We start from the raw sequence: 288358 nt of genomic DNA on the forward strand, positions 1-288358 counted from the left end.
ACTATAGAAGTAATGACCGAGCACAATACACTCACCTCCAATCATAATGCCTCCTGAATCTCCAAATGCATTCAACTGTTGATAGGGGGCTCCCCAATTGTAATCCTTGTTGAATCCTGGATATTCTTCTCTCAATTTTCCAGCGTCCATTGGACTAGAAATAAAATAGAAAATTTCAGTGATATTATATATTATATTTTTGATATCAACATAAAATTATATTTATATAGTTTCTTGGTATAAATACAAATCTTTCGAGCAGTTACAATTTCTCTGCACACAGAGAGCGGTCAGCGGTCAGAGCGGTCTTGAGAGGATAAAAATATACATATTTATATAGAATTTATAATCGACTCTATCCTTCTAAAGGTGCAATTTCTTGGCGATGATTCGAGCCGCGCCGCTGGAGTCGCCGCTGCTGGGACACATAACCTATAAATTCATTGGATATGGATCATAGAACCAATATTGTGTAGTAGCCAACACTTCCAGTTCATCTTCCGCCATGACGTTCATACAATATAAAAATCCAATGAATTTATAGGTTAAGCCTATGTGCTCTATCCCAGCGTCTCAATTCACTAAGGAATTGCACCACGCAGGAGCTCGGAATGCCTTACCACTCTCTGTGTACTCTACACACACCCTAATAATTTTTTATCATTCCATAGACTAAATTTTTTGAAACTGTAAACCATAAAAATCTATTATATCTAAAGAATCTATAATCTATTAAATCTATAATGATTCATTTTGAAATTTCATTGGAAATCCACTAAACAATTCAAATCAAATAATTAAGATTATTATTAAAAGTGAATCCCTACAAATTTTGAATATCTTAAAATTGAAATATAACATTTTTAGGGATCTGTGAATTTCAATTTCTGTTATAACGACCACAGATTTCTATGTCATGAATAAACTCTGGAATCTACCAATATTTATAATAAATGCAGTAAAATATGTTTTTATTTTGATTCATTTATAATTTAAAAAGTAGTGTTCATAAAATAAGTACTAAGTGGGTTCGGAAAGTTTTGATGTGTTGAAAAGTTTTTCAACAAAATATTAAATTAGCACTACCTGTAACTTAAGCTTATTCAATAGATTCACAGCAGACAAGCTTTTTTCAAGTTACCTTGTTCTCAAGGGATAATATTTTCATTGTTTATGAGCTCAGCCTACTTCATCCTTAACTTCAATTTGCAAAAAGTGCGACTTGCAGCATGATTCCTCCATGGAAAATAATATTATTTGACTCATTGGTTTCCTGTAAATTAAAATAGATGAATAATTGACTTTTACATAGAGTATCGAATACAGAGTTTATCAATGAGTGGGACTAAAGATCGGATCTCTTGAATAAATAAAATGTTTCTAAGTAGTAATTTAGTAGATCAAAATTATTAATGTTGTGCTTTTCCCAAAGAAAATTGTAATTTTGAAAACTGAATATTCTTTTTAAATGTATAAAATCTTGTTAATTTTTATTAAAATTTATGTGATTTGTATTTTAATGGACCGGTTACCTTTTGAAATGTACAAAAACTTTAGTACTTTACGATAATAATATACTGGTAAAGCATAAAACACACAATTATTTTCTTAAATTTACATTTTAAAATGCCTCTTGAAGAGTTGAAATTAGTAGGTCTAGGTAGTGTTGCAAATGAAATAGATGGTGCAGTAAACGTACGTGATTGGTTTTTATTGTGTGTTTTAATAATCAGTAGTTCAAAGTAAAATAGTGAACATATTCTGGAAAAACAACAAAATAGTTACAATTCATGATTTTATTGCTCATTCAAAGATTGAGTTACTAGACCTACAATATAGCCTAAAAACAAAATTTCCTGAAAACTTCTAAATTAGTTATCAATGGAGTTATTTACGCAATAAAGATAAAAAGAAAAGGTATAATTCTAGGTCCATTGCCAAAATACCTGTCATAAAATGTATATAATAAGTAAAATAGTAAGTCATAAAACACCTATTTAAGGAGAATAATATTGAAAACTCTTACTTGAAATATGTACGTTACGGTACTTTTAAGTCTTAACAATGCCGAAAATTCGAGAACATTCAGTTACAAGTTGAAAGTTGAAACGTAAACAAACAAGGAGTCAGTCGAGAAGTCGAATATTCTAGAAAATCGATACGCTCTCAGCCAATCAGCGTTCAGATCTAGAATCGTCTGCTTCGAGATTATTCTACGAGCTTCTCGGCCAATAGGAGAGCGTATATAAGGCAGTCGCGCGGACCCTCGTCATCATTTGAAATCGAGAATCGTGCGAATACACGTCTATACGTTATTTGAACTTTTACTTTTACAAACTCTATCATCATGCCAGTGAAAACACCAGCTATTGGAATCGATCTGGGAACAACGTACTCGTGTGTCGGAGTGTTTCAACAGGGGAAAGTGGAAATTATAGCCAACGACCAAGGAAACAGGACGACACCCAGCTATGTTGCGTTCACGGACTCGGAGCGGCTTATCGGCGATGCGGCCAAAAATCAGGTCGCAATGAACCCGAAAAACACCATCTTCGACGCCAAACGTCTCATCGGCCGCCGTTTCGACGATCCGAAAATCACGCAGGACATGAAGCATTGGCCCTTCAGCGTATTCAACGATTGCGGAAAACCAAAGCTTCAAGTTGAGTTCAAAGGTGAAGTGAAGAAGTTTTCTCCTGAGGAAATCAGTGCAATGGTGCTCACAAAAATGAAGGAGACGGCAGAAACGTACTTGGGTGCACCAGTGAAGGATGCAGTCATCACAGTTCCAGCCTACTTCAATGACTCACAGAGGCAGGCGACCAAGGATGCAGGAGCTATTGCAGGACTCAATGTGCTTCGAATCATCAACGAGCCCACAGCTGCTGCCCTCGCCTATGGATTGGACAAGAACCTCAAAGGAGAGCGCAACGTCCTCATTTTCGACCTGGGAGGTGGTACGTTCGATGTTTCAATCCTCACCATAGATGAGGGCTCTCTATTTGAGGTGAGATCTACAGCTGGAGACACTCATCTTGGAGGTGAGGACTTTGACAATAGGCTTGTGGATCATCTGAGTGAGGAGTTTAAGAGAAAATACCGCAAAGACATCAAGTCCAACCCACGAGCACTGAGGAGATTGAGAACTGCAGCTGAAAGAGCAAAGAGGACACTCTCTTCAAGTACAGAGGCCAGCATTGAGATAGATGCACTGTGTGAGGGAGTAGACTTCTACACAAAAGTATCACGAGCCCGGTTTGAAGAATTGTGTGCTGATCTATTCCGTTCTACACTACATCCAGTTGAGAAGGCCCTGAACGACGCCAAGATGGACAAATCATCAATCCATGATGTTGTACTTGTTGGAGGATCCACTCGCATTCCGAAGATACAGTCACTGCTACAGAACTTCTTCAATGGAAAGTCTCTCAACCTGTCAATCAACCCAGATGAAGCAGTAGCATATGGAGCAGCAGTTCAGGCAGCCATACTCAGTGGAGATCAGAGCTCACAGATCCAGGACGTCCTGCTAGTTGATGTGACACCTCTCTCACTGGGCATTGAAACTGCAGGAGGAGTGATGGCGAAAATAATTGAACGCAACTGCAGGATTCCATGCAAACAGTCGCAGACCTTCAGCACCTATTCAGATAATCAGCCAGCTGTGACAATTCAAGTATTTGAAGGTGAGAGGGCAATGACCAAGGACAACAATCTACTGGGAACATTCGACCTGACAGGGATACCACCAGCACCCAGAGGAGTTCCCAAAATTGAAGTCACATTCGATCTGGATGCAAACGGCATTCTGAATGTGTCAGCTAAGGAGACTGGAACTGGAATTACAAAGAACATTGTCATCAAGAACGATAAAGGACGTCTGTCTAAAGCTGATATTGACAGGATGGTGAACGAAGCTGAACAGTTCAAGGAGGAGGACGAAAAGCAAAGACAGAAAGTGAGCGCTAGAAATCAGTTGGAGAACTACATCTTCAGTGTGAAACAAGCTCTTGAAGAAGCAGGAAGTAAGCTGAGCGACGGTGACAAGTCGGCAGCCAGACAGAGATGCGACGAGTGCTTGCAGTGGCTGGACAACAACACACTCGCCGAAAAGGAGGAGTTCGAGCACAAGTTGAAAGAGCTGCAGCAGCTCTGCTCACCAATCATGGCCAAGATCTACTCTAGTGAAGGCGGTGGAGACGCCAGAAGAGCCCAAACTTGTGGTCAACAATTCAACCAGGGCCAATCTTTCAATAAAAATGGACCAACTATTGAAGAGGTAGACTAATTATAAAATTGATCACATTTTTTAAATTTAAAAAGACTGTATAATTATTATAATAGCTTATTATTTAAATGTAAATATTAATTTTAAAATGATCTCGTTTGAATAAATACTGTATTTGTTTACTTTGTAGCTGAATCGTTTGTCACAATTTTTTCATGTATATGTAGTACCGGTAATAAAGATTTCGGTTAATTTTCTTAGCATCTGTCTACTCATTCATCCCAAAATCATCTCATTAGAAATTAGCACATACATGCCTACCCTGTTGCACAAAAGTCTGTTACCTTTTAATCCCGATTACATGCCAAAGGACCAATCAGAGAAGCCTTCTTCTAAGAAAAACCTTCTCTGATTGGTTCTCGTGGAATTAAATTATGATCAAATCTGACAGGATTTTGTGCAACTGAGCCCATTATTCGGTAAATGGGGAATTTAATAATAAATTTCAATATTTTAAGGTTTAGTAATATAATAAGTATAATTATGGAACTCCACCAATCTTCTTATGTATGGTTGTAACAGAGCACAAGTCGTAAGATCAATTACAATAAAAAATAATAAAGTTCTTCAATAGTTCAAATCGATCAATATATCAACTGAACAAACAGCTTCCAGAGAAATGGAATATTCCAGAGAACTAACTGTAAATCATACAAATTAATAAAAAATTCTAATCACAAGATTTGATTGCTATGAATAATATAATTTGAATTGAAGAATATCGTACTGAAATAATTTCCCTTCAATATAAATATTGTGACTTGAGAGATTAATCAGCTTCTTCTTGATTTTCAGAAAACTGAAAAATGTTGTCCATTCCAGCACTGTATTTCAATAAATATTTTAAAACTTGATAAATTGAATCTTACCGTACTACATGAAAGTTTTCCTTCATCTCAACATAATTTTAAATTATAAAAGTGATTATAAGCACTATAATGAATCAATCTTTATCGGGCTCTCCATCACTAACTTCCTGGACTTGGAACAGAATATTGGGTATTTGCAAATGCTGAATTCAGCTCCATCTGTTAATTGTAAGGCATTGGAAATGAGATAGGAAGTATTGTCACAACCAGATCAACCACTCATTCGATGAAAAAAGAGACTGCCTTTTACCTATTCTCATAGCGTCTCCCATGAAGTTTACTATATGGATTGTCAATGAACTTCTCAATTAAAACACAAGTTATGACGATTCAAAGTATTTATTAGAATATGGATATTCTGTGTTCTGCCACGTCACCTTCACTACGACAAAGAGGGTGTTTCCAAGAGAACTTGACCATAGGCATTCAAAGAGTCCAATTCAGATAAGAAAGTATTTGTAAGGATTAGGGAGATTTGGAGAAATTTACTTTAACTTTTTTTAGGATAAAGGATAGGATACATCTGGCAAGATGAAAATATTTCTGAAATGATTATACTGAGATAGAGTGCTGATTCATTTAATTGAATTAATCAACAAAATTCATAAACAATTCTTAGTCTATACAGTCTTCACATTCAGAAATTCAATGTTGAAATACAACTTTATTCAAAACTTTCTCACTATTAGATGAAATGGAAGTTTATAGAGAATGTGGAATTGTAATTATTGAGAATTCGATACAATTGATTCTACGATAAAACGTTGATGCATCGAATCACTTAGCCTATTCTGAAACAGTAACTTTACAATGTAAAAGAAAAATTAACTTCATAAATAAATATATTTACAATAAACACAAAAATGAAAAATCGAATTTTTCAGTAAAAATGAACAAGATAAAACAAGTAGAATAAACAGTAAAAAGAGTTAAAACTGGAGAAAACCTAAAAATTGAGTCTCCTTTGTTCTGCATCAATAAATCAAATGTATATAATAATATAAAAATGGAAGTCCAAGGTACGGTATGTAAGTATTCTATTTCAACTTATTAATAAAATAAAACTAATGTGATGATTTTAAAACGAGAATGTTTCTCGAAGAAGAAATAATACAATAATAATTATACAAAACAATGATGAGTTACACAACATGTACATAATTGTTAGTTTTTTATGCTATATGCCATACATCTATTTGATCAATGTATCAAGTGGTGTTGAATTGCATAATACTATCTGATCATACAATCAGATCATTAATAGAATCTTGACAGGAAAACATGAATTTTAGTTACAATTTTTATCAGTCAAAGGTGCATAATGTATCACAAAATGTGGAGTAGTTTTAAGCAGTAGATTGTCAGTAGGAAGTTCAATTTTTTATTGAATGCAAAAAAGGAAAATATATTATTGAATAATTATTTTATAAGATAATATATTTGGGACCAATTCATCAACAACAAACTGTGCTACCATATTTACAGTATCAAGCATTTTGGTGTTTAAGTTTCTATTATTAAGTCATTATTATTTTCCATTAATATCACTTGAGCAGAATGCGATTGTTCTAATAAGCAGCAAGTTCACAGGCTGTTAATTAATAATATCAAGGATATATATATTCGTGTACAGCATACTAGGCATTTTAGATTTTATGTGAATGTGAAGGATATATTCACATTAATGTCTTGAGCAAGTGAGGATTTGAAAATTCAAAAGGAACGGTGCAGTAGAATAATATCATGTCTTTATAAATTGCAACCTGATATCAAGATACCAAATAAAATCACGATACAAATACAGTAGAAGTGATTCAAGGATTTTGCTAGAGAATTATATGCACGGATATACATTTCTTCAACACTTGGAATTATTTTGTCCAATTTTAAAATTATTTCTGTAACTTCTTCAGCACCAAAACCTTAAATAGGCATCAAGACGGACAGAAACTGTTCATTATTATTTCAATCTATTATTTCATCCAGTAGCAGGTGTTCAACTTTATGCAGCGCTGCTTTGCTAGTTAGTTGACATTTTCGGATTTCATTCAAGCGAAATGCAAGATTATTGTACGTTCATGTTATCATTTTAAGGTTTTAATAAACATTGCTCAAGCTATAGAAGTTATGAGTACAATATCTGCATTTTCGAAATATAATTTATACGTAATACATGCATTTATAAGTAAAAGCATGATACGGTTCTCATTAGAAATTGACAATGTCTCAACAATATACAAACTCTGAAAGAGTTGACTACAATAATGTAAAAAATCAACAGAATTCCCGTCAAACGGAACACTTTTCATTAATAAAAACAATAAAACTAATCTAGATATTTACACTTGTTAATTTGTTAGTTCACCAAGAAATTTAATTTCATTCTCAACACTAGATTCAAGGAAAATATGAGAAATTCCTTATCTCGTAACCTTGCTCCGTAAGGATAAGCATATGGTTTATACTGTATGAATGTCTAGCTATATGAAACTAAGGAAATATGCTACATAACAGGTATGTATGGGATAGTACATTTTTTGAAAACCAAAGTGAAACAAGAACATTGAGAGCATTGATCTGGATACGTCTTGAATTACATTTATATTATTTTATCACGGCTTAATGATAAATAGACTGCCTATTTATTCCACCACTAGGAGGAAACCAATACCTATCCTTCATGAATGGAATTCTTGCAATGTATTGCAAGTTGGTAATTGTTCAGTAAATATTAAGATACTATTGTAAAATAGGCCATAGAAACACATTAGTGTTAAAAGGGCACTTGAAAGTGGATACGATTCTTATTTCAACTTTACTTATACATGGATTTGTAGATTAGGCTCTTTAGATGCACTATGATAAACCGTTTAAATTCTCTTTCATATCAGGGGAAGAGTGCAGTTCAATAAATAGTGGAATAGAGGTAATATTCAATGCTTTAGCTTGAAGCGAAAACTATTCATGTTTTCTAAGCGAGTGCTAGACCAGCATTTGATTGTTTCAAAGTTTAAATTTCAAAATTCAAACAGGACAGTTGACATTCAAACAATGCTCCATTGCAAGACGGAGGTGTCCTTGCCGCCGATTGATATCAGCCTGGAATCGTCGTGGAGGAACGTGACATTGGTCACGTGACTGCTATGACCGCCGTAAGTGTGGTTCAGAGACTGCAAAAATAAATAATTAAAATTTGTTTAGAAATACGAATTGGACTTTTAAAGCTGATGTAATAGTTTGCTTGTCTAAAGGCTAGGCGCACACCAGTTAGTCAAGACAAGACAAGACACGTTTAGACGATGGGTACGTGCACGAATACAGTCGACATGTTACAATTTCAAAACGGTCTGAACAGGAATACTGGATGAATCAATCTAAAGTTAGTGAAATGTCATTATAATATTACTGTTAGCTAACAATTTAAATTTAAATTTCATTTTGTTTTGATACATATCTATTATTATATTTGAATAATAAATTCCATTTCCATCATAAAAAACTAAGATATTCCACAAACATTTTTCGGAAATTAACTGTCCGACCACTACATCAAGTAAGCGTGGCCAGTGTGTAATTAATAATTTAGCCTGCAGCTTATCACAACAAAATAGCTCGGAATAAAAACAAAAACACATATTATATGTTATCATTATTCCATCTTAATATATTTGTTAAAGGCCAAGTGTCGTTTATTTCAAACAGTAATTTCTTAGTTTCCTTGCAGAATGAGATGAAGTTTGTAATTTTGACCATAATTTGTAGAATATGATGAGAATTATCAATTATTGAGGCTTGAGAGTTGAAAAATCGTGTTCAGCGGCCGAAAATATATAAGATAGCGTTCCTGAAATACATAATTTGAATGCATAGACTAGTAGGAGTGATGCGATAGGCAGGCCGCTACGCGTATAAATCATAGGGGTGAACCGCGCCGCAGCGTAACAGTGCTACTTATCCCCCTCCCACCATGTAATCTATGATCGTAACCCCCAAACTATATACATCATTGGATTCAGGAAGAAACGGCCTACAACGTTTATTGGAAACATTTTCCTCTAAGTCGGCTAACGTCTTAAATATTCAAGAAATAAAAAAGTACATAATTAAAAAAATACATTATTCGAAATATTTATTTTTTACGGAAAAACTATGCGGTTTATCGTAAAAATGTAGAGGACCATATTGAAAACCAGTTATATGTAGATAATATTCAGAAAAAAATCAAATCTGTACGATGAATAGCAACTGCAGGACAGGCGATTTTATAAGCGCGCGTTTTTTACAACTTGCCCCCCCTCCCACCTCTGTCTACCACCCTGGGACGTGACGACATCGAGTTTCATATACACTAAAGATCCCCTAACAATAATCCAAAGTCGAATTCTGTGCCTCTCTCGTGTATGCTCAATGTAAGCCAGCGCCTGGACTACATTTGAGAAAATGAAGTTGAATTTAAAATGAATCTGGATTTGAAATGAAGTTGGATACATATGACGAATCCAAGATTGAGGACAAAAGTTTTGAAGCGACAGAAAGTTTTTTTTTAGAAGATATATTTAGCTGTTTCCATAATAATTATTCTCACCAACTCAGTATAATTACAAGTTGCGGATCTCAGAGATCAATACAACAGTTCATGAGCGAGTTCTTCAACCCCGGGGGTCTCTAGTATTGAGAGATGTGAGTTTTCCTCAACAACACAGATTTTTGAGAGAAAATGATCAGGTAATTATGAGTATAATAAGAATGTACCTTAGGCTGGCAGGCCGGATAAGAGTAGAGTTTGACCTTGCCGAAGTCGTCTCCGGTAGCGATAAGGTTGTGGTCATGTGATCGCTCACAGGCGTTGACATCGGTGCCGTCGGCGCCTTCCGGCCAGATGCCCACCGTACTGAACGACAGCACACATGTGTGTGTCGCCCACTCCGTGTCTCGGAGCGATGAGCTCTGCGGAATCTGTCTGCAAAGGCCGGGGTTCCCTGTTTCAACAAATCATTCAAATTTATAAACTAAAATAAGAATAGAGAGAAAATACTATGTTACTTTGAGTTAATAATTGCATGTGATTAATAATCCACTTGACAGTTGATTAATCATGAATAACAAATCAAGTTTTATTTTCCGCATCAGCAAAAGAAAAAACATTAAAAAATCCCATCCTCGTTGCCATTTTTAAGTATTCGTTTATTTACTTAGATAAGAGAAAATACAACAATAACTTGATGTCATCAGGCCAGATCAAGACTAAACTATTTATTCTCATTAATGAATATCATGGTAACGTTCCAATTAACGTATATTAACATACTAGTAGTTCTGTGAACAGTAGACCTCGCGCTCGATAAGTTACATTGACCTGTTATGTTTTCTCAAAAATTAATAAATAATTCATCAATTTAAAATGTCTAGAAAAAATCCTAAATACACATAGAGCTTTTTCTGTCCTATCGTACCGTGACGTCGTGTCGTCCCGGAATGAGAGTGTGAGCGCTGTCATCAGGTCTGGCTGCAACTGTCTACAGCGTTGATGGAAAGATACATTTTCAAGTTGTTCGATGTTTTTGAACGAGTAGTATTATAGTCAACTGTCTACTAACGTTGATGGAAAGATACATTTTCAAGATATTCGATGTTCTTGAACGGGTAGTATTATAGTCCACTAAACAGCTGATTTATGATGAATAATTCTATACCGTAGTCTGATATCTAATATTGGCGATCTAATATTGGCGTATGAAGGAGGCTCCTTTTTCCTTTTATATTATCCTTGAATGCAAAATTTCCAAAAACCTAGTATACGTCGACGCGCAATTTAAAAAGGAACATACCTGTCAAATTTCATGAAAATCTATTACTGCGTTTCGCCGTAAATGCGCAACATATAAACATTTGAACACTTAAACATTTAAACATTTAAGAGAAATGCCAAACCGTCGACTTGAATCTTAGACCTCACTTCCCTCGGTCAATGGTTTCTCAATACATTACAAAAACACATTCTTCATTTCTTGATCCAAATACAATTGGAAGAGCAAAAGTCTGCATATTAAATCTCTACTGTATATTATCAGTATATTAAATCTTTAGTATCAAATAAATAAATCTCGAAAATGGAATAAATATCACAGACGTCATTTACAACCTAATGTAAGAATACTACATAAACAGACAATATAAAAAAACAAGTGGTGGAAATAAAAATCAAGTAAAATGAGCTATAGAATTATTGAAAAATAAATATTTGAAACACATTGTTGTCTTTTTCCGCTTTCACCTCCTTCTATAATACTCTGCTGAGTGATTGAAGTTATCTCGTCTAATATAAACTGTAATATTCTATCCATCAAGCAAATATTACATATTTTCATGATTCAATAATGAATTCTTATAATTTGGATAAAATATTTGCTTGTCCATTATACTTTGTCACAGCGTACAAACTATTCGGCAACGGTACGGATTTGGAAAAGGATAGAGCTATCTGATTTGTCTAATGAGAGACAAGGATAGCAACCGATGTTAATCAGGTGCTGACTTTACAGCATGAATAATACTATCGACTAAAATTTTTTTCACGAATAGAACTCAGCTTTTATAACATTTTTTTCTGAGGGTGATGCAACAGATACAAGATTTTTGTCTGTGGTGATGCCCACATTTCTAGGCTTGTGCAAAGCTAATGAGTATGATGACGATGTTGATGGAAGATGAGTGGGCTTATAACTAAATTGGGTCCCGAACCACCGGGAATCGATTTTCAATCTCATAAATTATATTTAAAAAAAACGGATCTACAAGTGGTAATGCTACAATTAGCCCATTGCTTACGCTACCCTATAATTTTCAATTGATGACAAATTTGGTTTTTAATTAATAAATAATTAATGATAAATAATTCACATGTCATTCCGATTTTCTGAAACAATTTATGAATTATTCTGGTTTAGAGAGATAATATTATGATTTGAAGAGCCATCAAATTCAATTCACTTATTTCATTTATTAGCCTATCATCAATCAGTTCCTTCATTCAAAACATAAAATGAATGGTAGTACATGAATTCGTTAACAATCTATTGTCAAAATAATTATTTGAAAATAAATAACTAAAGAAACATATAACAAAAATCTTTTGAAACAAATAAAACCTGCACACATGTAGTGAGGTCCACGTTATAATGGCAGTGGAGAAAGATAGGAGAACAACGTGCCGATCCTCGGTCTTGACAATGCTTTCTATAGACGATAGCTGATACAGGTCTATTGATGTAATATTTACTGTTCATTCTCGTTTAAAATAATCAATTATATTTTAATAAGCAAGAAGTTATTTTTTCAATAATTTTATAATGAATTTTCATAATAAAGATGAAATATTTTGTTAATTAATAATTAATTCTGCATTGTTAAAAGACGATCTGGCAAGAGAGCAAAGCGAGAAAGAAATAGCGCTATCCGCTATAGCAATACTATTGCTATAATTAAACACTGCCATTATAACGTGGACCTGACTATAGGAAATAATTTCCTTTACCTTTGTGTATACCTTATTTGTTTTGGCGAAAACCCCATGAAAAATGGAATAATTTTTGTGAAATTCTACGGTATTATACACCGGTTTACTCACAGAACAGAAGTTCGTAGTCACCGGAATTACTCCTCAATATTTCACTGTTCTTCGACCAATCTAGATGTGTGATGAAGCTGGAATGACCCTGAAAAATTTGAAAATATATTAATGTAATAGATTGAAGAGATAATTATGGAAATGGTGATAATCATTATAATGCTGATGATAACGATTTTGATAATTTTAATGATGATGATGACGATAATGATATTATTCAATGATTTTTAGAATTATTGGAATGATAATTGTATGTTTCATATCTCACAATTCCGATGTTCAATGAAAAATAATATCTAATATTGATTTTTTGTATTTGATCAGTCAACTGTTTGATGATGAACTGTTCAACTGTCGCATGAAATATGAATAATTAATGAAAGATGCATATCAACATCAAGGGACTGTGAGTCATGCAATACTTCTGGAACGAACTGTTTACAATCACGCACGTTTTGAAAAAATATCAAATTACCCAGTGAAATTACCCGGCAATAGTATAAAATATTCATTGACTCATTACAGAATGTTCTGTTACTTTGAGTTTATATTTTTATCAAATGCCTCTCCATGTGAAATCTTGAATAGCATCCTTGAAGAAGAATATACACGGTGTCCCACGAAGAGGTTTACACGTTTAATTTTATATTCATGCACCGAACTTTTTTAAATTTTACACAATTTACAAAGTAGGTTCTAAAAATATAAAAATATTCTGGGAGAATTTCAGCTCCCTAACCTTCGTAGAAACAAAATGGCGGCAGTAGTTTTTCCAAGAAGCAAATTGGTAAAATTTTCAAAATGCCATTTTGTTCCTACGAAAATTAGGGAGCTAAAATCCAAGAAGCAAATTGGTAAAATTTTCAAAATGCCATTTTGTTCCTACGAAAATTAGGGAGCTAAAATTTTCCCAGAATATTTTTAGAACCTACTTTGTAAACTGTGTAAAATTTTAAAACGTTCGGTGCATTAATGGGCACGTAATATAAAATTAAACGTGTAAACCTGTTTGTGGAACACCGTATATGTAACCTTAAGAGAATCCCAACTCTAATATTAAAAATAATCGTAACGCAACAGTTCTGCATATTTAAAATAATTATATTTTATGAGTTCAGTATTTAGAGTGATTTGTGAAATATTATGTAAATATCATGGAATGTTATTATGTGAATGTAACTATGAGAAAATCCGAAAAGTTGAATATTTAGGCAGAGCTCTGTTGTGCATTTCTTGAAATATAATAATTGTATTTTTAAATGAAAAATAAAAAATGAGAACATTCATGAGACTCTATAAACCTACACAATACTGATTATGAATTGCATGCCGTTACTAACAATTCAACAAATATTAGGATTATAAAAATAAAAGGCTGGAAGGTTAACAGAAAATAAATAAAAAATGTAATTTCTTACAAGTTAATCTTTAAAATATAATATTCTATCATTTTCTACATTTACTTGCATATAATAGTTACTGTATTGCAAGATATTTTTCCTTCATAAGTTACCTTTTTTGAAAAGTGTGATACTTATGTGAAGCGATACTACAAACTAATAAACGAATTTAAATTACCTAGTTGAGATTCTATGCTAAATCTATGTCCTAACAAGCATTATTGCAGAAGTAGGTACTAAACGTAATAAAAATAATTTGACAACATAACAAACGTAAAATTGAACAGTTTTTACAGAAATTAATGTTCTACAACATGCCTGATATTGTAGCTAAACATTGCAATTTCTAGGGTTTAGTAAGGGTAGGTAACAAGACTAAGAGGTTGATCTATAAGCATATTAAGAACTGCACAGAAAAATCTAAAAATCTCAATTTATTGTGGGTGAACCCACCAGTATGGAGATAAGTGAAGACATACTGCGTCTTCTTTTCCTGTCGGCCTGTATGCGTAAAGAAAATTGTTGAGAAAAATTTGAATATAACAATACTTATAATTAACAATAAAAGAATAATATTGAGCTGAGTATGGAGAAAATGATGAAAATTATAGCCTAGGTTTTAGGAATGTATGTTAAACAGTATAGTATTCTATTCAGATAGTGGCCATATAGCATAACAACAATACTTATAATTAACAATAAAAGAATAATATTAAGCTGAGTATGAAGAAAAGTATTAAACGATGAAAAATATAGCCTACATCTTAGGAAAGTATGTTACAGTATTCTATTCAGATAGTGGCCATATAGCCTATTATATTATATCCAACACTTTCTTACACCACATATTTATGAATAATAATTGTGTGCTACGAAGAATAGAAATACACACTTTCATCTGACTTGAATATAGTAATTAATTAAATTCTTTCCTGCAAAGACATGTTCATGACTGTCTCAAAGTGTTGTATTAGCTTAGGCATAGCCCACATTGGAAACTATTTCCAATTTTTCATTAGAATGAAACCTAGAAACAATGGTTCTATTATTAAGATTAATATTGTTTTCATCAATAATTGAGATCTTATAGACAATTGAGTAAAATATAGTAGTGAAGTGCTTTGACGAGAATATTTTTCTACAGCAAGCACAAAGCTTGAAATTCTATTATATTAAGCGAGCAATTTCTGTATTTTTATAATTATTATTATATTTATATCTGGTTAGTTATGTTCAACGGATCTAGAAAACGGCTCAAACAATTTACCCGAAATTTGGAACATAGTAGGTTTATTATATAAAAATTCGATTGCACTAGGTCTCATCCTTGGGAAAACTCGCTGAACGACATTAAAATGATAATTCATCCTTGGCTGAAACAGCTGTGGATAGTAAATGAGTAAGTGAGCGAGTGAGTATGTGAAAAATCAAAATATCGCATCCCCGAAATTCATAAGATGACATATAGCCAGCTGTGAAATATAAAAACACGATCATTTTAGATAATTGTGTTCTCGTTAAATAAAATAGATGTGTTTTTATCGATAAATAAAATTAACGAGCGAAGCTCGGTGCCCCGATATTCATTATTATACAATGAATGTATTATATTCATTCATTATAATCTCTTGGATATTATAATATAAAATATCTGGCTCACACTTTAAAATATTGATTGATATAAATATTTTCCTACAAGAGTTTATTGTTGAACTAAAAGATCTTGTTCATTAGTAATTATTACTCTAAAACAGTAGATAAAACCGACACAAAATACGGTATCGATATCACAATAACATGATTACCGTAACTCACAACATGAAAACTTGAAACTCATTGAAGGATAGCATCCTATGAAAGTACAATAAAGTTTCAAAGTCTATCAGGTACTCTTACTCAAAATATAGTCCTATCTATGGATACTACTCAGTACTTATGTTAGCCTATCAGCCTATGTTAAACAACTATTTCGCCAGGAACTTCAAAGTTCTCTACTCAATTTTAAAAATATTAAATATAACAAAATTCTAACACTACTGTTATTATCCAAAATCACCCCGATTCAAGTGCATTGATTTAAAAGCTTACATTGCAATAACCCTCTCTTTTATCCAAGATTGATTTAGTGAAGAAAACTGTTTACTAAAATTCCCAATAATTGGTATTGTGCGATTTCAAGGCAAGGCTTAAACTAGCAGCTAAAGCCACAATGCAACAACCTAGGAACTTATAATTTGGCAATTCAAAATTAATTATTCCTATGTCAGCTTTCAAATTAGACTTGAACTATATACATTGAAAATGCCTATTTCTCCTGAATAAACCGAACGTTATACGATGTAATTCATGATTAGATATATTTCATTATGTGTGCCATCCATTATATGTGCGATTGCGATTTTAGTTGGATGTACACCAACACCAGGTTTGAAATCCATGATTCCTTTTTGAAGTTGAGATTTATCTTAGCAAGTTGTGAAAATGTTTGTTCAACTTATTAATTCCAGGAGATTTGGTGGCATGAAGGATGAGTCAACTCAAAGCCATGGACTTCTACTCTAGACTGTTTATTATTAATTCAACGAGCATAATAAGCTTCAATGATTATTAATTCAAGTGGATGATAGAGGAGATTTTTGCAAAACGTTACATTGGTGCTGTTTGCACATCCAACTAATATTATCAGCCTTCAATTGGTTCAATTACGTGTAGCTGAGTTCGCAAGTGCACGATGAGTACATAATATTCATTTTTTACGTCTTTGTTGGTGATTTCAAGATAAGCGGCTGTTAGAGTAATAGCCGGATCTGTTCTGGATGTAGGTAACCTGGTTCTGCGCTTGTTCAGATGAGAAATGATTCCATCAATTAAGCAAGACGGCTGGCAACACAAACACAAACGCTACTCTTATTAAACGCACACGAGTACGATGAGAGACTTCTCATTTTTTCCACTGTAAGTCATTTCAACTACGGCAGTCAAAATGTTCATCAATTGCAGAGTTTGAAGAAGAATAAGCTGGGATAAAGCAATTGTTAATGTAGTATGTTATGCAGATCTTATGTATCATAAACATATCTGAGAGGATTGTTGGTTAAGCAATAGTATAGAATATTTCAGAGATGGATGGACATTTTATTACGAATAGTATTACAAGAGAAAAATGTTTGCTTTAGCTGTACAATCCAATAAAACTATGAAATATATATAAACTATTGGTTCGAAACTATATAGCAGAGAACACGTTGAGACTAAGATTACCATAATATCAATACAATATTAACAAATTTTCTTGAATTTCACCAGCCTTAACTATATTCCTAACACTATATATATTTCTATATTCCTATATTGTTTCTTAACACTCTATTATCCCTCACACCATTGTCAAATTGTGTGACAATAACTATCGTTAGTTCAGCACAATTTGATATAGAATTAAATATTTTTCAATGCATTAAATTTATTATTAGATTTGTGAACAGAAATATGTTACAAAATAATTACACTTAACCGTTTATGATTTCTAATATAATTTTAAAATATTATACTTTCAGCTTATAGAAGAACAATATCTCCAAGACGAATCTAAACAGCATACAACAATTGGAAATCAATTACCTATGTATTTGAAGATCAGAATAATATTCTACATGTCTGTCCAAAAACTGTAGTTTATAAATATTCCGCTCTGCTTCCTGAAAACTTAGTTTAATTCCAATTCACCACAAAAATCTTTAGCTGACAAAATTATAATACCAAAATATAATAAGATATTAGATAAATGGTATAATAGGATAATAGATATGGTAAATAGTATAATAGGATAATAAGAAATACTTACAGCGCATCTTCCTACTCTGCTGTACTTCCTAACATCTTCTCCGACTTGGTAGACGTAGATGTTGTTATCCCTCGAGCCCAGGGCAAGAAACCGGCCATCTGGAGAATATCTGACAACCTGAAAACAATTTATATTTCTTTAATGAATTAAGTTTTGATTTAAGTTTTACTTTGTATCTGTGTTTTTTACATCTTTAATGAAAATGTAAATTATTGATTTATTTAATGAAAATTTCTCATGTCTTCCCATCTTCAATATTTGTGTTCCAACCCATACATTCATAGAGATCGAATAATTGAGTAGCAAGATTGTTTGTAAGTTTGTAATGTAGAAGATATTGAGCTTTCAAAGTTTCCAGAGAGTTGATGCATTGATAAAGTGAAATTTCAAAGGATACGGGATGATTTTTTTATAATTTCAATAATGTGAAAGATTATAAAACATAGATTGACATGAATAGTCGTGTGACTTGAGTGGAAGTGGTTATGATGTTTAAGAATACCGTAATAGAGTTTGGAATAAGTACCTGAATAGGCTCGGATCCATCTGTATGTGATGAGTAGAGCTCTCTAGTTTCGGCATCCATCACCAGCCATTTACCAGATACACAGCCAACGATGATAATGCTGCCATCTGGTGAGAAAGCTGCCGACTGAGCTTGCTCCTGTAAAATATGGATAAACATTAAGTTTGATTCATTCAGAGCTCCTAGCAATATCAAAGAATAACAAATTGATATTAAATGTAACTGCATAACATATCATAAATGTGTTCAAGGAAGACTCGAAAAGATAGGAATTGCTCCTTCTCCTCCTCCTCCTTCTCCTTCTCCTCCTCCTTTTCCTCCTCCTCCTCCTCCTCCTCCTCCTCCTTTTCCTCCTCCTCCTTTTCCTCCTCCTCCTCCTCCTCCTCCTCCTCCTCGTTATCCTTGGAGATGATAAGAAGGAGGAGAAGAAGAATATGAAGATGATAAGAAGAAAATGATACAAATATGTATGCTCTCCTAAGAGATGCACCATCTCTATAATATTTGTTATAGTGATGTCCACGTTATAATGGCAGTGGAAGAAGATAGGAGAACAGCGTTGCCGATTCTCTGCCTTGCCACTGCCTTCTATAGAGGATAGCTGATACCGGTGTATCTGATGTAATATCTGTTAATCCTTGTTAACAATAATCAATTATAATTTATTCACCAAGAAAATAATGTGTAGGTAGCAGGTTTCTTTGGGGATCCTTTTTGTTAAAAATTTAATTCTGATTCAATATTGACAATTCATTCTTTTAAAGAATTATCAATTATATTTCATTCGCCAAGAAAAAATTATTTTTAGATGATTTAATAATAAATATTGTGAGATAATTGAGATTGATAATTTTGTTGATTGATGATATTTCTAAATTGTTAAAAAACGATCAGAGGTAGATGAGGATAGCACTATCTGCTTTGTCGAATGATAGAAAACAATAGCAACACCAATGATCATCGAATACTGCCATTTTAATGTGGACCTCAATAATTATAGTGAGCATTATGGAAAGAGTGCATCTCATAAGAGAGCATTTTATCTTTTTATCATATTCTTCTTATCATATCTTGTTATTGTTCTCTTATTACCATCTATCTATAATATTTGATGCACAGTTCAACCATGAGATCTCAGTATCCACTGAACCAAACTTTAAGTTTAATACGTCGAATTGAAGGGGGTGATGAGTAAGCTTGCAGAAATGCACTAAAATTTATGTTTTTTTTCTGAGATCCAATTATTATTTAATAATTTGTCAATTCCACACACCCAACCTAAACTTGGCTGTAACGACATTGTCGAATTTCAAACAGCTGATAATGGATATCTATTTCAAACGGCTGATCATGGGTATCTATTTCAAACAGCTGATCATGGGTATCTATATCAAACAGCTGATCATGGGTATCTATTTCAAACGGCTGATCATGTGTACAGTTTAAAAATTTGCTCGGCTTACCATGCAAGGCAGAACGATAGGAGCATTGGCGGGAGCACCAGGGTGTTAAAACTAGGTCACGCGCGCTTTGTAAAAAGAAGTGAAAAGAAAAAGAGAAAGACAGGAAAAGAGAGAGAAAGAGAGAGAAAAAGAAAAAGGAAGAGAGAGAGAAAGGGGAAAAGAGAAAATAAGAAAGAGAGAGAAAACAAGAAAACTAAAATGAGAAACAAAAATAGAAGAGAAATAGAATAAAATGGAGAAAGAGAAAGAAATAGTGAAAGAAAAATAAATAGAGAAAGAGAATGAAATAGAGAAAGGAAAAGAGAGAGATAGATAAAATAGATCGAGAATAATGAGAGAGAAAGAAATAGAGAAAGTGAAATAGAAAGAGAAGGAGATAAAGAAAAATAGAGATAGAGGAAGAAAGAACGAATTTCAAGTCTGATCAACTTTACAGTTTCCATATAGATTCTTAATTTACCCATCTTAGTAAATTACCCATTCTTAATCTTCATCTCATGATGGTTATAGGCCTATTTTAAATTCTTCAAGATTTCAGTAGGTCATGTTTTCAGTTTGTGAAGTTCTTAGATAGACCCTTGCGAAGCATGGGCTACCTGCTAGTAATAAATTGTTATTGTAAGACTAGCTGGCCCGGCGACCTTCGTACCGCCAAATAGTTAATGCATCTCATGACAAACTTTAGCTGGATGCACACCTGAGGAAGCGCGATGCGGCATTTTGCATCCAGGTGCTTCTTGCTTATTGGTTTGAATGGAAGAACTCACACACACTGAATCGGACATGGCGTGGAACGGTGTGATAAGGCAATCTTCATAGATCAACACTTTGTATCACCTAGCCGCGCCTCCTCAGGTGTGCTTAGTCTTAGCTTAATCTGATGCACTATATTTTTATGAAAATTATCCAACAATTAGAATTTACATTTATATCTCAATATATGGAACTTCCTATGTGCTTAGTTAGTTGTGCAGCAGTTTGTATTTTTATTTATAGTTGAATTCAGCTTGCTGGGAATTGAATGGTATATATCCTTGCTTGCTGCTGGTTTTCCCGTGCATATTAACAATTTACAGCATTTCGAGCTCTAGAACTCAAGTTTGGACGCCGTTTCTACCGCGGCATTATTAAGAATTAAAATTTCGTCAATCAGTAGGAAGAAAATTGAGAAACAGATCCACCGACGGCTGTTGGATGACGCAATGATTGTAACAGCTGATTTTTATTTCTGTGTGTGGCCAGCTCACAAATCTTCTCTCATAATAAGGATTACATGCAAACTTTGAAGGACCTTAGGAAAGAGTCCTGAAGTCGGATTATAAATTTGATAGGCCATAAACCTGGTACTGAACATATCGAACAAAACTAAAAAAATCATCAAATTTGGTGCACACATAAAAAAGTTATTGAATGTCAAAATTTGAGGCTCGATTTTTATTTATATAGATACTCACAGCGATGTCCTTACTCCAGACGACAGAGTGAGCCATGCAGTCCCAGAGCTGGACAATGCGGTCGAAGCCAGCTGTGAGGAACTGGGAGAGGGAGGGGTGAGCGGCCAACGCCCACAGCTCGTCGGTGTGACCGAGCACAGCGGGGCTGAACCCGAGCGGGAGGGAACCAACCAGGATGCAGTTTCGGGTTGACCCAACCAGCAGCTGCGAACCGCGACCCTCCGAGATGGTCCGAACGCCTCCTACGTGTTCCGCGATCTGAGAAAAGGTGGTCAAATCGAATCGAATTTGAAAAAATATATATTTATTTATTTCTACATAACTATCTGAATTTATTTGTCAAGGTTGAGTGGTAGAAAGGACTAAAAATTCCCAACTCCGCCTGATAATTATTTTCAGCAAATAAAATTATTCAACAGGCTGCCGCTAGATATTAGAGCGCTTCCAGTTGGGCGTTTCAAGATGGTAGTTAACAAGTGGGTTACATCCAAGTTCTTCTATACAGTGCAAGAGTTGTCTTTTTTCTTTAGGGCTACTTTTAATATAAATAAAATATAATCTGAGTACCCTTATTAATTATTTTGTCACTACATGTTTTGGCTACTAATGCCATTTTCAAGTCTTGAAAATACAAAGTTTTGTAGCCAAAACATAATTTATAAGGGTACTCAAATAATATTTTTATTAATAGTGCAAGAGTTTCTTGAATGTAGTATTGTTATTAATGTCTAGCAGAGTAGAGTTTGTATGTATCTTGTTCATAAAATAAGCTACATTGTGACAATGTTACACTTGTGGTACAGTGTTGAGTGTTTTTAGTCAGTTTTGTGCGTTTCTTTTTTGTACGATTGTATTCGGTTGGTTCAGTTGTTGGTTGTATTGTCACTTGGTAACTTTTATTATATTGTAACTTTCACCAGCGTTATGATTTTGTTACTTCTATTGTATTGTGACTTCTGCCTATCACTGCATTGTGTATGTTTATTGGCAATAAAAGATATCTTATCTTATTCTAATAGAGAATGTTTTCAGTAAACATGTTTTTATTTATTGTATTGCGAGATACACATACATATCTTTCATAGATATATACACAAATCACTTTACTTACTTTACTTATTTGTCATATGGAACTGTAACAAGGAAGCATCGCTCCTGCAGTACATGACACCTCAAAGTACAATAATTATAATATTACTAATATACTCCATCTACCAAACACAACACAACAGAATTGGGAAAGGGTCAATAGGACTGAGCCAAAACTATTCCTCTCCAAATTTTGATAGAAATGATTTTAAAAATAGGTTTTGTTTGATTACTGAATAAATAAGTACAATTTTCAGTGCGAAAATCAAGTACAGTAACAAGATATTTTTAATTTAGAAGGATCAAACACAAGTAGAATTTAAAATGTTTCAAATATTCGTCTAATTACCCAAACCTGACTTACTTAAGATCATGTGGGTGCATCACCCTCAGGAATTAAAAAGGAAATATTTTGAATTGAGCGTCAATAAGATGAATGAATATAATTAGCAACAGTTTTATAAGGTTTTCGAATCACATAATCCTAGTAAAGATTGACAACAGAATAGTTCCATTTTTGAAAAATATTGAATCACGATAATTATATAATATGTGATTATACAACATGATGTGATCCAATGAACCTAGAATACCTGAATTCTAGGTATATTGGTGTGATCTATACTACTATACTCTGTCCAGACTGCGATGAGTGCTGAAAGATTAAGCCGACCCTCCTACTACTCACACACACAAGCGCAGTCTCCTTTTGTGTGTATGAGTGAAGGGACGGTCTGCCTACCTGTATACTAAGTAGTATACATAGTATATCAATGGCGCAGGTAGGCCGGGCGTGTGTGCCTGCGCGTGTGGGAGCGAGGGTCGGCTTAATCTTCCAGCGCTCATCGCAGTCTGAACAGAGTATAATCTTTAATGAATAATTCAAGTTATTTTTATTAGCAATAAAATCTTTACCTGAGCTTCAAATCCAGTTTTCTGCAATTCAGAGTCGAACTGGATGAGTCGGCCATCTTTGCCACCGCCTGTTATGATGCTTCCTTCTTTCAGCACACAAATTGAGAAAATTGATCCTTCATGCACGTTTCGCATGAATCTAGTGATCGTATTGGTTCCTGAAAAAAAAAGAAATTTCATATATCTGAAACAGTAATTTTGGTAAATTTGAAATGAAATATATTAAAATAAATTTTGAAAATGATTTTTCATAGCTTCCTTGTTTCTGTCTTTTTTAATTTGTCATTTGCTTGTAATTTTATTATTTTGTCTTATCGTTTGTAAAAATTTAGATGTGACCTGGTTCCGTAATTTTATTCATTTAAGTGGTTTGAAAAAGCTCTATTTTTTCTATTGACATGTTTGCTATACCTAGTTGTTCGAACTCACTGCCGGCGCACAAGTTCTTTGTCGGTAGTGCCATTTTTTTTTTAATTTAGTACATTTATTTTATCAATCTGTGGCAAATAAATGAATTTGAATGTTTTAACAGTTGAAATTAAACATATTAAATTTGAATAAATCAAAAGAGTATATTCTTTTTTTAAATAGAAATTTCAAGACAATTATGTTATCTTGTTAATCATGTACTAAATGGTGGTTGTTTCCAATTAAACGTTTTTATATTTCCAAGAAGATTGAAGATCATTCTTGTATGTTTTTCAATTTTTATTGGATGCCGCCATGAGTAAGCACATGTACGTATTATTGATATTATTTTGACAATGAGATGAAGAAACAGTAGTAATGAAAAATAAAAACCCAAGTACCCTTTTTAAAATTGTTTACATACGATATGTTTCGGCATGATGCCATTATCAAGTCTTAGATTTTTATTTTTCATCTCTATTCAAGAGTAGCCCTAACGAAAAAAGATAAATACAGTATTATATTCAATAGGTGCTCAATTTATGAATTAATTTGTTCATTTTACACTAAACTTGAATTCGTTTTCTAAGGCACTCAATGAGTATTCGTATAATACAAGTTCTCTGATCGGTTCAACCTCTAGTAGATGAGAATGTAAATTATCATCGACATCTCTAGATCGGCTAAGAATGTTGTTTTTCATTTTTTCCATTGATATTCCTTTCATTTTTTCAGCTTTGGTTTTCTGTAAAGTGTGAAGTTTTTAGCTAAAAAATTTCTAGTTTCATTCAAAATTTAGACTTTTTGAATAATCATTAAGTTACTGTTCTAGATTTTTTTGTTCCAGACTCTAATAGTATCTATTTGATTCAAAATTTGCTCGTTTATCTGAGTATTGAAGAACGCAAATTGTATTCTGAAAAGTGAAAGTGACATAACCAACATTTTGATTTGGACAGTATACGGTAGTATAAATTGGAAATGGGACAGTTTTGGGCATGCGCCTGTTGTGCCTTTCCTCATGTAAAGTTAGTATTTGTACACAATGTGATAAATAAATAAATATAAAAAAATTGACTGTGCCCCATACATTTTTCTCGAAAAACTCGAGAGACTCATTCATTCATTCCACAGTTGAAAATGATAAATGATATAAAATAGTAATAATCTATACTTTACCTCGTCCCCAGACAATAATACTGCCATTGGAGTCGCCAGAGAGCACATCTCCAGTCTGCGTGAATGCCAGACAAGTGACATACTTGGGCTTGTCTCGGTTCTCGAAGATGCCGTTTCTCTTGTACAGAGTTCCACCATTGTCCAACGACCAGAAGCTGATGTGACTTTTGCCACAAGTCACAATGCAGCTCTTGTCCAGAGGATGAAACTCTGCTGCCACTACTGTATCCACTGAGCACTACAATAGAAAAAGGGCACGACTGTTATAGACTGAATTAGACTGTAGTGTCGTCAAAAAAGATGAAAAAGTTTTGCCAGACGGAACATCAACTAATGCTACCGGGTGCGGCAGCGAAACTTCCTTTTTTAAAGTGAAGTCAGCTGATGTCGTAGGAGAGCAAATTTTAAAGTTTCAAGGTCAGATCTTAAAGTTATCTTCCCGACGACTTTCAGTCGCCATCATGCATTGGAACAATGTGAAGAAGTGACTTCAGTTCTTTCATCTTGTCTCACTCGCAGTTTGTCTGAAAGTAGTGACCCACGTAACATTGTGAAGCGTGAATTTGCCATTGAGACTTATTTTTCGAGCGGATGTTCTGTGATCACAATCCAGCGCGCATTTCGAAATCACTTTTGGCGCCTTTGGCTACTTTGAAATCAATTGTTACGTGGGCCACTACGTTCAGACAAACTACAAATGCGACAAGACGAAGAACTGAAATCCCTCGGCCAATTAGGTCATCTGAGAACATTGAGGCAGTGAGAGTTTCAATGTTATTATCACCACAGCGTTCCGCACGCAAACATGCGTCTGCTTTTGGATTTTTCGAACGTTCAGTGAGACGGATTATTTATGATGATCATCATTTTCATCCATACAAAATGACAAATTATGCAGGAGCTTTCTGAACTTAACTTCAATCGAGGGAACACTTTCCAAAAGCCTCGTCTTGATTAGGAGCGACTTGGTGTAGCCAGCCCGATCTCCCTATTTGAACACTTGTGATTTTTTCTATGGGGGTTTTTAAAAATCATATTTTATCATTGTAGCAATCCAAAAAGGTTCAACTACATTTAATAAAAGCTGCAGGCCTGAGCAAAAACACTACTGAGAAACCTGCAAGTCAATTTAACATCAAATGCATTGAATATTGATCAACCTAGTAGAAAAGAAACAAAAAATAAAACTTTGCAAGATCACAAATTGACAACTATCAAGTAGATATGAAAAGTATCAATATAAAGCATCAATATAAAAGCATCAATATAATTGCTGGAGAGGACCTTAGAAATGAAACGAGCTTCAACTCACGGAACATCTTTTGTGAGTTTAGATTCAACATTATAGAATAGGCATAAACTCGGGCGATACTCAACTATCAACTTACCGCTTTCGAAAATGATAAACAACTAATAGAACGCTCGAATTCGCCTATTCCTATAACAGCCATTGTTGAAAGGTTTACAGAGTTCCAAACCCGAATGTGGGGCTGAAAAAAGAAAAATTGAGAGTATTAGAGAGTAACCAACAGTAATTTAATTCTCTTAAATACTACTTTAGAACCTTAGACTATTGAGCTTATAAAAAGCTCACAAAAAACGGGTACAGCTCAAATAGTAGCCTTATAAGTAAACAAAGACTAGTGTTCGAATGGAAGAAAATATTGGAATAATAATAGAGGATTTTTTTGTCCAACATCAACTATTCACCATCTTTATTCAATTTCAAGTTGAGGTGCAATAATTATCTTGATAATACAAGAATAATTCATCTGTTTTAATAAAATTATCAGAGGAATGGAATAAATAATGTAAGTTTGATGATGAAGTGCTATAAAATACTAGTTAGGTAATCAGAAATACGTTTTATAAATGCTTAAAAGTCGTTCGAAAAAGAAATCTCTCAGACTTCTGTAGGCATTAAACTTCTGAGCAGTAATTACAAAAAATAGTAATAGTAAAAGTAATAGCCAACAAAAAATAGGAGACAGCAACTCACCCTTCCCTCCCTTGCGTCATGACCCGCTGTCTGGCCTGATGCCACCAGAAGCTTATTTGGATGGATTGCAATACTGAAAAAATAAAAATTATGTCGATGAATACTTCATAAACTATCTTATAATTATAAACTATATTATAATTCATTCTTGATTTTTTTTTTGGGAGGGGGGGAATAATCTTATACATTCATGTTATAATTATGAATAAAGCGTCTCATTTCATTTTTCACAACCTTTATTCTTTAATGTAATTAGAAAAGAAGTCACTTCGCTTATATGGGAGCTACTTAATTCAAATAAAAACTTTTAGTACCTACCCATTTATTGAAAACTTTGAAATATTTTAGAAAAATTACATTTTTACTTGAAGATGACCTATGGTCGAAACTAGTCGTTAAAATATTTTAAAGTTTTTAATTAAATGGTACTAAAAGTTTTTATATTGTTTTTATTTTTATTGAAAAATAAGGTTATATTAAATCCTAGTAACGCGATTTTACATGCAATTGTTAAAGGATTATTTCTAGCAATTAAGATTAAAAGTGCATACACAATTTTATGGACAAAATTATGCAAAGACATTTCTTAGTTCATTGGTTCTTTAGTCAATACTATCCTATTGAAATTGAAATGATCTTTATTCTTCTTCTTAGAAAGTACAGACAATATGCAATGTACATATACAAAACTTGAAGAAGGTTCCTCAAACGGGCAAAGCCTGTGTGCGAATTAGATTATTCTATACTAGAAGATTATTTCTATACTACAATTCTTAGATACTGAATGAAGCCAAGGCCACACCTGTCATACAGCGTTCCGACTCGATCACAGATGACAACGGCATGGAATGGTGCACGCCACACATTTCAGTCATGTGATCTGTCCTACCACCACCCCTTCACCCATCAGAAATATCGGACAAGAGTAGGATCGGGACGCTCCATGATAAGTGGCTTTACACGGAAACTCTGATCAATTTAGCGATGAATGAAAATTAGGCTAACCAAATTATCATTTGTAATAACCAAGATCAAAAATGACTGAACTGATTCACAACTATAAAAAACTAATTTAAAACTCAACTGAGACAAAACTATAAATAAAAATATATAATACCAACTCAACTATTCTTAGAAGGCAGCTTTACTACATTAGCAGTAAATTCATAAATTTACTATATTTATACACTAGAAAGTGAACTTCCACTTAATAATTTCCGAAATAATAAACACAGAAACAGAGCCATAGAAGCATGACTAAAGTTTAATTATTTCCAATCGTTGGCTTTTATTTAATAATCAATTTCTTATTATAAATTACATGTTTGAACACTTCATACGATAAATTCAAGTTAATATATTACTCTGGTTAAGTTGATTTTAGCTCAAACGGTGCACAAGGAATCTTCCTTTTGCCGGTGTTTTTGCCTCACCTACTGTACTCATGCATCTGAGCATAAACTAAATCATCATTTAAAAACTATTATTTATAATATCATGAATAAGGATATCATCTCGTTATTATTTCTAATTAAATAAATTTACATTTCCTAAATTTTTATGTATGTATCTTAGTTTAAGTGCAGTAGCATATTATACTTATCTTTATTATTTGTAAAGCTTTTTTGTATTTTGTTTTTGACAATTAAAATTCATTCATTCAAAAAAAAAAATTGGGAGAATTATAGGTCTTCTTTTCAAAAGTTGATTATCTCCAAGCATACTCAACCTTGAAAATCCAATCATTTTCACATACATTTTCTTTGTAATTTCTCTTTTTCATTAATAAGTATTCCCTCGGCACAAAATTCCCTCTCATACGAGTACAATTAGCTAATGCATTATTTGTTGCTGCGTAATAGCAGTGATGAAATAGAAATTAGAAGCCATTACGCCCGTTGGGTGGAGTGCACTGCTCTGTGCTCTGTCCAAAGTATAATGAAACAAAATTGGCCCATCACAACGTACAAGTATTCAAGGTCTCAGAATAGCTTCTCCTTACAATCGGTCTCTCACAATAGGTGATAAATGTATAGCTTTTGAACGCTCATGAGAACATTCCTATTCAACATACAGAGTGTTTCAGAAATAGTGTCGAACATTTAAGGATATTGTTCCTGGATGATAGGAGACTACGAATGTCGTTTTTTAAGTGTCCAAAACTCAGCGGTTATCCTTATATCTGCCACTTTGTTTTTTTACTTAGAAATTTTCATCTCAAGAACGAAATATTTTATTGACCTGAAATTTGGCATGAATATTTATGCTATAAAGACTCAACTTTAAAAAATAAAATGAAAACTTTTCTATGTAAATTTTCAAAATGGCGACCATTTTAAATTTTTTATTGCAAATTTCACGAAAACGTTCACTTTACAGAAAATTTACAAGAGACAAAAAAGTTAGAAAATTTTATCAAAATTTCAAGGATACCTCATTTATTGAGATTGGTCAGAGAATAACAGAGAAATTAATTATTTTCGTACAGCATGCATGACTATGAACAAAAAAGATCATCTGAATAACATTGTAAAATCATCTGGATGGCCATATGGAGCCATTCCGAGTTTCAAAGCTTCATCTCAAATACACAATTGGAATTAAAAATGTGATATTGATGTTTAAATTGTGAAAAGTGGTCATGCATGCAATAAGAAAATAATAAATTTCTCTGTCACTCTTCGAGCAAACTTAATAAATAAGGTATCCTTGAAATCTTGATAAAATTTTCTAACTTTTTTGTCTCTTGTAAATTTTCTGTAAAGTGAACGGGTTTCGTGAAATTTGCAATCAAAAATTTAAAATGGCCGCCATTTTGAAAATTTATATCGAAAAGTTTTCATTTTATTGAAAGTTGAGTCTTTATAGCATAAATATTCATGCCAAATTTCAGATCAATACAATATTTCATTCTTGAGATAAAAATGTCTGAGTAAAAAAAAAAAAAAGGCAGCTATGAGGATATAACCATAGAGAAACAATAGCGTAAGTAGATATCCCATGGTATAGAGCGTTTATGTCGCAACTTTTACTGTTATCTCAAGCCGATTACAGTCGATTATTGTCGATTTTTACTGTTTTGACCGGGTAAGAGTGAAGATCGGCACAATATGTGAGACTACCAGCGTCATGAAGCTTCACAGGAAAGGACTACGTGGACTATCAGCTTGAGATAACAGTAAAAGTTGCGACATAAACGCCCTATACCATGGGATATCTACTTATGCTATTGTTTCTCTATGATATAACTCAGCGGAGTTTTGGACACTTAAAATACGACATTTGTAGTCTCCTATTATCCAGGTACAATATCCTAAAATGTTCGACACCACTTCTGAAACACTCTGTATATAGGAAGCTATTAAAATACTCAGTATACAGGTTGTTTTATGACACAAAGTATTGAAAGAGAACGTCTATCAAGAGAATAAAGCTGTAAAAATGTTTCAACAGAAATCAATAACGGATATGGAAGAGGAACACTATTTCACACTGTCAGCCTTCCTTAAAAAACCCGCCAATTTCCCCCATTCAACTAATGCTGACAGTTTAAAGGGAATCTCACTACGGTGATTTATCATGTTCTGTATCAAATGCGTCATACGGGTACCGGAACTTACTTTGAGAATAGTTGTCAATCTGATTTAAGAATAATTACCGTCACGAATATGGAATCAATAATCGAAGGTTGAATAGCATGATATGGGAAGGCAAATCAATAATTCACTATGCATTCAACATGTTGCTGGAGGCTAAAGTCATTGGACTGGCTTTCACGTTCTATGAATAAACTAGTAGTGAGCTAATGAAAAGCTTACTGTGCTGTTGTATTCAAATTGGGAAGGGAAGATCAGATTGTCTTCATGGAATGATTAAACATTTAAAACTACGTCCAATTATTCCAGCATGCACCATTTTTAACCAGTAGTTTAGTTCTGCAGAATGGAGGGCTATTAGAATTTGGATAAGATCGATGTTATCTATAGAATCTGGACTTGTTCTATAGGCATGTTTTTTCATTGATTTGATTCAACATAATGAGTTATTCAAGTATTTCTTGTGTTATCAATGTGTGATAACCCATCAGTAGACGTAGAATTCAACTATTTTTATTGAAAAAGTGATTTGCTCTTAGTAATCTTGATGAAAAGGTTGCTGGCTAAATCTTGCTTCACTGACTATCATTTCCTGTTGGTGTAGATGCGCTCTAACATTCACATTCAGGAGGAGGGTGAAGCCTCCTCTTGAAAAGTGTTGATGAATGAAATATCAATGTTTGATTACAAGCTGTCTTCTTGAAAAAATAAATGGTTAATATAACTATTTCCTGTAACCTACCTATTCAATATTATGCCTCAAATATTATTTTTATTTATTGATTCATCAATCGCATAAAAAATTATTAAAGAATGATTGGAAATGATAAGCAGGCATCGTCTTTATTATTTCATTTTTAAATTTGTATGAATATTAATGTAGAAAGAAAAAATGATAGGTGATGGACAATCAATAATGAATGAAAAATGAGTATGTACTATATCGAAATAAGAACTATTAAAGTATAACAATAGATTTTAACTAGGAGACCAATGACCAGTTCCACTGAGCTCTTGAAAATGAGATTTCAATTCTCAACGAATGAATGGACACCATGTGTTAAGAAGGCTAGCCCGCTCCAATTCTATGCCTGAATAAAAGGATAGAATAGAATGACTGCATTTATTTTTCCTAGAGAGCAAAGCTAGGGCGCAGTCGGCCCTCTCTTTACACTCAACATCTTGAAAAGAAATACAAAACAGTATATCTTATTGAGTAATCTAAGCGATTAGATACCAGCAAGACCATTTAGGATTCAACCAATCTCAGCCGTAGTCAATAGCTTCTCTATTTTGTATTCCTTCTCAATTTAAAATTAACTTTCTGTTATGTTGTGAAGACAATTTTAACTAATAAACTGGACATTTTATTGGACAATTTACTGAAGAACTGGACAGTTTACTAAAGATTTATAACAATGTATGTCAAATAATTATTTTTAAGATAAATAAGAATGAGGTTTTGACAATATCAAGTCTTTTTCATTCAATATCATTGTTTTCGTTGGATAAGAGAAATTAAATTACTGGATAAATAACTAAAAAAAATAAACCAATTTGAGATACTAGTTTCGGTTGTTACATCATTATTAATCTCTAGTAAACTGGACAATTCACTAGTGAGACTAGACAGTCGAATAGAGATTGATAACAAATGTAGGCCTAACTAGTATCTCAAATAATTAATATTAAAATAAATAAGTGGTTTTGACAATATCAAGTATTTTTCATTCAATATCTTTGTTTTGTTGAATAAGAAAAATTGAACGACTGGATAAATAACGAAGTAAATGAATGAATAAAGCATCCACACAAATTGGTACTTAATTGGATAGTGGGTAGATATTTGCCTTAATTTTTTAACTTTCAAATATTACAAGAGTTGTGAGGCAATAAGAGGCAATAATTAATCCCTCTTCCACTCAATCCAAATAAATAAACAACAAATAGATAAATGAATAAATAAATAAAAATGAATAAATAACTAATTTCAATAGAGGAATGAATGAATGATTGAATGATGAAAGGATACACCCAGTCGAGCTTTAGCTTGGTGTGAGGCGCCGTGGCGACTTTGGTGATTTCATAGCCGTCGGCGATTGGAGTGGGTGCGTAGAGCACTATGGGTCGCCCACGCAGGTACATACGTAGTGAGCCATCCTCAGAGTTATAAGTCGCATCTCTTGTGCTGCAAAATAAACAATTACAAGTTACAATCAACGCTCAACTGCAAATGGCATTCATCAATCTCAATTTTGTCTACTAGAGCTATTCAAGATGTTGAGCTTTTGTCATCTATCTCAATTCGCAAGGTTTCGGTAATAATAAATAACGTAGCCTACGGTAGTAATAAGCTATTCAAAAGGATTGCAATCTCAATTTGTCTACAAGTGATATTTAAGAGGTTGAACATTATTATCATCCAGTCTCCATTGCAAGGATTCGGTAATAAGAAGTGGTATTCTAAAGGATTGCAATTTCATCATCAATCACAATTCGCAAGGTTTTTAAAATAAATAGTGACTAATGGAAGAGAATTGTTTTTACCTACATTGATTGTTTTTTTTTCTATGCTATGGTAGCCTTGTGGTATTTAAGAAGTTGAAAATTTGTTATCAATCTTACATCTTGATATGCAAGGTTTTGAAGATAAGAAGTACCGTAGTACAGCATTAAAAATGTATTAAATTTTGTCATCAATCTGAATTACCGAGGTTCTGACTATAACTAGTGGTATTCCAAAGGGGAAAAAGTTTGTCTTCAATCTCAATTTGCGAGGTTTTGAAGATACTAAATAATGAGATTTAAAAGGTTGAACATGCGTCATCAATATCAATTTGCAAGGTTTTGACAATGACGAGTGTTATTCAAAATCAAAAGGCTGAAAGTTTGTCATCAATCTTTATTCAAATCGATTTGTCAATCTTTTGACAATAGTTGGTAGGGTACGCTATCCAAAAGGATTGAGCAAACCATCCGACATACCGGAACCACGAATAACTAGTCCGTATAGAAGAAAATAAGTCCTTTCTGCTGAAAATCATTTTGTTTACCGTGTACTTATGCAAAGCAGAAATAAATCATATTGTCTATTGAGAATGTATGAAGAATTGGAGGTTCTAATCTGAGCACCATATTGAATGTTCGCATTCACTACAGTGATGAGTGATTACATGGTTTGTAAAAATTACAAAGCATTGATTTGCATGATTTTAAATGCATTTCAAGTCTCTGTCATCCATCTTAAGCGTTTAGGAATACTTCTAGGTGAGTACTTCATTTCAGAATGGGTCCAGTGTCTTTAAACGCACCAAAAATATACAATTTCTTTGAATTTACAAATAATTTTTGTAAATAAATTTGAAATTCATAAGAGAAAAATTTATTGTACGGTTGGTATTCTACATTCTGTAGTCAACCCAGAAATCCTTCTTAGAAAACCTCCACTGTCGATCGGTAGATGTGATTTAATATGGTTTTAAAAATTTATTTATTAGAGAATAAGTATATTATGATGAACCATGAACCATGAAGATAACCGAATATTGAAAATAAGAAATGTCGTGTTTTCGAATTATCTGGAGAAAATTCAGAAGTTTTCATGCATGTGATGTGGTGTATCAATGCCAAGATTATGTGGGAGAGGTATGACAATTCCTTCTGAGAACACATTTATTTTGATAGCAGGATAAAGTTACGAACTATTTATACATCTGGATCTGGATCTATTGTAGAGAGCAGGTGATGTAACAAGTTTTCTCATGTTAAAACAAAGAATTTTGTGGGTGTATTTACTTTGAATTCAGAATAGAATGAGGTAAGACAAGAAAAGTGTAATAATAGCCAGAGTTTTTGTCAAGATCTGATATGACTCATTGTACACTTCACTGATCCAAGGTCACTCGAGCAAGGAAACAGGAAACCTCAACAAATCACCTGACATTTTCAGATGTCTTACTTCGATTCACTGAAAGGTTTAAGAATTGAAAACAATGATTTCACACTTAATTTAATGGAGTGCACGGCATTTGAGATCATTTCTTTTACAAAATGTATCAGCAATATATTATACAGGATTGACTGGTACTTGTGTAAGTTGTTTGGGAGTTGATAAGTAATTGAAAATTGTATAGGCTATCAACCAGATCAAGATATTACAGTACAAAAAAGAACATACTTTGGGATTAAAAGTATAAACTTTATGATTTTTAGATGATCTTTCTAATTAATATTCATGAGCTTGGAGGAAGGAAGGTGTACCTTCCTTCCTCCAAGTTCATGAGTGTATTTAATGATGCTATAGACAAAAATGATACAATTGCATATTTAACATTGGTTGATTTTTAATTAATATTGTTTTGCTATTCATTTACTTGTAGTTTCATTTAGCTTGGTATTGTTACCGTACTGATTTCCAGCAGTAGGGTAATGTGGGACATACGGACATGGTCAATACCCATAGTCTCAGGAATATAATTAAAAAACATTAATTTTCAATTTTAGAAAATTACATTATTCAGTTCAAAATTACAAATTAATCAATTTCAAATTTATTAATTTTATCCAGGATGACATTAATAATAATATATTCAATATATTGCTCAAATTAGGGGTCATAAATGTAAAGGTAATAGACCATCTAAATAATACAAAATGCACAATTTTATAATGCAATGCTAAATTTCCAAACCAAAATTGAAAATTTAATAGGCCTATCTCAAGTTAATTAAACGAAGGATAACAGTATACTTGGGAGTAAAACTCTATCAATAAATTGATCACATTCATCAAATTGGAATGAGTAATAATAATTTCAATATCAGCTTACATTGAAAAAGAACTGAATTGAATTGAATTACTGCCTTTATTTTCGTAGAGAGCGAAGTTAGGGCGCAGTCAGCCCTCTCTTACACTTAACTCTCTATTCCAAGATAACAATACAAAAAATACAAATAATATGATAAAGAAAAAAATATATTACAAACAATATGAAAAAAATAAACAATATCTACTTATTCAAAATAATAACAAATTTTAAATAATTGAAAAGAGAAGAAAATAAATTAACTTGGAAAAAAATGTTTATAACAATACTGATTAACAGTAGTGATACTTCATCACTGTAGTGAACAAAAAAGAATGATAAAGGATAAGTATTTATGAACATCTCACATTTTATGAATCATTAAATTGACATACTACATTTGATTTGGATTGAGCTTTGATACTACAATGCCATTCTTTAGTAAAAATGATAATAAACCAAAAAGGCTGCGTTAAATTAGCAGCCTTTAGGATGATAAAATTATACGATTAAATACGCTCCTGGTTAAATATGTGAAAAATCTAAATAAAAATCTTTAAAATTTATATAACTGATTTAACTATTTAAAAAATAGTTGCAAACTTACTCGCTCATACTGATCAAGTTCTAAGAGAATCACTGATACAATGAAATTTATAATAAAAGTATTCCAACAATAACAGACACAGCACAACACTGAAATTAAACGGGTCACTTCAGCTTAGACGCTGGTTCAAAGCCGGTTTGAGTCTTGGTGGAAAACTGGAAACAGTATGAAGCACAAGAGCTGAACTGAGACGTATACGGGAGAGAAATAGAAATATCGTCGGACCGAATCAAAATTATCAGAACATATCCTGGGTCAGACACGACGGGAACGGACTTCAAGAGAAAGGCCTAACTTGCAACAGGTAACCGTTCACGACGCGAACCAAAGCAGGAGTGCAAAACTTGACTTGCTGAGAATTGGACAACGTCATCGACTATCCGTGAGGTTGGCAGAACTGCTAGATAATATTATGGAAGTAGTGGTACTATCAAGCCGGGCTTCACGACTGGCATTTGAACTTGGACGCGGTGCGGTGATGATAGCAGGCCTACTTGTTGCTCTGCCCCCTCCACTATGCTTCAAATGTTTACTGCTAACTGGGACTTGCATGGTAGGAGGTCGAGCGAGAGGGAATGAGGTGTGTGTGTGTGAGAGAGAGAGAGAGAGAGAGAGAGAGAGAGAGAGAGAGAGAGACAAAAAAGAATGAGAGAGAGAGAGTGAGAGAGAACTAGTGAGACAAAAAATAAAGAGAGAGAGAGAGAGTGAGAGAACGACACAGTGGGAAAATGCGAGAAAAAGAATGAGAGAGCGTGAGATACACAGTGAGGGAAATATAGAGAGAAAAGAACATGAGTTTGAAAGAGTCAGATGAAGAATGACAGAAGAAAAAGAAAGATAATGTATTAGGCTCCTCATCAGCTAGTGAACTTGTAGTTGGGAATAATGAAAAACAAAGATTAGCAACAAAAAAGGGAGAGCATAGGAGATCTAGATTTGGAGAGCGATTTTAGTCTGGATGTTATAGAGAAAAAAAACGGTGAGAGAAGGGGAGAGACGGTTGAAAGGAGAGTGGTAGGTAAGAAGGGTGGTTGAAGAAATGATTTTTGTTCAAATAGGAAAGAATAGAAAGAGAGCAAAAAGTAATAAGAATTCATCAAGGAGAAGATGGAAGATTTGAAAAAAATAAGAGTGAACAAACATAGGTACTACATACAGATGCAAGGCTTTGATGTTTGGCTTTTTTTAGAAAATCATGAGTTGAGTAAGATGAGGGAAGAGGAGAGAGTGATTAAGAGTGAGAATGGAATCATGGTTTTGTTGGGGTAAAATGAGATTGGGAGGGAAGAGAGAGACAGAGTGAGTGAGTGTGAGTGTGTGTATGTGAGAGAGAGAGAGCAAGAAGAATGAAGTGGAATGAAGAAGAATGCAGTGCAAAATCAGGAAGATGAGTTGTCATTGTTAAAGATTGAATGCAACAGTTTATTTCAAGGTCAGATGGATTTATTTCCCTTTTTTACTTTTTTGATGATAGGTATCTCGATTGAGTCACAGAACACTGATGAGAGAACGAACCTTTTTTCACTCGCTCTAAATATTTAATAAACCTTATATAGTTAAATAATTAAGAACATTGTCCAATTTTGGATTATTTTGATTAGCTGAATTCTAAATTCAGGAGGGAAAGGAGTCTTGGGCTGGAACCTGTTTTTCTTTCCAATAATCCAATTTGATCGAATGAATCAATATTATCTATTACTCACGTCAATAGACGTGAGAGCAATAGCATAGAATACCAATATAGATTATTCTATTGCAATAATAATTAATCTTATTGGAAAAAATTAATCAAGAATTGTCACTTGAAAATGAATAATTTACTCCAGTCGAATTTTTACTTACAAAAATAATTAGCACCACTTGTTATTTTGTATTCCTATCTACTTCTAAATCGATATCTTAAAAGTACAAATACACTTAATTGGAAACAAAAAATGAAGGCTAACAAACTCTCAATCAATATAAAAATAAATAGTGGAACAATATATTAGATCTAGAAGAGGAATGAATTATTAAATTGGGCCTTTTAAATGTTGACATACAAAATGCATTACTTCTTGATCATGGTGTCAACATGCAACATATTAGTAGTTTGAACAAGTTTGTCAAGTTTAACAGAAACAGTATAATATTCTTGTAAGGAGAATTTAATTTTAAGCATTATATCCAGAAAAATAGGATTTATTCTCAAACAAATATTTTGTTTGGTTCAAGCTTAGAAAAGAATGAGACTAACTTTAAACTGTATTGCCATTGGTTCAAGTTTTTTAATCAAGGTGAAATAACGTTGTAGAATTGAACAAAAGACAAGTTCAACAGAAGTCTGATCTCTGCATGATTACATTCTGAATCTTATTCGAATTTAGAGCAATCGAATTTTCAATAAACGTTGCCTACCGTATAAAGAAAATTTATTAAGTAGAGTGAAGAACTGAATGTATTTTCCTTGAGAAATACTACTTATTGGATACTATTTCATGAGAGACAGCTTGTGTAATAACATTGTAAATGTATTATGTTGTGAAATCAACATTTCTATCAGTCATGGCTGATTAAGCTTTTCCTCATAGTAACGATGAGCTTTTCCTCGAGTTGGATGTATAGCAAAACATTCACAGATGTGAGTTAGAAAAATTCGCAATATTCATAAAAGTATGAAGGTATATTTTCATAATTTATGCGAATGGAGGTAGCTGATAACTTTGTTCATAAATAATTCCAAACTGATATCAGAAAGGGCAATAATGTGAGAATATGAAACAGAGGAGAATTAATTCAGAAGGAACTTGAGCTTCAAAAAGTGAAATAATTCATACATACGATTGATCAATACATTTTACAAGAAAAAGTGATATTGATGTAGCTGCAGAAGCATTCAGTACTGACTGTTGAAATATTTACTGTTCGTAATTTATCAGTTTCTTCTGTAGAATCTACGATTGTATTGAAAAATAGATTTTGTGTTAATCCACTAATTATTTTTGAAGTAAGAAATATCTCTCAAAGTTATAAAGTTTATATAGAAAAAACAAAATCATGAAATTAAGAAATTCAGGAAAAACTATAAAAACAAAAAAACATATTAAAACTAAACTTTCTATTATAAGCAAAGTAAAATTGATAAATCATAGAAAATAAATACTAACCCATGTTTTAACATTGGAGTGTGGTTCTGTTGGGAGTTTGTTCGCATATGTAAGTTAAACAGAGATTTTGTATTGGTTGCAAGCCTATAATAGAAAAACACAAAACAAAATCATGCAATTGTTAAATTACAATTCGTGCATATTTGTTAACATAAAAATATATTCAATAATTAATAAAATTGAAAAACAAGTCAACATTCTCAAATAATAAACATAAAGAAATAAAATATCCAAAACTATTAAATCAACATGGATAATTTGTAGAGAAACTAGAACACTGAAAGATATAATCAAACCATATATAACGCCATGAACCTTGGCATTTTAAGAACGTTCAGTATAATACCTCCTCAGTTATACAGTAATTGGCTCGAAAAATAGTTTTCTCAAGTGAACAATATTTAAATCAAAATATAGTTTTTTGGACATAACACATTCCTTTGATGCAAAATATATTCCAGTTCATGCATTGACAATATGATACAATGCGGCATGGAATATTTTATTATTTCATAGAAGTTTTTTGGACATAACACATTCCTTTGATGCAAAGTACTGTATATTCCAGTTCATGCATTGTCAATATAATACAATGCGGCATAGAATATTGTATTATTTCATAGAATTTATATTATATTATTTCTCATCAATCAAATCATTTCAATACAATTAAGAAGACATCATATTTGAAACAGCAAACCATTCTCCTAGCTCAGACACATTATTTTTTGGTAAGAAAAATTTAGATTTTCATTTTCCCTCTACTGGAATGAGAAAAATTTTGAAAAAAGTACGGTATACGAGTAGGGATATCCATTATCATGCATTTGTCACCCCAAACCTGCTCGTTCTTTGATCACATAGAAAATTATGAGATTCTCCATGCAAGCTTTGAGATAAGTATTGTCAGCAAATATATTTATATATCTCTTTAACTTGTTTTTTTATAGAATAGAATGCTTTACAATAAAACTTGGCTACATAAATACTCATAATATTTTCTAGATAAAATTTTGCAGATTCAGAGCAAAAAATTGAAAAAGTACGAAATGAAAGCTATATTTTATGTATTTGGATGAGTATTATGATTAATGAATGCTGTTAACAATGCTAACTAAATTAGTGTAAATTTGTTAGATAGGCCTAATTTGAATTCCTAAAGGTGCTGATTTATTTATATTTACTATAATATGTTTCAATTGATCCTTCTACTTCTATTACTTTTGTTTTGTGTTATTGGAAAATCGTCTACAACTTGAAAAATAAGACGAAACTATAATAAAATATAAGAATGCACTAAGCTAGCGTTACTGAGAAGATGTAGCCAAATAACTATTGGTGGATAGAAGCTCATTTAGCAATTGATAAAAAATAATGAACTACACTAACTAAAAATAGAGTGAGCTTCTAGCTTTCATCTTCAAGCAAATGGTAGCACAAAAATAATAAATCAAAAATAATATACCTTGCATAGATAATTACTTCTACTGGAGTTCTGAAATGTTGGAAATGGAAACTAAATCAATGAGCATAATAAAATAATAATTCATAAAGTTTATTTGGATGATTCCAGTTGTCGGATTAAAATTACAATACTGTATATTTGTTTAATCATTTTGGAGAAAAAAACACCGGCAAACTGATTAATTCATTAGAACCAATAATATTGTGAGTGGAACAGGTATGATTATTATCATTCTTGAATTTTAAAGCAAAGCTTGAAATCTGAAGTTTGAATTGAAACAAAGTCGTTTTGATGACCTGAATTGGTCAGAAAAGAAATTTGTTTCAGAATTATCACAATTTTTGGATTTTTATAATTGAAAAAACATACTGCTTTATTAAAGAGTTTGGGCATTTGATAGAGGTAAGTCATTTTTATGAAATTAAAATGAAATTGATAAATGGATTAAATGATACCATAAATTAAATATGAGATATATTATATAAATTAAATTTAACATTGGAAAAATCAGTTTTTCATGAAACCATAGAGTAAAGATACCGTTTGATTATTTGTCTCTGATGAAACTCAAGTCAATTACATTGACATCAACCAAAGTAGCATTATAAGCTGGAAATATATTGAAATCATGATTCTTGTGAATGTTGAATATATGACTGGAGTTTCAATGGAATAGGAATTCAGTGATGAGTTTTAAAATTTTCAAAACAAAAATATTGCAAAAATTTAAAATCAAATTGAAATTATAATTGTGCAAAGCTCGAAATTAAATACAAAATAGGCATGTGTCTATAAAATTACAATGAAGCAAATACAGGAATAATTATTATTCAGGGAATGAATAGTGAAACAAACCTTCAGCTGAAAATAACAAGTCCTGGATAAATCACAATACTCCAAGATGAACCAACGTGCAAACATTTTACACTTTGTCAGCTTGCCACACATGCTGTCGTTTTAACTTTCAACATTTTTGTCTTTTAGAGGCAAACAAAGATGCCGATTCGAATTGGAGAAGTCCCTATCACATTCCACATACAGTCTTTAGAATATGACTCAGATGATGTAATGGTCATTCAATAATAGGAAAAATTAGCAATATCGAAGCAAACTTATTATTACTCATTAAAATCAAGTTCTAATGTTACTGGAACTTCTATGATTGAAAATCAATATTATTAGAGCTTCAATATTAGAATATTAGAAGATATACTGTTATATGATATTTAATAATAATTTATGACGATTACACAAGTGCATTTCTAGTTCATCTCACTTACTATCCACCAATTTGTTTATTCAGCATTTTCATTTCTAAGATAGCTGGTCATTTTGGTCAGCTCAAGTAGATATCAAGATTGACGATGCTTCTGACTACTAAGGTAGCTACTGTATTCTAATTATATACTGTAGTTTTTTAATAAAAAACAGATCTATCTATTGATTCACCTGAAAATCTAAACCCATTTTCGATTTTGTAGTTTGATAAAAAGAAGACAATATGTAAAGTACATTGCCCTGCTACTCCCGGTGTAACGGTGACCTCTTTAAGAGCCAAACTCCTCCAAATACCATTGCTGAGTTCAAAAATAGCTTCCTGGAGGTTCGGAACTCACCTAAAGCTGTAAGTCCACTCATCTTTCATCGTAATATGTCTCATTACCCACGTACAAGCCAAGAGCTCATGTGGGCATCATACTCAGTAAAAAGTCACTGTTTTTGAAAAATTTAAACAAGTACTTTTGACTATCCCATCTTGCCCCCTGTGGGTTTGGGGAGCTTTGAGTCGGACATTGTACTCAAGAATGTGTTGAAAATCAGAATTCACCCACAGTATCCCTGCTTGTCGTAGGAGGCGACTAAAAGGGACCCCAAGGCAACTCCGGAAGTTTCCTTGCCTTCAAACCCACGGAATCTGCCCCATCAGGGCAGTTTCGGAGGGCAAAAAGAAAAACCCAAGAGACCAGAGGTGGGTGAAACTCCAGGCGAAAATGTAGGTCAAGAGGCTGAGCCGAGGGTGACCGGGCGCCCTCTCTCATAGAGGCAGTTTGGCGTCCCCTCTCTCAACGGAAGTACCTTCAAGAAGGCCAGGAGTGGAACTCACGTAGGTCACGAGTTTGTGGGTGGAGAGACCAAAACTCACCACTGCTCAAAGAAAGGCGGCCATTCAGGCAAAACTTCTTGGGAGAGGTGAGGCTTTTGACCCTGCGAAGTTTCGGAGGGCAAAAAGAAAAACCCAAGAGACCAGAGGTGGGTCAAACTACAGGCGAAAATGTAGGTCAAGAGGCTGAGCCGAGGGTGGCCGGGCGCCTTAGAGACAGTTTGGCGTCCCCTCACGCAGCGGAAGGACCTTCAAGAAGGCCAGGAGAGGAACTCACATAGGTCATGAGTTTGTGGGTGGAGAGACCAAAACTCACCACTGCTCAAAGAAAGGCGGCCATTCAGGCAAAACTTCTTGGGAGAGGTGAGGCTTTTGACCCTGCGAAGTTTCGGAGGGGCAAAAAGAAAAACCCATGAGACCAGAGATGGGTGAAACTCCAGGCACAAATGTGGGTCAAGAGGCTGAGTCAGGGGTGGGCGGGCACCCTAGAGGCAACTTGGCCACCCCTTCCTCAGCGGAAGGACCATCAAGAAGGCCAGGAGTGGAACTCACGTAGTAGAAGTCACGAGGACTAATCAGTCTGAAGAGACTGCCAATCATATCACACTGGATTGCGACAAGCAACCAGGGGCCTATTTCACAAAGGTACAAGTATTGTTACCAACTATGGTTACGAACAAGTACTTGTAGTTACAAGTTTACAAGTACTCACGTTTTACAAAAATTTATGATCTACAAGTTTACAAGTTTACAATTTTACAAGTCTACAAGTACTTCAATAGTAAACATAACCTATTTTCATGATGATTTCCTTTTTTCATCCTTTATAAAGTTAACTTGTACTTTTCAATAATTACTTTGAAAATATTTGAAAGCAATATAATGTTTTTTGTACAGTCTACTTCATTTATTGCTGAATTTGTAACCTACACACTATATATGTACTCTGTATATATATAGTAGATGTACTATATATAATGTATACTATATATACTGTGTATATATACTATAGTACACATAACCTATGAAGTAACACATTAATAACTATTTTGGAAATTTATTAAATTTAATTTCCTGATGCATATATTTCCAAAATAATGAATTTTAGAGGGATATAGGGAATTTTTGATTATTAGAAATATTTATTAAATATTTAAAATCATTTTAATGATCACTTGTAAATCCTTTACATAGCTTTACACCTCGGTAGAAATTTCATTGTTACGAACAAGTAATTTCGACAAAAATTGTTGGCTACAATGAAAATCTTTGTGAAACACTTGTTCGTAACAAGCAAATCACTTGTAAACTTGTAGAAATTCATTGTAACTACAAGTTTACAATTCTGCTTTTGTGAAACGCTAGTAATCAGCTGTTCTCCAAAACCATGGTTGGCAACAAGACTTGTAACCTACTTGTACCTTTGTGAAACGGGCCCCTGGTGATGAATGGGATGTTAGCATAGGGAAAAACACCTGATTCTTCTAAAGGACACAGATATTGGTTTGCCTAACTAACATACTACTTGGGAACACAATAAGCTTCGGTTGACGTGTCGGGTTCTTTGAACCTTTGGATCCTTGAATCCATCCCTTCAAAAATAATAATAATATCCCATCTTCACGGTTGGCATGAATGATAATCCAATTGAAGTATTTCTGGACCAGGCTCTTATCTAAAATGAAAATGTAATGCAGCTTTAATGACTCACATACATGAGGATGAAGATTAACACAAACAATTATAATGGGACTTGAGATGTTTTCATTAAGAATAAGTATCACTATCTAACCTAGCATTGTGCCACAAGTCAAAAACTATGTGATCAAACCCACACTGCCAGTGCAGAGATATCCAGTTTATGAAACACCTTGTTAATGATTATTATTTCTATTGGCATGAAGAATAACTAAAGATACACAATGGTAAGTTGGAGTTCATCTCAAGAACTGCCATGATCGTAATTTTGATTGGAAGAGGTCGTTGGGGAATTGAATGTTTGAAGCCTCCATACTATTGGGGATTCAGTTTGTGGAAAACAGTGAATTTTTATTAAGGCTGTTCGGACACTTTTTTAATTATTTAAATTTGATAATCTTTTTCAATACAATTGTTAAGATCATTATAAGAGTGAGAACAAGTGGCAACTGAAATTTTTAAGTGGTCTAATAAGCGAGTTATGGGTTGTTGAAGTGCTAATTTTCCAGATTCCGTTTTCTTTCCAGATCACGGTTTCGACTATTATTAACAGAACTTCTCTTAAAAAATTATCTTTTAAACTAAAACATTTTATTCCCCATATCGTTCATAAATAAAAAGTAACATTTTTGTAAATTCGATAACTTGTTTTTTGGCATAAATCGCGAAAAAACTAATACTAGAACAAAGCCAATGATATTCTGAATATATTAAAAAAAACTCAGATGGAAAATTCGAAACCGTTTATGATCTGGAAAAAAAACGGAGTTCAACACTTCAACAACCCGTAACTCGCTTATTAGACCACTTAAAAATTTCAGTTGCCACTTTTTCTCACTCTTATAATGATCTTAACAATTGTATTGAAGAAGATTATCCAATTTAAATAATGAAAAAAGTGTACCGAATAGCCTTAAATGCATATATTGAAAATATTATATACCAGATTATACTATTTTTCTGGTACTATCACTTCAAGGGGTAAATTTGTTTATTTTCTCAACCTTCTATTGACTGTATGGCAATGTGATAGGGTCTTTTTCAAGCTGAGCATCAAGACTTACCTTCAAGTTCACAGCAGATGAAGTACAGTTTCCTCAAACAAAATTAAAATGACAGTAGAGAGCCTTAGCAGGCCTAATCCAATCTTGGCTTTAATTCAAATTTTTGGTCAAATTCTAAATAATATATTTTTCCTATAGACCTATCAAACTTAAAATTCAAATATTCGTTGATTTAAAATTTTATTCTGGATAGTTTCGAGTTGGTGAGATTTCATTGCGTATACTGTAAATGATTTCAGTTTTCCCCAAAGAAAGTTTTTCTGGGTTTCAAAATTGTGACCCAGCCATGTTTCACTGAATTCGACCCCAGTTTTATTACGAGCATTCTCTAGTGATTTCAAACTTTTGTGAAATTGAAAAACCAGCAATATAATATATACGGTACCAATAATAAAATATCATGAACCAACAAAATCCAGTAATATAACATTTTTTCTTTGCATTTCAGAAATTTTGGAAAAATTTGTTTAAAAAGCCACCAGTTCAGTAAGGTAACTTACCTAGACGTATGGTTGTGTGGCGAAGTGTGGTTATGTGAGTTGAAATCACCGGTTGAGCTCCACCGCTTCGCAGAGTGCAGATTGGACATGGAGAGGGAGGTGGTGGGAGGTTTCGACGAGGCTGAGGAGGGGGGTCGGGTGGGCGAGGGGGATGGGGAAGTGGGGATAGGGGAGACCGAGCTGGAGCTGGGCGAATCCGAGTGAAGCGAGCCCGTCGACTGGTAGTGCACCACTCGCCTGTTCAAACATTCAATACAGAAATTAGTTAATAATACATATTTTTTTAATTCAATAGACTTATAATTTAATAATTTCAAAAACAAACTGAATTATTTTTCAATTAATTTTGCAATTTTCAAGTGTGGAGTACAAGATTAGATTCATTTGCTCCAATCAAATATTATTTAATTGACAAGAAAACACACTTGAGATAATGATAACAATACAATTAAAGATTATAATAATTCTAGTTTGAAAAATGAAAAAGGTGAAAAACAGGATTCATAGTGATTTGGTACTTCTTTAGTTTTGATCTTCAAGATTTTAGATCGTTGCTCTGATTCAAAGTTTAATAAAAGAGTACATAGTACCTAGCTACTCCTTGTACGCTGAGGATGTGACTCAGTGCCACGAAACGCGTCCGTCAAACAAAAAAACCGTGAGTACTGTTGTAAAAGTGCAAAAATTATTATAAATTATTTTAATTAATTATTTACAAGATATCGATAAGAGAGTTGAATAAAGATGTAGATTCACTAACTTCTCTACTTTTTTCTCTAATTTCTACTACTTTCTATATTTAATTACTTTTTATTTTTTCCAGTAGGCACCTGCTTATCCCATGAAAAATGATAGTTTTCAGGCTTCAATCATTTAAAATAGTGGCATGTTCTTGCAAATTATCATTTTCCACTGGCTCAAGTTTCCTGCACATGCGTTTGAAAAGGTTTGAAAAGGAAAATACAATAATTGAAGATGATAGTAAAGGATGTTCTGCAAATGCAAATTCAAATGAATTTTAAATTATTAAATAATCGGGAGAGATGCAAAGCAATGATAAAACTTAATGCACATACTCCAGAAATGGAAAAAATCAATATAAATAAATGTGGAATAGCATATCTTGTGAACATGAAGATGAATGTGAATTTGTGAACTATATAGTTTAATTATAGTTGTCTTTGTAAATACATAAAAGAATGAACAAAAATGAATAATATATGATCAAGCAGGGATGGTTTCTGTGAATGAGGGTCATATATACAGTGTATGAGCTGTTCAACGCTAATCTAGAATTACATGGAGGTAAGTATAGTCACATTTATCACAATATCTAATAATATTACAAGTTTTAATTGAGATGGTGCATTCGGTCCAACCAATAGAAATTTCTAGTAAAAATGTCTAGCATTTGGACGTTGATAACAAGCTGTCAATGGAATGAAGTGCAATAGTTTGACTACGGAGAGAATTTGTGTAAAAAATATAACTTGAAAAAATATCTATTGTATGATATGAAAATCTGTCTTAATTAAAAAACATTCGATCAAGCCAAAATTATTCAAGCTGTTTGTTAATGAAATTGGAAAATATCTATGATTGTGAAGGGAAACAATTTATTGATAATATTAGTTGGAAGATTGTGCTTGTATTTCACGCCATACTTTACCTGCTAGGTGTACCTTCACCACTTTCGAGTCCAATAGAAAGTGTAAAGGAGCGTGCACATAGAATATTATAGACACTAACTTCACTGTGTAATATTTTTGTGAGTGATTATCATGGGTGAAAAAGTGATTGTACAAGTTTCAATGCTATAAATAAAAATATAAATCTAAGTACCCTTTATAAATTATTTCGTCAATTTGACTTGAAAATGGCATTAGTAGCTGAAACATGTCGTGATGAAATAATTTAAAAAGGATACTCAGATTTATATTTTTATTTATATTGAAAAGTAGCCCTAAAGAAAAAAGATATTATTTTCAATGCTGTATGTACTATGTTTTTATTTGACAACACACACTGTGTCCCATTACTACCATATTACATGACACTAAAGTTTAGTGTAATTCTTGTTACTAAAATGTCTGCTAATTCCTACTGGTAAATACGTTTGAGGAATCACTAGTGACCTATTGAAAGTCAAATTTCATAGTGATAAGTGAACATTAACAACTACCATTTAGGAAAAGATCTATGTAATCTACTCCTTACTATATATATTTTTTATTCACAAGAAAGTGACTTTCTCTGCGTTGCTATACACTATAATACATAAATATGATAATTTGATAATGCACGTGGATCTGGTTTGTATCTATCTTCTATCTATATATATAAAAGCGAAATGGCACTCACTGACTGACTCACTCACTCACTCACTCACTCGCAGAACTAAAAATCTACCGGACCAAAAACGTTCAAATTTGGTAGGTATGTTCAGTTGGCCCTTTAGAGGCGCACTAAGAAATCTTTCGGCAATATTTTAACTCTAAGGGTTGTTTTTAAGGGATTAAAGTTCGTCTTTTAGCATGTATATTCTTCTTCTCCCAATTTCTTAATTATAATTGAAATTTCCATATTATATGTTACTATAGAACTATAATCTAGATAGAGTACCTCTTCGAAACAGTTGTTAACTGGCAACTAAATTAATAATTTTGTCAGGTTGGCATTAAGTTGAGTTGACTGTTAGGTTGGCACCAAGTTGAAGATTTAAATGCATTTATCGCGGAAAAATTGATTGGGCACTGCTACTCCAATCCTGGGAATATTATATTACTAGCCGTCAGGCTCGCTTCGCTCGCCATATCCGTTTAGCCAGACGTTTAGTCTGGACCCCCGACTAGATTGTCCTAACATATGATAAAAATACTGAAATGAAAAATGCAGGCGAGCCTGCTGATCTCATTCTTGGACGATCCAGTCGGGGGTCCAGGGGGCGGAGCGAAGCGAGCCTGACGGCTAGTATTTTATATAATGCCGCATCTACATGTTGGTCCAATGAAGGCCAATGTCGACCAGCGCCAGTATGTGTGGATGGGTGGTTTGCCAACACTGGCTACTGCTGGCCTTCATTGGTCACATTGCAGGCTGGACCAGCTTGCTGAGCCAGAGACTGGGCCAGCATGTGGATGCAGCATTATGTTCTAACACAATTTTTTGCATTATTCAAGCTTGAATTAAAATAATAATTGATAATTTTCGTTGATTTTTGTTGATTGGAGTAGATTAATTCTCACCTATGATTTGGTTTTGGACGTTTCCATTCTGAAAATTGCAGTTTTTGTATAATTCAATACAGGACAATAACAAATAAATTATTGAACTGGTAAAGCGCAATAAGATTCTTGAGGTGGGAAGAATTAAAAAAAAAATACGATTCTCAAAGCACCACCATCACTAAAGACCTCTCCCGCCCCATAATGTGGGCACCACCGACTAAAGTACAAGACAGTAGGCTACAATATTAATTAAGGTATTCACAGTACATTACTCACAGACATAGAACGTTTGTATGGGCTACTTGATTAAAATTAATAAAAGCCTGTAGTATCCCTTTTTATTTAAAACTTTAAAACAAGTATCAACTTGTTTTTTTTTGCATTATTTAACTTGAAAATGGCCAAAGTAGGCCGAAACTAGTCGTTGAAATGTTTTAAAGTTTTAATATGTTTTAAATAAAAAGGGTACTACATGTTTTTATAATATTGTTTTATTAACGTTTTCGATATATGATGCCTACATCTGACTTGTGAGATGGTAATGATTCAAAATTGATCATACAATAAATATACTATTGAATAACAATAAGTGTTTTTTCACTTATAGGAAATGACATGGGTTTGACGGCAAGGCGGAACATCCTTACAGGATTTCTCTGCCTAGAAAGTCATACGCATAATAGTACAATAATTTGCTTTTTAATAGCAAAAAGTAATTTCATAATAAGCAGTTCGTGATGGAAAACAACATTGAAGAACAATAATGGGAATCGAACAAAAGATTGGTGCAGCCACAGCAACAGCAGACTAGAGCTTTGATGCTTCACATCTTTATGCTACACCGGCTCGTGAAAAACATAATTTTTCAAATAGCCAACAATCACTTGAAGCTCGTACTGAGAGTCCTCGACTGGATTGCACAGGAAGAGTAAGAATTGAGCGGTTAGAGACTAAAGAATAGGCAGATCATTGTTCATTTTTTGAATATTGTGAAAACTTATAACAGGACAGATGGTACAAAATGAATCCACAGAATTGCAGAATGATACCTCATCATCCTTCTTATCTTACTGGCTTCATCCATCAACCTTCATTTTCAAACCTAATATTTTCTTTCACAGGGTTATCCTAATCTATAAACCTATTAAACCTACTCCAACAATTGAGTTAAAAAAACAAGTTGAATACTTACAGGGTTTTCCAATATCATCTACTTCCAGTGTGTGATGATATTGAATCATCATATGACTAGTGTTTTTCTTCTTATGTTTCTGTTATCAGATGTTGAATTATTTATTCTAATTTTGAATCTGTTATGAATTCATTACTGATCAATAAAGCCTAGAATGCAGAGGTTTTTCATTACAATTTATTGATCAGTAATGAATTCATAACAGATTCAAAATTAGAATAAATAGTTCAACATCTGATAACAGAAACATAAGAAGAAAAACACTAGTCATATGATTATTCAATATCATCACATTACAATTTATTAATCTGTTATGAATTCATTACTGATCAATAAAGCCTAGAATGCAGAGGTTTTTCATTACAATTTATTGATCAGTAATCCAAAATCATCAAATCAATTCATCTTATCAAATACGAGTCAATCAATTTCTATTCTCTATTTCACAATTTCTATTCAACAACAAATGTATAATCTTCAAATCTTTTCTGGAAACGAAAACTGAAAATTCGCGTTACGATGGACAAATTTTTGAAACCAGACAAGTTTGATGGTGATCCGAATTCTCCAACAGCTCTACAAGAATGGAACTTCTGGCTAAAGACTTTTGAGAATTCCGTTTGCATACCCTTGTCCGAATATGAATTCATCAACTGTAATTCAGTGCCTTGTGAACTTGTTTACCACATTTGGTTTACCTTCTTATGTACATACTGACAATGGAACCTCTTTCAAATCCAGAGAGCTGCAGGAATTCCTTCATAATCGAGGAGTAGCCACTTCCATGTCATCACCTTATAACGCACCAGGAAATGGCCAAATCGAACGAGAAAATGGTACAATTTGGCGCACAGTGTCTCTTACATTGAAGCATAGAAATTTGGATGTATCTGATTGGGAATCTGTGCTCCAGATTCTCTACATTCTATTCGATCCCTATTGTGCACGGCTACTAATGAGACGCCACATGATAGGATGTTCCGACACTATAGACAATCATCTAATGGTATAGCACTTCCAACCTGGCTTGCCCCTTCAAACAAAGTCCTAATGAAAGTACCTATACGAAGAAGTAAATTCGATCCATTGGTCGAGGAGGTGGATATTCTTCAAATCAACCCACAATATGCCAAGGTACGGCTTAGTGATGGAAGAGAGACAACTGTATCATTGAAAAACCTTGCCCCTCGAGGAGAAGAGCGCATTCAAGAAGATAACGATAAAAATCAAGATGATACAAATGCAGGATCAAGCCTTAGTGATCACGCAGAGCCTGAGAACAATCAAGAAAATTATCATGAAAATCAAGATGAAACAAATACAGGATTCCCCCTCAGTGATGAAGAAGAGCCTCCTGATGGCACCCTGCGAAGATCTTATAGAGAGCGCAAAATGCCTTCTTATTTGAAAGACTATTCATTGAATTCCTAAAGACGGGAAGAATGTGATGATATTGAATCATCATATGACTAGTGTTTTTCTTCTTATGTTTCTGTTATCAGATGTTGAACTATTTATTCTAATTTTGAATCTGTTATGAATTCATTACTGATCAATAAAGCCTAGAATGCAGAGGTTTTTCATTACACAGTGCAATTATAACTCGAGTTTGGAATTAATATTTGTGAATAGAATAAGCATTATTTAGATCTTTCCAGCAATTTGGTACAAATACAGATAATATTTGTTAGGATGTGTATCGAGATGGAACTCGTTTCGCTCCCTCATCACTTTCTTATCACTAAAATCTGACTCGGTTTGACCAGGGGTTCGACTAATTAAACTCAAAAAGAAAGAAGTAGTCCATTCAAGTAGGTACCAAGAGTCTTACAACACCGGTAGAAGTATTGAATGATGAATTATATAGGGTGATGCAGTGAAAGAAGAACATTCCAAAAAGTGATCAGGCTAATTCTTCAAGAATATTTTTTTCAAATTCAATGATGATAAGTATGAAGTGGTAAAAATGGTGCATTTACTGTGCAAGTGGATAATTATTATTTTGAATATAACATCAGCTAAATGTCATCCATTATGCAATTGTCATGTCTCAAGTTTCCTATGACATTTTGCAGCATATTGACTAGTATCCAATTAGATTCATACCGAACTCTTTCTGTAAGTTTATCTAAATGTTCATGTGTTGGAATGGTTCTTATTCCAGAGTTCTGTGTTGAGTAGTGTGCCATGTTGCTCCGTAAACAACATTGCAACACTAAAGGTGCGTACAGACTTTCGTTCCGCTCCAAGACCGAACGTCACTCCAGCAGAGCGATTGATGATCGACCGGAGAGCAACAATGGTTCGACCGGGGAACGCGAGAAGATCTACCATCTTCCGTAACGTTCATGATCGGTGCGAGTAGAGAGCGGAGGCGGAGCGATTGCTATGCGATGGTGATACGTGGGCGGTACGAGGGAGGAGCGTGCTCGGTGCGGGTTGGAAGCACGAGTATGTGTACGCAGCTTTAGGCTCAACTCACACTACCTCGACTTGAATCGTACGACTCCAGTCTCTCGACCTTACGACTTTTTCGCTCATTGTCACTACTTCAGTTCCATGCTGATCTATTTTTTAACCATACTTCATTAAAAATATAAGATCTAATTCATCACTAATTTGCATGTAACAAGTTTTATAATAGACTAATTATTAAGAATATAATATTGTCTTATCTAATTCGTATTATTGTCTTATCTTAAATGATAGAACTTCACTTTCATTAAAAATGCACAGTACTACTACGCAACTCAAGTCGAGGCTCGACCAACATGTCGAGTCGAGGCTTGACTCAGTCTCACAATCGCGAGGTTGCGGAGACTAGAGTCGACTGGTCCGAGTGTCACCATTTGAAAACACAATGCTGCGTCGAGAAGAGACTATAGTCGCAGTCTCTTCTCACTTGCTTCGCGTAAGTGTGAGTTGAGCCTAAAAGAGCTGCCATGAACGCTGTGAATGCTTTGCTTCCAGGTGGTAGATATATCCCGATACAGGGATGATTCCGTTAACATGTATTAACCGTTCAATACGTTGACCTTATTCAATGGGGTCACTTAACAACAAGAGCTTCTCTCAGTAGTCCACTCGGAACCATCCCAGCCCAGAAACATTGAATTCGGGACGAAATCGAAGGAATACTAGGCAATATTCTGCAAAATGTCATGGGATTGAGAACTACATGGATTCCAATAAGCAGATATTACACTCAAAAATTATTCTTTCACTAATTTTTCAGTAGATGGCCACCTCTTCACTTCATATTATTATGATCATTGAATCTAAAATAATACGTTGTTGGTTATCCATATTTTTTTCACTGGAATTATTACTATTGTATTTTTATATGAATTTAAAGTGAAAAAGCACTCACATTCTTTGGTGGGGCGACGATCGTTTTGCTGTTTCTCTGTTTCTGTTTGACTTGAGAATGTGCAGCAACACCAGCAAGAAACGATCGTCGCCACACCAAAGAATGTGAGTGCTTTTTCACTTTGAATTCATATAAGAATGCAATACTAAAATAATATTTTTTAGAAGGAATTGGCCACTTATTGAAATCCTTACATTTTACTCTATTCTATAAGGATACAATATACTTCTACAATACCTTGTATTTTATAAGTATTTCCACTCAGTCAACCAGTGTCTTTTCAAACCATGGAGGAATTACTTTCATCCATTTCCAAAAAAAATATAGATTTGATTTTAATGAGACCTATCTTTAACTAATCTTCACCTATTTGAATAGTGAGTTGTGTTTTTTCTGGCTCTAAATTTTGTAAAATTACTCAAAAATTTTCCAATTAATGGTGATTTGAGTGTGATATTTTTGTTTTTTATTCTGTTTTCAACCGTCAAAATTTAAAAAATCTTAGTTTTCGTTGTTTTTAAGTGAAAATGGTCTAAATTTTAGTCAAGTGAAATCATAACCATATTTTGGACTTAAAAAATGTTATCTAAATTTGGGAGAGAAATAGTATAAGGAGTATCCTTAGTTTTTCTCTCCCAATCAGTGCTTCTTTCTAAAAAAAAATAAATAAAATCAAAATAAATAAATATTTATGGTGAGCATGGCGAAGTGTTTCCCTCCAGTTTCAATTTCTTGAACAAAAAACTGTAAAATTAACAAGAAATTGCGAAATGGCAGTAAATTAACCACCATTTGACAGTATTTTTTACTATAAATATATCCATAAGCTCTATATTGTAGAGTTTGAGGATATAAATATCCTTGAGCTCTATCGTAGAGTATACGGATATGAATATTCTTAAGCTCTATAGTAGAGTTTGAGGATATGAATATCCTTCAGCTCTATTGTAGAGTTTGAGGATATTATTATAGAGCTCACCTCTGAGGCAGTGATGAAGGTGTATAGCTGGCCACCCTCCTTATACTCTCTTTACTGTTGGCCATTTCATTGATTGGACGGTACCGCAGGTCCTTGGGAGGTCCATTATGGTTATTCACTCCTGTGGAAAATAAATATAATTTAATAAAGTTTAAGAATTGATGATTGGGATGATTCAACCAAACAGAAGGATCAATGTAGTCTAGCCACAACTCTATTGTACTGTATTTGTATTCTGTAGTCTAGAGCAATAAATTTCGAAATTGATTGGAAACAGTTGTGATGGACAGGGATATTATAATAAATTCACCCATCTTCAACTAATCTTCACCTATTTATGGTGAGCATGGTAGAGTGTTTTCCTCCAGTTTCAAGAAACTGTAAAATTAACAAGAAATTGCCAAATGGCAGTAAATTAACAGGGCCGCCCAAAGGGTAGGGCGACCGGGGCGGTCGCCCCGGGCGCCGCGGCTAGGAGGGCGCCGCGGTCGTATAATGATTACCACCCCGACATTATCGGTTCAAGTACCTTTATTTCACCTTTACGTTAAAAGTCTTGAACCATTTTTTATCAATCTATTTCTATGTATAACTCATTACTTATATGTGTAGTGTGAATAATTGTGGCATAAATAATAAGAACTTGACGTTCACGACTAAACATTGTTGAATACAGTGACTCTACGCATAGCATAGACGTATATTTGCAACCTGCAAGTCGTCATTGGTCGCTTCAATGTCCCAAACTGGGTGATAAAACTTCTTACCCTATACTCTTTTCTAACCTTGTATTCTGCAGGCTAAAACCTATTTAAGTTAATTTCCGTTGATATTCATAAATATTGAAAATTTTTCAATCTAAAATGAATTGAAAATTTTCAATTTAGGAATATCAACGGAAATTTAAAATTGAATAGGTTTTAGCCTGCAGAATAAAAGGTTAGAAAAGAGTATAAGATAAGGCAAGCTGGGCTGGATGGTTTGAATATGGAGCTGTTCAAGCATGGGGGACTCTTCTTCAAACTTCGCTTCTACCATTTGATAAAATATATGCTGGAGACAATAATTGAGCATCCCAGAAGTTTGCAAAGTGGCTACAGTCAAATCTCTTTTCAAGAAGGGAGATATAGTCCAGCCAATATATAGGCTACATTGGTGCTTGAAATGATATTGTAGTTCTGATTTTTAATATATTATTTGGATGGATACCGTACATGACAGAAGTCCAGAACCAATTTCTTCATAAAAAATTTCCTTGTGGCACAAAAACCTCGTATTTTCAGTTCATTTTCCAGTTTTCAGCTATTTCTGCCAAATGCAGTAATCGGATGGTAAAATTTGCTCTCGCCTTTGTTTTAGATTTAGATTATAAAATTCTGAATAAAATGAGATCATTCGGAATTCTCTATCTTCAATAAAAACTGAGTTATGATTTTTAAAAAATGAGTAAAATTTAAAGAAATAAATCAATTCTGATGAGTTTTAGTCTTTGATCATCAACAATATCTTCCGATAGTTACCATTTAGTTAGATGTATAATTCAAAGTCCCTCTGGGCTTATTTTGGTGCTCTACTTTCTAAGATCATGTAGATGGCTCTATCTCATATAGATTTCCAGGTACACCTGACAACAATGCTCCTTGTATTGTGAAAAACACCTCATTTTCAGCTTCATCCATCACCAACTACTAGAAATTGGCCATTTTTTGTGTTTTGGAATATGGGCTTAAGTACACTCAACAATAAATTTTCCACTTTTCGATCGAATTTGACTTATGATGCATGATTTTGGACCGCCTTGACGAAGCGAGAAGAATGAAGTTTAGTACCATGAGATAAGTGTTTGAAATTTTGATCCTTGAGGTGTCCTTATGCGCGCCTCTTCACTAGGAAATACTGAAATGAAATGCATCTAACGGGTGATTCTCATAGAACATAATCTCATGAACTTATGTCATTGTGCGAAATATCAATGTGAGGACAATGTAGTCGGTGATGATTTTTGAAGCTGGAAATTAGGTGTGTTTCACAATACAAGGAGCATTGTTGTCAGGTGTACCTGGAAACCTATGAGATAGAGCGCTCTACCTGATCTTATAGATTGTAGAGCACAAAAATACGCTGAATGGTAACAATCGAAAGATTTGGTTGATCAAAAACAAAAATTCAATAGAATTGATTTTTGTTTTCAATTTTACTCATTTTTGAAAAATTATAACTCAGTAATTATTGGAGATAGAGAGTTCCGAATGATCTCATTTTATTCAAAATTTAATAATCTGAAACAAAGGTAGAAGCAAGTTTTTCTGTCCGAATACTGGATTTAGTAGAAATAGCTGAAAACTGGAAAATGAACTGAAAATACGAGGTGTTTGGGCCACTCTGTATTTAGCACAAGGAAATTTTTCATGAAGAAATTTGCGCTGGACTTCTCTCATGTATCCAAATAACATATTAAAAAATCATAATTACAATATAAATTGCAAACACACCCCCTTTTTTATGTCTATATTGACTGGACGAAGTTCCTGTGACAACTATTGCTTGAATCAGCTTGCTAAACACTGCTTACAAAATCTACTGTATAGCATTATTATCAAGTTTTCCTGCTGGAAGAGCAATGTGGCTTTACTTATACTACCTTACCGTGCTATATTGTGGGGGTGGGTGCGCGAATTTCAAAATCTCGCCCCGGGCGCCTATTTCCCTCGGGGCGGCCCTGTAAATTAACCACCGGTTGACCGAATGTTTTACTATATAAATATACTTAAGCTCTATATTGTAGAGTTTGAGGATATAAATATCCTTAAGCTCTATCGTAGAGTATAAAAATATGGATATTTTTAAGCTCTATTGTAGAGTTTGAGGATATGAATATCCTTAAGCTCTATTTTAGAGTTTGAGGATATTATCAGAGCTCACCTCTGAGGCAGTGATGAAGGTGTATAGCTGGCCACCCTCCTTATACTCTCTTTACTGTTGGCCATTTCATTGATTGGACGGTACCGCAGGTCCTTGGAAGGACCATTATGGTTATTCACTCCTGTGGAAAATAATTTAATTTAATAAAGTTTAAGAATTGATGATTGGATGATTCAATCAATCAAAATTATAAATGTGATCTAGCCATTACTTTACTGCATTTCTCAAGTTTTTGTTCTGCACGAATAATAAAATGATGCAGAACATTCCAGCCAGCTTTATCTACTCCACATTGTTTACGATATTTTCAGCATCATTCAGAAATGGAAAGTTTATGAATATTCAAGGACCTAGAATTTTCTCAACATAACAATTGAAAGTGAGTCTGTGGAATAGAAAAGTATTGTTTATTGTTTTTATCAAATATGTTGAGAATTCTGAAGTCTAGAGCAATCAATTTCAAAATTGAATGGATACATTTAAATGATATAATATATTTTTAAGCCGATACTAAAATTCAATCTGAGTTTGTATGAAAGTTTATCATTGATTTTTATTTTTATGGAATCACTTATATCAGATAATTGAATATGTATCAAGTAACAAGTCGAGTGAAATATTTTTGAGAACATAATCACAGATAAATACTCTAAAAAATCAATTTATCATTGAGTTCTCGGCACATTCTCAGATTAATTTTTAAAGATTTCCTCAAATCCACGAATATCAAAAATGAAAGCAATTGTCAAATCAATTTCAAATATCCTTAAAAATCGGTACTGAGAAGTAGTTAAGAGCATTCAACATCTTGCAAGGTTTGTGTACCCTTAAATGTGTTACAGTACATCAGTACGGTACATGCTTATTTTCAAATCAATCTCATAAGTCTTAAAAATGCGGTAAATAAACCCTCAAATTTGCTTCAATACCTATATTATAATTATTCTCAAAATGAATGATTTCATTCTCAAAATACAGTAGGTACTTTACATAGTACAATACTTCAACATAGAATAGAATAAGATGATTTTTATTTATACTTGATGATGTGGCCAAGTTAAGACAATAATATCCACTCTACCAATGTGTTACAGTAACTATATGATGATATCCAAGAAACATTTAAAATTCACTAATTAGAACATTTAACATCTTGAGAAGTTAGTGAACCTTCAAATGTGTCACAATATCTATATGATCATTCTCATATTATATTGAACGTCTTAAAGATTTCAACTCAAGATTTCAAACATATTGAAAACTACTTTGTAGAAGTTGAGATACAAATTTCCAAGTAAAGTTTTAAATGAACTTTCTCTTATCAACAGAGTTATTTTTCAAGAGTCTGGTCATGGAAAACTACATAAATTTCATTAAAATACTGCACTAATGACTGGTAACTGGGGCACTACTTGTATATTAAATCTAATGGATCATTGCATCTATATTAAATCTGTAGGTTTAATGGTCAATCATATTAGATAAGTTCAAAAAAACTGGGCCTTGGAACATTCAACGTCTTCGTGAATTATCAAAAGTTGGAGTACCATCGCCCTCTAAATGTTACAGGTTTTGGATAATCTAATGGACCATTAAATTTATATTACAGATGGAAATTATGGAATATAAATTATCTAAATTACAGTTGGAATTTCCATCTAGCTGTTTACCCTGTTGTCAATATTTGCAGTAGCAGAAGTCTTCGGGGTAAATTACAGCATTTAATTTGGATTTTCGTTTAATAATAATTAAATCTATATTGTTTAAGGGTCCATTGAATTGGTGAATGTCCTAAAACTTTGGAACATTGTAGCATCTTTACAAACCTCCAAATATGTTACAGTACCTATGTGATGGTTGTTGGGGGAGGCATTGCGATGATGCGTCCTGAGCTGCATGAGGTGGTTGCCATTCTTGGTGGGAGTGGTGGGGGAAGGGGTGACGGTAACAGAGCGAGCCCCCTCCACCAGACTCAGCCGCCGCAGGACATCTGCCAGGGTGGAGCGGAGGCAGACTATCTCGTCCCCTTGCTCCAGCACCTTCTTCTCCAGGTCGGCCACCCGCTCGCGGACAGACTCGTTCTCCGTCTCGATCATGTCATCTGCAACAACAGACACCAAACTTTACAACACACCATAGAGAGAATAGACATAAATAAATAAATTTATTAGCCAAAAAACAGGATGTCACAATTTGACATACAGGCCAGTCAATATAAAAGTAACAAAACAACACTCAGTCAATAAAAATACTGACAAAAAAAAACAATACAAAGTCATATTTACAATAAAAACATGTACGGTATTTTAATCCTATTCATATAACAGTAGCCTAATATAAATAAATTCTAAATATTGAAATCTACATTCATTTTCATGCCGATAAACTCTTTAACTGAGTAAAAGGGGGTTTTCAAAAGAAATATTTCTAAAATCTGTTTGAACCTCCTGTGATTAAGTTACCTCACCTCAATAGGAAGCCTAATCATTAATTTAATTGCAACATTCGAGGGACTTTGATCAGTTTTATGCAGTCTGCTTCGTGTTACATTGAGTGTCTGTTTGGATCTTGTATTATAAGAATGAATTACATTTCTCAACTCCATTTTCTCCGGATTCGCTTTCAGAAATATTAAGCAAGGCAATATATATAATGAATATAGATTTAGAATGCGAAGACCTTTATAATTAATATCTCTACAATGTTCCCGATTCCGCGCCCTGGCGATGACTCTGACAGCCCTTTTCTGCATTATGAAAATGTCTGTGCTTGTGAAGAACAGCCCCAGACTATAAGGCCATTAGAAATGTGTGGATGAAAAATACAAAATAAGCCAGACGCAGTCCATGTTGGTGCAGCTGCCCACAACCCACTGCCTGCTCAACTACTTTTCGAATAGCAATGGGTTTTCAAAAGTGTGACAATAGAATACTAGAGAAGAATACATAGACAGAAGAATACTAGAAGTAATAATTGATCTCTGAACATACAATAGGATAGATTACAATCAAAACAGTTTATGAATGAATTTGATTGGCAAATTATTAATTCATTACTGAATGTTCTGTATTTTTTAGAATCACTTGCATAGATATTTGAAAAATGTATTAAGTACCAGCTGAAGTAGAATTTTTGTAAACATCATCACAACCGAACTTCTCAACAATTTTCAATTACACTTTCACTTATTTGATTTTTAATCGTTTACCTCAAGTTCTCAGCATATTCTCAGATTATCCAACTATCTATAGAGATTTTCTTCGAATCACAGAAAATGAGGACGGAAATGAGAGCAGTTTTAAAATCAATCTGAAAAATCTTTAAAATACTGTACTTAGAACATTCAACATCTTGGGTTGATTGTAAACCCTAAAATGTGTTACTCAGTACTTATACGATGATTCTCAAGCCAATCTCAAAGGTATTGAAAGTGCGGTCTTTAGAGCATTCAAGATTTCAAGGTGTTTGTGAATCCTCAAATGTATTGCAGTAGCTTTATGATAATTCATAAATCAATATAAAAAATACGGTATCTAACATTCAGAATATTGAAATGCTTATAAACTCAAAATAATCCTATTTAAATGTGATACAGTACCTATATTATTATTATGATTCTCAAATAAATCTCAAAAATACGGTACCTACTTGGAACATTAAACATCTTAAAGAGTTTGTAAACCTGAAATTTGTTACAGTATCTATATGATAAGTCTTAAATTGTCTTGAACATTTTAAAAATTCCAGCTTAATACTTGAAAATCACTCTGTTGAAGTTAATATACTGCACTTTGTTTTAACGTCAGTCATTTTTTAATAGACTTACTTCCTTCATCAGAGGAAAACAGCATCAATTTCTTAAAAAAAACTTTATTACTAAACTAAGGCCTGGTTTTCAGGACACTTACAGTAACAAATCTAAGGACCATTATATATCTAGGCTATATGAAATCTATGTAGGTTTGATAGTCAATTAGATTAATAAGTGTCCTAGAAACCGAGCCTCAGAACATAGTAACACCTTCGAAAACCCCCAAATGTTACAGTACCCTTCCCACCAAATGTTACAGATTTTGAACAATCTAATGAACCATTAAATCTATATTGTTTAATGGTCCTTTAGATTTGTAAAAGTCCTGGAAACCAGACCTTACAACATTGTAACACCTTCGCACACCCCCAAATGTTACAGTACCCCTCCCCACAAATGTTACAGGTTTGGAACAATCTAATAGACCATTAAATCTATATTTTTTATCTAAATTTGTTGAATGTCCTAAAACTTTGGAACATTGTAGCATCTTCACAAACCTCCAAATATGTTACAGTACCTATGTGATGGTTGTTGGGGGGAGGCATTGCGATGATGCGTCCTGAGCTGCATGAGGTGGTTGCCATTCTTGGTGGGAGTGGTGGGGGAAGGGGTGACGGTGACAGAGCGAGCCCCCTCCACCAGACTCAGCCGCCGCAGGACATCTGCCAGGGTGGAGCGGAGGCAGACTATCTCGTCCCCTTGCTCCAGCACCTTCTTCTCCAGGTCGGCCACCCGCTCGCGGACAGACTCGTTCTCCGTCTCAATCATGTCATCTGCAACAACAGACACCAAACGTTACAACACACCATAGATAAAAGAATACTAGAAGTAATAGTTGATCTCTGAACATACTCACAACCTATAGGTTAGATTGCAATCGAAATAGTATTATGAATTAAATTTGATTGGCAAATTAGTGAATTCATTATGTTCTGTATTTCTCAAAATGAGTAGGCTCAAAATGTATTAGAAAAAATACGTTGGAGGCGCAGCTCATCTCCAGCCAGAGCGCGTAGCGCGGATGCTGCTAAACCAACCAACCCCCCCTGATTGCGGGGGTTGCGCGAGTAACATTTGATATGGCAAATTGTCCAATTATTTATCATGTCCTGTAGTTTTCAAAATGAGTTCTCAAAAAGTATTAATCTCATTTAAAAATAGCGATTTAAATGATCTATTACAATATCGACATTCAAGTTTGAAGTGATTTGTTTCCTTGTATCATTTTGTTGTTCATATATTTATTTGTATGTTAACTATTTTGGAGAGGGCAACTCGTATTTATGTGAAAATTGAAAACACTCACTTGAAAATGGCATAGATCAAATCATTTCGTAAGTAATAGAATAAAGTTTTAAAAGAGGGTAATTTGATTTTTTAATTCTCACATAACTTGTATTTTATAACTTAGATAGTTCTATAACTTGGTTATTTATTTTTCATATCAAGCTGACAAAGGCAGCGATTTAAATCTATTTCTGAATAAATATGTGTATGGTATGTGCCATATACGCTTATAATAAAAATAATCTATTCCAATCAAGATTGAATCATAATAAGATCGATTCAGATTCTTGTCTCTGAGACATTAATCTCAAATTTCAATACAAGTGACAATACACATTTTCTTTTTGATTTCAGATGAGTTTTACTGAAATACAATAAAGTACATAATTAATATGTAGCTCCTCATCGTATGGCCTTGTGAGAAATGGTGAATGGATAAATAACCTAAATTAACAATAACTCATTTCCACAATGTATAGTAACATTAATCTGAAAAGAAAATTAAACTTAGATAGAGAGATTTATATTAAATTTATCTAATATTATTGATCCTTTATAATGTAATTATTTATTGAATATATGTTATTAAATTTCAAACTAGCAACAAAAAGTATTTGTACCACAATCATAATGATGACAAGGAAACTGTGAGACCCAATATTTTTCAAGAAAAAATGGTTTATTCTCTCGACGTAAAAAACTTACATGCAATTCAACTGGACCCATTGCCAATCAAACATTGCCATTATAACGTGGACCTCACTATAGCAGGTAACCCGTGGTTCACAAGGGTCTTATTAAAAACCTCACTGACCAAACTGAAGTATGAAAACTTAGTAAGAAAATTATAAAATTTAGAAAAATTGAAAAATTAGATTTCTCACAAATTACCTCAATGACTGAACATAATGACTTGACAACATATAAAATAAAGTGCTCTTATAATATTAGCTTGCTTTGTGCTTATTTATAAATTACTACATGCAATCAATGTTATGGATGACTTTGTCATCTATAAATTTTGGAAGAAAAATAGCACAAGGACTATCTTATTTTATCTTCCAATGTTATTACATTAGTGTCATTTGCATTGTAAATAAATAAATGGATAAATAAACTAAATAAATAAAAATTATTATGTCATGAAATATTCAGTTGTGATCTGATACGTTTTTCACTGCTTGGAATAGAGTTTTTAAAAAAGTCAATCTATTCTTAAAAGCTTCGTTTGCAAAATAGATACCAAACAAGTGCCTTGTCCTATTTTTGGCGCGCTAATGAAAGCTGGAAATAATTCTGGAATCGATTGCAGAAGTGTCTAGTGGTGCTAGACGTAAAACAGCATAGCAGGTGGGTGGGTGGAACACAACAGTACAGGATATGGACCACTGAGTGCTAAACCAACAGAACACCCGACTACAATGCTGTTAGACATTCATAGTATCGAATATGGGCGTGCCTCCATAGTCTCATAGGAATCGATAAACTATTCCAAATACAATGCACATATTCGTTGACTTTAATGCGTTTTATTCAATCGACATTTGAAAGGATTCGTTCTGATATGACAGGGAAAGTATATGGTCTGATCTCACTACTTTTCTACAGATCCTATTTATCTTGACACTAGTTTCATAAGAGTTTCTTAGGTAAGAACTATTGTGTTATATAGTTCTTATATAACGCCTATATAAGTTTACCAAGTCAAACTTATGGTTGAAATTGAAATCCTTTATTCTCCAAAAGATTAACAATACCGTACTGTATTTTTGGCTTCAAAATTCATAAAATAACTCAATTAATACAATGTGCTGATAATTAAGTGTAATATTTAACTATAATTTGGTGTTTTAATTTTTCTAAATTTAAAATTTGCATCTCATATTTATTTTTGGACAAAAGTTGAGCTTGAACTTCTTACAGAAGAAACATAACCTATTTTTTGGACATGTAATCAAAATTTGGGAATGGAATAGTTTTGGGCCAAGCCTGTTGTTCCTTCCTAATCATATTTATATGATTTGTTATTGTATCCACGTATAAATAAATAAATACAATTATATTTGCATGTAAGAAATAAAAATACATTTCATTGGAAGCTCCTCTTATGGGCACATGCCTGTGAGAGAGGAGCGAGTTGTCTAGTAGCATCAATATACATAACCTTAAATTTAACTATTTATAGATATGAAAAATATAACTAAATACAATAAAATATTTTTGTTCAAGAGAGAATAGACTGGAGTACAGTAACAAATAGAACAAAACCTAATCTGGAGAGAGGTATTATTATTAAGCAAATAAAATAAACCAAATCAGTATATTCAGGAAATATACTCAGAAGATATATTCAGGAGTATATGCAGTATATCAGGAAAGAAGTGAGAAGAAGTGTGGTTAAAGTGTGATTGAAGTTCAAAACGTTGGACTCATAATCACAATTCAAAATTTCAAGTTTAATCGTTAGTTTTGGAGTGAAAATTGGACTTGAAAGTGAAAAGTGAAAACATAACCTCGTCCTTTTTTCAAAACTTCTATTCATTAAAATTTCGGAGAAAGATAGTTTTGGGCTATGCATGTTGTCTTCTTCCAATCATATTATTGTATAATATAATGATCTGTGATTGTCAATAGTATATGAAATAAGTGATTGAATAAATAAAAAGATAATATAATGATTAGTAATGATATAATAATATTATAATGATTAAAATAATTATTAAATAATGTAGTTGAAGTCTATGCTATGGTCACAGAGTAGACAGCGCAAGTGACGTTGACAATATGAGTTCAGATGAGGAATGTTGAAGTTCAAAAGTGAATTTATTCCAACTTACGCAACTACTCGTGAAATTAGAGAAGAACTAACGTTCTAGATAATATCACAAACTCAACAATCAGTTATTATCACAGTTAAAGGATAAAACTGATTGAACATAAAATAATATCTGCATATAATTTCCAACGGGCATGAACAATTCAATAGCAATTATCAGTAACTACAGAGTATCAACTTTCTTATTGATAATTAATATCGGAGCACCGAGCTCCGCTCTGGAGCACAAAAGCATATAACATTTATTACGAAAGGAGAAATTATAATATATTTATAGTTCATACAGAAAGGTTCTACCTAATCACAGTGGATTGAGATTAATTCCCATGGAATGCAAAAATTTCTCTCACAAAAGCATGTTAATTCTAATCCATATCAGAGGAAACCATTTCAAAAAGATAGCTTATCAAATTGGTTCCACTGTAATTAATCAGGATTAAAATTTAACCGACACTAAGTACCTGATTGAATGATTACAAAAGTTCAACAGCTGAGTCATAATTTTGTCTCAGTTCCACACACATGCACTCGCTCACTCACTTCCATCATAAACAGACGACGAAATTATCAGCTGTTTTTCCAAGGATGAATAAATCCTTTTAATGTCCTTCAGCGAGTTTTCCCAGGGATGAAACGTAGTGCAATCGAATTTTTATAGGCTATTATAAACCTACTATGTTCTGAATTTCGTGAGAATCGTTAGAGCCGTTTTCGAGATCCGGTGAAATACAAACATATAAACAGAAATTGCTCGTTTAATAGTATAGGATAATGAGAATAATTATTCTAGTCTGATAAGGGCTCAAAATCATAGAGGTATCATCAAAATTCTATAGTTTTGCAAGCATGTATTGTTAATGGCCAAAATAATTTACAATTAGCCTATTGATTATTTTTCAATAGTGAGCATGGACACTACTTAATGATTCAATAATTTACTTGTGACTCAAAACTTGATACCATCAACAATCATCATATTTAAAAAAGGTGAAAATTAACTCTAATCGAAATATTTGAAAGATTCATTTTGTAACATTTTTTCTGGAATAAAAAGACAGTTTGAAATTGACTAATTGAGATGAATTATTCTTCTGATCTAGACTGATTCAATAAATAATGTGATTTTTCGATGATCATTGAAAATAATAGGTACAGGAAAAAGGGGTCAATGATCTTCTAGACAAATATAATATTGTTGATCAATAGAAATCCGAGTAGAGTATACTGCATATTAGGTAGATACTGTAATTTGTTAATACGTCACCGGATATTTACATGAACTATTTCGAATGTCCAATAACACTGTCAGTAATTGATAACAAGAACAATATTAGTCTGATAGAGATATGAAGAATCACTGAAACAATTACGTAATTGTCAACATACTTGACATTTTTCGTTGTGAATTTGGAGCGTTTGCTCATGACCTATTAAAATCTACAATAAGATAAATTCACGACTATTTCTAATATCATTAGTATATTGATAACAATAACAATGAATTGCTACACTTTCTCTACACCTAATGACACTACATCTATTCTATATATTATGTATCCGTATGTAAATGAGAAATGTGAGCTTATAAAGAAAAATTGCTGCAGCAAAACATTGTGAGAATAATTTCATCCAGAGAAAGAAATAAGTTGTGTTGGATCCCATTTTCAAGTTATCAAATTACCATTGCAAAGGTCTAGGTAACTATAACTATATCATTGATCACTTATTTCAAATTGTATGGCTCCAAAAGTAAAAACAATTGTGATTGGATAATTTTGTGATTTAGGAAAACCAACATCATTCAAAGTACGGTACTCGTCAGATACTGTTGTGATATCTATCCATAATTAAAACACTGAGATTTTGTAAAAAATATCACTTATTTGTTGTAAAATAACAAACATGTTTCTTATAAATAAATAGAACACCTTTTAGGTGTCGAAGAATGTTTGTTATTTTACAACAAAAAGGTGATAGTTTTGACAAAATCCGTGTTTTCATTACGGAACTCGTAGTGAAGTGCCCTGGTATAGACAGTTCAACCTCGAGAAAAGCGTTGAAATTGCAGAAAGAAGCGTATAGAGTACTAGCAGAAGACACTGGGATTTTGTAAAAAAATATCACTTATTTATTGTAAAATAACAAACATGTTTCTTATAAATAGAACACCCTTTAGGGGTCGAAGCATGTTTGTTATTTTACAACAAAAAGGTGATATTTTTGACAAAATCCGTGTCTTTATTACGGAAATCGTAGTGAAGTGCCCTGGTATAGATTGTTTAACCTCGAGAAAAGGGTTGAAATTGCAGAAAGTAGCCTAAGATTACGAACGGAACGGTCAGGTGGATGGTTAGCTTTCAGTGCAGGTTGCAGGACTCAAACATCACACACAATGCATTGAAAGTCAACAGAGTTCAAAAAGCAGAAAATTGAAGAAGGACAATATTTTCTGGACATTCTATTAAACATGACGAGTAGAAGGCCCCAAGAGAGCAAAGAAACTGTGAATTTATGGCATTGCAGAAATTCGACATGGAGCAGTAAGCAGTCAACAAATCGGATTATGCGGGACTTGCACTGCAGACTGCAGAGAAGCTCATCTTGCCATTGGATGGAGGCAGTGGAATGAGGAGGCATGCAGCCAATAAAACACGGCTTACTCCCTAGGGGAGAGCCAGGCTGCATTGGAGAATATTGCAAAAGTGAGAATTTAATTCCAATAACTATGGGTTTGAGTGTTTTTTTTTTATGAAACTGGAAGGCTGGATGTATTCGAATTTGACTAGAGACTAGTCAAACTATAGAGGAAAGTTTTATAACGTATTGGTGCAGATGCTCCTCACAAATAATTTTCACATCGTTCAGACATTATTATAATTCAGCTTACCTATTTGTGTTTTGAGTAAAAGAAAAGATTCATTACAAATGAAATATTTATTACAAATGCAGAAGCTCCTCCTCACGAATAATTCTCACATTGTTTAGAAATTTATTATACTTCAGCTTATTCATTTGTATTCTATTTGAATGTGAAGATTTATTCATTACAAATGAAATGAACTTTCAAACTGAAGGTTTATTATTTCCCACTACAGCTCACGTTTAAGAAGGTGACCGACTTCTTCCTCTTCCTTTACAGTCTATACAGGACTATTGAAATTATCATGATTTTTACTTAACTATGAATTTAAAATGTTAAAAACACAAAACATCCCAGAGAATTGAACTATTGAAAGCTATAGTGAACTATATGAGCTTTCAATCTGATTATTGCAAAAATTTAGTTTATGTTGTTGAGAGGTTGACATGACTGAACAAGAAAATTAATGAATTATTGATCCTACTATCAGTGAGTGAGAACAAAAATGTACATATTGGAATTATTGAATATTAAATAGCAAAATGGAATTTTAAAATCAAGATATCAGAAACAATATGAAGTTATCGATCATTTCTTAATTTGAAAACGATTAGTAACATTAAGCAAGCATTTAAGGGTTACATAGTTTTCTGTAAATATACTACAAATAAATTATTATTTTCGCCATCAGTCTGATTCAATCAATTTATTAACATCCATTTAACAGAAAAATACATGTTCATTTTACATCTTTCAAAATTATGTAGATAGAATGCCCATGCTTGCAACCAATGTGACTGAATGTTCAGTTGATTGTTCTTTACAACTCTATCAAACGACATATACTCGAATAAACAACGTTGAATTTATTCTGAGAACGTCCTACATTTGATGTGGAAAATCAGCAAACGTCAATCGAATTTGAATATGAGGACACAGTTCACTACTAAATAAGGGCGTTGCCCCTTCAAAGATTCATGAGCTTTTACATATTTATCGAATAATTTTATATTCACATCACGAGGACAATCAGAACAGGGCTCAACCCTTTTTGTCAACAACCAAAATAAGTCATACTGTCTAAAAACTATAAAATAATCCAGCATAAGAGTAGGAAATATTTGATAAGGCTTGAAAAATGCGATATAATATTATAAGGATCCAATTTTCAAATAAATATACGCATTTACAAAGTTAGGCTAACTGAATGCAACACTCTCAATACTGTAAAGCAATTAATCAATTAATGTTCTGTTATCTGTTTTGCTGTTTTCAAATTCCATTCCATTCCATCATTCCTCAAGGCAGTATCAAATAACAAAAAAAAAACATTAGTAACTGAATGAGACCAGAGCAGCTTTGAATTCAAGATTTCAGGAATATATCTCACATACGACCACTACACATGTATAAAATCGAACTCAAACAATAATCGATGAACCACTCAAACAATATGAATCGATAAAACTGAAAAAAGGACGGCGCTTGTTTCAAATTTGTATTAAATCAATTGAAAGTAGATCACTTTCTAAATTAGAAATTATCAATGACGACTGCAGCCAATTACTAATTTTGCGTTACAAAGTAACCCATCTGAGTACGTTTGAGACATGACCTTCAATTGTTGGTACTCTTATTATGAATGTGGGATTTTAGATTTAATAGATTCAACAAATAAGGTCATATGTCACGCACGTAATGTTCATTATTCACTATCAAAGTTCAACGATCCGTGAAAATTAATTATTCATTCATCTGAATTACAGCTTAGTTTTTTAGCACCTAGATAGAGAGTAATAAACAATTCTATTTTGAAAACAGTGAAATGAGCGAAATCATCATTCCTTACATTCCGATTTTCTTACATTGTTTCTGGAAATCCCCGATTTCATCATTCGATGAGTAGGACTTAATCAGGGATGAATAAGTTTACTCTTTGTCACGTATCAAAATACCCATCTACGAGTTTTTACTTCCATTACAAGAAATTACGCTACACGCCAACATCACATGGAAAATCATTGAGTAATAAAGCAGACAGCATTCGACAGATTTATGGCGTCTACAGTAGAACATGTCGATAAGTTGGCTAAGCTCAAGCTCTAGATAGTGTATAGCTATATAGTGTATATCTATACACTATTCTTGGACTAAGCTTCCGTGCGTGTTAGCAATACAATAGTCTGCTTGCCAGCACTCTTAAAAAAGATGAGACACAAAGAATATAGTCTATAGACTTTAGTTCTTTACTGACAATTATAAAACTGAAGAATGGAATGCAGTACCTCGTTCCCGAGACATCGTAATCTATAACATATACTTGTAGCTTGTACCAATACTGGTACAAGTAACTTACAACATTGAACTTGATAAGATGCTTTGGTGCTTGAACACTACTTGGGTCACTGGCATGCCTAACCACTTATCAAAGAATAATACAGTATCTCATTTGAATATAATAATACTATCGAGTGACCTGGCTGGCTCAGGTCTGGTGTCAGAGCTTTCAGGTCGCACCTGATCAATTCCAGGGCCTCTGACATGACCTGACGACTGTTTTAGGCTCATTTGAAATTGTTCTACACCTTATAGATAGATATAACCAACGATCTATAGAAACTAACATCGTAGTTTATATATACATCGTTGGATATAACGACCATATCTCATTTTACCTATATAGATTCAATAATTTTCTATAATATATTCTTTATAAATTGTTGTTATTGTATAAATTATACAGTATATATAATCTGAATGTAGTTTCTCGATCATAGTTATCTCCGTATTTGTAATTCTATGGACTATTTTATTCCATACTGATTTGTATTGCGGTATCTAATTGTACGTTTGTATTACATTAGTTGGGATCAGAAAGATAAAAATATTTTATGTCATATTGTATGTAATGTTTTATGCCAAATCACGAATAATATTAGCTAATTTTCTCATGTTTACAACTTCCTGGTATTTATAATAATAAATTTAAATTCAACCTATTGCATAGTTATAATATAGTATCTCATTGAAGATTGTTTTACACCTTATACATAGATATATCTCTCTCATCTCAATGCAATAATGTAGACTCAATCATTCTCTTTACCGTATTATTTATGAATTGTATAGCTTCATGTTCAATTTTAAGCACAATTATTCAATTTGCAAGTCTTTTCCAACTGAGGAGATTTATATTATCAGCATATACTCAATATAGATAAAACCTCGATTGAACTTCAACCCAATCAGATTACAGTATCAGGAAATCATGCGATTCAAACCACCTCTCTTCCATGCCTATGAACTCTGAATCTTTATAAAAAATTACTTGTGGGAATAATTATTTGCACAGATTGCATTCCATAGACACTCATACCTTCATTAAGGTCTAGAAAAAGATGGTAAAATATCGTTGTTAGGTTCAACTTGTTGACAACTTAATTACGCTAGCATTGTTTAAAGTTGGCATTCACAATGATATACAACCAAGCTCGGGTTGAAATTAAATCGTACAAAACTCAAACGTCTCTAATTACTAGGGATACACTACTATGCTTCTGGCACAGGAAAAAAAGCCAGCCGATCCCTCCACACATTCAATATGAAAAATAGACAACCCTCGAGTCCTGTGGGAAAGTACGCTTCATAGAGCAGGCAGAATAGGGTTCGAGAGAGAAACAATGAGTGAGAGAAAGAAAGAAAGCAAGAGAGGATTAATGAGAGAGAGTTGAGCACAGAAGGAAGATTGCCCATTATGAAGATTATTACTCGCCACACGTGCAAAGAGAGAGATGAAAGAGGGAAAATGAAAGGAGTAAATGAGATGGAGATTATCAAGAGAGCTTACGAGAAGGGGTAAAGGTGAATGCATTCGGCTGAGATAATTAAACCCTTTTCGCAATGAAAAAATGAAGCCCAAGCCAAGCATAGAGATTTTTTACGGAAGAGACTGCATGCAGCTGTAGTCTCTCAGATGTCAAGCTCATCTTATAAGTTTTTGCTTGATTCTAATTATTTGAATAAAGGACTTTATTGATTTAGTTTTTCGTACTTTTCAGACTCTCATATTTTTAATTCAGACCATTATATTCAATTGATAAGTTGAAACTCATATTATGTCTCAATGATATGCTATTTCATATAATGTATTTGTTGAAAAATGATACTGATTAATAAATGAGATAATTATAGATGAGTCATGTTCAACTAGAAACAGAATTAACAAACCAACTATGACTAATTCACTAACTAGCCCTTTAAATAACAGTCATTACAGACTGTGTAATGGGGCGCAGAGGACTGTACAGCCTATCAGCCTATTACAGATAGATTGACGAGTCATAGGTAAAAGCGCATTTGCCTATTTGTCGATTAGAGTCAGTCGACTGAATGCTACCAGAGAGGAAATTCCACAAGTTTAACATGAGCGCTTGAATACTCACTTGAAATTAGAGAATGCTGGCCGGTTCAGAACGGTAACTTCGCCACCGTTGTACTTCCCTATACTACCTCTGTATGCCTTCTCTGCTGCGTATGTCCCTCCCAAGTCAAAATTAATTTTGTACGGAGTATAATAGTTCAAATGCCGTTTTCTTCAGAAAATTGAATTTCAAACCCTCCATGAAACACTGTTAAGAAGTCATTCTCCTTTGAAATCCGTATGAAGCTTTTCCACCCAGATCCTCTAGTTTTTGAAAGCATGTTATTACTAAAGACCAAATTTCGCGACAGCCAGATGAAAAAAGGTGTTGCAAGTTACAAAAGTAAAGTTCCCTTCTTTTTCGTCAACCATTTATATTAAATTTATTCAAATTTCCATTTGAAACTCTATGAAAAGCGTTGAAAAGAGTTCTAATTCTAATCCCCATTCATTTGATCTGGTCGGTTTTGCCCATTACCTATTGTCTCCTTTTATGGTGGTCAGTCAGTCGTTATCATTATCCTAGGGGCGTAGTAATCCCACAGAATTCAGCACATACGTTCAATAATGAATGAAAATAGTGGCCTTTCAATGGGGGTCACCCATGTGTACTTTGTACATGTGCTTTGTATTGTGGTAGACATTGTATACCACAACACAAAGCCTGAATATACTCATCCAGTTACTTCTCATTAGAGAATAGAGCAGTAAGCACTCTGCCAAAATCCCAAATATCACTTCATTGTGTTGTTACAACGTCCAAAAAAGGCAGCTATTTTTTACTTTTTGTCAAAGGTTCAAGGTAATTGAAACTTGAGATGAATTGGAGAAGAGTTGAGTGGTAGAAGTTTTGAAGTTCAAAGTTTGTCTCATAAAGGATATTCTCATTTTTTTAGAAAATAGAGATTAATAGAATCTGAAACTTAAGATAAGAGTTTTTTGAAACTTCTTTATTGACCCATAAGTTTACATACATGAGAAATTCACAAAATAATTATATTAACTTCCAGAAACAATTAAGCCCAAAGGTATATTACCTGTTTGGAAAATAATAATTATAAAATCAGAGAAGAGTTGAATTGTAGAGAAGACTCTTATTATTGAATGACTCTTCTTGTATGAAGTCCAATGTTCGTCCGATAAAAAATATTTTAATTTTCAGAAAATAGAGATAAATAGAATCAGAATAGATAAGTTCAGTTTTTACAAGTGTATAAGTAACATCATTAAAGTATTAGGTTTTCTTCTTGATCTGAATTGATAACCTGGTGGATAGAGATTTGATTGGGTTTGTCAAGATTACAGTCCTATCATCCGAATTGATTAGACGAGTTAATGAAGATTTGAGATAATTATTTATGAAGTTGATGACTGATGACAGGCTATCGGTATTTAGTGGATAGTCGATACAGGAAGACATTTTATATTTTACAACTTGATAAATAGGAGTTGAAATTATCTATTTGATAGAATGCTAGGAAGAATTATTTGAAAATCATATATAGCAGTGAAGATTGGAAAACATCTTTATTAGTCTCTAATTTCGTCTTTCCATGAAGTGGAGTAATAAAAATCAGCTTTCTAGACCTCTAGAGAATATTGCTAGTGATAAGACTATGGAGACAAACAGTTCCTTTCAGAAGCTTTAAAAGGCTTTTAATCTTTCAGTCGTGCTCCAAAGAAGATTTCAGCTTATCAGTTATCCGAAAGTAATTTCTCCCATTCACGATCATATAGTGATCTGCTGTTTATTGGATAGGCAAGCAGATATTTATGATGAAAGCCAGACTCCCATGATGAGATAAAAAAAGATTTGTGGGATTTCACGGATAAGAAGTGCAGCATTTTGAAATGGTAGCGTGATGAAAAACAAAAAGGAAACTTCATATGACTAAGAATGATTCTTTATGGTAATATTTTCCAGTTTCAATATTTTTATACAATGAGATGCAAGAAACAATAAATACTCCATTTGGGGAAAGATAATCTCTTTTGAATTATGAAAAACGTTTGACTAACAGTATTTGATTTTCAATTCCTGAAATTCATTATAGATATTCTAATACAAATCCTTCGATTTCCAAATCCTTCGAAATAAGAAAAATTACTCAAAGTAATTCTAAGTATTCTAAAGTATTCAATGATTTTTAGAGCACAGAAAGGAAATCCAGAACGCAATTTTTTGTTGAAAATTGAAATATTGGATAGATGAGAAGTTTCCTATAAATCCATTCCGGAGTGGAGACAGAAGCCAATAAAGATCTCGTACTACAGTTTATTATGTGTGTGATGCATTTGAGCCTAAGCCAAAAGCGATTCCTTACAGAAATAAAACAAGGAAGCAGGAGATGATTTATTTTGGGTGGCCAGTTATTCTATCCTGATCCCGTAGTGAATAAATTATCCAACAAATTAGTTTTGGAAGGATCTCATGTTTGTCTAGTAGCTTGTCATATGTGTATCCTGCAGACTGTTTGGATGTTTTTATTTTGTATCTCATCATTTTTCAAAATTCTCATTCATTCTACAGATGGAAATTACTGAGATACTGCAATTATTCAAATGCTAATGGATCAATAATTATTATTAAATGCTGTAATTCACCCAGAATTCTGCAAACTTCTGCCACTGCAAATATTGACAACAGGGTGAACAGCTAGATGAAATTTCGATGAGGGTTCGATTCCCGGGCTGGCAAATAATTTTGAATAGTAGCGCTCATCGAAATTCCATCTAGCTGTTTACCCTGTTGTCAATATTTGCAGTAGCAGAAGTCTTCAAGGTGAATTACAGCATTTAATTTGGATTTTCGTTTAATAATAATAATTCTTATTCATTCAAACAAGTAACCGAAGATAATATTTTGATAGCTTTCAGTTATTATCAATAGTTATAAACACTCAAAGCTGCACTCCAACAAGTTTACTTAGACAAGTTACTTGCAATTATATTTATCTGTTACCAACACGCTCATAATTATATGGTTTCACCGAAATTAAAATTTCAAAATGAATTAATTACACGAAAGTAATCATATGATGCAACTCATATTGTGAGAATCTCTCAAACAATTTTATTGAACAAGACTGAAATTCGATAAAACAGGACAGATATTTCGTAAAATTACTTATCCATGATGACACTCAAGCCAGTTATGGTTTAAAAGGTGAATCATTTGTTATATTAACTTCCTTTATATTCAACTCATTCAGAGAACACCTGAGGCCTAAGGACGCAATTGGGTTCACCATTATTTAATAATATGGTACAAACTACGAGCTGAAAGGGATTTCTAACAATCAATGATATTATATAATTTTATAATTCTATAAACTTTTCACAGTACTGTAATAATTTTTGGAGTAATTTAGATTTGAAATTCAATTTTAATTCTCTCATTACACTATTTTAAAGCGTTTGAAACCCCGTATCACGCATCCTTATAATCTATTCTTAAAAATAAGAGTCGGTACCTAACATTTTTAAATTATTTTTTAAAAGTTAATGTTGTTATTTTTAACAATAAGCACCTGAGGGCTGAATATGCAAATGGGCCTCATTATTTAATAATATGGTTCAAACTACGAGCTGAAAGGGATTTCTAACAATCAATAATATTATATAATTTAATAATTCTATAAAATTTTCATAGCAATAATTGTTTGGAGTAATTATCCAGTACGCATTTCCCTTTGGACTTGAAATTCAATTTATTTTTTTTCATTCTCTAATTGAACTATTTTAAATCGTTTGAAACCCCATATCACACTTCCTTCTAATCTATTCTTGAGAGTAACATTTCAATTGATTTTTTTTCAAGTTAACATTTCTATAATGATAATTTCAAGAACCAAGAACTTTCAAAGAAGTTTCAAAAATACTCTCTGCTAACTGTACTTATGGATAGTGCTGTACTCCAACTACTTTTCAAATTTCATACATCTCATCAGATTTTAAATTAGAAGTGCACTGGATTCCTCATATCCTTTCACTGCACATTCCGACCAGGTACACACTACTGTCCCCATCAGAGCACTCAAGTCCAGAGGCCATTGACCTCCTCATAATGCATCTTTTGTTCTATTTTCGTCCTTAATAACGGGTACGGGACAGTCTGTATTGTTTCGCAAACGAAAAACGGCCTCACTTCTCTGTAGATGATCCTAGAATAGTAGGATTCACTTTAAACTGCCAGTATTCCATACAAATAACACTAACGCTTCCCATTTTATCAATTATGACAGATTGGAGTGGATCTCTCTATAGCATACTTTCTTCTATGCAGTTTGTAGTTGCAATAATAGTGTGGATATACATATCTATACAATCAGTTCTGTATGTGAGTTATACCAGAGACAAGAATAATATAGGTTATTATCCTTACTTATCCTTCATCTATGGTTATACATATCCATGCAAACAGTTCCGTAAGTGAATTATGTATTAAACAAAACAGGCTTTGTTTATTGCTGGCAAACGTCTTGGGTGGTGTTCCAAAAATGGTGAGTAGCCAAAACGAAGCTGACGGCTCCAAATATTCGAGGGTTGTTTCAGTGGTGCGAAGTTGAAGTTTACGATAACTGCTGAACCAAATCACATTCAATGTTCAACCAGAAAACGCTGCCCGATCCTAAAATCCCCAAATCTTCAACCCTTGTTGATTTATTGCTACACTGTCAGCATCCCTGCAAACTGCTTCTCATTTAACCAATGCAGACAGATAAAAGTGAATCTCACCATGGTAGGGTGCTGACGATTGGAGGGCGACTCTTCATTTCATTAGCATATAAACGCTAAAAAGCCTCGAGGGATGATTTTCAAGCGCGAGTTACAAAATAGAGGGACGTCTCTTGGAGGGGTTGAAGTGAGGCTTTCAGCAAACCCAATGTAATTCGTAGCACGTGTATAGAGGGGTTCGCTGCCACATTGTAATGTAGTATAGTAGTGGCAATGAATGAGTTGTAAAGAGTGATAACAGCTTATTTATAGAGAGTGGCGTGGATGGATGGTGTGGTTTTAAAATACTTGACAAACTTGTCAATTTTGAAGGTATTGGATTGGAATAAAGTGTAAAACGTGTAGTTAGAATGAAAGTCTATCAACAGAGAGTTGGTTTTTTTAAATAATATCCATCAAATGCTCTTCTTCTCGAGCGACGCATTCTAGGAGTCGGTTTACAACGTTCTGCATTGCCCGCCCAAGCATATTACGAGGAATTGATGAGATTTTGTTCTGAATCGCTGCCTTCAACCCCTGGTCCGGGGTTTGTTATTGTAAGCCCTTGCTTTTAAGGCTGTGCAAAGGCTAAAAATAAACTTTCTACTGGTGATATTTTTCAAAGTTTTTCGATTTGTATATCATTACTCTATCAAAATGAAAAGTTTTCTCGGGAAAACATTTTTTTTCCGTTCATTACTTTTTGAGATATGAGCGCCTAAACTTTGAATTATTGGGACAGAACATTTCAAATTCTGTAAGAGATAAACCCATGAAATCTAGAGGATGGATTCTTCATGGTATTGTTGATCAGGTAAAACACAAAATTTTCTGAAAATATCAATTTTTGACAAAGTTATTCAATTTACCAAAAATAACTCAACTAAAAGTTATTTTTAGTAAATTTAATAACTATCTTAAAAATTGATATTCTCAGAAAATGTTGGTTTAACTAGATTAACAATACTATGAAGAATCTATCCTCTAAATCGCATGGATTTATCTCATACTGGATTTGAAATGTTCTGTCCCAAAAATTTAAACTTTAGGCGCTCATATCTCAAAAAGTAATGATCGAAAAAAAAATGTTTTCCTGAGAAACTTTTTCATTTTGAAAAATATCACGAGTAGAAAGTTTATTTTTAGCCTTTGTACAGCCTTAAGAACATCACCAGCGATTGATGTGATTTTGTTCTGAATTGCTGCCTTCAACCCCTGGTTCGGGGGCTGTTATTGTAGACCCTTGCTTTTGAATCGCCTCATAAGAAAAAGTCGCATACCGTGAGGTACCGGTGAGCGAGGGGGCAAATGGATATTTCCATTACAGAAAATCAAACGGCCAGGGAACGGTGGTTACAGCTTTCATTAATATCCTAGCTGAACGTACAGTTGCCCCGAATTGTTGGAGCTACATATTGTCCATGTCGTATAAGTGTAGTGATCATCAATATTCCTGATGTGCTTGAACGGGCAAAGCGGACCAACTCCAAGAATGCGAGAAGAAAAGAATTTGATGGATGTAATTTTTAAAAACTAATTTTATACTTCCATTGTAACTGTACGGTTAGTACTTTATTTCAATCTAATACATTTAAAATTGACAGTTTCACATGTACTTTAAAACCACCTGATCCAACTGTGCCACCTTGTAGTTGATATCTATTGCGAAATTCAAAGTTCACTGATAAAGCGATAAGCGATATAAACAGTTGGCATCCATTCAAGATAGGAGTTCACTTCAATCTGAATTGGGAAATGACGCTTGTTTATTGACATTATACAGTCAACTAAATCTGTTGTAGCTGAATTTGTTGATTATTGATGGATATTTACAATTATTTTACCAACTTTTATTAATTACACACGTAAAAGCATTATGTATCAGCAAAGTTATAGTTCGTGGCTTTATAACTTTACAACTTTTCCAACTAGAACTTATAGCAAAGTTTTGATAGTATAATCCATACAAATTTCTTCCAAATGTTTATTTTTGTGGCTCATATTCTAACTTTCTTCAATAGGCTAGGGCTAGGCAACTAATTCTCTTGGGCTCAACCCCTTGAGTTGTTTGGAGTAGGCTATCACTGAGTACTTGCAGAAATACTCACTGCGTATTTGAACTAATAGTCTACTCATTGAGTATTCAGAGTAATTGAGTTGATTTTCAAGGTGTCTCTATTTATCAAAATAACGATGAATACGTACGGAAGCTTTTCAATACAATGTTCAAGTACTCTCAAAGTTCAAATAAATATTCAATTTAAAATAATAATTGACAATTTTATCAATGCAAATGCACTTGATAAGCAAAGAATTCTTAATGAAACTGAGAAGAGGAACAATAAAATCCCATCCAACAAGACTTCAGAAACATTTGTATGAGATAAGAATGAATTTTGTCAAGAATATTGGAAAGTTTGGGAATTTTGTTGTGTCTGAAAGAAGCCTTTCTCGGTGTCTTGATTAGCCACGATAAATTCATCATGGAACAAAGTGTTCTACCGTTGCCGGACTATCAGAAGGTGCTAACGATAAAAATAACGGTTTAGCAGGGAATCCTCATCTCTGCCTATCATTATTCGCATCATAGATAATGAAATAGTGTGGAGTGGGGTGTGCAATAGGCTTATTACACAATAACGCCGGGCAAACAAGCGTAACCTCCTCAAATAACAGTGATTTTATTCAAGGTCTGAAAAATAGCGTGACGAAGATCGAAAAGGAAAGATGTATGCTTATTTTCCAAGTGCAGAAAAAATTCTGTGAGAATGAAAGATGTATGATCATTTTTTTGAGACTCTGAAGATAAAGGTGAAGTTGTTTTTTAAAGCACTTGTCATTATCTCCAGTGCTTGAATAGGTCTACACAGTTCTAATTTCGGTGAGTTAAATTGGTTATTGATAATATCAAAAGGCTATAATTATGAAAATATGACAGGGAAAAGCTTACTTTCACGGAGGATGGAAGCTTATTCAAATCTTAAAACTTGTACGAGAGTAATTTAATGTTCCACCTAAACTGAAGCCAGTTGGCTGTCACATACAAAGCTATGTACATTAAATTTATTTATTTACAAATAAAAGCTCATAGAATAAATCCATGAAGAGCCTTATTGACATCAACTAGCTTAGATACATAATATTTGATGCAAAATAAGAATGAAAAATAAAATAAAATAGTAAACATTATTTCAATCATTCATTGAATTTTTCACAGATATTGACATTACAAACTAAAAAAGAGAAAACTTTTGAAATCTTCTTGATCTTGATTGATTGCTGTTAGAATATATGAGGGTTCAATTCCTACCAAGGGCATAGTTGTTTGAACATATAATTTCTTTCTAAAATCCCGTATGAGCAGATAGTATAGGAAGTAACCTTTTATACTCTCCAAAAAGTGGGTATGAAGAGAGAGTTTAGACTAAAAGATAGTCTGAAAGAGAGTATAGAGGGTTACTTTCTAATTATAAGTAACCTTCTATACTCTCTGATGTAAATCTAAGTATCTAAGCATCATCCAGTATGAACATGCACATTTTTATGTCGAACATTTTAAACAGCTGTCAATATAGAGTTGTCAATCTGTTGGTTTCCTTCAGTTTTTTGCAGTTTCAATCACTACAAAAGACAACTAATCAACTGAATTCTAACAAATTAATGGATTGCTCGATTGCTACCTGAGAGTCCATGCAGAACTAAAATCAAGTGAAGAAGCAGTGTGTGATTACATAACCTTAACTTTTGGACAAAATTATCATTTTATCAAAATTTTTGGAGAGAAATAGTACAGGCTCAGCCTAGTTTTTCCTCCAATGTCATAATTGTATTATGATTATAGTGATTTATACAATAAATGAATGAGCTACTACAGACCCATAGACTACTATTCTACCGAACATACAGGACAACTAATAATGAGGTCCACGTTATAATGGCAGTGTTTGATTGCTATCCTTGTCTATCATTCAACAAAGCTGATAGTACTATCTCTTTCTCGCTTTGCTCTGTGCCAGATCGTCTAACGTCTTTTAACAATGTAGAATTAATAATAAATTAACAAATATATTTCATCTTAATTATGAAAAATATAATTTCTTGCTTAATGAAATATAATTAATTATTTTAAACTAGAATGAACAGTTAATATTACATCAATTAACCTGTATCAGCTACCGTCTATAGAAGGCATAGACAAGACTGTATAGGATCGGCAACGTTGTTATCCTATCTTCTTCCTTCACTGCCATTATAACGTGGACCTCACTTTACTACTACATACGTACATAGTCCATATATAACTACTCCTATATTGTACTTAACTACTACAGTACAATTAGTTGATTGTTGTAATAAGTACTCTCTGTAAATGGAAGGCTGAAATGCCATTATATTCAATTCTATTTGAAAACTATTACTATAACATTACTGATAACACATTCGATTCCAATAATTGGTTACTCACTCCAGGCATTGATGACTCCACTGATAGTGTCTCCAGGTGATTCCATGATTTCTGGTGATGAATCGCTATCATCCCGTAACAGGGATATTACTTAGCAGCATGACTAACCAATAATGTATGATGTTTTACAAGGTGGTATTTCACTGAACATCATTGTTTTTCATTTCACTGAACATCATTGAATATTGATGAGCACTGATGAATATTGATGAATGTACTCATATTGTGAGTTAATTAGCCACAACCACTCTTAGCACAATTCACACAGTCACTGTAGAGTACTTTCATCACGTTCAAGATTCCTATAAAATACGAAATTCAATTGATGGGAAACTGAACATTAGTTAATTGGATGTTAAGTGGGAAAGAAATGAGATGAAGGAAATAGAGTAGATACTGATCAGTGCCTGGGGAAAGGGAAATGATAATTACTCCTTGAAACACATTTTGGTAGCTGTTCTCAAAAGAAAACAAATTGCCATGTCAATTTTTCAGGATCTAGTCGTTTTGGTACAGAATTTCTCTGAGAGAAATGTATGGGACCGACTGACTGCTGTAAATTACAGGGTACGGTACGGTACGGTATATTTCAAGGAATCCAAACGACAATTCTCTGAGAATAAGAGAAAAAGGCCAACCGCATTTTGAAGTGGGAATCAACAAATCTATAAGAATCAGTAAATGAGCGATTTTCCTAGTAGTTACCGTGAATAATGGAAATTTAAAAAGTCTCTTCATAGGATTTCTTGAAGATTCAAACTAACCAATGATCTAACGATAAACTAACGATAAACTGTCGATAATATCTAAAGATAAACTCATGTCTACTATACTGATTGTCTACTGCTTGTGTACTGCAGATTCTATAGTACTACAATATCAGAAATGAGTATTGCGATGACAATATTATTGTTTTTATGCAGTTGAGATACAATACAAATAGTATTATAGAAGCTTACAAGAAGACTTGACAAGTTCAGAACTATTTTACAGGAGGAAGATAGAAGAAAGAGTTATTGAAGCTTTACAAATACAGCAGTGCAGCAAGTCTGCAACCCCCAGTCTAGCTTAAAAATAGATCCACTCACGTTTTGATTGCAACTTGAAAGAATGACTCACTTTGAAAGGACTTATGAATTTGAGCCTTAAAACAATATAAATGAATGCGTTCACTTAGGTAACCGTAAGTGTAGAACAAATTAATTAAACACTTTGTGATATAATTTTGTCTCGTAATTCTAATCCTGTATTTTATTCTCTGCAAAGCTATTATCTAATAATAAGTTTATTTCAAGCTTACTATACCTCGCAATACAGTTACGTTATTCATATTTTTCTGGTAACATCACAATAAATCAATTAATTCAAAGAAATAATAAGAATAATATTACAACTTTAAATTATTCTCATTTCAATATTGTTGACTACCAAAGGGGATTTTGTGGAATCATGGAATGGAGGATGGGAAATCGAACAATGAATAATTTCCCTATCAAACCCTTCGGTTGATACCCAGATTTTGGAGAAACTTTTAGAATTTAATAATGAAGAAATTATTAAAAAAAGGAAAAATCTCATTAGAATTATTTAGAGTTTATTTATTAATTTATCTATAAACTGAAATATATTTCATCACGATAAATTACAGTAGCAAAATTGAAAAACTTTTTCTATTCCTTAATTTAGTCTAATGAAATTTAGTTGCATGTAATCTTTGTTTCTATTCAAGATTTCCCCTTCTGAACTGTAATAACTTTTGTAGTTCTACAACCATAGAAGCATGAAACATGAAAGCAACATCTGAATGCGGGAAGAAGTAAAAGGAAAAGTGGAACATTATTGCCAGTGTCCTGCCATAAAAACGACACATTACTTCACGGAATGTTGGTGCTTTACGAGACAAAGTTATTGTCGTGAGACAGGTCAGGTGCATAATAAATTTAGGCTAGCCATCTGCCGGCATTGCCAACAAATTATTATGATCTTGAGTTCTTGCAAGATACGGGAAGAAAGCCCTTCAACCTGTTATGGCTCCTTCAGGAACAAAAGGCGATTCTTGGTTCTGAATGTGGAGATCTGCGACGACAGATACATTGTGAATGTCGCCAGTTACCATCAAGTTGTCACCAGGGTGATATCATAGAACATAGAGAAACCATACATTATTCCTCATGCAGATATCTACCCCATCTCATTCTAACTTTTTTTAGTCTTCATCAGTTTGGTCTAGATTTTCCAGAAATGCATATTCTCTACTGCCAACTTGGCCTACTTGTATAAAATAGCTAGAAAATTCCAGTTATAACTCAATTAAATTCCTAGCAGAAATACTTATGTCTTCCCTATCCTATAATGAGATTCACTTTAAACTGTCAGCATTGCTTTATTAATGACTAGCAGGTAACCCGTGCTCCGCAAGGGTCTACTTTAAAACTTGACGTAATAAAATCTTGAAGAATTGAAAATAGGCCTATAACCCATCTTCGGTTAATTTAGAATCTATATGCGGAATTTCAGATTAATCAGTCCAGTAGTTCAGACGTGATGATGAGTCATACATAAATTTCCTATCCCGTACGTGTATAAGCCAGTTCTTTCCTTTATTATAGTAAGATAACATTGCTGCATTGATGCTATATAAATTATGAGGGATAAATACAGTATGAAGTGATTCTACCAATCTTGAGAACTCACCATTCAAAAGCTTCTACATTATAGAATGGAGTTGCATAGACACAGGCAAAACTCCACCAATATACAATAATTAAATACTATCAAGAATGTGGACGAGTAAAGCTGACTTGTATCTACAGAACTGATTGAGTAGGAAATTGGAATAGCAAATAATGTCGAGTTTTTACAGCAGTTGGCGGCAATCGTTCCAATCAATCACTTGTTTGGCCTCACAGCACAGCACAGCACACCCTACCTCAACCTCAACGTATTTGAATCGTTCCGAACAACGACGCTCATGACCGCAACGCAGAGCGGCCGCGCTATGACGGACGCTCGGCCAATAAATCACTCCGGGAGCGAACAGGAATCTCGAAGAGGCCCTCCACTGAAGAATAACCAGTGACATTGACCTATTGCCATGACGAGCTATGTTGCAATATAGCACAAAAGAAATAAAAAACCAATTGTCACGGTTAAACGGGATTATCTTCGCGCCGTGCCGTTAAGCTTGCGTGATTTTCTTTTCAGCGTTCTTCTTTTATTACCTCAGGTTTTTATTCTATTTTTACTACTCGTCACCACTTCGAACGAATTCGGAGTGAAGCACAACGTGTTGGACTGTTGAAGGAAAGTGTAGGGATTCTAATTGAATCTGCACGGATAAGTTTGATCCGTGGAGTGGAGCTATTTGAGGGATTGGGTATGCAATCATAGTTTGTGATCTTGGTTTTAGTTGACTCGGAAAGACTTGAAAAGATTCATTCTCTAAATAATTATTTCTTTAATGGTATTGAGTTTAGGTTGGAATTAGAGTAAGTTTTATTAATTTAGTGATTTAGTTCAAATTACGATGTCTCAAATCAATTGCCGTTTGCACAGTGCCAGTTTGAACGGTTTCTCAGTTTTAAATCCACCGTTTCGTTTGCTATAATATGCATAAGTAACTCTGTTACAAGATTAATTTCAACTTTTCAGTGAGTAGTATTTAAATTGATTTTTGTAGAAAGTTCTCTTCAAACTATGAGTTATTATTTCGAGATCACGAAGTGATTTTTGCTGCTCCTACTGCTCTATAAAACTGGTGGTAGGGCGGAACGGGAAATCATATTCCAACAAATCAAATTATTTTAAAAATAATATTATTGTAGCTACAAAGTGGAAGCTCTCAATGATCGGGGGGATTCCACAAACTGAATTAGACCATTTAAAGATCAAACCGTTCAGATTCAATGAAATTCTAACATTTTTTGTTAAGATAAGTAACAATTAATGGGAGCATGACATCACAACATGTCCTTGATTAGACTTCATAATCGGAGTTTCAGTGTCTTTTTTATTTTTAGCACTCTTATCACTATACAAAACAACGCTGATAATGTGTTTCAGCGATGACAACAGACTAATAACTCTTTCAACAGTTATTACAATATTATCAGACATGAAAGGAAGATTTGGCAACCAGTATTTTACTCATTTTAAGTAGCCTTGATTACAATATAAGTATTTCTCGACATTTACAAAAGTATCGCCAGAATTGTGTAGAAACACATGAATGTGAATAATATTTGTAGAGACTCTGTTTTTTTTTTGTTTTTGTTTTTTAATTTTAATTTTACTCGTAAGAGTGTATCGAGTAGATACAGTACTTACAGCCTGAAGCTACTTACAGATTTGCAAATTTACAGTTATCATTGTCTTGATCTATAATCCTCATCCACACCATCAACTCGAATATTCAGCTCTACGCGAAATAAATATAAAAATGTATAATGGAATAATTTAAATTTGGACAATGGTATAATTGGCGGGAACCGGTCTTGTCTTTAAAATGAAAAGTACTACTGTAGTAATTCCATGATAAGATGTATACGGTAATGGAATACTTTTATTTGAAAAAAGGAAACGAATATATGATAACAAAATAATGTGATATGATGTTGATGATCAAGAAATCCTTCAGATTAGAGATTTATTCAGGTAGAAGCAGAATGATAACTTGATAAAACTATCCAACGTTATAAATGTATTCACTTTTGACAGATGAAATTATCAAAAAGAAAAGGTAGACATTGATAAGATGATATCATTGAAGAATGGATAGATAAAGAAGATGGTAAACACACATGACAACAGAACTAATCAGCTAATTCAGAAATGAAGGGCTCATACTAATGAATAACTGGTTATTCAATTTCAAAACTAAATCTGATGAATGATATCGTTAAATATTCAGATAACCGATAGATAGCTATGAAAGATTATTAGAATCTTAATTAATTTATAGAAAATGATATGCTGTTCTCTGCATTGAACCTATTTATCTTTCCGATCAGCACTGATAAGATAACGGTGTAATGACATCTGACAATTTTCTCCTGTTAACATCACCCCTAAAGTAACTTATCAACAATGCTAAGTTAGAAGGTTGGGGAAGAAGGATTTGAAGGTTAAAGTGTTGAACTTGCATGTAAACAAGCTGAAACTAGCATGACAAACCTACTGATACCGGCCCTGGTAATCAACCAACATTGGTTCGAATCACTTCGCACAACACTTTGTAGATCGTTGAAAACTGATCAAAGAAACAGCACAAAACTAAGAACAACAAAGAGGGTTGATAGTTCGCAAACTATTTTAGTTTTTTCAGCGACGACTTTGCGCACAGACCGGCGTCAGCGGCACAACTCACGAGCAGCTGAGCGCGTGGTCTGTCAGGGATCAATAATGCCCACTGCTACCAACTTTACAACAATTATTTCCCTCTACAAACGTCAACAAACTCACTTCCCTACGTTGCTTCCGCGGTAGAATTCAGTTACCAAAATTCGCCGGCGAATTTAATGAACTTAATTTTAATTACTTGGGTAATAAACAGGAGGAAACAGGTGCAATTCTCAGGTCTCAGGCCACCCAACGATAAAAAGAGGAGACGTGGTACTTGCTTGAAAACACTTTACAATGGATGTGAAAAACAGAAAAGAAGAAAAATGAATTTTGGTAATAATAAAGAATAAACTTTCTATGTTGTTGTGAAGGTGATGTTGTGGTCAGAGAGTATAAAATGTAATTCCATACTTACTCTTATTATATCTCATTCAATTTCGGTTTTGGTAGATATTGAATAGAAACGACTTGATATGGTCAAAACCACTAATTTATTAAAGATATTTGAGTTACTAGTTCCGGTTGTTACACCACGATCAATCTCTAGTGAACTGAAAACTTGAACATTGAGCAGCTGAATATACTATAGTATGGGTGATGCCCTACGATTGGCCGTTAGCTGTTGACCAATAAAGGTTGAGCTCTACTGTCATTAGCCGAAACTAGAAACCGTGTTCTCATGACCATATTTGGAATACTTGGGTGTCTCTAGTCTCGACCAATGACAGTAGACTTCAACCTTCATTGGCCGACAGCTAATGCCCAATCGTAGGCTTCATCCTAACAACTTATAATATAATTCTGCTGCTCAATGTTTAAACTTTCTCTTAACTAGAGGCTGATAATGGGGTAATAACCAAAACTAGTATTTCGAATTGTTTTTGAAAAAAGTGGCTCCGACAATGTCAAGTCGTTTCCATGGATGATAGGAGTCGTTTACAGGTTAAATTTAATGATTAATCAATATCTTGATAATATTGTATGATGATAATGTAGGATACTTAATTGGAATTTAATATTAAAACTTGTCAACATCTAGTAAGGGTGAAAACTCACTTTAACAATTCCAAACGATTCCTGTGACATACCTGAAACAAGAAAATATCATATTATAGTATATACAGGATAAGCACAAACGTGAGAATGAGTTGACGAATTGAAAAAATAATACATGCAAGTTTTAAAAGTTGATTGTATCTGGAGTATGTGTTTTATTTTTTTGAATAGACACGAAATCCGGTGGTCAAGGCGCTCCACCAGGTTTGTAGAATCTTAATAGAAATTTAGACTCCTAGGCCATTGATGAAGTTTTGAAAATGAGTCTCTGTGCAAATTGTTACTCGATGAGACGATACTTCTGTCAAAGTCAGTTCGATGTCCTGAAAGCACAGGTAGTCCAGAACGCAGAAAGCTACGTTATAAGGCTGAGACAATTTACCACTTCTATTTTCTATCATAGATTAGATATTAGTTCATTGAGAAAGATTATTATTATTATTTTATTATGGTCCCATGCTTCCAAGCTTCATCTCAGCGCAACCGGTACAACTTTACAACGCAGCTTAAACAGTCAGCACACACCTGTTTATGCTGAACCATTGTTCATTCAAAAACTCACATTCGCATTCCTCTTCTTTCAGACAGAGTTGAACACTTTCTGCTAATTGAAATGCTCCAGACGTGAAAATAAAAGCTGATGGAAGTCACGGGTTTTATAGCGAGCCAAGAGTGGAGTGCCGATTTTCAAAACACTCCCCCGAGACCCAGCAAGAGGAAACTGTTGAAAGACAATCTATTTTTTACTCTTTCTTCCGTTGTTTTGTTTTTTATACCCTCATCCAAACTTCCTTCCAATTTCTTCTTCTTCTTCTTCTTCATCATCTCCTCCTCCTCCTCCTCCTCCTCCTCCTCCTCCTCCTCCTCCTCCTCCTCCTCCTCCTCCTCCTCCTCTCTTCTTCTTCTTCTTCTTCTTCTTCTTCTTCTTCTTCTTCTTCTTCATCTACTCTTGTTTCTCTTCTGTTCTCTTCTCATATCAAATACTCGATTTTACAGCCTTCTTCCAGTTTCTACAACCTATCACACTCTTGCAGAGCTCCGCCCCATCTATGCAAAGTTTGATTTTAGATTCTCAATTATCAGCTTTCATATACAATTTAAACAACAAATTTCAAGTGGAAAACATAGAGCATGAAAATCTCTGCAATTAATGTCCAGTACACTAGCATCAGGTGATAAATTTTCATAACGGCAAGGAAATTAGTGTGAGTGCTCCACACCAGATTTTTAGCTGTTGACCAATGAAGCTTGAGCTCTTACTGTCTTTGGCCGATGACTAATAACAGTAGAGCTCAACATTCATTGGTCAACAGCTAATGGCCAATCATCATACGAATCAAGCTCACACCCATATCCTACTAAAAATTCTGCTGGTCAGAGCTCAATGTTTGAATTATCAGTTTACTAAAGATTGGTGTAATAACTGTGAATAGTACCACAAATTGTTTTGATGAATTGGCGATTTTGACAAAATATAGTTGTTTTCATCCAATAGAGAATACATTTAATGGACTATCAATATATTCCAACTATTTTTTGAAACCTTGATAATATTGTATGATGAGTGATGTGTAGGTTTTTTAATTGGGAGAAAAATTCAATGCCAACCTGATCTTGTAAGATAGAAAACGTTTTTGATCTATCACTCACAATTCCAAAAGATTCCTCTGACATACCTGAAACAAGAAAATATTACATTATTATAGATACAGGAGCAGAAGGAACACAAACGTAGAAAGAGTTTAAAGAATTTGAAAAAACAAGGAATAATGAGGTTGAGAAACGCAGAAACATTAAGAATATTTGTAATGATAAGTAATGAAAGTTGAAACGTCAATTTATATTTAGTTCTGTGAACAGAGGACCTCACGCAGTATTCTCATCCACAAGTACCTGATTGGAACTATAGACCTTATGGAAATACAGCAATAGACTGGCTTCTCTACACATCTGTGTAATCACTTGTCAGCTGATTTATGATGAATAATTCTATAGTATGATTTTTACTCTATATTGGTGTATGAAGGAGGCTCCTTTTTCCTTTTATATTATCCTTGAAATGCAAAATTTCAAAATACCTTGTATATACGTCGACGCGCAATTAAAAAATCTGGTGTGGCGCACTCACACAACTTTCCTTGCCGTTATGAAAATTGATCACATGACGCAAGTGTTCCCGCGCATCTCAAGTCTACTATTCAAAGATTTGAGCCAGCTGGTGACAGGGCAATAACGCTGAAGACACACGAGGTGTGCTTCATAGTGAATCATTTAATAGAATCAACAGTTTGCAATTGAATAATCACAAATTTTCTCGAATTTCGAGCTATTTTTAATTTAAGGTGGAAATGTTACTGAACATTAGTTGTAGAGATTCTCATGCTGAATCTTCTCCACTCGACCATTTTCTGTTTAAATTGTATCTGAAGCCTGATAATTGAGAATCTAAAATCAAACTTTGCATAGATGGGGCGGAGCTCCTGAAAGTTTTACAGATATAGGACTAGTTGCAGTTGATAGAGCTTATCGATTACTATTCCAGGTAAACTTAATCAAAATCGTTGGAGCCGTTTTCGAGATAATCGCCAAAAACCTGTTTTTGACAACTTTATTTGAAATTCAGACTCTCAAGTTATTAATAGTGTTGAAATGATTGATTTAATCCATCTAGATGCAAAAATATTGTTCCTCGATGAGACGGTACAGATAGTCCTTTGTTTCAACGCAGAACGCTACGTTATAAGGCTGAGACAATTCACCACTTATATTTTCTATCATAGATTTTATTAGTAATAGTTCATTGAGAAAGATTATTATTATTTTCGTATGGTTCCATGCTTCCAAGCTTCATAGCTCAGCGCAACCGTACAACTTAACAACGCAGCTAAAACAGTCAGCAAACACCTGTTTACGCTGAACCATTGTTCATTCAAAAACTCACATTCTCATTCCTCTTCTTTTAGACAGAGTTGAACACTTTCTGCTAATTGAAATGCTCCAGACGTGAAAATAAAAGCTGATGGAAGTCACGGGTTTTATAGCGAGCCAAGAGTGGAGTGCCGATTTTCAAAACACTCCCCCGAGACCCAGCAAGAGGAAACTGTTGAAAGACAATCTATTTTTTACTCTTTCTTCCGTTGTTTTTGTTTTTTATACCCTCATCCAAACTTCCTTCCAATTTCTTCTTCTTCTTCTTCTTCATCATCATCTTCCTCCTCCTCCTCCTCCTCTCCTCCTCCTCTCCTCCTCCTCCTCCTCCTCTCCTCCTCCTCCTCTTCTTCTTCTTCTTCTTCTTCTTCTTCTTCTTCATCTACTCTTGTTTTTCTTCTGTTCTCTTCTCGTATCAAATACTCAATTTTACAGCCTTCTATCAGTTTCTACAACCTATCACACTCTTGTAAACTTCCTCCAGCTCTTTTTTGTAAGTCACACGCATATTATTATAATCTTTTGTTTCCACACTCAGCACTATTCACGCTAATTCTCTTCTACAAATTCTTTGTTTTAAAATCACCGAGCCTGTGACGAATTCATCCTTTCTTATCTTTAAAGCTATAAGGAAAGGATAAACATTGATTGTTTATTCTAAGTTATAAGCATAGTCTACAATGTTGCACTTGTCCCATCTACATTATTGTTCTAGCAATCCAAAGTATGAGTGTTATGGTAGAAAAACGTTTTTCTTCTGCGATCTCTCTTGTATCCATCTCTTTTCTATCTTATTATCGTTGTTGTCGTAAGACAGGTCATGTGCATAATAAATTTAGGCTAGCCATCTGCCGGCATTGCCAACAAATTATTCTGATCTTGAGTTCTTGCAAGATACGGGAAGAAAGCCCTTGAACCTGTTATGGCTCCTTCAGAAACAAAAGGCGATTCTTGGTTCTGAATGTGGAGATCTGCGACGACAGATACATTGCGAATGTCGCCAGTTACCATCAAGTTGTCACCAGGGTAATATAATAGAGAAACCAAATCTTCTTAAAGTGTATGTATTCAGGGCTACTTATTTTTATTTGCTCTCTTGTATCTCCCTCTTTTCCATCTTATGTGGTTTCAGTGAGACCCTTACCTGACATTATCCATTAGGGAAGTTGTGAGTTGTCTTTCGAGTACCAAAATTCAGTTTGATTGATAATTTTTAAATTTAAATTACAATTCAGATCCACATTGTAATTTCCAAGATAAATTACAAAAACTCATTAATATGTCACACAATGATATAAATTAAAATAATGATCTGGGAAGAAGTATGATAACATTACGGGCAATTTGAGCAGTTTTGTAATTTGGACTGCTTATATGAGTTTTGACCTGGAAACTGATTCTAATAGTTGAAACTTGAAAGCTCCTTGAGAGCTGAGAATAATTGAGAAGTTTGGAAAATTTTAAACTAATCTATGTATAGGGGAACACATTACGCTTCAAGTGTATTTTTGTTCAAAAATTCTGTTAATTAGAAAAATTAACACGAATCCACGTGTGTTTGTGATCCACGAATCGGAAGGTGTGAATTGAATAGGCCCTTCAGTTTACTTTCATGAATAAACAACGGTTTTCGCACAATACACGACCACACAATCACATATAATTGATTCTCAGAATCTCTGTATTTCAGATTCACAAACTATTATCATAGAGAAAAATAATTGGCTATTCATGTTATATTATCTATTGTATATAAAATATTATCATTACTAAAGTTAATAGCTATTAAAGATCAAATCCAGTTGGACCAATTTCAAACCACAGTGTCTCGCACAACCAAGTTCATTGGTAAAGTTATCTCTTTTGTTGAGAGCTATCTGATTTTATTGTCCTTTCCTCGATAAGGGATACAACTAAACTAACCCGGAGTGGAGACCCACTAAATAACAATTTCCTATTTCCTCTATACAATGAGAAGCTGCAAAGATAGTGGTGGAATCTGTTGGTAGCAGCCAAGATTCCTATTATATGTGGCAAAGTTCCAGTAATGATTTGCAGTTATTGCTTCAAACTGTGAAGGAGATGCAACCCTTCATTAATAACTTGCAAAACGATAGAATTATCTCACTGTAAATGAGTTTCTGTTTAGTTAAATTGTCGTTGTCAGGAACATCAGAGATAACATATTATATAGGCCTACTTTCCGCCTCAGATATTACTTACGAAGTATTCTTTCCTCTATGGTAACATAATAAAGCTGGATTCACAATAACAGCGACAGTAAACAGTAAATAGCATAAAATTCGTATAATGGAATAATTCATACTCACTCGGCCGGGCTGAGTGAGAATAGCCCAATTAAAACTAGTGGGAATGATATTTTCACTGTTAACTGTCACTATTATGTGCGAATCCGGCACATGGATGTGACAATTATGTCGAACTTGAGTTGTCGTAGAACTTTCACAAGTATTTCGGCATTATTTATTTATTCAATGGACAGAAACCACAAATCATTAAAATCATTGGGAAAGGACCAACAGGCACAGCACGAAACTGTTCCTTTCCCGAATTTTCAAGTATCACACATCATACATACATCAAGTCCAAAATGTAGGTTATGTTTCATTCACTTTTGAATCTGAGTCCAATTTTCTCTACTTCTTCTATAATTTAGACACTACGGTAGTAGAATATACATAGCTCAATGAACACTCATAACCTATGGACTGAATACGACAAAGTTTGAATGGGAACGTTTGATGAATGTGTAATGGTGCATCGATTCATTTTATCCTTCTTCCATCACAAATGTTTGGCCTCAAAAGTCGCTTCACAACAACAAACGGAATTAATTAGTTCTCGTTCAATAATTGGCCTTGTGATAATTAAAGGATTAGCTTTAAAGATAATATTAAGGATTAGCTTAGAAAGAGAATATTACCAGAATAATATACGATTGGAATTTCTATTCCTTTTCTTGGAAAATTATACGATAAAAATAATAAAAATATGAGAATACATTCCATCCTTCCTATTTTTTCAGTGACGTTGTGTTCGAAAAAATACACAAGTAATGTGTAGTTCCAGACTCTGTCACGTTATTCTTTATATTTAAATAACGATTAGCCTCCTGCTTGGCATCAGTCGGTAGAGCATGAAATATTGATATATAATTATAAAAATTAGGTCGTGGTTTTTCAATAGAATACAGTCTCAAAAATCTTTATGGGCCCAGATATGGGCTTCCCTATAACTCTTGTAATTCATTAAAAAAATAATATATATAAATCTGATACTCATACTATAGTGTTGAGGAATAAAATAAATTGCACACCATAAACAATTTGATACATATATTAACAAATAATGCAAAAATAGATCAAGGCAAAAAATATAAAGAGCGATAAAATATATAATATAAAAATAGAACAATAATTGAAATCAGTAAAATATCACAGGCTAAACATTATACTCTAGATTTATAGCACGAAACATTACCATGTGCCTTTATTTTAAATCATATGCATCCTTTTGCATGTAGCTGCGATATAAGCTTGCTAATACTTGTCGACTTGGACAATTCAATTAAAAATAGGTTCCTTAAGATCAACTTGATAAATTGGCAACTAATAATCCAAATATATATATAAAATTCTCTAGTATCTAGTAGATTTCTTTGTATTGAATATATACTTTATCTCAGGGTGCAAGATTCGGCACCTGACGGAATAAGTAGAGCAATTCATCTAGTGAATTAGAGCTACACAAATTATCGCAAATTATTGCAAAAATTAAAGATCATATGCATATGTTTTAATAGCCTAGATTTTATACTTCTTTGATTCAATAGAATTTTCAGAAATGTACTGATTCATTTACTCCTTTAATAAAAAACCTTTAATACTATATTTACTTGCGCAAGTATTTTTTATTAAATTCTTAATTCATAAGAAAACCCTTTCGACGAGCTAGCTTTGATTATTAGATAAATTCGAAGCACTAAGGGCGCCCATCACTAATTCAATATTTCTCACTCACGTGTCGAAATCTTCTTATAAGCCGCCGATGTCGATCCAACTCCTGGTGGTCCTGGAATATGGTAGCCGGAATCGTCTCTTCCAAGGGGTTACAAAATTATTTGAAATTGAAAATGACTTCTGCTTTATAAGAGCATCACAAAGTCCTTTAAGAAATTTGATAATTCAATCTAACTTTAGCTTTTACAAGTTATAGCAAGGTATTACGCTCTAAAATATTTAGGGTCCTCTCATGGTGGCATTTGGCTGGCGAGTCTCGGTTCTCCTTCCTCAATTTTACAATTCTTATTTCCGACTTTCAATTAACATAAATTTGAATATCCTAGTCCTCCGCCATTTAAGGTTCAAATAGATCGTACAAAAATATCAAATTATTACTTAGGTTGTGTGTTTAATAATTTCTTTGCCTTCGGGCCATCTCTATAACATAGACTATACAATAATTTAACATAAATCCCAAACATTTATAGAAATATATATAAATATTTTTGAATTGGCATACTATTGCCGCCTATTAACTGCCATTGTGCTATTGGTGCATGCAAATTGTTTCAGTATTCATGCGCTTGTTAACCTCCTATTTCCTGAATACACTTAATTATTTTTATTAGGTTTTTTAAGTATGCTCTCTTCATGCTAGTTAATATTCTATATACTAATATTTATTTCATGCTTCCTAATAGTTAGCCACGTGACCATTTGTTCTTTCAAATCGCATACCGTTTTGCTGCAATAGATCTCTGCCAAGGGGTTTGGTCAGATTCTACGTTGCTCGATTCGGTCGATCGTTAGGTCGCCGATCACTGAATGTATATACCTAACCTCAACCTTCAAATATTTTATATAATAATATATTTATTAGCAAAAAATTCTTTCAATTCCTTTTTAGGTTATTGTACCGTTTAGCCAGAACAAGCTGATGCTATCTAATCTTTATTTTTATCTCATTGGCGATATTAGCCAGTTATTTTACTCAGACCTATTCGTACTTCAGCTAGGGATTTTTATCTACCCAAATTTCAAATACTTTACAACTCATAATACAAGGAATAACTTACTTGATACTTTTGAATACAAGGATTCACTTGAATTTTAGGTGTAGCATTGAATCGTTATGTAACTTGAGATGGAATTTAGTATTTCAGAATATGATAAAATATGAATTTGAAAATGATTTTGATGAAAGCCGTACTGATTATAGAATTCGACGACTATTCTTGACTAAGATTTAGTTCAAGACTATGCAGATTAAAACGCTAAGGTGAATACGCTACATGAATTTGAAGAATGAGTTGATAAAGAACTTGAAATATAATATTATCTTTCATGAGTTGAAAACTAGTTGTACCAACTTTTACTGAAAATGTCAAAAAACCACCTTTCGTCGAGTACAAATTGTAGGAGAAATTGAATTTAAAAAGTCATAGCCCCCAGCTGATGCAATTTTTCCAACTGACAGACAAGACAATTCCAGTTTTCTACGTGGTTAGCGAAGCTTTTGTTTCAAAGGCAAGTCTTTAAAGCGCGAGCAGCCAGCTTGAGAGGACTAATTTAAATTGCATAGCTCCGTTCTCCATGTGAAACTAGACCAGGTGAATAATTCAACAGTCTGCCAACGACAAAACATGGCTTGAAAGGATTTACTGAGCTCCACTAGTTCTTTCAAAAAGTTCAACTTGAGAATTAATTAGGCGTCTAGTGCAGAGAGCCTAATTGATTTGAATACTCAATTAGTTTCAATAGAACAAGTTGAAAAGCTTACAATAAATTAGAACTTATTCTTCAAGTTGGTAAGTTCTTATCCATGGAAGTTAAACTCGTCTTTAAGAAGATGAGGCAAACATTCTCCTGACATATTGTCAAATTATAGAATACATTGATTTTCATGTGAGATAAAGATAATATTGTTTTTTGGATTAGCTATGTGGGAGAAAATATTGAAAATTCATCATCAACCCTTCCATTATGGTATTTTAGCACACAGCTCATTATCTAAAATACTATTATACAACTAGATATAATCCTTCACGTGAGCTATGTGGGAGGAAATATTGAAAATTCATCATCAACCCTTCCATTATGGTATTTTAGCACACAGCTCATTATCTAAGATACTATCATACAACTAAATATTATCCTTCACCTGAACTACGGTAAGGAACATTATACGCGTACAAAGCGCAACCCATAACACATGAAGCCTGAAAAGCTCCCAAAATAGAACTTTACAAAATACAATCATGAACTTGGAAGTGCATGTTAGTGGTGAACTAAGAACTATGCACATCAATGTTGACCCACATCCATAAACTCGTGCTGCTCACGGTCCCACAGAAACAGACTAACGATGGAATTAATGATGGACAGCTAACATGCATTAGAATCTGCTGAGAAAATAGCACTTAGAAACTCACTGTTCACTGTTGGAGCTCGAATAAAATGGACTTAGAAAGGGATGCTACATGTATATCACAGTGAGAATGATTTCTAAGTATTGATCAGAATGCGAGTGAAATTCATAAAATGTATCACGGTTCATAATCTGGAAATTAAAAATCTACGTACCCTTTCTTTGAATGTTTATTCACAACATATTTCGACATAGAAATGCAATTTTCACTTGAAAATTTCATGTTGTGAATAAAAGTTTTAAAAATGGGTTTTTGAATTTTCAATTTCCAGGTAATTAAGAGTAGCACTCACCGAAAAGTTAAAACAGTTTATTAAGTAAAATTCATGGTTAAGTGAGAAGAAATTACTGTCCAAGCTCCGCCACGTTATCAATAATAAGAAAGTCAAGTCATTCTAATTCCGAAATTGGAAGCGTGAGAGAATCTACTCTTATTGAGATTATCAATATTTTTGAAAATATAATTTATTTTGTAACGAAGAACATAATCAATCAGACAATCTTATTGTATTATTATGATATTGAACTATTGGCTTTCTCGTTTGGTTCCGCTCATTCAGTGTTAGCCAAGGGGCACGTGTAAGTTGGTTTACGGACGCGAACGGAATTACCCCAATAAAAACCTTGCGCAGTTAGTATGGAATAATATATCATGTTGATCAGTACAATCATTGCCAATATCCAACAGTCACCAACCCCACACCTTGGCACGGTAGATGTGGCAGGTGTTATTGCCGGTCCGCTAAGGTGTGTATTTGATTTAGTTCCCCAGATTCAGATCCCCATCCTGAATTTGGGTATCCAGGCGCACCACGGGGAGGCGCTTCCAGCTTCATTGAATGATGTTAAAGGTGTTAATTAGGGGAGAGACTGCAAAGCTGGAACAAATACTACTGTGCCCTATATTAATATTGAACTATAAATGAGATTACGGAGTGATATGAGAGACCTTTTACTGAGGAGGCCTTGTAATACAGTGGAACAAAGATCGGGATAATTCTTGAAATGTATGTGTGAAATTAACGATCATTTTAAAAATCAAGCTTGAGAAAAATTTTGAAATGGGTTTTTTTACAGAGAGGTGTAATAGTAGAACAATGTGATAATGGTGCTTATTGTGACAAATGGCAGAAATGATCTAAAAAATGATTATTTGTACAGAAAAACAAAAATCGAGATAATTCATGAAATGAATGTTGAAAATTGGCGACCATTTTCAAATTCAAGCTTAAGAAAAATTTTCAGAAGAGGTTTTTTAGAAAGAGGTGTTGTTTTAGTCGAATAATGCGATGAAAGTGCTGATTGTGACAAATGGCAGAACTGATCTTATAATCGTGTTTAAGCCATTCTGAAAGCCTAAAACAAGGGGCTTAAACACCCTGAAATTTGTATGCTGAACTATCTGAATACAGTAAACAGAAAACCGATAGGGCCTCCCCTCACAAACATTGGAAGCTTTACTGGAATGAGATACCGACATACTTGTACTAATGAGTGTTTGGATACCGCTACTTTCCATAAAAAGCAGTAAGTGAAGTAACTGTATACTATTTATAAGTTATCTCCGGATATGAATTTGATATGATTTCAGCAATCTCCAGATTGATAAAAAAGAAAGCATATCACCAGATATGATTTCAGCAATTGAAATCTCATTGTATCCACAATTGGATGTTACTTTCTGAGTACGGTACTTAAGATGTGTGCTAAGAACTACAAATTTTTATGTGGGTAGTTTAAAGTTTTATACCGAATCTAATGAGTTGTTATTCTAACATTATAATATTATTATGTAAAAAGAATAATTCCAATATCAATTCTCCTCTGTGACAATTCGTTTAGTTCTTTATTTACTGTGTTGTCAACACAGTCTCGAATCTCCATAAGCCGGCATTGTTTATTCTATGGCCGTAACTGGGCCTCACAAACCATGACCTCTATTTCCTTATCGGCATAGAAGGCGGTCTGCATTTAAAGGTCGTTCACTTGGAACGTACAAATTCCATTATCAGAACAAACCTAATTTGGACTAGAAGTGGCGTATCTGCCATTAAAATAATGCCATAAACGAAGAGACGTGTCGGCCGATTTAAATTCAATTGAGCATTTTGTCACGATTTTTTCTTCGAAAGTGAAATGCCAACTTAATTGTGTTCGTATATTCTCTTAATTTTTATGGATCTTCCAATATACCGGACAAAATAATAATATCTTGGAAATAAAACCCAATTTATGTTTACTCACGGTATTTATGATACATTTCACGTTCACTCAATTTTATCTTGTATAATTGAACACAAAAAAGTAATAAAAAGGTACTAACTACTAGGTGTTTCATTTTACAATAGTCATCAATGAAACGCACAGGGACCATCTCGTAATTCTTGAAGAATTCAATAATTCTTGACGGAAATGCAATATGTCAGAGAATAGCCATATAGATAAGTTTTCTATGGATAAAATATCCTATGTACAATATGCCAGAGAATAGGCATATAGATGGATAACATATCAGATATACATTATGCCACAGAATAGCCATGTAGATAGACTATTCTATGGACATATAAGCTATCCAAACTTTGCATGTTTTTATCAAATTAAACTAATAACAGTCATTACAGCATTACACTTTAGCAAATTATCCACTTGTTGTCTCCTACTCACCAATTTCAACAATTGAATAGATTTAAAAGAAAAACAACCTGCATCCTTGTTAGCTGATTCTTTATGAAGCATAATTTCTTGGATGCTTATTATTATCATAACTCAAATAAATTTCAATAGACCTACGGAGGAGTTCGTCAATGAGAAATAATATTATATAGGAAGCAGCATCCAAACTTATTAAAGGGCTGTTTAGAATCCAAATTCAATACTCTTCAAACTAGATTTGCCCAACATGGCCGTATAGGTTGATCAGTTTGTCGTTTATCATCTCTTATCACTAGTCACTTTCGGAGAAAGACTTGAAATCAGTTAACCATTTTTTTAAAACAGTGAGCAATAAGGATTAGGCTACATGAAACTTATATTATATGCATACGAAAACCCAAAAATAGGGTCATAGTTATCAGATTGGAACTGCAATAACTATCACTCCACACATCTACACAGTAATCCGATACATTTTGAGTAGTGAAGCACAAATTTACAAACATATAAAAACAGAAGAGCTTTCTCTGTTAGTACAACCTCTTGTTAACACATACACGTATTCCAACAAATAAATTTACACAGGTATACAAATAAAGTCGGTCACACCCGTAGAAACGTCGGTCTCTTTCAAACTATATCTGCGTTCTTATCTTCTATTTTTTGTTAGCTATCGCAACCGGTTGTAATGGATCTCGAGGGTGATATCTCTCTCGGCAAGACATCCGGACACGGACTCGGACTGATCCGGTGATCCGGACGCCACATGTTGTCATAGGAACAGGTGATACTCGCATCCGGTGGCCAGGTGAGTGTGAGTGCGTCAGTCACACAAAGTGTGCATGTATGCCACCTGTTGTGCAAGTCATTCATGGTTAGTCACAATGCAATGTACCTACAGAATGCTATGGGGTAGATAGGGAATACGTTTTTTACAATAAATGTATAATAACCATCATATTTTAACCAGCATAACTTATTCTACATTAACTAGCCACTGTAGAAGTTGGGTTGTACAATCACTGTTGAATTTACAGTATTGTACAATCATTGTAGAAGTAACAAATGCATCAGACGAATAGACAACAGAAATAGAAACTCCAGAATGCAAATTACAAAGTTGTAGAGCAGCATACGTTGAGAAACGTATGTTACAGTGACTTATTGAATGAAGTCAATATAACATGAAGTTACTGTGTAAATTCATGCAGCGAATGTGAATATATGTTTGTTTGCAAATAATCAAGTTCCATATTTTTCAACTATTATACTGTTTATCTCTTTCCTGTATAGGGCTACTTGTAATATAAATATAAAGAAAATAAAAATCTCAGTACCCGAAACATGTTGTGATAAAATATTTTAAAAAAAGGGTACTGAGATTTTTATTTTCTTTATATTTATATTATACTGTTTTTCATAATGTATTTTTTTCTAGTTCTGTCTTAGTTTAGAACAATAATTTAAGAGGAATGTTGGACATTAATAGAAAATCAAACCCGATAAATAATCAACCATAATGATAAATTCATTATCAAACCATTTTCAAAGTATGGGTTTTCCTTTAATTTATTGAAAAAAGGCTCAAAATGATTAACAGGACTACATTTTAGTGACAAAATATTATTCACAATAGCAAAGTGACCAGATGACTATTGAATTATTTTGTTGCACAACACGCTGGTTTTGGAGGATGAACGTGTTACAGTAGGCTGTAGGGTGTGTCGACCCTCAGACCCTAAAAAGTAGGGTGGAACCCTCAACTTCAAGAGGTGAGAGGACGGTTATAATGAGGCGATCTACCTATTAAAGTGAGTATGTTTACAGGTCATTTTTTAGGGTGATTCAAGAGTTGAGTCAGATTATACTCAGGCTACAAGAAACCGACTCAATAGCTAAACCATAGAGAAAAAATAGCATAAGAGAATATGCTCAGAGACTCTGAGCATTTCTCCATGCATAAGAGACTCTCATAAGAGCCATTTCTCTCATGCTATATTTTCTCCATGGCTCAACCAACTTATTTCATTTAAAACTGATATCAACCTTGATGTTTATCGATCTACTGTATAATTATTATTATAGTCTCGGAAACAATCGTTCAACCACTATACATAGTTCAAATTAACTTCCGACTTGGGATGAGCATGCGCAGCAGAGAAGAAATACAGCGGCAGAGATACAACGGCTGCTATATCGCCGTTGTCTACTGGACAGCGTTCTCTAATTTCCAGTGAGTATTAAAGCGCTCATGTTAAACTTAGGAAGTTTCCTCTCTGCAATCACAAACTGGACTGACTCTATTCGACAAATTGACAACTACGCTTCCACCTATGACTCAATCCATCACTGCAATTGGCTGATCTCCCTCCATTTCTCTGCGCCGCAAATTCCTCAAAGTCTGAAGAAGATTTGCATGAAGTTTAGATACCAACTACCTCCTACTGAAGAAAAAATTATGCATGGTACTGTATCGCTATAGTCTAATATAATTAAAAATCAAATAAATAAGCTGATGAGTGAAAAAATGAATTCATAGGAATGCTACAGATACAAATTATCTTATTATGTGCAACAGGGTTTCAAAATCTGAAGAGTTATTGACTTTTGTAGATCTTCTGTAGAAAAGAGCTAATCACAATCCAAAAGCAGTAGCAATGACAAATATAGTAGGAAAAAGTAACGGATGAGAGCCAAACTAACAACTAATCGAAATACAAATAATCTGTTAACAGAATTGCGAGGTGACACTAATTATCAATTTTGGTCGGTTTCATAATATCTAAAAAAAAATTTAAATGCTTTCCCTGAAAAGAAAGGGAAACCGCCAACTATTATCAATCCCACTGCATCGCCGCTAGAAAGTGCATCAAATTCAATTGTACTTTTTCCTTATTTCATAATACTGAGTAGCGTCCACAATTCGACCTTGCGTTTTGCCGACAAAAGTGTAAGTAAACACGGAGTAAATAGACAAGACGGTTTGTGTGGGTTCCGCACGTAACCACCCACTGCGTACAACGTGTACCTAATAACTTTGACCTTCATTCCCAGATTTCTTCTGGTTGCCTGCACTCTGCACACTGTACAGCCAACACCAATGTCTGGAACACCACAGGTAATTGCTTGAAGCAATGGTAATGCATTGCTGATTGTTGCTTTATCGGTCCTGATGGATACTTTCAGGTTTTACCCATATTGGGATAAATAACTTAATGTATTTATTGCATTGGTACAAATAAGGGCGTACGTCAAGGATGTTGCCTCTCTCCAACCCTGTTCAAAATCTACCTTGAGGATATATTACAAGAATGGAAAAGAAAATGTAAATGTATGGGTATCCCAATAAATAACGAATATATTTACTCACTGTTGTTCGCTGATGATCAAGTAATAATGGCTGGTGATGAACATGATATTCATTACATGATCAGGAAGCTTGCTGATTCTTATGAAGGAAATGGAATGAAAATAAATTTCAAGAAGACCAAATACCTAGTCTCAGGAGGTTCAGCTAAGGATCTACAAGTTGGAGATCATTAAGGTGATGCAATGTGTTGAATATAAATACCTGGGCAGTGTAATGTCCTCAGAGAGCAAATCCAAGAGAGAGATCACAAGTAGAATTGGACAGGCTAGGCAGGCAACACAAACATTAAATTCCATACTTTGGTCCAAAAATATTACAAATCCCACAAAAATAAAAATGTATCATTCAATTGTACAGAGTATATTGCTCTATGGCTCTGAAACATGGGAATTAACAAAACGAGACACTCAAAGAATAAATGCTGTGGAAATGGATTTCTTGCGCCGGAGTTGTTGTGTTTCAAGAATGGATCGAGTGAGGAATACGGAGATAAGGAACAGAATAGGGAAACTGGACACAACAGTAGAGCAGATTGAAAAGAAGCGCCTTGTATGGTTAGGACATGCACAGAGGATGAGAGATGAGAGGTGGCCCAAAAAGATACTGAATTGGGATCCACCTGGAAAAAGAAGGAGAGGTAGACCGCTCGAACTGTGGAACAAACAGGTGTATACGTGTATGAGGAATAGAAATCTGGTCCAGGGAGACTGGAATAATCGCAATAAATGGCAGATGGGATGCGAGAAACGGCTGGAGCTGTAAAATAGACTCGCTTTTAAATATATATATATATATATATATATATATATATATATATATATATTGCAATTTCCTGTGATGGATGGACTCATCACGAAGATAGATTACAGATCCACAGATCTATAAGAAATACAGATACTGTCGATAGCTATAGGACCTACACGTAGTCTGTGTTGAAGTGTATAGTTATTAATTATTGTGTTAATAGTTTGATGATTATTAATTATTATTGAAATGCTGTAATCAAACTTGAAAAACATTCTCAAGCGATCTAATGTTTTCTGATTACATTCAATATCGGGGCACCGAGCTTCGCTCGTTATTTTTATTTATTGATAATCAGAACACAATTCCGATCGTGTTTATATTTCACAGCTGGCTATACGTCATCTTATGAATTTCGGGTATGCGATATTTTTGATTTTCAACCTAATCACTCGCTCACTCACTTTTTTACTATCCACAGCTGTTTCAACCGAAGATGAATTATCCTTTTAATGTCGTTCAGCGAGTTTTCCCAAGGATGAGACCTAGTGCAATCGAATCTTCATATCATAAACCTACTATGTTCCAAATTTCGTGAAAATCGTTAGAGCCCTTTTCGAGATCCGTTAAACATAAATAACCAGATAAAAATAGCCATATATAAGAATAACCAGATATAAAAATAGCCAGATAAAAAAATAGCCAGATATAAAAATAGCCAGATAAAAAAATAACCAGATATATAAATACAGAAATTGCTCGATTAATATAATAGGATTGTTTCATCCATCGTACATAAAAAAATCTGTACTTTAATGGTGTAATGAAGGTCGGGTTGCACAATACAGTAACTGTTAATTTTATCATTTAACAATTTGGCTGAGAAAATACAGAACAGTTTTGTAGAGAGAAGTAGGAAAATTCTACTGATTGATGGAAATTGTCATCAGTATGGATCTACGATTCTTTTGAAGCTTATATTCTGGTATAATGTAAGCAGGACTTTCTATGTATCATAATTTTTGTCATTGGAATAAATGAATAATAATTATTCCTTTACAGTTGATATTTTGAAAAATATTGTGGGTTTTTGGATGGTCTTGGAAATTTTTAGTATTGCTAAATCCACACATAGATAATGAATGAACCTGAATCTCTATCCAAACGATGATACGAAATATACAAGGTTCATATCTTAGTTTTTCTGTTCATTCCTCATGATTCATACGTTCATCAATTCAATTTGTGCAGCAATTCCCTTCCTTCAAAAATTCGGATCACACGATCTTTAAAATCAGATAATCAAATAACCATCAAACACCGAATTATGTACTGGAAACAAAACTTTCTCTTCTCCAGTTGTTTTTTCCGGGATCATCTTTCATCTTTAATTCAATTCGCCATAACTCAAGCTCACGTAATTAGAGGTACTACTAGTTCGGAGTGTACATCATGCACCACGGCATACTTTTTGAATTTTTTTAATTTTCTTCAAATTTTAGTCATTATGTGTTGCTTTGACTACAAGCTCACCCTCTCAGCTATAGCTCTGTATCTACTGTTGAAGAAACATAATATTATCAAATTGAAGAACTAGCACAGCCGTTACAATCAGCAATCATCTCATTAAATTGGTTTTTGTATAGGCTCTCTTTTCGATTAATGAGAGAAAAAAATAATTATGAACTTTGGTACAAACTAATATAAAGCGGCAATAGTACTTTTATTCAGTAACTATCTGTGTAGCATTGAACATCATAAAATATTGCAGTATATCGTCAGGCGTAATTCTTTAAATCTGACTATGTCGGAATTACTTACGTAACTACTAAAATGAAGAGAAACTAGTTCCGTGAGTCTCAACATTATTTTTTATCAATCTTAAGGGTTTTAGTAAACTGATAGAAATTAATCAGTTCTTACAGTAAACGGTGTAAGAACCAAAACAAGTATCTCATCACTTCAGTGATTATTGTAATTCTATCAACCAATACTTTTTACACAAACCAGTTCTGGACGATCTAATTTGAGATTCAACATCGAGAGTTCCAATAAACAAGTGTTTCTTTCAATTTCCAATTCTTTCTATTCAATATTTTTCAGTAAAAATATTATTTGTAATTAGTAATTTGATACACGTCCCACGACTCATCAAGAGATTGAACACTTTTAGAGAGCAACTTTATTTCCCCTCTAGAATTAAGAATCAAAATCATTTTGATTTATTATTAATGTACAATATAATTTTTTTTCTATTGGTCAATACTATAGCCATCTAGTCTAAAGACTAATGAGCTAATTTTTTCTATCCTAAATTACTACTTAAAAAATTGAACAGTGAATTTCTCATTAGGAACTCTTACTGCTATTGTTTAATTAATATGTACACTTATTGACTGTACAATATAAATGAATGTAGCATGCAGATAATTGGATTTCAAGTCAGATTCTTTTCAGAATAGAGTTGTCGATTAAGCTCGTGAGTGAGTTGTTAATAAATTATAATGGTGAACAACGAATGAACCAAGAAGAAAGTGAGAAACAAGAAGCAGGACATTTTGAATCGCTCGAAAACCAGGGTGAATGCCAATGCCAAGGTCATGCTTGGGTGCAGGGTGGATACCTCCCCTTGTATTGGGTTCAGCCAAATGCCAAAATAAGCAACCACTACCTCCATGGCCCTGTGGCGCAACGGATAACGCGTCTGACTACGGATCAGAAGATTCCAGGTTCGAATCCTGGCAGGGTCGAAACTTTTTTGACAGTTGAAATACACGGAAACAATATTTTTTTTTTACTTGGGCTGTAATGCAGAGAGAAATTCGTTGGATGTTGATCTATGTTTTGCCTCCAAAATTTCATGTACCTTGATCAATTTTCCTATAAATTCCTCATAAATTATGAATTGACTACACAATATTCAACTACAGTGACTGTAAATTGACTTATCTAGGCTGCTATTCATTTCTCCTATCAAACTATCTCAAACTTACTTATTGAATTTCATTATTACTGTGAATAATAAGATAATATGAAAGAACAAAAACGGAAAAATATTGAATTTCAAAAGAATTACATTCTTTAAATATATTTCTGTAATTTGTAAAAAACCAAACAGTTGATACTCTCGACTACTGTTTTCAATAAACAGAGAACTACGCGAATAATTTTATAATGAATTTTATTTCTAAAAGAAAAGGATGCAAAATGCAACCTCCACAGCAAAATGAAAATTTATGTCTTAAGATCTTCTGAAAACGTATATATTCGGGGCTAGTTAATTTCTTATTTATAAAATAACACCAAAGTGGGCCTACCCTTTTTGAGATCTTTTTATTATAAAATACGGTAACAAATTGAAAAACATCTATTCCAGGTTCTATCCTATTCCAAGTTCAAAAAAAAAACATCAAATGATAACAATTTCAACTTCAATATTATAGAAAATAACAGAAAACAAATGAAGGTTCAATAACAGATAATCAATCTAGTAGATCAGGATACGGGATACCTAAGTAAGAAATATTTACTCTCTTCATATATTGGATATTTTCATTCATAGGATAAACCATGCATCCATTAGGAAACAATTATCCACTCCCAAGCCATAAATTTCATTGTAAAATTCCACTTAGCAGCTTGGCAGGAAGAACAAAGTACGTGCTTCAAGCTCTAAGCAGCTAAGCATTGCTAAGTATTATTGCAGGTCAGGACTTCGCATTCCTAACCGGATGCCTGAATCAATACTCAAACATGACATGGAATACTAAGCACGCAAGAGTATGTTTTCGACAGTCAAAATAATGTTGAAAGATACAAAGTTTGATTGGTTTTTCCTCTTATTATTGCCAAATTACTGAAGAACCTATGCTTATTTTTGTCTATTTAATTATTAACTTGAATCCGGTGTTTATAATGCTTGAAAGATTGTACATCAGTAGATATTTTTGAACTACATAATATAGTTGTCATAAAAATAAACATTATTATTTCGAATTAAATTTTTTCTTATTCTTTTTATTGATACAATTCTTTATTGGTTGATACAATAAGTACATCAACAAAATGATAGGGAAAGAAAAAATAAAGTAACCTTGTGCTTTTCCTCTCCCAAATTTAGATAAGGTTACATTATCAATGTAGGTAATGAAAAAATATTCTGACTATAACATGTTATAGTCAAATTTAGATAAGGTTACATTATCAATGTAAGTAATGAAAACATATTTTGACTATAACATGTTATAATAAATAATGCTATAATTGCTAATAATGCTTGAATCTTGAATTTTCAATAGAGTGTGACAAGGATGAAGTCCAGGATACATTAAAACTCATCTATCTCAAGTGAAGCAAATAGTTTTTCAAGATTTGAGAAACTAATTCCGTTGAATACAAAACTCTTGATGAATAATAGACTATGAATAATACATCGGCTACATAATATTTTTATTTACTATTCTGGATTCTGACTATACAACGCCTAAAATCTTATTAAAAAATTTCATAAGATCTGATATTGAACTGATCAAAAATTTTTTATTGTAAAATGTTATAAAAAGGTACAGTATCGCATACTTTCAATGTCACAAGATTTTTAGAAATAAGAAGCAAGATGTTTGACATGCAACTCCCAAGTATCGAATCAATCCAATTTTTGAAGAAGGTCACTAAAGTTGTTGGAGTTCAAGAAATAGTACAGTAAACAAGTCCAAAAGAGACGAGAAACTGCAGAATAATGTGAGAATGAGCCCGAATTCCAGTTTAATTAGAAGAAGAAATGAAACAGAGATGTTAAAAGTAGTGACAGTGATATGTGATAGGCTACCAGAACCCGTTGATATTTTATTAAGACACTTCTGCATGTCTTCATGTCTACTTCACACGTTAAAGATAAATAACCTACCTATAAGGTTGATAAGAAAGCTGTCAATCTACTGAAAACCGTTATATGACACAGATATATCTATGGAACTGGACCGCTTTGCAGAAGAAATGAATGAATAAGTTTTTAGCATGTATTTGATTCAGGAAAGCGCTCATTTTGGCATGAATACAGGAATACATGAATAATTTATTTTTCAAAGTTTAAAAATAGATAGTTTTTAATTTTGATCTTTGATTAAATTGATCATGAAAATTCGTATTTCAAAATTAGCAGCTTAACAAACATTATCATAATATCAGAGTGGAAAATTCTTTACAGATTTTTCTTTCGATAAAAAGGATAAACTTCTCCAAAAAGGATTCTCATAGTACCGTATTGGTTTCTCGAGATGCTGTTTATCAATGAGGAATATGATTTCATTCAAATTTTGATTAGTATGACTTTATGACCCTAAATATCATTGAATTAAATTAAATTTTAATTTTATGAGTAGGCCTATGCTATAAAGAAAGTGAAGCTGCGTTTACACCAAAGTTATTTAAAAAATGTTTATTTTTCCGTCCTTATAGATTCTATTAGATTAAACGGAACTTGACAAACACATACGCACATCATGTGTATGATAGAATAAGGACGGAAAAATAAACATTTTGTAAATAACTTTGGTGTAAACGCAGATTAACAATCGACGTCAAGGAGCATTGAAAAACTGTGAATTTTTACCTGCTTCATTGGCGGAATTTTCAGGCAGAGTTCCTTCATATCTGGCACCGTTAAGCCTCATATCCGATAATTGAAATCACTTCTGAAAAAAATAAAAATAAACTTAAATTCTTCTTTGGATGTGAAGTATTTTGAAAAGCCTTTCAGTGAATGAAAGTGTAATAGATTAATAAGTCAATTATCATCAATAACATTATTAGAAACATAATAACACATAGCAGTATCATAGAGAGCCAAAATTATTAATAGACTATGGGAGTATATTTCTTAAACGTCGAAAATATATTCATAAGACAGTAATTATTATTAAACATAAAAAAATCCGGATTTACTAGCAGAAATGGAGAGTGCATACCACCACTCTCTTATTCTCATGGAATGAGAAACATTTCGAACAAAATCAACTTTCTGATTTAACAAGATGTGAAAGCCACTTTTCAATTAATTATTTTATTGACAACAAGAAGTGATGGTATTATCTACAATTTACTACGGTAAGAATAATATTATTGTAGATTACTAATATGAGTAGCAATGTATGTAGCTATGCACTGAACATAATATAAGATTTCTAACTTGTTTCACTCGTAAGAAAGTAAAAGAAGCCCAGAGCTTCAACAGACAATAAAGCTAGTATGAGAAACTCATCATTATTCCCACAGCAATGAGTTCCCACGGCTTTGCTTTGTTGAGTAACAGCTTCGGTGGCAATTGTTTTAATTTTCGTTACATTTAAATAGTAAATGATGCTGTAAACTCTGATGCTTCCTCTTATCTATCAACTAACCTCGCAAACTCATTGCGACGTTATTTCAAGGAGAAACCTGCTATTACTGTATATGAATTAACTGCCTTCAATTTAGATCTTTTGGTAATGTTTCTGAAACAATTACAGCTGAATATAATTCTATGTTATTAGTTGATCCACTGAATTTTCCAGTTGCAGATATGAAGTAACTAGAGACCTATTTACAACTGAATTAATACAAAAACTCCATACTGCTATTATCAAATTACTTATTAACTTACTGTTATAAATCGGTAATGATAATTTATTCCCTACTGTGCTATAAAATGTTGATATCTGAGTATCTGATGCTGGAAGACTTCGAAATTGAGAATAACATTGAAAATAATGGTTAATCATGTTTGATTGGGAAGAAGTTCGATCAGACTAAAATATCGAATTGTAACTAAATGTGGACAAGTATCTTAGTTCCTTCACTTAATACTGCCATGAGATAGTGAATACAAGACTCAATACAAGACTGAGATAATGGAATAATGTTTGTTATGGGAAATAGTAGTCTATGAAATGGAGCTGAAATTTCATAACTGAAAATATTGAACAAGAGATTCCGAGTTTATGATGAAACAAAAAAAAACTCTGGAAGACAAAAATTGGGAAATATTTTGTGAGCTTTGATTCTGCGCAGTATATTAGTTTCTCTTGAATATTTCACTAAACTTAAGTTTTCATCTACACCAAGCCTTATACTGATGCAGTATCCCATAATTGAAAAGTTGAAGCAATCTGCAGATAGCCTAAATCAGTTGAGAGTTGAGATGAAAAAGAAAATTGTTGAACCCTTATAAGGTTGTATGTAGAAACCCTATGCAAGTGGGAAGAGAATTAATAGGTTTTTTACTATTTTTACTCTTCAACAACCCACATGAAATTTCATGAAAAGAGGCACCAGACTGATTTGGGTAGAATCAGCGAAGAAATCTCCATTTTAGATATTTTTCACTTATGTTGTATCCAGACGTGGTTCTCCATCCTGTTCAAAACCTGTCTCCATATTTTATTAACTTGTTAATGAACTTCTTGATACGGGTATCAAGAGTTGAACTTCGAGCAAATAACCACTTTGGACAAGAACAAAGTTTGGAATTCAACTTTTGTATGAGAACAAATCCATGGTCAGAATTATTTAGAAAGAGCAATTGTTCATTGAAGATCAACATGATCTTACAACTATCTTCATGAATATTCTAATTTTTCGACGTATAAAAGAACTATTATTGCATTTCAATACTTCAATAACTCTGTTGCTGTCTCCTTATGTCTAGTGATAATGCTCCTAAATTTTTTTTGTATAGTAAACTTGTACGAAAATGTATAGTAAACTTGATTCAAAAACTTGTACGACGGTGAACTAAGGTAATGTATAGATACAGTACAGTTTGTTTCGATACATGAGCATCTAATAATATTATTGCACTCAAGTCTCAAGTCTATCGTAGTGCATTGGGTCATTATTGTAGCACCGTGTCTCCGTGTCTCGTATCAGCTACTGTGTCATTGGGAATAAGTACTTGATCTTAATGACATTGCAGTTCAAGTACAGAGTACTTACTGGCAATGCAAATTGCCAATAACCCAACAGTGAGACCACTAGCAATATCTGTTTGAATGTGCTGTCAACCGATAAGCAAATTGAAGCACTTCAATGGCAAACTCTAATGTCAAAGGCAATGGAACTGGTCGAACTAAAATTACTCCACTAAACGACCTCAACACCTCCATCAATAATCATATATAATCATACTGGATATAATATAAGTCTTTCATATAGGATAAAAGACGTACATGATAGAAGGATTAGTAGGGTATAATATTAGACACACCAATTAATATTTAAACTATTCCAATCACAGATAAATTCAGAAGCCTAGATTAACCCTACTAATCCTTCTATCATGTACGTCTTTTATCCTATATGAAAGACTTATATATCCTAGATAGGTCCTTCATTCTTATAAGTTAATAGGTCCTTTTCTCGTCCGTTTGTATCCTTCTACACATAATCAAGAATAGAAAAGTCAATAATCAAGAAAACTATTATCTATTCGATCATTCTTCAATACTATCCATTATTATTATTAAGCATAAATCCTCTATTAGTTTATCCAATTGGTTCTTGAGAGATGCCAAATCAAAAAATTGATCAAGCTGGATTCATCTGGTTACTGCTGAAGTACGAATAAAATATTTTTTATTTTAACTCTCAATCCATGGATTCTACTTTCCATTTTATTATTTGTGATTCAATTGAATCAAATTATTGTTTCAAAGTGGTACATTTTCTTACTACTCTTCTATTCTATCAACATCTTCTATCTACTATTTCTGAAGTTGTCTATAGCCTAAGAAGGTAAGAACAAGAACCGATAAAAATTCTCCCCTTGCAATCGATTTCCGGAAAAATTAAGTTTTGGATGAACATCATAATCCGATTAAATAATCCTTGACAGTTTCTTATAAGTTACGATTATATTATATGTCTGATAAATTGATTGATTTGCACTTGAACTGTAACGAATACGAGCAATCCCAAGTTATCAAGCAAAAAAATCTGGTGTGGTACACTCACACAACTTTCCTTGCTCATATTTGAAACTACGATCAGACTTCTGTATATGTGTATATATAATTGTTTTCAGGGTACTTTTTCCTTTGTGTGAATTGTGAAATTCAAAGATTTTTTTTAGTCATCATTTTTTTCTTTCCTTGCCCTATTACCATAGGTAAGGAAAGTATTGCTTTCCAAAAAAAATTAAAGTTCCCTAATTTAAAGTTTTCTATACGTTTCAAGGTCCCCTGAGTCCAAAAACATGATTTTTGGGTGTTGGTCTGTGTGTGTGTGTGTGTGTGTATGTGTGTTTATGTGTGTATGTCTGTGAACACGATAACTCCATTCCTAATCAACCGATTGACTTGAAATTTTAAACTTAAGGTCCTTATACCATGAGGATTTGACAATAAAAAATTCAATAAAATTGAATTCAAAATGGCGGAAAAATGGAGGATAATTACTAAAAAACCATGTTTTTCTCGAAAACGGCTCTAACGATTTTCTTAAAATTTATACCATGGATAGCTATTTATAAGCCCTATCAACTAGCATGAGTCTCCTTTCTGGGAAACTCATGGGGGGTCCACCCCATCCTTGAGAAATGTACTTTGTAATCTTCTTCTCCTGCATGAGGGGAAAGCAATACTTTCCTTACCTATGGTAATAGGGCAAGGAAAGTAAAAACTGGACTATGTATTCTAATTATTCAGTACTATCTAGCATTCTATATGGAGGCAAAGTAGGTAGGTATGCAGTGCATCGACTTAATGTTTGTTCTACAATTTGAAACATTTCCACTATAAAAATGAATGAATATAATGGATGACAATACAGTACAACTTTTCTATTCTAGAACGAGAATTCTATTTTCTGTGATATAATTATCATCATTATATTACTACAATCTATCATTTTTCTCTAGCCTCTTTTCTTCTATGAAGTTTTTTGTACCACTTTAGTATTCCTTAGTTTCAAAGTATTTCTTCACGTGTTCGAAGCAACTCCTGTTTTCGTGACTTGAAATTGTGCAAGACTCAACTCATCACCATGTGTCATCTCTTGATCGATAGCACCATCAAGTGATCTATTAAACAGTGTCAAAACTCGCGTCTAACAACCAGCAAATTGAACGAAGTTTGCGCGTGACTGCTGTCGTGGGTCTGCCGTGACTATAGGCGAGAAACTCAGTCGAAGACAGAATGTCGGCACAAATAACCTTGGTTTCTACTTCGAGACTCATGAATTTTGTCACAGAATATTGCATAATGTGTCATAAATGCAGAGTGTTTCGTGATCACTGATTAGCAATGTTTGATAACTTTATCAAGAGCGATTGCAAATATCCAATGTAAATATCTTAATACTGGCTTGGAAAAGTCATAAGATTATACTACATGATTATCAATATCAAATTAAACGTTTCTATTAGGGATTGTTTTCTTGTAATTTGACTGCAATCCAACACTTTGGTAATGAATAGTTCAATTCTAGCTTAAAGTTTGATACTAAAGGGGTATATGACTCCTTCACAGTCTAAGTGAGCAATGCCCATGCACTGTTATACTTTCAGTATCACTTACTAACACTCTACTACATTCACACGAGATCTGCAGGCTTCTTCTTTTCCAGTCCCCTGACTGTAGTAGAGTTTTCAATGAGGTGTAGAGCTTGGATGTTCTGATGATTATGTAGAGTCACTTCATGGTTTCTGGCAGCCTTTGTGATTAAGGAATGAGTTATTTCGAGAAATTTTGAAGAGCAATACGCCCTTCCTCAATCATTCACATTGTCAGTGATAACTATTAGCAGAGAAAACTTCTATAAAAGAGTTAAACTCTTTAAAGTTTATAATAAAACTTCTATAAAAAACTTCGAATAAAAATATAAAACCAATAATACTGCTGTATTCTGTGCTATTAGTAATAACTGCAACCTTGTCCTATTACCATTGATAAGGAAAGTATTGCTTTCCGAGAAAATTAAGGTACCCAAATTTCTAAATTTCTATACGTTTCAAGGTCCCATGAGTCCAAAAAAGTGGTTTTTGGGTATTGGTCTGTATGTGTGTGTGTGTGTGTGTGTGTGTGTGTGTGTGTGTACACGATATCTCATCTCCCAATAAACGGAATGACTTGAAATTTGGAACTTAAGGTCCTTCCCCTATAAGGATCCGCCACGAACAATTTCGATCAAATCCAATTCAAGATGGCGGCTAAAATGACGAAAATGTTGTCAAAAACAGGGTTCTTCGCGATTTTCTCGAAAACGGCTCCAACGATTTTGATTAAATTTATACCTAGAATAGTCATTGATATGCTCTATCAACTGCCATAAGTCCCATATCTGTAAAAATTTCAGGAGCTCCGCCCCATCAATGCAAAGTGTGATTTTAGATTCCCAATTATCAGGCTTCAGATACAATTTAAACAAAAAATTTCGAAAGGAAAAGATTGAGCATGAGAATCTCTACAATTAATCAATTAATTAGGTGTCCAGTAACATGTTCACCTAGAATTAAAAATAAGCTCGAAAATCGAGAAAATGTGATTATTTCAATTATTACAAACTGTTGGCAACTGTTGATTCTATTAAATCATTCACTATGAAGAGATAGCAAACTTCGTGTTTCTCCAGCCTTATTGTCCTGTCATCAGCTGGCTTGAAAAGTAGACTCGAGATGCGCGGGAACACTAGCGTCAGGTGATAAATTTTCATAACGGCAAGGAAAGTTGTGTGAGTGCGCCGCACCAGATTTTTGAAGATAGAAAATTCATAAGTTCCAACTTTCCTTTTTGATGTAGATATTCCACTTGTATCCTCATCATTGTCATAATCATCAACATGATTCATGAGAGCAGTTATTGTATAACATCTTAATACGGATCGAATTTCAGTAATTTGTAATAGCACCACTAGATCCTCACACATGATCACATTTCTATCTAACATTGTCTAGAATCCCTACCGGAAAAACGTATATATAAGCTGCTTGAGTGAAGTAATCAAATCGAATTTATTTCCAATATAGTAATTGTTCATGTTTATTATTTAATGTATTGTATATCATATGGAAATGATACAATAAATGTTATTTTATTTGAATAAGATTCATTTGAATTGCGGAAGTTAAAATAAAATTAATTCTAGAAACTATTGCAAAGGCTACAATCGAGTTATCCATGTTGTTAGTAATTATCGTTTTTAGCTGAGGTACAATACAGAAACTGTATTTAACAATGTTTTACTTTGAACTATCTTGGCTCCATGGATGCTCCGTCATTTTTTGTGAATGACTGACTATTTCAATAGATACTGTACAAGCTTCCTAAAGCTTCTTTGGAGAGGAGAAAAAGGAAGAAGTCAATCAAACAAACTATTCAATTCAATAATGACCTGATTTGAAATGAGGCTTACTTCAACCAACTTAGCTGAAGAAACACTAACAATTTTCGTCCTGAGCTTGCAGAAACTCAACAACAGCGATGAAGTGTGAAATGATGGAAGCAACGTGGAATTTCCAATGCCACGGGAGAGAAAATTCAGACGGAGAAATAAAGAACGGACACGGCAATGAAATCCTTGGCTGCTTAATTGGTCTCTTGCCAAAGAGCATAGAATTGGTTGTGCAGTTGCAGCCACAACAAATTATTTAAGGATGGATGTCAACCAATCACAAGACTGAAGAGTACCATCAAATGTAGCAAGCCATGAACCACCATAATTCTGCAGGTCGAGAATGTTGCATTGTTCTAGGAGATTGTTCTGTAGTCATATTGGGTTGGAGTTATTAAAGCAGAGGAGAATGGTTCAAGGATTTGCAAAGTCACAGATGAATGCAACAGTGTTTCATGCTATTGGAGCGTAGCATACAAATATACTTTTCAAGCCTGGGTCAAGAAAGTTCATACTTCAAACTCATCATGAACTTTAAGGCTAATTAGTTTTAGAATTAAAATTTTGAAGCGGTAGTTTTCCTTCACATATCGACCTCAATTATCCCAGTTTCACCATAAAGTAAAGATACCGTTTAATTACTTGTAGTAATCATTCGTCTTTCCTTTCAACAAGCATGATCAATCCAAATTTCAGAACAGCACAGTTATAAAATCTAGAGAGAGTATGATCTATGATGCGAAAGCGATTTTTTAATGTAATCCAATAAAATTTAGAATAATCAGAGATAATAATAATTGATCCTTGTTTGAGGAACCCATCACTCAAGGCCGTATTAATAAACAATAAATTATTGAGAATGTCCTTAGCCTAGCTCGCTTTGGATTCCTACTTTAACTAATTAGAACAATCATAGTGTCTGGTTGCTAGGCGATCAATGTTAGTCCACGGCTAAGAACGTCATGAAGAATCGTTTATAAATACGACCTTCAATTTTGACAATAATGTCATCATAATCAATCTCATAGATTTCTCTTTCACAATACTGTGTACAAGAGATTAGTTTTCAATTTCATAGTAGTGTTTAAACATAATTGATAAACAGAGAATGATCAACAGCCAATAAACATGGTAATTAGGTCAATGTGTCTAAATGCATTATGGGAGGTTTATTAGGAAGTATTGTTAATAATTTATTGATGAAAACAATGCAGAAGGTAACAGTAACGATGTAACAGTATAGATTGTGACAAGTGCATAGGTGTTAAATTTAAATAGATCGATGTATCTGGAGGAATGGTAGCTAGAAAATGTTGCTCGAATATTGTTATTTATTGATGTCAAAATAACAATAACACGAAACATTTCAATCAGATGCCAAAAGGAAGCATAATGTGTAATACAACGAATATACAGATATACTTTGATTGATAGCCTATGATTAGAGAGTAGATATACAGTAATACGGTCTCATAAATCTTTAGGAAAGAAGCAGAAGTGGCCATGAAACCTACGCACCAATAAACACACATTCCAGACAATGAATATGGTAAATCTTTTGGCAAAGGTATCACAAAATTATCACATAACCTGTCTAGACATATCAATGAACGGAGAGCCTAATATCTCCCAAGTGGCATCTATTTTATGGTATATTCAATTATTTATTGTGTTGAAGACGTGGGCTGTGGCTCTGGGGAGAGTGGGCAAGTGATGAAAATATGTGGGCAACAGTCAGTGTTAATGATCCCACCGACAAAGCTAATTGGATTCGTTTAGGCTGTCAAACATCGCCGCGTTTCCACTTGTTTGACATTCAGTTATGAATGATTGAACATGAATGAATGTCACTATGTATCTATTACAATGGCCCCGAATTGTGAATCATATCTTTTAATTATAGAGTGAATCATATTCTGTATCCAATACAACTGTGAATGACAGATTGATTGCAGAGCGAAGGTGATTATTATATTGGTGACTATATAATCTTATATATTGGCAGTTTTAAATGGTGACTATTTAATTACTTGGAAATAATTATAGCACAAATTAGCTAGCAAATTTAGAAGTATTAACCCATCAATATTTGACCTTCCACTATCAAACATTTAAATAAATTTAAAAATAATTTAGGGAACACTGTGATTATGAAGCAATACGTGTGCTCATTGATATATTACTCAATCAAGCTTAGTTCTTGCACATTTTAATAATTATTCTGGCCGGGTTGGTCTAGTGGTGGTAGAAGCCTAGAAGGAACGTTACAAACTTTGGTCTGCTAGCACCGCCTGGTTCGTGAGTTCAAATCCCGTTGATGGCATGGACGTTCGATCATCTCATCAATTCACCTTTGCACTTTCTATTACCCAAAAATCTGATGTGGCGCACTCACACAACTTTCCTTGCCGTTATGGAAATTGATCACCTGACGCTAGTGTTCACGCATCTCAAGTCTCCTATTCTAAGATCTGAGCCAACTGGTGACAGGACTATAACGCTGGAGACACATGAGGCATCTCAGAGCTGGAGACAAACCTCTGCTATCTCTTCATAGTGAATCATTTGATAGAATCAACAGTTGCCAACAGTTTGCAATTTAATAATCACATTTTCTGGGATTTTAAGCTTATTTTCAATTTTAGGTGAAAATGTTACTGAACATTAATTGTAGAGATTTTTATGCTGAATCTTTTCCACTTGATTTTTTTTTGTTTAAATTGTATCTGAAGCCTGATAATTTGGAATATAAAATCAAACTTTGCATAGATGGGGCGGAGCTCCTGGAATTTTTACAGATATGGGACTTATGGCAGTTGATAGAGTTTATCAATTACTATTTTAGGTATAAATTTGATCAAAATCGTTGGAGCCGTTTTTGGGAAAATCGCGAAAAACCCTGTTTTTGACAACATTTTCGCCATTTCAGCCGCCATCTTGAATTGTATTTGATCGAAATTGTTCGTGTCGGATCCTTATATTGTAAGGACCTTAAGTTTCAAATTTCCAAGTCATTCCGTTAATTGGGAGATGAGATATCGTGTACACAGACGCACACACACACACACACACACACACACACACACCAAAAACCATTTTTTTGTACTCAGGGGACCTTGAAACGTATAGAAATTTAGAAATTGGGGTACCTTAATTTTTTTCGGAAAGCAATACTTTCCTTACCTATGGTAATAGGGCAAGGAAAGTAAAAGTTATATTAAACTAGTAGTTCTGTGAACAGTAGACCTCATGCAGTATTCTCATCCACAAGTACCTGATTGAAACTATAGACCTTATGAAAATACCGCAATAGACTGGCTTCTCCACACATCTGTGTAATCACTTGTCAGCTGATTTATGATGAATAATTCTATAGTCTGATTTTTACTCTAATATTAGCGTATGAAGGAGGCTCCTTTTACTATCCTTGCCCTATTACCATAGGCAAGGAAAGTATTGCTTTCCAAACAAATTTAAGGTACTTGTCAGCTGATTTATGATGAATAATTCTATAGTCTGAAGGAGGCTCCTTTTTCCTTTTATATTATCCTTGAAATGCAAAATTTCCAAAAACCTTGTATACACGTCGACGCGCAATTAAAAAAGGAACATACCAGTCAAATTTCATGAAAATGTATTATCGCGTTTCGCCGTAAATGCGCAACATATAAACATTAAGAGAAATCCCAAACCATCGACTCGAATCTTAGACCTCACTTCGCTCGGTCAATTAATTGAAAATAAATTGGGGAATCATATTATACAAAGCGAGCAATTTCTGCATATATTTATATATTTGGTTATTTATATGGTTATATATTTATGTCCAACGGATCTTGAAAACGGCTCTAACGATTTTCAAGAAATTCGGAAGATAGTAGGCTTATGATATAAAAACTCGATTGCACTAGGTCTCATCCACGAGATAACTCGCTGAAGGACATGAAAAGGATGATAATTAATCATCCTTGGAAAAACAGAGCGTTACAAACTTCGATCTGCTAGCACAGCCTGGTTCGTGAGTTCGAATCCCGTTGATGGCATGGACGTTTGATCATCTCAGCAATTCACCTACGCACTTTCTATTACCCAAGAACAAGAAAAAAAGTTCCTTGGGCATCCTCAATAGAAAATAATTATTAATAATTTTACATTTTTTTCAGTTCTTTCGCTTGCACCTATATAGGCTACCTATAGTAATAAATGCGTTGTGTGAAGTACCATAATTTATTTCTTCAAAAGCAAACTTATTTTTCCCAAGTCTACCTAGGCTGCTTATTGACATTTTTTCCCCAACAATTTTTTTAATTTTCCAATTCAATTTATTGTAGAGGATCGATGATTAGTACACTACTAATATACTTTGAAATCCTTGTATTTGTTAATATACATTTTGAAAATATAAATATTTCTGCAGAAGTTATTAGAATATTTCATGATACAGTATTCCTCATTTCCCCATTCTTGGAATCCTTCTATTTCTTAATAAATTCAAAACAAAACATGTATTTAAATCTTAGTCTTCTTTGCGATGAAATTTAGTGAACCTAAATTTGCATCCTTCTTATCAGTCTTCCAAGAAAATTCTGATTCAACATGTTGTTAGATAGTCTTTATTGATGAATATTCTGCTTAGAAAGAATGTTTAAAAAATGGAATATGCAGGGAGCTAAGAGGTGAGCCTATTCATTCAGACTGATTCAGCCGGTGGTACCCCCTGGTCAAGAATAGTATCATAGAGAAACAATAGCGTAAGCTATAATAATTGTAAGCTATAGCGTATGCTTTTGTTTCTCTATGATAGTAGATAGCTATAAACTATCCTTGCATCCTGGTAGTTTGCGCCTTTAGGTCAAGATGAAGTGAATAGGGAATCACAACTGAACTCGGAAATATTTTTATCAAGATGAAATCAGACGTATTTGGGTAAAGATTAAAATATCAATCATCAACAGATGCTAACCGGCTTCCAACCCATTTGAGCGATAATAATTTATTAATTAAATGCATCCTTATTTGGTGAGGTGATACAAGACGGAACCATCAAAGGTCAAAACATGATACAAAAATAAAAGGAGAGAACATGCGCAATTGAACGCACGCACTCACACATGGACACTAACTATGTGTATGTCAGGGTCTGTTAGAGTTACCCGTATGTTATATATGCCGATTTGCCCTTGTTCCACTTTAATGCACATTGTAACTCAGATGAAAGTAATTCTGCTGCTTATAAACTAATATCGTACCTATTTAGTTTATTGGCAGAGAACAGATGTGATTGGGAAAAAAAGGAGCAATAAACCTTACGACTGGGGTTTTCCACTACCTCCTTAAACAAAGCCATAGTGCATTCTGGTGACGTCAGCACAGGTAGGGCTCCTGCACCAAATAAATTTTGTTGATTTCAGCTGATCTATATCAGCTAGTGTTTTTATTGGTATAGGAGCCCTACCTGTGCTGACGTCACACGAATGCACTATGGCTTTGTTTGCGGAGGTAGTGGGTTCTCCAGTGAGATAATCACTTTGTATATAAATATTTCAATGATTTAAGTTTACTTTTAGTAGTACACAGTCATGAGTAGGAATCGATATAAATAGTATATTGCTACTGTATTATAGGTAAATAATGCAGACTAATTATTTTCACCTAACTCCAGCAACATAATATGGTTGTTACCGTTGTTATTGAATTATTGTGAAACACCCTAGGTATATGACAAGAGAATGATGTGGACAAGTAAAATAATGATCTTGACCTAAGACGTTAAGAAAAAATACGTGGTAGAAAGAGAATAGGGAACATAACATTTCAAGGAATAATCGAGATATTGAAACGAAAAGTACAGCCAAGAGTTTTTCAGATAAGCCGACTCTCGATTTAATATTGCCATCGAATGAGTACGTTCAAGTTGACAAAACATTTTTTACAATGTTTTTAACTAGTATGAATAGTGGGTAAGAATAGGCTTAAATGTATATTTGGAGACTAAAGACCGAATAGCTATTTATGTAGTAAGAGCGTAATGCGCGACTTTATCGCTCGCGCAAATCAGTTATCATGCGACGCGAAGCGGAGCGTAATAATTTTGCAAAAGCGATAAAGAAGCATTACGCGCGAATTACATACAAATTTTTTTCTACAACTGCCCAAACCTGTTAAATTACTTAAATCGGCGGAGTTACAATTACCGACGTTTTAGGTTAAGATCTGACTTTTTGGCGAGCTGCTTACAATCAGCTGATTAGGGAGCGTAAAGAAACTCTTCTGCGCATGCGCGAATGATTTGGGAGCGTAAAGTAAATCTACTGCGCATGCGCGGATGGTTAGCGAGCGAAAAAGTAGATTCTCCTCAGAAATAAGCTGTTTTACGAGGAGAATTGAGTGTGTAAATTCTTTCTTTACGCGCAGTTGTAGAAAAAATAAATTATGAATCTCAAATTCCAAAGTAATATTATTATTGTTATCAATGTACAACCAAGAGGATCTATAAGAGCGCAAGAGGATCTCGAGTTTGTGTTGGTGTCCTTATCAACATCCTTATTATTTATCCTCATCTTTATACAATTTTTATGAGATGCCAATGCAAATAAACTAGTAAGACCAATTTGAAATAATTAATGATATGATCTACTGTATCAAAAAATAATTGAACGAATTATTTAGAATCAATCGATTAACCAAAAAAATAATAATCATTCAAGTTACTGATCAAAACATTCAAAGTGGTTTATTTGAGCTTAATCTACTACAGCCTTATCAATGATGACATTGAATAGAACACTATTCAAATTAGCTATCAATTCGACCAAATTATTATTTTTATTGAAATCACATTAGACAGTTGTGTTCCTAATTTTGAATGTTACTGGAGATTGGAGATTGATTCTGGAATTTCGTTTATGAAAATTCATCACGATGTTCGGAGATCTAGAAGTACAAGACACCTGAATAGTCAGATTTTTGTCCAATATGTCAATAATATCTCAACTCATTTTTGAAGATATTGAAAAAAGTATAATGTTCTGAATTATTCTATTTCTTCAATGACACCAATGTTTTGTAACATATAAGAAAATAATAATACTACTTATTTAGTGAAAAAGTTAATACACTAATCTTCTAAAGGAGTAGAATAATTCTTTATTTTTCGAGAAGAATTATCAGAGACAACGTTTTTGGGAACTTCTTCCTTCAATCACATCATTGGTTTGTCGCTTTCACAAAACGCAATCATAAAACAGCATTTCTCTCAATATCCAACAATAATTCTTCAGTATTGAAGAAGTAATTTTCCTCTATCTTTGCTTACATGTAGGAAGTAAACCAATTATTCCAATAACAGAGTCTAGTTTCCAGATCAGTCACTTTCCATCGTTTATCAATCAACAGACAGCAGCACACCTTTTTTGGCCAACAACTTATTTTTCGAATGCGCCATTCCAATACGGTATTGTCCTTCCTTCCTTTCACTGTGGTGAGATTCACTACAATTTGTCAGCATTAGTTGAACGGGAAGAATGATGTCATTCACGGCTCACCCACTGCCAATGCAGCCGACTGAAAGTGGCCCCAGAAAGAAAGTAGATTCGCCGGTTCTATTGCATTTGGTTTGGCCAGTCCTGTTGTAAGTCAATATCCTATAAATCCTTGAAATATGAAGGATAACCAGCTGTGGTAGTCGTCGTAAAACGAATGCAATCGTTTTCACTTTCTACATGCTTGTTAGAGGTATTATTAAAGAGATGCGACTGCTCAGAATTGATTGAAACACTCGATAGTTGGTGATAGTTACGTGGAATCTAGCCACGAAATGAGAGACTTATATATAAGAACAAAAATTGATAAGTTAAGTGGTGAGAGACAGTAAACGGTGAAAAACAGTAAATGGTGAGAGAGATAGGGTGTATGACAAGCAGATTATGAGAGAGTGTTTACTCTTTCATAATATAGGTGATTATGGTCACTCTCTCTGATTATAGGTGAGTTGTTGACTGGAGAAGGAAATGATTGAGTAATTAGTTGGAACTGTATTTGTGTTTCACTACTTGATTTCAATTTCAATTTTAAATTTATTAAAAACACAAAACAAAATTACCAAATACCCTTTTTATTTTATCAAATCACAACTAGTTTCCAGTCATTAGAGCCACTTTTAAGTGTAAATAAATAAATAAATGTTTATTTCCCAAAAAACTAAAACTACAACATCAATTACAAAAATATTAGATAAATTACAATATTACATACAATAGTTAGTTACAAAAGATTCTTATAATGTGTTCTCTACTTGTTTAGTTTTTCTGTGTGGAAATTGACCTACTCCACTATGGCGTACCATGTTCTAGAGTAGGTTTTGTTAGTTTTTTTATGTGTATTATCAATTAGTTAGTGTTCAGTAAGTCATTAGGTGGTTAGTTGTTATTTGAAATAATGTTTTACAAATTACAAAGAATTACGAAACAAATAAAACACAATAAAATGTTACAATACCACTTTTCAATATCTGAATCAACGACAGAGAATTTATGGATTTGAATAGTAAGTTGAAGCACGGGGTAAAGAGGTACCTCTATAAAAGATACTCATTTCAGAGCAAATTTGTTGTTCTTTACTTTGTGGTTGAAGTAACAACAGATCATATTACGTAAGTAATCGTATCATCAAATGTAATTAATCACTAACTTGAAAGCTTGAAACCCAATTTTCCACACAGGCCTACTATAACGATTTATTATAGCCTTGTATAATAACGTAAATATTTGTTCACAAATTAGTTATATAGTGAAAAAACAATATTACAAAAAGGTAATATAAAATTTTAAAATCATGACATATAGATGGATATGAACTTAATACTATAGTTGCTGGAATCTTCTAAATATCTGTTTTGAATACATGAAAGAGAAGGAACGGAATCTGATTGAAACGAGTCCACTTTTTACAGCTCTATTAACTTGGGAAAATGATGATATTTTAGATCGTGAGAAGTTATTTGAAAGTCCAGCCAGAGAATGTTGTTTCATTATTAGTAAAAGGGTATCAGATTAACAGTAACTTTATACAGTTATTAAGTAGTAATCGTAATCTAAAAGTACTCTAAAAATCAGTGGAAATTGATTAAAAAGTGAAAGACCTTGATAAAATGATTATACTGAAATGTGTGATAATCATGTTTCATACAACTTAGATGATTACTAGAATAGAAACATTTAAAATTGAAAAGAGATCTCTAGAATATTTCAATACGAGTAGAATAAAAGACAAAAATACTCGTAAACTAAAAAATGAACAAGGAAGGAGAATAGTAAGTTGTAACTCATCGTTACCAGGGGAGAGAAAGCTCAAGACTAGAACAAAAAGTAATATCACCTTTACTTTGAAATACTGTTGTCACAGTTGAACAGTAACAAGGTTCATAACACTTCCAGATTTGGTATTTTATATGGGATTCGTGCTGGTTCGAAATTGGATCGTGACTAGTGAGATTCACTTTAAACTGTCATTATTCCACGTGCATAACTACAATGCTTCCCATTCAACCAATGCTGACAAGCTTGAAGTGGATCATAATATAGGGCAATTAAAATCTATAGATATACTTGAGTCTGTAGCTGATGAATGATGACAATACACTGAAACATGGATGAATGATTTGTTCCGATTTGGAGAGAGCAAAATATTTTTCTTCTGGTAAGTAGCTTATTGGAGATTGCCTTATATAAAGAGTCTAGGGGATATTTTTTTCAGATTATTTTACAGAGAGCACTGAATAATAATTTTCAAAGATTCTTAATGATTGATAATAATTTGATTATGATTAATAATGACAATTATTCGCAGAAACAGTGGAAAATGACTTGTTTTATGATTTGAAGAAGGTGAAAGAGGGGTTTTTATAACGATTAACGATTATTTTGTAATCTTAAGAGGGTTATTTTTAGACTTAATTACAAAGAACTCTAAGGCTCAACTCACACTTACGCGACTCAGGTCGAGAAGAGACTCGACTCTAGTCGAGACCATGTGTTTCCAAATGGTGACACTCAGATCAGTCGATTCTAGTCTCCGCGAATGTCACCATTTAGGTGCGTGCAAACTTGAAAACACATGCTCTCGACTAGAGTCGCGTAAGCGTGAGCAGAGAAAACTTCTATAATGTATTCTGTGGTGTGTAATTGTATTCTGTGGTGTGAGTTGAGTCTGAATCTTCAAAGAGCGTACTGTGAAGAGTTTTTTGGTAACAAATCCAAATGTATTACTTGATCAACATCAAATCATATTACTCATAAACTCGATCATGTATTATTTCAAAGCAGAAAAAATGACTAATGCAACATATCAGTCAAATGTTCAGAATTTCAACAAGAAATAAAATTGAATACAATATTCTAGTACGATAATCTAATCATTCATCAGTTTTAACTCGAACTCTAACTTTTTCAATCATATTAAAACTGAATTTTTTGTTGGTTCTGAAATAGGAATAGTAAATTATATTTATCTATATATATATATATATATATATATATATATATATATAAAGCGAAATGGCACTCACTCACTGACTGACTCATTCACTCGCATAACTAAAAATCTACCGGACCAAAAACGTTCAAATTTGGTAGGTATGTTCAGTTGGCCCTTTAAAGGCGCAACTAAGAAATCTTTTGGCAATATTTTAACTCTAAGGGTTGTTTTTAAGGGTTTAAAGTTCGTCTTTCAGCATGTATATCTTCTTCTCCCAATCTCTTAATTATAATTGAAATTTCCATATCATATGTTACTATAAAACTATAATCTAGATATTTCTAGAGTACCTCTTCGAAACAGTTGTTAACTGGCAACTAAATTAATAATTTTGTCAGGTTGGCATTAAGTTGAGTTGACTTTGTTAGGTTGGCACCAAGTTGAAGATTTAAATGCATTTATCGCGGAAAAATTGATTGGGCACTGCTACTTCAATCCTGGGAATATTATATTACTAGCAGAAAGGCTCGCTTCGCTCGCCATATCCGTTTAGCCAGACGTTTAGTCTGGATCCCCGACTGGATCGTCCTAACATATGATAAAAATGCTCAAATGAAAAATGCAGGCGAGCGAAGCGAGCCTGCTGATCTCATTCTTGGACGATCCAGTCGGGGGTCCAGGGGGCGGAGCCCCCTGGCTAGTCGGATATGGCGAGCGAAGCGAGCCTGATGGCTAGTTCCACATAAGCCTATATAGTGTTATTGAAATGCTACAATGTATTGAAATTTTCGAATAAGAAGCCTTGGCATCACGCAACGATTCCAGTCCTAGCCAATAATTCCTATCAGACAATAAACGAACAGCAGTTTTTAGAACTGGTCTGTATTTTGGACATTCGGCAGTTAAGTAGTAAACTCCAAAATGATGATGTGATGTGTGCTAATACTGGTTTCTAAATTTAGTGATTTCATAGTTATTAGTGAACTGACGTCGTATATATTCCGGATCCAAAGGAACTAGATCCTGAACAGTAATCTAGTAATGTGGAAGACACTGGGTGACCTTGTTGGTTTAACATGATTTTCTTGAATCAATGTGGTGTTCAAATGTCACTAGTTTGAACACCACATTAATTTAATGTTTACATACATGTGAAAATTGAATGATTCCAGGCATAATCATTCGATAAATAATTGGATCCAATTATGATCAAACACAAATCTTCCTTAATGGCATGGATCTTGTTTTGACTGCATATGAAAATTAACGAAATTGCAATAATCCTATTATATTAAGGGAGCAATTTCTGTATAAAATATTTTTATATTTTGTTATTTATATATTTTTTTATATTTTGTTATTTATATTTATGGTTATTTATGTCCAACGGATCTCGAAAACGGCTCAAACGATTTTCACAAAATTTGGAACATAGCAGATTGCACTAGGTCTCATCCCTGGGAAAAATCGCTGAAGGACATGAAAAGGATAATTCATCCTTGGAAAAACAGGTGATAATTTCGTCATCTGTCGATAACAGAAGATGCGTGTGCTTGTGTGGGAGATCAGCTCTGTAATCGTAATCAATCAGCTTACCCTATCGCGCGGGAAATCTAGAAATTTTAATAGACTCGATCAAAATAATGTGATTTGTTGACATACATGGTATATCATAATATTCAAAGTTAATCATTATTTTACAGTTTTAAATGATTAGTGAGTGTTATTTTGTTATTCAATTTGGTTTGAAGACAATCTAAATTAGAACTTTTATGTTTTCAAATATTTAGACTGAAAATTTGACCTGAATTCAAATGTATGGAACATAACCTACTTTTTGGAATATTTATAGTGTGTTAATCAAAATTCGGGGAAGAAACAGTTTTGGGCTGTGCCTGTTAGTCCTTCCCCAATCATTTTAAAGAATTAAGTTCTGTTCATCAATAAATAAATAACGAGCGAAGAACGGTGCCCGGATATTGAAATATTAATATTCCAAAGTCAATAACAGAGTAGCCTCATTGGTCTGACTGTAATAAGTTAATATTACCACAAGTATATTTAATAAGTTAATATTACCACAAGTATATTTCAAACAGTCATACATTGAGTAATCAACTGTTCTACTCACATTTTCAGAAGATTTTGAGCTGCTTGCTTCCTATTGGTTGTAAGCTGTTAAGGTAAAATTGTCACTATTCAACCCACAGACCAATCACAGCTCTTTGATTTTGGAAGCTTGGAGAAATAATTATATAATGAATATCTATTTATTTATTTATTGAGACAACAGGTAAAACCACCATTTTGTCTCCTTCACACAATACAATAATTTTCAATAAAAAGAAGATAGAAATATGAGAAAAGAATAGATTATGAAAATAGCTAATTATAAAATTTTGAAAATGAAATAAGATTGAAAATAGAAGGAATAATATATTCACGTGTCATGTAAAGTGAAATATTCACCCATTTATATTGAGGATTCAAGCTTGTAGATAAGTTCTACCTAACACCATCTATATTCTCACTTTCTATTTGTACTAAAAAATTCGAGACCTTTGGAGAAAGGTAAGACGGTAATTGAAACCGAGCTCAGCATCCCAGATGGTACAAGGATCATCATACTCAACAAATAGTAGAGTGAAGTTCAGGTATGTCTAAGTAGGCTTCATAAATAATTTCCCATAAGACAAATACGTTGAACTTGCAGCAGTTGAAGAGAAATGTGAGAGAAACGCATATGAAAAAAAAATGATGATGAATTATTGAGAGTTTTTACCGGCATACACATTCCTAACCTACTTAACGCATAGTCCTACTTCAGTGCCTTACCGGTACACTGAGACTGTGAACAAAGGGGCACATGGAGGTACTCAAAGAAGCCAAGCACGAACCGAAATGGACCACTCAAACTTGACCAAGACCTCACGAACTACGGTACTATGCAGGTATTATATAGCTATGTAGAATAAATTATATGGCACTAAAACGTACTGTAGTTAGTGAGAGTACCATGAAAAACTATACGCATAATATATAGTCATATAAAGTACTGTATGTAACGTAATATAAAGCAATGAATATAGTAATATAAAGTACGGTACCGTATATAGCACGAATTCATTGTCATAGTCGACTCATTAATATGCTAATGCGATAAATAGAAGACCGTTGCTTTGAAAGTGTGTGTTGGTAGTCCGTATTGCTTGGCAGTATAGAATAGAAAAACCTTTATTTGATAAAACAGTCTCTAGCCTCATTTTTTATAATATTTTCTATGACTAATAACTTAGTTGTTCAAGGTTCTCTAGCCATGACAATTGTGGAAATATTAGAGATTAAATGATGAGAATTCTTAAACGATGATTATTTAATTATGATTTAGATGAACATTATTCTTGTTTTGGATTTCTAGATTGGGATTTTATCATAAATGTAGGGTACGGTAGCCATTGCAATGATTCCTATCTAATTCTAACCACAGTCATTGTTACCAACTTAATTTTTGTTTTCGTGCACTAATCCTCCATATAACCCACCAACTATTTTGTGTTGCCATGTTGCAAATCTGGAAAAAGTTTTCCCGCACTAGAGCGGAAAAGTGATTCTTTGCGTTCTGTAATCAGTGCAGGCAGGAATGGTCACTTTTCAAGGTAACTGTAGGAAAAAAATATTCCATAACACTTTGAAGCACGACAGAGTTTATTGAAACCCTCATTGGAGTAAGCATTCAAGACTTAAAACAGAGAATGTAGAAGTATAGGCCTACTCAACATTGGATTGAACAATTCTCAAGTACAGGGACTCCAAAGTACATGAATCAATCAATATGATGAATTATTACTATATTTTTGCTTTGATAGAAATATATTCCTTATTTAATTGTTAGTTTAATATTTCCCAAAGTTACATTGAATTTTGACCATTATTTCTTACATTATCATTATTAATATGAGTAAAAGAATATAGGATAATCCTTATCTATAATATAATTGAGGAGAGAATTGGCTTATACACTTACGGTATAGAAAATACACGAATGACGCATCATTTACGTCTGAACCAGCAATGACCAAACACCTGAACAGAAATCTAGACAATTTGAAGCTATAATTTGAAACTATTCTTATTGATAAATGTTTCGTTGCAATTCAAAAACCTTCCAGGATTACAAGTGAAACTCGAATTATTATTCTTCACATGACCCAAATTTCTAGAGATGATAGTTGGCAGCAATCAGTGACCAAGTTGACGTAAGTGGGTCCTTTTCATGTTGAGAGATAAGACAAGTCCAAGGTCAAAAGTGCATCGACTCAGCGGCGAAAATCAGAAGTCGGATCTGGTTATTCAAATAGCTGCTGATAACCGGTCAGAATTTTCACGGAGGTGCAGCAACAACCAACAAGATAAAATATTCACGTTGTCAGCCACAATAATAGGCTCATGGTCATGGCTCATGGCCTTCCTTCTCCAGGAATATTGCTTCGCTCATTCTAGATCCTATCCAGCCAAAGCAGTCAATAGCAGTTCGGAATGCTTTTTCCCCATCTACTGTAATCCAAGATTATCACTCATTCAGTTTATTAGAGATATTGATCGAAATTTATTGATTTTAATATGCAAACAATATAAGGACAATACGAGTATAAGAATATAGGATAATCCTTATCTATAATTGACCGAGCGAAGTGAGTTTCTTGAATTAAAATTCAAGTCGTCGGTTTTGCATTTATCTTTATGTTTATATGTTGATATTTAGGTTTATATATGTGCCGCATTTAAAGCGAAACGCGGCAATAGATTTTCATGAAATTTGACAGGTATATGCTCCATTTTGAATTTTACGTCGACGTATATACGTATAAGGTTTTTTTAAAATTTTGCATTTGGATAATACAACAGGAAAAGGAGTCTCCTTCGAACAAAAATATTACCTTAAAATAAGACTATAGAATTATTCATCATAAATATCAGCTGTCGAGTGGATTATTAATTGCATGCAATATGCAATAACGCATGCAATTAAATAATTAAAAGAGCATAGTATTTCCTTTCGATCTTTCTCTGCTTTCAACTCGGGCTGACCTGTTACCAGTATGTCTTGAAGGAGATTTTGATGTTAGCATTTTTTGATACAACAACCCCATTAGCCGTTTTCACACCGATATCTCGCCGACACCGTCAGACAGGATTTACTCTGATAGACAGTATAAGAGGACGCTGTGGTTATTAACTGCGCGAGGTCTACTGTTCACAGAACTACTAGTTTAATGGAGGAAAGAATTTATTGGCTTATACACGTTCGCGTACGGGATAGAAAATTCACGGATGACGCATCATTTATGTCTGAACTATCCAACTGATTAACTCTAAATTTTTAAAACAGATTCTCAATTTAATGAAGATGGTTATATGCATTCTTCAAGATTTCAGTAGGTTCAAGTTTTCAATTAGATCCTTGCGGAGCACGGGTTACCTGCTAGTATAAGGATGTCCACCGACAGAGGACTGCGATGGAAATATCAACATATGGGCTGATAGTCACGGCAGGGGAATCAGAGAGCTTCTACAACGCTTGCTACCTTCCTATAAGTGCACGGCCTACATTTCTTCTGGGGCCCCGTTTCAAAAACTTTCAAATACTTTTCTTAGTGCAGATCATAGTCATCAGTCGAGAAATGATTGGAATATCATAATAGGAGGAACAAATAGTGTAGATAAATATTTTAGTGATAGAGATATTGAAGAATATGCAGATCATCTTGTGAGAACTGTAAGAGCAAATTGTGATAAGAATATCATAGTAACCACGGTGCCTTACAGATATGACTTGCAAGCTGACTCAAATGAGAACAAAATGATTTCTAATTTGAATCGTGTGATTTGTAGTCTACCTTACATGTTCAATGTAAACATCATCAATATATGGATGTTTGAAAGAAATAAGCACACGCGACATGGACTTCATATGAACAGAAAGGGAAAGGTCGAACTAAGCAAATTAATTTACAATCAAATCAAGCAGCAGGCAATCAGCGATCAGGTACAGCCGTGTAATCATAGGGAAAAAAGTCAATGTTTGAGTAGTAATGCTGATGTCACTTCAGATTATGATAATGAAGAGGAAGCCTATTTGAATTATGAAACTGATGAAGATGTATCTCTTGATTTAAACTTGTAAACATTGACAAAAATGATAATTTGGCTAATTTTTCAACTAATGTAAGGAATCACTCTAATGTTTCAATTTATCATGCAAGTAGTATTAAACCTCTAGATAGCGTGAGATATCAGGATTCTGATGTGAATCTACTCTCCTGGAATATTCAGGGACTAGGTAATAAAATTGATTACCTGGAAACTATTTTGCATGAGAATAATACTGAAATTGTATTGTTGAGCGAGCATTGGCTGAAAAAGGATGATATAATCTATGTAAGTGTTGATAGATTCAAGTTAGGTTCATATTTTGTTAGAAACAATAGAATTCATGGAGGGGCTGCTATCTTTTTGAGAAATGAGCTTGAATTCAGGGAAATAGAGAAAATAAGGGATTTGTCAGTGGAAATGATATGTGAAGCATGCGCTATTAGAATACCGGAATTGAATATTATTGTTGTATCTGTTTATAGGCCATATAGTGTTTCAACGAGCAATTTTAGAAAATTCCTAGAGGTGCTTAATGAAATTTTGAGTTATTTGTTTAATTTTAATTGTAATGTTATTTTGGGAGCTGATTTTAATGTCGATTTCAATGTTGAATCAGAGAACAGAGATGAACTATGTACCTTGTTGGCTAGTTTTAATATGTCTATTACAACTAAGGAAATAACCAGACCAAACATTAATAATATTAATTCACAAGGATCGTGTATAGACAACATTGCCACTGATTTACATTTCAGCCGATGGGAGAGTAAAGTATTACATACAATTTTTTCAGATCATTATGCCTTGAGTCTAAAAGTTAAAATTGAAAAAAAGTCTTGTATCGATAAAAAGAAAAAAAACAATACTACTAAGACAAATTAGTGCAGATAGGACAAACCTATTCCTGGCATATCTAGAATCCTTAAACTGTATTTCAGTCTATGAGCTTGATGATATTAGTCATAAAATACATAAATTTCAAAGCTTGTTTATGGGGGCGGTTAATATGGCTTATCCGCTAGTTAAAAGGAAGATATATCAGAGTAGAGATTATAATAAATGGTATACACCTGAACTGCAAATGTTAAAAATAAAGTGTGAACAATTATTCTATTTGTATAAAGACTGCCTTAGTGACACAATAAAAGAGGAGTATAATAATAGTAAAAAGCAATATAAATTAGCAATAAAAAAAGCCAAACTTGAATTTAACAGTAAATTTATTTCAGATAGTAAGAACAAAACTAAAGCGGCTTGGGAAATAGTTAACAGACATGTTTGTAGGAATAGTAAATCTTCCAAAATTGAATGTGATATGCCAATCAATGACAAAAATAGATTTTTTATAGATAGAGTGGACAAGCAGATAGGAACCATTCCCAAGAGCAATTTTGATTCCAGCTATTATGTCAAGAAAATACCACAACCAGTTACGAAGTTCAGCTTCAGTCATGTTAAAGTTGAAGAGGTATTTGCTGCTATTAATGGAATAGGTAACAGTGACTGCTTGGATTTATATGGCTTAAACTCTTTTATTGTGAAATTAGCTGCTAATAGGGTCTCTGAAGTATTGACACACTTATTCAATAAATGTATAGACTTTGGCATATTCCCTGATGGCCTAAAAAAAGTTAAAATTATGCCTACTCATAAGAAAGGTGACAAGTCGAAAATAGAAAATTACAGACCCATTTGCATAGTGCAGATATTTTCCAAGATATTTGAAAAGCTCCTCCACAAGCAACTAGCTGAATACTTCGAAAATAGCAAATTACTATCAAAAAAACAGTATGGATTCAGAAAAAACTTGAGTACATGCGACAATGTGTTGGATCTAGTACATGATATTATAAGTAGTTTGGAACAAAAGAGAAAAGTTAATCTAAGATCCTTTGATCTGTCACGTGCATTTGACACAGTAGAGCATGGAAAATTATGTGATAAGCTATCTTACTATGGTCTTGACAGGGCAGCAGTAAATCTCATTGACTCCTATCTCAGCAACAGGCTACAATATGTAATTGAAAATGGGGAATTCTCAAGTGGTGAGATGATAAAGTTCGGGGTCCCACAGGGATCTATACTGGGACCACTTCTATTTATAATCTATATAAATGACTTGCCTAATTTTATCAATGAATGTTGTAATGATAGTCACCCATACCTTTTTGCAGATGATTTAGGACTAAGAGTTAGTGGTCTTAATGAAGCTTCAATCAACACTACAACTGAGAATTGCACAACAGCAATTGAAGATTGGTGTGCTTCTAACGCTCTATGTCTTAACAAGCTTAAAACAAAGGACCTGCAATTCACTTTCAGCAGAAAATATCAGAAAAACTCAGTTCCTTCAAATTTCTAGGATTAACACTTGACACCAATCTTAATTGGAAAGATCATGTTCTTGATGTATGTAGTAAGCTTGCAAAGGGAATTTTCATGTTACGTAGGTTAAGAAATATTGTAAGACATGAGGTGATGATAAATGTATATTATGCTCATATTTATAGTCATTTGGCATACGGTATTCAATTGTGGGGAAATAGCTCTATGTCACCGACACTCTTCAAGCTTCAGAAGAAAGCAATAAGAATAATTTGTCATGCGCCACCACTGGCAACTTGTAAGCCCCTTTTCTTGAACTTAAAAATGTTGACTCTTCCCTCTCTATATATATTTACATGCTTGTTATATATGAGGAAGCATGTGCACAAATATACTCTGAATGCCGAGACTCACGATTACAATACAAGAAGTAGGCTAAATATAAGGAATGACTCTCACTATTGGACTACTGCTCAGAAAAATTGGCGTTACATGACTATTAAGCTGTTTAATAAATTACCATTTGAGGTTAGAATTATGGATAAAAATCATTTTAAGTCTTTTATAAAGAGAATACTGATTGAAAAGTGTTTTTACTCTATTGAAGATTATCTGAATTCTGATTTTACAATAAGTAGAGAGAGTTAGAGTGTCTTTAAGTTTGCTACTGTTACATGTTTCTTGTATCATTTGTATAATTTTAATCTTATTCTTCTGTAATTTTTTAGCTACTGTTCTGACGTTGTTATAACATTGTTAAATGTTTTCAACAATAAAGATTTTGACTTTGACTTTGATTATAATATAAGGATAAAGGCTGAATAATGGGAAAAATAAGATGAGTTGATGAGAGTTGATGATATGCTAGATGAGCAGATTTGTTGCTCTAGAATTTTAACTTGGGTTTAAGGTTCAATATTTTCCCAATCTCAGAAAATTAAAGTCAGCAGATTTAATTTAAAAATGGTATTACAGTTTGTTTTTAGAGTTATTCTTATTCTAAGTGAATTTGATTTAATTCTGGAGCGAACCACGGTTGAGCCTGTTGTTCATCTCCCAATGGCATATCTCACACATCCATGATTTGTAAATTAATCAATGAATAAATTAATGATGAAAATACCAACAAATTTTCAGTACATTAAAATCGAATATATGTGATCAGACCTTCAAATATTCTTATTTGTGATCAAAGCAGTGAAAGCTTATGCAATTATATCTCCATTCTGTATCCAAATCCTATCTACCTAGCCATTATGTTTTTACTAAACCATGTACCATAATATCCCAATCCTATTTGGATTTGGATGTTACCTCTATGTCAATTCTTATTCTTTCTACTAGACCAGATACCATAATATCCCAATTCTATTTGGATTAGAGAGCCAACAGCCAAGTTACCTCTAGTTCAATCCTTAAAATCAAAAATATGTTTTTATTTTTAGAATAGAATTATCAAGAATAAGAATGCATCATTCTTCCCAGAAAAAAATGTATTTAGTCAAAATCACAATAAACAACACAGCTGTATCAAGCGAATAGCGTCCTCATCTGTCATTGTTATTATACGCTCATTATTTTTGTCAGTCAAGGAGAAGGTTGTTATTAAAACACAATCAATTTATAACCAGGTACTATGTCTGGCTCCTTGACTTTAGCCTTGTTCAGGTAGGCAGTTCATGTGACTGCGACGTTGCCAGTTTTGTGGGAACACTCTTGGCGTTTTGACAACAGACTGTGCGGATGGAGAGGATACTAGCAAGTCAAGATGAGTGATACTGTAGTACAGCAGTTCCGGAATAATTTACTATCATACAGCATGAAATCCACAAGTGAAATAAGTAGAAATGGAGTGTGTAAAATTCTTGAAATCTAGAATGTTCTTAGCATCTTGACAAAGATTTCACAGTTACACAAAAGAGTTTCAGGTATTAAAGTACAAATAGTGAATAATACTATTGATTTATCAATATTACTGATTTTGATTTTTGGAGAATTCAAGGAAGAAGAGAAGAAGGATTAGTAGAAGAGGAGGAAAATTAGCACCAGGAAAAGGTAGAAAAGAGATTTAAGCGGAAATGTGATGGGAATCCAGTGTTGAGTAAAACTTGCGTCGGAATTCAGAGTCATAAAAAAGTAGAAATATTAAGATTGGTCAGAATTTTTTCCCTAGAAGAAAAAGAGTTTACTTCCATGATACAAGAATATAATCACCAATCATCTAAATTTCTAATATCTTTCAACAACTTTCCTCATTTCCATTCTTGAATGAAAGTTGATCTGCATTTAAAAATACACGAATAATTATGAAACCAAATTTGGAAAGTATCAAATATCTTTCTTCCAGTTTCCTGCAATTCTGGGATGGATGATGTCACCTGAATAATTCAACACACCTTTTCTACATGATTGATCAGAGTTACAACACAAATCCTGATTGTGTTTTAATGAGACAGAGAGGTTTTCCCATAATAAGCAAGTTGTCAATGCTGACAGCAGAGTTGTACTGAGTTTAACGTGAAAGAACATTCCTTGTTTCCTCTTTTTCAGCATTGTTACAACCATTGCTAGTAATCTGTCCACAGACTTGTTTGTAGTTTAGCAACATTCTGGCCTGGATGTTCCTACTGGACAGGAGTTCATTCGCTGTCTTGCCAGGTTCATTCACCTGGACCAGTTCAAGGTACCTTTGACATTACAAGAATAATTCTCGTGTGAAAATTGAATTTTGAAATTATAAAAACTTCTTTAAAATTAATTTGGATGGTGTAGTGGATCAATTATATTAAAAGATTGTTATAATTATCATCAACATCAAGTTATAAGCATATTGTCGATGGAGAGATCTTAAGGAACAGCTTACTTTGATTACAAAGTACTGCTATCTTTAATTACCACGTTCACCTGAAAACCAAAAATGATCTCAATGTTTGGGAACATATTTAACTCAACCGTTATAGATTCTAGGTTATAGGTTGAGTTGAACATGTTCCCAAACATTGAGACCATTTTTGGTTTTCGGGTGAACGTGGTAATTAAATGATAACAGTACTTTGTAATCATATTGTTACTCAATATCTCTTCATCGATGATCTATGATCTCTCTATGATCTGATCATAGTGGACCTGACACTACAAAAAATGTCTTGAGTTGAAATGAAGTAAATTAGAAATTGAACAGAATAACGGAAAATTATTACGGGACTTAGCACAAGTAGGACTACATTTGACACTTGCATTTTCATGTTCTAGAAGTAGGCTGTGAATTTAAATTTGATCTTCTATCAGCAAGGAAACGATAAAATTGTTTAATCCGTCACGAAACATGTTTATAATAAAATGATTTATTTCTCATTGATTGAGTAATACTGTACAGAAGTAGGACTATCCTATTGATGGTATTCTGATACTAAATTGTATTCCAATCAACTGATCAATTCTAACACTGTATTGATTATGTTTGTGCAGATTCATGCAGTGAAAATTAAAGCATAGATGATAAAGAGCATTATAAAAAAATTATATTTTATATGTATCTCTTTATATTTATAATAAAGAGAGAGAGCACAGAGATAGGATGAAGCATTTATTACCACTAGGATGAGCGGAGAGACTAAGACATGATTTTCATGTTTAGGAACCATCCCAAAAAGTCTCTTCAAAACAAAAAGCACAGCTTGTTATATTTTAATCGTTGATAGGAAATTGTAAGCGATCACTATTCGGTCAAGCCTTCCAGATAAGAATCAAACTGCTCCATATTTGTAGAGTCGTTGCAAATAAGCAACCCACGAAACGGCAATCTATTAAATTAACTTGCCATTTATTGCGCTATGGGAAGTTGTTTTCCATAAAATGATTCTTATAACAGGCAGTCTCTAATATTAGCGGGGCGTTTTTCTTCGGTTTACAAGCAACGCCCTCTCTCTTAAACAATGGCAATGAATTGCTCAACGCACTCAAATTGCCGCCGCTCTATTCTAATGGAGAGAGCTTTTTAACAAAACAGGAATATCGTGCCCGTAAACTTTCGCCTAGCAGATTTCGAAATTGCAGAGATTTATAAAATAGAGTAAATTAAAAATTTACACATCTAATATAATGTCTTGTGAGAATAGAATAGACATTACATTTAAATACATTTCTATAGAGAATTTTGTTCAAAAATGCCATTATTCAACTTTTAAGTCTGTTTATCAATCATCCATTCCTTTATTAATTCTGAAAACACTCACTCTCAGTCTCTCTCTTTGAGAGAGACTCTTTAACAGCGGCACCTGGTCATCTGTTGATGGGAAGAATAGTATTTTATATCCTTTTTAGAGAGTCGACCATTATTTGTTGAAACACCGCTGATTTACTGTAGTTACATCACAATATTATACGAGTATCTTTATTCAAATTGCATTCAATCTTCATTTTCATTAATAAATCTTTGTGAAATTCATTGAATGATTAGCAATACTATCATTTATTGTAAATTAGTTTATAAGCAGAGACAAATGATTACTACAAGTATCTTCTTCACTCTGTGAAGATGATATGTTGTCACATACATAAATAAAGAAATCCAATCTAATCTTTCTCAATCAATAATCATCCCCTCTAACCAGCTGAAATTTTTTTAAAGTCAACGGGAACATTGTCTTTCAGACCATCATAAGATGTAGTGTGAAACAATAAACTGGGCCTTCCATGTTCGAAGATAGGTAGGAATATAATGACAATAATTTACCCTTCAAACTTCAAATTCCACGTCGGATCTCATATTATTATTTGCACTGTACTGACACGAGCAGTCATTTCAAGGAGAACTAGCTGTTGAAAAAAACTACTAGAATCTATACTAGCTCCTTGCGAGGATCACACTACTTGTCACTCTTATCAGCTTTCAATATTCCTTTGTCGCTTTTCCTTCTTTCTCTCACACTCTCACCTCTATCTTCTTGTCCTCTTCGTCCAAGTAATCTACTGATCCTTCCTAGTTTGTATCAAATACAGTAGAACTTCAATTATCCGATATTGTGACTGGAACTCCAATTAAATAGAACTTCAATTATCCGAATCAATTTCGACCGGACCCCATAGTTAATCGAATATGCGGATAATTGGAGTAGTCACAAAGAACCGGGAAATTCAAAAGGGAAACACCATTAAACATGTAAGAGGATTCATTTCTTCTATCATAACCGGTTAAATACTCTAATGAATAGAATAGAATTCTATTCTATTCTTTACTCTAATGTATGAATTAACCTTTGCTAAGACAATGGCAATGAATTGCTCAACGCACTCAAATTGCCGCCGCTCTATTCTACCTAATCGAGAGAGCTTTTTAACAAAACAGGAATAGCGTAGCGTGCCCGTAAACTTTCGCCTAGCAGATTTCGAAATTGCAGAGATTTATAAAATAGAGTAAACTAAAAATTTGCACATCTAATAATATATAATGTCTTGTGAGTATAGACATTACATTTAAATACATTTCTAAAGAATTATGTTCAAAAATGCCATTATTCAACTTTTAAGTCTGTTTATCAATCATCCATTCTTTTTTCATTCTGACACACTCACTCTCAGTCTCTCTCTTTGAAAGAGACTCTTTGACAACGGCACCTGGTCGAGTGTTGATGGGAAGAATATTATTTTATATTATTTTCAGAGAGTAAACCATTATTAATTTGTTGAAACACCGCTGATTTACTGTTGTTACATCATAATATTATAAGAGTATATTTTTTCAAATTGCATACAATCATCTTTTTCATAATGAATCTTTCAAACTTTGTAAAATTTGTTGAATGATTAGCGACACCATCATTTATTGTAAATTAGTTTATAAGCAGAGACAAATGATTACTACAAGTAGTATCTTCACTAATAAGCCAGTACATGTTGTCACATACATGATTAAATAAATCCAATCCAATCTTTCTAAATCAATAATATTAATCATCCTTCTAACCAGCTGTAATTTGTGAGCAAATTTCTTCAAGTCAACGGGAACATTGTCTTTAAGACCATCATACGATGTAGTGTGAAACAATAAACTAGGCATTCCATGTTCGAAGATAGGTAGGAATATAATGACAATAATTTACCCTTCAAACTTCAAATTTCATGTCGGATCTCATATTATTTGCACTGCACTGACACGAGCAGTCATTTCAAGGAGAACTAGCTGTTGAAAGAAACTACTAGAATCTATACTAGCTCCTTGCGAGGATCACACTACTTGTCACTCTTATCAGCTTTCAATATTCCTTTGTCGTTTTTCCTTCTTTCTCTCACACTCTCACCTCTATCTTCTTGTTCTTCGTCCAAGTAATCTACTGATCCTTCCTAGTTTGTATCAAATACAGTAGAACTTCAATTATCCGAATCGATATTGTGACTGGAACTCCAATTAAATAGAACTTCAATTATTCGAATCAATTTCGACCGGACCCCATAGTTAATCAAATATGCGGATAATCGGAGTAGTCACAAAGAACCGGGAAATTCAAAAGGAAAACACCATTAAACATGTAAGAGGATTCATTTTCTTCTATCATAACCGGTTAAATACTCTAATGAATAGAATAGAATTCTATTCTATTCTTTACTCTAATGTATGAATTAACCTTTGCTAAGAGAGTGTTAATGCTATTTGAACATATCTGAAATTGGTGGAAATTCCAAATAATTATTTCTAAAAGCGATTCGGAAAATCGGAGATCTGATAGTTGGAGTTCTAATGTCGGATTTGAAATTCGAAGGCAGTTAATAGAAAATTGAAAAATGAAAAAATGAAGGAAAAATATTGTAAAAAAAGCACCAACAATTAATCCAATCACACATTTGTACCAATCAAAAAGCTGCATGATTACCATACTCAATCAGGTGGTGAAGGCAATTTTCAATCATGCCAAACAATGGTTATTATTGACAGGTGATTTGCCAAAGGCATTATGACGTGTTACGATGCTTCGTGTCTCATACATGAACATTATTTCAAGGTCAACTAATCCAGTATTATGACCAAACTATTTACTTTTTACTAAACAAGGAGTGCGAGAGTCGTTTCACCCTATTTGGAATGATACCCTTGACCCAGAAATTTGATAGTTCAAAACATGAAATGATATGCATTTGCATTGAACAGCACGTCGACGTATAAATAGCTTATCAATAATTATGATCATTGTAAAATTGATTTATTTGGATAAATGCTTTCGTAATTATTGTCTCGAGAAATATTAGAAATCGCAGTCACAGGATATGACGATATTGCAGTTATCAAAGATAAATTATTGGATAGTTAGGAGTTTATCAGAATCTTCAGTTACTTTTTCAATATCTTTGAATGACATATTATTATCAATTGATAAATATTGAGATTTTCCCTATAGGGTGCTAGACTTCTTCTTACACATCTCGTTTATTCGCCTCGCACTAACCTAGGGTTCATGTGGATATCATTCTTAGTGAAAAATTTTGACATTTTTGTCTGAGAATATTGGAATTTTCATAAAATTATATTAATGATTGAACCATACAAGTCTACAAGTGATTTATTCCAACTCAATTATCGTTTGAAAACTGATCTAAATATTATTAATCATCCAGGTTAATAATGTAATTAGTTGACAATATTATCTTCATTAATTGAAAATTATCTTAATTATAGTTTATAATCATCTATCGTTTATATGATATTTTCTTGAGCTCATGAAAAGGAAAAATCGTTCGATACATGTCCGGTGAAAAATTGAAAGGCCAACCAATACATGACTGCAGATATATTAAAGAAGATTAATGTGCAACTAGTAAAACAATGCATAGTGAAAGTGAAGGTTTACAGCGAACGCATGCGCTTTACAAACAATAATTTACATCAACAGTACCCATTCTAGGCTATTTTGTTGTTGCAATTATTCTTATTACCTTGTACAACACTCAATGACATGCAAATTGTGGTTACTATTCATTCAACACAAAACCTGCTATTGCTTAAAACAAAAAATGTTAATTAGTTTCAGTGGTTTTTGTGTTGACTGCTCTTCAAATTTAAATTGAGTTTTGAACTGTACCAGTGCAGCCAATTTACACTGGGCCACCTATTCTCACGATATTTTATCATAGAATAATCATTATATCATTATTGCTACTGAAAATTACTTCCGTAGGTCTAAATTTTTAGAGGTGCACATAAAAATATGAAAATCTTATTCAGTTTTTAGGGTGAATGCAGAGACAAATGAATGGACAATCAAACAGTATCTTTACTCTATGATGAAAGTCACTTCCAGATAAGTTTAGAATCGATCTAAAACTGTTGGTCCATCATCAACCGTCTCATTATATAAGCCCAGGGCTCAAGTGGGCCCTCTTCAAAAACAAAAATTGAGCCCAAAGAGCTCTAGACGTGATAGGAGATATACATTAGACAAGTTGAATTCATACATTCAACTGGCAGGTTACATTCATTTAACTCGCTTAGCTCGTCGTATCCGTCTATAGTGAGGTCCACGTTATAATGGCAGTGTGTAATTTGCAATGGTGTTGCTATCCTTGTCTATCGTTCAACAAAGCAGATGGCGCTATCTCTTTCAAGCATTGCGATGTTGCCACATTGTTTATCAACAATGTAGAAATTCAACTAATTGACAAAATATTTTATCTCAATCATGAAAATTTATTATTACATCTTTAAAAATATTTATTTTTGACAAATAAAATATGATCTACACTATTTTCAACAATAATGCACAGTTAAATTCATCAGATATACCAGTATCAGCCGTTTTGGTGGCAAGGCTGAGATCTGGCAACCCTTTTCTCCTATAGTGAGGTCCACGTTATAATGACAGTGGATGAAGATAGAAGAATAGCGATGCCGATTCTCTGCATTAATTAATCATATTTCTACACTGTCGAATCATAATTGGCACCGTTGTGGACCTAGAAAAGGATACTACCACCGGCTTTGTCGAATGATAGACAAGGATAGCAAAATCAAAGTTGATCAAATACTGTCATTATAACGTGGACCTCACTATATCTTCCTACACTGCCATTATAACGTGGACCTCACTATAGGCAGGGGTTCCGCCCCAAGAGCCATGCTCACTTTCATTAAAAATTGTTCATTCTACTACAGTACAGTAGATGAATTTTTGATTACAAAGTGAAAGAAACATATACAGAAAAATGACAAACTATAGAAATGAAAATATTGAACTGGCAATACATTTCACTATTGATAAAGCTGCTGGCAGTTTTATGAGTGGTGAAATACAGTTTCCTACCAAGCAATGCGAAAATGATGGTTGCCTAACTCAGCTTTTGATCACAGACCAAGATCAGCTGTTATTTAATTTACATTCAGTGATGATTGTTATCAGAGAAATGTCAGTGATTAACGTTCCCCAAGCAAACATGTTACACAAACATTTCCTCAATCCATGTACAGTACAACAGTAAACAGTAATGTAGTACATATAACAGCAGTATATCGGTTGGTTCTGAGTACTTTTCTATTGTGTAAGTGCCATACTATACAATCATGAACTACATAAATAATAGTATACGTACAGCGTACAAGTATTGTAAATACACGTTTCACACCAGAGAAACTGTACAATAGGCAGTTTGTTGAGAATAAACAAATCGTTTTATGCAAGCCAAACAATTTCATTGATACAGAATCTTATAGATTTGCAATGGAATGTATGACATGGTCCAATGACAACCAGGTATACAACTAGAAGAAGACGGAAAAAGAGAGGTAATGGGCTGATAAAACGGGACTACGATCAAGATACATTAGAAACGGAAACGGTAGAGTTCAAATAACGCAAAAATAAAATCACTTTGACCATTTCTTGCGCTCTCTCATGAAATTTATCTTACTCATAGAAATTCTCATGAAAATTGAAATTATATTTACTACATGTAATAGTAAACTAGCAAATTAGAATCTAGTGTGTCGCACTCACAAAACTTCCCTTGCCGTTATGAAAATTTAACACCAGTCCTGACGCTAGTGTTCACGCGCATCTAAAGTCTACTATTCTAAGATCCAAACCAGCTGGTGATAGGACAATAACGCTGGAGACACACGAAGTCTGCTATCTCTTCATAATGAATAATTCAAAAGAATCAACAGTTTGCAATTGAAATAATAACATTTTTTTCGAATTTCGAGCTTATTTTAAATTTTAGGTGAAAATGTTACTGACCTTCAATTGTAGAGATTTTCATGCTTAATCTTTTTCACTTGGATTTTTTTGTTTAAATTGTATTTGAAGCCTGATAATTGGGAATCTTAAATCAAACTTTGCATATATGGGGCGGAGCTCCTCGAATTTTTACACATATGAGACTTGTAGCAGTTGATAAAGCTTATCAATCACTATTTTAGGTATAAATTTGATCAAATTCGTTGGAGCCGTTTTCGAGAAAATCGCGAAAAACCCTGTTTTTGACAACATTTTTGCCATTTTATCCGCCATCTTGAATCGCATTAGATCGAAATTGTTCGTGTCGTATCCTTATATTGTATGGAACTTAAGTTCCAAATTTCAAGTCATTCCGTTATTTAGGAGAAGAGATATCGTGTACACAGATTCACATACCCTCATACACACACACACACACACACACACACACACACACACACACACACACACACATACCTTGAAACGTATAGAAATTTGGAAATTGGGGTACCTTAATTTATTCCGGAAAGCAGTACTTTCCTTACCTATTGTAATAGGGCAGGAAAGTAAAAATTATTTCACTTCTATTTTCAAATTCATACATGCTTTCTGATACCGTAGAATTCATATTTTTATTTCATACATTGATGATGACTTCAATTCTACGTAGTTATGTTCTGATCCTCTGACCCAATCAACTTAGAAATTTCACAGTTAATTGTTGTTATTTTTGGAGGAAAGTATCTTTAGGTGCTTAAGCAAGGTAGAAATTGGAGGAGTTGAAAAATATATAATTCACAAGTAAATCTTCTCTGAGTTCAATGAGATTACAAGATTTATTTAAAAATTCAACATTGGATTGAACATTGAATTCAACATTCATGACATTAAATTTATTAACCTGGAAATACCATGCAAATCCCAAATATAGCTAATGGCTGAAACCATAGCGAAAAGATTTCACACTTTTTTGACTGCATGTCGTGTGGAATACATAGAAAAAAGTGTTTTAATACATCGCAGCTCGGAATGGATCAAGAAACCATCACATTTAATCTCTGCTGAAACGAAGAATTCTGAGTCTGCCGAGACTCAGAATTTCATCGGATTGGCTTAGAATGAACTGTTGGTGAGAATTAGCCAATCATAGGACGATATTCTGAATGTCGGTCGACAATAGATAAATGAAACAACCATTCATAAGTTGGAATAACAATATATAGTATAACAGTATCTTAGTAGGTAGTATAAAATTTATCTAGTAGAGCTTCGTTAATTCGTAGTTCAAGGGATCTACTATACTGTACTTGTTATGGGAGGTGACTTGTCGAAGCTATACTATGACTTATGGAGGGGAGTGAAGTAAAAATACGAATTTAAGAATGTATTGTCTTATATTTCATATAGATAATGGTACGGTACTGAGTACAGTTTGAGATATTTTACACTGTAGTTGTTTTGTGCAATCTACTGTAAATATAAAACCCACTGTAGCTCAATCTTTAAGTAGACCAAGACTGACTGGGCAAACATTTGGATAATAATAGCAATGATTGTAGAGCGGTAATACCCAACCACAGTGACACATCCTTATCCTTGTCACATTACACAACAGCTCAGGTCGCCTCGCTGAGCAAAGGACTGTGAAGAAATCCTGTTGAGACTTCCTCTCTCTAAGCCAAAGAGAAAGTCACAGCGGACATTGAGCGGGAAATAAAGAGTGATTAAAGGAAGGGGAAGTACGAGAAAAAGAGAGAAAGAGCCAACAAAGAGAGAGAGGCCAAAGTTCAGTGAACACGAGAATGACTATAATAATTATTATGATTTGTGGACGAGATCAGCTGGGAAGGATAATTGGCACAGTTTAAATAGATTTCTAAACAAGAATTAAATTTGATCTCATAGTAGTTATTCTGCATTTTCTTCTCATTTCTCTAGATACTGAGTACAATATTTACAATAATTTTAGAATGCAATTTTCTGCGTTGTTCTATACTCAATAAATTTTTCAAAATTTTGTTAGTCACCTATGAAGTATGCCAGAATCGTATTTCTTGAAAATTAAGGATACTATTTTAAAGGTCATAATTAATCTAAGGAAGGATAATTAATTACTACGATTCAAATTTATATACTACATTATTTTTATCACTTCACTTGCCTGCATTTTTTATTTGAATACACTGATTCAAGTAATAAAATATTGGTCACTTCTATTAACAATCAAGATCATCATCTCCAGAATTTATCTGTTATAATGGCCCGGCTGCACAAAAGCCTGCTAAATTTAAATCATTATTTAATGCTACTATTACAAGAACCAATCAGAGAAGGTTAATTTTTAAAAGAGGGCTACTCTGATTGGTTCTCATGACATTCAATCACGGTTAAAATTTAATAGGCTTTTCTGCAACCGAGCTCTATTAATTATTCATTTTATAAGAGATAAGAAATATATGAAGATAAACAAATCTATGGTATATAACAATGAAATAGATTATACATCATGGGTTTGATTCCTGTGAAAAAAATCCGTAAGTTATTACAAGTACTACTGGTGAAAATAATGTATTCACAAAATATTCATATTTTATTCATGGGTACGTTTGTAAACCCATCTAGTGATACCACGGAATGTATTCTAGTATCAGTGAGTAATACTACCAATGTAGTCATTTTTGCATCTTTTGTATTTCAAATACAAAATTTAAAGTAGCCTACCTAGTTCATTGAGAATTTAGATGAATGCAAATTGAAAATGTTGTTTCTCCTCATCAACCCCTATTGCCCATGCCATGCACCATACATGAACCCATGCAACCTGCATGGGTGCATGAAGCCATTCATCAATATAAAAGTGCCACACTCATAATAAAAAATATGAATCGTTTCTCAATTCATTTGTTGAAAAATTTGCTTTATTTCATTTTGATTTCATCTCATTTATGTGAAAAATAAGAGAATCATTTCTTATATTAATAATATTCCAAAATAAAAACTGCGGCTTGAGCATTTATTATACCGTAGAAGGGGAAACGGAGATGTTATTAGAATTAAATACAAAAGCTGCTAAAAACAGCGACAACAGTGAGATCCCCCATTTAAAAAATGCAACAACAGATACAAGGGTGCCCAAGGGGCAAGGCAGACTGTGACATTGATATTTTTAGGTGAGCAGTACACAGACTGCAGATTTAAAAAAAATATGGGGGTCTGGTAGCCTACTAAAATTTGAGAATTTTTGGTAGGAGGGTGGTTGTCATTGGTCTTGAGGGGGTGTCACCCCTGCCTTAAAAAATATATTAATTCAAAAAATATATATACAATACAACATTGTATGTAGTAAAAACTATTCATCTCATGCAAAATATGAGAAACATTAATTATTCTATCTACACTATGACTACCTATGACAGAGAATAGGTTAGGTCGTAAGGCTCTGAAATTGACAACATCGTTCAATGTTTTGTACCAATAGAAGTTTTTGAAGAAGATATTAATTCAATTATTATATTTTAAACAGATTTTGAAGTATGTTTCTAGATGTCAATAGATGTTTCCTTTCAAAACAGAGCAAAATTAAGCCTTAAATCAGCATCAACAGCTCTTGACAGCCAATGCTTTTGTGATAAAGAATGATTATCAAATTTTAAACTATAACAGATTATAATTATCAGTTAACTTACCCTCAAATCATGCCACTGCTAAAATCCGAAACACAGCAATATGGTAGCACAAAAACAACACAGTAAAACGAAACTGACGTGATTATTTTGACAACAAACAATGAAACATCACAGACAGACACGGAGACACGTACAAACACGAGTGCACCCAACGCTTACTACCTGGCGAACTGGCAAGGCAAGGCAAAAGCAACTGGCAACCAGTTGGCTGAATGAAACACAACAGGTAGTTCAGACATTCTTTGCATTTCTTGCGCGAATGGCTTTTGATGCGGTTCATGAGAAGCTTGAGTTTGCCACCAATAGAATGCAGCAGTCTACAAGAAACTTCCGTTGGGATATTTCAAGTTAAATTATTCAATGCTAGATCGCGCTAGCTGCAATGAGACTAAATCAAGGTCTGTAGAAAGTTTCTATAGACTTATTCAATTTATTTAGATCGAGTTGACAAAGAAAGTCTATTTTCTATTGACTGGATCGCTTTGGCAGTCACTTCGGATGTAGGGGGGTTCAAAAGGTGTGCAAAGAGCACTAGATTTTAGGGCTCATCATTGCTTTGCCAAAAAAAATTCAACTTATTTGAAAAGGATGACATACCGGTAGTTTGAAAAATGGAGTATGGACTCAACTATAAACTTTCGAATTCTGACACTTATTATTCCAACAATATTCATTTTTTCAGTAGATGCAATTTGTGTAGTGTTGACCTAATGTTTGCAACTCTGTATAACGTCAACTTCCAGGGCGGTTATGAAAAGAAATGGAATTGAATCGAATTATTCTTTTTCTCATCTTCATCAAGTTGATTCACTAAAACTTGGATCATTGGAAAATACAACCATGGGTAGAGAAATGCATTCTAATGAGAGTCATTTTTAATATCCATATAAACATTTATTAAATAACTTTATAAATAGAAAATATGACTAAAATTAATTACAACCTTAAATATTAATGACTAAGTATACTGCTTCTGAAAAGACACCCCTCGGATTCCACTGTATTTTCCATCCATTTTTCTTGAAAAATGGATGAAAATATCAGCTACTACTTTTGATATCAGGTTTCATCTATAATAATATCAATCATGATAATGAAGACGGATTCGTTCGCGATTTGACAAAATTAATTTATACAATAGTTTTTAAGAACTTCGATACTTGATGGGTGTTGTTGGTTACAAACTAGAATTTAAAGAAGGGTGTGCTTGAGACTCTCTTTGAGAAATCGCTCTTCGTTGGGAATGTAGCTATCGTGTGCTGGATGGGGAATGAGTCATCGAAAAGAAGTCCACCTGGTAGACCGTAGACTTTCGCTGGAGCGGGTGGTCCGTATTCCTGAAAAACAAACGAAAAATTCATTTTAATATGAAAACTTCATACGATGGAGGATGAGATAAGGGATGAATTGATAAGAATGGGTTATAGAGGATGGAGAGGATTCATAATGGATAGAAACATTTGAGGAATGTTGTGGAGGAGGCCAAAGCCCACAATGGGCTGTAGAGCTATAGAAAAAAACGAAAACTTCATATCGAAAGTTTTATACTTTTGCGGTGGAGGTGGTGGTGGGGGTGGAGCTGGTGCATATGGGACTGGTGGTCCGTATTCCTGAAATTTTAAAAAATTAGAAAACTCGTAATGCAAAATTCAATTTTTCGTTGTTAGAATTAGGGGTGGATTGTGGACATTGCTGACCAAACTTGTATAATAATTCTTAAAAATGTATTGTATTACATTCTGTTCTGGTTATGTTCAACCACAGACTGAAGATACAGTAAAATCCATGTATTATTTTTGTCCCTGGTTCAACTCATATATCATATATCCTGGTTTACTCATTATATCATCTCAGCAAAATCCTCAACTAAATATTTCTAAAAACAGGCCAATTGTGAAAAGATACAGTAACTCTGAAAAATGAACTTTTAATTTGGAAAGTAATCAAGTTTTTTCAAAATTCTGCAATTGTGCATGATGTATCTTATAAATAGATGAGTTCTAAATAACTTGGATTTCTGAGGAATAATAGTGTTTAAAAGTTTGTATTTCTTCAATAGTCCCAAATTTTCTTAAATAACTCAATATTATCCGTTACAAGTGGTAATTGAGTACTAATATTACTAATCAATTTATTAATTCAAGCCATCTAAATTCAAAATTTATAGTTTTTATGTTTATTTTGGACTAAAATTTTATAGAAATTTTACACGTGAAATTCTAACCTTATCTTGGACTTTGTCACCTATCACTTTGAAAGAAAAATAGCACAAGTACTACCTTATTATTTATCTACCACTGTTATTACATTAGTGTCATTTTCTTTGTAAATATGGTTTATACTTATTAATTCTATTATTATTTCTAATTGCGAAACATTTTTCTTAAAATGTTATAACGATTAATAACCGAAACTTTTGTTAATCTGTACTTACTTTTGGTGGTGGCGGTGGAGGTGGTGGAGGAGGTGGAGGAGGAGGAGGAGGTGGAGGAGGTGGTGGGGGTGGAGCTGGTGCATATGGGGCTGGTGGTCCGTATTCCTGTAATTGAGAGAAATCATACGAATTTTAATAAACTTCATATTTTTAATAAAGTGAGATTCATAATAACATTGAAATATAAATTTGTATACAGTAACATATTAATATTATTCCATTATACATGAATGAGTAGGTCATTGAGAAAAGGTTAAATCAGGCGTGACAGAACAATAAAACATAAACTGGAGAATCTTTTAGTTAGCCTAAATATATTATTGAATTAAAAAATTGTCCACCCTGATGCTAATACTACTCTAACTCCAGTTACAATAAAGTTTGATTATAATATTCTAGATTTTCATCTCGTGCAAATCATTACAGTATTAAAATTTTTGACAATATATTCTCATTGAATTTAATAAACTATTCTGTAGATGGCATGTTCATAGTTCAACCACCATTGTCATCAGTAGCCATAAGCTGATGGATATTGATTAGAAGAATAATGGATGAGTAGCTTCAAGATTAAATTAAAAGGAGAAAGGAATACATACAGTAAATAAAAAGTGATGTATTCCATTAAAAATTCGAATATGATTATAGAATCTTATGATTCCCTGTGTTTTGGAAGACATGGATATTATTATATAGTAACAACTATTATATTATATAAACTGAACAATTATTGACTTGACATTGTTCAATTATTGACTAGTAAACAATGCTCAACTATTCAGAGATTTTTTGTAATAAAGCAATTCAATAAAATAAATATGATTGTCTCACCTTTGGTGGTGGAGGTGGTGGTGGAGGCGGTGGAGGTGGTGGTGGAGGCGGTGGTGGAGGTGGTGGGGGTGGTGCTGGTGCATATGGGGCTGGTGGTCCGTACTCCTAAAAAATATTTTTTGATTAGATAATAATGTATTTTCAAAAATATTTAGAATAATTTTAACAGAGAACAATCAATGTTTGCAGGTTGTGCCAACAAAATAAATTTTTATTTTCAGTGTCCTAGCCTGCAAGGGCGGCTCCATGCAGGTGGAAGGGGGGCGTCATGTATAGAAATACAATTTATGGTACTTACTTTTGGTGAACCTCTTTCACCCTTCTCTCGTTTCATTTATTAATTAATAATCATTATATTACATCAATGTTTTGGGAATAATCCCATTTGATAGGTGACTTGTCAGTACTAATACTAATACTATAATAAATACAATCTAAAATTTTGATAATATTTATTTAATAATAAAATTTTATCCAGGAAGTGTCAAGTATCATCATTGTAGGCATCGTCTACTCTGGCACTGAATGTTTTATAATAAGATACATTGTTATATTCTCATAATGGAATGAATTATTAATATTACTACTACTGTTAAATTCATTTATAATTTGTAAAAGGTTGAATATGATAGAGATACAGCCAAGCTTCTATAGGGCTAGGGCGCATCAGAGGAACTCACTGTTTTGAGAGATAAATTAAATAAAAAATACCAACTTTAAATGTCACTGGGAGTTGGGACACGTTGACGTTGGTACAAAATGTTGACATCCCTCTTGAAGTATCACATTCTTAATTTTGTAGTAATAGTTTAATTCCTTGTAAATTTTTTGAAATGAACATAATAGCTTGACAACTCAAAACTATACAAGGCTATTAAATAAATGCAATTCAATCCAAATACACTCCTATTTTGTTCTCACCTTTGGTGGAGGAGGTGGAGGTGGAGGTGGTGGAGGTGGTGGTGGAGGTGGTGGTGGGGGTGGGGCTGGTGCATAGGGGGCTGGTGGTCCATATTCCTAGAATTGAAAAAAAATCAATCAGTAATCACAATAATTGATGACGTTTCACCAAACCATCATAAGAGTGAATCTCTTATATTCCTGCTCATAAGTAATATATTCTTACAATAAATTATTCTAACTAATAATAATTAATCAAATATAAAATAATTTCCAACAAATTCAAGTTCTAAATAATTGCAGGTTGAAAATAATTTCAGGTAAATATTTTATTTAAAAAAACCATTATCAATTACCTTAGGTGGAGGTGGTGGAGGCGGTGGTGGTGGAGGTGGAGGTGGTGGTGGTGGTGGAGGTGGTGGGGGTGGTGCTGGTGCATATGGGGCTGGTGGTCCATACTCCTGAAATAAAAGAATAATTGAGTTATTGTATTATCGTAGAAGAGAAAAATGACATGGAATCTTTTATCATACATACTAACATATCAATACAGTATTTTAAAAATATTACAGTTAAACTCCTGGTTGCACACACATCTGGGGAAGAACAGTTGCTGTGCCTTTGTTCCTCCCCCGATCATTCTGAAGAATTTTGTATAATAATTGGATCAATGATTCCAACTGTGATTGAATCTTGAATGATAATTGAATGACATATTCATCAGATTGAGAGAAGTAGCTGATATCTTTCATCTTTGGTTAATCGCAGGTAACTTTTATAAACGTGCATGCATTTTGAAGATATTTTTTTATCAGTTTTCAATAATTAATTCTATAAACTATAAATGTTGAATAATTTATTATCAATGAAGAATATTTAATTTAATGCAGTATGAAATTATATTGTGAAAATCACTGTAAGGAAATTATGATTGATGTTGGAAATTAGAAATTGATTTTCCTGAAAGAATTACTTTTATGGACTTAGTGGATTTTCCTTGTATGCCCACGCAATGTAGTTATATATTTTTTTATTGTATTATGTTGTTGTTCTGTTTCACAAATAAATAAATGTTGCTTAATAAAAACCAACATTTAATGGGTTTGAGGACATGATTTTTTTTAAATCTTACCTTAGGTGGAGGTGGAGGTGGTGGTGGAGGTGGAGGTGGTGGAGGAGGCGGTGGTGGAGGTGGTGGGGGTGGAGCTGGTGCATATGGGGCTGGTGGTCCGTACTCCTGAAACAAAATTATTAGAAAATTAATTGATTATCTGAGTAGTTTATTTCCAAAACCAGATACCGTACATCACTCATTTCAAAAACTGCATAAAGCCATCAAGATATTAATTACAGAATTCTAGGTCTAGAACATAGGCTGAACAAGTTGAATCACACAAAATTATGTACGGTATCTTGAGGGCGAAACTGTGACTGTAAATGAGTAACTTGCCCAGATAATTAAAAGAGCATTAAAATTATTGTTTTCAAGTTTCCTGAAAAATTTCAAATGTGTGATATATATGATTTTGCAATTGGACAACTCATCTGTAAAATACTATAAAATGATTGGCCTGAGAACTCAATTGAGAAGTTTAAGCTTCCAGACAAGAAAAACTCTGAATAATGATTTTGACTCTATGATATTCTATTATAATAATTCTTTAGTACATTGGAGTATTTCTTGCGAGAGCAAGAAAGAGAGAAAAACACAAATTTCCACTATTAAGTTGACTCAGTTTCCCAAGAGAGCTAATACTAATGATTTCTCGCAATATTTGTATAAATTCAGTCAATACATGAATGAATAATTAATATTTTTCTCTCTTATACTCAATGATAAAGTGCAGATATCACAATATCTACTTCATGGAAGCATATTGAAACTGCAAAATTACAATAAATATTATTGGAACTTAGCTTGAATTTATTGTTAACACCACAATCTTCTTTCATTGGTATTTATTGACTTTTCCATTTTTGAAATATTCATAAAAATTACATAAGCAATTAAATCCAAATACACTCTTATTTTATCATTAAAACCTTGACAACTCAAAATTATACAAGGCAATTACATAAATGCATTCCAATCAGAATACACTCCTATTTTATCTCTTTTATTAATTCAAAAAGGGTACTGAGATTTTTATTTTTATTTCTACTCCTATTTTATCCTTACCTTTGGTGGAGGAGGTGGAGGAGGCGGTGGAGGCGGTGGTGGAGGCGGTGGTGGTGGTGGTGGTGGGGGTGGAGCTGGTGCATATGGAGCTGGTGGTCCGTATTCCTGTTTAAATGAAAACGTTTTATCAGTTGATATTACAGAGAACATTGAAATAGAATGTATAAGAATGTATAAATAGAATCACATTATTGTTCAAGTGGAGGATTATTCTCTTCTTCACAAAAATGATGTTATATAGGCTAGTCAAAAAAAACCCCATTTGAACATCGATTCATAAGATAAATGGGGGAAACAAAATTATTGTGAATTCAGTTGAGCGCAAATATTATTTTTCAGATTAATCGATATGAGTTTTCATATCAAACTACCAGCAAATAACAGTCTTGGAATAATTTCTAAGATTTGTGGAACAAGATTCAAACTCTTATATCATTATATCAAGAATAGAATTTAAAACTAACAATAGGCTATTGTTCTACATTTGGTCCAAGTATCCCTACATTCCCAACCTGGGAATACAAGTTTAAACTGTGCTATTTTGTGTTGGTCAAGTAGGAATGTCAGCCAAAAATCAGCCTTCAAAGATTATTATAAAAATGTCAATTCATGGAAATCTCAATATTTCAAACGGCGATATATAGTTCAACTACAGTGAAAAATAAGCTACCAGAATATGTCTTGAGTCTTGAAAACTATAAACGTACAATTTTATAAAGCACAGTCCATTTTCACAGGATATGTCTATGTCTAAACCATGAAGGTAGATTGTAGTACAACACAGTTCAATTTCCCTGTTTCCATGCTACAACCTTGATATGACCTCATTATGTGGGTGATAGATAATATAAATAATTAGATTGATTGCTCTACTCTACATATTCTTGTCTACTAAACATATCAAAACTATTTTATTGTATTTTTTCTATAGGGCTACTTTTAATATAAATCTGAGTACCCTTTTAAATTATTTCGTCACAGCATGTTTCGGCTATTAATGCCATTCTCAAGTGATCACTTAAAATAATTTAAAAGGGTACTCAGATTTATATTTTCATTTATCAAAACTAATTTGAAACTTACCTTAGGTGGTGGTGGAGGAGGTGGAGGAGGTGGCGGAGGCGGTGGAGGCGGTGGTGGAGGTGGTGGAGGTGGTGCTGGTGCATATGGGGCTGGTGGTCCGTACTCCTGAAATTGAGAAAAATTGAAGGAATTTTAATAAACTTAATTTTTTTACTGGAGTGAGATTTATACTAATATCGAAACGTAACATTATGGTGGTCCATATTCCTAAAATAATTATAAAAATTTACCTAGTGATATTCAGTTCCTTGTAAAGTAACATAACATTAACATACTATACACCTGGTAAATTACAAGATGAGAAGATATTACTATTTTATTGTGATATCGGATTCAACATTCTGGATCTTGAATTAAAACCACTGTTTGCAGAGCTGTTTTGGTAATCATGAATGATTTTGCTAATATAATTTGTAAACCAAAAAATGTTTGGTGAAGGGTGTCTGATATTCTTTATGACTCTGGATAAACCCTAGTATGCTATAAATCATGTATAAATAAATTTCAATATCACGGAAGCAAACATTTTATATTCCAATTTTCAAATAGATTTTTTGGGTTACAGGAAATATCAAGAGAACAAATTATTTTATAACTCTTGTAGGATGATTCTATAATTATCTGTGTTTTGGAGGACTTGAAATAACTTATTAACTAAAAAATAATTTAATTCAAGCCAAAGACTCAAAAAAGTCTAGCAATAATAGTAAGTTAGAACTACTCCTTATCATGCTACGGAGTATTGCTTAATTTGTGTAGTATGTTTATTGTAATATATTCAATTCAATTTCAGTCTCACCTTTGGTGGTGGAGGTGGTGGTGGAGGTGGAGGTGGAGGCGGTGGTGGAGGTGGTGGGGGTGGAGCTGGTGCATATGGGGCTGGTGGTCCGTACTCCTGAAATTGAGGAAAGATAGTTTTATCAATAATTTTAATGATGCAACACTATTATTAAAATGCTCAATAAAGCATTATTATTGACCGAGCGGAGTGAGGTCTAAGATTCAAGTCGACGGTTTGGCATTTATCTTAATGTTTAAATGTTTGATTGTTTAAATGTTTATATGTTGCGCATTTACAGCGGAGCGCGGTAATAGATTTTCATGAAATTTGACAGGTATGTTCCTTTTTTAATTGTGTGTCGACGTATATACAAGGATTCTGGAAATGTTGCATTTCAAGGATAATATAAAAGGAAAAAGAAGCCTCCTTCATACGCCAATATAAGAGTAAAAATCAGACTATAGAATAATTATTCATCATAAATCAGCTGACATGTGATTACACAGATGTGTGGAGAAGCCAGTCTATTGCTGTATTTCCATAAGGTCTACAGTTTCAATCAGGTACTTGTGGATGAGAATACTGCGTGAGGTCTACTGTTCACAGAACTACTAGTAATAATATAACTTATAATTTTTGTGAATTTCATAAAATTCTGTACCAGTATTACTTGATTTTGTACTACCAGAGACAACTAATACAAGTTGATAACATATTTATGCTATCTTCTTAAAATTAATTCAGGGCTACTTTGTAAAATAGAATTATAGCACCCTTTGAAATTAATAATAATTTATACTATCATTTTATCAATTTCAAAGAGTACTATAATTCTATTAAATTTGTATTGTATTATATTTTATAAATTTCAAAGGGTACTATATAATTTCTATTTTATAAATATTCATGCTATATTTTTCCTATGGTACTGCACAAGCTGCAATCTATAGATTCTTGGGGTACTAATTTTAGAAGTTATCTTGATATTTATTTGTTAAGGCTATTTATTGTTATTGCCTGTAGGAAATATTTTTTAATGGTAGAATATTGTAAAATATGGTGGGGAGGAATTATCATTTTTCTAACGAGAGAATATAGGCACTCTCTAAAATATTCTTAATACAACAGTCAGTACAAAATCTAAATAATATTGACGAAGTATGTATAAAGTGGTAATATAATTTCCAAAACTTAAAATGAATATTTTATGAAATTTATGATGAAAAATAAAATTATTTATATATTTTTTTTAGTATGTAGGCCTACATTGAATATCAGTATAGCCTATTTCAAATCTTACCTTAGGTGGAGGTGGTGGAGGAGGTGGAGGAGGTGGTGGAGGTGGCGGAGGCGGTGGTGGAGGTGGGGGTGGAGCTGGTGCATATGGGGCTGGTGGTCCATATTCCTGGAATTTAAAAAGGGAAATATTAAAGAGAATATTCCATGCATAATTATGTGATTGTTTGTATTACAAGTACCTATATTATTCAAGTATAATCTTGATAATTGAAGTGGAATTCTGAACTGCATCAAGTTTCCAATCATCTTTCAATGAAAGCAGATGAACTCTGATTTCAGGTCTTAGGTTTACAAAGAGGACAGACGTGAATGATGAATCGGGATAAAAGCTTTTTTATCAATTCATTACCTTATAAGTTTGGTCCTTATTTAAGGCATCGTTATTATTATTTAAGGCACATTATAAATCTCATAATTATATACGGTAATCTCATAATAATGATCATACAGTAATCTCTATAACAATTATATAATCTCATTATTCTCTGTTATGTAGCTCAACAAATCCATAACAAATTTCTAATGATGTATGAACGTATGGTGAACAACTATAAGTTCAATAATAAGAATATAATATGAAAAGAAAAGAGATTCCAATACTTTAAATGAAATTTTTATTATAAACAAATTATCAAGTAATAATATTATTATTATATTATATCAAGTAGCCTATTCACAATTTGCCATATTTCTTGATAGGAGATGAGATTTTAATACTTCAAATGAAATTTTTATTATAAAAAATGATCAAGTAACCTAGTAGCCTATTCACAACCTGCCATATTCCTTCAAGGCAATATTTTTCTCTCATAATTTTTATCAAGATAAAAAAACACGATTGATTGATTTCAAGAAGTGAAACTCAAGAGCCCAACTACAGAATTATTATCATTCCAATTACCTTAGGTGGTGGAGGAGGTGGTGGAGGTGGCGGTGGAGGCGGTGGAGGTGGTGGTGGAGGTGGTGGGGGTGGAGCTGGTGCATATGGTGCTGGTGGTCCGTACTCCTGTAATAGGAAAACAAAAATTAGTAAATTATTTTGTCATTATTATTATAAAGTCGCTAATTATGGTTGTCATCAGGCTACACTATACCTGTATAGAATAGTCACCAGCAAAGCAACAAAAACATTCGTAATTCTTGCACTAATTAATGCAAAAAAATAAGTTAGAATATAGGTATTCAATGTCAATCTAGCATACCATCATCAGTATTTCTTAATGTGAATTTGATTTAGAGACTTGTTTTAATTCATGTAATATTCAAGGTTTCTTCAGTATAAAAAAATGTTCTAAGCCCCTTTAAATAGGAATTCTAGTCAATTTATTTATTCATTTTACACCCACACACAAGATACAAGGTGGGTAACAATACAAATATAGGAATGAATACATGCAATGAATATAACAGCAATCATAAAATACTAATCAGGGATTAGTGTTTTTTTTATCATCCTTAAAATGTTTATTGAACTGCTAAAAGTTGTCCTAGTTCTAACATTTCAGTAATTATTATAGAAAAGAAACTAATTATTAGGGTACTAGTTATTTATATAATACAGTAATTAAATAATTCAAGTAGCCTTATTAAAATACTTATTACAAATCTCAGTTCTAGTTTATTTCTTGAGTTGAATTTAAATTAGACTATCAAGTTGACACTTGAAATTTCTCCATTAGCCTACATGAAAATTTCAAAATTCTTACCTTTGGAGGTGGCGGTGGAGGTGGTGGTGGAGGTGGAGGCGGTGGAGGCGGTGGTGGAGGTGGTGGGGGTGGAGCTGGTGCATATGGAGCTGGTGGTCCGTACTCCTGAAAAAAGTGTCTTGATTAGTTTTCATCCAAATAAAGTTCAAAAAAGATGTAAATATATCTTATTAATCAAAGCATTAGGAATTTAATTCTATCACATTGATCCACATTGATAGAGTACCGTATGCAGATATGTACATATCTATATTGCTTATTTTCTCATGCATCTTATTGTAACCGCCCCAGATGGGGGTAGAAGAGAGATATCTAAATTCTAAGGTTGAGTCATGGGACTGAACAAACAAAAAACTTTTGCGTTCTATTTAACTTGTAAAATCTTATTAAATGGATTAATCCAATTTAAATTTGGACATAAAATAATCTGTATCGTTTCATTGCACATTCTATAAAACTGCTTGTAAGATTTTGCAAACTGTTCGTCTGGAATTCTAACTGTTTACGATGGTAGCGTAAACTTTACTTTTTTCTCTATTTCAAATGAATAATTGGGATCAGCTAGATAATATAATGGCACTAACAATCGTTAAATTTATATATAATCTTCTATTAGAATTGTCACTACACTAGGATGTTCTCACTAACATTTTCAATAAAACTTACACATTCACTTCAAACAATTAAAATACTTAAATAAATTCCGCCATGAAAACTAATACATTTTAAGAAATTTAGACAACAAACACGTAAGTTCTGAGTCTTCGAGGCCCGAGGCTACCTCTGGATTTTCAATCTGTTTCGATTCGCGGCTTGACTGGAACTGATCTTTTCCACGCAAATTATGTTCCCCTTCCACCAACGAGACAACGGTCCACGTGGAGACGAGCATAATTCCGTGGAAAGGAAAATAATTCAAGTTTGAAATATTCCAAAATAGCCTACTCGTGTATTCTCCATCGATAACGGAAATACAGTTCCGTGAGAATTCCTCAACACTGCATAAAATTTGAGTCTTCCCGGACGCAAGTTAGCAAAATCTTAATGTGAGAAAATTATTTTTCAACAGAAAAATAAATTTCTTACGACAAAAAAGTCACTCTGAAAATTCAACTTAATGAACACAAGAGTCTGTTAGAAAAAGTCCTAATTCTTCATATTTTAAATGAACCCAATCAATAAATTTATTTCAATAACATAACCATTACATTATTATAAAATTGAAAATTTGATTCAAAGTAAAAGCTTTGAATTGGAAAAATCTCACCTTTGGCGGTGGAGGTGGAGGTGGTGGTGGAGGTGGAGGTGGCGGTGGAGGCGGTGGAGGTGGAGCAGGTGCATATGGGGCTGCTGGTGCGTAAGGTGCTGGTGGTCCGTACCCCTGGAATATACAATTTTATTATTCACTAATAATAAAATATATTTTAAATAATGTTAATAAACAAAACAAATTCATTTGAAGTGTTAGACTACTCCCTCCTGTGTTATATAGTAGACTAATCATAAATATTTCACATTACAATTTACATGCATAGATACTTATACTATTTATGTATCTATCATTGATCATCCACCGTCACACATTATTAAAGTTTATTAGAAAAAGTACTTTTTCCCAGAACTATTTATTGAATGAAATCTTATTCTTTATGGAAAGATGCATTCAAAACTCAACAACACATCACTAACAAAATGAGTTCATTTCAAAAAATGTAGCATTAAATGGATTCCAAAAATAAAATCCGTAGTTGATTGTATTACAATAATTGATTGTTTCATCATTCTTAATGTTATTCACTGTTCCATAAGTATATTTCTGTACCGGAACAAGAGAGACACAAAACTATATTTGGTGCCATGTTCTTTCAATGAGATAAGAATGAACAACTAATATGCTTAGGTAATGCTATTCGCTCCTGACACCTCATTTCAAGAGAAAACGCATAACATTTCTAGCAAGCATGACTCATATTTGAATTTTTGAATGACAAAAATAATTACTGTATTTAGAATAATAACTTTCAACATATTACCTCAGATTGCAACAGTATTTTTTGTTTCATTTTCAATATTACATTTATCAAAATATAGGAAACATTCTTGACTTTTTATCCAGCAATTGAATTTATAAATAGGAACTTGTTTCATTTTTTCTATGAAAAATAGACATGGTTTTAATAGAAAATAAAGCTGTACCCGCCTATAAATAGACTAGAGAGATTAACGGTCGAAATAAATAATAATTTATTTACAATAATCAGTTGAAGCCGATCCTAAATATGTTTCAATGATAAATTTTTATATTGTTAGAGTTAAGAATATTGCAAAACATAGACAACTGGAATAAACAGTACATGTGGCATAGAAATGGTACCTTTTTTATTCATATTGTAGGATATTCATGATCACTAGAATCTTTTGATGACCTTTCTAAGCTATTTCATGATTTAACATGAAAATTACGAACACTTAAACGAATGAGTTTAAAAATAAAATAATACATTTGACAAACAAAACAAATTCACATACATTGTACAAATAAAACAAATTGATACTTACAGTAAACAACTTGAATTTCAACATGACTTAATAATTTCAATCACCACTTTTTGGAAATTTTAAAATTGTGAACGTTTTTCTCAACGATGTTACTCCATTATTTACCAGTGAGTTCACATAATTTTGATAAGTGAATGAAGAAATTGAATGAAATTCAAATATTTAACGCTATTTTGTAAAATAATATTTGTAAATTTTTGTTGGATGTCACACAAAAAATACAACACAGTTCACAGTTGAGCTCTGTCACTGCAACTGGAAATAAATCCATTGTAATATGCTCCTAACGGTAAACTCAATTTGGTTTTCAAATTGAAATCAGAAGAATTGCGTATAGCTGTCAATCTGATTTTGTTTAGAGAGAAGAAATGCACGTGATGTTATGCTCTGCTGGAGATGGCTTCCGTTATGCGGCAGAGTTTTACTATTACGAGGGGAAGTCGAATAGTTCTGGGCGATTATTTGAGAACAGATATTGCAAAAGTGGGTGCGTCAACGCGATACAAGGAAGGTGACGTGATCATTATTGGTAATCTCGTACTGTTTCAGAACTTTTGTGAGACAATGAGCTTGTAGGTGAATTGGAGTGAATCGTTTCATACCTTTCATAAACGAGTATGTCATCCATCTACTCATCTTACACATATGATAAAACGAGTACCTACACACGCACAAATAGTTTCGTTTCAATTTCTTTCAAGTTTTATAATATTATTGATACTAATATGTGGAAATTCAACTGTATCAATATTTCTTCCTGGCCTTTTTGTAAATTCCTCCATTCCATCTGAATAATATAAAAAACCTAGGTAATATTTTTCATTGAATTATTAATTTAAAAAATCAACAAACTTTCTCCTTCTTTCTTTTTGGTTTTTGTCGAGTTCTTCGTGGTTTCCTTTAAAGAAAATAACAAGTTTTATAAATTTCTCTTCAATCTTCCAACCACTTGACTTCTTTAATCTTTTTTGAATAAAACAGATATAGTGAGGTCCACGTTATAATGGCAGTGTTTGATTAGCAATGGTATTGCTATCCTTGTCTATCATTCAACAAAGCGGATAGCGCTATTTCTTTCTCGCTTTGCTCTGTTGCCAGATCGTATTTTAACAATGTAGAATTAATAATTAATTAAAAATATTTCATCTCAATTATGAAATCATTGAAAAATATAATTTATAGCTTAGATTATTTTTAACGAGAATGAACAGTCAATATTACAGCAATAAACCTGTATCAGTTACCGTCTTGAAGAAGACATTGACAAGATGGAGGATCGGCAACGTTTTTCTCCTATCTTTCTCCACTGCCATTATAACGTGGACCTCACTATAGTATTTATTGATAAGAAATTAGGTATCTATAGTAACAATTTTGGGATGGTCAAGAGAATGAAATTACATCACTTTCAATATATTGGTACCTCTGTTGAGAATTAATTACCACTCTGTATTGTACGTAAGTTATTTTCTTCAACCCCATCACATACACTAACAAGAGACTAGGGGGAAAGACTAATTATATTATCATATTCATATAACTGACCAGTGCCCCCCAAAGTAACCAATAAATGTTCTGTGATCGGTGGAGACAGATCTTTCATGTATGGCCGACTGGAGGTTGAAGAGAAATGACCATCGTAAATGATATTTTTGATTAATGAACTTTGAATAGTTTCAGTATTTGAGAAATGTGTCCTATAGTGGATAAACTGTTGCTGTGGATGATGAAAGGATTGCCAAATGTATGTGGAGGGGAAAAATATACAATAGAAGAAGAAAAGGAAGGCCAAGAATGGACTAATAATGTAGAGCAGGATTTGAGGACGCTTGGAGTTCGAAACTGGAAAAGGCAGGCAGTGGATCGGGAGAGATGGAGAGGCTTTGTGAGGGAGGCCAAGGGTTGTAGCGACCTGTGGAGCTGAGGAGTAAGTACGTAAGTAAGAACTGTTGCTGTATTTGTAAAAATGACACTTAAGCAGTAGCAACCTGTTGTCTTCATACGTTAATTAATAAATGAATAAATTAATTAATAAATGAGCTTATGTGGAGAAAATAGCAACTTACGGAAGGTGGAGGAGGTGGAGGAGCATAGTCATTGGCAATGGACGAGTCAAAGCTCAATGGGAGCTGGCTGATTGGTGGGGGTCTGATGCCGAGAACGCTGCTGGGGAACGCCGATTTGACGCCGCCAAACGCCGATTTGACGCCACCGAACGCATTGATGAATGGCGGCGGTGCAGGGGGCACGGGGGGCGGGGGACTGCCTTTGAAGATGGCACTGGCTGCCGCGATGAGCAGCGTCAACACTAGTAACACCCTCTGAAAAACAACAAACAATTCAGTACCTACTAATAACAAATAATACTAAATCGATGGACAATTAGATAAAAAATAAAGATGATGGTTTCTTGATCCATTTCAAGCTGCGATGTTTTAACACACAAGGTTTTGATGGTTTTTACAACGACGTGCAGTTGTTGCAGTAAGTTATTTGATAATTGACTGCACGTTATTGTAAAAACTATCAAAACTGTGTGTAAAGCTGCGTTTACACCAGAGCTATTAACAAAATGTTGATAACTTAATCCTTGTAGATTCTATTAGATTAAACATAACTTATAATGCACATGAGGAGCATATGTGTTTGTCAAGTTCCGTTCAATCTAATAGAATCTATAAGGATTAAGTGATTAGAATTTTTTTAATAACTTTGGTGTAAACTCAGCTTTAGATTGAATGATTAAATACTTTAAAAAAATATATTCCAACAATGAATAAAGAACGGACTGTTAAATCAATTTAGTATTTTGAATAAGAATATAATAAAAACTTGAATAAAGAATAGGCTAAACAATGACATTTTTTCAATTTCCTAAAATACAGCACACAAAAACAAAGGATCAAACAATTGAAATAGATCCTGCACTGTTACTTAATACATTATAACTCTTATTTGAAATGGGGTAAAAAGGGAAATTCATGAATTAGTTGAAGTTTCATATTTTACAAAAATGCTAATGATGCACTCATAATTTTTTTAAAAATCATAATAAATGTTTTTTTTTTTTAATAATGAAGAAATTAATTTTTAGCGTGAATAAAGTAATGAATTTCAATAACTGAAGCGATACATTATTCTTATACAATTATTGATAATATATATGTACCGTATATGAAATATATTTTTATTGAGGAGTAATAAATTTCAATTGTTAGAACTTTAATTTACCTACATTCATCACCTTATTCCATCTATAATTTAATTATTCTTAGCTGGTATTAAAAATAATGAAAATCAATTCATTTTACAATTTTAACTCTCAATTCTACATCATTGTAGAATTCTACAAGTATATGGTCCATCTTCAAAGTCTCCTATGAGAAATTATTTTTTTAGCGTGAATAGAGTAATGAATTTGAAGAACTAAAGCGGTACCGTAGTCCAATACAATGTATTATTCATTTTTATTGAGGGGTAATATATTATTTCAATTGCTAGAGCTTTACATTCAATAGACTTTTTTTTGAGAATGTAGTTTTTCTAGACATTTTTATTGTTGAAACAAATTTGAAAAAATAATGTTTCTTCAATTGCATCACTCTCCACAATATTAGGTACTTATTTTTTTGCTAAGGGTGATGTCCACATGAAAGCTACCACGCTTGTGCGTGGTTGAAGAGACGGATGACGATGACGATAGATGAGTGAACCTACAGTTTAAGGTGCATGGATTTATTATTAGACTTATTGATAGCTTAACAGCGCAGCCATAGAGTCAATCGCTTACATTTTATCTTTTATTCTTCAATCATAAAAGCGCTTCCCCTTTTTTTCAATCATAAGTTAAGGAGCAGTAAGTCCAGTAGTATCATAGGCTTTCAACTGTCTATTCTATTTTATTATTCTGTGATTTCTTTGTTCATTCTCCTATTCAATTGCCACACCCATGTGATATATCACATGAATGTAGGAATAAATCATTGCATTGTAATCCATGAGATTACAGTTTCTTAACAGTGTTCCTGGAGTAGGCTAGATCTTCTATAATTCTATAGTTCTATTTATTTCTTGGAGGAGATAGAGGGATTGAATATCTTTGTTCTGAGTCACCTTATTGCTACACTGACACTAGAATATCGAATTGTTGATGACTTGATGCATCAAATTAATCTACAGATTGTTTGATTGATTTATTCTTATTGACAGACTGAAAATGACGAGTTTTACAATAATATCTAGCAAAAAAATAGCATAATAACAAATTTATGATGAAATATTATGCCAAAGTTGAGGTATAGGTCTATTACTGTAATTTTTTCACATGATAGAGTGAATCAAAGAACAGTAGTTTAAATCAAAATGAAAACCTTCGAAGGAATGAAATAATTCAGTTTTATAACAATGGAAAATTATTATAGTAATATGAGGAATATTGGTATCAATATTTGATTGACAGCATTCGATTGATAAAATCATTACAGTATAATGAAATAGTTATTTGTGCAACTAGTGCGCAAAGTGACAGTTTGCTGCACCGAAAGAAACGTTTACGCCCGAGCCGTAGGCGAGGGCGGAATGGTTTTTTGAGTGCAGCAAACGAACTTTGCGCACGTATTTCACATTAAATTTTTCCTACAGTTACCATTGAATATGAAAAGTGGGTAATTATGGGTAAAATTCCCTGAAATCCATCAAATGTTTTTCTGTGTAATTTTATTATTAATAAAAACCTTAATTTATTTAAAATTGAATAATAATAATTGAATTATAATGATTAGTAATTCAATTGAAAATTTATCTGACTGCTTGAAGGGGGTTTATCTTATGTAAGCATTGAAATGACTATAATGAAAGCGCATAATGGCAAGGCAACGCTGTTCTCCACTGCCATTATAACGTGGGCCTCACTATGAGTGTTACTAACTTAATTTTAATTTTGCTGCACTGGTGCTTCATTAACCTACTAACTATTTTGCGTTGTCATGCTGCAAATCTGGAGTACGCAAAGTACTCACTTTGCGCACTAGTGCGGAAAAGGGATTCTTTGAGGCCTGTAATCTTTGCAGAAATGGTCACTTTTTAAGGTATCTGTAGGAAATAGTATATTTCGCACCTAGAGCAGAAAATGAGATTTTTCCAGCTCGAAATCGGTTTTCAAGTCCGAGGCCGTAGGCCGAGGACTAGAAAAGATTGAGAGCTGGAAAAACATTTTTGCCCGTGGTGCGAACGATATTTTTCGCCACACTACAGGTATTGCTGACAAAATAAATAAAGAATACAAAATAAAGAATACTCGTTAAGCTATCGTACCTATCTCTTGATTTTAGTGGTAGAAGATTTGCAGTCAGGATTTCAGATTCTTTTAAAATTTCACTTGGAATACCACAGTCATCTTCAAGCATTTTTGAAAATTCGGAATGCACTAATCAACAATAAATAATTGAATAAAACTGGTTGCGAAGCGAATTAGTTTGATTCGAAACTGGAACTAAAATCATGGCGACTTCAGCTATTATGAAAGTGGACACTCGCCCGATCTAGCGGATGACTTATTAATAATAATAATTAGCGCGTTGTTTCCAGCCATAAGCGGCTGGAAAGAGACAACTTTCTGGGCTAGCCCGGAAAAGAAACCCTTTTCTGACGTCGTCTGCAAACAAGGTCTTTCAGATCTACGTAGGACTGGAAAACAGCTGCTTTCTGTGCAGTGTGGCGAAAAATATTTTAGATACGGTACTGTTATTGGTGAGATGTTGTGATATCCACGGTATATAGAAGAAGTCTAAATACCGTGGTGATATCTATCCATGATGAAAACACTAGGATATTGTAAGAAATACCACTAATTTATTGTCAAATTACATACATGTTTCAACACTGATGGTGTCGAAACATCTAGGCATGTAGGGCGATTTTACAATAAATATTATAGTGATATTTCTGACAACATCCCAGTGTTTTTATAAAAATAATATAACAATTGGGATTTTCTTTAATTTTCTTGTATACAGTGAAGCAGATTCTGTTTTGATTCTCCATCTTTATTATTATACTGCTATACTGTACTGATTTATAACACATCACTTCTACACTGTTGCTATATTTTGAGTATGATTATGTAATAGACATTGTTTGTTTTATATTTCTTGGTATTACATGCTGTCTTTCTAATTTTTTCCAAGGACATAATATTAGATGCAATCAGTAAGATGAATCTCAAACTGGTGTGAAGTAACAGTCTGGCGTTATTAGCTGTATTTATTCTGGTTCATCCGTATAAGATCAATATGATCTTAGTTATCAATATTATTATCACTACAAACAAGTCTTACTAGATTGATGTGTTGAGGGAGGTCTCATGACAAAAAATATGCCTATTGAATAAACAGTTATTGATGTAATTTAAACAACATCATATTTTCTACCATTGTCATTAATTGCCTCTCATCTAGGAATATTTTTGTCAAAGATAATCCGAGTTGAATTAAACTTTAAGATGAAATCTCTGATTCAATGGAAAATCTTATTGATTCTTATAAAATGTGAGTTTTAAAACATTACTATTGATTCTTACTTATGGTTTTCATTTTTTTGGAAAGCTCATTATAGAAGTCTATTGTTTGCTTTTTAAAAATAAAAATTTCAATTCTATTTGTACCTACCTATATTATTATCATCATAATGCACCTCGGGAGGAAGACTGCTCCAACTCAAAAAAGTCGTTTATTCAGGAAAGCAGTTTTAAAGTTTTCATACTTATTCAAACTTGATTTTCTGCTCTTGGAATCACTCTATTTCTCTGATTCCAACTGTTTTAGTTATTATTATATTTTTGAATTGGACTTATATAATATCCAAGGTACAATCAATTATTGCAATTTTTCATTTTGTAACCATTTATAATTTCAGTCAAATAATAGGCAAAAATCGAATGTTGAATCGAAATATCTCATACACAATATTCAGCATAGGATATAGGTATCTAAAAGTCTTAATTGGAGAGTCATATCTTAATTTTGTCGTATGGAGTAAATTTTTCTATACATACGAAAAAGTGCATAGGAAATTTTGACTTGCAAAGGCTGGTTTCTTGAATTATTACCCCTGTATATTCCAATCTAAGTGAAACACTTGATCTAATAATTGTGCTCAAACCATTCTTAAAAAATGTGTTGAGCCGAAACTATTTATCAATAATATTATTATTTCTTATTTATGTATTATCAAGCTGCATACAAAGTAAAAACTCATTTGAAATTTTAAATTACATTGAATAAGAAATTGGTTTAACGGATGTTTAGTACGGTAAAAAACCTTAGAACGGATACTACCGAACAATAGCAGAAAACGGGAAGTTTTCCTGAATAAAGTAGGTAAAGGCTCTTTTCGATGAATGAACCTTAGTAATAAATTAACCCATCTTTATCGCATTTTTCAAGAAAAAAATCATATACCGTACGGTACAACTTTATTGTTAGTATTTTTCAAGAACAAGTTCCAGATGTATGTATGATAATTGGGTTCACTGTAGCAAATATTTCGATGTTTAGAGCTAATTTGAATGAGTAAGCTCCATCGTTTAACTGGGATCTACATTGTTTACAAATAACAAGTCTCGTTTACGTGGGTTTCTCAAAAGAGTTCACAGAAATATTTTCAGTAGTCTACCACAGTTGCTTTCAAGATTATCAACTTGATTCACGTAGACTAGTTTATTTCTTCAATGTTATACTGGCTATTCACAATAATTGAGTAGCCTATGCCTAGAGGCGTATTCATGAAAATAAGAGTAAATTACCGCCTGTATTATTGTACTGATAGTCTACTGCCAGGTACACACTTCTAGATTACAGTAGCTTTATTTAGTCTTGGGTACCGTAGTGGACTACTACAATAACCAACAGGTGAGAAATCCTTGAATTATTCATTAGTCAATGGAATTTTGAAAATTTCATTTCTAAGGAAATAACATGCTATTGAAATATGATTTTAAGGAAGATTTAATGCGGTCAATGGCATCAATTCCATGAAAATGACCAAATTAGTAATTGAATTGCTTATTCATTTATTCTAATCCTTCATTAATAATAGATTCTCACTGAAGAGAATTATTCGAACTATTCAATAAGAATTATTTACATGAAACGATTTAAAATAGTTCTTGGATTATTATTGATTCTTAGCTCATCACGATTAGTTGATTGTTCAGATTAATTGATTACTATCATTAAGGTGAGTATATCTTGAAATACTTCAAATACTTTCAAATATATTCTTTTGAATTTATATCTTGGAATTCTCAATTATATATTAATTGATTATTGTGTCATAATAATTGAAATTCATAATTATTGATATTGCCAGGAAATCTCTTTTCACACTAGAATTGTGATATTCGTGTAAATTGAAAATTTAAAAAAATGAACTTGGGCTTATGCAATATCTCGCGGTGAAGAAAAATTACGATTTTCTCTCCCAAATGAGGAAAATATGAACATTTTGATTAAATGAAAAATACTAAGAAATTGTGAAAAATCATGTTGATAGTTGAGCCTGAATTTCTATAATATTATAAACCTGAAGCTCATTTTATATTCTGTGAATAAATTATCATACCGTAATAAAAGCTTATATTGATTAAGATGTTTTCTTCGAATTCATTTCATTGTTAAAGTGTGTTTACATTTATTAGGTACCCTACCGGTACCGTTTATAATTCCACATTCGTTAATAAAATCTATTAATCTATACAGATTTCATATAGAATTATATTCATTTATAATATGATATTCACTTCTTTCAATTACCATATCAAACTTGGATTAGTCTTAAGTTAGGAACTGTGGGTACAGTAAGTCTACTTCGGAGTTTTCAATGATTCCATTCAAAATCATAAATGGTATAAACTCATCAAGTTTTTCCACTTGAATGACAATATTGAGAATTTCATTTCAAAATAAAGAATGATGAAAATATCATCTGAAATGAATAATAGTAGGTATAATGAATCATATAGTACCGTAAAAACTACAATATTTCACTTGTGGGAGGGGGTGACTATGTATTCACTATATAGGCTACCGTATTATATTATAGCCGACCTCTACAATAGGTACAGATACAGTAACAATAGACACCCAGTAGACTATAGTTTTGATGATTCATCTCCCAGAGCTGGTTGCTTTTGTGCGAATGTATTATATAGTGCTAGAGAAATCTTGGAAACCCCCTCATTCCTCTACACCCGAATTATATAAGCTTACAATCTATTTCAGAGATTGGATCAGTTGAGACAGGAATATGGAGAATATTCTGTCCATACTAAATCTTATCGCATTTTACGATCATCATTATACAAGCATATCGACGACTATAATTCGAATTTTATTCCTCATATCATTATTATGGGAGAAGGTGAATAAGGGTGATCAAAATAATGACAACGTGCTGAATAAATGTATTCAATATTCGGGTAACACATTTCATTCTCAACTTTCTAATGCACAGAATCGTAAGAGTTTGATCAAGTAATATGATATAGTGTGCTGAATATATTTAAGTGTAAAACATTTATCACACTTGCTGTGAATATAGGCTACATAATTAATAATATTTTTATAAGAAAGTGAATTGACTCAAAGTATAAGAGTATTGATTGATCATTAAGGTATAAGGTTTTGAGTACCTACCTAAAATGAGTACCGGTACCCAACCACCTAACATGGAATATCACTTTTAATTTTGTATGTAGTTTGGTCAGATGAAAGTGTATGAACCGCCAGTGAGTAGAATAATTTTTGCTTATCTTTCAGCAGGATGAAGTGTCAGCAGTTGGAGCTCATGGACGATATGAAATCTGAAAACAATTTTCAACTGATAACAATTATAGAAGAAATTTTAAAAGAAAAAGGAGTGGAAGAAGATTTTTTAGAAAAATGTAGGCTTAGACAGTCATCCTTCTGCAATCGAGAGGGTTTCTCTCCAAAAATAAGAGCATTTTCAGTACAGTTGTGTTTCAGTTACAAACACAGCTGGCAGTAGATGGATATGTTGGTAAAAGGTAAGAGATTTTCCACAGTTTCCTCAATTCTAATTCATTTTCTAATCAAAGGGCTCCAGTGGTACAGTATTAGATTATATTGTTTCAGTTGAGATTCATTTATTATGCGTTAGCCTACATAAAACAATATGAAAATGGTAGGAATATAATTTCAACATTAAAAAACTTTTACTGATGAATAGTTACCGGTGTTGGGCTAGAAGAGGAAGAGCTATACCAGTGATTCAATTCTATAGGGTGTTGTGAAATGAAAGCATAATTGGCATCAAAGAATAATATTTTTCAATTAAATTTTAGCTCCACTAGGAATTGTGACTCAAATGAGCCAGTAGGTAGGCTACCTAATATTCCCAGAGTAGAATCAATTAGCTCCTCCTCTTATTTATTGACGTTCAGCAGTTGAGCATAGAACATAAACATATATTAGTTGTGAATGGGTTTAATAATGAAGTTGTAACATCAAAGTTATTCATTCACAGAGAAAAAATGTTATTTTCCACTCAAGAAACCCATAACCAACATAACTATAAGCCTATTTGGTTTTTCCATATACCATATATAAGTATATATAAGTACATAAGTAGCAGTTGGGCTACTCATAATCATTCTTTAATATAAATTTAAAATCCTCTAGAACAACTTTCAGTCAAAATTAAAATTATATTTCTGATCTTTATTTATTTTTTGAGATTTTTCGTCTCTCTATATATACTCTTTTCAACGTACAGTATTTTTTCTATAATTTTGATATTCTTAGCTCTTTTAATTAACATCTCTGAAAGCTAATATTAGGTGCACTCACTCTTCATATATAATAAATAGACCCTTTTTGGCTCCAGTTGTTCTAGTAATTTCTATTGCAATTTATTTAGGTAGTTCTGTATTACATATTCATTCCATCAATTTTCCAATCATTTTTCCTAATCCACTATTCTGGATAAACTCTTCAAAGAAGTTTCTAATAAGTTTGAACAGCCTAAAAATATTTGACGGATGTGACGAGGTTCTCATTAATGATGAATCCGGTATCGGCACTTATAAGAATGAGGATGTTACACAAGGAAGTTTGAGTGATTATTTACGAGACAATCAGTTTTCTCACGTCATAATTCTCTGAGAAAGGTATGAATTACCTGACAGTGAAGCAAACAGATTGAAGAAATTTGTTTTGTTATTCCTGTCTTTTCAGCTCATATCTTTACTAGAGCTCTCTTAACTATATTAAACTAATCTCACCCTAAAGCCTATATACCTTTCTCATGTCAACTACTGACAAACTATTAACTTAGGTACCGTACTCCATTAAAAAAAATATATTTTATTGTAGGTATATACCAGTCTCTAATAAATTGAATCAGGCCCATGATATTTCAATAATCAAAATTTTATAAAGACTTGAGAGATAGGCCTAACACTTTTTCAATCTCTTCTTTCATTTTTAACTTTTTTGGAATCCTGATTAAAAGGATAAACATTCAAAGCATGAGAATAAGTAAGATTTAATTTTAATGCTTCTGCCATTAAAATATTCCTATTAATCTGGTTCACAATGATAACATTAGGTAGCCTACCAATGTGAAATAAATGCACTGTTAACTAATTTTCGATATAAGTAAGATAATAGTGAGCACTCGACACCTCGACAGTTAATGATATGTAGCCTAATTATTATATTGATGCGACAAAATATTTTTCATTCACAGACTCTATTAATTATCGAGCCGCTCCTCTGCTCAAAAGAAATGCATAATATATATTTCCGCTTACAGTATCACTTCAGTACAGAAATAGTACACTCAACATTAATAAACCTCGTGCTGACCAGCTCATCAGCTAATGAGCTAATTTATTAATAGATGATACGGAAATGGATATATGCAGGCATTGTTAAGAAATTAACGAACAAGATAGAACGTCCTTTTACTTTCAAAATACTAATCCTGTTCTGTATAGTACACTGAAGTTAAGCCAATCTCTCGATTTGAATTGATGGTAGGCCTATATTTAAAAACCAGTGATATTAGAGCCTAGGCCTACATATTTTTGAGTCAGTCCTTGAAGGCCTTCTACAAGGTCGTATATGGTAGCAACCGTGTGTTATCAGCGGCATTCCAATAGTTGCTGCTAATTCACAAACAAAATTTTATTAGCGCCATTGAGATTCCTGATCACATTATCAATATTCAGACAGGTCAACAAACGGGAAATTTAGTATCCGTATTCACCGTCTCCTTCACTATATGCTTTGATGATTCTCCCTTAGTTAGTTGTTTGTTTTGTAGACTCTCATCTGTTTTCAATAAACTATACCGTCTAACAGTGGCATTATTATAGTAATTTCTGTGCAGTGTTTTTCCATTCTCACCAGGCAACTACCTAATTGCTCCACACCTGTGCACATTCTCGCTGATACTGGATTATAATATTGTATCAACTAATATTATAGTACCTATTATCTAGAAGGATCCTCTGGAAGTACCGGCGGTATAAGATATATGTGAATATACATGACAAATTTAGAATCATGCATTAATAAAAATGCAAATAATTATCCTATTTAATATCATGAATATGTTTCAATTGTTACTGACCTAATTCAATTGTTTAGATTGGATAGAAAGATATAGATAAATATTATAAAAGTGCTTTATTTATATCAAATAAATTTACAAGAAATAAACTATACGGCTTTTGCATGGCTTCTCTGCCTGTTGGCTAAGATCGAAGTGTAGTTGACCGAGCGAAGTGAGGTCCAAGATTCAAGACGACGGTAACGACGGTTTGGCATTTCTCTTAATGTTTGAATGTTTATATGTTGCGCATTTACGGCGAAACGCGGTAATAGATTTTCATGAAATTTGACAGGTATGTTCCTTTTTCAATTGCGCGTCGACGTATATACAAGGGTTTTGAAAATTTTGCATTTCAAGGATAATAAAAAAGGAAAAAGGAGCCTCCTTCATACGCTAATATTGGAATAAAAATCAGAATATAGAATTATTCATCATAAATCAGCTGACAAGTGATTACACAGATGTGTGGAGAAGCCAGTCTATTGCTGTATTTCCATAAGGTCTATAGTTTCAATCAGGTACTCTTGTGGATGAGAATACTGCGTGAGGTCTACTGTTCACAGAACTACTAGTATATCTGTTCTTATCAGTTTTGATATCTGAATAGCACAGAGGATCGGCAACGTTTTTATCATATCATTTTTAACTGATTATAATAATACCGTGAACCAAAGTTTTTTCATTTAGGTATGTTTTTATACAACAGAGGTCAAGGCTATAATAACAGTAGGCTACGGTATTTGATTAATATTGGTGTTTCTATCCTTGTCTATCACATGGCAGAGCAAAATCATTTTTTAGCTCTGCAACACTGCTAGATCGTTGTCCAACTATGTGAAAAATTGATTAAACAAAAAATATTCAATCTCAATCATGGAAAATCATCATCCAATCATTGAAAAATATTTTTTCTTGACGATTTAAATATAGACCAGATCTAATTTATAATTTAAAACAATAATGAACAGTATATCACAAGATACAGGCCTACCGGTAACTTTCATATTATAGCTATCTTTTATAGAAGACAGTGGAAAGGCAGAAAATGGATAGCCCTGCTCTCCACTGTCATTTTAACCTGAAATCGCACAAAGTAAAAAGGATTTCCCATTTCCTATATCCTTCGCTTTGCCACAGAGAAGAGGATGTTCTCCTACTTTGTGGTTGTGCTTTGTTGTGAGCATTATTTCAGAAACATTACTTGACGGTAAATTTTGCAATGTAGAATTGATATGCTCAATTTTTGTGCATCCAGACACGATTCGCTAGGAAATATTCAAGGTGTCATGTAAACTATGTGGAGAAATAATACAAATAATGCTTCAGAAAAAATAATTGAATCCTGATTCAATTCTTTCTCAATTCATAACTTTTTTCCTTCATTTTTTGTATTACTTTCAATCAACTGCTTTCAAAACAATGCCTTTATGAATAAAACTACTGCAAAAGCTATTGATTCAAATGGCGTGTTTTTAGGTTAGGATGACTCATTTCCACATTCCACAGTTTGCAATTTGCAGGCAGGTTTCAACCTGAAATTTGTAAATTGAAAGGTGATGGGTGATGTTGGCTTTTTGAATAATTTTAAAAGCACAAACTCTCCAATAAATATCGGAATTTGTAAATATTTATGACAAAAATGAGTGTCAGGAGTTGAAGTGTAGTTAATTGGTACCAGCTGTTGATAATGGTTCCTTAGAAGACCCATACAAATAATTATCACTCCCCTATCATTGAGAAACTGGAAAATGTTGGAAAAATTATTCACCTAATGAAAGAGAGTATATATATAATGTATAGTATATATAGTATAGTATATTTGTATAGTATTCATATTGCATTCATTAATTACTGAAGACTGATAGAATAATTTACAATTTTTCGAATTTAGCTTAGCTTATATTCATCCTAAAATGGAAAGAATATGGAATTCTGTGTGATTCATCGTACATCGCATATTTCCTGGACCATATATCGACAATCTACAGCTATGAGAACATTGAATATTTTTCTTTGAAACACTGATATAAAACTTCTTTTTTAATTGAAAACTTTACTGATACATATTAGGCTACTACCAATTGATTGAGAAGTATAATATGTTTTCAGAATAATGAATAAGCACATAGGAAGTCCGTATTGAGATGTAATAATGAACATGTTGATTGTCAGATAAATTTCATGATTCACCAAATAAAGTCAAATGTAACATGAGATACATTGGCGGTACGAAGTTCGCTGGATAAGCTAGTTGTAAATTAAGCTTTATTATTAATAGACAACGCTGAAAAAGACAGGCTCAATCACCAGGAATACTATAAATCTATGAGGGACCAGTAAGCCATTAATTTGAGTAGTTCAATTACTTCCATTATGGACACTGGATACATTATGGACAATCAATACGTATGAAATTTATTAGCTACCGTACAGAATAAAATATTTTTGATTGCAGTGACCCCGACTACTGTATTATGAATAACCATTCGGATCAAATATAAGGATATTTGTTAATATTATATAATATATATTACTCGCATCTCTCATCAACTTATACCTTTCTCATGTCAACTACTGACAAACTATTAACTTAGGTACCGTACTCCATTAAAAAAAATATATTTTATTGTAGGTATATACCAGTCTCTAATAAATTGAATCAGGCCCATGATATTTCAATAATCAAAATTTTATAAAGACTTGAGAGATAGGCCTAACACTTTTTCAATCTCTTCTTTCATTTTTAACTTTTTTTGGAATCCTGATTAAAAGGATAAACATTCAAAGCATGAGAATAAGTAAGATATTATTTTAATGCTTCTGCCATTAAAATATTCTTATTAATCTGGTTCACAATGATAACATTAGGTAGCCTACCAATGTGAAATAAATGCACTGTTAACTAATTTTCGATATAAGTAAGATAATAGTGAGCACTTGACACCTCGACAGTTTATGATATGTAGCCTAATTATTATATTGATGCGACAAAATATTTTTCATTCACAGACTCTATTAATTATCGAGCCGCTCCTCTGCTCAAAAGAAATGCATAATATATATTTCCGCTTACAGTATCACTTCAGTACAGAAATAGTACACTCAACATTAATAAACCTCGTGCTGACCAGCTCATCAGCTAATGAGCTAATTTATTAATAGATGATACGGAAATGGATATATGCAGGCATTGTTAAGAAATTAACGAACAAGATAGAACGTCCTTTTACTTTCAAAATACTAATCCTGTTCTGTATAGTACACTGAAGTTAAGCCAATCTCTCAATTTGAATTGATGGTAGGCCTATATTAAAAACCAGTGATATTAGAGCCTAGGCCTACATATTTTTGAGTCAGTCCTTGAAGACCTTCTACAAGGTCGTCGTATATGGTAGCAACCGTGTGTTATCAACGGCATTCCAATAGTTGCTGCTAATTCACAAACAAAATATTTTATTAGCGCCATTGAGATTCCTGATCACATTATCAATATTCAGACAGGTCAACAAACGGGAAATTTAGTATCCGTATTCACCGTCTCCTTCACTATATGCTTTGATGATTCTCCATAAGTTAGTTGTTTGTTTTGTAGACTCTCATCTGTTTTCAATAAACTATACCGTCTAACAGTGGCATTATTATAGTAATTTCTGTGCAGTGTTTTTCCATTCTCACCAGGCAACTACCTAATTGCTCCACACCTGTGCACATTCTCGCTAATACTGGATTATAATACTGAACTAATATTATAGTACAGTCTATTATCTAGAAGGATCCTCTGGTAGTACCGGCGGTATAAGATATATGTGAATATACATGACAAATTTAGAATCATGCATTAATAAAAATGCAAATAATTATCCTATTTAATATCATGAATATGTTTCAATTGTTACTGACCTAATTCAATTGTTTAGATTGGATAGAAAGATATAGATAAATATTATAAAAGTGCTTTATTTATATCAAATAAATTTACAAGAAATAAACTATACGGCTTTTGCATGGCTTCTCTGCCTATTGGCTAAGATCGAAGTGTAGTTGACCGAGCGAAGTGAGGTCCAAGATTCAAGACGACGGTAACGACGGTTTGGCATTTCTCTTAATGTTTGAATGTTTATATGTTGCGCATTTACGGCGAAACGCGGTAATAGATTTTCATGAAATTTGACAGGTATGTTCCTTTTTTGAATGCGCGTCGACGTATATACAAGGTTTTTGAAAATTTTGCATTTCAAGGATAATAAAAAAGGGAAAAGGAGCCTCCTTCATACGCTAATATTGGAATAAAAATCAGACTATAGAATTATTCATCATAAATCAGCTGACAAGTGATTACACAGATGTGTGGAGAAGCCAGTCTATTGCTGTATTTCCATAAGGTCTATAGTTTTCAATCATAACTCTCTGTGGTACTCTTGTGGATGAGAATACTGCGTGAGTTCTACTGTTCACAGAACTACTAGTATATCTGTTCTTATCAGTTTTGATATTTGAATAGCACAGAGGATCGGCAACGTTTTTATCATATCTTTTTAACTGATTATAATAATACCGTGAACCAAAGTTTTTTCATTTAGGTATGTTTTTATACAACAGAGATCAAGGCTATAATAACAGTAGGCTATTTGATTAATATTGGTGTTTCTATCCTTGTCTATCACATGGCAGAGCAAAATCATTTTTTAGCTCTGCAACACTGCTAGATCGTTGTCCAACTATGTGAAAATTTGATTAATTAAAAAATATTCAATCTCAATCATGGAAAATCATCATCCAATCATTGAAAAATATTTTTTCTTGACGATTTAAATATAGACCAGATCTAATAAACAATAATGAACAGTATATCACAAGATACAGGCCTACCGGTAACTTTCATATTATAGCTATCTTTTATAGAAGACAGTGGAAAGGCAGAAAATGGATAGCCCTGTTCTCCACTGTCATTTTAACCTGAAATCGCACAAAGTAAAAAGGATTTCCCATTTCCTATATCCTTCGCTGTGCCACAGAGAAGAGGATGTTCTCCTACTTTGTGGTTGTGCTTTGTTGTGAGCATTATTTCAGAAACATTACTTGACGGTAAATTTTTGCAATGTAGAATCGATATGCTCAATTTTTGTGCATCCAGACACGATTCGCTAGGAAATACTCAAGGTGTCATGTGAACTATGTGGAGAAATAATACAAATAATGCTTCAGAAAAATAATTGAATCCTGATTTAATTCTTTCTCAATTCATAACTTTTTTCCTTCATTTTTTGTATTACTTTCAATCAACTGCTTTCAAAACAATGCCTTTATGATTAAAGCTACTGCAAAAGATATTGATTCAAATGGCGTGTTTTTAGGTTAGGATGACTCATTTCCACATTCCACAGTTTGCAATTTGCAGGCAGGTTTCAACCTGAAATTTGTAAGTTGAAAGGTGATGGGTGATGTTGGCTTTTTGAATAATTTTAAAAGCACAAACTCTCCAATAAATATCGGAATTTGTAAATATTTATGACAAAAATGAGTGTCAGGAATAAAAGTGGAAATAACCGTGTAAAAAATGAGGAAAATTTTATCATACCTACAAAAAAGAAAGAAGAAAAGATTGCTGATGAGTAAGTTTTGATCAAATTATTTTTTAATTTACTTTTATTTATATCACGTTTCCTTGCAATGCTTCATAGAATATACCTAGCACATAACTTAATTAATTTCATTTTTTTTTGCTAAAGATTAAATGAACCTATATAAAATAATTTGATTCATTTCAGTTTAATTTTAACAAGTGTAGGCCTATCAACCAACAAATCAAGTCTTCAAACATTGATTCGGCCTTTTGTTGATTTTACAATACAGTAGCCTATTAGGCCTATATCTCTACCTTATTCAAGACTGATGGGTATTACAAAGTACATTGATTTTTTATTTGTTTTCTAAATCTTGTAGGCTATTTTTATTAACCTTCCTCCACTAGCATAGAGCAATTTTGTTGCCATTTATTTTTTAAGGTAAATTCATTCAATTTCTAAAGTGTGTAAGCCATTTTTATGCGGCTAAATACAAATACTATCTTATAATATACCGTCGACCTATATACGTAGGTGACTTTGCCTACCCCGTGGTGACTTTGTCCCACCTCGTGGAAAAAATATTCAAATCAGTTTATCTCTAGTCTCTGTTATTCGAAATCGATGTTCAATATTGATAGCCTAATCCCTGATTATTATCGGGGTTCTACAATCGATATATTGTCGAATCTTGATATATTAGTTGAATTGTTATTATAAAACTGAATTGCTTGCTTCATCTTATGATTTAGTTGAAAAACCTCGTATTAGAAAACTTATTCCTAAAAGACTTATGATATTAGTAAGTACATTATTATTTTGGTCTTTTTATCATATTTTAATTGGTCTATAATATCCATAGTTGAACTGGTTAGGGCTCTGTTGAATACAACGAGGTCACTTTTAAGTTCAACTTGGGGTAACTTTGTCCCAGTATAAATATTGTGATATTATGCATGATAAGATGCAAATACAATTCAAAATAGCCTATGATAAATATCATGCATTCTACCTAATAAAACATAATAATTACCTTGCTTGAGTTTAATATAATCTTAATAGGCCTATTCATTTTCAGTTGATCCTGCATCTGACGTCCAGTCATGGACGTGATTGCAGTGATCTCCTTGATAAAAGATTGAAAAATAAATTTGATGTCCAATGTTTTTTCAAGCCAAGTGCATCAATTAATGCAGTTGTAGAGTCAGCTAGGGAACAAACTAAAGACTTTGATGAAAATGACTATCTAATTGTACTGGGTGGCTCAAATAATATAAATGAAACTAACTTGAATCATCTTCCTCAAGTAACAGAAAAAATCAAGGAAATTGTGTTACTCAGCAAAAAAACAAACTTAATATTAAGTACTATTCCTAATAGGTTTGATAGGCCAGAATTAAATGAAGCAATCAATTCGACAAACAAATCAATCCATAATACAATCAACAGCCTAAAAAATAAGAATTCTAAACAACTGGGGATTTGTTTTCTAAATGAAAGGCTGAAAAGACATAACTTCACTAATCATGGGTTGCATCTAAATCGATCTGGCAAAGTAATCTTTTGTAATAGATTGGCAGAGCTGATTGAAAGCCGTTTGCAATCCTCTGGTTTAAAAACAGTCAAAAAACAAATAACGATTTTTAGTAAATTGGCTCAAAACAGGGAAAGGGAAATAGCTACAAATGCTAGAGATAGAGTAGCACAAGATGGTAAGGTTTTTAGTATTTATCATCAAAATATTCAGTATCTTCGCAACAAAATTGACAGATTAGAAGTATTTCTTAAACAGGAGGATCCTGACATTGTTATTTTCACAGAGCATGGCTTAAAAATAAAGGAAATAAATCAAGTTAGGATTCCAGGCTATTCACTGAGATCAGAATTTTGTAGAATAGCTCATAGAAGTGATGGTGTATGTATATTCACTAGCAATGCTAAACATACCCAAACTTATGAACTGGATTTTGTTAAGAGATTTTCTGTTGAGATGGATTTAGAGGTGACGGGACTAAGGTTAAAAATTGATGATCGATTTGAGGTAGCAGTGTTAGGTATCTATAGGTCACCAAATGGAGACTGGCAAAAATTTTGTGAGCTGCTCCATACACTTTTGGAAATTACAACCGCTCGTTTCACAAATGTTATAGTAGTAGGAGATTTCAATACCGATTTTGCCAGGCAGGATAAAATGACAGAGGATATTAGAGATATTATTAATATGAATAATTTAGAAATTAAGGTCCACGAATATACAAGAGTAACTCGAACTTCACAGACAATTATTGATAATATCCTCACAAATATAGAAGGTTGTAATGTCAGGTTAGGTAGCTCAGATCTATCAGATCATAACTATCAAATTTTAGATGTTAAGTTGCAGGGCCAGAATCCAAGCAGAAAAAAAACTGTTGTGAAAGAAATTCAGCAATATGAGCTAGGAAATATAAATTGTTTGAAGCAGGAACTGCTTCAAGAAAATTGGAGTAGTGTTTATAACAGTTGTAACCTAAATTACAAATATAAGCAATTCATTGATACTCTAAGATTTCACATTAGTGTATGCTGTCCGATAAAAAAAGTCAAAGTAAAAAGTAAATTAAACAAAGTAGATGAATGGATAACTGAAGATATTCTTACTCAAAGAAATATTGTTAGGGAAGCTTATGAGGAATTTAAATTAGTGAGGGATGTTCCGAGTGAGGTCAAATACAAATGTCTAAAGAAAAACTATGCAAAAGAAGTGAGGAAAGCTAAGTGTAAGAAAACAGCTGAAATATTAACAACTAGTACCAATTTTAACTCTGCTGTTTGGGAGGTAATTAATAGAAATAGGAGAGCAGCTCAAAAAGATACAGTTACTAATGTCCCTAGGATAATCGATGAACATGGAAATTATATGGATGATAGTATAGACATTTGTAACTTTTTCAATAAGTATTATCAACAGGTTGCATATAATCTCCAAAAGTCACTGAACACTAATACTTATAATACAACTACATTAAATTCTGAGCCAATTGAAAAGGTATTTAAATTTCATCCATTATCAAGAGATGAGTTGTCAAGAATAATAGAAAATTTGAATAACAAAAAAACAGTAGGATTGGATGGGGTCTCAAGCAAAATTTTAAAAGAATGTGAAAATGAATTACTGGACCCTTTATTGCATCTCCTTAATACTTCACTAGAGCAGGGTATTTTCCCTGATGATCTGAAACAAGGAAAAATTTTGCCAATTTTCAAGAGAGGTGATTCTGAAAGAGTTGAAAATTATAGACCCATTAGTATTCTAAATGTAATAAGTAAAATTTTTGAAAGAGTAGTTTTAAATAGGCTATTGATGCACCTGGAAGAAATTAATTTCATATGTGATGAACAGCATGGGTTCCAGAAAGGGAAATCTACTAAGACTGCAATAGTATCCCTTGTTGAAAGATTAATAGATATAATAGATTTAGGTGAGAAGGCAGCCGCAATATTTCTTGATTTATCCAAAGCTTTTGATTGTGTGAACCATAGAATATTATTGGAAATACTAAAAACTGTAGGTGTGAATGGTATAGAACTAAAATGGTTTGAATCATATCTCATAGGTAGAAACCAGTGTGTTGAGCTTACCAAGGTGGATGGGAATGAAATAGTAAAAATTAAATCTCAAAAACTGGAGGTCCAGGCTGGAGTACCTCAAGGCTCAATTCTGGGTCCCTTACTGTTTCTGTTGTATGTGAACCAATTACCAAAAGAGTTGAAAGATCACAGAGCTCTGTTGTTTGCTGATGACACATCGCTTATCTTTAACAATTATTTATTAGATAGTCTAGAAATAAATGCTTTTACTGGAGTACAGTCAATTGTCCAATTCTTGAAGAAAAGGCAATTAACAATAAATAGTAAGAAATGTCAATTCCTACAATTCAAAAGTAAATATAATTCAGTAGAGGATAGAGAAATAAATGTGTTTGTAGAGGAAAATGAATTAGACCAAGAAGAGAAAGTAGCATTCTTGGGAATTTTATTGGACAGGAAATCAACATGGCATCCTTACATTGAGAGGATATGTAATAAGATATCATCTGGGGTATTTGTCCTGCGGCAGCTTGCTAGGCTGAATGATAAAAAACTACTGTTAACTGCTTACCATGGACTTATACTATCTCATATTAGGTATGCTATTTTAGTATGGGGTAATTCATCTCAACAAAATATGGACAGGGTGTTTAAGATTCAAAAGAAGGCACTCAGATGTATAGAGAAAGTGAATAGGTTAGACTCTTGTAGGCCTTTATTTAAAAAGCTTGGTCTATTAACTGTGCCATCTTTGATGTATATGAAGTTGTAATGCATGTGAAAACGAGTGGTGTGATCCAGAATTCAGATGTTCATGAGTATAATACGCGAAACAGAGCAGATTATCATATAATGGGTCACAATAGTAGGTTATTTGAACAAAAACCAGATTATATTGGTAGGAAATTTTATAACAAGCTACCTCAAATCTTGAAAAGTAATGACGATTTGAAGATTTTCAAAAAACAATTTAAAAAATATTTAGTTGATAGAGCTTTTTATAGTGTACAAGAATTCCTTTCAAACCTAAACTAGGTTGAACTACTTAGTGTTAGAATTATTATGTAATAACATGACTTGTCTTATACTCCATGACTGGAGTCTTTAGGACGTAATCTTAAAAAAAAAAAAAAAAAATCTGAAGCCAAGATGCTTTGTCGCTAAAAAAGATCTTTAGGCAGCAGAAATTAAAATATTTTTCAAAAAATAATTTGTGGTTTTTGGAAGTAAATTTCATTTGTTTTCAATGTCATTATTCATTTAGTCCAGGCGCTGGCTTATATTGAGCATACATGAGAGAGGCAGAGAATTTGACTTCGGATTATTGTTAGGGGGTCTTTAGTGTATATGAAACTCGATGTCGTCACGTCCCTGGGTGGTCGACAGATTGGTGGGGAGGGGGTTAAGTTGTAAAAAACGCGCGCTCATAAAATCGCCTGTTCTGCAGTTACTATTCATAGTACAGCTTTGAATTTTTTCTCAATATTACGTACACATAATTGGCTTTCAATGTGGTCCTTTACATTTTTGCGATAAACCGCATAGTTTTTCTGTAAAAAAATAAAATATGAAGAAAAATCTATTTTTTCATTATGGATTTTTTGTTATTTCTCGAATATTTAGGTCGTTAGCCGACTTAGAGGAAAAAGTTCCCAATAAACGTTATAGGCCGTTTCTTCCTGAATCCAATGATATATATAGTTTGGGGGTTACGATCATAGATGCGGCGGTGGGAGGGGGATAAGTAGCACTGTTACGCTGCGACGCGGTCCTCCCTCATGATTAATGCGCGTAGTGACCTGTCTGTCGCATCGCTCCTACTAGTCTATGCATTCAAATTATGTATTTCAGGAACGCTGTCTTATGTATTTTCGGTCGCTGAACACGATTTTTCAACTCTCAAGCCTCAATAATTGATAATTCTCATCATAATATACAAATTATGGTCAAAATTACAAACTTCATCTCATTCTGCAAGGAAACTAAGAACTGACTATTTGTAATAAACGTGACTTGGGTTTCAAGAAATATATTATGATAGAATAATGATAATATTCATATGTGTTTATATATTATTTCAAATTAATTTATTGTGATGAGCTGCAGGCTAAATTATTAATTACACACTGGCCACGCTTACTTGATATAATAGTCTGTTAATTTCCAAGAAATGTTTGTGGAATTTCTTACTTCTTTATGGTGGAAATGGAATTCATCATTCATTCATTCTCATAATAATTATGTTTAGTATGAAAATGTTAATCTTTCACGAATCTTCAGTTTGTCGTGAACTTTCGAGAAATTATATCCAATATAGATAATTATAATTATTATAGATAGGTAATTATATCCAATAGATATGTGTCAAATCAAAATGAAATGAAAATTTAAATATTCATTCAAATTATTTCTAACAGTATTACTATAATGGTATTTCACTAACTTTTGATTGATTCATCCATTATGCTATTCCCGTTCAGACTGTTTTAAAATGGTAATAAGCTTTTCAGTATCAAAATTTGGGAATAGAATAGTTTTGTCTGTTATTCTTTCCCAAACATATTTAAATGATTTGTAGTTCTATCCACAAATGAATGAATGTATTCCTGCACGTAGCTAACGTATGGATTATTCCTTTATAGATTCTTGCATGTCACATTAATAAATCTCTGCCACAGATTTAGAAATCAAGTCTCGATGGTTTGGAGAGCATATTATTGGAGTGATTCTTTTACTCTGCTGCTTCTAGTATGTTCACTACCTTTGAATTTAGACCATAGACATGAAAAACTATGTCCACCTGTATCACTCCATCTTCATTGAGAATTTTCATAACTCTTCTCACCACAAAGTTCCCATAATCTTGCAGCGTATTGAAAGTTTTGAAAAGTGAAGTAGGGGTTGAATTCAGGAGAGCCATGTCATCATTATGCGAATTTGTCAACGATATTTAGGGATTTAGTCAAATCCACAACTAGTTTCACTTACAATTTCATGTGAGATTAAGCGTTTTTTTTTTAAATATCCATCAGATGTTGACAGAGATTGCGGTTATTGTAGAAATGCATGCTGCACTAAAACTTCAATACCGAATTATCTTTGAACAGCTTTCTAGTGACAATACAGAGATCAGATCTTTTTGTTCTAGAATGAACTAAGACTAGGATTTTTTGTTTGATTGCATCGTGAAGAATGACAGAACTCTGTTTCTTTTTATAGGTGAGAATACACTTATACAATTTGCCACAACTATGTTCAGATAACAATCGTTGGAGACCGAATAACTATTTCTTTCTACATTCATACACACACTTCTTCACTTGCTTCCAGACCATTGATAACATTATGCAGATTCTGTTGTCCATTAGAGTCTTGAAGAAAAATGTAATGTTCTCGTGAGAAGGTTATGCTTCTGGAAATCATTCTCATCTCCCATTATTCTTGTTTTACTTCCTTCGATGACTTTCTTCACAATCTCTAGTGATATCCATAATGATGTCAACATACTTGAACAGAATATCTTTGATGGAAGACTTATTTATATAATAGCAGCCATTTTAGGAAAGCCTTTGAAGAACTAGCTATTCCAATCACTCACCCATGAGTTTTAGATGATCGAATGAGGGTTTGCTCCAAAGCATGATCGGTTGTCACATTATTAAATTTTCAAGGTTTCCTTTTCACAGATAGTCAATGTATTGACTGTATAGAGTTAATTTTTCCTTATTGGCAATGATTTTTTACTTCTGTGGATATTTTTTTCATATTTTCTAGATATACCACAGACTCCATAACATAGTTTGTGTGATTGAATGAAAAATGTATGGGATCTTTTCTCGTACAGTTTCTATGTGCAATACCAGAGTCCTTCCTTATGAGCACGAATACAATTTAAGGTAATTTAAACTATGTTACAATAATCAGTGATCAATTTCAAGTAGTTATTGATTTTGCATTGTGATTCTAAAAAAAAACTCCACAAATAGCTCCTGACTTCTTTCAAATATACCTTGACAATCTCTCATATTTGAACCGTTCATGAGTCATTCTTGTAGTTATTTCATTGATTTGATTGCTTGCTCTCACACGTTAATTATACTGATCTCCCCTCAATAGATTTCCAACAGTATTCTCTTCAAATATTTCAGATTCAACAAAGATATCTCCTATTCCACTTCCATTCAAGTACCACCCCTAGACAATCAGTCAAACACAGCCAGATGAAAAGTACCTATCTATTCGTAGATATGAGTTACAGAAATAAATTGATAAAGCTGCGTTTACACCAGAGTTATTAACAAAATGTTAATAACTTAATCTTTATAGAATCTATTACATTGAATGGAACTTGACAAACACATACGTTCATCATGTTTATGATAAGCTATGTTCAATCTAATAGAATCTATAAAGAATAAGTTATTAACACCTCTTTGGTGTAAACGCAGCTTTAGAGTTGTATTTCCTTTGTAATCAAATATTTAGTCATATCACATGGGAGTAATTGACATTATTTGTAAATTTATATTAAGAAAATATTTTACTCCTGTCACACGGTGCTCTATATGGGGTAGCCTATATTATTTGTTTAACTTACTCCATCACTTGACTTTCGCAATTCCAAAGTGATCATTGTACTAAATCGAATAATTATTCTCTCTTCATGAAATATAAGTTTTTTATTCACTGAGAAACACATAAATAATGATAATGAGATGAAGTTTGTAATTTTGACCATAATTTGTATATTATGATGAGAATTATCAATTATTGAGGCTTGAGAGTTGAAAAATCGTGTTCAGCGACCGAAAATACATAAGATAGCGTTCCTGAAATACATAATTTGAATGCATAGACTAGTAGGACCGATACGACAGACAGGTCACTACGCGCATTAATCATGAGGGAGGACCGCACCGCAGCGTAACAGTGCTACTTATCCCCCTCCCACCGCCGCATCTATGATCGTAACCCCCAAACTATATATATCATTGGATTCAGGAAGAAACGGCCTATAACGTTTATTGGAAACTTTTTCCTCTAAGTCGGCTAACGACCTAAATATCCGAGAAATAACAAAAAATCCATAATGAAAAAATAGATTTTTCTTCATATTTTATTTTTTTACAGAAAAACTATGCGGTTTATCGCAAAAATGTAAAGGACCACATTGAAAGCCAATTATGTGTACGTAATATTGAGAAAAAATTCAAAGCTGTACTATGAATAGTCACTGCAGAACAGGCGATTTTATGAGCGCGCGTTTTTTACAACTTAACCCCCTCCCCCCCAATCTGTCGACCACCCTGGGACGTGACGACATCGAGTTTCATATACACTAAAGACCCCCTAATAATAATCCGAAGTCAAATTCTCTGCCTCTCTCATGTATGCTCAATGTAAGCCAGCGCCTGGACTAATTAGGAGTTAACAGTTGGTTTCCCTCTGTCTAACTCTTGAAAAATAACTTTTCCCATATATTTTTCAAAGTGAGAAAAGTCACCCCAACCCCTGGTTGACATTTTCTCTTAATTTCAAAAATCTTTGTTAAAGTGGGAAAAATATAAATATTTTTTGATGAAAAATACTTTTCAAACATTGCAGAAAACAAAAAAAATATTGCAAGAGATTTATTGCAACTCAAGTATTGATTGCAAGCGGTTTAATATCTCAACTCCGAAAAATTTTGCCAAAGTCACCCCGGTTTACCGGTACGTTAGTATAGGCTTATAATCCCTAATTATTTCATAAAATCATTTAGCTTATGATGACCTAAAACCCCTATAATATAAATATAATACTAGATGCAAAATTAAAACAATAGACCTAATATTAATGTAGTCGAATATATCTCGAGTGCTTGGGCTGGTATTAGCATAGATAAAGGATAAGCATAAGCACTATAATTCTTGTCTCTGGTATTAGACTATAATGGTTCTGTATTAAATATCTGTTATCATCATATAATAATTATGATTATCGATACACGTTCATTGTTTAACTAATAATATTTGGCCCATTACACTGACATTTTTCACATCAAAGATATTTTATAAATTATTTATTTATGACAGACAGACCTTTTATAGCGTAATACCGGCCTTATTACTGTAGTACGGTACCGTACTACGAAACTTCTTTCTATGTCCGAAATCGGTTTTAATAAAAAACTTCCATGTCGTCATGAGATTGTAGGCATTTATTGCAATTTATGACATTACGAATAATGCTTACAAACACTATTACGAAAAAATTGTGGCAACATTGTAAGTGGGAATATCCGCATGAGATCTCGCGCCAGGCGGCAGATTGACCGCTCACCACACCATACATCACTTGTTATAGGCTAATTCAGTCCTATGCTAAGATGTGTCACCAACTGAAGTGGACAATGGCTGGAAACGTGAGGAGAGATATTGGGGGAAGATTACTTGGGATTCAAATCACTCTCTGATCGACATGATAGAAAATATTACAAAAATCCTGAAAAGGCGGCTATTTTGAGCGTGAAATGGTCAAGTTATTTTCGAATTTATACCAAATATATATAATGCTAATCCTTATTCTGTTGTTTGTAGGAATAATGTTCCATCAAAATATAAAGTGGAGATGACAACACTCTATTTGACGGATGAGTCTAAAAAGCTGATAGAACATGCTCTAAAATTTATTCATGGAAACGTGAGTATTAGATTCATTTAAATATTGCAAGTTCATAAGGTACGGTATTTCCAAGAAGTAATTATTGATTATTGCTTCTAAAATGACGCATTTTCAACATTCATTTCAGGGTTGATATTTTTACAAATAAGCTATACAGTTGATACTTTAGATATTCCTTGATTATAAGGGATTGTAGTAGTCAATATGATATCATATTAAAAATCATAAGTTCATCTTTCTGATGAAGACTAATATAAGAATACAGAGAAAAACAGAAATAGGTGATGGGATTTAATTTAATTCATCATAACATTAGTTTTGGACAAATGGTTGAAGCCATAACACTACTATAGTTTGAGATATTATACAAAATCATCTTCGTTTAAAAGATGAGGTCTCTAGGTCTCTCTTCAAGCATTTTTTATACCTTAGAGTTGTTACTACAGAGTGATATTCTAGTCCTACCCTATTTTAAGTGTGTGGTAATTCATTTCTACTGAAATAAAACTTATTTTGTCGCGCAAAGTTGGTAGCCCTGCTCAATCGGTGTCCACACAGCAGTGCAAGTTGATTATCCTTGAGCTGTCAAATTAAAATTCTTTATGCTGCACAACATTTTATATAAAGATAAGCTAAATTACTCAAACATTTCCAATCTGTAGAGATTTGAGTGAAATATTTTTGTTTTTAATCAGTTTTTAAATATCAAAATCCAAAATTTTTAGTTTAGTCTTTAGTTTTGAAGTGGAAATTGGACTTTTTGAAGTGAAAGTGAAATCTTAACCTTATTCTTTTTTGAAACTTTTATTTGTAAAAATTTGGGAGAAGACAGTTTTGGGCTATGCCTGTTGTCTTCTCCCAATCATATTATATTTATTATAATTATGATCTGTAATGACAATTAAATAAATAGGCTAAATAAATAAATAAATTTTTCACATTCTGTATGAATTTTAGTCGTCTCATGAACAGAATGAATTTTAACATAGAAAATGAATATTATGGTAATGTAGAAGATGTGATAATAATGAATATTATGGTAATGTAGAAGATGTGATAATATTGTAGAGTAGAAGCATGTTAAACCTGAATTGGTTGACATTTTGAGGATAGTCTTTAGTATCTAAGAAATGAGTAATTTAATAACATATCCTATTCATTTTATATATTATAACAACTAAACATTTCAAAACTGTAAATCCGATAATAAATTGATAAAAAAACTGGGTAACAGGGCTAAAAATGATCCTGTAAATTATAAAAAAGGCTACATTTCAAATCCGACCTCACTTTTTTCTACGAGAAAAATGCTTTTAATGAATTGTTGTGTTTTGCTACAGAACTATTCTCTGAAAGAGTTATCCTCCTACAAAGAAGCAAAAGGTTTGGAATTGGCATTGCATAAAGACTACAGAATGAACAGCGGACATCTTCGGGTACGCACCATTGAAAACTATGCACTACAGAGCAATAAAACACGACAAGCCTCGGACATAGCGCAGCAGTTTGCAATCACCAAACTTAAAAGGTAACTCTTCTACCATTATTTTTTTTTTGCTGAGGGTGATGCCCACTTAAGCCTCTAGGCTTGTGCATGGGTAATGAAGCGGATGATAAGGAGAGATCAGTGAACCTACAGTCCTTAGATGGTTTCCGAACCACCGGGAGGCGGTTTTTCCAACTCATGAATCATATTAAGAGGAGTTAGCTCAAGTGGTCACCCTTCCGACGGGGGTAGGAGGAGCCAGATTCTCAACTTATCCAAATGATAGCTTATCTGCGCGACCACTGAGTCAAACCGCTTCATTTATCTATCATTGAAGCCGTTTGATAGCAATTAATATATACCTAATGTGTAACCTTAACTAAATTTGGGAGAGGAATAGCACAAGGTTACCTTATTTTTTCTCACCATATCATTTTGATGATGTATTTATTGTATGAATCAATAAAGAAATAAATGAAGTTATATTTTTTATAAGAAATAATATGGTTCTTTTAATAAAATCCTGTTTAACTAATTCTTCTAACTAAAGCATGACAGTGCTCTCGAATAGAGCTGCTACCACCAGGTTTTTAGGGTCCTGGGCTGTGCTACATTATATAAATAAGATGAAATAAATACACAACTTTTCGAATTCAAGCAGCTTTGACAAAAATCCCTTATAATATATCTGCTCTATCTCCTGAGCATAATAATACTTCAGTCACATTCCGTAAACCAATTCTCTTACACAACCTCCCTCTAGCGCTTCTCGTAACGTTCTCCTTCTAGTTTCGTCTCTACGCGGTCATCACTCTGCCAGCTCACCGAGACCTATTTGGTGGCCTGAGTGATGACTCCGCTATTCTAATAATATTACAGTATCTATAAGGATCCTTACACGAAATATTAGGAAATATTCTTTTGTTAACAGGAAATATTGGTAAATGTTTGCTCATTTATTTTGAATAAAGAATTTGATTTTGTTGAGTATTACAATTAATCTATTTGAGAGGGGTGTTCGAATTGTTACACTTCGTTGTTGAATAATCAGCTATACCGTACTGTCATTTAATATTAATTCGTATATAAACCATAATATATTCTAACATACATGAATAAAGAATTCTAGTCTAATCATTGGCTTGATTATGTTCTTGTAGATTGATGATTTTTTCGAATTTGCAGGTACGGTTTCGAGGCTAATCACTGCAGTGAAGCTCTGCAATCGGTTGAGGGTGATTTTGGTGCCGCATTCGAGCTTCTCATGTCCCGCTACTTCCACCTTCCCCTCCCCGACCCCGAAGCCGACACATGTCCGCTGTCAGAGGCCGAACGAAAACAAGAAATGGAGGCCATTCTGTCCATCTATGACGAACATTTCTCCGTCAAAATCAACGATCGCCTGTGGGCCATACGTCTAAACCTGCCCTACTTGGCTGAGCATTATGCTGTCAAAGCACCCGTGAATATTGTCCCTGAAAAGCCCAATCCGAGGTCGAAGAGCAAAAAGGTTGTGTGTAGGTTTTTCAAGGAGGGCACCTGCAGGCACGGTGTCATGTGTAAGTTCTCTCACGATTTGCCCGAGAAGACAGTGACCAAAGTGGAAGTCGATGATAGTCAGAATTGGTTCGTGTTGGAAATTCGATTCCCGAAAGGTATGTGAACATAACCTATATCTTTTATGTTATCTAAATTTGGGAGAGGAATAGCACAAGGTTACCTTATTTTTCCTTTCCCTATCATTTTGATAATGTGCTTATTGTATAAATTATTAAAGAATAAATGAATATAATTCAAATTGGGAAACACTGATTTACGGCTTCACCAAGCTTGGTCAAGATATTTGAACATGCCCAAATCATGTACGGTTTACAAAAAGGTGCACTGGAACAACTGATTTATATAGCGGTAGCTGTTATCAGTAATCCCAGTGCACACTTATAAATCGAACCCGGCTGGACCATGTTCAAAAATCTTAACCGAGCATGGTGAAACCGGGCATAATTATGTTGTCAAATTCCACTTCATTAATAAACTTACAAGACTGCTGTTTTGTGTTGAAATCAACACATCTTTAGTTATGTTGCTGATTTCCACTCTCTTAAATTTGCAGGACTTCAGTCCCGAGTTGAAACTAACACATCTTTAGCTGTGCTTCTTTACTAATGAATTTTTACAACTAAAGATCCGCGTTGGAACCAACACATTTTCAGCTGTACTGCTGAATTCCACTCTACTCATAAATTGGCAGGATAGCAGTTTCTTGATAAAACCAACACATCTTTTGTTATAATACTGCTGAATGCTGAATTCCACTGTATAATAAATTTCCAGAACTTCAGTTCCGAGTTGAAACCAACACATCTTCAACTGTGCTGCTGAAGATGTGTTAATTTCAACACTAAACAGGAGTCCTGTAAGTTCATTAATAAAGTGGAGTTTGACAATAGAATGCGTAAAAATTACGAACAAGTCGCTCAATATCAATATGTACTGTATTCAATAAGTGTTATTAATCCACATTAGCCTAACTAATTTCCAGTTCAAAATTCCTAATAGAACAAAGTCTTTTTAATTAAGTTCTTCTACTTAAGTCTTTTTTAAAGCCCAGATTCATTGAACTGAAATTAACAATTTTTCAAAAATCACATAATTTAAACCCAATTATTAAATACAAGCATAATAATTAAATGTGGCCGGCACAATGTGAATTCAGTAAACGGTGGGTTGTGAGAAATGGTGTGACCTGGTGCCAAATAAGGTCTCAGTTTCAACAAAAGATACTAATTTATCCAGTAGTCTCTATTTGAATAATTATAAATAATAAATATCTATTAATAATAATTATTATTAAACGAAAATTCAAATAAAATGCTGTAATCATGCCGAAAACTTCTGCTATTGCAAATATTGACAACAGGGTAAACAGCTAGATGGAAATTCGATGAGCGCTACTATTCAAAAATCATTTGCCAGAAATTAATGTAATATCTCAGTAATTCCCGTTAATATTTATGTTAACTTTCTGAAGAGAATTCATTGAGTAAATTTTGAGGATATTTTATTTCTCCTAGCCTATATGGTATTATTGTACATGTGAAGTGGAACAATGAATGCTTCATTCATTTAATTTGATACATAAGTAGATAATTAATTATTATTATTGAACGAAAATCCAAATTAAATGTTGTAATTCACCCCAAAGACTTCTGCTACTGCAAATCTATCCAGAGATTTGTCAGTTTGGTGTAAGGGTAAGCATTCCTGACCGGCAATTGGGAGGTACTCGGTTCGATTCCCGGGCTGACAAATAATTTTTGAATAGTAGCGCTCATCGAAATTCCATCTAGCTGTTTACCCTGTTGTAATATTTGCAGTAGCAGAAGTCTTCGGGGTGAATTATAGCATTTAATATGGATTTTCGTTTAATAATAATAATTGATTCATTAGCATTTGAGTAATTGCAATATCTCAGTAATTTCCATCTGTAGATCATAAATGTGTGATTGTAGGTTCAAAGTACCCGCTGGAAGACTGTCCGCTGGTGTCGCTAGTGCCAGAAAGCGAGTACAGCCGTATGCCGGCGGGTGTGCGTCTGTGCTTGACGCAGCACCTGTTGGGGCTGGCAAGGCAAGACGCGGCCGCCGCGACGCCCACCGTCTTCAACCTGGCCTCTGTGCTGCAGGACCACCACGAGCAGGTAGGGATTTCGAAGAATCGATTTCTTAAATAATCGATTAATCGAACATAATAAATCGATACAACAAAAAAAAATCGAGTAATAAAAATCGATTTAACAAAAATTAAATGACAAAAGGATGATATAGTGCTTTATCAACAATGATATGATATTTTGACAATGATATGATATTTATTTGCAATACAAATGAGACTAATGTAATAACATTGGTAGATAAAATAATGAGGTAGTTCTTGTGCTATTTTTCTTCCAAATTTGTAGGTGACACAGTCCAAGATGAGGTTAGAATTTCACGTGTACAATTTTCACAAAATTCTAGTCCAAAATAAACATGAAAACTATAAATTTTTAATTTAGATGGCTTGAATTAATAAATTGATTAGAAATATTTCACTCAATTACCACTTGTAACGAATAATATTGAGTTATTTAAGAAAATTTGGAACCGTTGAAGAAACACAAACTTGTAAACACTAACAGTTTTATAATGTGGGTATTTAAAGCATGAGTTAGATGTAGATTAAGGCTCAACTCACACTTACGCGACTCAGGTCGAGAAGAGACTCGACTCCAGTCGAGAGCATGTTTTTTCAAATGGTGACAGTCGCGGAGACTAGAATCAACTGGTCTGAATGTCACCATTTGGAAACACATGCTCTCGACTAGAGTCGCGTAAGTGTGAGTTGAGCCGTATAGTTGAGACACAAGTAAGCGAGCGTACGTGTGTCTTAAAACATCTTACGAGTGTTTTAAAGACCATACAAAACTGTTACATACACTACTTCATCTACGATCACTCAAGCAAATATTCTTATTGCCGTCTGGTTGTAAGGGTAGAAATCAACCAACTAGCCTCTATGGTAAAATATATGTATTTCTGTATAGCGAGCTGTTGTTCAGGCTATTATTTCTTCATCTAACTGGATAATAATTTAAATGTGGAATTCCTGTCAAAATGAACATATTATATCCAAACCACTATATTCACTCCAAGAATGGCATGATTTGAGTATGGAGAGTCTTTCTTTTTTATGATTTATTCCAATGTTTAAATATATTCATAAGCTATATCTATTTATGTATCATTTATAAACCGCAGCCTCCTCTTATACTGTCCATCAGAGTAAATCCTGTCTGTATTTCGTGTCGGCGAGATATCGGTGTGAAAACGGCTAATGGCTGTTGGGGTTGGTGTATCAAAAAAGCTAACATCAAAATCTAATCTCCTGCAAGACATACTGGCAACAGGACAGCCCTAGTTCAAAGCAGAGAAAGTTCAAGAAACAATACTCTGTTATTTTAGTTATTAATTGCATGCGTTATTGCACGGAATCAATAGTTCATTCAATAGTGCATAAAAATTGCATTCAATGAGGCATGCAATTAATAGTCTACATCAGCTGATTTCTTACCAACTTACATTGAGATATTGAATTGCATGCGTCATGGCATGAAATTTATAATCCACTTGACAGCTGATTTATGATGAATAATTCTATAGTGTAATTTTTACTCTCATATTGGCGTATGAAGGAGGCTCCTTTTTCCTTTTATATTATCCTTGAAATGCAAAATTTCTGATTGGTTCTCGTGGCATTCAATCGGGATAAGAAGTTAAGACTTTTGTGCAACCGGGTTTTGGAATTACAAATTATAATGATACAAAAATAATTCAACCTCTAATAGAGGAAAACAAAAACAACAAAAAATCGAACACATGTTACCTTAAAGTTGTTGACCAAAGCTGTGATGATACAACAATGTATTACGACATGTGTCTATACACTGTTAGTGGCCACACTTATAAGATAATAATTTAAATGTGGAATTCCTGTCGAAATGAACATATTATATCCAAACCACTATATTCACTCCAAGATTTGAGCATGATTTGAGTATGGAAAGCCTTTCTTTTTTATGATTTATTCCAATGTTTAAATATATTCATAGGCTATATCTATTTATGTATAGAACTCATTTTTTGTTGAAGTTTATTGTAATATGTGTTCCGACTCTATATTGACTTCTGTGAAACGCTTTATTTTGTATTTGTCTGAGTGACTGTTGTATGTTTTATGTTTCCTGATGACTATGTCTATTGCACTGTGTGTTTAATGACAATAAAGAATTCTATTCCTTAGTGAAGTCTCGTTATAATGGCAGTATTTGATCAACATTTTTGTCTTAACATTGCTATCCTTGTCTATCAGTTGACAAAAGTAGATATCGCTATCATTTTCTAGTTCTGCAACGTTGTCAGATCGTTTTTTAACAATGTAGAAATGCAATTCATCAATAATATATTTAATCTCAATTATAAAAATTTAAAATCATTTAATAATTGAAAAATATTTTTTTTTGACGAATAAAATATAATTGGTCATTTTAGACAAGAATGATCAGTTGATATTTTATCAGATAAACCGGTATCAACTATTCTCAGTAGAAGGCAGTGGCAAGGCAGAGAATCGGCAACGTTGTTCTCCACTGCCATTAAAACGTGGACTTCACCATAGCTCAAACATATGCATTTCCGATCAAATTTTGTAAAAAACTACTTTAATCAATGGTAACAACCTTACATTTGTATGTTCAACAATTCAGTGTAGGTTAAGTTGAACAATAAATTGTTGAATGTAAAAATCGATTTTTGATTCAAATCGTAACACCAAAATCAATTATCAAAAGAATTTTGACCAGGGAGAAATCGATTTTTGGAAAAAAAAGATTCTCATTTGTCATTTCTACTTGCAGGTGTTGGCAGCGGCCGATGGACCGCAGTGCTTCCCTTCGCCCAACGACTCCATCCTGGCGCCGCCGGCTGATGCAGCCACCCGGGAGCAGGAGGACGAAGGCCTCACTGAGGAAGACGGTGATAGCAGCGGTGAGACACGGATCACTCAGCCGCGCCAGCGGGATGTCGATGTCGAGGCTATCCGCAAGTGAGTTACACTCCGCACAAAACACCTGTTACGATAATCACTAACGACATGACAAGTTTGTTGAACATCTATGTAAACACATGCATGTTGTGTCATGAACGAAAGGCTTCGAACATAACCAGCTGTTTGACTACACAAAATAAACAATAAAGTTCTAACATAAAATAAACAACCAATAACAATAAATAAACCACTAGGGCCCGGTTTAACAAAAGCCTGTAAAATTTTAATCATGATTAAATTCCACGAAAACCAATCAAATCAAAACAAGTTTTATTCAATGATATCACTTATATGACAAATTCCATTATACAAATGATATTACAGATCATTGAATACAATAATGTTTGCAGAAAAATCTTGTCTGCAAACAGGAGTGAAATACATTTAGAACTCAACTAAAAATGCTCATCTATAAACTCAAATGAAAACACTTATCTTAATTAAATTTAATTATCTTATTTCATCCCACACATACACACACCCACTCGCAATGGAGAAATCATAATAATCATTAATAAAATACGGAAAGAATTGAAACAAGTGACTGTCAAGGTGATTCATGTAAGAATAATAAAAAGCTCATTAATCTCAACCGGATAATGACCCATCAACCATAGGTGTAATTTAGATTTGTAAGATTTAAGATTATTTGAATTTTGAATCTCGACGGGCAGACTATTGAATAATTTAGGACCCAAGAAAATGAAGGTCTGAAGCTCAATCATAGAAGGTATTTCTGAGAAGGCTTCTCTGATTGGTTCTCGTGGCATTCAATCGGGATTAGAAGTTAACATACTTTTGTGCAACCGGGTGTTGGAATTGCAAATTATAATTTTGAATAATTATTCAACCTCAAATAGAAGAAAAAATGAACAACATAAAATCGAAGATACAAAAACGTTACCTCAAAATTGTTGATCAAAGCCTTTTGCTGTTATGATACAACAATGTATAACGACATGTTTGTACACACTTGTTCAACACTCTTGTTCTGTTGTTAGTGGCCACACTAATAAGATAGAGATTGATGATATAATTGAGTAGGCGCTCTAACTAGTATTTCTAATGTCTGGTTTTTACGTTTCTGGTAGACAAAGACGTTCTAGTTATTGATGGTAAGCTCCGATTACCGGAAGCATGTAGGAGCCTTAAGCTCGATTCCCACATATCAGTAGTATTCAAGGCCTGTGTGAAAATTTACAGTGAAAATATAATTCGATTGAGTCTTTTTTATTATTACGGATGATACCACCAACATGAGCTTTTTGCTTGTGCATGAGTAATGGAAAGAGTGCGTTGTTGAATTGATGAGATGATCAAGTGTCCATGCCACCAGCGGGATTCGAACCCACAAACCAGGCGGTGCTAGCAGACCGATGTTTGTAACGCTTCTTACCACTAGACCAACCCGGCCGGCCAATAGTTCTAATATGACTATTTCCAATCAGCCCGGCCGAGTGAGTATGAATTGTACCATAAGAACTTATAGGATACATATTTTCACTGAACCGAACATGTGTGGCCTGCCTCATTCTAGGCCGTTGTCATCCGTGACCGGATTGGAACGATGTATGACAGGTGTGACACCGTCTTAATGCAGTCTATCATTTATATAATAGATTTTGCCGAAACCGAGTACTAATGAACATACTTTTCCATTGCAGAGAGAATGTGGTATTGTCTAGCAAATACAGAGCTCACATGAAAACCGAGAAAAGTAAAAAATGGATTGAAAGCCGCAGCAAACTGCCAGCCTGGGCCAAACGAAGCGAGCTGCTCAATACTATCAAAAACAACAGAGTTGTCATGATCTGTGGTGAAACTGGGTAAGTAAACGATTCTATTTCTTCATCAGAAATGAATAATATCAACTCATTATCAACTTCTCTCTTCATTTAATAAAATCAATTTTTTTTTATTCAGTGAGTTGCATAATAAAGACAAGCTTCGCATCATTGAATCGTCTCAAACAATAATAAAACACAGAACATTTTAGTGCAAGGTGGAGACTCAAAAACAACACTGCCTCTAGGAGCACCCCGTGGAAGAAATCGATCAATTTCAGTTAATTTAAAGGAAAGGTTTATTTTCTATTAATTCGATTATATTTAATTTTCTTCCCTCAAGACATCCACACATTCATCCACTGTGTATGGCGCTCTTCTTAACTGAATTTCCCTTATCATTCCGATCATTTTTGGAAAGTTGGAGAAATCTTTTAAATTATGGGGGAATCTATTTTTAATTTTTATTGCGCCTTTCTCAATCAACCAATCTCCAGAGGTGTTAGACTATGTGCCGGGTAACCGAGGATCGAGCCACCATTCCTCGTATTGTAGGAATGATCAAGTACAAGTGACAAGAATGCCCTCCAATTTGTACTAACATATATAATGACCTCCAGAAAGTACATGGCTGGCGAAGTTAATATACTCTCTCTCTTCTCTCTCACAAAATAAGGCCTACAGGATGTTCGGGCACTGAGTTTAAAGATTATTCTCAGAGCCCTTTTCTGCCTTCTGAAAATCACACCAAGGTGCTTGTCATAGCCACCCCAGAATATCAAACTGTAACTATTATTTATACAGCAAACTCTTGATATTAAAATGACACTGGGAGAGAAAAAACAAGCCATCCTTCTATTCTCCTCCAAAATTTAGACTAATACTGTAAATCGAAATAAGGTCAATTGACTTTTTTATTATTCTTAAAAATGTTCTGTCCAAAAATATTGGTAGTAGCAATTTATAATTTAGAACATTTAAATACTCACTCCCAGGGCCATCTATGTCCAAGTCGAAATTTGGCCGCATCAACATAAAGCCTCCAGGGCCCTGTTGCATGATTAAATACAAACCAATAATACCAGTAGTCAGATCATTATTAGAATAGAAAAGTATCAAACTATTAGCTTGTACGTGAAGAACTAACCTTATTGTGGACTGTGTCATCTCCTAAAATTGAAAGAAAAATAGCGCGTGGATTGCCTTATTATTTAGCATCTACCAATACTATTACAACAGTCATTTTTATCGTGAATGAATGAATATACACGGTGTCCCACGAAGAGTTTTACACGTTTAATTTTATATTACGTGTCCATTTATGCACCGAACGTTTTCAAATTTTACACAGTTTACAAGTAAGGTTCTAAAATAATTCTGGGAAAATTTCAGCTCCCTAATTTTTTTATGAACAAAATGGCAGCACATTGAAAATTTTACCAATTTGCTTCCTGGAGAAACTACTGCCGCCATTTTGTTAAGTTTCTACGAATGTTAGGGAGCTGAAATTTTCCCAAGAATATTTTTATATTTTTAGAACCTACTTTGTAAACTGTGTAAAATTAAAAACAAATCGATGCATGAATGGGCACGTAATATAAAATTGAACGTGTAAACCTCTTCGTGGGACACCGTGTAAATTTTATTATGGAACAGGACCCAGGAGGATCTATCCTGAGCATTTTCTTTGGTAGCTCCAAGCCACTACATATCCGACTTAACTTGTGGCCACCATCTCTGTCTGTATCTTCTACGAGGTCACCTTCCTGAGCACTTTCACAAGTTTGGACTTTTTTCTTAAAGATCAAATATTAAATAAATAATAAAAATGGCGTACCTCTCATGTATGTAGGTATCTAGGCAATGCCTATTAATGATCTTCCTTGTGCCTCTATTAAGGTGCGTACAGATATACGCGCCGCGAACATGAGCAATTCACTTTTAATCAGCTGATTATATCTGTATTCTTACAAAAACGGTAAGATACAGATATAAAAAGCTTGGCATCAGCTGATTAAAAGTGAATTGCTCATGTTCGCGGCGCGTATATCTGTACGCACCTTAATATTTGATTCTGTTCCTGATTCTGATTAAATGAATGAATATTTGATTCTGATTAAATGAATAATAATAATGGAACATCTCCTATTTATCTAGGTATCTAGGCTACATCTAAAAATGATCTATGTGTTTTTATTTGATTTGATCTGTCTAGAATATGTGATTGTGTTTTTCAGATGTGGAAAATCAACACAAGTGCCGCAGTTTGTGCTGGAGGAGTGGCTGGAAGGCGGGGCCTCAGGCCTAGTGAGCATAGTGTGCAGTCAGCCTCGCAAGATCTCAGCCATGGGAGTGGCCAGTCGGGTGGCCGACGAGAAGAGTGAGAGAGTTGGCGGACTAGTTGGCTACCAGGTGATGAAATAAATCCGTTGTAAACAATCTATAATTTATAGTTGTAAACTGTCAATAGTTTACAACTATTATATAGATGTAAATAAACTGTTTATGTTGTATTTAGATATTGTTATGTATTATTTAACTGTTTATATATTTAAGGAAAAGAAAGAAGAATTGAATTTCAATACTCAAAAATGTACTGGTTATCGGGGAGAAATTGAAGCCTTTCAACCTACAATAAACTACTATTATAGACCTCTAGATTCTTCGACATGTGTGGTTCTATGGCATCCAGCTGTGGGGATGTGCTAGGAAAAGTAACATAAACACCATCCAGAAATTTCAGAACATGGTATTGAGGAATGCTGTTAATGCTCCATACTTTGTCAGAAACTCGGACCTCCACACGGACATGCAGTTGGAAGCGATCGATGTCATGACCACAAAGGCTACCAGAATCCATGAAGAGACTACATAATCGCCAGAACATTCAAGCTCTACATCTAAAAAACACATTAAATTTATTACATCTAAGACACATTAAAATTTGTTACCCACACATTAAAAACACATTAAATTTATTACATCTAAGACACATTTAAAACAAATTAAAAACACATTACATTTATTACATCTAAGACACATTTAAATTTGTTCCCCACACATTAAAAACACATTAAATTTATTACATCTAAGACACATTTAAATTTGTTACCCACAAAAAATTTATTACAAGCTTTTGATTTTTTTGTTTATTTTTTCTTTGCTGCTCTATTTGGGGTTAAAATATTTCTGTATTAATTTGTAATTTTCTAGTGGTTTGTCAGTTGTTATGTTAAAAGCTGCTGTCGAACGCTGTTTTTTCTTTGAAGCCTCTCGCTGATGACGTAACATTCATGACGTTCATTTCTGTACACACATGTCCTGTTGTTAGTGGCCACCCTTTGGCTCATTTTTTGTGAGAATCACCGTAAACAAAAAATACAAAAAAAAGGGTTTCAACCACTATTTTATTAATTCCGGTCTAGTAATATGTTTGATTTATGTTTGATTTCAGATTCATCTGGAGAGCTGCGTTTCGCGGAGCACACGTCTCAGCTTTTGCACAACAGGTGTGCTTCTCCGCCGCTTGGAATCTGATCCGAGTCTGCTGGGAGTCTCACACATTGTTGTCGACGAAGTACACGAGCGTAGTGAGGAAAGGTAACTATAGAAACCATTCTGTATGGTACATTTCTACACTTTGTCGTCATAAAGTTTTACTCTATCAGAAGTAGTATTTATTCTAACCAAGTCATGAATTCACATGATTAAAATATAATGAATTAAAGGAAATGAATTTTATCCATCCAAAAAACTAATAGAAAAAATATTCTCTTACCTTGTTAAATACTTGCTCAATTACTTACTGCCAGAGCCATATGTGTCCAAGTTGACATTTGGCCGCACCAACAAATAGCTGATGGATCTATCCCGAGTACTTCCTTCGGGCTCCAATCCTCTTCATACCTTATAATCGATTATCCAGTAACCAAAAGTTAATTTAATTAACCTTTTAATTAAATTAAACGTATAATGCAAATTTATATATATTCAGAAATCGATACAGTATTGATATTCTGTACTTATTCTTATCCAGCAAGCACGTTCCGCATTATTTTCAGATGTCCTCTAATACTTATTTATAAGGTCCAATTTTTTATTTCAATGCTATTTTTCTATTTTCAGTGACTTTCTGCTGCTTATTCTGAAGCAGCTTCTGGAGAAACGGAAAGACTTGAAGGTAATTCTCATGTCTGCCACTGCCAACGCAAAGCTCTTCTGTGATTATTTTGGAGGCGATGTACCAATCATTGATATTCCCGGTAAGCTATAAGAAAATACTCTGGAATAATTGAATAAATATAAAAAAAGACCATTGAATTCTTATCACACGTAAAAGATTACTATTTTTCTGTTGACGTGTTTTTTGTTGAAATCACTAAAGAGAAACTGTTTCTACTTTCCAGGTAGAACGTTTCCGGTACAATCTGTCTACCTCGAGGATCTACTTGAATGTACAAATTATGTACTAGAAGAAAACTCAGAGTATACAAGGGTCAGAAAAGGCAAAGATTCTAATCTCGAAGAACTCGAGACGGAACTGGAGGTGTGCGACATACGGACGGCATCATCCACGCCCGCCGACAAAATCAAGGATGACTTCCTCACTTTGCAACAGATCAACATCAGATATGACGGTATGTTCCATTCATTCAGCCATTTATAATAGGAGTGGCCTATCGAGTGGAACAGGACCTGGCTTTACAATTCAGAGCCCAGGTTCGAATTCCCGACCAGGGCAAGATATTTTTCTCGGGCCACTCCCATGTTTCGAATGAACACATTAAGCCTTCGGCTCTGGCTGCCTAGAAACAGTCGTTACTTACTCCTCAGCTCTACAGGTCGCTACAGCCCTTGGCCTCCCTCACAAAGCCTCTCCATCTTCCCCGATCCACTGCCTGCCTTTTCCAGTTTCGAACTCCAAGCGTTATCAAATCCTGCTCTAAATCATCAGTCCATCTATTCCTTGGCCTTCCTTTTCTTCTCCTATTGTATATTTTTCTCTCCATTTACATTTGGCAATCCTTTCATCACCCATGCTCACCAAGTGCCCCATCCACCTAATCCTGCCAGACTTGAATAATTTTAAACTAGCATAGAACGACCTGTTACCTGCCATGATTCGATTACTTATCTCAGCTGTGCCTCTCCCACTACTCGCCACAAGCGTTCCTAGGTATACAAAGTCGTCCACCTGCTGAAATGTGTAGTGCCAAATTTTCATGTTGCTAGCACACCCTCTTACCACTGCTGGTGACATTCGTAGATACTTCGTTTTGGCCTCATTTATCTTCAGCCCCATTGACTCACCATTATTTACCAATAACGTTAATGCTTCTCTCAGTGTTGGCACAGTTCTTGCTATTATGACCAGATCATCTGCGACCTGTGACCTGTCACAACCGATTCACGATAGTACTTCCATGTGCAATATCCTTGACAGCCTCGTGTAGAGCCAAATTGAACAATAATGCCGACAGAGCATCTCCCTGTCTTACCCTCTATGCAATCTCATTTATTACCGCCCATATAAAACTATTCATGGAATAATGTTGAATGTTCTGTTACAGAGTACAGTTTGCAGACTAAAAAGAATCTCTACCTTCTTGATCCAGAAAAGATCAATTACGATTTGATTGTGGAATCAATTCTATGGATTACCACCCCACACAAGGATTTACCTGACGATGGATCTATTTTGGTTAGTAAGATCGAACTCTAATAATTAATTCACGGTTATCATTTTTCATAGTCTATGTTCTAGCTCATAATTCATGTAAAATTGCCATCAATGACAATGCAATGTATGTGTGTATGAGTTGCTTATATCTTTAAATTAATTAGCTTCTAATATTAAAATTAATATTTTTGTCAGCAATTCATGTAAATTTGATAGGAATGAAAATTCAATATGGGTTATCCAAGAGCCTCATTTTCAATAAATCTTATTTTAGTTGCATGCGTTCATTTCAAAAGGCTATAACAAGTCAAATTATAAACAATTTCATTAGTTGTTCATTTAGTGTAGTCGCGGCTAAGAAGCTGACACACTCAACAAAATCCGCAATCACCTAAAGTAAGATATCTCTGAAAATATATTTCCACTACTCCAATTTTTCTATTCATTAATTCAATGCAATATGTTTGATGTGGGTGAAATGAAAAGTTTTCTTTTTCAGCCGAATAGTCAAAGTGTAATGAAACTAAAACGTGATGATTTCCCAATAGCCGGCATGAGAGAGGTCGTGGCAGCAATATTAACTGATTAAAATAAGAAAATATACTTGATCTGGAACCATTGATGAAATAATATTTTAATTATGAAGCCCTTCGTTGAACAGTATTCTGAAGCATAGATTATTCATAATTCCGAAAATCTCACAATCATTCCTTGATGAGAAGAGTTCAAAGATTCAATTTACTTCGATTGTTGAATCTCGAGTAATTCAAGCTCTTTATTTCGAGCAATTTGATCAAAAAATGTATTTAGAAGAAAGCATAAATAATTGTACAGCCTTTCACAAGATTGATAGTTTTAAATGATCGTTTCCCTTGTTTATTAAATCATCCAAGTACTATAAAAAAATCCTCCATTCAACAAAGTAATGGTAATATTAAAACAGAATATGAACAAAAATTAAAATTAATTGCCATCCCTGAGAGCAGGGTCGATTTTATCAGAATGAACAAAATTAATTCTATTATTCAATTCAAACCTTAGTTTTCAACACGGTGCTTTGAAATTGATTTATTTTCTTCTTCTTTTACAATATACAATATAATATAAAGTTCACTTTATGGGCAATGTTATTTCTTACAAGAATAGGAGCGCACGATTTTGTCGATTCTATCAAAATGACCTACGTTCCCTTTTTAGCTTTTTCTCTCACACACTCTCACAGGCTTTCTGGCTTTTGTGAAATGTGGCAGCACTGTACTTCAAAAGCGCAATGCTGCAATGTAAGGCTTCCACTGACTAGTATAAAACTCACATGCATTGCATTTCTATTACTGTTTCAGGTATTTCTGCCTGGTATTGGAGAAATAACCCAACTTCACGAGAAGTTGTTAGAGCAGAGTGTCTTCCGTCCCGAGGCAGACCGATTCTTTCTGGTGCCTCTGCACTCATCTCTGTCTTCCGAAGAACAAAAACTTCTATTCAAGTACGAAATCTCATCTTAAAAACGTATCTGATTTTGTCTTTTTTATCATCTAATTAGTAATCTCATAAACTTTAGTATTAGAATGAAATGTGAGATATTTCTGGAGGAGAAAACTTTTAGAAAGAAAGGAGTTTAATATTGAGTACAAATCGACGAGAGTGGTAAAAATTTCATAAATTGATAGCTCAGGTTCCATAATTTTCTGATTTTTCATAATATTTTTGCACTTGGACAAAACTTTGTTCTATTCTACAGCACTTTCTACACATTATATACAGCACATTCTACAGACTGTTTTCAGAAATTAAATTAACCTCAGAATATAATTCCAAATCTAGTGTTTGTTAATTTCAACTGTTGATATTCTATTTATTGAAACTGATAGAATAATATTGAATTTATGTTTAGAATATTTGGAAAAATTTTTGTCTCTTATTTTACAGAAAAATGAAGAAAGGTGTAAGGAAAATTATTCTTTCTACAAACATTGCTGAAACTTCAGTGACAGTTGACGATTGTGTATTTGTGATTGACACAGGACGTATGAAGGAAAACAGGTCAGTTGAAAATATGAACTATTCACATTTTTCACTCCTATTATTAATTAAAGCAATGTGTTCACAGCGCATTTGAAGTAGAAGTGATTTTATGTGTTTTGTCTAGGTCACATGTCGCCACCATTTTTAGAAAAAAAAAATTCAAAATTTATTCGGTACCATCTTATTTTGAAGAATATCGTAGTCAACTCTCATCAATTTAACCTATATATTTAACATGTTTCGATACATAAATAATATGATTTATTATTTATTATTCTCAATCCAAATATGTTTATATCTGGGAGTTACCTACTAATGCAGTTGTTCGTTTCTTTTTGTTTTTTTTTAAATACAAGACTTACTCAACTCGTTACTCAATGAATGTGAAAATGTAAGGGAGGTCATAAAGTGAGATATTAGCTATGAAATAAGTCAATTTTGGAAGTTTGATTATGCAGAAAGATTGGATTGTCTGATGGAAATCAAGGTTTATAAATACAGGTCAGTACACCAATGTAAATTTGGCCGTATTGAGTCTTCAATAGTGAACTAATTTTATACAATATAATTGATTATATTAAATAGTCTGTTCTATAGTATTTTACTACACTGTATTCCTCATACTAATAACACAGTCATTATCTGGTCATCAGCTCAGGCTAACAGCAAGTCAACAAGACTCAATATGGCCACTCGTCCAGATCTCTTTTTATAGACCTTGATGGAAATTGGTTTGTGGGAAGCAATATATTGGTAATCTGAATGATGGGTGTTTATTTACTTGCTGATATTATCACAACTAGTTTCAACTCATTAGAGCCATTTTGAAGTGTGAATCACTTAGCCCCGGTTGCACAAAAGCCTGCTAAATTTTTATCGTGATTAGACTCCACGAGAACCAATCAGAGAAGGCTTTTTCGAAAAGAAGGCTTCTCTGATTGTTTCTCTTGAATTAATCTCGATTAAAATTAAACCGGCTTTTGTGCAACCGGGCCTTGGTGTGATTTGATCAAATAAAAAGGGTACTTGATAACGTTTATTGTGTTTCTATAATTTCATCATCCCTATACAAAATAGTGAGTATTCGTCGTAAATATCCACAGAACTTATGCATTTTTTGTTTCAATTGGAATTTGTGATGATGATATTTATGTTAATGCAGATACGACCAATACAAGAGCATGGAGACCCTGGAGAGCGTTTTGGTACTTGTATGTACTTATCAGTCTTAACCTGTTGCCACCATCTCTGTCTTGGTCTCTTCCTGATGTAGGGTGCTGAAACTTTTCTCAGCTTGGACTCTTCTCCTCTCCTGAGTACGTGCCCGGCCCATTGTAATCTCCTACATTTTATTTCGCTTACAATGTCTGGGTCATTGTAGAGGTCTCTGATTTCCTTTCACTATTGAACAATGACGCTAATTTTGTTTTAGATTCGACGAGAACAAAAGCATGGAGACCTTGGAGAGCGTGTGGGTGTCGCGTGCAAACGCACTACAGCGACGCGGCCGTGCCGGGCGTGTGCGTGCGGGAGTGGCCATCTCACTGTACACATCGCACCGCTTCAACCACCACATGCAAGCGCAGCCCACACCTGAGATACACCGCGTGTCGCTCGAACGCGTCATCATTCGCACCAAAATGCTGCCGCTTTTCCACGGAGCTGATCTCAGGGGTGTACTCGGTCAGTATGATTTCCTAACCGAATTGATTTATATTTACTTTTATTCATAAATAATATAGGACTTCCTCAGATCTGCCGGTTCTTTTTAGGGTATGCTCATCAAATTTAAACACTAGATAATTTGAGAATTGTATAGTGTATAAAATTAGATGAACATGGCAAATGTAAATATTATTTAAATGTTTCATAATTTTAGATAATACAAATAACGAAAAATTGAATTAATTTTTCATAATTTTAGATAACACAAATAACGAAAAGTTGAAATACCTGTACATTTGAAACATCAGACAATATGAATGGCACCCATAAAAATCAGTAGAATCACAAAAATAGATTGCATTTTAAAAATAGTCTGTGTTCTACTTCGGTAAATCAACCTGCCTACAAAGACAGTAGTGGTGTCCACTTGTAGCCGCCATTAGTTGCAACAAAACGACATTACACTGGGACTTTGGAGCGTCCATCAAATTTTTAATTTATGTATATCAATGACCTCTACCACAAAATCTTGCGGGTTATTTTATAATTTATATTTTCGAGATTATAATATAATATATTTCGAGATTATATTTACGTGATATTTTCGAGCTCAAAATTTGAGTGGTTTTATTTATTTTGTAAATTTAAAGCTTGTTTCATGTTTTTACGAAAGTTCTATTATCAATCTATCCAAATTTAAAATTGTTTGTTTTATTCTAATTTATATTTTCAGATTGTGATTTGGTGTAGAAATTGAAATGTACACAACCTATAAATAATATTTGGACAATTTTAAAGTGGTTAAATTAGGAAATTGAAGAAGTTTCGGGCAATAGCCTGTTTTTTCTTTCCTGATTGTTGTATTGTTTGTGCTAACCTAATAAATAATTTCTATAACATGCCAAATAATATTTATTAATACGTAATAAGGAACTGCTATGTTTTTAAGGATAACGCTACTTTGAGGACTTTTCCGTGAAGCTATTTATGAAGATATTTCATGTCCATAATAAGAAATTATTTATAACTTTTATTGGTTTCTTTCTGAGGGTGGGCTCTAGGCTTGTGCGTGGGTAATGAGGCGGATGATAGTTTTGATAATAACAACTCATTGATACGTGACGAACTGCAATGTTTTCAACGTTACGGTACATCAAGGACTTTATCGTGAAACTACTTAAGTTTATTATACTTGAATAATACTTGATTTGTTTCCGTAAATTTATTTATTTTAGTGGTTTGAATAAGCTCTATTTTCTTTCTATTGACATGTCTGCTGTACCTAGTTGTTCGAACTCACTGCCGGCGCACAAGTTGTTCTTTGCCGGTAGTGCCATTTTGTAAGTTAGAATATTTATTTTATCAATCTGTATTATTTAATGGTAAACAAATTACTTAATTTAAATACTAATTACTTAATTTGAATACTATTTAATGTGCATAATGTGAAGTATTTAAATACTAATTACTTAATTTGAATATATTTAATTTGCATAATGTGAAGTTGAAAAGAGTTTTGTTTGGGTGTTGCAGGTTCGCTGATAGAGCCGCCAAGCGAGACGGCGATCTCGGCCGCGCTGGAGCGACTGCGGCTGGCTGGAGCCGTCGACGCCGACGGGTCGCTTACGCCGTTGGGATGTCACTGCGGTCAGCTGCCTGTCGACATCAGGTTCGCATATTCTACATCTACATCATTATTAACCATCAATCACATCTCTAAACAGAAATGATTTGAGGATATAATTTGCAGGATGATCCCATCTAGGAAAACTAGTAACATTTTCATGAAAATTTATACAAGGTTTAATTGAAGTTGTATCTCACTCTGATTAATTCCAATCTGATTTTACGACTCACACTGAGAATTTATACAAGGTTTAATTGAAGTTGTTTCTCACTCTGATTGATTCTAATCTGATTTTACGACTCACACTGGCGCACAAGGAATTTCCCTACTGCCGGTTTTTTTGCGTCACCTACTGTATACGTAGGAGAATAATAATTAATAGACCACTAGCTTACCCGGCGAACTTCGTACCGCCAAAAAGTCAATGTATCTCATGTCACACTTGACTTTATTTGATGAATCATGAAATTTATCTGACAATCAATATTTTCATTTACATCTCAATACGGACTTCTTATGTGCTTAGTCATACAGAATTTATTATTCCGAAAACATATTCTTCTCAATCAATTGGTATAGTGAGGTCCACGTTATAATGGCAGTGGTTAAATATAGAAGAATAGTGATGCCGATTCTCTGCATTAATTAATTAAATTTCTCCACTGTCAAAAACATAATTGGCATCGTTGTGGACCTAGAAAAGGATAGTACCACCGGCTTTGTCGAATGATAGACAAGGATAACAAAACCAAAGTTGATCAAATACTGTCATTATAACGTGGACCTCACTATAGTAATATCTATCAGAAAAGTGTTGAATTGAAAAATTAAATTAGAAATTGAAGAAGTTTCGGCAATAGCCTGTTTTTTCTTTCCTGATTGTTGTATTGTTTGTGCTAACCTAATAAATAATTTCTATAACATGCCAAATAATATTTATTAATACGTAATAAGGAACTGCTATGCTTTTAAGGATAACGCTACTTTGAGGACTTTTCCGTGAAGCTATTTATGAAGATATTTCATGTCCATAATAAGAATTATTAATAACTTTATTGGTTTCTTTCTGAGGGTGGGCTCTAGGCTTGTGCGTGGGTAATGAGGCGGATGATAGTTTTGATAATAACAACTCATGATACGTGACGAACTGCAATGTTTTCAACGTTACGGTACATCAAGGACTTTATCGTGAAACTACTTAAGTTTATTATACTTGAATAATACTTGATTTGTTTCCGTAAATTTATTTATTTTAGTGGTTTGAATAAGCTCTATTTTCTTTCTATTGACATGTGCTGTACCTAGTTGTTCGAACTCACTGCCGGCGCACAAGTTGTTCTTTGCCGGTAGTGCCATTTTGTAAGTTAGAATATTTATTTTATCAATCTGTATTATTTAATGGTAAACAAATTACTTAATTTAAATACTAATTACTTAATTTGAATACTATTTAATGTGCATAATGTGAAGTATTTAAATACTAATTACTTAATTTGAATATATTTAATTTGCATAATGTGAAGTTGAAAATAGTTTTGTTTGGGTGTTGCAGGTTCGCTGATAGAGCCGCCAAGCGAGACGGCGATCTCGGCCGCGCTGGAGCGACTGCGGCTGGCTGGAGCCGTCGACGCCGACGGGTCGCTTACGCCGTTGGGATGTCACTGCGGTCAGCTGCCTGTCGACATCAGGTTCGCATATTCTACATCTACATCTACATCATTATTAACCATCGATCACATCTCTAAACAGAAATGATTTGAGGATATAATTTGCAGGATGATCCCATCTAGGAAAACTAGTAACATTTTCATGAAAATTTATACAAGGTTTAATTGAAGTTGTATCTCACTCTGATTAATTCCAATCTGATTTTACGACTCACACTGAGAATTTATACAAGGTTTAATTGAAGTTGTTTCTCACTCTGATTGATTCTAATCTGATTTTACGACTCACACTGGCGCACAAGGAATTTCCCTACTGCCGGTTTTTTTGCGTCACCTACTGTATACGTAGGAGAATAATAATTAATAGACCACTAGCTTACCCGGCGAACTTCGTACCGCCAAAAAGTCAATGTATCTCATGTCACACTTGACTTTATTTGATGAATCATGAAATTTATCTGACAATCAATATTTTCATTTACATCTCAATACGGACTTCTTATGTGCTTAGTCATACAGAATTTATTATTCCGAAAACATATTCTTCTCAATCAATTGGTATAGTGAGGTCCACGTTATAATGGCAGTGGTTAAATATAGAAGAATAGTGATGCCGATTCTCTGCATTAATTAATTAAATTTCTCCACTGTCAAAAACATAATTGGCATCGTTGTGGACCTAGAAAAGGATAGTACCACCGGCTTTGTCGAATGATAGACAAGGATAACAAAACCAAAGTTGATCAAATACTGTCATTATAACGTGGACCTCACTATAGTAATATCTATCAGAAAAGTGTTGAATTAAAAAGAATAGATAGGTTAAATAAGTGTTTCAAAGATGAATTTAATGTTTTCATAGTTGTTGATTGTGAACAGATAGTCCAGGAAATATGCGATGTACGATGAATTACACAGAATTCCATATTCTTTCCATCTTCCATTTTAGGATGAATATAAGCTAAGCTAAATTCGAAAAAAAATAATTTAGTCTGTCATTCTTCAGTAATTAATGAATGCAATATGAACAACTCTATTTCATGGGATGAATAATTTTTTCCAACATTTTCCAGTTTCTCAATGATAGGGGAGTGATATTTATTTGTATAGGTCTTCTAAGGAATGATTATCTAAGCTGGTACCAATCAACTACACTAACTTGAACTCCAAACTACCGTTTTAATAACAGTACACAATTTATCATAGTGTGAGTTGAGAGTTAGTCGAGGATGATGAAGAAGAAGAAGAAGATGATGTTCCTATATTTTAATAGGTCTTAATTGTACGGTATTAAGGCAAATTAAGAATTTGATTTGTTTTATTTGCATTCTGTTGTTTTATTAATTGTTCTATGATATACCACAATACAATACAATACGTTTTAGACATACTTATATCAAAATTCGGAGAGGGAACAGTTTTGGGCTAGGCCTGTTGGTTCTTTTCTGATCATATATTTGATCTGTGTTTAATGAAATGTGAATAAATAAATAAATAGATCTGAGAAATTAAATACTGTTTTCTACGAGTGACATGCTTATAAAGTGCTAATGTATGATTATGTAATTGTTGTATGTTGTGTAATTATGTGTTGTATGATTGTAGATTGGCGAAACTGCTTCTCTATGGTGCCATCTACTGCTGCCTCGACTCGGTGCTTACGATGGCCGCCTCTCTATCCTACCGCTCTCCATTCATATCGACGTTTCACAACCGAGCCACCTGCGATGCCAAGCGCAAAGAATTCACCACCGCCCACTCTGATCAGATCACCGTCCTCAAGGCATACAATGTCAGTCCCTTGCTTACTAAGTTTCATGCTTATTATATGCCGCATCCACATATTGGCCCAATGATGACCAATGACGACCAGTGCCTATGTGTGGATGGGTGGCTTGTCAACTGTCATATCTCTAATGAAAGTACTGATCACCTTCTGTACTAGTTGCCTAGTAACCAAATTAAATATTGTAACAAGTCTCCATTTTAGATTAGCTCTAGTTCACGTTTCTCGTTCTACTATTGCATTCAATTTATTCAATAATAGCCTTATTTAATCTACTTTATTCAATGATGAAATCAACGCTGGCCTTGATTGGGCACTGGTCACATTGCAGGCTGGGCCAGCGACTGGGCCAACAAGTGGATTAGGCATTAAACCTAGACGTAATAAGTGCTTTAACATAACAGCTTGAAAAATCACCATACTTTTTTCCAATCTCAAGAAATTTTTTGCCACCAGGTATCATCCTGTTTCGCCACTTTGAAAGTTCAATATTTTGTTCATTAAATAAACTTCGAAAGAGATACCACGGACTACAACCCAGAACGGTTTCCATCTATCTAATAATCCATAAAGCTGTCCAAAAGTCAAATAACTTATGTTAAATAATTAAATTGATTGATTCCACATTCTAAAACAAAAAACAAATTTGCATTAAAATGCAATGTGAATGTAATCTAAAGTTGGTAACAAAATTAGTCGGTTGTATAATTTTTCAATGCACTGAATAACCATTTAACGTTTCGAATAATATTGTTAAAATAAGTCCAAAATTTGTATTTGTTTTATTGAGTTTGTCGAGTGTACTAAAACTTACTCCTTGGAACAGTGGTACAGAATATATTCCATTGAATCACGGTTGAATGGAAACATTGTTTTTATTCACAATAAATTCTGGCAGTTTGAAGTGAATCTTACTATAGCGTTTCCAGGACTTGTTTAATCATTAATACTTATTTTTCAATTTTGTTAACATTTTCGGGAATTGCGCAAAATGTCAGCATTTTCGTTGAATGGAAATATTGATTTTATTCACAATAGATTCTGGCAGTTTGTAGTGAATCGTACTATAGCGTTTCCAGGACTTGTTCAATCATTAATTTTTTTTCAATTTTGTTAACATTGTCGGGAATGGCGCAAAACTTTTAGCATTAGTTGAATGGGAAGCATTTAATTTATTTTTAAAAAATTTGACCAGTTTAAAATGAATTTCAATGTATTGTTTTCAATACCTGTTCAATTACCAACAACGCTTTCACATACAACATTTATTTATTAATATTGTAGAAATCACTATAATCATAATGAAATTATGACCATGGAGGAAAAACTAGGCTGAGCATGTACCATTTCTCTCAATTTGTTTATGATAAGTTAATGTTGTCCATGGTAGTAGGTAGGTTATCTGCTTCGCCACTTAATTTTTGGTCCAAGTATAGTTTGAATAACATTTTGAATTTTGCAGTTTGACGTAGGAAATAGAATGTACTAAAGAAAACAATAAATTGAAAACTATGTTTTTCAACATTACTAATAGATAGCCACCTCTAATACTGTATTAGAGGTGGCTATGCTAATAGCCTTACTTAATTTAATTTAAGTTAGTTTCATGTTTTTACGAAAGTTTTATTATCAATTTATCCAAATTTTAAATCGTTTGTTTTATTCTAATTTAGATTTTCAGATTGTGATTTGGCATAGAAATTGAAATGCACATAACCTATGTATAATATTTGGACAAATTTAAACTAAATTAGAAATTTGAAGAAGTTTTGGGCTATAGCCTGTTTTTTCTTTTCCGATCTTTGTATTGTTTGTGCTAACCTAATAAATAAATAATTATGGTACATCAATGGCTGATGACCTTTAAATTTATTTATTCATCTATTCCATTGACAATCACAAATCTTAATTACAATATAATATGATTGGGAGAAGACAACAGGCATAGCCAAAAACTGTCTTCTCCCAATTTTTTTCAAATAAAAGTTTCAAAAAAGAAATTTGTTAACATTCAACAGGAATGGAGAGCCGCCAATGAGAAAAGCCCAGCACTCGGTCGCCGATTCGCGTACGAGAAGAACCTGTCGCTCCACACGCTCAGCCACCTGGCCGACGTCAAGCTGCAATTCCTCGAGCATCTCGTGGCCATTGGCTTCGTTGACTCCATCAACATCCCGGCCAAGTCACGGCGCCGATCTGGCCTTGACATCATCCCCGAGCTAACTGGTCAACAGGTTTGTCAACTTGCAGTTTGAACATAATTTCTATTTGAATATTTGTATGAATTTATTGTATCAAAGGAATAACATTTATTGGATTAAAGGAATAACACAATTTATTGGATTGATTGATCGAATTACTTTATTTATGCAGATCACAATATACAGGGTGATTCATAATTATGGTAAAATATTTTAATACGTGGTAGTAGAGGTAAAAATAAGAAAAAAAGTTCATATAAACATATATCCATAAACGCTTCATTAGCGAGCTATACAGGGTGAAAGATTTCGCCCGGAATTCAGTTCCTCTGGTGAAATACACCGATGCTGAATTTTTTGGGGACTAGTTTTTGAAAAACTTATGCTGGATTCATATGGAAAAATATCTGAAAAATTGAATAAAACTAGTCTAGATGCTGTAGTGTGAGTAGTTTTTGAGAAAAAAGTTGAAATATGCAAAAAATCTAAGTAGAAAAACACAGACTTCTACGTTTGATGCCCAATAACTTTCTTTAATGACCAGTAAACATATAATTTTTCGCAATAAAAATTGTAGAGAATTTAACTCTGAAAAGGATTATGTAAGCTGTGTAAACTAAATTCAAATAAAAGTTGAATAAAATGTATTCTTATGTAGTACATTACACCACAAAAATTTGCTGTTTTATGAGGAGAGAACTAATAACTCATAAGTTGTAGCTGATTGCAAATAAAATATTCGGTTTTTTAGGAAAAGTTTTTTTTATGAAAGTAGCATATCTAAATGACATTGAACTTCTACCAAAAGACCAGTAGATCATGCCATTTAGCCAGGGAGGAAGCTCGAACAGAAGTAGATGATCTCCTATGATTCCTGCCCAAATGTTTACTGAAAACTGATGTTGTGGAAGATTAGGATTGATGGCATGAGGATTCTCAGCTGCCCAAATATGTTGGTTGTGGTCGTTAACGATAGCTGTTCTTGTAAAGTGTGCCTCGTCGATAAATAAAACGGTTGTTGAAAAGTTTGGGTTAGCAAGTTTTACTAAAAACCATCGGCAAATACCAGCACGGAGAATACAGTCTCGTGGAAATAGAGTATGAACTTTCTGGATGTGGTATGGATGTAATTGTTGCTATTTTAGTATCCTCCAAATAATGGATTGATTGACATTAAACTGCACTGACAATTCTCTTGTGCTCTTCTCTGGATGTTCATAAATTTCATTAAGAACTTGTTCTTCTAACTCAACAGTCATAATAGATCGAGGTCTGCCTGCATAAATGTGCTCTTTGGATATCAAAGAATCTGTTTCAGACAGACGTTGATGAATAGTGGCAAAAAACCTTGAACTTGGACATACTCGGTTAGGAAAGTTCTCTTGATACAAACGTCTTGCTTCAGTACTATTGCAGTAGTGTCCAATTCCATACATTAAATGCATGTCAGCTAATTCGGAGTATGAATAATGTCTAAGATTATCTGCCATTTTTTTAAAGTTAACACTTACCACAAAAGCAAAGTGGAATGGTTACAAATAACTGGTTAATAGATTAAACAAAAAACACAGCGCGGTTACAGTAGGCCTAACTTACAATTTTTTTTTTTGTTCAACAGTGAGCCAAAATATTTCTGAAAATAATTTTCAGCTGATAATTTCTTTTAAATATTTTCTTAATTGAAACATAATAAATCAGCTGTTTTGGAACAGCTGTTATTAAAATCCATGTTTTATTTGCAATCAGCTACAACTTATGAGTTATTAGTTCTCTCCTCATAAAACAGCAAATTTTTGTGGTGTAATGAACTACATAAGAATACATTTTATTCAACTTTTATATGAATTTAGTTTACACAGCTTACATAATCCTTTTCAGAATTAAATTCTCTACAATTTTTATTGCGAAAAATTATTTGTTTACTGGTCATTAAAGAAAGTTATTGGGCATCAAACGTAGAAGTCTGTGTTTTTCTACTTGGATTTTTTGCATAGGCCTATTTCAACTTTTTTCTCAAAAATTACTCACACTACAGCTTCCAGACTAGTTTTATTCAATTTTTCAGATATTTTCACATATGAATCCAGCATATTTTTTTCAAAAACTAGTCCCCAAACTGTTCAGCATCGGTGTATTTCACCAAAGGAGCTGAATTCCGGGCGAAATCTTTCACCCTGTATAGCTCGCTAATGAAGCGTTTATGGATATATGTTTATATGAACTCTTTTTCTTATTTTTACCTTAACTATTACGTATTAAATTATTTTACCATAATTATGAATCACCCTGTATATAGACTTATAAGCAGATGAATAGGCTACAACATTAAACACTTTTGATAAATTAAAAGGTAAGTATACATTTGAGAATATTAAACAATACAAGATATAATTTAATTTAAAATTACATACTATGATATAATATTGTTTGTATCTAAACGAATTGGCGGAGTCTTGAACAGCTAAGTGTTTATTCTTTGAAGAAGACAACCAAAACTATCAACCCCCTAACACTACCAAAAGTAAATTAGTCTCAGTTTGAATCTTGAAGTTGATATCTATAATAATTTAAGTAAAAATATGAATTTTTAGAGGAAAAGTACAAAAAATTGAAAATTAAAAACTGGAGCATGATCATATTTGGTGCAAATTGAAGCGGCAAAAAATATTCAAAAATAATTATTATTAAACGAAATTCCAATTAAATGCTGTGAAACACCCCGAAGACTTCTGCTACTGAAAATATTGACAACAGGGTAAACAGCGAGATGGAAATTCGATTAGCTCTACTATACAAATTATTCAAAAATAATTTACTGCCTTTTTTAGGTTGACATAAAGTTGAGGATCGATTCTCAAACTAGGCAAACCACTGCTGACTCAATCATTAGTAGCCTATCTCCAGATCTTATTTTATCTCCAGATCTATAATAGAATCATTAGCCTCAAGTAGGACTTGAATTGTATTTTCATAAGCTCAAAAGTGCATAATCATGTAAAATAATCATAATCAAGTAAAAAATTTAATTAATCGTATATAATTATAAAGTAAACAATCCAATTATTTCAAAGTTTTCTTCTTACTTTTGAAACTTTCTTGCATCATCATTTTCTATTTAGTTGTTTTTATTCATTGACTGACAACTTTTTTATCTCATTTCGTATTTATAGGTTGGATTGTACCTTCAAGTTGAATCCCAAAGTTAACATCTATTTGAATTAACAAAACTTGAAGAAGGGTGTAACATTTGTATAGTGGATTCAAGTAAGTACTTGACTTCAAGTTTGCAAAATTCATTCATTTTATACAAAACTCAAATTCAAGTAAACTTGACTAAAGTAAACGCAGCTTAAGCCTTAGATGAAATGACTAGATGCAACAATTTGCTGAGATGAGTTTGTGTTTAGTGGAATAAGAACGGGTCGAACAACCGACTGCTGGCCTCCGTGCTCTGTGCCGCACTCTTCCCGAACGTGGTGCGTGTGATGACCGCCGACCGCACTTTTGTGCCAAGTGCCGGGGGCGCCGTGCCTAAGGTGCCGCAACTTCACGAACTTAGGTTCACCACCATCCAAGGCGATCAGGTCAGCTATCACACTTATTCAATAACTAAATACCATCTCCTCATTTATAAATTACTAATTTAATGAATTCTCCTTATCCAATGACCCTACTTTTTAAGATATTATCGAAAATTAAAAAAATACGTAGTACATGTATTGCGTTATCATAACGTGTTTTATCACTCATTTGACTCGTATCAAATGTGGAAAGTGGTTTCTCAAAAACTAGTTTTTCATCCTATTATATTAAGCTAGCAATTTCTGTATTTTTATATCTGGTTATTTATATTTATATCTGGTTATTTATGTTCAACAGATCTCGAAAACGGCTCTAACGATTTTCACGAAATTTGGAACATAGTAGGTTTATGATATAAAAATTCGATTATTATTATTATGATTGTTTCTGTCCATAATGTGAACCACACTGGTGGTCACAGATAGACAAGTCATTAACCGTAAAAGAAAAAACATACACTCAAGGCAAGAGCATTCATCAAGTAAAATACCGCTCCAAAGCAGCACTTTCACAACTGAAAAACTCATTCAGCGCATAAAACGGGTGATCCTCAAGGAACAGCCTCAACTTTCTCCTCAGGCTTGCCAGTGGCAGAGTCCCCGCTGTAATGGGTAGCTTGTTGATGATCTTCCCCACCATGTAAGCCGAACTAACCTGCGTTCTCCCAAGCCTGCAATAAGGGAGGTCGAGCCTATTCCTAGATAGGGTATTATGCCCATGGACATCACCCCTTGTAGGCAGGACACCCACCTCCCCAACTGCCCCAATCACAGACCTGAAAATGAAGAGGCCAACCACAGTCAAAATACGCTGCTTAACAAAGAGTGGCCTACAAGGGGGTAGGTATCCAGCACCACACAGAATTCTCACAGCCTTTTTTTTGTAGCAGCAAGACAGCCCCCACCACAGCAGCTCCACCCCAGAGTGTGATGCCATATGACATCACACTGTGGAAGAACGCATGGTAGCTCATACGGAGATATGCCTCGGGAACACAGCTCTTCAGGCTCCTCATCAGAAACAGGACTCAGTTCAACCTGCAGCAGATTGCACTAGGTCTCATCCTTGGAAAAACTCGCTGAACGACATTAAAAGGATAATTCATCCTTGGCTGAAACAGCTGAGACTTTCGTCGTCTGTGGATAGTAAAAAGTGAGCGAGTGATTCTGTGAAAAATCAAAATATCGCATCCTCAATTTATCCAAAATATCGCAAATTCATAAGCTGACGTATACCTAGCTGTAAAATATAAACACGATCATTTTAGAGAATTGTGTTCTGTTTATCAATAAATAAAAATAACAAGCGAAGCTCGGTGCCCCGATATTGTTTTATAATTTGACTCATGTCAAATGTAGAAAAGTAATTTATCAATTTATTTTTGCATAGTCCTTTCATGTGTTTGTATGCAGCTGTATAAACTTCGGTGTTCAAACTATCAGGTATTTAAATTTTTTGTATTTCTTGAAATGTATGAATATTAAGGGTATTTATTTTTATTTATAAAGTACCCTTTTTTGAAGAAGTTTTTAATCTAAAATAACAGATTAAAAACAGCTAGATTCAATGTTTCACATCATGTTTAGGTTTAAAAAATAAATTTCAAATAAACTTTTTACTAATATTTTTGTATTGCCTTTGCATGAGCTCAAGAAAGACATATAAAACCAACTGAATCATTCTGTATAAAATATTAAGATCTTATAAACACTATTTTGATTTCAAAATTGCACATAGCGTTCATTATGTCGCTTACATCATATTCAACTCTTTTATATAACACTCTTTTATATAACACTCGTTGCTCTTGGCAAAACGACATGCTTACATTATCATACACAAAATAATACTGCAGACCTGTTGTAACCTGTACACATTAAGATGCATACAGATATACGCGCCTCCAACACGCTCCGCACTCGCTCCACGCATGCTCCGCACTCGCTCCACAATCGCTCCGATCATGAACGTTACGGGAGATGTTAGCTCTTCTCGCGTTCCACTCTTGCTCCCCGGTCAGTCATCAATCGATCTGCTCGAGTGACGTTCGATTGCGGAGCAGAGCGAAAGTCTGTACGCACCTTTAAATAACTCAACATATGTTATTTATACTTGCATAGTGATGCTATCTTGCGGTGGCCACACACCGAATATAGGAACCTCACTTTCTACAGAGATATTTATTTTGATGTGCGTGAGATAATAAACACTCAGTATAACTGAATTATAAAATTTATTATTGTGATAAAAGCTTCACAACTACTGAATCTATAGCGAGATTGACTTCAAACTGTTAGAATTCCTTATTATTTGAATCACTATTGACCAAAGTTTTCGTCGAATTTGAAGCGAATCTCACTATAGTGAATTTGTGTGAATTGCTGTTGCAAATCTGAATCCTACTTAGAAAAATGATGATGTTTGTATTGGGTTGCAGGTGCAGATCCACCCGTCATCGGTGAACCACGGCGTTTGCGACTTTGGCTGGTCGCCGTTCGTTGTATTCCAGGAGAAGGTGCGCACTGCACGCGTGTTCGTTCGCGACACGTCCGTCGTGCCGGCCATCGCACTGGCGCTCTGCTCCGGATGTCCGCTCCAGGCCAAGCTGCACTCTGGCGGCCAACTCTTACTCTCGCTCGCCGACTCCGCCATACTCTTCAGTGTGGAGAACAACGAGGTCAGACTATTACAATAGAGAAAAAATAACATAACAAGATATTTAGGATTTTCGTTCAATATTAATTATAACAAGATATCTCATGGTATGGGTCGTTTATGTTCTAAATTTGACTGTTAAGGCTGTTCGGAACACTTTTTTTATTTAAATTGGATAATCTTTTCCAATATAATCCTATTATATTAAGCGAGCAATTTCTGTATATTTATATCTGGTTATTTATGCTCAACGGATCTCGAAAACGGCTCTAACGATTTTCACGAAATTTGGAACATAGTAGGTTTATGATATAAAAATTCGATTGCACTGGGACTCATTCTTGGGAAAACTCGACATTAATAGGATAATTCATCCTTGGCTGAAACAGCTGAGACTTTCGTCGTCTGTGGATAGTAAAAAAGTGAGTGAGCGAGTGAGTATGTGAAAAATCGAAATATCGCATCACCGAAATTTATAAGATGACATACAGCCATGTGTAAAATATAAACACGATCATTTTAGAGAATTGTGTTCTGTTTATCAATAAATAAAAATAACGAGCGAAGCTCGGTGCCCCGATATTTGTTAAAATCATTCTTAAGCTGCGTTTACACCAAAGTTATTAGCAAAATCTATAAGGATTAAGTTATTAACATTTTGTCATCTTGCTTATTGTATATGTTTTCTTGCTTAAGAGTAAGAAAACGTGGCAACTGAAATTTTTAAGTGGTCTAATAAGCGAGTTATGGGTTGTTGAAATGCTAACTCCGTTTTCTTTCCAGATCATAAACGGTTTCGAATTTTCCATTGGTTTTTTAATGCATTCAGTATATCATTGGCTTTGTTCTAATATGCGTTTTTTCGCGATTAATGCCAAAATAAACAAGTTATCGAATTTACAAAAATGTTACTTTTTTATTTATGAACGATATGGGGAATAAAATGTTTTAGTTTGGTAAGATTCATTTTTTGAATTTTCAAGAGAATTTCTGTTAATATAGTCGTTACCGTTTATGATCTGGAAAGAAAACGGAGTTAGCACTTCAACAACCCATAACTCGCTTATTAGACCACTTGAAAATTTCAGTTGCCACTTTTTCTCACTCTTATAATGATATTAACAATTACATTGAAAAAGATTATCCAATTTAAAAAGTATACTGAACAGCCTTAAGTCAAGCCGATAGTCCGAATCTGCCTTACTATTCAGTGTGGAGAATAAATGGGTGAAACTATTACCGTACCATAGAGAATAGATAGCATAACGAGATATTCCATGGTATGGGTTGTTTATGTTCTAAATTCCACTGTTAACTCTAGTCGATAGTCCGAATCTACCTCACTATTCAGTATGGAGAACAACGAGATGAAACTATTACCGTTCAATAGAGAAAAACGAGATATCCCAAGGGTATGGGTCGTTTATGCTCTAAATTTCACTGTTAACTTGAGCCGATAGTCCGACTCTGCTATACTTTCCAGTGTCGAAAACAACGAGGTCAGACTGTCACTTGTCATCTATAGTAGAATTGAAACAACCTCCGACTTGGAGGGATTTGCGGAGCAGAGAAATGGAGGGAGATCAGCCAATCAGGGTGGTCACTAACCTTAACATGATAAACATGCATGTTTATCATGCACACACACAAATATTCATCATGCATGCTTTGTCATCAGCGAAAGGCTTCTAACATAGAGTAAACAACCAATAACAATGAAGAAACCTAAATATAACAGCGAAGAAAAAATAAATATAAAATATTGGAGATAACCTCAAAAAAGATTTGATCGAAGCTCGAAGCGTTTCGCTGTGATGACACAACAATGTATTTCGAATGTGCATCATGCATGTTCTACCGTTAGTGGCCAGCCTGTCAGTGATAAATATAGTCACAGGAAGATAAGCAGTTTCCAAGTTGACGATCAGATTCAGTCGATGCAGTGCTTTCAGAGAGGAAACTAGGTTTACGCGTCATGACGTGTTGAACACTCACTACTAAAGACTAAAGAACGCTGTCCGCTTTAGCACTGCAACTACGCCGTCGCTTTATCCTCTGCTCATTTTAGTTTTGGGGCCTGACCATGACTTCATATATACTTATATATTTATTTATTCATTGATAGATACAATATCATTCTCAACTATGAATGATTGGGAAAGTAATAACAGGCTTAAAGCCCAAAACTGTTCCTTTCTCAAATTTGGATAGAAATTGTCCTTAAATAGGTTATGTTTATCACTTCATAAATTTTGTCCAAAATAATTATATATAAACTGAATATAGGAGGTCCTGGCATAATATAAGTAGTTACTAATTCGCACAAACTTGTTTGACCGTGTATGGGGGCTGAACTCCTCTGAATACCATTATGAGTTAGAAATTAGTTTTTTGGTGGTTCGGAACCCACCTACCCACCCACTTGAAGCTGTAGGTCCAATCATCTATCATCATCATCCGTCTCATTATACTCGCACAAAATTCAATTTAGTATGTTGCTCCATTTAAAATCATATCAATGATGGCTTCTGCATACCACTACATTGACCAAGAAGGCTCAATTTCTATGTCAGTCAATAATATGAATTTCCTTTTGTTATTAAATAAAACTATAGTAAACGTAAATTTGAGAGGCGGGTGATGATGGTCCCATCTCTGAGTGAAATTGATGGATTTCATGTAGTAAAAATCTGGTGTGGCGCACTCACAAAAATTTCCTTGCCGTTATTAGAATTGATCACCTGACGCTAGTGTTCATGCGCATCACAAGTCTTCTTATAAACAAAGATCTAAGCCAGCTGGTGACAGGACAATAACGCTGGAGACATACGAAGTCTGATATCTCTTCATAGTGAATGATTTAATAGAATCAACAGTTTGCAATTGGATAATCACATTTTCTCGAATTTCGAGCTTAATTTCAATTTTAGGTGAAAATGTTACTGAACATTCATTGTAGAGATTTTTATGCTCAATCTTCTCCACTCAATTTTTTTTCTTTAAATTTTATCTGAAGCCTGATAATTGGGAAACTAAAATCGAACTTTGCATAGATGGGGCGGAGCTCCTGAAATTTTTACAGATATGGGACTTGTGGCACAATTGATAGAGCTTATCAATGACTATTCCAGGTATGAATTTAATCAAAATCGTTGGAGCCGTTTTCAAGAAAATCGCGAAAAATCCTGTTTTTGACAACATTTTCGCCATTTTAGCCGCCATCTTGAACTAAATTTGATCGAAATTGTTCGTGTCGGATCCTTATATTGTAAGGACCTTAAGTTCCAAATTTCAAGTCATTCCGTTAATTGGGAGATGAGATATCGTGTACACAGACGCACATACACACACACACACACACACACACACCACACACACACACCACACACACACACACACACACACAACATATATATAGATATATATATATATATATATATATATATATATATATATATTATATATATATATATATATATACAAATACCCAAAAACCACTTTTTCGGACTCAGGGGACCTTGAAACGTATAGAAATGTAGAAATTGGGGTACCTTAATTTTTTTTCGGAAAGCAATACTTTCCTTACCTATGGTAATAGGGCAAGGAAAGTAAAAAAGTTAGTACTTGCTTTGTTTTTGTTAACATTTTTAAATGTCATCATAACCTGACTTCTTATTAAAAATATGTTTATTCAAGATTTTTCAAATTCAGTCATACATTTATGTAAATTTCACATTTTCACATTTAAGTAGAAAAGCATAATAAAAATAAAAAACGATTAGCACCAATTCAAGCCTTTACTGAACCGTTGTAATTGGACAAGTGACGAGTATTTGTTTGTTTCTTTCTAAAACGTAAATAAAACCTGATCTATATATATAAAAGCGAAATGGCACTCACTCACTGACTGACTGACTCACTCACTCACTCACTCACTCACTCACTCGCATAACTAAAAATCTACCGGACCAAAAACGTTCAAATTTGGTAGGTATGTTCAGTTGGCCCTTTAGAGGCGCACTAAGAAATCTTTTGGCAATATTTTAACTCTAAGGTTGTTTTTAAGGGTTTAAAGTTCGTCTTTTAGCATGTATATTCTTCTTCTCCCAATCTCTTAATTATAATTGAAATTTCCATATCATATGTTACTATAGAACTATAATCTAGATAGAGTACCTCTTCGAAACAGTTGTTAACTGGCAACTAAATTAATAATTTTGTCAGGTTGGCATTAAGTTGAGTTGACTTTGTTAGGTTGGCACCAAGTTGAAGATTTAAATGCATTTATCGCGGAAAAATTGATTGGGCACTGCTACTTCAATCCTGGGAATATTATATTACTAGCCGTCAGGCTCGCTTCGCTCGCCATATCCGTTTAGCCAGACGTTTAGTCTGGACCCCCGACTGGATTGCTCTAACATATGATAAAAATGCTCAAATGAAAAATGCAGGCGAGCGAAGCGAGCCTGCTGATCTCATTCTTGGACGATCCAGTCGGGGGTCCAGGGGGCGGAGCCCCCTGGCTAGACGGATATGGCGAGCGAAGCGAGCCTGACGGCTAGTTTTAAAATAAAATTGTCATCTCCAATATTTGGAATAACACATGTAATCAAAGCTTGAAATTTACCAATTTCACTCAGAGATGGTGCCACCATCACCCGCCTCACCAATTTGCGTTTACTACAGCATTATCAATTATTACAAATGATATTTTGGAGGAATTTAAAGTGTATGACATGTTAACTAAGTTATAAATTGTGAATTTATAATGAATCATCATAAAAATGGATTGGCAATATGAGAATAATTTATTATTCATGGTATAGATAATGTCAAATCAAATCAAAATAAATTCATTTCCCAGAATGTTACATACAGAAATGAGTTACAGTACAATGATATAAAGGAAACCCCCTACTAGACTATGTATTAAAGAATTGATAACCATGAATTAGGTTTTTTGGAGTAGATGACTACATTGGAGTTGATGAACTATGATTGATTTGGAAGAAAATAATGAAGGACCCGATTTCCATCCGGATAATACATTTTTGTGAAACACTGTTCATCGAATTCACTTTTAGCTATTTATTCTGTTGTCAATATTCGTAGAAGCGAGAGTCTTGATTTCACCGCATATGAATAATTGTAATATCCTCTTTACTTCTCTCCATCAATTGATAATTTAAAATGTTTCCATTTTTTAACTTACAGCTGATGATGTGTGAGCACACACGAAATCATGCTCCTGTAAAATATTAATTTTAATTTTTATTTAAATAAAGTGCATTTTTCATATTTGATTTTACTTTATAGCATTATTTTGGAGTAATTGATTGTGAAAGTAATAGAGCAACTGATTTTAACATTTGACAGGTGGCGGAACTCCTACAAGCCATACAGCGGGAGCTCGGCAAAATCTTGGAGGAAAAAATAAGGAATCCCAGCCTTAATCTCCTAAATTACGCAAAGGGGTGTAAAGTTATAGATGCTATTATTGACGTCGTTTCAAGGAGTTGACAAGAAGTGGATTCTGTGGTTGTTACTTTACTGACACTAATTCAAATTCAAATTTTATTTATTCAAACTCACAATATTCACATTCAGAATCAATAAGAAAAACAAAACACTCAGCTCAGTAAGATAAAAAATAATTAATGGAAGATTAATAAAATAAATACTGGTATGTTTTATTAGATATACGGTAAATTTGTGAATCGGAATAAAAAATACTACCTGCTGGAAGTATACAATACTCCACGTTTGCAAGCAGGAATGAATATCATTCATTCTATTCTATTCTATTATATAGTGAATAGTGATTCATTCACTATTCTGACTATTGCACTGAAAATATATAACTTATGATATGACAGGTATCGGTGCGTACAGATATACGCGCCGCGAACATGAGCAATTCACTTTTAATCAGCTGACTATATCTGTATTTTTACAGAAACGGTAAGATACAGTTATAAAAAGCTTGGCATCAGCTGAATAAAAGTGAATTGCTCATGTTCGCGGCGCGTATATCTGTACGCACCTTATGAAGCGATAACCAACTTCTTTCTGAATTTGTTACTTTTTAGTAAAAAAATCATAATTTTTATTCTGCCCTCCTAAGTGCCCTCAGGAAATTGTCATTTTGGATAGAGAGGTTTTACTTCAACTCTATCCCGCACCAAATAACATATTTTTTATGTTTTTCTCCTACTAATCATATTGAATAGGGTATCTATAACTAATTATCATGTGAAAAACTCAGAAAAGAAATCCTTTTGTAATATTCAGGAGATACGACTTTTTGGGCTAAGTAACTGCATTGAAGTTTTATGTAAAACTATGTAAGCAATAATAATGTAAGCAATAAAATTCATATTATAGAAGTAGGAGTTCCTTTAGAAACCACTTTAAAAATACATTATAGTGGAAAATATTGTATTAGAGAAAATAATACATTAGGAGTGAAAAATCTTTTATTACAAATGATATATTAGGAGTGAAAATCTTGTATTACAACATAAAACATTCACTTTTAAAATTATCAATATAAAAAATCAATACTGTTATAAATTTATGATGACATTATTCAACATTCTGGTAGGTTTTCCCAAAACTTGAGACGGTTCTAAACACTTTGAATACTAAAAAAATCTAATTTGAATCTCTATTACATCTTAAATAATTAATTATAAAATAATAAATGATCAATTATAAAACTTGCAAATATTATAAAGCCCGTGAAATTTGTAAGCAAACTTCACTTAAACTAAATACTAAAAACTGACTATAGCATATCAGTGTCAGCTGAGTTGAGACTCCACCACATATCGGCGCCATTTTACCTAGATTTTCACACAGGCGCAGGTCCGGTATTTAGGAGGTCCTGCAAGAAACAAGGTGCTATTAGTTCGATGTGACTAGTTTTGATAGAATAATATGTTGATTGTTATCGGAATGGGATGCTGATTCTCTACATCAGACTACAATAAGACGTATTTTTTTCAAGGCTAAAAAAAACTTGATGATTTTTTTCAAAGTTTTTTGATTTGTATATTATGAAGCTATCAAAATGAAAAAGTTTTCTCAAGAAGACATTTTTTCCTATCATTAATTTTTGAGATATGAGCGCCTAAAGTTTAATTTTTTGGGACAGAAAATTTCAAATTCGGTAAGAGATAAATCCATGAGATTCAGAGGATAAATTCTTCAGGGTATTATTGATTGAATAAAACAAAAATTTTCTGAAAATATCAATTTTTGAGAATGTTATTCAATTTACTAAAAATAACTTTCAGTTTAGTTATTTTTGGTCATTTTTGGTAAATTGAATAACTTTCTCAAAAATTCATATTTTCATTTATTTTTTTTTTTGTTTTTAATCATCAATACCATGAAGAATTTATCCTCTGAATCTCATGGATTTATCTCTTACCGAATTTGAAATTTTCTGTCCCAAAAAATTAAACTTTAGGCGCTCATATCTCAAAAATTAATGATAGGAAAAAATGTCTTCTTGAGAAAACTTTTTCATTTTGATAGCTTGATAATATACAAATCAAAAAACGTTGAAAAATATCATTAAGTTTTTTTTTAGCCTTTGTACAGCCTTAACAGAATTCTCATAGAGAATTATTAGAGTTTTTTGCTATAAATGAGTTCTTCAAGTAAAGTATGATATATTGTCTCTCCATTTTTCATATATTTTTGTCAGAGTATCTCTACTATACAGACTTTCTAGTCAGTTTTCTTAAACAACGTACAAAGACTATGAAGTATTACATAAATAAATTTGTAAAAATATGTAAAACATGTTTTATATACATGTTATATAAATAATGTATGGAACACATCTGTAAATAATGTAGAGTGTAAATTTATAAAGGAACTTGAAAATAGTGGAATTTGAATGTAATCAAAACTGCGTTGTTCTGTATAGAATTATACATAGGTATTCAGCAATAAACAGTTTAAATTTTGTATTATGAATGAAATTATAGGAATTATTGTGTATAAAGTTATATGAATCACTTTGAGGCATTTCCTCTGAATTTCAAGTATTGATTACCTAAATAGTTCATAGATATGTGTTCCTTAGTCATGATGAGCAATCTATAGTCTAGGTAAAATAAGTTGAGACTTGGCCCTCCATCCGAAGAAATTACAGGGTTGCCAAATCGTGTAAAATTGCAACTTCTCAAATTTCCAATTCAACGTCAGATTTGGTTGTAGAATATCATCTCTGATATCCTAGTAGTGCTAAGAAGGTTTTGTTTCAAAAGATAAGTAGGTGGAGAAAGCATGAAAGTTTCTCAGAAATAATTGAAATTATTTTTCAATGGTCAAACGTACTCGGAAGAACGTATTTTGGCCTCTCAGAAGTTTCAAAGTCAAGGATAGCGGCTGAATATGGTGTGATACCATATGCTATCAATGGCTGGGATCAACAAAAACAAAATACAGAATGATTGAAAAATTCAGCAACTGCAAGCCACATGATTATAGATAGTGAAAATTACAACCTCGCCTCGATTAATCCAAGGTTTAGTTACAGTCTTTCTATAGGCAATTAGCTGCTTGCGTTTGAAATAATTTAGTCAAATATCTTGTAAATTGACAGATTTACCATACAATTTGGTACACAATGCATACCATGTAGCCGCTCTAGTAACTTTAAAATTCCTTGGAAAAAAATACGATCTTCCGACTACTTTAAAAGAAATATTTTTGAAAAAATAATTTCAATGATTTCTAAGAGACTTTCTCGCTTTCACCACCCACTTATCTTTCGAAACAAAAAAGTTTCCATTACTTTGATATAAAATTATTACGCATTACGACGCCCTATGATTCTGAGAGAATTGATATTCAAAAGAAAAACTGATCTTCACGATGTTTCCAATTTTATATAAAAAAATATATACATTTTCTTTTCAATCCTTCAACCCTCAAACTTTTTTCAGCACAACTAGGATATCGGGGATGATATTTTCCAATTCTGACGTTGAATTGGTAAATTGAGAAAGTTGCAATTTTACACGAATTGGCAACCTTATAATTTCTTCGGATGGAGGAGGGCCAAGTCTCAACTTATTTTACACAGACTATAGTTTAAGTGAAAGGTTTCCAAAAACAATTGAAAAATGTTTGATAGGTTACTAACTTTATTACATTAAAATACTTGGAACAAAGTGATGGAAAAACCCGGACAAACGTTTGAATTAACTAATGTGGCTTGTGTAAAAACTTGAGTTAGCTTTACTGTGGAACACAAATTCCATGATGTTCCAATTTGAACACTTGCTTTAATATTTTGCTATTTATTCATGAAATTTCAATTAGAACATTGATATTACTGTACTGCACTTAATGTTTATGTGTTAGAAAATTATAATTATTTTTATAAAGTTTTAAGATGATGAAAAAATGTGAGAAATTTTCGAGTATCATTCTTTAGAATCATGGGATGTCTAAAGAGCGGGAGAATTGTCTAAATGCTTCTTCATTCATTTAAATAACTAATCCTCGTTTTCTATTAAACAACAAATTCAGTTTTCAATATCAAGTAAAATTCCATGCTTTTAAAACGTAATGTTCTCTGGTAAAATTAACTTGACAATGATTATCACATCAAAAATAGTAATACTACTCTTTACGTTGTCTTTTTTCTTTAGGGTTACTTTTAATATAAATTTCAGTAGGCCTACCCTTTTAAATTATTTTGTCACAACATGTTTCGGGCATTAATGTCCGATGTTAATGTTGTGATAGAATAATTTAAAAGGGTACCTACTGAGATTTATATTTTTATTTAAACTCTTCACGTTCTTTTGACTAAAATAACTTTGATCATTTTTAGCGTAATTTTATAAAATATGAAATAACTTTTTATTATAAATTTTTTTTAAATTTTATTTTTGAAATTTTTTTATTATAAACACTTAATTTTTTTATATTTTGAAAAAAATGATTTCCTTTCTTATTCCCATCTCATGATATTAGGTGAATGATGCTCTTTGTTTTGTCAATACAATGGAATTACCTTATTCATTTGTTGTTATAGGAAATTTGTTGATAATGATAATATTGTTATAGTGGGTAAAAATGCAATAATAATGACGTGATATTTTATGTAATTATTGTCGTTTTGTAATATAACAAACAATGGTGGCTGAAATGTTCCTACAGTGTTATAAAATAGAAGAATTCGTACACATAATAAAAAATTGTTATTATTAAAATGTTCCCTATGCTTTGCTGCCGAGTAATTTATTTTCTTTCTCCCAATTCCAGATTATATATCAAGCAAAACATGTTGTGATTAAACATAATAGGCTTGCTAATTATAATTTTGCAAATATCACTTTAAAGCTCAATAATTCTGAAATCTTGAATTGAATGATTTAAAAGTAAGTTAGTACCGTTTTTCTTTGACTGTGGTATCATCTTATTGTAATAAACGAATGTACGGTAGTCGGTAGTTCACGATCTTGCCATTCATAACCAGTGTCTCAAGTCAGAAAAGTTTTCAAGGCGTAGGGAGCTTCATTTACTTGGAGGTTGAATTAAATAACGAAACATCTTGTTTGAAGCATGAAGCAAAGAGTATATTGAAATAGAGCATACTTCAGTATGCTACATACCTAACATATGAGAAGCAACCTCATATGCAAGAATAAGTTAGCTTACAAAACTGAAAATACATTGTGGAAGGATGAAGTGAGATATACAATCTCCAGAGAATGGGATGTGTATAGAGTGGAGAGGACCGAAAAGCGTGGAGGGCTGTAAGTAATGAGGCGGATAAAGTCCATTATGGGCTGTGTCAGTACCTAGCGCTGGAAAAATATCTCAAGTCTCAACTGACTTGAACTGAGTTTTATTATTCAAGCCTAATATAGAGTACGGTACCAACGTAGGCATAAGTATATTGAGAAATTTTGCTACAAGATCAATGACTTACGCGACAATCAATACCAAAATTATATAAGAGCTCAAAAGTGCTACGTCAGCTTCCTCTTGACTGGAAATTCATTTAATTTCAAATTTAATCACTTGGGCTATGCTCCTAGTCTGTTATATTTATTGAAACCCTTCTGAATAAATTTGAAATTTTTCAGTGCTTTATAAATAATTCAGAATTTTATTAGTACCGTATTGTAAATTAGTGAGAAATTAAAACATGGAATACGGTACGGCACTAAAAGTATTTTTCCATGGTTAAAAATATCATTCCCCTTAATTTCTGAAACTAAGAGATAAACTTAATTCCTGAGACTAATTTTGTTGAAATGAATATCATTTATCTCAAATCTCATTTAATCCATGATATTAGATTGGAATACGCATTGAATAAAGCATCTCAACCGGTACCGGCATTTATGATCTGCAGACGCTACACTTGTTTTTGATATCCGCGCTCGTTATCCCAATGCCTTCATGATGAGGCTATGGCCGGGAAGACAGACAGAGTGTACGCAGACTTTTCATACTTTTGAATTTAAAATTGAAAAACATTTCAAATTGAAAGAATACATATTTCTGAACAAAAAATTGTTGAGAATGTATCATATTCATCAGTTAAATTCAATGAAATAGCATTGATTATTATGGATTATTTTGTTTTTTGAATACTTGGCCGAAACGGAGTCTGCGTACTGTACGACCTTGCTGCAGCTGGTTTTGATCTGCGATCGTTACTGCCATTTTGCTTTTGGTTTTGCCCTTTTGCGAGAACCGAGAAGTACAAAGTACAACGGTAAAGTTTCAGATTTTAAATAGCAACTTAGCCAGAGTGCTTTTTATGAAATATTAAAGCATATTTAAATAATACATTTTTTATTAGTCAAAATATTAATTTTCGTGTAAACAGTGCAACTTGTAAAACATAGGCTGCAATGGAATTCAAATGATTAGATTATTCATTCAAAGGATTGAATAATTTTTACAAAAAATATAAACAAATAATTGAAATAAAAGCAATCATAAACTACAGCTTTTACAATGGTGCACCTACTTGGAATCTCGTAATTTGGTGAGTAAAACACTATCTTTTATTAGACTACATACCGTAGTAAAATACCTAAGTGATAAGCATTGAAACTTGGTCATTTAACATGGAACATTTATCTAATTAATGCATTATTTCAAGTATTTATTCATAGGCCTACAATTTCCTAGACAATTTTTCTTCGGCCTTTTGTATGTATTAAGACTGCTCTCTAAAATAAGGTACTATAATTTCCAAACTAAAGAAACCGGAGGTTTATTATATTATCATAGAATATTATTGTCATATTTGTAGAGTCTGAGGTAAACTATGACTTGCTCTAACTCAAAATTACACACACATAGGCCTAAAAATAACACATTCCGCTCTGGTTTCTTGTAGGCTACCTACTGTATGATTAATAACATCATAATAGAATGAAGGTTATGTTTTTTGTTATAATTTTAGGTTATTCATAATATAAACAGAAGAGAATGAAAAAGTTGCTTTTTATTATGCAGCTACATAATAAGCTTATGATCAGTTGAGACATGAAGAACGATCAGTAATGCTTGACATAATACATTAAATTTAATATTTGCACTTACACCTAGGTAATCAATGAAAAGCTTCAGTACCCTATTTGTCACAGTTAATTTCTAGTTTAGGCTCTTATTTTATTCAGCCACCCGTGTCGGCAAGTTTGAATGTTGCCAAGTTTCTGAGCAAGTCGGAGTGCATAAGGTTAGGCCTAGTTCTTATTGCGCTCATCACATTAGGGTGTGATTACATTGAATGCGTAGTTCTATTTATGTACAAGTGCACGTTTGGTAATGCATGACCAGATGCAAAACAAAATCTTGAAAAAGCAATAGAAACACTCACATTGAACGTGTGCACTTGCTGGTTGCTTTCAGTTTGAGCAGCTACATATAAGTTGAAACGTGTTTCATTGGCACTTTCCAGATTTTGTTTTTTGGCTCATGATCTGACGTGCACTTGCATTATACGAATTCAATGTAATCACATCCTTAACATCACATTGGATACACGTATGTGCAAGTGCGGATGAGAATCAAAACCTGGAAAGGGCCATAGGAACACTAACACTGAACTTGTGTACTTGCTGGTAGCATTCAGTAGAACAGCGTCAATCAAGTCAACGTGTTTCTATGGCTCTTTTCAGATTTTGTTTCTTATCTGCATGGAAGGTCTTGTGTGCACTAGCACATAATTTCATCCAATGTGATCATCCCCCTAGGGTCGCCAAATTCCGACACCCGACCACCAGATTTTGGTGTACCACTGGTGCCCTACTCGGGTTGTCAGTATCCAATCCTGGTGTCTCACTTGTGCTCCAGCGTTCGTCAGACTCGGCCGCCAATTGTTGCTCTCTGGTGGCCGAGAATGGTGGCTGAATGTGATACGAACCTTATAATAGCTACAATGAGAGATTACAATTGTCTTTAAACAATGTCACACAGGAGCTAAATCTGGATTTGCCACTATTTCCATACATAAACTGTATACTCCTACTACATACATAATCAATACTCAATGTAAGCTGTCTTTTTTTCTTTAGGGCTACTTTTAATATAAATCTCAGTACCCTTTTAAACTATTTTGTCACAACATGTTTCGGACATTTATATTTTTATTCAATGTTCAATGTAAGCTGCAACAGCTACGTTCCAATTAAACAATCCTCAACTATTCAATCAAAGTATATTACTTAAATTTAAAAATTATAAAGACTTTAAATTCTACTGCCCAATTACACAATAAATAAAGAATCATTTGTATTAGAGAATAGTATGGTATTAAAAGTGATTGAAAGAAATTTGAGAACCCTAGGATTGTTAAACATCCTATTTGGAACCACAATAAAAACTTATAGTAGCTACTGTATCTCAATGCTTACAAATTCATGTATATTGAAGCGATTCATTCGTTATTTAAGCACATTAGACTATTTTATTATGTTCGTTTGTAAGATTCTAAATGCGCCCCTTGCACATTACAAAACGGCGACGGAATACCGACTTTTACTCTGTGGTTTCTTCAACATCATATTTATTTGTTTGAACTTTGATTATATATTTTCATTTAACTTTTCATAAACTTGAAAAATATGAAAAGTCAGAGTAGTAGGTAGCATATCTAAGCTATTGTTTTTTGAATTTGTCTTGACAATGGCAAAATTGGTAGAAAGGACTAAGTTCTAACTCTGCTTGATAACTTAATACGTTCATGTAACAGTTCTTTGGTCAAGTAAACACGCTGTGTAAAAAGGTGTGCTAATGTCGTTGTTTTGTAATGTTCAAGGTAGATTAATTAAGTGGCAATAATTAGACTAGTACCCTGTCCTCTTTCAATTCTAATAATTTAGCTGATTGTGGGTGTGGCTTTGCAAGGGTCTCACTTTGAGCTATTGTAGGCACATCGGATAAAAACGGAATCGCGTCGCCGGTAAAGTGTGCAAGGGACGTAATCAACTCACTTTATTACTGATGCGGCTCTGTTCTCATTTTATTCAGCACATGATGCGCCTTGGTGGACAATCTAAGATCAGCAAGGATGAACTAAAAGTGGTTAAAAAGGAACAGTAAAAACAGGAAAAGTTGAAAAATTGTGATAAGTGAATGAGTGATTAGAGAATGGAGCCTCTCATCGAACTTGTTAGTGCTTTCCCAGTTTTGTACGACCCAAAGCATACCGACTACCTGAGACTCTCACTGAAGGAACGCATATGGGAACATATCAGCCGGAAACTGGATCTACAAAGTGGTGAGTTATTTTTTCTCTGAGTTTTTTCTAATGCTAAGTCCGGTTTCATATAGTTAACTATAGTTTATTATAGTAGACATTATTTCAATAATTTTCATTGATTTTAGGCTCACTCACACTAAACGCTTGCACTTGCTGGTTGCGTTCAGTGTGAGCAGCTACATGCAAGTCACAACCTATTGTTATTTCAAAACGTATGCTACATCCCAGAAGTTATTCCTCATCTTAACTTCAAATCACCCTATAAAGTACAAATCAGCCTGCTCGTTAGAATAGAATCCCAGTAAGTAAAGGACTGTATTGAATAAAACACTTAACCTTATTATTTTCAAAGATGACTAAAAACCAATACCGGTTGTTACACCAGTATTAGCTAATCTTCTACATTAAGTTAGAGGTTACTAGAGATTGATGATGGTGTAGCAAAATGGGATCAAGTTTTTCAACACAATTAAATTTTTATGACAATTTCAAGACTCATTGACAATTAATATACTAAATTAGAAAACGACTAATGTAACCTTAAAACTGTATGCTAATGAGTATGAATAATATTTATTGGCTCCTCAAAATACTTACAACTTATTGACCCTCACTATGTAGAGATCAGTTAACATTATGTTATTATAAGTATTAGTTCATTTGATTATTTACATTTTCTTTGAGCTTCACTGAGCACGCTTCATTTTACATTCAAATACATGATTTACAGCTCCACTTGGATAAGATGAAGTTTGTTAAAATCAATATTATGTAAATCAACTTACTTCATATTTAAATCATTTAAGAACACTACAAGAAAAGCACAAATGGGCGTAGATTCAGCTTGAATATGCTATTTTCCAAATGTAGTTTACAAACTTTTTTTGTGAAGTAACGAACTATAGAGTTTGTTCCTCATTATTAGTAGGTAATTTCACATTACTGTAATTCATTTATTTCCTCTCCAATGATACAATACATGAATAATTTATTCATAAGTGGTGCAGTGAATTATATTAATAAGATTACAGTACTAATATATACATCTACTTTGTAAATATATTCAAGGACTGAATATTTTGTGAAGTGAAGAACTACAATAGGTTACTTAACCTATGACTATGTAAAACTCTATCTGATTTGGGAGAGGAATAGCACAAGGTTACCTTATTTTTTCCTCCCTATAATTTTGTTGATGAACTTATTGTATAAATAGAAATATATATTATATATTACCTGAAGAATTTCTTATTTTATTTACTTTTCCACAGGGGAAGTTGCCAAGGCTCACTGGAGAAAACTGCGGGACTCGCATCGCGTGGCACTCAGGCGACAGATGAAGAAGAGAAGTGACCAGAGCGACGCGCGCATCCGCCCCTGGTTGTACCAGAAGAACATGGAGTTCCTCCTGCCCTACATGCCAAACTACCGCTCCTCAAGTGGCATCGCAGACTTCGACTCACAAACAGAGGGTGATGGCTTCGAGGAGACTGCCAACGTCACTCATAACACCTTCGACGATTACGCCAGTATCGAGAATGAGTTGAACTCGCACATGTCTAAAAAATCTTCCAGAACTTCCGATAATGATGATCACGACGACTCCTTCGATTATGCTAGTTTAGAAGATGAGTTGAAAGGTCTTCCCCCTAAAAAGCAGTTATCGAAAAGTAGTGTGAAAAGTGTTAGTGATGAATCAATCATCTTGAAAACGTTGAAAAACTTGGAAGAAAGAGCGGCAGCTAGAGATAGTTTACGTAAAACAATCGAAAATATGACTCATAAACAGTCCAACGATAACGATCCGTTGTATAGTTTTTTCATAAGTATGTACAATACTACCAAAAATTTACCCTTGCGGCAACAGTTGGAGGTTCGTCGACAAGTGTTCAATTTAATTACAAAAATTGAGGAAAGTGTTCTGATTGGGCAGGAGGTGGCTAGTAATTCTACGTCACAAAACAGACAACAGAATGTCGGCACAGAGTATGCTAGTAGTAGTATGGTTAGTTCATTGACAACGATATTGTGAAGGTGACAACAGTGTTGTAATGCAGAGCTAATAAGTTGTTGTGGACTTATAGAAATATCAAGCCTTGCTTTTGTGTCTGGCTTGCACTTGGGTATGTGATCCTCCTTGTCATTTCAATATTGTTATGTTTGATGAAAATATTATTTTTATTAATTTATTATTGCATCGAAAAAGCAATTTGTGTATTCAATGACACTGATGATTTATTTTATTTTATAAAATAAAATAATCGTTAAGAAGTAAACTTTTTTATAGATCTTTCACTATCAACGTCATCTAGTTTCAAAATTACTGTATTTAAGCCTCATATCTTGTGCAGCAATTGGCCGTTTCTACACTTGAGGACTGTCGGCCCACACTCAGAAATAACTTTTGATTGGTTGAGAGTAGCTGTTGGCTAGAGTTATCCAATCAGAATATAATGCTGAGTGTCGGCCGAAAATCGTCAAGTGGAAAAACGGCCAACTTGTGTTTCCTTTCTATTTTAGAGCATAAAAAGTTGAGAAAGAATAGTTTCTTGTTGTTATGGATACTTGCATCACACTTGAATGATGCAACTTGTGGAAGCTATGATTCATATACCCTCAACTTTTCAAAATTTTGTTTCAGTAATCGCTGATACAATTGAGATTCTCATCTCGGAAGTTTCACATTTTGTCTGTTTTAAACCTTGGAATGTGACTTGAAATGGTTTTTAAGAATTTGAAGAATCATAAGAGTTGGTAACGCATTGAAAACTTTGTGGTCTTCTTCTCGGGTACCCTGATATATTAAATGCATATATAAATACCATAAAATACAATTCTCCCACTGACGCTTTACTAGAGTTTACATTATTTGATCATTGCATATTTTTTAATGTAGAAGAATAATTTCTTGATCAAAATAATTATAACGCTGACCCTCATCCGAAATCGCAATGAACTCGTTGTTTTTGTGTGTTTGTGAGAGGATAGAAACGTTAACATGAGTTAACAATGAGGATAAATATTTGTAAAAATTATTATATCTATGTTTGTTGGTTGTTACGCCCCTTGCACATTACAGAAACGGTGACATGACGGCAATACGATTCTGATTTCAGCCTCTTGCACATCAGTTCGATTGTTTCAATTCTCGTCGTTTGAAAAAATATTCTAATTAAAATTGTAAAAATATGAATCCAACTATCGTAAGATCCCGCGCTACTTATAATCATTTCTTATCATGGAACTATAAAATGTATTTGGAACTATTCTATATTTCGAACCACAAAACGTCTACCCTGGTTTCTCTTCCTACTTGTATACTAAAGGGTGATTTGTTCTTAAGCCAGCTTCTGATTAACATTGGTTTGCTATCATTGTGTGTAATATAGAAAGCAGATGGCTCTATCTTTGCATCATTGTCAAATTGTTTGTAAACTATGTAGAAATATAATGAACTAGGCCTACTTGAATATTTAATCCCAATTATGAAAATTTATCATCAAATCATGAAGGAATTGAATATATTTGAGATGAAATTAGCATTATTAGCAAGAATCAACAATTAATATTAGATCAAATATAATTTGAATAACAGCTATCTACTATACAAGGCGTTGGTAGAGAAAACGTGACAAGAATGCCTTACCAAAATTCTCACTGAATTTAAAATGTAAATCTCACTTTAAGTTACTAGCCCATTGGGAGAGATGTGTGGTCCAGAGTAGCTAGCATATAGTTTGAAGCATCTCATTAACCACGCAACATTTTCACACTTAACTTTACAAAAAATCTTCACAACTTCTAAAAAAAAATAATAAATCTAAAATCTATATAAATCATAATCTTCTAAAATCTTAATAACTTATCAATTATTTTTGTAGGATATGAATTCAACACTTGCAATTTATTTAACTTTAATGTCTCTTAATCCAATTGAATCAACTTCTTAATATTAAAGTCGATCGAGTCGCCGTTTTTCAATGTGCAAGGGGTGATAGACAATCAATTTTCGATCGTTCGCGTTTTAAAACTTTGAAGAAAATCGTTATCGTGTTGCCGTCGTGTCGTGTCGTTGTCGTGTGCAGGGAGCGTAAGGAGGCAGACAAATAATTAGTGAATTGTCTTCTCCTTTGCTTCAGATTGCACTGCGGTGAGATGATCTAGAATTACTGAAATTTGTTGACGAGAAAACAAAGTCACCTTTGTGACAAATTCACCAATGGAGATGGAACGTCTTATTGAGCTAGTACGGACGTTTCCAGTGTTGTACGACCCCCGTCACAAGGACTACACAAGAACTACACTGAAGGATCGTGTGTGGGAACATATCAGCAGGAAACTGAATCTCCCTAATGGTAAGTTGAATATTGAAACTATTTATTCTCTTCTAAAAATTAAAACAAATATTTTATCTATTTTTACAAAGCTACTTGATAGTTTAATTACGCTAATAGAATCAATAGTAACCTTTTATTTTATTAAACCCTTTAATAATTGTCATATGACATTTGATGATGACTTGATTGGCCGAAACCGGTCGTGTCATCAGAGAAAATAAAAGGGTACTAGTGCTTCTGTATAATAAAAAACATTTTGTACTACAAAGCAAATTGGACAGAAAATTAAATTGAAGATCAACATACCGGTAGTAATAATTGATGATCTATGGAAAAAACCTGCCATAAAGTAATAATAAATTAAAATAATATACTAGACATAAATAGTACGCTGAGCTAGTTGATGTGAAGAAAATAACGAACCAGTAATATTGTAAGTTAACAGTTTTTGCATCCACTGCTTAGAAAATTTTTACTGGAAATGAATTCACATTTTACAGATTATAAATAGATTTTATCCTTTAATGTAAGAACCTGTGTTTAAAGAAGGAGATGGTAGTCAACCACTCAGAAAGTTATATTAGTCAACTACTCAGAAAGTTATATTACATAACGTATTAGGTTTTCAGTATAATAGTTCATAGAATAAATATAATAGTTGTGAATGTTTGCCTATTGGATAAGCTTGCTTAGGCCTTGCTTGCATGCCAGTATCAATGCATCTATAAACGTGACTAAACAAACCTTCATTTACAATATTGGACAGTGAATTTGAATCAGGGATGCCATCAGTTAGTTTTTAAATGATAAAACATTTTTTTTGTAGTAAATCACTGTTGAACTTTGATACTGAAAACCCCGTATCTGTTAATTCACTGCAATGGTGCTGGTTTGAACTGTAGCTTTGTATTTTAAACCAATTTGAAGTAACGTGTAACCATTTTTTTATTCGTTTTCACAGGTGAAGCAGCCAAAACGCACTGGGGCAAGCTAAGAAACTGTTACCGTGTTTCACTGTGGAGACAAATGAAGAAAAGAAGCGACCAAAGCGACGCCTTCATCCGCCCCTGGTTGTACCAGAAAAACATGGAGTTCCTCCTACCCTACATGCGAAACTACCGATCTCTAGGGGATGTCATCGATTTCAACGGCTCCCACGAAGATGACCATGACTATGGGGAAGGCGGTGGTGGGGGTACGGCTAACGACACATTCGACTATGCAAGCATTGTCAACGATTTTGAAGCGTCTAAAAAACACGGAAACACTAGTAGCAATCATGAGACATTCGATTACGCCAATTTGGAATGTCAACTGAAAGAAATTGGACCTAAAAAACTTTCGTCAAACTCTACTAAAAAAACTAAATCAAATACAAACTCGTCATTAAATAACGATGAAAAAATGATACTGAAAACTTTCAAAAGTTTTGAGGAAAAATCGGTCGCGAGGGACATTCGAAACTCAATCGGTAGTATGATTAGTTCACCGAAACATCCCAACAATGACGATCCATTGTTTAGTTTTTTCATTAGTATGTATAATACTACAAAAAGTCTACCCGTTAGACAACAGTTGGAAGTGCGGCGTCAGGTGTTCAATCTAATTACAAAAATTGAAGAAAATGTTTTGACAAATGAACCGGTTTCTAATAATTCGAGTGCGGTTGTGGTTGTGAGGCAAGATGGTACAAGACATGTGAACTCAGCGTACATTAGCGATAGTAGTCAGTGGAGGCAATAAACATGTGAATTTGTGTTCTGTGGCTTTACAGTATTTTCTAGTCAACAAGAAATACTTTATATCGTAGTGGCTTTTATTTTGTCATATGGACAGTGCACATGTTACATATGCATTATGCATACCCACAAAGGATTTTAATTCTTTACCGAACTTGTTTTGTGGGAAACACTTTCACATGTATGACCATAGCCACCTGTATAAGAGGTGGCTATGGTATGACCCATCACTCATATTTGGTAATTTTTTAAAATTACTTGGCTTATATGGGCTACTTGATTCAAATAAAAACAATATAACAACTTTTAGTACCCTTCATTTTTAACTTAAAATAACCTATGGTCGAAACTAGTCGTTAAAATATTTTAAAGTTTTTAATAAAAGGGTATTAAACGTTTTTATTTGGTAATTTTAATTTTTATCAAAACTCATAATTTATCTATTTTATTGTGAGCTGTGTTATTTCAATAAAGAAGATCTCAGTATTATAGAATTTGATTCAATTGTGTAGTGTAGAAAGGTGAAATAGTTAGTAACTTGAGTTTTTATCTATAATATGAATTCAATTTCTATTCATGTGTACCAATGTTTTTGCAAAGGATGTAAGTCTTGGTGTCACTTAAAAGTAAATCCAATTTAATTTAACAACCGTTAAATAATATCAGTGCAGCGACGGGAGAAGGATTATGTTGGACGAGGATCATGTTGGACGAAGAGTGCAGGATTTGGTTTTGGATGGTGTGAGAGGACGAGGTAGACCTAGGATGAGGTGGGGAGATAGAATAGCGGCTGACTTGCGGGAGAGTGGTTGGAGGAGAGAGGAAGCATTGGATAGGGCTTTGTGGAGAGGCAGACTAAGAGAAAGGAATGCCGACCCCATTTAAATGGGATAAGGCACAGCCAAAGAAGAAGAAATAATATCATTGCTTGGACGTCTTAGGCTCAACTCACACTTACGCGACTCAGGTCGAGAAGAGACTCGACTCTAGTCGAGAGCATGTGTTTCCAAATGGTGACACTCAGACCAGTCGATTCTAGTCTCCGCGACGTCACCATTTGAAAACACATGCTCTCGACTAGAGTCGAGTAAGTGTGAGTTGAGCCTAATTCATTCATTGGTTCCGTGAGATGACATTATTTCATGGCGGATATTTCATATAGAACTTGAATGCAACTTGAGACTTTCATGAGGGATAATTATTATGATTGAATATCTCGATTAGACCATCGCTTTTAAATTGTCTTACAATCATTTTCAATTAAGTGGTTCATTTCATGTTATTAGAGGAAATACGGTTTTAAAATTTCAAATCTAATATAATATTTTATTCTACATTTTGTTGTAACGTGCGTGACAGGTATGCGGCAATAGATAGGAGATAGATGATTATCCATCACACTATTTTTCACGTCTATAGTGTTTATTCAGACTGTTGCTTTGAATTAAAACGAATGTGAAATTGAAAAAAAATATGACTATTTCAGCACTGATTATAGATGGCTCTGTTTCATACTGCACATAATATGTGAATATTAAATTATACTGTTATTACATGTGGATAATATCATTATAATAGTGTCTTGGGCAAAGTTAAGTCAATGATAGGAAGAAAAATCTATGTACAAAAGCTGACAGTTTCTGGTTCACAGTTATCTCTTCCTTTCATACTGACACTTTCAAACTGCAAGTAGTGCTCACTCTTGTGTTTCGTTATAGATAAATCTTTGTTTAAAATGCTTAGGGTGACGGAGCTCCTTGTGTAAACTATAAATTCATTGAACGTTCATAGTTCACGATTTCATATGATAAATAATATTGAGGGGGAAAATACATCTTTTTTACTGAGCAGATTTTCATATTCAATTGTTTTAGAATTCAAATAAAATGTTATAAAATAATGAACAAGCACGCGATGAATTTTATTTTCAATATAATATATTTACAATTATTTAATTTGTTTAATCGAAATACTTTATACTTTTTTGCGTGTTCTATGTTCGATCAACTAATTGGGATCCTTCAATTTGTTCCAGGCATATAATACTAAGAAGATGATCCTGTCGACCAATCTACATACTTCAACCTTCATGTCAACCACCTCGATTGCCCATTAAAAATTGATTGGAAATTATTTGAAATCACGTAAATAACAAAATGGCCACAGCTCCGAAGCAGACAATCGTGGGAGGCACCCCGGCCGGATGGCAGAGACCCACCGATGTTATGAAACGTTTCCAGGTGCATCGACAGCGAGCCAGGGCCCTACAGAACCGTATCACCCAGCCGATACAGAAGAAAACTTTCAGGTGAGTTTTGTATCATTCCTTCCGAGTTACCCTACAGAACCGTATCACCCAGTCTATATAGAAGAAAACTTTTAGGTGAGTTTTGTGTCATTCCTTTCTGGTTATACTATAGAACTGTGTCACCCAGCCAAAACAGGAGTAAACTTCTAGGTGAGATATTTGTATCAATCCTGAATTACATTTTCAATCCAATGGAGGAGTCATTATGTGCCAAAGTGGCTTTGAGATCATCCTAAACCGACTTTTTGTGCCAAAGATATTCATAGATTAGTAAAAATAAGGGACAAGTGTTGTTTAGGACTATTTTTCGAAGTAACCAAAGTATTTTACTGATTGACTAGACCATCGCCGGGTTGGTGTAGTGGTAAGGACTTCGGTATGCTAGTACCGCCTGGTTCGTGGGTTCGAATCCCGCCGATGGCATGGACCTTTGATTAACTCATCAATCCACAAACTCACTTTTCATTACTCAGGCACAAGCAAAATGCGCATGTGGGCATCATCCGCAATAAAAAAAATATTTTTTCAAGTAGTTATTTGCACATTGTTCACGGTGCGTGAACGAATTTTCAATCGTTAACTGAGTAAATGTGGTCTACTCAGATGTCATCGTAAAGCTGCGTTTACACCAAAGTTATTAACAAATTGTTAAAAACTTAATCCTTATAGATTCTAATTAGATTGAACGGAAATTGACAAACACATATGTTCATGATGTGTATGATAAGTTATGTTCAATCTAATAGAATCTATAAGGATTAAGCTATTAAAATGTTGTTAGTAACTTTGGTGTAAACGCAGCTTAAGGTTGCCAGCTTCATGTCGTGAAGGATTGATGTGAATCAATTCAGCTGTTTATGAGAAGTAGTATTTTTTTCGTTAGTTATTGAAAGTCCATCGTATATTGATTGGATTTTTTGCTTGCAGTAAATCATTGATTCCGAAACCTGTTGAAGCAAGCAATAAGAGACCTCGTTCGAAGATGATGACGACGACTCAAAACCGTCCGAAGATATTATGACTACACAGGTTTGTACTTAGAATAATATTATTTATATAGATTCAAAAAAAATTATTCAACTAACAATCCTACTAGAACATCATAAATTTTCATTCTCTATTACAATAAGTACATCATCAAAATGATAGGGAGGGGAAAAATAAGGTACCTTGTGCTATTCCTCTCCCAAATGTAGATAAGGTTAGACATAGTCCGAAATAGTTCAAGTCTTGTAGTTCTTCACTTCACATGATTATCAGTCCTGAAATATTTTCACAAAGCAGATCTCATATTTAGAACTTTAAATCCATATTGATGGTTTGTCATCACACTAAGAAATCTTATTTAAAATCTTTACTTTACATACTTTCCTTACTTTAAATCTTACTTGTGACAATCTTACTTTCTATTCTCTGTCATTCATGAACCACTTATATCAACATACAGTTTTCAAAAATGATGTTGGGATCGCAATACAATATAACACTGAAGAAATTGAACAAATACTTTATAACACAATTTCGACCATACATACTATAGTGCGTGTAAACCTTAGTTTGTAGTACGGGACTTTATGGCCAATGCTATTTCAATAATATAACAATAGAAGTATCCTGTTGCCGTTTTCTATTAAAAAGGCCTACGCTCTCTTTTCCGCTCTTTCTGGATTCTGGGCTCTCTGGATTCTGAGAAATCTGGCAGCATTTTACTTCTTAAGAGCAATGTTGCAAACTAAGGTTTGCACAGACTATAGAAGAGCAATTTTCCCATCAACGAAGACTTTGTAGATGCCAGTAGGGCCTGTCAATAATTTCTATATAATTTCCATTAATAGCTAGAAATTAGAATAAGACTTACACTTTTAGTGCCAATTGCACTTGTACAGGGTGCGGCAGTCAATCCCGCATTTTTGAAATAGGTGTAAAAAATAAACGGACGTAGATATCAAAGTTATATTCATAAAATATTTTTCTACATTAAAAAGCATTTAAGAAACATTGAAAATAATCACTGTTTGAAAATAACATCAGCAAGATGGCGGCCTTCCCGAGTACGGCATTCGCGCAGGTGATTTGCGAAGCTGTTCATAACATCACGAAGCATAGATAGATAGATAGATATTCAATCCATTCAACACAGTGTACTCATTATTACACAAGCAAACAGTTGAACGTCGTCAAATTATTACAAATATAAATATAGTCTACTAATTAAAATAGTAGCGATTCCTTCAATGATCCTCCAAATACTCCTGCACCGTGTAGTAGGCTTTGTCTATAAAATATTTTTGAAGGTCGGTTTTAAATCTATTAAGAGGAATGCTGGTGGATGCACGCTTTAAATGTATAGGAAGCTTATTATAAAATTTGCAGCCTGAGTAACTAGGCTTACCCTCAAAAAGCTTCCTCCTATGCGGCTGAATCGCAAAGTTGTCTCTGCCTCTAGTGTTGTAGGAGTGCGTATCGGAGATAAGTGTAAGGTCCATTCTATTTTTTACAGTATGCATGATCATTCTAAACATGTAAATCGAAGGCACCGTCAGCAGCGACAATGATCTGAACGCATCTCTACAGGGGTGATTAAATCCAAGGCCCGCTATATACCGAATTGCCCTCTTTTGTAGTACAAAGACCCTCTGCATATTTTCCTTTGTGGTACAACCCCAAAGCTCTATACCATATGTGAGGTAACAGTAAAAAGTAGCGAAGTATGCAACTTTAACGGTGTTTTGTGGGACATACTTCGCAAGATTTCTTAAGAGGAAGAGACTTTTACTTATTTTCTTCACAATATTATCAACATGCATTGTCCATGTCAACCTGTCATCAAAGTACACCCCCAACATATTAACTGTATCCGTGCACTCAATTTCATCTTCTCCAATACATAATTGGGAAGAGTAGCGGCAGATTTGAAGTGGATAGTTTGACTTTTTTTAGAATTAATTGATAAGCAGATTTCATTGAAATACTGAACAACAGAATTTGTGGAGATGTTCATGTCTATTTCAAAATTATTCACATCTTTATCTGAGAAAAAAGAGTTGTGTCGTCAGCATATAGTGTCAAGTGAACTCTGTCAGATACCGCTGAATGAACATCAGAAATATACAGAAGGAAGAGTAGCGGCCCAGGATTGAACCCTGAGGGACGCCAAATTTAAGTTTCATTTTGGAAGAGGAAACTTCTCCAGAGGTCGAAGATATGGTGACATACTGAATGCGTTCAGTTATGTATGATTCCAATAGTTGGTAGGGGATACCTCTCACTCCCAGGCCTCGCAATTTAATCAGCAGGACCTTGAAATCGACACAATCAAAGGCCTTCGAGAGGTCTAAGAGAACAGCCGAGGAGTAATTTCCTTTATCTAATTCATCTAATATTCTCTCATACAGATTTATTGCTGCACCAATAGTCGATCTCCCCTTGACGAAACCATATTGATAGGAAGGAATAAGCTTGAATTTGAACAAATAGCTAGTTAATCTTATATGGATTATTCTTTCGAAAATTTTTGAGAGGGCGGGCAGAATTGAGATGGGTCGATAATTAGCGATATTCGTTTTATCTCCTTTTTTATAGATAGGAGTGACTTTAGAGATTTTCAGGCGATCTGGGAAAACTCCCTGTTCAAGCATTGAGTTTATGATGTTGACGAGAGGGGAAATTAGCTCGCTAATACATTTTTCAATTACACTCATAGATAATCCATCATAACCTTTACTTCGCTTAGATTTTATACTCTTAATGATGGAGAGAACTTCATATGCATTTGTTGGAGAGAGAAACATATTATGGTTTGGTTCAGGCATACTATTCGCAAATCCTTCTCTAGCACTGCTTTTCAATCTCTCTCTTTCAGTTTGCATTCCCACTGACACAAAATGCTCATTAAACATCTTTGCTATCTCACTTGGATTTCTAATCATCTCATCATCAACTTTAATTTCAGCAATCCCGGACTGACTTGTAGTTCTGCTCCCATCAACTCTGAAGCTATTGATCACGTTCCAGCAACTTTTGGATTTGTTGTCAGATTTAGAAATAAAATCGCCGTAAAAGTTTTTCTTTGCTGTGACAACCGCCGCATCATAATGTTTTTTAATTCTATTTATTGCACTCATATCCACCTCTTGTCCTGCCTTCATCCTTTGGGTAGCCATGTTCAGATATAGGCGCATTTGCTCCAACTCCTGAGTTATCCAGTTACCTTTTATGCCACTCTTTTTATTCTTGAAGTTTTTTTGGATCTCAGAGGACAACACACATTAAAGTGGTGAAGGAGAGTTGAATGAAATCGATTGAATTTTTCATTTGTGTCACATTCCTCATAAACATTACTCCATGTTTCGTTGGATAAATGTAGCCTGAGAAGATCAATATTGGCATCTGAGCAATCGTTAATCAATGACTTGAATTTATTGTTTGGCCTCTCTGCTTTATCAGTTTCAGATGTACCTCCAGCAGAAATGTCAATGCATTGGGCAGCATGATCCGATAAGAAAGTATGAATTACCTGAGTGGAGTACTGTGAAGAAGAAATGTTTGTAAATATATTATCGATACATGTACCGCTTTTCAATCTGGTTACCTGGTCAATTGTGTGTGAGAGACCATACTGAGTCAAAATTTCCGTGATTCTTGAGCGTTTAATACTGTCCAACAGAAAATTCACGTTTATATCCCCAAGTAGAACAATAGAATCATTTGAACTAACTGACATTCTGTCCATCAGAGAATCAAGATTAGCAATGAAAGTTTCAAAGACTCCATTTGGGGGTCGATAAATTCCAACCACAATCAAGTTTCGAGAGGAAAGATTTAACTTTATTCCAGTCACTTCTATATCTCCTTCAACACATAATAATTCTGCATTTGACACTGGCAAAACCTCACTATTTTTTAAGTACTCATTGAATTTTTATGAATAAATATTGCTACTCCTCCCTTTCTTTTTTGTCTCTACAATAGCAAGATGCTAGGGTGTAATTATTCAGATTTAAGTCTTTAATTTCAAAGTCTCTCAAAGCATGCTCCGTAATGACCAGGATATCAGGAGACTCATCTTCCAATAGTATGTCCAATCTATCCATCTTATTCATAATGCTGTCGACATTTTGGTGAATAACTTTAATAGTCTTTCTACATGGTCTGTTGATCAGAGCTTGCCAAGAAGAGGCTCCGATTCGGCGTTTATCTATAGTCTCTTCTGGAAGCTCATCAAACTGAGAGACTCTACTCGAAGAGATCAATCCCTCACATTCCTCTTCAGCCACCTCATTAAAAAAGACTCTTTCTTATCTACACTTCTGCATGGTGATTTATTCTCAACCAATTCCGCCAGTCTAGTACACAGTATATTGTATCCTGATCCATTAAGGTGAAGCCCATGTCGGGTGAAGTTTGCTCGCCTCAATCTCTCATTTATAAAACACATCCTTATTCTCTTCGAATTTTTCCTTGTACTGCTATTGATGTGTTTATGAATAGCGTCATTTATCTCGTCAATTGTCTGGTTAAGTTGAGGTCTGTCAAAGCGATGTGGTATGGTGGTCATGATAAGATTGGTTTTGAGACTCATAGGAACCAAAATATCAAGTACTTTCTTGAATTTATTTACACTTCGTGACGTTTGAGCTCCAATGTCATTTGTGCCACCCATAACTATCAGAAAATCACTTGAACCAAAATTCTCAATTTGCTTTTCAACTCCTTCAATTACCCGTTCCATTGTAGCATTAGGTTTGAAAAAGACCTGGACGTCATAATTAGGAAGCTTATTACCAATAAATTTCCAGATTTTCCTTCCATGACTATCGGCTAATACCAATATCCTATTTTTATTGATGGATTTCTTATGAGAGTTAATTTCATTATTTTCTTTCGTTTGTGAGCTCGATTGCCTTTTAATTGTGTGTGGATCATTCACTTCATATATACTTTCGTTATCATGTCCCACTCTCTTATCTTTTTTCTCAGTTTTATCAACACTGGAAGAAGTATTTTTTGTTCGAGACTCTGTATCTTTATATTTACTTACTTCAGACAAACTCGATTTAGCAGTTTGGACAAGAGCATTGAAAGAGTTTTCTAGTCTTAGGTCATCATAGTCGACAGATGCATTGATATCTCCAGGTGAATAGAAATTTTTTAGTTCTACTGTTTCAAGTTTGAGCGATTTATTTTCGGCTCTCATAAGAGTATTATCCGCCTCTAGAACTTCAATTGTGGTGATCATTTCGGTATTTCTCGATCTAAGATATTCATTCTCCTGTTCCAAGCATGCTTTATTTCGAAGGGCTAATTCGATCTCAATTTTTTTCTCCTGGAGCGACTGTAATAAGAAATCCTTCTCCTTCCTGCAAGACTCTAACTCTATCTGAAGACTCATAGAATGAGCAATAATATCATCTCTTTGCTGCTGAAGCTCAACTTCTCTAAGAGATTCATCCAAGGGTAGCATACGAGGTGATGAAGAATTTCCTCTATATGAAGGTGTATTCACGGCAGCATTTTTTGTGGCTATCTTAATAAATTCTCCACCTCTTACAGGTGAGTAAGGACTATTCGAGTCACACATATTTTGCTTATCAATATTCACCTTCTCCACATTGATTGGTGATTTCAGCATGCTGATATTAGCTTCGGAAGATTTTGTAGGCGAATGGCCATGGACACCCTCAGCTTTCAAGACTTCCGATTCGCTCAAGTTAGTTCTCACAGTAGCTGAGCAAGACCGTTGCAAGCAACGCCATACCACACTGTCATCAGCTCGACGAGTATCTCGTCTATATCTATAGCCTTTAAAAATTAGCCCTGGCTTTCTTTGCTGAGTCAAAAATTTTTCAATTTTTTCCATGCCAAGTGTCTAAATTTATTATTATGATCTTATTTATAATTCAAGACAGCCTATCTACCCCTGACTTCCACTACCTTCGTAGAAACACCCTAAAAGCTCTATACTGAAAAAACAGATTTAAATAATTTGAGATAAATTCCTATAGAAAAAAAAAAAAGATTATTTCAGCTCTCAATTTTGTATTAGTGTTAATAGTTATCCCTCAAAATAAACCTTGCCTTATTTTGTATTAGTGTTTAGTATTTTGTTCAATTTGGAAGTATTATTCTATAATCGTTAAGGAAAAAGGTGGTTATTCCAAATTACTAAAGTTTTAGTCAGTATTTTTTGTAAGATTTACGGATTGAAGATATAGTGACAATGTTCTATTACACGTGAAAATGAGTAATTAAATTAACTGTAAACGACTAAATTAAGAAAACTAAATTTTACTAAGAATTTTTATGCTACTTTTTTGAGAAAAAATAAGCTGTTTGAAAAGAGAGAAAATCAACAACCGTATAGTTGTTAGCGTTGTTTGAATGGCAATATTTAGGTGAATTGATTAATATAACGATATTATATTAAAGTCTATTATTTGAAGATAAGTCAGAGATGATTTGGGAAGGAAAAGGAAATCTGGTGAGAGCTATGCTGAATAAATAGAGAAACAGTTAAATATATCAGCAGAAATACAAAGAAGAGTCAAAAAAGAAGGAATCAGGCTGAGGAATTCTCTCAATTTCTAGCCGGATTCTTGCCTTCAGTTCACCAACAGTATGAGGTCTTTCTTCGTATACTTTACTTTTTAGGTAACCCCACAAGAAAAAATCACATGCAGTGAGGTCTGGTGAACGGGGCCATTGCGGGGAATCACTCGGTTTAGAAAAACTCCGTTAAGAACATTCATGCTCACGCGGGCTGTGTGACTTGTTGCTCCATCTTGTTGAAACAATGTTTCTTCATTCACTTCATGTTGCCGAAGCTGAGGAATGAAGAATGTCCTTAACATTGTTGAATAGCGCTCAGCATTCACAGTAACAGATCGCTCTCTTTCGTTTTCAAAAAAATAAGGGCCTATGATACCCGACGAGGACATTGCGCACCAAACTGTTACCTTAGATGAATGGAGAGGTTTTTGATGTAATTGTTGCGGGTTCTGGTCACTCCAATACCTAAATTTCTCAGCCTAAGAATTCCTCAGCCTATGCTTCGTGATGTTATGAACAGCTTCGCAAATCGCCTGCGCTAATGCCATACTCGGGAAGGCCGCAATCTTGTTGATGTTATTTTCAAACAGCGATTATTTTCAATGTTTCTTAAATGCTTTTTAATGTAGAAAAATATTTTATGAATATAACTTTGATATCTACGTCCGTTTATTTTTTGCATCTATTTCAAAAGTGCTGGATTGACTGCCGCACCCTGTAATTGCAAAAAGGATTTGCAGACCAAAACTCTTATTTTACATAATTCTTAGAACACATTCTTAGTTTATTGACTTTTGTTCATTGTGATAATTAATGTTTTCATAATTTTTGTTGCAGAAAGGTAGCATTCCAGTTGATTGGAAACTCAGGACAAGGGCAAGGTTCCTATCTGAAAAGCCTCTGCCATCATTCAATAAGATGAAACCATCCGAGCAGGCATCAGGAGTTACTGGGTATGTTACATTTTACTGGGGATTTTTTTTTAATCGAAATACGAAATCTAATTCGCTATCGATTAAAATCAGCTTAATCTGTTATCAAATTGTAGATAATGTTATATTGATCTTTGAAAAATTACATCAGTCAAAGTGACAATCATGATTTTTGAAATATTAAGAAAATGAAATAAAGAAACTGCTTACTTTTCCAATTTTTTCAGTATTGTGAGGTTAGCACAATGTGATATTGCATGCAAAAATTTGCCAATTCTCTGCCTTGTTACTGCCTTCTACATACGGATTCGACTATAACTGATTCCGGTACATATGTCATAATAATTATTGTTCTTTCTTGTTAAAAATGATCAATTATATTTTATTCAATAAGGACATCTATTTTTCAATGATTTAATAATAAGTCTTCATAATTCAGATGAAATATTTTGTTAATTATATTTCTACATTGTTGAAATTCGATATGGCAACGTTACGGAGCTAGCAAAGGATAGCGTTATCTGCTTTGTCGAATGATTAACAAGGATATCAACTCCAATATTAATTAAATAATACCATTATAACGTGGACGTCACTATTGTTAGGAATTAGTGAGAATGGGTTAGGGAGGAGTTGGAAGGTTAAAGGATAGGTTAGGGGTTAGCTTATTGCTTTCAAATGACAATTTGCCGGTATTATTCTGTGTTTTTTTTTATAATTCGAGAATTGGATGTATGATACTTTATCCAATGGACTCTGAAAACAACAGGAATTTGAATGAGGAACTAAATTCTTAACATACTGGAGTTGCCTACTTAGATCTTGATGAAGTGAATGTGATTGTTTGTTTGCTTAGACTCGTGCGATGCATGTCACAAGAGGAGCGACTGGACTCTGGTGCGAACGCCCGCTTCCACTCGTGCTGCCTGGTGTGGCAGACGCCTTCGCTGCCCTGGCTGGAGCTGTGCCCCCGTCCCCCCGCCTCCGTCCTGGCCCCCGCCGCAGCCACCCCCGCCCACAAGGACGCCCTGCATCGCGCCTGGACCGAGAGTCTATACTCGGTCTTTCAGGTGAGACCATCACAACAGTTAGGGCCAGACCATATTAAGCGGTTTTTCAAGCGTTTTCAGACGGTGTTCTTAGAGTCGACAGGGCAGGAAGCTCTCCGATTGGCTGATTGGGTTAGCACCTAAACAAACGCTTGAAAAACGCTTAATGTGTCTGACTCCAATACATTTTATTTCATTTTATAATTTTACATTATGTAGATTAGGCTCTTCAAGTGGTTACATTTCCAACGGTAAACGCAGGTGCATGAATCTTGATTTATCTGAGCGACTACGGAGCAAATTTTGATTGGTGAATTCAAACGGTTACAAAACGTACATTGGTTATTGAAATGCTGAATGCGAGACCCAAAGAGTAGATTAACCAGAAACCAACAGTGTGATAGAACAGTGGCTGAACCTTACATACATATTTGTGTATTTCTTCCAAGCTCCAATTTCTTCCAATCAAGTTACCAATATTTTATGTGAAATATAATATGATGAAAAGTATGAAATAAAGTTTGTCGGGTCCCCAATGAGATCTTTTTAATTTGCTGTATGAGATTTAATAAATAAGTTAAATACCCGGAAGGCCGAAAGTCTGAAATAAAATATACAATAAAGGGTACTAGCAATAATTATTCATGAATAAACCTTCAAGTAGCTCTAGCAAAATACTTGAATATCTAAACTCATTTCAACATTTCTCTCCTTTCATTCTTCCATTTCATTATAATATTGATTCAATGGAAGACATGAATAAATACCATGTAGTATTGAAACACAATAAAAAGTGATCAAAAGGACCATTTATTTTATTGGAACACGTTATTCCTATTTATCAACATATTTGATAAATTGCAAATATGTGTTGCAATAAAATGAAAGGTACTTTTTGACAATTTTTTTTTTCTAATAATCAGTAGCCCTAAAAAGAAGTGTGAACCATGCACTATGGTGCGTTGCTGAAGTGAGCGTTTGCGGTGTGTTGCAGCTGGTGCGCGCGCAACAGTGTCCCTACTTCTACATCGTGGGCGACTCGTTCACGTGCCTGTTCCGCGCATCTGGCGTGTGCGGCAAGAGTGAGCCGAACGCAGCAATGGTGCCCACCACACGGGGACTTCGCAAGAAGCTGCAGGCTGAAGAGATCTCCTTCACCATGCCTTTGCGTCGCGAGGACGATGTCAAGAAGCAGGTGGTGGTAGAGGGGGAAGGGGAACTGAAGAAGGAGGACGGTGAAGAGGGAGAAGGAGAGGAAGGAGACGACGCCGAGGAATGGCTGCAAAGTATGGGTGTGGCTGAAGAAGAGGTGAAGAAACTTCGAAGTATGGACGATGAGGAGGAAGTTCGTAAACTAGGTAAAGACGGTGGACAGGACTCTTTGGTCTACGTGGAAGGTATAGAAGCTCAAGCGCTTTTCAACTGGCTTCTAAACTGCAAAGCAGTAACTGTCGGGTCCGGAGTACCCCCCACCATACTTGCCCCCGTGGCCTTCCTGGGGGCAACCCTTAAACCCCTATCAGTACGCACCGGTCAGGTGGGTGGATTTTGTTCTGTAGAGGTACGTGGTCCTCTACTCCCCAATGCAATCCACGCGCTATGCAGGGTTTTATCTAGTATTGTACCTGAATTCGCGGCCACTTTTGCTACACTAGACTCAACCACTGCGTTCGCACTCATGGATAATGTCAAAAAATCCACCAAACCTGAACAAGATGCTGAGGATCCCCAGGCAGCCTTCAACCGCGTTAACCTGCGGGACTGTGGACTCACGCCTGATGTCCTGCCTTCCTTTTGCTCAGCGGCCAGTGTTCATCCGTTTGATAGTCTCAAGTATTCCGAGGAGAAATTCTCGTGGGTTTCAGACTCCAAGAGCTGATTCACAAACTTTTTAGAACTTCAATAAAGATGAAAACCCCGATTCTACTTCTTAGAAGCTACTTGAATGAAATCGGCTATGTAAAAATAATTCTCAAGGACTCATATAACTAATAATTTCTAAGGACGGAATCGTATGAAACGCTTATTAGAATTTACTTCAACTCTGAACTAAAAAATGATTAGCTTGTTGAAAGACAAAACAACTTGGTTCTGTGAACTAGAAGAAATTGTTGTTTGTAAGACTTTTAAACGTGATTTTAAAACGAGTTTTAATACATTTTTTTTATTAAACTTAGTTATCGTGAACTAGAAGTCACTCTTCTCTCTTCATAACTTTTTACAATCAACTCTTCATTATATAATTTTTCATGTACTTGCAAAAATACTGTATCTTTCTGAAATTTATTTGAAAAACCTCAAAGATATTGTACCTACTGGTATTAAAATTGAATAAAATAAAACGACTTGTCGAAAGCAAGAGAAGATAATGAAGATATGAAGCATTTTAAGGTTTCTATATACGTTTTACTTGATTTTCAAGTACTTCTGCACATTTCAATAGGTTTTACTGTGCTAATTACCTGTCATATTCGAATATTCCAGTATTGTATAACTGAAAAATATATTTCTAAGATCAGGGTTGTTTGTTTCAGATCAGTGCAAACAGTCGAAAGATATTGTTTAGAAACAATAATTGAAATTGTGTTCATATTGTTCACTTGAACATCAATCAATCATTTTCTTAACGTAGAGTGACTTTCTAAAATGTTTTCTAGCCGATACGAACAAGAAAGTTATTCGTTTTTACCTGCTATTATTTAATTTTTTTGCTCTGAGCATTTACAAACTGAAGTTGTAGATGAAACTTGTGCATCGATGCACAATAATATGTTATTTCTCAAAAATGGAGTTTCACTCCAATATGTTTTTCCTTTTTCGACGAGGTAATTTGCAATGCCACAGAAATATCAATAATTGTTTTTTATTCAAGTGACTAAGATGCTCTACTGTTTGTTCCATTATCTGGGCATTCAGACCTCTCAAGATATTCGAAGAGTTGTTTAAGATATTAAATTAACTTAGCTTTAATTTGTAAAGTTTTAGTACAAATATGAAAACGAACTTGCCATGAGCGAGATAAAATTATGTATTTCAGTAAAAATTGATTTATTTTTCATAATAAATTGTCTTAATTTTGTACCTGTGTACTTTCATTCTTGTCAACTCAAATACTAAAACCTGAACTACACTGTAATTACAACCGAAAAACTTTTAAAATAGTTTTGAAATTCCTTCAATGTTTCCGTTGACAGGAACCTTTAAATGTTTCAATGAAACAGACAATTTTTAATACGTTAATATAATTGTATAGTTTACTTCGATCAAGTTAGCATTGGAAGTATGCTTTAGAAATGGAGAAACACTTGCTTCAACAATCTGAATAAATTACAACTCCAAATAATATGGTTATCATCATCATCATCTCATTATGAAATGTCTAGTATAACGTCTACATTGACTATCATAGTTTTGCAAAAGTCTCAATGTATAAAAAAGTTATCCAAACACGTCTCGCTATTATATGGTATCTGGTTTGGTTTGGCTTTTTCGTTTATAATGAATCATAAACCTTATCTTCACATTCAGGATTTTCTGAATCTTCGTCAATAGTTTCCTTGGGAAATTTCAAAATTAATTGGTATACAGGAATGAGCTTGTCGCATGATTTACGAATAGAATGATGTCAAATGAAATTATAACAAACAGTTGAAATCACATTATTGAACACTTTATTAACACTGGGCAGTTAATATCACAATAAATATAGTTTGAAATACTGATAAATATCAATGTCTTGAGAAAATTGGTTGATCTTTGATTCTCTAAAGTCTATGTACTACTACTTGGAAGTCTGAAAATTCATTACATATATTTCATTTGTATTTAAAATTATTTTAAACAGAAGTATTTCATGAAAAAAATACTGAAAGCACTTAGTTCTAAATCTAATAAAAAATTACTCTTTTAAGTGGGCTACACCAAATCTCCTAGAATATCCAATATTGTAATAATTTCACAGTCTAAATGGAGGCACATCTGCGTTCATTTATTTTTCTTTCTAAAAAATTCAATGTTTTCATTCATTTTATCACTGATTTTCACTAATGCATCAAAATAACTATCACTAAATGTAATAAATAATTGTATACTTTTAAAAATCAATTGAAGATAGAAAATTGCTCATTGATCTTAGATATATTCTAAATAGTTCAATAAACCTATTCTCTTACACTTATAAGTAACATGTTTTCTTACATTAACTATTTAAAAGCTCATTCAACTTCTAAAAGTAATTGCACCATTTGTATGATTTGATCAGTGGATTGTGTCCAAAATGTAACCAAACTTTTCGCTGTTGGGAGGCAGGTATGTGTAGAGGACAAGATTGGGTTGAACTGGCGTTCCAACATGGCTTGTGTGCACTGCACTTTTGATAATGGGAAGAGGTTTGGGAGTAGTTGTACCGAACTGAGATGATGTGTCCAGGTCTGATGTGACTTGTGCAGGTATCTTGATGTCATCCGGTTGTCCCGAACTCTCATCACTCAGTTGTGACGTGATCACAGCTGGTTCATTAGAACTTTCACTGTTAGTCTGTGATAGGATGCTAGGTGGTAGTCGGGAATTTTCAATGTTTGTTTCAGAGGATACCTTGGGCAGAGGTTGACCATTGAGTTGTGACAGTTTGGCAATGAAACCGGTTTTGGCACCAGCAATGTAATCGACTCTGCGATTGATGTTGTCATCCTTGGTGATGAATGTGTAGCTGCCTTTCACGGTGTTCTGTGAATCAGCTGCTTCTTCTCTGGAGTGATCAACAGCCTGGAACCCAAAAGCGTAGGAACCGTCCAGTGCTCCATGAGTTTCAGAACTGGAACCTTCACTTGTTGTTTTTAGGAATTGTGGTAAGGGTTGCACTGGTACTGGTACTGCATTTGGAGCTGGAACTGGTACATTAGGTGGTACCCCATCCCCAATTGCCACAAATCCTGTAGCAGCTCCTGCTGTATAGTCGATTCTCCTCACGTTTCCAACATTGGCTGAGCCCACAGTATAGAAGCCTTGAACGTTTCCACTTGCATCAGATGTTTCACTTCTGGAATGGTCATTTGTTGCATAGCTGAACGTATAGGATCCATCAGGCCTGATTTGAGCCTTGCCTTGATTCTGCAGAGGTAGTGGGACAGGTAGAGGCTGTGGTTGTGCTACACCTTGCCATAAGGAATTGGAAATTGTGATGTCATTATTGGCAACTGGAAGATGACTACCCTTAGCAATGAAACCTTGGTTTGCTCCTGCTGTGTAATCTACCCTTCTTGTAGCACCATCATCCTTGGATACAAAAGTGTAGCTGCCTGTGATGCTTCCTTTGGAATCAGATGTCTCTTCTCGTGAGTGATCTCCAGCGTTGTAACTGAAGGAGTACGATGCATCTGAGTTGTCATCGGCTTCATCCAGACCATTCACTGGCAAATGCTCCTGGTTTGGTTCTTGAGGTGGAATGGGCTCCTGTGGTGGAATCGGTTCCTGTCTTGGTGGTTGAACTGGAACCACAGGAATCAGAGTCTGCTGCGTGTCGTCGTTACCAGTTGATGTTGTGGCTGTGTCAGATGTCACTTTCTTCACCACAAATCCGGACTCGTTGGTAGCTTCATACTCGACTGTTTGCCTGACGCCGTTGGCATCTACAAAGGAAAACACACCTTTGACATTTCCCTGGGCGTCGGAGCTCTCATCGCGACTGTGGGTGTCTGTGTTGTAGCTGAACATGTATGTTGGGTCTCCATTCTCTTCTCCTGATGAATGGTCGTCGCCTCCATATGAAGGTGTCACTACCTGTAATATTATAAAATTAAATAATTATTTTCTCAATATAGTAGTGAAAATATTATATTTTGATAGACCGAATTATACAATAATTTAAAATTGAAGAAGAAACTTGAAAAAATAGCTGACAATCAAGCATTTAATTTATTATTATGATTGCTGTTTCTTGATTAAATACTGCTATGGTTTGATACCTATCATCATAGAATATCAAATCTAGACTCTGTAATAAATAAAAGTATAGTTCCTCCATGATATTATCTGATATTCTTTTTGATAGTAATGCATTAATGATAACTTCTGACAATACATTTTTTGGTGTATGTCTCAATTTTAAAGTAATTCAGGATAAAGAGAACATAAATATGTTTAAATTGATACAGCGGACAGGATTTTTCCTTTGCTGGGTGATGCCAATAGTGTATTTAAATAGTTTTGTTTAAAATTTTCCTTTGTTTTCTATTATCGAATCATCTCTGAGGACTTTATAGAATGATTTTATACTATATCTACTATGAAATATAACATGTATTAATTTTGGCAATAAATTGCACCTTACCGTACAATTATAATTATAAAAAAATAAATATCTTTACTCTTAAATGTTAATACCAATATAAATATGTGTATTGATATTAGATTAAAATATTAATTATGGCATGAAAAAAATATACTTTCTTGCTGAGGACAAGTTTATGATATTTTTAAATCGTGGGCTTGGGTAATGTGAGGATGACAGACAATTCTTTTTGTGATGATAATGTATCTTGTTTTAATTATCTCAATAATTCACTAATTGTGTAGATTGTGCATATTTGGATAAGAATCTATGTCTTATTGCCATTGCCCCATAATAATTACTGCATCAATATAGAAATTCCACTTCTAATGATATTTCTCAATCTAATCAGTTGATTTGATGGGCCTCTTCCGATCTTACTTCACCTGTTGAATTACATTATATTCAATACAAAGACTTAAACAATGAGTCGGCTACCAAATCTCTACTATTTTATTATTGTCGAATTTTTAGGACTATTCTTCTTTTAAATTGTTATTATTAAGTAGAGCAAAAATGATAATATTGAATTGATTCATTAAGGATCATTCATAATCAAGTAACTTCCTAATAAATTCTATCCTGGAGTAGGTTGAATCAGTGATACATTTTTATTTGAATTGATAAATGTAGGCGTATAGCGAAATCTGGAAATGTTACTAGTAAAGGATGAGAAACTTACCGGAGGATGTCCAGAAACGGGAAATACAGGCACTACAGGAACCAATCGGTGCGTGTGAACCAGTACAGGAACAATGGGTTGGTGATATACAGGCTGTGCAGGAATGTGAGCGCCATAATACCCAGTGCCGGCGCCAGTCGAATAATGCACATTGTGCAATTGATGGGAGCCGATCACATTCACATTGGAGTGGGCGTCACTGGTCTGATGGTTGTGGGTAAAGCTCTCAGCGGTCACTCGGCTGCCGCCTTTTGTGGCAAAAGCTGACGAGCTGGTGTCAACTGAGATGCCTGATGTGCCTGTTGACGAAGTGCCAACTGAACTCTGGACAATTGTTGACTTGCTGGTGTCAACTGTGTTGAGAGTGCCAGTTGACGATGAAGTGTCCACTGAGGGGGCTGCAAAACAGATAGAACATTGTAAGAAATCATCATATAAATGACAATTCTTTAAAAGAAAATGTAACTCATGGAAGGATGAAGGATGTGATGATAAGGCCCTGTTGATGAAGAGTTGGATTGTGAAAAGATTGGTGGAAATGTATAATAACATACAAGAATTAGAACATTGTTAGAAATCATCATATAATAAATTAAAATTCTTTCAAAGAAGATGTAATTAATGAAAAGTAGTGAGGATAAAGCCTCATCTGAAGGCCCTGTTGAGGAGTTGGATTGTGAAAAGATTGGTGGAAATGTATAATAAGATATGCGTTTTATTCAATAAATTCAAAGCTGATTCAAGTAGAGGTAGCCTTCTCACTACTCAGTACCTATAATATACATCAACCAGAGGTTATCATGGTAGTATCTCGGATGGTTTCTTTAATTCAATCGTATATTTGATGGTTTCTTTAAATTTATATGTACTCAATAATAATTCAATCGTATATTTCCTGATTTCTTTAAATTTTTAGTTTTCATTATCCACAAACAAAAGATAAATTTTCATGATTTTTACCAAATTAAGACACACAAAGCCTCACACCCAGTGTCAGTGATAATAATGATTTTTGTTGAATATTAGGAACATGAGAGAAAAATCTATGAAGTTGAAAATATTTGAATTATGGATGCTCATCAGACAATTAATACAGTATTACAAATAAATAATTAATTGTAGATATAATACTTTCGAACCAATGGTCCGTTCTATCAGTGAATCTATAAAGTTGTAAAATTCACATATTCTATTGATGACAATATTTATTTATTATTTATTTATTGGATAGAGCAAACAATACAATAGGCAGAAAAACAGGCTATTGCCCAAAACTTTTTCTTTTTCTAAATTTGTCTATCGTCCAAATATTATGTAGGTTATCTCCATTTCAATTTCTTCATCAAATCAATCTTGAAATCACAAATCAAAATAGAACAAACAATATAATGATAGAGTAGAATTTTATCTATTCAATGACATATATTTTAGAAAAAGATCAGAAAGTTGAAAACAAGTCAAGTAATAGTGACAGTACCATTGAAACAATGAAAATGAACTTCCACAGATTGCTCGCGAATTGTTATGATCATTGATGTGTAAATGAATAATTTATTGTCGCAAGTGACAGAAGTGTGCTTAAAAAAGTTGTTCTATAATTTCCTTGTTCTATATGTGAGTGTAGCACGAACTACTTGCCATTTTGGTACGTCTGCCAACTAATCATTAAGTCATTTTCACAATAATTACAATGTACAGGTGAATAGAGAACTGGTCGAACCGGATTCTGCCCATCAGAAGAGTGAATCGAATGTCATCACTCTGTCTCTTCTTAGCGGCAGAAAATGAAAACTTCCTATTGGATTTACATCGATGTTACACTAACGAATCCATATCAATCATGATCACAGAATAATCTTAATGTAGAACATGGGATGCATTATTCATAGATTATGCTTATCATGCTGCATCTATTTTTAGAAGTCGTTTACTGGAATGGTAGGATAGTGGAAGACAAGTTATGTAGCAGATGAATTTATCCAAGAATCTGCTAATGAGAATGTTGATGTAGGCTACTCGTGTTTGGGTCGCGTATAATTGGAAAAAATGTAAAGTTCTAGTGGAATCTTGAAACCCATGGACATAATGGACGCAAAAAGGATAAGTTATTGGTTTACTATTTGCTTGATTGTCAATGATTATGAACTTGAACGTGAAACTGATCATATTAAAAGCTTATTTACATTTCTGATTGGAAATTTATATACTATTTTATGAATATCCTGTATGAGAGATGAGATTCCCTAGTAGATGAATCCATCAAGCATATTATTTCAGTCATACAGTATTCAATTTTAGTCAGCGAGAATAATGTTTTTTTCCAATATACATGTTGATAGCCTATTTTATATTCTAGTGATAAAAAGATTATGAGAAAATACACCCTTGAATTGAAAAATCGAGATAAGTTTATTGAAAGGATTAGGCTTGGTGTACAGCACTAAAAATATGCAAATATTTGGTTATGGCCTGATATCACTTATCCTATACTATTAACGAGCAATTTCTGTTCATATGTTTAGATGTTTGCATTTCGCCGGATCTCTAAAACGGCTCTAACGATTTTCACGAAATTTGGAACATAGTAGGTTTATGATATAAAATTCGATTGCACTAGGTCTCATCCCTGGAAAAACTCACTGAACGATATTAAAAGGATAGGTAATTCATCCTTGGAAGAACAGCTGAGACTTTCGTCGTCTGTGGATAGTAAAAAAGTGAGTGAGCGAGTGCATCTGTGGAAAATATCTCATTCCCGAAATTCATAAACTGACGTATAGCCAGCTGTAGAATATAAACACGATCATTTTAAAGAATTCATGGCAGAATTTTTTGATGAAAGAGGTACCAGAAGTTATTATTGATTTGATTGTAATATTTTATTGAAATTCTGAGATATAATTTTTTCATTGCGGATCATGCTGAAATAAGCTTTTTGCTTGTGAGTGAGTGGGTAATGGAATGAGTGCGTGGGTGATTCTGATTTATCATAAGTTTATGCTTGGCGGTGAGATTTGAACCCACAACCAAAGGGTACAACGCCTCAGACCACTAGACTAATTTGGCCGGCAACCTTTAGAACAAATTAATGATCAAATCAAATTATGCTTAGTAAATGTAAAGCAAGATTAAAAAATGATGAAATTCAATCTATTCTTGCTTAATTAGAATGAGGGACTTAGTCAAAATATATTACAGAAGGCTACTCCTATTGTATAGGGAATTATATAGACTAGGCTACTCATGGTCCTATTTTCTAAAATTAGCCCTATATTACTATTAATATTTGATAAAAACGTTCCTAAAAATTATTGAGAAGAAAATTCAAATAATGTGCGATTGTCGTTGTATCAACAAAAGTGATATAGTATCCAAGACATTTGATCGCCTTGGAACTTGTTATCTTCCGGCATAGCCTAATGAATCTTTGTTATAATTTGTTATCTATCTAAATCAGATTTGACAGTCCAAATTCCAAGGCGAACTAAAAATTAATTCATGTTATTTCGATTCTCCTGAGAAGCTGTGATACCTCTCTAGGTTGTTATGCAAAGCGAAATTATAATTAGGCTACAATAATCCTATTCACGCAACAAAGCAGGAAATTTTTCTAGATCATTCTTTGGTCTGAACGGTGTCCAGTTTGTATACTGGTATCTGGTAATCATCAGACATTTCCAAGTCAAATAGATAAATGATGTGACAAAATGATCATAATTCTCCGAAGACATAGGTAATATTGAAAATGAATAAAGTTATAGTATTCTAATTTATTGTTTTAATTGCTTTATATTATAGCAAACCGGTGGCCCAATTCGACAACAGAATCAGTATTATTCAAAAAAGATTGATAGATTTAGAATTTTCTATCATAGTTTGACATTTGATATGAACACAAACAATTCAAAATATTAATTATTATAGCCTAATGATAACTAGTACCCTTTCTACATAAGTACTACTATATAGTTCATAGTTTCAGCGCTCATGCCATTTTCATTAAAATTTCATAGGAAAATGGCATATGTGCTGAAACTAGTAGTGTATATGTAAAAGTATAGAAATAGCTAGTACCTATTTCTATACTGAAGAATTCAAATAGCACTATTAAAATACTTTATTAGAATTCAAGATATTTTTATTTTATATTCATCCGTTTTTTACGTTCGTCATTACTTTAACCATAGAGAAAAGATATCCCATGGTATAGGTCAAATGTGTAAAAACGGCACAGTATGAGAGACTATCAGCGTCACATAGCTTCATGAAAAAGCGACTACTGTAGGACTATCGGCTGGAGAATAGCTGTTACCCTGCATTTGAGTTACCTTTGTATATTGAGTTTATTGTAATTTCTTGAATGGAGAGCAATTTTTGTGGTTTTCCCCGTGTCTTCCCGGGTATTTATTGTTGTAAATAAATGATGGTAAATGAGTTAATGGTGGAATTTGGAACATAAACGCCCTATTCCATGTCTTCTTATGCTATGATTATTATCATATTACTATATTTATACTACTTTTTCTATTAATTTGAAATAGATATTTTCTTATGCTATGATTATTATCATATTACTACATTTATACTACTTTTTCTATTAATTTGAAATAGTTTTTTACAAGATATTTTTAATTTTGAACTCACATTCAAAAGTGAATGAAACATAACATACTTTTTGAACTTAGTATTATATGAATCAAAATTTGGGGAAGGTACAGTTTTGGGCTATGCCTGTTATTCCTTCCCCGCTCATTTTAATGAATTGTGTTTTGTTTATCATTGAATGAATAAATAAATAGATAAATTCAGAAAATGATGTCCTCACCGTTAGATGGAGGCAACGGCTGAGGCACGAATCCATTCTCGTCAGCCGTGTACTGGAGTCCGTGCGTGGATCCGTCGGGCGCACGCCACTGGTATGCGCCCGTGACGCGGTTGGCCGCATCTCCCGTCTGCCGCGCCCAGGCGCCTGCGCCCGTGTCCACGCCGTACTTGTAGCCGCCATGTCGCAGCAGCAGTGAGTACTGGGCGCGGCGGCCCGGTTCCGTGGGGATGGCTGGCAGGTGGCTCCATGAACCCGCCGAGACGCATTGGCATAACAGCCATGTCGCCTGTTGGTCACACCAGTTCAAATAAGTTAATTGGAATTAATGAATAAAGTAATACCATCCTAATCATAGAAAATAATTAGAGCCCTTGTAATATTTTTAAATCAAATACTCTATTTTGAGCTCCATGTATTTTAGTTGATGTACGATTCTTAGTTAATTTTAAAATATTACAGGGCTACCTGTTAAAATGGGAATTCCTCAGGGCACAGTAATGGACCATCCATTTTCTAATTTATATCAACGATTTTTGTAGGTAACCTTGATTTAGATAATGGTAGAAGTATAAGTTTTGCTGATGATGCAGTTTTGATTTTCCAAGAGGATGACTGTCAATGTTATTGCATTAGTGTCATTTGCATTGTAAATGAATGAATAAATAAATAAATATGATACGGCCGTCAGGGTACTTGAAAAAGTGAAGATGTGGCTTGATATTAGAAAGCTAACATTGAAAAAAAATTATTGAACATCCAAGTAGCCCTGTTTGAATACTTCAATATAGCTTTCCATTAACATGAGAAAATAGAAAAATCCACTTTTAAAATGATAAAGTTGAATAAAGTCATAAAGTGAAGCATATGAGTATATAGAAAGTACTCTATGAGAGTACCTACTCCCTCTATGAGAGAATAGACCTACTCTCATCATATAGAGTACTATGATGACACCGGGAAAGCAGGAATTCTCATGATTTATTTACAAATGACGATGTTCTATGGTGTAATCGAGAGTCGTTCTATAAATCCGTTTTGTAGGAAGAGTACTCTGAGAGTACTTTATGAGAGTATCTACTCTCTTTATGAGAGAGTACGTTCATCATAGAGAGTACTATGATGACACTAGGAAAGCAGGAATCCTCATGATTTATTGATCTATAAAATATTGACTAATAGGAAATGACTTGGGTTTTACGGCAAGGCGGACATCCTTACAGGATCTCTTTGCCAAGAAAGCCATATGCATGATAATAATAATTGATAAATTACTATCTTCCATGGTGTAATAGAATGCCGTTCTATGAATAAGTTCAGTTGGGAAAATGTTCAGGGCGGAAAACTTTCAGGGGTGAAACATAAACTGTATCCAGTATGCAGAAGCTGTGAATGACTAGATCTTGAATGTTACGGCAGTATTATATTCTTCCCATAATAAGATTCAACAAAAATTCTAGTAGATTATGCAGTTACAGTATCATTTTCTCTTATGTACTGTACCATACTTTGGACTACAAGAATAAACTGAACCTACAGAGTACAATAGTTATCATTCTCATCCGATTTCATTCATACCAGAGTATGAAACAAAGTATAGGCTACTCACTACTGTAATTTTAATGAATACAGTAAGTATAATAGGAACGAGCTCTATTTGTAATAATATGAGCTGACAACAAATTAATTCTGTATTGATGATAAAGGTCATCAAATCTAATACATTAGGCCTACATATTACATCAAGAAACAATAGATTTATTTCCTAACTGTATCTGTAGCAGGAATCAGGAATGATGTACCGCACCATAACTAGTTATCTGAATATATTATTGAAGGCAACAATAGATAAAATCAATGATACGATTCAGTTGGATTTAGCCATTTCAATGATACTCAACTGAACAATGAAATGTGGTATGCTGTGATACACTTTACACTGTCAGAATTGGTTGAATTGGGAAACATTAATGTTATTCATAAGGAATACTGACAGATTAAACTGAATCTTGCTATACAAATTATAGATGATGAGTTTAGATGTTTAATTTGTTTTATTGTTAACATGATATTCAGCCTACACATGTGAGGAAACGTGTCTTAAGGAATCTTGTCAGAGTCACGACTAGTTTTTTTATTGTAACTGCAGAAGAATTCTGTTTAATAAGTGCAACTGAACATCTGTGACAATAAAATTAAATTTATTGCCACCTGAGCTACTACAGAGCATTGAGAAACAGTGATCTAAATTATTGTTTCTTTAAGGGAGTTGTGTCATCCATATTTTGTTGGGAGGAAAATTCCATTACATGAGTTTCCACACCTGCACTTTTCAGATTTCAATGGAGAATAAATTATGAAAGTGATTCATTCTACACCTTTACTTTCTCAAGACTTATACTTCATGCTAATAGATTGTTGATTGGATCTGTGGAAAACAGTAATAGAAAGGAAATGCTGGCATTACCTATCCTATTCAATGTGACAATTTTTCAAGGGGGCTACAAAAAATATTTCTTGCTTTCCTTTTATTTTTTATTTTCATGATTTTACAGAATTTTCAAAATTTTGTTGACAAGCAGGTGAACCCGTGTTCCACAAAGACAATAATTATTATCAATCTCATAGGATGAGTGCTTTATATGCTGTTCCATGCTGATAGTGTTCTTCGCTGAAAATTTATTGTGCATGTTATCCTATCAACTCTACTTTTAGGTCTACAGGAATTTTAATTGAAAAATATGGAAGAATAATAGTACCGTATATTTCGTAGGCCTACCTAGGGTGGAAAGTGTGAGTTTGCCGACTTAAGAGCGCGATTTTCACAAAAATTAAATTAAAATGTATTCCTCATTTATTAAAGTATTATTTCTCATAATATTTTTTAAAGTGATAGGAAAATGGAGTGAGAGGTCATTCAAGAATATATCGGTCATCACCTTCATTTTACAAAAGTACCTAGTTCATCAAAAGACTGGAAAAGAAAAGGAAACAATGGGAGAGAGGTTGAGGAACAAAAGATTAATGTAAAGAGGCTATACATAGCCTACAGAGTGCATTACAAAGCAGTTGGGAAGAAGACGTAAGTTCTTCTAGATAATATGCTGTATCTTATTTTTGCTGACGATAAGCACTACGCTTGCTTTCCATAAGCTATGATTTTTTCAATATTCTGGTCAATAGTTATCTATCTCAAATCATCAAATAACTCAAAATACAGAACATTGATATATTGTTCTATATATCGCATTTAGCAAAGCAGCCCCCTAACATGGTAGCCCATTTCATCATTAAAAACCTATACCTACTAGAATAAGCTCAGGAATGGATAAAATACATCCGAAACTCAGGAAATTATAAGCTACTTTATAACATAATATAAGTTGAATTCAACTGTTGAATGAACCCCAAACACAGAATACAAGAATCAAGAAGCAGGACACAGAAAATATAGAATATAAGCACGACTGATTGCGTTGAGTTGTGTATTGAGTATTCACCGATCCATGTATTAAAATAAATAGGCAATTCAATTCAAATATTTTTATTCAACAAAAGAAATACAGTTGTCAGAATATAGAAGGCATACAGTGTTGTGCTGTCCTGCATTGTAGTGGGCTATGTATTTTACGTATAATTAAATAATTGTGTTGTGCTGTATATTTAATTGAATTCTAGGTGTTTCCAGTTAAACTTGAACCGTGCTTGAATGTTTTGAGTTATTGTATGTGCTCTATGTTGAATTATTGAATTTAGTGTGCTCGGCTGAATTGTATTAAGTGCCGTATTTCGACATTGTTGGCACTGTTTAGTTATTGGCTGTGATAATATGCTTGAAAAATATTGTGGAACAGTATTATTGAGGAGTAATTTCCTTCTGTCAAAATATAGCGGATATGATTTCAAAATAACTGGTCATTTTCTCAAGGGTCTCCTATGACTATTCTATGGAATCACCACTGATGTGACTTCTATATTTTACCACAAGCGGAAATCCATAGAAAGTTTCCCTGGCTGTGGTTGGAGTACTTGTAGTTTCAAAACGATTTCTGTTTTACGAATTTCACTGGTTGTTGACGAGTATTGAATTTCTTGTATGTATCATAATCAAGAGAAATTTCTTGTGCATAACTATTGAAATGACTGGATAACAGCTCTTGAGTAGGAAAACATGAGAAAAATGTTCCTCTACTTTTCGGAAAACCTGAGAGAATTGTATGAATATTGTGGATTAATAAGATCTAATTGCGGATCGCTTGAGATCGAAATAGCCGTATAATCGGATTATCTGTTTCAAAAATAAAAAAATTGTAGTCAATATGAAATACTTAGCCTAACTGGGATGAGAATAAACCATGATGTCAAATGAATGAGCCAACTCATCAGTTTTGGTCAACTCATCAACTCATCAAAAAAATCAATTCTCCTTCTTTCAGTTAATTTGATTAGTTGGCAGCCTTCCATCCAAATTTGACCATTGACAGACTCTCTTCCATTGTTTATAGCTCATAGCACTTAGACCCTTCGTCATTTGCCTCAGGTACTGTTGTCGGGGCCTTCCACAACCCCTTTGCACATCAACTGTACCTTCCAGAATACTTGAAGCAAATGCGTCGTGCCATCTACCAGCACTGTTAAAAAATTATTGTAATGTGTTCTAATATTTTTTTAGTGTCTTATAGGCCTACTTCAGTTTTGAAAATTTTGAAAAATATATAAAATTCTCATTTATTCAATGAGAAAAACTGATAAAGTTTGATATCATCGTTCTGTAGGGGAGTCCGATGGTAACAATCATTCAAAAGGCACATCAGTGTTTGATGTTGAGTCGGGCTCAGGCCACAAATTTAGGCCACGTTATGTCGTTAATTTGTCAAACTTTAAATAGGGATATCATCGTTCTCTATGAATGTAAATACCTTTATTCATCACTATATCATGTGTGATGGTTATTTTTTGTTCCTTGCATCTTAGTATAATCTAGTTAATATAGTACCTAGTAATATAAAATATCTACTCATATTTGGAAAAAATCATTAATACAGCCCTTTCATTTTCCTATTTTTTATTGTACAATATACTACAATCATACTATAATTATGAAATTGGAGGAAAAACTAGGCTGAGCCTGTACTATTTCTCCCCAAAAATTTGGATAATAAGTTAATGTTGTCCAAAGGTTGAAGTTATGATATCACACACTGCTTCGTCGTTGAAATATTTTTAGATAATTTTAATTGAACCTGGCCCCTATTTTTGAATAGGCCTACTACATCGAGAAGACTCTTTTATAATTTTCGATCTGATATGTTCTCTAATAAACATTTCCTATAAGACTTATCACTTCAAAATCAGGGAAAATCAACAAACACCAACCTTTTTGCTCTCCTCTTTATACCATTACTAGTAATGATTCACCAGCACTTTTAAAAAAATTATGTTAATGTGTTTCTAATATTTTTCAGTGCCTTATAGGCCTACTTCATTTTGAAAATTTTGAAAATATACTAATTCCCATTCATTCAACAATGATAAAACTGATGAAGTTTGATATCATCGTTCTCTAGGGGAATGAATCCTTTAGGGAATCATTCAAAAGGCACATCAGTGTTTAATGTTAAGTCGAGCTTAGGCCACGTTCTGTCGTTAATTTGCCAAACTCTTTGAATAGGGATATCATCGTTCTCTATGAATGTAAATACCTTTATTCATCACTATATTATGTGTGATGGTTATTCTTTGTTCCTTGCATTTTAGTATAATCTATCACTAGTTAATATAATATATCTACTCATATTTGGAAAAATCATTAATACAGCCTTTTCATTTTTTTTATTCATTTTATTGTACAATATACTACAATCATACTATAATTATGACATTGGAGGAAAAACTAGGCTGAGCCTGTACTATTTCTCCCCAATAATTTGGATAAAAAGTTAATGTTGTCCAAAGGTTGAGGCTATGATATCACACACTGCTTCGTCGTTGAAATTTTTTTAGATAATTTTAATTGACCCCTATTCTTGAATACTGCATCGAGAAGACTCTTTTATAATTTTCGATCTGATAGGTTTTTCAATAAACATTTCCTATAAGACTTTATCACTTCAAAATCAGGGAAAGTTGAAGAACGAATTGATCAATTTTTCATACATTGACTGTACAACGACAACAATATCAATAACATTATCGTGACTTTGAAAAATGTTAATTTTTTCATCCATTAAATGATTTAATAAAGGATTTTTTTAACTTCTAAAACCAAATACTTGAATTGGATACGAGTTTTTAAAAATATTTTTCAATAACATTATATTGAAGAATATAATAGAATTTCTATTCTTCTTTTGAATGAAAAAATCCATCAATAAATACGTTTTGTATGAGAAAACTTCTAGAATATTAAAAAAAATCTTTATTGATTGAATTTCTCATCAAAATTTATTGCAATTAATTTTTGAAAAGGAATGTCAAGTCAATATTTCATCAATATTTTAGGGTTCTAAATTCTAATCTAACACTAGGATACTGGGAAAAATTTAACATTATTTCTCCATAAAAATTGAAAAATTATAACAACTTACCAGCAGACATCTAATGGAATCCATAGCTAATCCCTTATAGGCCTGTAACTCGAAAAACCCCAACACTGGTTAACAACCCGCGTGCTCTGAGCTTAATGAGTGACGGATTGACCGTGAATTGCACTGACGGCCGATAATGAAAATACTGACTGCCATCCAAACCGATCTAGATATTTATACGGCCGTATCGCATAACAGCCCGGCTTTGCACAAATCAACCTGAAAAAACGATGACAGAAAGAAGCTCTCTCAGGTGGTTGTGGATGGTGCGACTGAGAGGGAAGAACCGGGAGCCGAGAGAGAGAAAGAGAGACAGACAGAAATGGGGAGACTAGAACGAGAGAGGGAACGATAGAGTGGTTGATCTTGTTCCAATGTCATATGTGGAAGATGAGATGAAGAAGAAGAATAAGAAGAAGAAGAAGAGAAGAAGAGAAGAAGAAGAAGAAGAAGAAGAAGAAGAAGAAGAAGAAGAAGAAGGAGAAGGAGGAGGAGGAGAAAAAGAGAAGAACAGAAGGAAGAAAAAAGTTTGTAGAAGAGAGGGTAATCTGCTCGTCTTACAGATGTTAGAAAGAGTCGGGGCTGTTTGCCTTGACAATGACGAATTCTTCAGTAGGATAGGTAAGTGAAATAGATCTTTTTTATTATTTCTTGTAAGTCATTATCGACTTGCTGTAGTTTCAAGTGTTAGAGCATCCCTGGCTTCAATTTGGAGCCCAACGTCATAGTGATATAAATTATAAGAACTATGCCTAACATGCTATTTCTAGAGAGAGAGAAAGAGTGAGAGAGAGTGACAGGAGGACTGACCACTCCTAACAAAGACGTTGTTGCACTTGAAATAGTATCCGAATCTTTTTTCCTCATGTCCCCAAAGCGAAATGCTAAAATGCATCTAGAATAATGTAGGAAATCGATCGAAGATTAGTTGGAAAAGTTTACGAAATTATAGATTTTTTATGGAGGAGTGAATGAAATGTTATAGGTGATAATTATTATTATTGAAATATAAATAAATAAATCTTTATTCAATGACAAGTACATTACAGAATAACAATAATCAATTATTGAATTCAACAAAAATGCGTAGTGTACAGTCAATATTCTTCTAATTATGACATGAGATTGTTGACATATTGAGATTCATATCAGCTACATTCGAATAGAGAAAAGAATGAAACAATATTCGAGCGAAATTGTTCAAATAGGCATTCATCATGAAATTGCCTGATAGGCATCCCTCAGAAAGTTAATTGTTCTAATTTTTCAATTATCGGAAATAAATGTGATTGGTAGCTTAATTGAAGGAGATAGAGAATGCTTAATTAATTCCGCTCTGTCAAAACTCCAAAACTCAAAATTCCTGAAATACAATATAATTAGTCAAGTTGATCTGGAATTCCTGTACAGTAGACTATAACCTTCACAATTTGGTCGCGGAATATAATTCCAAGTATAACAAGTTTGGGAGAATGTATCTCAAAACAGTACGGTCAAGTATACTGTCTCATTTCAATGATAGTTGATACTGTGAAATTCGGTGTTTTACACCAAGATAGAAAAAACAAATTTCGGAAATAAAGAAGTCTCAATTGCAAGAACAAAAATAAGACTGCCTAATTCGAGAATTATTGTGATCATTTTCCTTATATTGGTCATTGGATCCTGAAGCCCAAATCAAATCAAGTAGCCTATCTATTGTAAATAAATCTTCAAGCGTATTGCCTTCTTCAACCTCAATTTAAACTTCAAAGGAACATAGAAGAATTGACACTATCTTATAAACGTATGATATATGATGTATTCAAATAAGACTAAAGACTGCCTAATTCGAGAACTTTTGTGATCATTTTTCTTATATTGGTCATTGGATCCTGAAGCCCAAATCAAATCAAGTAGCCTATCTATTGTAAATGAATCTTCAAGCGTATTGCCTTCTTCAACCTCAATTTAAACTTCAAAGGAACATAGAAGAATTGACACTTATAAACGTATGATATATGATGTATTCATAGAAATTTGTGGAAATATGACTCTTACCATGAATAGAATAATTTCCAGAAATCTGTCTCATTTAGTACTTCATGATAAATTTATTCATCAAATAATCGTAAATCAATCAGAAACAGACATCTTTACCTGAGTAGAACGCTACATTTTCTCAACTTATTCCTATTTTAATGTACCCGAACCCGAGTTACAGACAAACTGGAATTTTTGGGAGTTCTCAAGTTTTCTGATTATTTCAAGAGCTCAAGTAGGCCTACAGTACATCTTTTTTCAGCTCTCTGATCTTTTTATTGGAGACTAGCAGGTATAACCCGTGCTCCGCAAAGGTCTAATTAAAAACTTGACAAACAGAAAACTTGACCTACTGAAATCTTGAAGAATTTAGAGTAGGTCTCTAAACCATCCTTGGTAAATTAAGAATCAATATGCAAAATTTCAAGTTGGGACCAAATTGCAAGTCCAGGTAGTTCAGACGTGATGATGCGTCATTCGTGAATTTCCTATCCCGTACGTGTAGGCTATAAACCAATTTCTTCCCTTTATTATATTGTAGATATATCATTTCAACCCTCAAACTCAAATTCATTCTGGATCGGTCCTATCACACCTTATACTTATGCAATACGATTTACAATATCCATGGAATACAGCAGTAAGCCGATGATATTTCACATACTGCAGTATTTTACAGGGAATTACTTTGAGAGATAGCTAGTGAGCTATCTAGAATGCTCTCAATCTTTGCTATTTAAAACGAAAAACCTGTCAGAGTTGATGCACGATTACCTTCAGGCAGGCAGGGCTCAATTAATTGGAACAGGAAAATCCGAAATCAATTTCAGTTTCGATTTCGGATTTTTCTGACTTGGGAACTCCCAATAATATCCTCAATAATGAGGGGTGCTGAACATAGGAAACAATCATTACAGTAGTGAAGCAGTTCAGCAACTTCCAGTTGTTCAGAAATTCCAGTTTCCGTTGTTCAGTTTTGTACGTTTTATTTTATCAATCTGCTTGTCTTATACATTGATATGTCTTATTTTTATATTGTATTATACTGTATCATGAGTGTATTCTGTATGTGTCTATCTTTTCAGAGTTAAACCATCTATCTTTGTCTGTTCTCAAGTTGAGTAAATTTTCGAAAAATTAAATGGTTTTTATGAATAAAACACTAATTTATTCTTTAAACACTTTCGTTGTTCACTACAGTCTCCAAACATACCGGTTGCTGTATTTTGAATGAACTGGAATCGTAACTTCTCAATCTCAAGAAACTATTTGTGAGTGTCTCTTTATCACTATCTAAACCTATTACATCTTCGCATTTTCACCTATTACATACTTTTAAAACTTGAACGAATAACACTTTTACCTGGATATGATGCTTACATTAGCCCAATGCTTGTATGGGGGTTTAGATTAGATCTGAGTCTTGGTGATTGTTGGAAACTCAAGGCTGATATCTTGAAGCTCGGTGATTTCAATCTTGGGTTGATTGATTGATATTGGACGTATTGATGATGAAACAAATTGAAGTGTTTTCAAAGTAATAAGTTAATTCTACAATTTATAAAGAGTGCTGATTTCATCTTAAAATATAGGCCTATTTTGTTTTTTGTCCTTAATGTATGAACGTGATCTTCAAGTGAGTCTACAAAAACACAAATACCAGTTGCTTTCCTTTGTCTCTATCTCAAGATTTGACCCCCTTGACTTAACTATGCTTTGAAATCAGTAGTAGAATAATTCACAAGTACCTGGAGTAACTCCAATAAATTCACAGAAACTAATATTCAAATTGAGCCCCATGTGAGTTGCACTTCGAAATCGATGTATGTAATACCTGTAATTCATGTATTCTACATTAATTTATTATTTATTCATGTATAACTCATTTGCAATCCATAATTAATATGTATTGAGTGTGATCTCTGAACTCAAATCCTCTTATTATTAATTATTTCTGCATTGAACGCTATTGAAGTTGTATAGTAGTAAAGTATAATACGGTACCTGCGGCTATTTAACCTGTAATCTATTGAAGTGACTCATCTTATGAATCTAAAATTATTAATACATTTAGTGACATTGAGGCTCGAAATAATGAATGACCTTTGATTTGAAGTTTTGAAACACTATCCCTCAATTTAGCACGTGTTTATTACGTCAGACTTGTGGGCTCATAAATAACATCCATCATCTCAGTAATCTATTTTCGTAAGGTACCCTACCCTTTCCTGTTCATAGATTAGGCCGTGTCTACTATGATCCAGGATGATGCTTATACATTCTCAGGCTATGAGTGGAGTGCACTCCTTCAGCTACGCGCATTTTTAATTGGATAACAATTTTCGAATCCGGTTAATCATCTACTCTAAATAATGAGATGCAATTAAATACTCATTGGAGATACTTTGGGAATGTATATTGTTTTTTATTCCATATTGGATAAAGTAAAGTGGTGTTGGATGGATAGAATATACTCCTATATACTTTCGGGTTTTAGTTTACTGATTTTAGCCTGACAATTTCTAACATAATGAGAAAAACTGTTTGATAATAAAATGATTCATCATGAATCAAGTCACTAATGTTTATAGTTCAACTTGACAATTTCGACAGGTAGAAGGAACCCTACTTCAAATTTCAATCCTTCTTCGTTTGCATTTCTAACGCCGTCTCAAACCTTTCAGTTGTTGCTGTCTATCAAAATCTTCATAGTGTAATCGCCTATGAAAATATGATCGAATAATGAACCATCATCATCATCTAAACAGGAAAAATGGCTGCCATCTCAAAACTTATTTTCAAATTTCAATCGATTGGAAGTCCCAATTACAGTCTTAATCTCTTTGCTAACTTGAGATATTGCTTGAAGAGATTATGCTATTATAACTGTTACGAACTGTTACGAAGTCTGAACATAAAATATTAAAGGCTAGCATTATTGTCCAAGTTTATGTCATGAAGAAATTGCCTATTCATATTATAGATTGAAGATTTAATCAATTCTCTCCGACTGCAGTTCATTTTTCGAGTCATATCCACGTTTCTCACAGCAAAATTCAATTTATCCTATAAATTTAAACTCGCGCTGGCGCCAGTGTGAAATTCAAACATATTTAATCTTTTTATATAAAACAAGAGTTTTTTATTACATAGAATATCGTGTTGATTTGTAAATTATTATTACTCTGCTCGTTATGAAGAAGATAACCAATACGGTGCTTGGTATACACTAAACAATATTGAATTTGTTGTCCAATTTATCATAAGAGTTCACACAACCCTCGCTTTCATTGTACTGAAATTCATTGCAATGTGTGCTAAAATTTACGACTCTATCTTCACCTTGGTCTTGGTACAGTACGTTGACTAGAGTACTTTGAACTACCTTTTGTTTTTTCGCGAATATGCTTTAATTTAATGGACAGGCAAGGCGCCTCTGCTGTTATTAATTCACTTGGTACGCATTTATTTCATCAACAAAGTATGAAAATGTTTATTCTTCTCTAATTTATGTTCGAGCATCATGAAACAGTCAAGGACATTCGAATTAATGCCATAACCAGCTTCACAGTAAATTAAAGAATGCACTATGTTGCTAGAGAATAATATAAACCTGGCAAGTATTTTTTTGAGAATAATTTCATAACTAAATTTCATTGTTCACTACATTTCTTGTTTCCTGAAACATAATTTGAACAATATCCAATCCAACCGTCGTAAAATAACGTCATTGAACAGAATCTATGAATTGAGAACCAATGAACGATAAATACAGCAATCAGACGATTATCTACGTCTACGTTATATATTCATCATAGAGTGAAGAAACTGATACCTAGATTATTTGTATCTATATTCAATAATTTTTTCAACTTATTAGTTCTCTTGATTCCTTTCCTGAGATGAAAAAAATGGAGATGATTGAAATGTTCTCAATTTCTCTAGGAAGTTTCAGAGAAATGAATAAAGTTGTATTTTTTAAGGAGAAACTTTTTCATTTTTCTAGTGGAGAACCCAATTCAAATAGATGTATTAAAGATAAAAAATGGTACAATAATTTTGATACAAAGAAAATTCTTGCTCTATGATTGATGTGAATGCTTTTAGGCCATTTCCATGACGAAAATATAATTTCTAATCATCTTAATCGCTTGGAAAACTGAACAATTAAATGCCACTCATTGTTAGTAGTAGCCTGTTCAGGTGTTGCTTATTTTGTTTGGAAATATGTTTCCTGTAATTCATACATAATTCAACTGAATAACGGGATGTCCTGAGTCGTTGAGCTGCTAATGAACGAATAATGAACCATTCAGTGTAAGTTCCTTTTGGATCGTTTACATTCATTCGTGGTAATTCATCATCCTCTCCAAGGATTTGACTAAGAAATGCCTGCTTGAAGGACTTCAGAGCGCGTAGAAGCAGTCAGAACTAAGAAACGAAGTATTGTATAAATTGGTAATGCTCTACAGTTTATACAACTGTTTGGATTGCATAGGATCAAAATATATGGCTAACAAGTTATGTCCCTCTTCTCATAGCAATATAAGATTCGGTTTTCTCTGAGAATGTACGTTTTTCATTAATTATTGTATGTTTTGCAAAAGATAATCGGAATATATGAAGATTCTTTATACTAATCTGTTTCTCTATTCAGATTTTCTCTGGTTTTACCATAGAGGTAAGATAGAATAAGCTAGCTTTTGTCTATGATTTTACTTATTCATTTTTATTATGTATGTATAAATAAAATCGATATTATATTTCTCAGAATAATACCACTCATTTGGTTTTTATATTTTGGTGTTATCAAGCAGAGTAATTGATCATAATTCAGTTTTGAAAATTATTGGTATTCTCTTCAGAGCTCTGTGAATGTTGATAGCTTCCTTTAGAGTTTTTCTCTCAATTTGTGTTAATAATGTGAATATGTCAAAGTAAAGCTGGATTCCAATTTCCAATGATATATCAATATCAGAGTTCATGTTCGGTTCAGTGCAAATACTCTTCCCATGTGTTCTTATGACTATTCCTACTTTCTCAGCCAGGTTGAGTGAGAATGGTCCCAACAGAGCTTATGGGAAGAATATTTTCACTGAAACGGACACAGACATTTATACTGGGAGTCCAGATAAAATGTTTCAATGCAAATTGATAAGCTAGTCTTGGTTTTGTGTTCCAATTGGTTTTTGATGACGATTCGGAAACCATGTTTTAGATCTTCACATCCATCCATTTCTTTTTCAACATATTATTCGTCTGATAACCCAGGAATAAGTATGAAACAAAAGTCATCTCCGTGAGAACTTATTATCACAGACGAAACATGTGGTATTACACTTATTAGTTGAAATGAAGCAACAAAATCTACTGAAGATTATCTTAAATTTTTGTAGTTCAATGACTCTTCAGTAAAAATCAATTTGGGTCCATTTTATATCAATAATAAGTTAACTGTCCATTGAACATTAATTTGGGTCTGTATTATATCAATGCATTAATGGTTAATCACGCTTGTGGCCTTCTAATAGATCGTAAAACTCATATGAGATTAATCTTCGGCAGAAAATGATTTTCTCAATCAGACTAGACTCAACAATAAAACGGTATGATTGAATTATAAAATGTTTACGCATTTAGCGCTTATAGCAATATGTACTTGGTGTGTTTTAAACACATTAATTTGTTGTCGTTCTCACGAAACTTAAACAACATTGAAAGGTGCTCGATAAAGTCGTTATCACTAATTAAATTATCACCATAATCAAGGAACAATTGACGTCCTCCATGAAGGAATCGGAAGCGACCTAGAAGAGCAAGCAAACAGTCTAGAGTCCTCCTTAACTGCTTTCCTTGCGCTGTCAAGGTTGCGCCGTTAATCTAGTGATAAATGAAGTTCACACGCGTGCACTCTTCCAAAGCAGACGTAAGTCGACAAAAGAATGATGATATCTGATTCTCGCAGCCACGAAAACCAGAAGCCAGAGCAGGAAGCTCTCCGATTGGCTGATTGGGTTGGCGCCTGAAATTCACCTCAAAAAACCCTTTATATGGTATTGCCCTATTCCTGTAGCAAGCATCCAGATCTCTATCTCTTTGATTGAATTGAATTATTTATCACTCAACAAAATACTGTTCAAAGAATTTTTACATTCTAGAGCATTGATAGAGTGATGATTATCCTTAGATACTAAACATTTATTATTCAAACATATATTCGTAGCTTTGCTACTTTGATGTGAGGTATCTAAGGCTTCATGTTTGAAGTGAGCAAAGCAAGCGGTTCTTCAAATTTTTTCATCAATCTCAAAATATTTTTTTTTTGTTAGTATACTATGTACGATCGATAAATAATTATTACTTATTAGACTGTTATGTGATAAAAATCATAAAACACATGAAACCTGAGTTTTTCCAATATAGATTTATTGACAGTATAAAAGCTATCATTCGAATTTTTTGAGAGTTATTCACACATCAGTTTCATAACTGCATTATACTATAATTAGACTATAACATATTCATTCATACACACTAAATCATCCACTCAAGACACTTGAAATGGTTTTGGAACACACAATTTAGGCCTATAATTATGCTTAAAATTTTCCATAAGGCTACTTTTCTTAACCGATAAGAAACAATCATTCATTATTTTCATTTGAAATTGGTCAACTTATCACGAGGCTGCGATCTTTCTTTGGCTTGTAGCGTAACATAAATGGAGGGAACGGCTTATCTTTGGCAAGTTCTATAAAATTAACTTTGGTTAATTATTACAGATTTTCTGGCTAGTTTAAAATTTTGTTTCTCGTTAAGTAAGTTACGGATAAGATAATTCAAATTCACAGAGACTCTACAAAATAACACATTATTTTCAATAACATTAATTTTTCTCTCAATAGGTATTGGTTCGTAACTGAACATTTTAAAAAGAGTTTTAAGCAATAATTTCTTTGGCAAGTTTATTACAGGTTACCTTTAAAATCACTATTCTTCCTTATTCTATTTTCCCCGAATAAGAATTTACCGAAGTCTTAAGAGGGTAATTTGAAATATTAATTTTGATTTTGAACTTAACGGGCAAGCTGAACATAGTTTATCTTTGGTATAATCATTATCTTGATCGATTCTTTGGCTAGTTCATCATAGATTTTCTTTAGTATGATTGATAGGTTAATTTCCAAAAAATACATTTATTGAATATTCAAATTAACTGTTAGTATTGTATAGTTCTTCTCATCAACTATTCAACTAATAACTTCCGAATTGTTTAAATGAACTATCAAATTTTAAGCTCCCAACACTTTTTCGCCAGCTCTTCAGTCTGTATAGTGAGTTTTTTTTGTAGTGAAATGCATTACCTATTCACTTAATACATTTTGAATTTCCTATAGATTTATGAGAGTCTAACGATTCTCTCAACGGAGTTATTTACTTTGCTCAATTCTAATTAGATTCTCTCTAGCAAGTTTGTTTTAATTCATTAAATTTTGCATTCCTACACTATTAACTGGCGCATTCTTAGGAGATACCATTTGACGAGATTGTTGTCGGTTGAAGTAGTTCACCGATGACCTTGTGATGAGTCTTGTCCTTGGACAGCACTTTGACGGCGATCACCTTCTTCTTGTTCTTAGCCGCCGGCGCTCGTAGTCCAGGGCCTGACCGGGCGGCGGAATCCGCGATCCGAACGGAAGTATGTCCAGGGACTGAACATGTGCCCTCACTGCCACCCCGGACGGAATCCCTAAAAAAGTCTTCTGACTTGGAGAGTATTTGTGGTCGCGGTGCAGGTACGGGCGTCGGCTGGGCTCTCTGTCTCGGTCGCGACCTCCTTCGAAATAGTTGGGTCGTTCTTTGGGAGGTGTGGGAGGTGGATAATCTATCCTGCCTCCGGCTGGTGGCACCGGGAAATCGTTTGCTCCCGGTAGAGGTGGGAGGAAATCGTCATCTTCACCACCGAAATTCAACAACGGAAAGCCATCCTTCGGTGTTGATGGAGGAGGTATCGTGAACCCTCCATCCCTACCAGGAGCCGTGTTGAAGAAGTTGTCGCCTCCGTTACCAGGCGGTGGAGAGAATGGTTGAGGAGGTGGATTGTCCCTGTCTCTCATTGGTGGAGGACTGGGCGGTGAATAACTTTCACGTTCTCTCCCTGTTGATGGTATGTAATTATTGTTGGTGTTGTCGTTGTTATTGTTGTAGCCTGGTCGATCTCTACCAGGCGCTGAAGGAGGTGTTCTATAGATATTATTATTGTTGTTATTATTATCATTGTTTCTAGTATTTCCGATGTTTGTCGTTTGTACCCTGTCCCTACTGTTAACTGGCACATTTCTGTTAGGTGTTGGTTGGTTATTATCATTGTTATTATTGTTCACATTAGGATTGTTGTTGGATTTAGGTCGTTTGAACTGCCCGCCATAGTTTGAGTTGTCATAGCTGTCCCCAACTGGCAGCAAGGCGAACGGTGTCTTCAGGAAGTCGTTGTCTTCCAGTGTGAGGTAACTGGGTGATCCTCCGCCTCCTCCCTGAGGTCTCGGCTTGGGGATGGAGGGGTCGTCCTCGGGGAACGCTGACAAGGGCGGGAGGAAGTCGTCGAAGTCTTGTGGAAGTTGGGAGACTGGAATCGGTGACGGAGAGGGGGTGGGTGACAAAGTTGGAGCAAGTGTTGAACTGGGTTCTGAGTATTGGGGGCTAGCACTTCCTGATGCTCCGTACAGTGGGGTATTCAGGAAATCCTCTGGATCCCCTTGGATTTCTTGCTGCTGTTTCTCGGGTTCTCCCGATGGTAGAGGACCAGGCGGTGCTGGACCAAAGAGTTCCTCGTCGAGGTTGGCACTTGGGTTGAGGGAGTCCTTCTGTGGTGGGGCACTGCTGGTGGGACTGGCCGTCTCTATGTCGGGTGGCGAGTAGGGGAATTGTCCAGTGCTGCCTCCTGGCGAGGAACCAGCCGGTGATAGGCCTTTGTTGCCTCCAATAACCTGCATCGAAAATATTCATATTCACTAATTAATTCACATAGGTTTATCTTCAGACTTCAATGTCGTCTACTAATGAAAACATATCATAGTAGTAATATCCTAGGATCATCGTTTGGATTTGTACAAATATAATGAATAAAAATAATGTTTTTGGACTCAGGGGATCTTGAAACGTATAGAAAATTTGAAATTGGGGTACCTTAATTTTTTTTGGAAAGCAATACTTTCCTTACCAACGGTAGTAGGGCAAGGAAAGTAAAAAACATCACGTGTAATGGACGTAAAGTTATTACTGATTTAAACTATTATAAGATAATTGAAACGCAGTCGAACATCCATAATAATTCCATCATTACATAATTCTTTGTAATAACATAGGCTTGTCTATAAAAAATAAGTGCTTGCGAACTGTGAGTGGATTTGTGTTGAAAATGGTTTATTGGAGGATATGTAGTTTTGTATTATGGATTATGTTTATTGCTGGATTCGCTTAATTTTATAATATAATAGTAATTAGAAGGTACCGTGTGTTTAGAATCTCATTACTCTCCATAATATTGACACTCCAATTAAACAATTAATGTAATTTAAAATTAGTGGGATTGTGAACCTAAAATTAGTGAACCTATTAGACATGCATTATATAAAATAATTCTCGTAAGTTTGAACTAGTTAATATCAGTCAAATCAAATCCATTTATTTGTCATTTGAACAAAACAATATAAACCAATGTAAAATGCATTTATAAATTAGCTCAGGGAGGGAACATAACTGAAATCTGTAAACTGACCTTGTATCCGATATTGGGCCCCGCTATGTATTGGACGGTTCTCTGTACTCCTTTATCGTCCAAGTAGGTGTACGAGCCTCGAACATTGTTGGCTGCGTCGCTCACTTCGGTTCGTCTCTGGTCAGGTCCCGTTGCTGTGAATCTGACAAAAAACATAACAATTTGTTTTTCGGACTTAATTTTAATCGGGTCCTGTGCTCGAAAAAAATTGTTGTTGATGTTGATTGGGGTTCACATAATTTTTAAGGTACCATTTCATAAAATGCAAATTGTTTTGGCTCTTTATTTGTGAATTTAAGTTTATTTGAGATCAAGATGAGTTGTAATGGTTACCTTTGAAAATTTAATAGTTATTCTCAATCAGGTTTCTAATGTTGAGTCTCATTGTTGAAAAATTTTTTCAGTAAATCATCAATGAAGATTCATTAAACTGAGTAGATTGTATTATACTTTTTCCAAGTCAAAAATTGCTTAATCTTAAGTATATATTGAAATATCGGTCGGTAACATAATTCAATTTGATTTGATTATTTGTTTTAAACTATCACGTTGACTATGCTAATTTCTGATCTTAAAACTTGTGTAATC

At 33.6% G+C, this 288358-nt stretch overlaps 7 protein-coding genes and 1 non-coding gene across 12 annotated transcripts in view; 4 read left to right on the top strand and 4 right to left on the bottom strand.

The window, feature by feature from the left end:
• Positions 1-2249: 2249 nt before the first annotated feature.
• LOC111048673 (heat shock protein 68) lies at positions 2250-4314 on the top strand. Its single transcript, XM_022334603.2, has one exon. The coding sequence runs from the start codon at positions 2348-2350 to the stop codon at positions 4286-4288; it is 1941 nt and encodes a 646-aa protein (XP_022190295.2). The 5' UTR covers positions 2250-2347; the 3' UTR covers positions 4289-4314.
• A 1403-nt stretch (positions 4315-5717) lies between these two features.
• On the bottom strand, positions 5718-150086 carry LOC111048674 (echinoderm microtubule-associated protein-like 2). The gene is made up of 20 exons (XM_039438201.1): positions 149876-150086; positions 110285-110366; positions 59579-59833; positions 54811-54931; positions 47712-47732; positions 46043-46279; positions 39215-39298; positions 32535-32845; positions 31712-31838; positions 27062-27134; positions 26451-26552; positions 25063-25300; positions 23476-23633; positions 21472-21729; positions 18555-18692; positions 18029-18145; positions 14638-14685; positions 12785-12872; positions 9910-10136; positions 5718-8327 (listed from the first exon to the last, which is right to left on the bottom strand). Exons 2-20 carry the CDS (start codon positions 110343-110345, stop codon positions 8202-8204), a joined length of 2790 nt encoding a protein of 929 aa, XP_039294135.1. The 5' UTR covers positions 110346-110366; positions 149876-150086; the 3' UTR covers positions 5718-8201.
• Positions 107351-107423, top strand: Trnar-acg. The gene has a single exon. It is a non-coding gene; the product is annotated as a tRNA-Arg (tRNA).
• A 633-nt stretch (positions 150087-150719) lies between the features above and the next one.
• Positions 150720-169553, bottom strand: LOC120353643 (formin-like protein 20). Its single transcript, XM_039438202.1, has 10 exons — positions 169517-169553; positions 165714-165994; positions 162356-162469; positions 161089-161193; positions 160284-160388; positions 159384-159488; positions 158102-158197; positions 157303-157407; positions 156220-156324; positions 150720-151212 (listed from the first exon to the last, which is right to left on the bottom strand). The coding sequence occupies exons 1-10, from the start codon at positions 169551-169553 to the stop codon at positions 151060-151062; spliced, it is 1206 nt and encodes a 401-aa protein (XP_039294136.1). The 3' UTR covers positions 150720-151059.
• An 8223-nt stretch (positions 169554-177776) lies between these two features.
• On the top strand, positions 177777-231883 carry LOC111051947 (putative ATP-dependent RNA helicase DHX57). Of its 2 annotated transcripts, none has more exons than XM_039437641.1 (22): positions 177777-177911; positions 181790-181895; positions 191996-192098; positions 193421-193608; positions 194752-195221; positions 197079-197266; positions 200021-200208; positions 201876-202037; positions 204233-204407; positions 205450-205595; positions 206121-206257; positions 206402-206632; positions 207566-207696; positions 209016-209158; positions 209602-209715; positions 211130-211380; positions 212896-213031; positions 216262-216448; positions 218461-218676; positions 222051-222227; positions 224663-224902; positions 230257-231883. In XM_039437641.1, the coding sequence occupies exons 2-22, from the start codon at positions 181792-181794 to the stop codon at positions 230398-230400; spliced, it is 3831 nt and encodes a 1276-aa protein (XP_039293575.1). In that variant the 5' UTR covers positions 177777-177911; positions 181790-181791; the 3' UTR covers positions 230401-231883. The 2 variants fall into 2 exon arrangements, with proteins under 2 accessions (XP_039293575.1, XP_039293576.1); XM_039437642.1 differs by lacking the exon at positions 177777-177911 and having other exon boundaries at positions 181677-181895; positions 230257-230434; positions 230709-231883.
• Positions 231884-236559: 4676 nt separating this feature from the next.
• Positions 236560-260612, top strand: LOC111048676 (protein downstream neighbor of son homolog). Of its 3 annotated transcripts, XM_039437645.1 has the most exons (10): positions 236560-236914; positions 239407-239656; positions 240910-241761; positions 243778-243993; positions 244937-245954; positions 247750-248022; positions 248950-249051; positions 256408-256523; positions 257359-257572; positions 258546-260612. In XM_039437645.1, the coding sequence occupies exons 7-10, from the start codon at positions 249040-249042 to the stop codon at positions 259428-259430; spliced, it is 1227 nt and encodes a 408-aa protein (XP_039293579.1). In that variant the 5' UTR covers positions 236560-236914; positions 239407-239656; positions 240910-241761; positions 243778-243993; positions 244937-245954; positions 247750-248022; positions 248950-249039; the 3' UTR covers positions 259431-260612. The 3 variants fall into 3 exon arrangements, with proteins under 3 accessions (XP_039293579.1, XP_039293580.1, XP_039293581.1); XM_039437646.1 differs by lacking the exons at positions 239407-239656; positions 240910-241761; XM_039437647.1 differs by lacking the exons at positions 239407-239656; positions 240910-241761; positions 243778-243993; positions 244937-245954.
• A 587-nt stretch (positions 260613-261199) lies between these two features.
• On the bottom strand, positions 261200-276144 carry LOC111051933. The gene is made up of 4 exons (XM_039437643.1): positions 275971-276144; positions 269387-269672; positions 264562-264959; positions 261200-263329 (listed from the first exon to the last, which is right to left on the bottom strand). Exons 1-4 carry the CDS (start codon positions 275992-275994, stop codon positions 261809-261811), a joined length of 2229 nt encoding a protein of 742 aa, XP_039293577.1. The 5' UTR covers positions 275995-276144; the 3' UTR covers positions 261200-261808.
• Positions 276145-285343: 9199 nt separating this feature from the next.
• LOC111051949 (WAS/WASL-interacting protein family member 1-like) overlaps positions 285344-288358 on the bottom strand; it is a 6028-nt gene continuing 3013 nt past the window's right edge. For both annotated transcript variants that reach the window (XM_039437649.1, XM_039437648.1), the window contains exons 2-3: positions 287771-287912; positions 285344-286979 (exon numbers count right to left, since the gene is read on the bottom strand). In XM_039437649.1, the coding sequence (XP_039293583.1) occupies positions 285612-286979; positions 287771-287912 (1510 nt within the window). In that variant the 3' untranslated portion in view covers positions 285344-285611. The remainder of the gene's footprint in view (positions 286980-287770; positions 287913-288358) is intronic.

This window comes from Nilaparvata lugens, chromosome 11 (assembly GCF_014356525.2).
Source record: "Nilaparvata lugens isolate BPH chromosome 11, ASM1435652v1, whole genome shotgun sequence".
NCBI classification, from domain to species: domain Eukaryota; kingdom Metazoa; phylum Arthropoda; class Insecta; order Hemiptera; family Delphacidae; genus Nilaparvata; species Nilaparvata lugens.

Excerpts from the sequence above, each read along its gene's own strand:
- LOC111048673 (XM_022334603.2), top strand. The coding sequence starts at position 2,348 with ATGCCAGTGAAAACACCAGCTATTGGAATCGATCTGGGAACAACGTAC.
- LOC111048674 (XM_039438201.1), bottom strand. The coding sequence starts at position 110,345 with ATGAGGCTTAACGGTGCCAGATATGAAGGAACTCTGCCTGAAAATTCC. Across the intron at positions 47,733-54,810 it reads CCTTCATCACTGCCTCAGAG|TGGTGAAGGTACACCTAGCA; the intron begins GTGAGCTCTATA and ends TGGACTCGAAAG. Across the intron at positions 27,135-31,711 it reads GCTAGCCTTCTTAACACATG|TATTGCAATCCATCCAAATA; the intron begins GTGTCCATTCAT and ends TTATTTTTTCAG.
- LOC120353643 (XM_039438202.1), bottom strand. The coding sequence starts at position 169,553 with ATGCCTAGATGTTTCGACACCATCAGTGTTGAAACAT. Across the intron at positions 160,389-161,088 it reads CTCCACCGCCACCTCCAAAG|GAGTACGGACCACCAGCACC; the intron begins GTAAGAATTTTG and ends TTCCTATTACAG. Across the intron at positions 157,408-158,101 it reads CACCACCTCCACCACCAAAG|GAGTACGGACCACCAGCCCC; the intron begins GTGAGACTGAAA and ends TCTCAATTTCAG.
- LOC111051947 (XM_039437641.1), top strand. The coding sequence starts at position 181,792 with ATGACAAAAATGAGTGTCAGGAATAAAAGTGGAAATAACCGTGTAAAA. Across the intron at positions 195,222-197,078 it reads GGAAATTCGATTCCCGAAAG|GTTCAAAGTACCCGCTGGAA; the intron begins GTATGTGAACAT and ends GTGTGATTGTAG. Across the intron at positions 204,408-205,449 it reads GCGGACTAGTTGGCTACCAG|ATTCATCTGGAGAGCTGCGT; the intron begins GTGATGAAATAA and ends GTTTGATTTCAG.
- LOC111048676 (XM_039437645.1), top strand. Across the intron at positions 256,524-257,358 it reads CAGGCATCAGGAGTTACTGG|ACTCGTGCGATGCATGTCAC; the intron begins GTATGTTACATT and ends TTGTTTGCTTAG. Across the intron at positions 257,573-258,545 it reads GTCTATACTCGGTCTTTCAG|CTGGTGCGCGCGCAACAGTG; the intron begins GTGAGACCATCA and ends GGTGTGTTGCAG.
- LOC111051933 (XM_039437643.1), bottom strand. The coding sequence starts at position 275,994 with ATGGATTCCATTAGATGTCTGCTG. Across the intron at positions 269,673-275,970 it reads ATTCCATTAGATGTCTGCTG|GCGACATGGCTGTTATGCCA; the intron begins GTAAGTTGTTAT and ends TGTGACCAACAG. Across the intron at positions 263,330-264,561 it reads CCGTTTCTGGACATCCTCCG|GTAGTGACACCTTCATATGG; the intron begins GTAAGTTTCTCA and ends ATAATATTACAG.